Here is a 288,358-nt window from a genome sequence, read left to right as displayed (position 1 = left end):
AAAAGAACCAAGGATTATAGCAGCTACCAGAGAGTAGGAGAGAGGCCAGAGGTAGGACCTGGCATATTCAAGACCCGGATTTGGACTCTGTGCTCCAGAACTGTGAACAAATGTTTCTTTTCTGTAAAGTCACCCACTTAAGATATTTCTTGCTATAGTAGCAAATATATATAAAATATTTATACCTGTATTTAGGCCTCTATGTAGGTCCTTTGGTATTATTAATGATATATTATTATTAATGATATTATTGATTTATTATTGATATTATTATTCTGATGAAACTATTTTAAAAGGATGATACAAGCAGTGGGATTGCAATACTAAAGACAACTTAAAGATGAAGCATAACTCCTGTTCATTCCCTGCCTCTCACATAATACAGAATTTCATAGGGGCTAGTGCTGTATCTTATATCATACAAACATCGTCGTACATGGTTGGAATCATGGCATACCTGTAGTCTTGAATTGTGCTTTCTCGCGTTAGCGCCTAATTGCAAACATCCTCATTAGAGTGTGAGTCCTACAAGAAGTACCAGGGTGAAAGGTGCTAAAGAAATGAAACACCTGAAAGAATTGAGAGCTACATGACATTTTATGTGCAAGCCAACATATTTCAAATCATTACGGGATGAGAGAGATTATTTCTTTTTCTTTAAATTTAGCTTTTTATTGGCAATCCAAAATAAGTAATCATGCATTAAAGACACTAAAAAATGTGGTGCTGATTTTCAAAAAGAGGATGTGAGAAGTCGCAAGAGGCAAATGGGTCTCCTGGCTAAAGACGAAATTCTCCTCATTCTTTGCTCTTATTAGAGATTTTATGATCATTCTAGTATTTGGTGACAGTTCATGAATCTGTAGAAGTACTTAGCATCTGAATCTAAAATGAGGAGTGTGTCCTTGTCTCTAAGTGGTAAAAAGGGAACTCTGCCTACACAGATGAACGTCTTAGACACTTAGCCATTCACTCCAACAGGTAGACACAGCTGAGAGATGAACAGGTGGTAGAGACTTGAGATGAATAATGAATCCTTCTCTTGTTCCGCTCACAGTGGACAGTGCTCATTTACCGGGATGGATGAAGAGGAAAAACCCAATGGCAGTAGACTTCCTAGCGCTGCCAGATCACGCGCACAAAAAGGTGGATTTAAACTAACAGAAATGTATTGTCCCCATCCAGGAGACGAAGAGCCAGTATTGGAGGGTCTGCCATGTTGATTCTTTCCATGTCAATGTCTCACTCTTAGCTCCTGGCAGCTCCAGATAGTTGTTGGCTTCCAGGCGCAACATGACACAACATCTTTCTCTAATTTTGATGTCTTCATGTGTCTTCTTACCTCTTATGAAGTCGCAAGTCATATAGGATTTGGAGCCAATCTATCCCAAGCTCCTTGCTATCATCTTTAAAGAATCCATTTTCAAAAAAGGATTGTGTTCCCAAACACTAAAGACCACCATGTATCTTTCTAAGGAAAATAAATCAATCTATAAACTAATGTTAATGCGAAGATTCTAGGACACCCGTCTATTTAGTCCATGAGATTGTGAGATTCTAAAGCAGAGGTGATGTTCTATCCTTTCCTGTACTTCAAGCTCCTAACATAATAAGTTAGGTACGGAATCGTTTCTGACTCATAGTGTCCCATGTACAATGGAAGGAAACATCGCCTCATCTTGCACTAGCCTCATGATCCATTGTTACTTTGGAGTTCATTGTTGCAGCCACTGTGTCAACCCATCTCATTGAGGATCTTATTTCCTGCCCTTTACTTTACCAAGTATGATGCCTTTCTCCAAGGATGGTCTCTTCCTAATAAGATATCCAGGAACTGACAGAATACCCATCGAAATGTTTCAGAAAGCTGAACCAGCACTGGAAGCACTCACTCATCTAGGCCAGGGAATTTGGAAGACAGCTACTTGACCAATTGACGAGAAGAGATCCATATTTGTGCCCTTTTCAAAAGAAGGTGGCCCAACAGAATGCGCAAACTATACAACAGTGGCATAGATAGCACACACAAATAAAATTCTGCCTAATATCATCCAACAATGGTTGCAGCAGTAGATTGACAAGAAACTGCCAGGAGTTCAGGATGGATTCAAAAGAGGGTGTGGAACAAGGGATAGCATTGCTGATGTCAGATGGATCTTCACTCAAGGCAGAGAATAGCAGAAAGATGTTTACTTATATTTCATTGACTATACAGAGGCATTCAGCTGTGTGGTCTATAATAAAACTGTGGATAACCTTGAGAGGAATAGGAAATCGAGAACACTTCATTGTGCTCATTTGGAATGTGTCCATGGGAAAGAGGAAGTTGTAGGAACAGAACAAGTGAATACGACATAGTTTAAAATCAGGAAAGTTGTGTATCAGGGTTGTGTCGTCTCACCTTACTTGTGCAATCGATATGCTGAGAAAATCATCAGAGAAGCTGGATTATATGAAGAGGGTGGCATCAGGATTGGAGGAAGGCTTATTAAAAACTGGTGTGATAAACCATATGTTAAAATCCCTAGATGAAGAAAAAGCTTTTGACAATATCCAACACCCATTCCTAATTAAGTCACTCAGGAAGATAGGAATGGAAGGTAAATTCCTCAAGCTGATACAAGCTATCTACGAAAGGCCAATGGCCAACATCATAGTTAATGGAGAAAAGACAAAAACAATCCCATTGAAAAAGGGTAAAAGACAAGATGCGCCTTGTCCCCACTTCTATTCAATATTTTCTAGAGGTTCTGGCTAACAACATAAGACAGTGGAAGGACATCAAAGGGATCTAAATGGGAGAGAAGAAGGTGAAACTATCGCTACTTGTAGATGACATGATCCTGTACATAGAAAACCCCAAAAGCTCCACAGCTGGAGTACTTGCAGCAATAGAGGAATATTGAAGAGTGGCAGGACACAAGATCAGCAAACAGAATTCGGTAGGTTTTCTATACACGTCGGACAGGACCATGGAAGAGGAGATCAAGAAGGAAGTACCCTTACAGTAGCTAAGAACAAACTCAAATACCTAGGAATATATTTAACAAATACTAAAGGCCTATACAAGGAAATCTATAAGACCCTCTACAGGAAACCAAAAGCGACCTCCACAAATGGAAGAACAACTCCTGCTCGTGGACTGGAAGGCTCAACATAGTAAAGATGACAATCTTACCCAAATCACTTCACACGTTCAATGATATTCTGATTCAAATACAAACAGCCTTCTTCAAAGAATTGGAAAAATAGATCACCAATTTCATATGGAGAGGGAGGAATTCAAGAATTAGCAGAGAACTCCTCAAGAAGGACAAAGTTGGAGGACTCACCTAACCCAATTTTAATGCCTATTACACAGCTACAGTGTTCAAAATAGTGTGGTACTGGCACAATGACCGACACTCAGAGCAGCGGAAAAGAATAGAAAGACCAGGAATAAAACCATCAGCATATAGACAACTGATCTTTGACAAAGGTCCCAAAACCATCGAGTGGGAAGCAGATGCCCTTTTTAACAAGTGATGCTGGAAACAATGGATATCCACACGTAGAAAAATGAAACAAGACGTTTACCTCATCCCATGCACCAGAATAAACTCAAGGTGGATCACAGACCTAGAAGTTAACCCCAAACCACCAAGACCATCAAGGAAAGAATCAGGACAAACCTGAGAATACTGGCCCAGGGAATTCATAGGCTCACTGCAATAAGGAAGGGTATACACACAGGTGAACTGGAAATCAACTAATGGGATTTAATAAGAATAAAGCACGTGTGCACCTCGAAAGAGTTCACTAAGAGGGTGATAAGACAACCCACAGACTGGGAGAAAATTTTTAGTAATGACACATCAGACAAAGAACTCATTACTAAACTCTATAATACCCTCATTGCCTGCAAAAAGAGGAAAACAGTTAACCCCTAAGGAAGTGGGCAAAAGAACTGAAAAGAACTTTCACTAGGGAGGAGACCCATATGGCCAACAAGCATATGAGAAAGTGTTCCAGGTCACTAGCCATAAGAGAAATGCAAATCAAAACAACCATGAGATACCACCTAACACCCCTGAGGCTAGCCCAAATCAGCAAATCAGAGAGCAGCAAGTGTTGGAGGGGTTGTAGTGAAGTAGGAACCCTCCTCCACTGCTGGTGGTCGTGTAGATTTGTACAGCCACTGTGGAAAGCAATCTGGAGATACTTAAATAAAATGAAAATTGATCTACCTTATGATCCAGCCATCCCTCTACCGGGCATATACCCAGAGAAGGTAACAATTAAAACATGACCCCAGTCATATGAGCTCCAATGTTTATTGCAGCACAATTCACAACCACAAAGACTTTGAAACAGCCTAAGTTTCCATCGATAGATGAGTGGATTAGAAAACTCTGGCACATACACACAATCTCAAAAGGAGGTATATGTGACTCCAACATAAAGAAGGGGAAAAGGGGAAGGCAGAGGGAGAATTGGGGTGGGGAGAAACTGAGATGATGACATGGGGGGAACAGGGCACTAATCCACCCAAGGGGAGAGTATTGGTCGTGTCCCCACAGAACTGGAATGTGCACACAGACCCCGCCATGGCCTACCAAACCAGGAGGGCAATGTAACACGCAGAGGAATCCACAAAAAGACTGGACTATATGCCCGGCCCCAACCAGAATCATCCTGACCCCCACCATGGAAGGGAGTGCCACAGAAAAAGACAATAGACTGTCTGGTGAGGGAAAGGAACTGACCATTCCCAGAAGGAAGCTGAAGCAAATGAAGCAGGAGGAAGGGAGTGGAGCACACGCCGGGCCACCAAGCTCAGAGGACAATAGCCCTGCTCAGAGTGGCCAATGCAGAGATGACCATATGGACGGCCCCACTGTGAGATGCGACATCCTGCACTGACCCATGGCTCTACATGGGACAGCACTGAAGACATGGTGTAGGATGTGCCACCGAGCTCACCCCACCACACTGAGGCAAAACACTAAAGGCGTGCAATAGAACAGAGAAGGGAGCAGAGCAAGGAAGTCCCGAGGGAGTATCAAAAATAGACTTTGGGACGAGGGTGTGGCACCCCATCAGACTCGAGGGGAAACACTCCTGAAGGTCAACCAACAGACCTTGAACTATTAACAGGCCTTTCTTTCTTTCTTTCTCTCTTTTCTTTTAGATTCCACATGTCATTGGCTTTGTTGTTTGGTAGTTTGTTGTTGCTGCTGTCATCGCCTTGTTTTTATGTGTCACTTTGTTTGGTGCTGTCAAGGCAATCTGCAAATTTATGGACATGTTATTATCTCTGCAGGTCTCTCTAGATAAGATAGGCTGGCTAAGCAATATGGAGAAAACAATGGGACCAACAGTTGGGGGGGGCAGGGGACATGGGAGAGTGGAATGTGGAGGAAGGGAGGAGGTGTTAACCAACCCAGGGACAAGGGAAAAAGGAGTGGTTCAAAACGAGTGGCAAGGAGGGGGTGGGAGCACAAGTAAGGAGTGATCAAGGGCAATGTAACCGAGAGGAATTACTGAAACCAGAATGAAGGCTGAGCATGATAGTGGGACAAGAGGAAAGCAGAAGGAAATAGAGGAAAGAAGTAGGAGGCAAAGGCATTTATAGAGGTCTAAATAAAGGCCTGTACATATGTAAATATATTTATGTATGATGATGGGGAAATAGATGGACATTGGGCCTGCACTCACATATTCCCTTAATATAAGAACACTTCACTCGACTAAAGGGATGTCCCATGATACCCGTCTTCCCAACACAATTGCTGAAGACAAATGTGTACATAAGCAAATGTGGTGAAGAAGGCTGATGGTGCCCAGCTATTGAGAGATATATAGCATCTGGGGTCTTAAAGGCTTGAAGGTAAACAAGCAGCCATCTAGCTTAGAAGCAACAAAGCTCACATAGAAGAAGCACACCAGCCTGTGTGATCACAAGGGGTCGAAGGGACCAGGTATCAAACACCAAAGAACAAAAAAATCATATCATCATGAATGAGGAGGAGTGTGGGGTGGGGACCCCAATGCCCATCTGTAGGCAACTGGACATCCCTTGCAGAAGGGTAGATGGGGAGGAGACGAGTCACTCAGGGTGCAATGTACCATCAATGAAACACACAACTTTCCTCTAGTTCTTGAACACTTCCACCCTCACCACCCCCACACTATCATGATCCCAATTCTACCTTACAAACCTGGTTAATCTAGAGGATGTACAGTGGTGCAGACAGGAACTGGAAATACAGGGAATCCAGGACAGATAAACCTTCAGGACCAGTGGTAAGAGTGGTGATACCGGGAGGGTGGAGGGAAGGTGGGATAGAAAGGAGGAACCAGTTACAAGGATCTACATATAACCTCCTCCATGGGGGATAGACAACAGTAAAGTGGGTGAAGGGAGATGTCGGACAATGTAAGATATGATAAAATAATAATAATTTATAAATTATCAAGGGTTCATGAGGGAGGGGCGAACGGGAAGAGAGGGCAAAAATGAAAAATGAGGAGCTGATTACAAGAGTCCAAGTGGAAAGAAAATATTTTGAGAATAATGAGGGCAACAAATATACAAATGTGTTTTACCCAATTGACATATGTATGGATTGTGATAAGAGTTGTGAGGAGGAATTGAAGCACTTGCTGATGACATTCAAGGATTGGAGCCTTCAGTATGGATTACAACTCGATGTAAGGAAGACCAAAATCCACACAACTGGACCAATAGGTAAGACCATCATGATAAATGGAGAAAGGTTGAAGTTGTCAGCGATTTGGTCTTACTTAAAGTGAAGACCTCTTTAGAGTGTTGAGGAGCCACGATATTCCTTTGAGAACTAAGGTGCCCCTAACCCAAGCCATGATATTCTCCACTGCATCATATGCACGAGAAAGTTGGACATAGAATAAGGAAGACCATAGAAGAATTGATGTGTTTGAATTGTGGTGCTAGAGGAGAATATTGAGAGGGCTGTGGACTAACAGGACAAATAGATCTGTAGTGGAAGAAGTAAAGCCAGAGTGCTCCTTTGTGGAAAGATTTTGTCTTACATACTTTGGACATATTGTCAGGAGAGATCAGTGCGTGGAGAAATAGACCCTATTTGGTAAAGTGGAGGGGCAGTAAAGAAGAGGAAGACCCTGAAGGAGATGGATTGACACAGCGACTGCATGCAGGGGCTCAGGCGTGGCAATGACTGTGAGGATGGTGCGGGACCGGACAGTGTTTCTTTCTGTTGTGACGTTATGGGTGGAGCTTACTCGATGGCATCTGACAGCAACAGCACAATGACACATTCCAAATTACATGAGATCAAGTCTTACTGTCCTCACTTCTGAGGGGCTTTCTGGCTGTTCTTCTAAGATAGATTTTCCACTCTTTTGCTGGCCATGATATGTCCACTATTCGTCACCAACACCAAAATTCAAATGACTTCAATTTTCTTTGGTCGTCCTTTTTCTTTGTCCAACTTTTGCTTGTCTGTGAGGCAATCCAAAGCACCATGGTTTGGCTCACCTTATGCTTCAGAGTGGTATATTCACTTTTTAACACTTTAGAGGGTCTTTTGTAGCTAATTTTCCCAAGGCAATGTGCCATTTGATTTCTTGACTATTGCTTTCATGGGGGTTAACTGTGGATTCAATTAAAGTGAAATCCTTCACAACCTCAATATTTTCTCAATTTATCCTAATGTTATGTATGATAGAAAGTTTATTGTGCCAACTTAGCCAATAAACACATGTGGGGTTAATTGAGGGGCGGAGAGATAAATGGCTGGGTGAGCCTCGCCTTTCTAGTTCTCAGGTCTCTTGCTTTGTGATGGTCGGACCAGGGTGCAGCTGCCTCAGCCAGTTTCTTGCTTCAGCTGGCAAGGCTGACTCACTGCAAGACATCCCTGAGGAGAAGCCACATGGACATACCCCGATGCAGCCCTGCGTGCTGGAGCAGCCGTGTGGAGACCCCTGCCAGCGCTGAGATGCTTACACATTCACTGACTCAGCTTTCCTCCTGCAGTCGGCATCATTGCATCTATTTTGTGAGATGGAGGAGGACTTTGTGGATTGGTGTTGGACATATGGGTTAATGGGTTAATGTTGGACTTTTGGGCTTGGGCAGCACTGGGTTGGGATGTTTTCTTGATGCGCACTTAATCTTTATATAAAACTCTCTCTTATACACGAGTTTCTGTGGATTTATTTCGTTTAAGTACCCAGACTAACACAATGCATTACTCCAGTTGTGAGGATTTTTGTGTTCTTTCATTGAAGTGTTCATCCATTCGGAATATTGTAGTTCTTTACTTTCATCCATTAAGTTCTTCAGGTCCCCTTCACTCTCTGTAAGCAAGGCTGCATCATCTGCCCAGCACAAAGTGTGCATGGGGCTTCTTCCCATCCTGATGCTTCTTAGAGTATACGCTCAGCACACCGATCAAACAAACACGCTGAGAGGATACAACCCTGGCGCACGCATTTTCTGAGTTTAAATCACACCGTCTTCCCTTGCTCTGTTTGAACAACAGCCTCGTGAGCTCCTAACATAATTCCTGACCATGTGGTACCCACCAAAGACTGTCTGGATATCTCAATTAGTCACCTGAGAAATTCCATAGCATTTGTGCAAACAACATTGTTCATCGGTAATTTATGTTAACGCTATGTTCTCAGCCTCCCCAAGATGCTCCCTGCGTGAAAGGGCACACTTAATAAATTGGCCCTCTGATTCAGTGGGGTGATTTGTGGAAGCAGAGGCCCACTTCCCAGCCACTGGGGCACGATTTCATAAATCACCTGCCTGCTTCCACTGTGGAAGCTTCAGCGTGCCTGCTTATAGGCATCGTAAAGCACCGAGTGTGCGGCTTCGTCAGGGAAGTCTGCCAGGGTCTCAGATGAAGAGAAGCCACAGAGGGAACTTTGCAAGGGACCACCTAGCTGAGCAGGGCGTCTATTGGCACGATCTTGCTAGGTGAGTTGGTAATATGCATGAGGAAGAAGACGTTAGCACAAATATTCTAGCTCCAGGAATTAATTCTCAAGGACTACCTGAGGAGGGACTGGAAGATCTTTTACATGAGATTGATGGTAGCGAATGCTTGTGTCCTCTTACGTGCAGATGCAGAGCATCTGAAGCTGTGCAGCATGCTGGGCTCCTCATCATCACAAAGGTTGAATGGGGCGAAGCCTATACCTCTTATATCCCAGAAGGAGGCTTGTTTGTAAAGGGAGAATCTGGTGCAGCCGTAGGACAGAGTCTCTCTGTCGACCAGGATATATCACTGCATTGGGGAACAGGAAAGAAAAATGTGTTTTAAATTTTCTAAGGGAGTCCCCAATGCAAAAACTAGCTGACTTGGCTGAAAACTGAGAGGCAGGAGGTTTGAGTCTACCTTCAGGTGTCATGGGGGAAAAGGCTTGGAAATCCATTGTGAAAAACCAGCCATTGAAAGCCTCAGAGAACACAGTGCTAGTTGGACACACATGGGGTTGTTATAAGTTGAATTCGCCTTGTCAGAAATCTGAGGTGGTGGCAAATGATCAAAGAAATACCTTTTCTCACGTCTGAACTTCTAGGCACCCATTTTAACTTCATATCAAACAAGAAAACAAAGCTACTGCCATGGAGTCAAGTTGGGCTCACAGAGACCTCTTCTGCAATGAGAAGTCAATGGGGTGTTTGCTTGTTGCCATCGGGCAAATAAATCCTGTACCTTGTAAGAAAAATAGTATAAACTTTCTGCAAGATAATTGAGAGCAACTGTGGAAAAATTAGACATGAGGAATGCATGGATTTCAGTATGGACGTTTCCAAGGGAGGGAGATGCAGTATCTCTGACAATCTAAACAGTTGAATCCCATCATAAAATTAGTATCTCATTTTCTGAGCCTCTCTTTACCTATTGTTTATAATACTACTTTTCCACCTCTGATTATTATGTTCAATTCTATGTTTGTCTTAACTGTAGTCTAGTAAACACTGAAATTGTAAAGTTCTAATAATCCTTAATATGTAAAAAGAATTTATTGCTATACCTAAGAATGTGCAATCTACTTTGGGTAAATAAATACTGTAGAAAAAGAATTTAATGCCTATCCAGAAAAAAATCAGTTTATGTATTATAAAACACAAAATGATTAAAAAGGGAAAAATAAGTTGCAATACTGAAATACAGCTTTATCAAGTACAGATTACCGGCTCCATTCCAAAGAGAAGATGAGGTCATCTGTATCCTTCTTATTCATATTTTCCATCCTTAATCGGCATGTGGTTACCTGATACCATGAGGATCTCAAGGAAACACGTTCAACCATTCTTTCCCGATGCACTGCAAAGTCATTGCCTTCCCCAGCCCCCAGGGCCGAAACATATTCTCCTCCTGCCATTTTTCTCTTCGAATTTGGATACAGAGCATTTGGTCAAATGTCCCATCTTTCACCCTCCAAATCTCGCTGCCGCTGAGTCCGTTCTGATTCACAGCAACCTTATGGGGCAGAGTAGAACTGTCCCCTATGAGTTTCTGAGGCTGTGACTCTTTATAGGAATAGAAAGCATTGTTTTTCTCCTAAATCTTTCACTCTACAGAATCTAAAATAATTTGCACTCTGGCTTGCTTCCTGGACTCTGATAACCACAGAAAGTACATGCCTTTCATTTTCCCTTCTCCTTTGAAAAATAATTCCTCCTCTGCAGAAGATGACCAGCTGGCACTGTAGGCTAGGCTGTTAACTGCAAGGTCAGTGGTTCAAACCGGTTAGCCACTCAGTAGGAGAAAGATGTGGCTAGCTGCTTCTGTAAAGATGTAGTTTCAGAAACTACATAGAGTCACTAGGAGGCAGAATTGACTCGATGGCAATGTGCTTGTATTGGGGGGAGGAGAGGGCCTCTGCAGTGGTCAGTCTTTGTCTCTTGTCAACCTCTGTTCCTTGATTCCTTGATGATCTTCCTGTGGGGTGACATCTGTCTTCCTCCACCTGGGCATGTTTCCCTCTGTGGCTGATCTGCTCTTTTTATATAATTCAAAAGCGATGGACCTAAGTCATGCATCCCGCTGATAAGACCTCATTAACAAAACAAAACAACCCCTATCCCAAAGGAAGGTTGTGTTCCCATGTGTTGCTTTCTATCCACAGGTTTAGGGATGCAGATTTACCACACATACTGGGACAAGAAGTGTATGTGCATAATTCAATCCATAGCAATAAATAAAGTTTTATTAGAACACAGCCACACTCACTCACTTAAATATGTTATATGGTGCTTTACATGGTCCATTTATATAGTGGCTATGGTTGCTTGTTAAAAAAAATATCTCACTAAGGCAAAAATATCTACTACTTTTCCCTTTGCATAAAAAGTTTGCCAACACATTCTAGGCTAGAGTATCTTGTCTCGAAAATAACAGATTTTTTAAGGGCAGTTAAACACCCTGATTTCCTTCATCCATCCTCAGAATGCAGCCATTCTGGGAGTGAATGCACCAAGTTCAGCGAGGAGAGGGAGAGAAGAGGGCTCACTTGCTTCTCTGACTGTACACGGGCATCTCCTGGCTGGTGAACATGCATTACTTTGACCTTCCTTTGGAAAACCATCAGGTAATTATAGACGATCAACTCCATGCTATTTAGGTCAGAAATTATGCCTCCTACCCACCCACCCCCAAGCAACCTTTCTTCAGCTCCCACTTTCAAAGCAAAAGCTCCTCCATTCATATTGTTGCCACTGCATGTCTACATGGAAGGAATAGGCAGATAAACAAGCTGGAAGAGGGAACAGTGGGATGACAGTTCCTGGGGGTGGGGGTGGGGATGGGGGCGTGGGAGAGGGGGAGGAGGAGGAAAGAAAGTGGGTGTTAACAAGCCCAGGGACAAATGAAAAACAAGTGATCCAAAATCAGTGACAAGAAGGGTGTAGGAGGTCTGGCAGGGCTGGATCAAGGACAATGTAACCGAAAGGAATTCCTGAAACCCAAATGAAGGCTGAACATCATAGTGGGACAAGAGGAAAGTACAAAGAAATAGAGGAAAGAACTAGGAAGCAAAGGGAAGTTATAGAAATCTAAATAAAGGCATATAGAGATGTAACTATATTTATATACGACAAGGGGAAATAGATCTATGTACATATATTTATAGGTTTAGTATTAAGGAAACAGATGGACAGTAGGCCCCTACTCAAGTACTATCTCAACTCAAAATTACTTTGTTCTAACAATTCGGCAGTCTGAGATGCTCACCTTCCTGGCATGATCACTGAAGACAATGGGTTCACAAGCAAATGTGATGAAGAAAGCTGATGGTGCCCGGCTATCAAAAGATATAGAGTCTGGGGTTCTATAGGTTGGAAGATAAACAAGTGGCCATCTAACTAAGAAACAACAAACCCACATGGAAGAAACACACAGCCTGTGAGATCGCATGGTGTCAAAGGGATCAGGTATCAGGCATCAAAGACCAAAAAAATAGCATAGCATTGTGAATGATGGGGACTGAGGAGTGGGGACTCAGGGCCCATCTGTGGGAAATTGGACATCCCCTTGCAGAAGGGCCACAGGGAGGAAATAAGCCAGTCAGTGTGCAGTGTAGCAATAATGAAATATATAATTTTCCTCTAGTTCTTGAATGCTTCCTTCCGCCCCCCCCCCACACACACACAACTATCATGATCCCAATTCTACCTTACAAATCTGGCTGTATCAGAGGATGTACACTGGTACAGATAGGAACTGGAAACACAGGGAATCAAGGACAGATGAACCCCTCAGGACCAACGGTGAGAGTGGCGATACTAGGAGGGTAGAGGGAAGGTGAAGGAGAAAGGGGGACTTGATTACAAGGATCTACATATACCCTCCTCCTTGGGGGATGGACAGCAGAGAATCAGGTGAAGGGCGACATCGGATGGTGTAAGACATGACAAAATAATAATAATTTATAAATTACCAAGGGTTCACTGGGGAGGGGGGGAGCAGAGAGGGAGTGGGGGGGGGAAGAGGAGCTGATGCCAAGGGCAAGTAGAAAGCAAATGTTTTAAGAATGATGAGGGAAACAAATGCACAAAAGTGCTTGACACCGTGGATGGATGGATGGATTGTGGTAAGAGTTGTACGAGCCCCCAATAAAATCAAACTGGCTAAAGAATTGCCTGAAAAATATCCCTGAAATGTAAGAGGTTTCACAGAAGCAACAGTGGTTTAGGGGTAGACCAGAAACTCAACTTCTCCCAATGCACCTCAGGCACTGGCACCACCCATGAAGCTTGCGTGTTGATCACTAACTGGTTTAAGTGCAGCTTCCAGACTAAGAGTGACTAGGAAGAAAGACTAGGAAATCTACTGCCCAAAGTCAACCAATGAAAGCCCTATATGGAAGACAATGATCCTATCCAAATCCAACCCATTGTGCCTGTGGTTATCATGAGCCCGGAGTCCAGGGCTAAGGCGTGAGAGAGAGTTGACTGGAGGCAGCTATAACTATAAAGGTTTTTCACTGACTTCAAAGTGGTTTGTGGATGACTATACTTCTCTTTCTTTCTTTCGGTTTCTTTCTTTCTTTCTTACACCTCCTTTTCTATATTAGATCCAAACCAAACTCCCTGCCAGCTAGTCAATCTGAATCATAGTGACCCCACAGAACAGAAATCCCTGTGGGTTTCTGAGACTGTAATTTTTTAAGGAAGTAGAAAGCTCCACTTTTCTCCCATGAGATGCCTGGTGGTTTTGAACTGCTGACCTTGTGGTTAGGTCCAACACATAATCACTACACTACCTTTATTTGATCATTCCCTATTAGTATTCTCAATTTTCCCAGTCTCTTTTTCTAAATGTACTATTCATTCCTGCCTTAATTGTCATTATTACTGCCTCTTCCAACTACTGTCAATACCTATACTCCTATACCTCTGCTAGCTTTCTCTCCCACAAGCTGCATTACTTTATATTTCCTATTCTTCACCCATCTCTGGAAAGGACACATGAAATCATTGAATCAGGAAGACAGGGTTGTGGCTGAGCTTTGCCATTACCTGCTTGGGAATTTAGGACTGAGTTCTTAGCCTGTGGGGGTTATATTCACCTGTAACAATAATAGCTGACCCGGGGTATCTATGATATATGAGAAAAGATAGAGGTTAAGTAAAAATTTAAATAGCATGTGTCTCAGTAAAGAGAGTAACAGGTAACGAGTGTTTTAGAAGCTATAAGTACAACACTTCACAGCAAGACACCAGATGTCTATGGGCAAATTATCTGCAGGGCTGCTAACAAGGTGCACAAAGGCATCTCCATCAAGGACTACAAGCCATGTGTTCATCTCTTTCAACCATATTCCCAGACATGCCTGGAGGGCTGAGAAAACTGGGGTCTGATTCAACAGAACCTATTATCCATGTTTCCTAAGGATCTATATCCTGTAGACAAGGAAAGTACATGCAAGTAATAATGAGTACATTCTCGATCAGCTGGTTTTGCTGGGTGGAGGGTTTTTGTTTGTTTGGTTTTTGTTTTTTCTGTTGAATTTAAGCATGGAGAACTAGGCACGAGTTGGGTCCATCCTTCTCTTGATCTCGGACACTCAGATACCTCCTCTGTAATTGTAATGGCCTCATCCTGAGTGCCCATCTCCTTGAGGCGATTCTATTTTCCTCTGGGCAGGTAGTACCGCTGGTTCTACCAACAACTGATGATTGATTTAACGGTGGCCCATGAATTGTTGGCCAGCAACTCATGAGGTGACCTAATTTCGGGAAATTAATTAGCTAGGCAATTACTTGGTTTGCTATGGAATTTTGAGTCAAGGACCTGGTCATTCTCAAAGAAGAGGGAAACTGGGAAAATTACCAATGAGATCAGAGATGCTATCAAAGAGCGAGACATAGAAGAAGATAAAAGGATCCAGGTATCATTCTGTTTCTTAAAAGTTTTAATGGTGTCTCTCTTTTCTCAACAGTTAGGCTAAATGACTAACATCCAGGCACCACAGCTCTGGGAAGGCTTTCTTTATCTGTGCGCTCTGAGGGAAAGACCTTTGTCTCCTCTCAGCTTCTGTTTCTTGGCTTCTTAGAACCCTTCACATCTATATGTCATCTCTCTCCCCCCAGGCTCTGCTTTGTGCTTACTTATTTGTTCTCTTTGACATCTCAAGAGACTGACTCACAGCATGCTCTAGCAGCGGTTCTCAGCCTGTGGGTCACAACCCAACCCGTTGGGGGTTGAACGGCCCTTAGGGGTCACCTAAGACCATAGGAAAACACATAAATATGTCACAATATGTAATTATATATTGCTTTGTGATTAATCAATATGTTCAATTTGTAACAATGAAAATACGCCTGCATATCAGATATTTACATTATGATTCATAACAGTAGCAAAATGACAGTTATGAAGTAGCAATGAACATAATTTTATGGTTGGGGGGGTCACCACAACATGAGGAACGGTATAAAGGGTCGCGGCATGAGGAAGGTTGAGAACACTGCCTTACAGTAACACTGCAATGCAGTAATACTCTACCTAAAGTTTTGAAAAGCAAGGATGCTACTTGGAGGACTAAGATGCCTTTGACCCAAGCTAGGGTGTTTTCAGTGGCCTCACACTGCATAGTGAAGGCAGAAAAAGAATCGATGCACTTGAGGTATGGTGCTGGCCAAGAATATTGAAAATACCATGGACTTCCAAGAGTACACACAAATCTATTTGGAAGAAACACAGCCAGAATGCTCCTTGAGGCAAGGATGTCAAGACTTTTGCTCATGTACTTTGGACATGTTGTCAGGAGAGCCCAGTCCCTGCAGAAGAAGGGTAGAAGGATATTGAAAAAGATGAAAACCGTGGATAAGATGGATCGACACAGTGGCTGCATTAATGGACTCAAACATAACAACCATTATGAGGATGGGGTAGGACCAGACGGTGTTTCATTCTGCTGTACATAAGGTTGCTACAAGTCAGAACAAACTCAGAAGCACCTGTAATACTATCATTGACATAAAAAAGAAAATTCAAAAAGTAAAACTCCTTCCCAAACAATGGGTTTGTAACTCCAATAAGGGTTAGGATTTAGAACATATACTGAGGTCAGGGTGGGGCAGGAGCAAAGGGTGAAAGCAGCCATTTCTTTTGTAGTCTATTGCTTTTGTAGACTAAATCTCAGATATTTTTTCCATTGTCAAAGAGCTGCAAATCATCTGAGATGTGCCTCCATCGCCCATCTCACTCCTAGAATCCTGTGTTCCAATCATACTGACTTTCTTGTCTGTTTCTATTCTTGCTGCCCTTGGTCTTGCTTTAGACCTCTATCATTTGTTATTACTTTTGCCAAGATAAGCATCTTGCAAAATTGGCTCCTCCTCATGATTTGGGGCTCAGTTTAAATATTTCCTCCTACTCTATCCAGTCTACATTAGGATCCCTCCAGTCATTCTCTCCAACACCCGTTTTCTCTTACCGTGGTGGCTTGGGTGTTGTTGTGGTGCTGAAAATCATGCCACAGGTATTTAACATACCCGTAGGGTCATTCATGGTGGAGAAGTTTCAGCGGCTCTTCCAGACTAAGACAGACCATGAGGAGGAAGGTGGCAATGGTCTTCTAAGAATTAGCTAATAAAACCCATATGAATCCTAGCAGAGATTTCTCTGACTGACCCACTATGGACGTATCATCAGGTAGGATGGATCGCTAGAGGGAGATGATGTGATGAACAAAGTGGAGGACCAACCAGTGTGACAGAGGCCTTCCATGAGATGCATTAGTACAATAGCTGCAAAAATACATTGGAACATGCCTGTGACATGAGGATGATCAGGGCCTGGCAACATTTCCTGTTCTTGTACATAGCTTCCTATACAAGAATTAGCTCCCTGTCAGCTATCTAGTTGGATCTCTATCTGTCAGCTAGCTAATAATATCAATCTAGTCATACTCCATCCCATTGACCAGTTTTATCCCTCATCCCTTCCTTATGTTCCCCCTGCTCTGAAATTAAGTGACATATATATATATATCTCACAGCTCTAGGTAGTATAAATCGTCTGTACTTCATTATTAACCATAAATGCTGGCAATTTTAAACCCTCCAGTAGTAAGTGCCATGGAAGAAAAGCTCTGGTGATCTGCTCTATGAAAACTTTGACCAAAACCCCTATCGGGAACTTCTACCTCATATGGGGTCACTATAGTCAAAATCCACCGATGGCAATGTGAGTGTGTTGTTGTTGCTGTTTGCTTTATTGACTCTCTTCTCCCACAGGAAGATCAGCCTCATGAAGGAAGAAGCCTGGAGCTTTCTTGTGTACTGTTGTATCGTCTTTAGCAATAAGGAAAGGCCTATTTAAGTGCCCGTGGCTTATGGATAGAACAAGCGTGTGTGTGAGAAGATAATGGGACCATGAGGCCCTAACACTGCCACGCAGCTGGTGGATTTCTGATTTCAGCTCGGGGACACATGTGTGCCCACAATAACCTCAGTTTCCCGTCAAGGGACCTGCACAGGGACCTGGGTGTGGCTTTCCACAGCAGACCATCGACCCCCACTCTCTCGCTGGGGCTTCTCTAGCATGGTATAGATTCCTGAGACGACCCCTTCTTCCTCTGCACGTTCCTACAAGTCCTACAGGATTTTCCTGGCCTTTTTAGTCCACCCAAACATTGATTTTTGCAATCTGCCACCACCAGTAGTCCATGGGGAAAGGAGTCCTGGTGATTGATGCTCAGCTACCAAAGGAAGGGCTGGCTGTTTGATCCCACCCAAGGGCTCTGCATAAGAAAGACCTGGTGAGCCACCCCTGACCGAACATCCCAGGAAGTGCTATGGGGCAGTTCTCCTCTGTCCTATAGCATCACTGTGTGTCAGGAGTCAGGACAAAGACGTCTAATGGAACAAAGTCTAAGGGGGAAGTGTCTTTTTAAAGTTATAAACTTTATTATATCAAAGAGCATTTAAATACAACACAGAAGATCACTTTCCCAATGCAATGTACCCAATTACGCAAACTCAGCTCACTGCCATGGAGTGAATTCTGAGTCACGGCAACCCGAGAGGACAGACAGGGGAGACCTGTCGCTGTGCATTTCAGAGATTGTCACTCTTTACAGGAGTAGAAAACCTCATCTTTCTCCTACGAAATGACTAACAGTTTTGAACTGCTGACCTTGTGATTATCAGCCCACCGAGTAATGACTGCACAAACAATTCCACATTATAAATTAGGGGTTGCAAAATTCGATCAAAATGCCTCATGATGATGAAAGATCTGGTTAATTACAGATACACAATAAGGTGCTAATTATGTTGGAAATGCTCGTATGAGGGTGAACATGGGTCGAAGGCATCCCTTGCATTCTCAAGTTCTCATTTTCATTCTCAGCTGTTTTTAGACCGGAATACTGTCATCCTGAAATATTCCATTTGGATCTAAGCCTGAAAGGAGTCTTTGACCATTCTACTGTTCTCCTGCTTACAGGTGAACCTGGCCATTCCCAAGAAAAGTCTCCCTCTCTCCTCACACCCAGGATTTCCATGAAGCTCTCCAGCAATTATTGGCTCAATTATCCCCAACTTTGATTGCTTAGGATTGGACTTGACTTCTGGCTGGCCCCCCCTCCCTTTCCACCCATACCCACCCTGACCCATGCCCAACTTAATTGGTCCTGTCACTGATGTTCACCCAAAGCCATGTTTTATTTCCCATTTGCCTCATATCTGGCAGCTGAGAGTTGGCTCCGTTCACTTCCACACTAATCCCAGCTTCCTGAAGCCCAGCCAGGAGATAGCTTTAGGTCCACTGAGAAATCCTCAGGGATCACATTATGAGACATAATTGCACCGAAGGTAAGAGTCTTCTATGGCATGTTGCAGCTGGGTAGTTAAACAGCACTGTACTCACCGAGTTTCCAACGTCCATCCCTTTATTTACTGCTAGGAACACAGAAAAAAGAGAAGCTATTGTGGGGTTCCTTAGGTAACTAACTGGAGGTCACAAGACAGGACTGTAGCCACTGCCATTGACATGCAAATAGAAAGATAGATGGGGGAGATTTGGGGAATGAAACTCCAAAGAACCTGACTGCTACCTGTATCTTTAGGCTAAGGCAGACACTCCATTCAGAGAGGATAGGATTTCTGCTTTGAATGATGAGTGAAAAGTGAGACTTTAACAGTGATAGGGAATAAAGGCGTGTAAGGAAGGTTGATAACAGAGACAGTAATTTAAAAATGTAAAAATATATTGAATTCTCCATTTTTACATTAACTTGAGCGTGACTGAGGATAAGCATCCTTATATGGTGAAAACAGTTAACAAGTACAGCGGCTAACTGATTGGGGGTCCAAGTCCACTCAGAGGTATTTTGAAAAAAACGACCTATTGATCACCCCCCCCCCCACACACACACACACACACACAATAGCCATTGAAAACTCATGGAGCAAAGTGCTACTCTGACACAAAGAGTTCCTGGGATAAGTCCATTATCTTTTAATTCCACATGTCAACAAACTTGTGGAAGCCCCCTTGTGTCTGAGCACTCCTTCTTTGACACGTGTCTACCTCACAGAGGATCTGACTTCTGTAGGCTTTACTGTATGACTGAGTTTTTCTCTGCTTCAACATATAGAAGTGGGATAAATCACAGGTAAACTCAGAGGGCTTGAGCACTAGCAATTAACTCCCACATTGCTTGCATGTTGGATTCCTAACCTCAAGGCAAGCCGTTCACCAGTGTGTTCCTCTGGGTACTTTAGAGAAACAGATCCACCGAAACTCATATGTATCAGAGAGAGTTTTATATCAAGGGTAAGTGCACACCAAGAAAACATCCCTACCCAGTGCTGCCCAAGCCCACAAGTCCAACATTAGCCCATTCACCCATATGTCCAACACCGATCCACAAAGTCCTCCTCCATCTCACAAAACACACACTATGATGCCAACTGCAGGTAGAAAGCCGAGTCAGTCAATGTGTAAGCATCTCAGCGCTGGCAGGGGTCTCCACATGGGTGCACCAGCACCCAGGGCTACAACAGGGTAGGTCCATGTGGCTTCTCCTCAGGGATGTTTGCAGGAAGTAAGCCTTGCCAGTTAAAGCAGGGAACTGGCTAAGGCAGCTGCACCCTGGCCCGATCATCACAAAGCAAGAGACCCGAAAACTAGAAAGGCGAGGCTCACTGAGCCATTTATCTCTCCGCCCTTCAATTAACCCCACCTGTGTTTATCGGCCAGGTTGGCACAGTAAACTAACTATCTTAGCCAGCCTCTCCTCTGGAGAAAGTTGATGTGATCCACTCCTGTAGAGATTTTCAGTCACTGTACTCCAAAAGGGGCAGTTCTACTTACTCTGTCTTAGAAAGCCACACGCAGTCAGACTGACTCGATGGCAGTAGTGGGTTAGTTTCAACACACTGCCCTTTTTGGTAGCTAGCTGAGATTGTCTGCAGGTTCTGATGAGAGGAAAGGAAAGCCCAGAGAGCAGAGCTAGTCCAAGGTAGGGAGAAGCAGTGCCAATTCTGGGAGCACTGGAAGTAGTGGTGTAGGGTGGGCAACGAGTTCAGACGCTGAAGGTAATTCCACTTATCTAGAAATTTCAACTGGAGTCAGGTTTGCATAACTTAAAAACAAAGCAACTCAAATAGCTAATTTCCTCTTATTCTGCTTCTCTTAAAAAATGTTTCTGCTGCCATTCTACCCCCCCTCCCCCCACCGCCACTCTATTCATCCAAAATGACTGTTAATGATTTGTTCCACCCACCTTTGTGTTCTTTTGTTAGGTGAGTGAACAAGCTGGGGGGAGGGGGAATGACTTGTCTACATTTGTTACACAAAAGGAGGTGAGAAACTCAATGTGAGTCATCAGCAACTTGGCACTGATGGCTCAGTCTTAGACCCTGACAACATTTTTCCTGGATTTCGTTCCCTGTCTCTATTTAGTTCATGGAAAATCTGCCCATATATAGTCAACTCTTTGGTAATTATCTTCAGAGGGTTGGCTTTGAGATTCATACAGGGATGGTCTTCTTAGTTCTATCCTTCATGTCAGCTTATTTTCTCGGAACAAAGCCTGTCGGATTAGAAAGGACATCAAAGCAATGGTACTAGAACTGAGATCTTATTATAAGTTTTGATGGTTAATAATTTGGTAGACAGCCATGGAAGTGGACATAGCTGACCTCCTCTGGATTCCTATGGCTACGAGGCAACTGTCAGACATGCCTCCAGTTTCCCTCCTTTGTAACCTCTTCTGACACCCATGGTCCCTCCCACACCACTCTGCATCCATGCTGGGCTCGATGCCTGATGGCAATGGCCACACGGAACTCACAGACAATATTCACTAACAAAGGTGGTTATTAGAGAAGTCCATAGGTTGCCACCAGTCAGGAACAACCAGCAGTGGATTCGGTCATTATTGTTCTCAGTTAACAGCCAATCTCTCTCTGGTTCTCAGCCTCTCAGTCAAGTGATAGCCAAGTCTCTCTCCAGTGGTCCTCAGTCTCTGTGTCACCCTGTCCTACAGTTTCACAGTCTTGGGCCAGATAAGGAGAATTGTTCCTGAGTTTCCACAAAGCCACAGTCTATGATGCTTCTGGTCTTGGCTGTCTCTGCCATGTAGAGAGCTTAGCTGTGCTCTGACATAAGTACGTGGGGTTTCTCTCTCTTCTGCTTCTTCAAAGCTGGTTCATCCTTATAAGTGGGAGGAGGTGGTGGTAACAAAAACCAACTTATTTCCTCTCAGAGTGGTGTACAACACACCCTATTTTCATAGTTTCTCCCAATAATTTGGTGGGGATTACAGAGACTTGGGTAGGAGACCCAAACCAAATCAAGCCAAACCAAATTCATTGCCATTGAGTTAGTTCTGATGCCTGGCAACCATCTAGGGGCAGGGTAGAACTGCCCCTGTTCCAAGACTGTCACTCTTTTCTGGGAGTATAACTCTTTACAGGAATAGAAAGCCTCATCTTTTTCCAGAGGATCTGATGGGTGGTTTCAAACGGTTGACCTTTCAGTTAGCAGTCCAACACATAACCACTGCACTTCAAGGGCTTCAGAAATTTCACTCTATTGTATATGATATCACATATGATGGACTATACTGATCTGAATCTATTCTATCCGTGTAGATAGAAATATGTTTTATGCAACAACAAAGTTTCTCACAAAGGGTGAGAAATGATAATCCACAGGTCAAATGTCCCCTACCCCCTATTTGGATAAACAAAACCTTATTGGAATAGAGCCTCATTCATTTGTTTTATCATCATCTGTCACTACTTTCCTGCTGCTACCATAGAGTTGAATAGTTGTGACAAAGATCATAGGAACCTGAGGTCAACACTATTTATGCTCATCAATAAAGTTTTATTTACTTTCAACATTAATGATATTGTTCAATAAGTTCCATGCTCTAATAGACCATCTGTCTTTGAAATAGGTACAAATAGGGTGTGGGTTTTTTTTTCTATTGGCCAGGTAACTCTTGTCTAAATTTCTTGTCAAAAATGACTGGGACTGTACATTGATGGGAAACTGTCAGACGTTCAGCCAGATTCACGATGTTACTGGATGAGCCAGCCCTTCCTATGTAATTTTTGTACTTGTACATAGTGCAATGAAGATATTGTCAGGCTTGAACATCCTGGGTTGCTTAACATTTTAAGGGATCAATTTAAATGCGATTTCCATCCACCAATCACAGAGAACCTTCACCTTTTGATGTGATGTAAATTTAGTGAACTGTAAAGCAGCAGCTTGAACTGGTTGCAGAGATGATGCAGTGCAGGGTTGGCTACCTTTCTAAAGGAGTCTGCCAAGCCCTGAGCGTTTCTCTCTATAAGAGTCTTGCCATTATAGTTATCAAGGATTTTTTGTGCTCACAACCTGCTTTTGATGAGTGCAAAGCAAGGATACCCACCCACTAATTTTGTAAGTAGGCAGAAGTAAGCTCATATTGATTGGTGGAGTTCTTTTACATATTTTTTCTCACTCACCGCTGAGAAGACATACTATTTTACTTCATTTCCACAGATGTGGAATCTAAACTTTCATGGGTTACATTATCAGTCACTGTGTTAGTCTGGGTTGACAAGAGAAACAAGTTCACAGACACTCATATGTGTAATAGAAAGAGCTTCTTTGTATAAAAAGAGCAATTGTATATTGAACAAACATCCCAGCCCAGTCCAGACAAGTCCATAAGTCCGATATTAGCCTATATGTCCAATACTAGTCCATAAATTCATCTTAAATTCACATAGTACATGCATTGATGTCAAATGCAGGAAAATCACAGGCTCGTGAGTAGAAAGTCTTGTGGATCCAGTGGCAGTGGAAGCATCTCAAACGCTGAGGCAGATCTCCATGTGTCTCTTCCAGCTCTCTGAGTGTCTCAACAGTAGGAAATGGAAGGCAGAGAGAGTGGGTCTGACCTCCAGTGAACTATTTATCTCCATCATACCTTCAAACGAGGTCATTAAGCTGTGACCTGATGGACAGGCTAGACTCCACCCCTTTGCTCAAGTATGTAGCTGCCACTGTCACACAAATAGCAGGATGATGAGTTAGAGCGCAAGCTCATGGCTTGTGACTCCAAGACCAGAGCTCATAAACTGAAAAAAGGGTTGTTGGAATTCAGACAGACACCAAAACTCAAAACAGGCCAGGCAAGCAGGCAGTGTTTATCTCAAGTAAAGTCTGGGTATTGACGCAGTTGGATACACATTGGCTGCAAAGCTAGAAAGAAAACGAATTACGTAAACATCAACACTAGGAAATGCAGTAAAACAGAAAATTCAATATGTGGTGGGAAATGGGACCCTTCAGAAATTTGGGAGCCAAAAGAAAAAGTTGGTGCTCAAAACTCCTGGTAAAGAGCTGACTCTCAGAAACTTCCAGGAATTGAAGCAGGAAGGGAAAACAGCAGAAAACCATCAACTACTCCGTTTATTCCTCACACCTTCCTTGGCCAATTATGCTATTTCAAGCACACGACATAACTGAAAAGACATGAACGAGACACTCACCACTCTGGCTCTTCATATCTCACAGTGTGGCGGAAACCAGAGCCGGAAGAAAGCACTTACCCGACAGCGTTGCCAAGTATGGGGGGGGGGGGACATACAAAGGTCCATGGGAGCCCCAAGAACTGGGCCACGTTCCCCATCTGGGAAGTAATCTTAGTAACTTAGTATGCTTCTGGAAAGGGGGCAGCGGCCGATAGACCGACTTTTGGAGAATGAAATAATTGAGAACCTTGGCTGTTTTGTGAAACGAATACGGTGTGCCCACAGTTAATCGCACGTTAACAACCCATTGAGGGACTTATCTCGGACGAGGAGTCAGACCGAGCAAACACATCAGGAATAGTTCAGGTAAAAAACCAATCCACTTATAATTCCTCGGGTCTGAACATCACAAGTGATCCCCTTTTCCATATAATCGTTCCCTTCATCCGTGCACAGTGTTTATAACGACTGCCGACATAGGAGAGCCACTGTTGAAAACCACGCAGCTTTGATGCTTGCTCCTCTCTGGTTTGCTCAGAGCTGCCGAGTAAATGCTGCAAACTTATAGCAAAAAGCAGACGGACGAGTCGGGGAACCTGGGGAACAAGATTAACTTCCCTATTGTAGGTTAGGATAAGTACTTGGAAGACATGGCCATAGATGAATAAATACGTGTACCCAACTCCTTTTCCATTGGATCCTGGTTGTGGCTCAATTTGCAAAGCAGTTATGGGGAGGAAGACACAACATAGAAGAGGATACCATAAGAGGTGGTCTCAATCTGTGCAGAAGGGTACTGAACCCTACACTTGCAGTCCTTGTGTATCTGTGGGGTGTTTAAAAAGTTCATGGGAAATGTCCATTCTTTAGGTGCCCTTTACACGAACTTTTGGAAGGCCTCACATATGTAATGACGGGTATACGGACTTTTCTCATTGTGTACACATTTCTATGACAAATTCTGCCTCTTGGTGTCTTTTGACTTTGACCTTGAAAATCTTGGCTCCCTCAAGGCCTCAGCTTTTTGTTTTAATGCTAAAAACATCGTCTGTCCTCTTAGGAAGGGGTGCTATCAAGAGAATATGCTGCCAGTCTGACACGCATGTTTCTGTCTTTGTGAGTGAGTTTTACTGACGTCTTTGCTGTATTCCTAACCCCCATTGTTTATGTAAATAGTGTCCGATCACTTCTGTTTTTCACCTGTACAATTCAGCTTGCTTTTCTCAACAGTCTTTTAAATTCTATATCATTATTTAAATGAACGATCCCATCAATCCAGTTGCCTTTTCCCCCATTGGAATGATTTATACAGTTCTCGATCATAAAAATGAAGTTTCTAAAGCAAGCCAGAGACAGAGATAAATGAATGGATTGGGGGCTCACACTCGTAGCCTTAATCAAAGAGCAACTAGTTCTTATGACACGGCCTTACTAAATACTTGTCCTCATGAAGAGATCACTGAAGATAGGGGTGCTTTAGAAAATGGTGGTGATGAAAGCAGATGGTGCCCAGCTATTGGTAAGAATTACTGTTGGGGTCTTAAAAGCTTAGCTTCAAACAAACAGCCATCTAAGTGAGGTGTTGGCTAAGTCAAATGAAAGAAACACGCCAGCCTGTGTGATCCAAGGATTGCAAATAAACTGTCAATCCAAACCAGAAGGAGGACATGCTTTCAGAGCGTACATGGTCAACACCTGGTTTGCAGGTAGCTATGAATGTCACTGGAACCCCCAAATCCATTTGCAGGGTCCTCACATGGATTAAGTCTCCAGTGAATTCCTTGTGACCATTCAGGAATGTGAGTAGTCTTGCTATCAGAAAGAGAACATTGGCCCATCATTTATGGCAGCTACATTTAGGTTAAACTTTGATCTCCCTTTTAACCCATTTTAAAGTTCCTTCAGTTTTTAAGACTTTCTGCTGGCTTATCTATTGAGATGTTTCTCTGCTTCATTTTGTCACTGTTTATTTTTGTTTGTTTCTTGTTTATGTTTTATATGCTTTTCTGCACATGAAATCCAGGATAGGTAATTCTATGGGGACAGTCACTAGATTAGCAATTACCTAGGGGCATGCAGGGGATTTGGGGAGAGGAATGGGGAGAGAACAGCAATGAATATGAGACAGAAGAACATGTTCTGAAATCGGATGATTGCACCCTCTTCTTAACGTGATTGAACCATTGAATTGTATGATATATGAATTATATGCCAATAATATTATATTTTCATTGAAGGAAAAAATAATAATACTTCAATAATGTAGAATTACCATTATATCCAACGGAACATTTGCAAAATGCCACACCGACCCTGGATAAGAGAGTGAGTATATAGTCCAATAAAACAGAATCCTTCCGTCTAACCGGTAAGGACATTTAAGGTGAATGATCCTGGGTTTGGTCCATTTGTTTCCCTGGGTTTTCTGTGTCAGTCACGTGTGGGTCTTTGTGCAATGCTACTCTGTTTTCTCTGAGATTTTCTGCCTGTGGATCTCTCCTTTTCCACAGGTATTTCTTGGTCAACAGTAGGACATCAGGGATTTTCCTCTGATGGAAATAAATAGAAGGGGAAGGAGATGCTAATAGCTAGTCTGACTCAGTTTCCTTATTTCCAAATCTTCTACAATGGTACCAAAAGTGCCCATGTAGATGACATTCATGCCACACAACAAAAGCAATGGACTCACGAAAGCAATCAGGTAGAAAATGATTCTCCTATATTTCTGTCTCCCCTTTAGCCAGACACAAAATCATGGTCGCCCATACGTCTTTTCAAACAGACATAACATGAGGCAAATGTGTTTGCAATGTATTGTTTGAAACTGAAAACGGTTGAAACCCTGCTGTCGAGAAATAAGTCACATATTAAGGCAAAAGCAAGACAACCAAAACATAAAGCCTGTCTCTCCTGCCAAGCTGCAAAGGGAAGATGCCCAGCTAAGGAAATGCTACAGGTTCTATCAACCAAGGAAGCGGGCACCGTCTTAAACAAAAGTTGTTGATCATTTGGGACGCTGGCGACATGCCATTAATTACCTGGCGGGACAGAAGAATGCCCTATAAAGGTCTTGGGCCCACCTTGGGGCCTCAGCAATCCAAAAAGAGACCACTGTGCAAACTCTACAGTTGGGATATTTTAAGACCTTTTACAGACTATACCTAATTATGCCATCATTAACCATAAGCTTGTGTGAGTGCATATCAGAGCCAATATCTTTACATCATGCATACATGTTGAACATCTCACTGACGCTTGTGAGCAAGAGAATAAAGCCTTTGTGTAACAACAAAAGAATCATACTGCTTCTTTCATACAACACCCACTTTTGTGGAGCCAGACCCTCGTCTCTGAAGCTTCTAATAAGCCACTAGCCCGCAAATTAAAAGACTGCAATTCCATCACGAGAAAAGAATGTGATTTCAGCATCAGAAGAGTAAATAAAATAGTAATCCGAGTGTTATAAATTATGCATCTTTCATCTCAAAGGACAATAAATAAAGCATCTTTCATTCCTATGAATCCCAAAGCAGTTAACAATTTATATTCTTGCTCAGGGGAATCGCTTGATTCATCACTGAAAGACATCCCATTCTGGGATGCTGTCGGATTTTTTTTAATAGCGCACACAAAACCTTATTGAAAGATGAGAAGCAAGGAAATACTATACTGATTGTCTAGATTTGAATAAAGGTGATCGGTATCTACTTGAAATTCACTCACTCAGACAAAAAAGGAATCTTCTCTCCCATTTACAGTTAGGAAGGTGTTAGTTTCCAGAGCTCCCAAATACAAAAGCACAACTCTTCTGTGTGCATTGCACTGTTCCAATTTCTTCTTTGGAGAATTGTTATACGGCCATTTTTAATATGTTACGATGCTGTCCATCTAGTAAAAAATTCACCACTTCCCATTGCCTACCCTGGCTCCTCCTCTTCTGAGAATGCTATAGAAGATCTTCCGCCATCTGCCTCTCCCGCCCAGCTCTGAGAGAAATGGGTTCCCAAATGATACTCAAAACAGTGGCTCTATCAAGTGCTAGTTCTGGAGGGGAAGCGGGTATCATCTGTTCATAGACCTACCCCAGCGCATACATGGCCACACTGAGCCCCGCGAATTCATATAACTACACACAGAGATAAAGTCTTGAAGACCACGGAAGAGCTATTCTCAACTGGAGGGAAGCTAAGTTTCAGGATAAAGGTCAAAACTAAAACCCCTTGCCGTTGAGTTGATTCCAATTCACGGAGACACCATGTGCTGCAGGGTAGACCTCTACCCACAGGGTTTCCAAGCCTGTGGCCAAGCTGAAACAGATAACCAGCCCTTTTTTCTAAGGCAACTCTGTAGGTCAGAGTTGAACTACTCCTTAATGGCTTCTGAGACTTGACAGAAGCAGACAGCCTTATCTGTCTGCCACAGATCGGCTGGTAAATTTGAATTGCTAACCTTGCAGCTAGCAATCCAATGCATAATCGACTGCACCATCAGGGCGCCTTACTATGAACATGAGTGTGCATGTATCTTTCTGTAAGTAGCCTGGAGCTTAAAGGTATGTACCATACAGGTTAAGAGAGACGGTCGTATATTTTTATCATTCAGACTAGGAAACGCATAACAGTGACACACATTCACTGCTTCCTAAAATAAGAGGAACCTTATTTCCAGGAAATAAGAGTAACCTAGACTGTCCAACACAAATGGGCCTATGGCCATCTTGGTGAAGGGAACTATATTAGAATTTCTAGCATGGTAGTATGGTGAGGGGTGGGCATAGACCATGTGTCCAACTTATTTAAAATACCTAGAGCAATTGCAACAGAGACTCTACAACTAGACAACTCTTTATTTAGGTCTCTCTTAAAAGATAGAGGGAGCAGCCATTGTCAGGACTTCAGGCAACACTGCTTTAGAAAGAGCATGTCTTTCTACAAGTCTGTCAGGCTGTGAGTTGCACTCAAACCCACGTGAACCCCCTTGGGTAGGATGGAAGAGAGCTAACACGTCAGAAAGGATGGTCCTTGTCCCAAACCCTCATCTTTGTCACTGTAGGAACTCTGGTGAATGTCAAAGCCTTACAAAGGTCACACTTTCCTCATTCACACATTTGAGACAGAGCATCCTGAGTGATGCTCTGAGCCAAGAGCCATATTATCAAACCCCCACCCCAACCCCTCTATGCCAAACATGGCATCTCCTTTAAAAATAGACATCTCTACCCATACTTGAAGCCTTGGAGTTGTTTATTAGCAAATAAATATTTTTTTAAATGATAACAAATTCTCACTGCCATTGAGTCAATGCTGACCTATCGTAATCTGATAGTACAGGGTAGAACTGCCTCAGTGAGGTTCTGAGACTCACTCTTTACTGGTCTAGAAAGACCCATCTTCCTTCTGAGGAGCAGCTGGGGGTTTGGAATGGCAGACCTGAGAATCACAGCCCAACATGTTTCCATTATGCCATCAGGGCACCTTTATGACCTGGGGGATGTGAGGATGGCGCAGGACCAGGCAGCATTTCTTTCTGTTAGGCACAGGGTCGCTATGGGTAGGAACCAACCCAACGGCACCTAACAACAATAAGAATTTCATGTTGAAACCCGATGCTATCAAAATCCAAGGAAGTGAGTTGGGTCGCCTGTTGAGAAGTACCCCGTAGCATGCTCCCCTGTTTTCTACTCTATGACTCTAAGTAGTAGAGTTCTTTTTGTTTTGTTTTGTTTTCTGCTTTTATATAAACTCAGTGTTGACTACCGTATATACTCGTGTATAAAACACATTTTTTTGCTGAAAAACTGGGGTTCGGCTTATACACAGGTCAGTGGTACCCCAGTGAGGTGTAACATCTCGGGGGTGATTGCCATTCCTCTGCTGTTCATTCAAAGCCCCGCTGACACTGCAGGGCTTTGAATCTAACCAATCAGAGCCATCCTATGACGTGGACGGCTCCAATACGCAGAAGCACTTGTAGTGATTCACTTACACGGCAGCTGAACTGGTAAGGATGCGTCTGTGGCTGCGCTCTGTCTCTCCCCTCTGATCTCTGTCGCTAATTCACATCCTGCATTTCCCACCCTAGGCTTATACTCGAGTCAATCAGTTTTTCTGGTTTCCCAGGTAATAATTAGGTACCCTGGCTTATACTTGGGTCAACTTATATTTGAGTATATATGGTAGACTCTAAGGTCCATGAAGTTACAAACACACACAAAAAAATAAACCAACTGTAAGTCTTTGCAATGTCATCCCTGTGAGAACCTTTACAGATGTAAGCATTCAATCAGTACCTGGATTGATACTTAAGATGTGATCTAGAGGCTGTTAAAAAAAAAAAAAGCAGTGTTGGAGTGGAGTGAGGCAGAAGGACTTTTGTAGCCCTGATTTCTGAAGACAGTGCAGAGTTCCTCCTAGAGTAGGTGTCCAATAAATATTTGTTGAGCAAGTGTTGAAAGGAAGCCCATAAATCTCTCTTTCCTCACAATGACTCAAACATACACAAGAGAATGATAGCCCTTGGCTAGGAAGGTTGGTCTGCATGGCCTCCCGTTTTCCTGCCGGAGACCAGGTGCAAACAAATGTGCTTGGCTGCCTCTACTCTCACCTTGAGCTCTCTGCTTTCCTATAACACTATTTGACACTTCTTCTTTCTGGACTCTATAAACAGATCCAGAAACACCAGGCAAGCCCACGGTGACAAAGCAAGGCTTTAGACGCAGGAAGCAGCATTGGTAGTACAGTGGTAGAATTCTCATTTTCTATGCAAGAGACCCAGGTTTGAGTCCCTGCACCTCATGAGCAGCCACTGCCCATTTGTCAGGGGAGCTTGCGTGGGTTTCCACAGGGCTGAACCTACCTATGTTAGAGACGCTTCCAAACTAAGACAGATGAAAAAGACAAACCTGAAAACTAGTCAATGAAGAACTACAAGGGTCTATAAAGTACTGGCCATGGGGACAGGGCAAGACCAGGCAACATTTCATTCGGTTGTCACAAGACACTGCTGTAGAAGATTTTCAATGCAGATTGCCAGGCTCTCTTCTGAGGAGCCTGTGGGTGGCCTTGAACCGCTAGCCTTTTGGCCAGTAGTCTAACCAGCATAACCATTGTACCATCCACTCTACCCTGCAGGTGCAGGCTCTGAAAGACTCTGGCTCTCACAAATGGGGCCTGCCTTTATAAATTAGCTCCACTCCAAGACCAGCACATGCACTAATTTATTGGACACGGTGACCCCAGCAAACAGAACAGAATGTGGTTCATAACGATACACAGTTGACCAGTAATCCAACAAATGGGCTTAGGATAAATCTATTCCTAGTTTGTTGGGCTTCATTTGGGAGCAAGGTCTTCTACATCTATTAACGTGTCAAGAGAGTGGTTTAGGACATGGCCTCCTTTCTGTACAGGCCACATGCAAGGGACCGTGTGACGATTCGATTCATGATCTCAATTAGATCTATGAGAGAAGGAAGGGGGGGTCAGGAAGATTAGGTAAGCTAAACCCTTAAGGCTCCCCCCAAAGAGCTTGAGGGTGAAGACTGAATTTCCTACCAACCAAAGGGATCTGACCAAATTTGGTGTGATTCTCACAGGACTCCAGGCTTATCCTGGGGATTCAGCAAATTGCAGATCTGGGACTAGAACTCAGGTGTTTTAAAACAGAGGCTTCCAAGAGAATCATTTTACTTCTTCCAAATGTGAAAATAAGTGAGTCTAAGTTAGAAAAAACGGTTTTAGAATGTAATGCTATCAAGGCAGGAGTTTTGCATTAAATTTAAATCTATGTATTTGTGTGTGTGTGTGTGTGTGTGTGTGTGTGTGTGTGTACAGGGGAAGGGGCTTGAAAACATTCTCGGGGAAACTCCATTATCTTTTCATTGTTGTTACTTGTCCTGGGTTGATTCCAACCAGTCCTGAGTAGAACCTTCTGGTTCCCAGGGCCTGCTGACCTCTCACCAGCAGATCGGCAGGCCTGTCTTTGAAGAGGCCTCTGGGGATGAGGTTGAACTACCGAACTGTCAGCTTTGGTCATGCAGGGTTTACTTAACCTTGGGAGCTGCTACATGGACACGCACGCACACACGCTCACACGCGCGGGTGTATGCTGCTTTTAGTTGTCTCTAGTGGGTTGCGACTCAGCACTGCCCACGCCGTAGAACGACCACGCTTCATTGTTTTCTAACCTTGAACTTCCCCTTTGCCAGAAAGAACAAGTATGGGGCAGGTGGGAAAGGCCGAGCTGCACAGGGTTCCTTTCGACCCTTGGATCGTTTCCCAGCACCAGCAGCGGAGGCCAGAAGCCTGGCGATGGAGCGCCCAGGTTGGGCTTGTTCCCATTCCGCTGCCAAGGTGCGGAGCAGTCACTTGCCAGCTGCCCAGAGAGTGACTCTCCAGTGGCCCTGCCCCCATCACAGCCTCAGCTGTGGCCAAGCCTCTCTGAGCCAAACCATAGCACTGCCTACCTGCCCTGGAGGCCTGGCGTTACCTGGCAACCGCGCACCTGTGAGCAGGGCAGCCAGGCGGTGCTACCTGAGTGTTTGCGCCTGTAGCCCCCAGTGTGTGCCTGAGCTCCCCCTGACCGCGCACCCACAGCCAGGACCTGAGAACAGAGCCCATTGTTTTCCACCTCCGTTTCCCAGAGACAGCAGCTCCTCTGATTAGCTCTCCACATAGAGCCCAGAGAGGGGCAAGGCCTAAACCTGTCGCCTCCACCTTGGAAACAGAGCTTTCAAGAAAAGGCCCAGTGGGGAAAATGACTCTGAGTTAGTTACATCTTTACCTTGGGAGATTTAAGAAAAGACAGCTGGGCAGTTCTGTCTGATGAGCAGAAATGGGTTTCAGAAGAGAAATGATTTATGTAAAAAAAACAAAAAACACCACCTTTAATCTCACCCCTCCCCCTCCACTCTTTCCTCACCTAAAGCAGTTCATGGTGTCACAAGTCCAAGGGGGTGTAGAGAAGGTGGCTGTAGCACTGGCTTCTCGGGCCATTCATTTCGGCGGGTGGGGTGGGGGGTGGGTAGGGCAGCCGAGGGGCTTTGGGCAGCAGTCACCCTCAAGTGTGCCCCAGGTCCTGTTCTTAGTGTGGACTCTGGAATTCTCCTCCCTTCCGATCTGCTGCTCCGTGCACCTGGAACAATGTTTTCTAGAGGCCGGGGAGCATCTCTGGAGCCCTGAGCTGGGCAGCCCAGCCTTCCTTCTGTGGCTCAAAGGGGCAGAACCTGCCCAGATGTGGTGTCTAACTCCTGGGGCAACTGCCACCAATAGTGTACCCGTGGCGCTTCCGTCCGCATTAGTGCAGGAAGACAAATAAATGATTCCATCCTCAGTGTCTGTGTGCTCAGTCTAGGCTCTGATAAAAATCACACTTTGCTTGCTACCCTAATTTCCTCTCTCTGCCTTCTTTTCCTGTTCTCAACAACCCCGCACCCCCGACCCACTCCTCACCCCTCTCCCGCAGTCCCATGCAACTTGCCCTGTTTGGTTTCCTCCGGCCCATTCTCCTGTTCATTCAACCCATCCCTAACCCTTTCTTCAGCCAGGACTGGCCTGCGAATGTTCACGTAAGGTGTTCGAGTCTCTATGAAAAGTGTTTTCTGAACAAGTCTCTGAGTCCCCCAAAGTTTAAGTGTCAAAACAGCCCAATTGTAAAGCAGATGGGAACCTTTGGGGGTAGGGGTGGGGCTGTGGTAAGGCAATGCTCATTGTGAAGGTGGTTCTACAAAGGGAAAAGATCACAAACTTAAAAACATATTATAAAATATAAAAAGCCAAACTCACTGCCCCAGGTAGTTTATTGTGCCCACCTGGCTGATAAATACTGATGGGGTTCATTGAAGGGCAGAAGGATAAATGGCTTGGTGATCCTCGCCTTTTGAGTTCTCGGGTCTCTTGCTTTCTGATGGACGGACTAGGATGCAGCTGCCTTAGCCAGTTCCCTGCTTCAGCTGGCAAGGCTCGCTTCCTGGAAGACATCCCTGAGGAGAAGTACATGGTCCTACCCTGATGCAGCCCTGTGGAGACCCCTGCCAGCGCTGAGATGCTTACACATTCACTGACACAGCTTTCCTCCTGCAGTCGACATCATTGTGTCTGTTTTGTGAGATGGAAGAGGACTTTGTGGATTGGTGTTGGGTATATGGGTTAATGGGTTAATGTTGGACTTGTGGGCTTGGGCAGCACTGGGTTGGGGTGTTTTCTTCATGTGCACTTAACCTTTATATAACATTCTCTCTTATACATGAGTTCCTGTGGATTTGTTTCTCTAACGTACCCAGACTAACACACTGCCATTGAATCCAATCTGACACAGTGAGCATAGTTAGGGTTTCTGAGTCTGGCGATGGTAAAGGGACCAGATAGGCTCATATTTCTCCTGAGGAGCAGCTAGTGGGTAAAAACCTCCAATCTTTCCTTAAGCAGTCCAGCGCTTACCTGACAGCACCCATCATGGGGATACACACTACACACAGAACTGCAGGTTAGAAAAGCTTTTGGAACTGGTTTGGGGGCCCTCTGGCCACCCGACTAATTGCTAATCACAGGTAAGTATGACCATGTAGCCCTAGTACTCTAAATTCAATGTCCAATTAACTTCCCAGTGGCAAGACAGTCCCCACCAGGCTTGTTAGAACTGCGATTTTTAAACACACCCTGAGTGAAAACAAACTTCCACCGCATTGCTGGAAGCTGACATGATGTCAAGACTAAAAATAGAGTTAAAGTCTCCTTATAATTTACAACCTTCAAAAACTCAAACGTTTAGAATTTAAGCTTTAAAGCAGGCTGTCAATAGGGGCTTGCGCTCCTATTGCTCTAGTCCAATCAGCTCGATTTCTTGTCTTCAGGGGAGGATAATTTCTTCATCATCCTTCACTTGCCTCCCTTCAATATGTTGTTAAGCAGAGAGTTAACACTCCAGAGAGGGCCTGTGTTTTCAGCTACTTTCCACAGCCTACCCACCACGCTCAATTTGCATATGCTTTTGATCGGCTAGAACTAAAGACGAGATGCCCTTCATGACTCCTTGGTAGCATCTATGCATGCCTCCTGTGCAGTCACCATCGGTCTGTCGGTGAAGGCTCCAGGGTTGCTTTAATGTAGAATAGAGTTCAACAGTGGTTCCAGGCTAAGGTGGACTATGGTTGTTGTGGTTAAGTGCCATCCAGTTGGTTCCAACTCATAGCAACCGATGCGACACACAAGGAAACGCCACCCAGTCCTGTGCCACGCTCACAATTGTGGTTCTGTTTCAGCCCATTGTTGCAGCTGCTGGGTCAATCTGTCTTAATGAGGGTCTTCCTTTTTTTCCACTGTCCCCGAACTTTGCTGAACATGATGTCCTTATATGGGGACTGTATAAGGGACTGGTCTCTTCTAATAACCTGTCCAAAATACATGAACATCGTCTTGCCACTCCTTCTAAGGAGCATTCTGGCTTTACTTCTTCCAAGACAGATTTGTTTGTTCTTTTGGGAGTCCATGGGACTTTCAACATTCTTCCCCAACACTGTGATTCAAATACATCAGTTCCTCTGTGCTCTTCCTTATGCAATGCCTAACTTTTACCTGTTGCCTAACTTTAGGCAAATTTCAATGCCTGAGCAATTGAAAATGGCTTGGATAAGATGCACCTTAGTCCTCAAAGTGGCATCCTAACTCTTCAGCACTTTGAGGCGACGCAGCAGATTTATCTAACACAACGCATCGTTTAATCTCTTGCCTGTTGCTTCCATGAGCATTGGGCAACAGTTAATAACAGTGAGAACAATGATGGAGGGCCCACTGGATCTTGGAGGCTCCTGCACTCTTTCTCCCCCTCTCTCTTCTCAGATCCAGACTTTTTCTTCCAGTCAGGGAAATGGTGACACCACTGCTGTAATGCTGTTGGTCTTTCGACTGCGTGACTTTCTTAAGTGTAACAGTGGAATACCAAACAAACTGTTCTTTATGAAAGCTAAATATCCCCCTTTAGGGATCTTTCTCAATTTACTTTGCATCCCAACAGGGGGATTTTATGAACCTGTTTCTTTCTGAAAATCCTACTTGAGGAAAATGCGTACAGAAGCGCACACCACTAAATAACCCCAGCTCTTTTTTTTTTTTTTGTTGAACGGGCGGATTGCATTTTGAGTATTCTTGCTTTAAAAAGAAACATTTCCATGTTTTATGTGTTGTATATATTTTAAAAATAAATCATTAGCAGTGCCCAAAGTTAATAGTCTAAGAATGTATAGCATAATGTACTGCAGTGTCGCTGATAGAGTGAAAAAGATTTAACATAGGACTCCGGGGGGAGAAAGAATAAACAGTATGAAACTATTTCTACTCCAACTAGTTCTGAAAGAGCTCAATGTGAACCCAACCAGAAAATGATCATCCCACCACTATAAATATAAAGCACTAAAAAAGACAAAAGCTCTCCGGCATTGTGAAAAATCCATAAATAAAAAGCACCCCCAAAGCATTTGCTCCCAAAAGTATTTAGTGTGGCAATAAAATTAGAGTACTTGTTTCCTTTATATCTTTATATTAAGTGATTGTGTGTGCGTGTGTGTATGTGTGCGTGTGTGTGTATGTGTGTGGAATCTGTAGAATTAAGCACTCAAAAAGCAAATAAGAGCTAGAGTTGGTGTTTGGTACTCAATTGAGTTCAGAGTCAGGAAGATGCAGAGCCTAAAGAAACCATGTGTCTTTGCATTGCATTCTTGAGGTTACTCATAATAGCTTGTTAAATAAAATGAGTTCCATTCTGGGAAAATATATGATTCTTTACACACACACACACACACACACACACACACACACACACACACACACCCCTGTCAAGGGAGAGAGCCCCTAACACATCATCACAGGTCCAGTAGGTGCAATTGTATAGCGATAATAAGTAAAGATTATAGTAAAGTCATAGAGAGCATGAGAGATAGATAGAGATTGAAGTAATGGAATCAGACATATGTCATGGTAGCATGCTCACCCCAGCCTCACTTGATGGTCCACATGGAGAGAAAGAGAGAGAGAGAGAGAAAGAGAGAGAGAGAGAGAGAGAGAGAGAGAGAGAGAGAGAGAGAGAGAGAGAGAGATTTATTGCAAGCCCCCTAATTACAGGTGAAGACATAGGTCACAGGAAGGGTTTGGCTATAGGTACTACAGTAATGGGAGGGTGTGATCTAGGAGAATGTATGCTAAGGGAACAGGAGGGAATAAGGGGATCCATGTGACAAGATGGACGGTGCCTAGATCCATGATGGTGGCCTAACCTTGATTGCCCTAGAGTGGAGACTTGATTTAGCCTAAGCTTTCGGGGGAAGCAATGCACTGTCCCTAACAGCAGGGAGGGAGCCCTGCCTATTGTGAGAGAATCACTGGTGTCTGCTTGCTCAGGATGGCTGCAGTCTTCCCGGAGATAATGCGGCAAGCATTTACCATTAGTGGCGAGCAGTGTCCTAAGTCTAACATCTGTGTGGGGGAGACGACCTGTGAGAGATCTTTCTGTTTCCCACACACCCTGACACACAATGTGAAAAGGGGGTCCTCTTTTATGGTTCTCGGTGAGCATTTTGAGGTGGTTTACACCAACCATTTGTCGATGTATTGTTCTGTGGTGACTTGTATGTCGTACTGAAAGCTATGCCACTAAGATTTCAAATATCAGCAAGGTTAGGTTTCAGTGGAGCTTTCAGACTGAGACTGAAAGAAAGAAAAAAGGCAGTAGAGTGTTCTACTTCCCCACCAAATAACAAATTAAGATCCAAAGGATCCCAAGCAATACAAGAGCAGCAGCAGTGAGCTTGAGTATGACAATGACCATGAAGGGAGCATAAGCCTGAGCAGCATTTCGTTCTGCACACAGAGGCACAGCAAGAGTTGGCACCAACTCCACAGCAAGATAACAGCAAACAGCTTTCCTCCGAAAGGGGATCCTCTCTGGACAATCTTGTCTTCCCTTCTATTTTCATGAAGGAAACCATGGTCTCACTTCATTCTGTTGATAGTCAATAGACTACACGAGAAAACGTGGCTTTTAAAAGGTGGAATTACCTATTGACAGCTAAAAGAAAGCCACAAAAATTCTAAACACTCAGAACCCCCATAAAGGAAAGCAGCAAAGTAAGGAATAAGCTTAACTATGAAGCAAAATATCAGTTTGATTCGATGAGTAAAAAATGTCCCCGACTGCTCTGAACAGGAGGCGCCGTGATGTGGATAATAAGCAGCATCTCAGTGGTGTTACCTCACACGTGGTTTGCACTTTGACGAGTCTAAATGATCGGTGTGTGAGCCAACTGCTGGGGTCCCACACTCACTTTATGGCAGAAGCGGTATTTGGGTATTTTGATAGGCAAGAAGGCTCTGTAATGAAGACCCAACAACAGAGGTTGGCATAGACTTTGCTACCACCCCCATAACTTTAGTTAGCCAAAGACCTGCTCATGCCATGCCAGGTGCCCTGCCAATGCCTAGACTTTCCTGGAGCGATCTCACACAGAAGTATGACCACTAGTAGACTGGAACCATATGCAGCTTCCGGTAATTGCCTGAAAAAGAACAAGAAGTTTCCAGCTTTAGAGCAGAACCTGATCTATTGAAAATGGTTTGCTTCTTCCACGAGAGGGGCTGGATCTGCCACCAACCCGACTTGATTCCACAGTGTCCTCTCTCTTAGAGTGAGGAGAGCTATGTGGGGACCATCCCCCTTGCTGTTGCAAAGATCGAATGGGAACATGTGTCTTTAGAATGTAAAGAGAATTTTCACCCACATACCCTAATTCTCCCAGCATCCTTGGAGAAAGGTATTGCTCTCATGTTTTACAGATGGGAAACCCAAACAAAGAGAAGTTCAGGTCAACATCTCACAGAGTTAGACAAAGTCCAAATTCAAGTCTTCTCTTTCTGAATCTATTGTTTTTCTACTTTTTCACAGTGCATATCTCAGCAACTGTAGCTGCCCCGAAAGCACTTGCAGTGTAGAAGTGTGCATGAGCCTGAAGGGAGGTGGATAAAGGAAAGATCAGAAATGAAGCTCGTTTCAAGATTGTGAATCTACGTGACTGGAAAGAGTTCTCCCATATTTCTAGAAGCAGGGGAGTCTTGAGGAGAAATATATTTGAGTGGGAAGATAATAAGTACTTGTTCAGCTCTTTGAACATTGGAAAATTGTTTAGGTGGCAGTGGCCAACCATCAGAGCAGAGAGCTCAGGAGAGAGTTTGAGACTAAGGATGAGGCTACTACAGGAGGTGGCAAGAGATGACCAAAGACAAGAATGCCGTGGATGAATAGCATCTCACAGCAATGTAGGGACGGAGAAGCAAGATACATATTCAGAAATATGTAAGGAGCAAGGTGTCCTTGCAAAGCCCACAACAATTACTCTTAAAATGGAAAAATACATCACTATTGCCTCTCAGATTAAAAAGGTGAGAAAACAAAATGAAACTAAGGCATTAAAATACGTGATGTAGAATGAAAGAGTTGAGGAAATGCATATCAGATAATCCCAACTTTGATCGTGTAGCTAGAAAAAGGAAAAAGAGAATAAATTGAGGGGCAGCTCCTGGAGGGAGAGAGAAAACAGAGCTGAAAAAAAGCAATTCTGATCCCCATGGTGGACAGGACTGCAGTGTTATCAGAGGGTTTCAATACCGAAAGCGGGGAAGTCATAGTTACCCAAAGTTCTCCTACAAACAGAGAAATAGAAAAGTGTAACTGGGTTCAGGCACTGACAAGAAACATATGCAATAAGGTCAAAGCACTGTGCAGGATTCCAACATGACATAAGAGGTTCGCTAACCTAGCTATCCATGAAGGCTCGGCTCTCTATTGGAATGAAAATCAGACTTAAGAAAGGGGAAGATTGCAATAAATATGAGTTATCATATGAGGAGTCCCGTGGAAGGGGTGGGCGGAAATAGAACCTGGGTTGTTTTGATAGGTCTAGTTTGCGATCTCAAATCCACCACAGTTTTTGCCTCTTTAATCACGTACTTTACCTGCCTGACCCTTAAGTTTCTAAACATTTTCCAAAACTTCCTATCTCCATCCATTACTCCCTATCATTTTGTCTCACATATGAAGGCAAGAGAAAATATACAAATTTCTGCAATCGTGATGGATTTTAAAATACCAGAAAGCTATTCTTTCACAATCCTGGAGGGCTCAAATTCAAAATCAAGATGTGGCTAGAACCACTTTCCCTCCTGGTTGGCTCCAGAAGAGAAGCCATTGCTTGATGCTCCCACCTTCTGGTAGCTGTTAGCATCCTTTGGCTGGTTGCTACATCCCTCATTACTTCATCTTCCCTTCACTTCTTCTCCCTCTGCCTTTTTCTTATGATACAGGGGTGCTAGCACGTAGGGCCCGCCCAGGTGATGCACCTCCTCTCAAGACCCTTCAGTTGACCACATCTTTTGCGAACTTAAAATGACAGTCATAGGTTATAGGACTAAAATGTAGAAAGAATCCCGGAGCCACAACTTAGCCCACAACATGCTTCAACATAGCTTCTGTCTGCATCCACTCCAACACTCGCATGTGCACGCGTGCGTACACACACCAGTATGCCTCTCCTTTATTGCCCTCATCAGTGGCACTAAAACTCACTGCTATCCAGTCGCTGCCAATTCCTGGAGGCCCTTTAGGAAGGACTAGAACTGTCCAATGAGTTTCTGAGACTGTGACTGTTTATAGGGCTAGAAAGCCTCGACGTTCTCCCGTCAGTGACACGAGTGACCGCCTAATCTTTAGGTTGAATGGTCAGTTTTCAGTTTTCCTGAGCTTTTTCGTAATACCAGGCACTGCTGGCAGCCATCGACTCCTCCAGATGCTCTTCTTGTTGGATTTCTAAGACTCCATTTCCCCTGATGTCCATTCCTCTCGCCACGCTTCTGCCCCATCGCATCCTCCACCCTCCTCTCGCCTGGCAGTGGGTGCCTAGAGGGCTCCTTCCTTTCATGTTCTCTCAGTGTCAAGCCATCTCTTCGCAGTGTTCACCGTGTCTCTGTGCTCATTGTGTCCAAGCACACACTCTGACGACACTACCGAACACCGCTACACTAGTGTTGTCAAAGAGAACTCGCTTCTGTAATTGAAAACCTTTATCCACACTGTCCAATACAGTAGCCACTAGTCATGGATGGTCATCGTGCCTTTGAGACCTGGTTGGTGTAACTGAGAAGCTGAGTTTTTAATTTGATTTCATTTTAACAAGTGTAAAATGAATAGCCATGTGTAGTATTGACTGCCGTATTGGATGATGCAAACCTAGGGCTCCCCTCTAGTCTGCCTGCCAGTGCTGATTGATTCCTTGTCATGTGCACGATAGATCTTTCCACATGCTCTTATCTTCTAAGTAAGGTAAAGCCCACGGCCATTGAGTCTGTTCTGACTCAGAATGATGAAGGAGGACAGAGTAGAGCTATTCCTTAGGGTTTTCGAGACTGTAAATGTTTTCAGGGACAGAAAATTCTCATCTTTCTTAGGCAGAGAAGCTGGTGACTTTGACCCATTGATCTTTCAGTGAGCAGGCCTCACTTAACCCATTAAACTAGCAATAAACAAACAAACTCCGTGTCATCAAGTCATATGTGACTCAGAGTGACCCTACAGAACAGGGCAGACTGTCTCTGAGTTTCTGAGATGGTAACTCGTTTCAGGAGTCAGATAGCCATGTCTTTCTCCCTCCCACAGAGCAACTGGTGATTTTGAGCCACGGAGCTGGCAGTTAGCAGCACAATGCATAACCACTACACCGCCACCAGCGTTCTTGGATAGGTGGTCATTTATCATTCAGGAGCTTCCTGCCACCTCCTCTGTGAAGCCGTCTCAAAAACTCTAGGTTTAAGGACTCTGCTTTGCACCTCCCAATTCTTTTCTGAAAAACCCATTATCTAGTTGCCATTGAATCAATGCCGACTCAGGGCAACCCAGTGTCTGACTTTTCAGAAGTGCATCACAAGATCTCTCTTCTAAGCCATCCCTGGGTAGACTTGACCTTCGAACCTTTTGATTAGCAGCAAGCATATTAACCCAGGAGCTCCATGACTCCATTATAGAAGTTAATCACACTTTATTTTATAGCTTCAGATGCTGTCTATCAAACCCCCAAGCCACTGCTTTCAAGTCCTTTCCAACTCATAGCGACATTATAGGACAGAGTAGAACTAACCCAGAGGGTCATTGCGATCATTTATTGTGCCAGCCTGACCGATAAACACAAGTAGGATAAACTGAAGGGTGGAGGGATAAATGGCTCGGTGAGCCTCACCTTGCTTGTTCTGTGCCTCAATTTAAAGGGGTACACTACCTGTGGGATGCCTAGCCTGTGGACTGTGTCGCTGTAAGTTGAGGTCCCTTCAATCCCATATGATTGGAACATTCGTCTCTGGAGCTGGGGACCGACAGTTGGTGGCCCGCCTTGCTGTTTGCTGCCTGGGTATATATAGCCCATCTCTCTCTACAGAAAGGGACTGGCAACTGGTGGCTCTCAAGCCTTAAAGGACTGCTAGTGTCTCACTGCTTTCTAATTTAACTGTTAATTTCTTGTATTACCTATCTGTATATAATTTAACGGTTCATTTCTTGTATTATATATCTATCTTTATAAATATATTTATATATAATTACTAGCAATCTGGTTTTGTCTCTCTAGAGAACCCTGTCCAAACAGTCGCCAAGGCTGTAGATTTTCCCAGAAGCCGAGTGTCACATCTTTGTCGTGTGCATTGACAGGTAGGCTTGCATCACTGGCCTTTGAATTAGCAGCTGGGCACTTTAACCACTGATCCACCAGGGTTCTGCTCTGTCTGGATCACTCGCTGTACTGTGAACGCCTGAAGACCTGAAGCTTCTTCTCCATTCGTTGATTGTGCTTTCTCTAGGAGCACACTTAGCCCAGAAATTCCCCAGCATCGTCTGAGAGACGGGCTTTCAAGAAATGATAGGTGTCATTCTCTTTCCCCACCCCCTCGAGATAAATCCAAAGGGCTTGGGCCTGCTTTGGCTAAATCCAGGTAACATAGGACTGTTTTGAGTCATACATTCGATGATGGAGAATCTCGGTTTTTTTGCATGCTGTGTTTTGAATTGAGTTGAAGTTGTTAGAACCTTAACCACTGGCCAGGTAATGTGGTCCACCGGGTCAGGAGCCATTTGGCTATCACCTTAAAGTGCCAATCACTCTAAGAACCATTCTTCTCTGAATCCCAAACCTGGCAATTTTGAGAACTCCAAAGAGTGAGCCAGCGCTTTTCAGAACTGCAGTCAGAAGTCAAAGAGGTCTTGGCATTTTTACTGCAGGCCAGAAGGAAAGGAAGAGATACATGCTCCTCTCTCGTCGTTCCCTTGTCTGCCTCTAGGAAGGGTGTGTGTGGGCACAGGCATCTTTAGCAGCGAGGGACAGTGGAAGTAGAGGATGGGGCAGGCACACAGCTTATAGAGAAGGCTGCTGATGGGGCTCTTTCTGGTTCCGTGCCTTCATCCCAGCTTCCAGTGCCTGGCGCTGAGAACTGGCACACGTTTAACTGCTACGGCTGCTGGCTTCAACGGTGCACCCACAGAGGAGCCATTCTTTCACACTTGAGCGCTCACCGCCACGAACACAGGCAAGTTCGAATGGTGCCTCATCTGGCTGGGTCGGGCACCACCAAATGAATCTATTCCTTCAATGTCCTCAGCATGGGGGTCTAGAAATAGAACAGGGGTGGTCATTACGGAAGATAAACACATTCGCTGGAGGCTCCCAAAGTTTATGCAATAACCAAACAACAGAGGTGCATAAGGTGGGGAGTCGCATTTCCATTAAGATCTGGCATGGAAGAGATTCAAAACGAACACAACGCGTGCACAAAAACACTCATCCCATTTTGTCGATTTCAAGCTCCACTTTGCTCATATTGCAATTTAGAGAATAATCCAGAGTAAGAGAGTGGGAGGGAGAATACGAGCTGAATTTCGGTGGAACATTGGAGACATCCCCCCCCTGTTTTATCTGCGTATGCAGACGACACCTTCTTAATGAGGGTCTTCACACTCCTCTGCCTTCTATAAGTGTCTCGCGTGCACCCTGGGACAACCGAGTCTGATTTTAGCTTTTAAATATGCTCATGATATAGAGTAATTTTTTTTATTCCTCACACTAGTCATTGTTTCACCTGCCTTAATGGGAATTATGGGTTTGATTAATGGGTTGCAAGATTTGGTTCATTTTTCGCTTCCTTATCTCGGTCCTTTCCTGATGCATGAGGCTTCCGAACAGTTTCTGAATACTTGAAAATCATATGGCCAAGAAGTGTTTAAAATTAGAGTAAAAAATCAAGGGGGGGCGTTTTTCTCTGGTACTGGCATTTGGCATGATCATGTGCATTCATACAGACACATATACTCTCCATTCCATCCCACAGTCAGTCAGTCAGTCAGTCACTTGCTTGAGAAACTATTCTGTGCCAGGTATTGTACTAGGTTCTGGACAAAGGCTGCAGTGCTTTGAGCCTCTACTGGATCAAAGCAAGGAGGTGGTAGACCACCGTGTCGCTCAGCTTTAGAGGGTATCCATTGATGCAGTAAATGAGTGCTTGGGTGGCACGAATGGCTAAATACCATGTTAGCAACCAAGATATCGGCTGTTCAAACCCACTGAGAGGTGCTTTAGAACAAAGGCCTGGCATCGGCTTCTGAAAGGAACAGAGCGATGGACCCCGAATAAAATGCAGGTCTCTTCTGCAACACATGGGGCGGGGCATATGTTGTGATCAACTCAAGGACTTTTGGTTTGTGCTTGTTGGGGGGCAGGATAGGGCTAGGGATAGTGGGTGTAGAAGGATAGGAAATGGGAATATGGTGGGATTTGTTTATTCCGCTTTCCTTTGGGCTCCAGTTCAATCGACATCAGGAAACCCCTGTGCTCAGTGAGTTAATAAAAAAGGGCTGACACGTTCTCCTGGTGAAACACGCTCCTAATCTTGAGATCCACAGGCGCTGCCCAATCCGCTGCAAAGAACCAGGCGATAAATCCCAACATCACAGGAAGTGCAAGCTTTAAGCCAGATCTGCTCTTAAAGGTGAAGTCGTTGCACTTGAAAGTTTACTACAAGGTGTAAGGGAGAATGGTTGGTTCTCAGGGAAACAAAGTGGTTGGAGGAGGGGAAGTAAAAGCAAACTACTAGATTTCCAAGAAGGCATCACCTTGATGGGTCTAACCAAGAGAAGCTCACTCTTTGGGCACCCTCACAGTTTCATGTGCAAATCCAAACAAGCTCTTGACCTTGGAGAGATCAAAGTCGCGCACCAGCACGGCCCAAAGAAACATGTATTCCTAAAAGGAATCCACGCTTTCCCGACTTCGGGCAAAAGATGAGTCAGCCCTCTAAAATAAACTGAAAAATCTCCCTGACTCGTTCAAATGCAATCTGCGAGCTCCAAAAATAAAGCAAGATTGCTCCCACGAAGTCTAGAACACACTACGATGCAAAGCAGTGGTAGCAGGAAGCACTCTGATGCTCCCGAGCATCTGGATCCCCGTTGTGCCAGGGCAACGTGAAAAACGGATGCTCAAGTCGAACGCTGCTCCCTGCTCCTGAATTTAGTGAACCATAAGTAGAATGTATAGATTAGTGTATATTAATCATATATTAATATGCACTATATAAATTAATATGTAGGTACACAAACACAACAGCCTACATGTTCACCCACCGGACTGCTGCTTTTGCAGTGACCAGCTTCAAACCACCAGCAGCTCCTCCAGAGAAAAAGGAAACTCTCTATTCTCTTCAAGAGGCACCGGCTCAGCAACTCACGGGGGCAAGTTCTACCCTGCCCTATAGGGAGGCGATGAGTTGGAATCATCTCAGTGGCAGCGAGTTTGTGTGTTTGGCACGTGACAAGTACCTGCAAAGGTAGCCGTCTGAGCTCCCCCAGCAGGACCTTACTAAAAAAGGCCCGGTGACATTATTCTGATGGGTCACAGCCTTGGAAGCCCTCTAGAGAAGGCATGCTGTACCCACGGGAGGCCCCACGCACCAGGCTTGACTTCACAGCAGCTAGTTCTAGATGCATGCATCTGTGTATACGTATACATTCCAAAAATGCAGCATACGCACATATCCTGAGGTCAGACTTGCTGACAGGTGTTATTGTCATTGTTGGGTGTCCTGATCTAGTGTCATCCCCATAATTGCTATGTTCTAGCCCATTTTAGGAGCTGGCATATCACTCCATTCATTGAGGGTCTTTTTGGAAATAGCCCCTCTGGATGACATGTCCAAAGTATTTAAGACAAAGTCTCACCATTCTCATCTCTAAGGAACATTCTGGCTGCACTTACTGCAAGACAGATTTGTTTATTCTTCTGGCAGTTTGGGGTCCTTTCAATATTCTTCATCAATATCCTATTTCAGGTGCAACCATTCTTATCTGGTATTCCTTATTTGTTGTCCAGCATTGTCCAGCTTTGCTGGACATAGAAGCACATACAAGCAGTCTACCATGGAAAACCAAACTCACTGCCATCAAGTCAATGCCAACTCATAGCAACTTTATAGAACAGAGTTAAACTGCTCCTTCGAGTCCCCAAGAATTTTAGCTCCTATAGGAGTAGAAAGCTCCCTTTCTTCCATGGAGTGGCTGGTGGTTTCAAACTGCTGAGCTTGTGGTTAGCAGCCCAATGAGCAACCACTGTGCCATTGAAAAATACCCTGCTTAACTATAAAATAAATTGATTCTGTTTTTTACACAAAGCCACTGTCTCTAGTTCTAAATTGATGGTAAGGAGGGCGCAGCGTTCCTGGTCATGTTCAATCAATTGTAATGTATGTGAGAGGAATTACTGAGAGGTGAATGATAGGTAAACATGATAGTGGGGCAGGAGAAAAGAAAAAGAAAGTAATGATTATCTATATAGGTATAAATATAGATATGTATATTTGTAAATATGTAAAGATAGGAATATTTGTCTATGTAGGTAAGTTCAATAAGGAGGCAAATGGACTTTGGGTCTCTACTTCAATCTTACCTATGTACAAGAATGAATTGTTCTAATAATGTAGCACTGTACAATACTCACCTTCCCGACATGATCTCTGAAGACAAAATGGGTGCATAAGCAGATGTGGTGAGGAAAGCTGATGCTGTCAGGCTATTAAAAAGCATAGCATCTGATTGTGATAAGAGTTGTATGAGTCCCTAATAAAATGTAAAAAAAGAAAAGAGGAGAAAACAGAAAGAAAATGATTAGGGCAAAGAATGTACAGATGTGCTTTGTACAATTGATGTATGTATTTATATGGACTGTGATAAGAGTTGTATGAGCCCCTAATAAAATGTTTTAAAAAAAAAAGAAAAAGTATAGCATCTGGGGTCTTCATAGAGACTTGAAGTTAAACAAGCAGCCATCTAGCAGGGGCCAGCTAGCAGGGAAGCAACAAAGCCCACAGGGAAGAAGCACACCAGCCTGTGTGATCATGAGGTGTTGACAGAAATAGGTATCAGAAATTCAAAAACAAGCAGTAAAATTGACATGGAGACCCAAAACCTACCTGTAAGATAATTCAATAGTCCCCCTCAGAAAGGTCACATAGAAGGGATGAAAAATCCAGGGTGAGGTCTGGCACTGATGAATCACATAACTATCCTTTAACTCTTTAATATTTCCTCCCCTTACTATGATGGTCTGAGTTTCATCTTATTAAACTCATTAGACCTGCAAATGTTCATTTATATAATTAAGAGCTCTCAATGCATGAAAGCCAGAGTAGATAACCCGTCAGAAACAGTAACGGGAGTAATGATTCCCTGAGGGTACGGGAAAAGAGGAGGGAAGGAGAGGAAAGGGGAGCTGATAGCAATGCTGACTGTATAATCCCACGTGAAGGGAACAAATAACAGATTTCCAAGTGAACTGATACATTAGATGATGTTAGATAAGGCACATAATAATAACCTATAATAATAAGGGTTCCTGGGGGGTAGTGTGGGGGAAGGGAACAGATAAAGGGGAGCTGACACCAAAGGGCTTATGAAGAAAGAAAATGTATTGAAACTGACTGTGGTAACAGTTGTACAATTATATTTAATCTTATTGAAATATGGTTTGCTACAATATCTGTAAGAACTCACATTTAAAATTTTTAAAAATCCTATCATTTACAATAGCTTGATTCCATTGTGCTGCTAGCAACAGCAACAAAAACAACACTTCATGGAGCAAAGCAAATCCCACAAACAAAGTCAAATTGTGAAATTATCTTTTGCCTATTCTTCAGAAAAATAAAAAAAAAACAAAGTTATTACCATTGAGTCCATGCCCGCTCACAGTGACCCTATAGGACAGGGTAGTTAGGTGATTCATCAGTGCCAGACCTCACCCTGGATTTTTCATCCCTTCTATGTGACCTTTCTGAGAGGGACTGTTGAATTATCTTACAGGTGGGTTTTGAGTCTCCATGTCAATTTTACTCTTGTTTTTGAATTTCTGATACCTATTTCTGTCAACACCTCATGATCACACAGGCTGGTGTGCTTCTTCCCGGTGGGCTTTGTTGCTTCCCTGCTAGCTGGCCCCTGCTAGATGGCTGCTTATTTAACTTCAAGTCTCTATGAAGACCCCAGATGCTATAGGTTTTAATAGCCTGACAGCATCAGCTTTCCTCACCACATCTGCTTATGCACCCATTTTGTCTTCAGAGATCATGTCAGGAAGGTGAGTATTGTACAGTGCTACATTATTAGAACAATTCATTCTTGTACATAGGTAAGATTGAAGTAGAGACCCAAAGTCCATTTGCCTCCTTATTGAACTTACCTACATAGACAAATACTCCTATCTTTACATATTTACAAATATACATATCTATATTTATACCTATATAGATAATCATTACTTTCTTTTTCTTTTCTCCTGCCCCACTATCATGTTTACCTATCATTCACCTCTCAGTAATTCCTCTCACATACATTACAATTGATTGAACATGACCAGGAACGCTGCACCCTCCTTTCCATCAATTTAGAACTCTTGCTAGTGCCCTGTCCCTCTCATTGGGGCTCACCACTCACCTCCCCCCATTTCCACCACCCCCAACCATCCATCCCATTGGTGTCTCCTTGTGATTGCTTATTCTGCCTACCGTATATAGATAGACACCAAAAGAGAAAAAGGAAAGTGGGGGAGGAGGCGGGAGGAATTGTTCCAAGTCTAACTGAGATTCTGATCCAGAATGGCTGGGTATCTCTCTACTCCATAGCAAGCAGTACCTGTTATAATGCATCAGTCCAATTCCCTTTTCTTTCAGGGTTCTGTATCTTGGGACACACTTATCTAACAGCACTTAGACCCCTTTAGTCCTGAGCATTCATGACCAAGTGGTGGGGGGGCATACCTTCTACAAGATCCCATTGCTCTTCCTGACATCAGGGATGGAGCAGTCTAGCACCTCACCCACTCCATTACCCTGTTAGACTTGCAGTGTGGCCCCCTTGTGAGTAACCCCCACCCAGTTCAGATGAGGTGCCAAGTGCTGCCCACCCCTAAGTCAGAAGTCTACCATTGTGATTCCTCAAGGACACCATGACTTTGCTCCCATTGCTGGTCCATTGCACTCCCCTCTTGGTTTGCACTCCCCCCACACCCATCCCCTGTGTGGGCAGGTGAGACCAGCTGCTCTCCCCAAACTGCATCTTCAGTGCTGTCCCCTGAAGTGTTGTCATTGTCATCGGAGGTGGTGGTGTGATGCCATGTCTCAAGATGAGGCCAGCCCTGTAGTCACCGCTGGGAATGAGCTGCGTCAAGCAGGGACACAGCCCACAAGGATTGACACACCGGAATGTGGTCTACTCTCTCCCTTTCCTATGGAGACATAAACAATAGCCTCCTCCTAGGTGGATTAGTGCCCTGGTCCCCCATCATCATCCCTGTTTTCTTCCCCCACCCCTCTATGAGAGGGGAAGGCACAGAAGGAGGATGTGTGGTGGGGAGATGGCTTTCAGCTCAGGTGGTGTCTGTATCTTTTTTTTTTTTTGCTGATATATGCATTTTTGAGTTTGCTCTGGCTCTTTCCAGAAGATCTGTTACTCATCCTGGGAGCTGTGCAATGGGTGCAGTTCCCCGGTGCCGATTCTGCTTCTGCTGGAACTTCCCTCAGGGGGCTCATGTTGTACTTGTCCTTCTGGGCTTGACGAACTCCACTCAGCATAACGTCCTCCAGATCTTTCCACGAGATGAGGGGCTTCCTATTTTCATCCCTAGTTTTTAGGGATGTGCAATACTCCTTTGTGTGTATGTACCAGAGTTGTTTTATTCAATCCATTCAATCCAATTCGTTGTGATTGTGAACTGCCCAGCGATGAACATTGGAGTGCAGATGGTTGCCTGTGGTCTGTTTCCTATTTCTTCTGTGTATATGCTCGGTAGGGGGATTGCTGGGTCTCATCTCTTCTCTAGGATCTTTACCGGCGACATCTGGAAATGGATTGACAACTCTTTATTCTTTGTCTGAAAACTCTACTGAAACCTATTCAACAGGTGATGGCTGCCTGTGAGTTTCCCTGCTAGGGACTGAGCCCAAGCCTCCCACTTAGAAAGGAGGGATCCCACCATTGAGCCAATCTTCACAAGAACGTTAGGACCAGGGGTGTGTTTTGCATCTCAGCCAAGGAAAGTAGTTTTGCATCTCAGCTAAGGAAAGTAGTGTGTTTTGCATCTCAGCTAAGGAAAGTAGTTGCCCAGACTAACCAGTGGGACCGCTAGAGGATGAGACAATATGGCCCAGGCTTAGCCTTGATCAAGCAAACCCCAGCCAACCTTCAGTGCTTTGAGAATAAATGTACGCTCACTGTTTATGCCCCTGAGATTTCGGGAGTTATTTTTAGCCAGCAATGGTCAACGGATGCAAGCAGTCTACTTATATTACAGCGTGCAAAGACATGTTCTTGCTTTCCCAAAAAGAAGAACTCTGAGAAGAGTTTGGGGCGAAAAGAACAGGAGATGTGTATCATGAGCAATGTTTTCTCTAAGAGCTTCACGAATAGAGGAGATAAATGCCAGTGGCCCAGCAAGCCCAGATGAGAAGAAACAGACTTATTGATCCCAGATATGAAAGTGCAGATAAGTCAACAGAAAATAGAAATGCCTGCGTGCTCTAAAACAGATTTTCTGTCATTTCCTTAAAGTGGATCGTTTGGGAATGGTTTCTTTCTCCGGACTCCCCCTCCCCCCACCATCATGATGTAGAGAATCAGTGCAGTCCGGAGACATATAGTTTATCTTTATCCTCATTAACTTGAATGTACTTTCTCAGAACACACTTCCTCTTGAGAAAAGGAAAGACAGAATGGGGGGGGGGGGAATCTAAAAAAAAGAAACTAAAACAAGCTAAGTCATCGGTTAAACCAAGTTTCTTAGCTTATTAAACTATAACTTATGACTTGATGCCAAAGGTCCATAGAGCACAGAAAAGTGGGTGAAGGGAGACATCAGACAGTGTGAGATATGACAAAATAATTTATACATTATCAAGGGTTCATGAGGGAGGGGGAGCAGGGAGCGAGGGGGAAATCAGGAGCTGTTGATGCCAGGGGCTTATGTGGAGCAAATGTTTTGAGAATGCTGAGAGCAATGAATGTACAGATGTGCTTTACACAATTGATGTATGTATGGATTGTGATCAGAGTTGTATGAGCCCCAATAAAATGATTTTTTTAAAGAGCACATAGAGCTTTAAACGGATGGATTTGCTGTGGGTTACATTTGTTACAGGACATACTCTGAATTCAGGCATAGTTAGACATGTCTAACCATGTTAACATCCCAGTCCCTCCACTAGTACTACCAATGGGACTTCAGGTACAAGGCAGCTTTTTGAGTCTTGGTTGCCGATGAAGTAAGAAAATGATGTGTATAGCAAGTGCTTAACGGATTGCAATCACTCTCGCTATCGTCAGAGCCCTGGTGGCATAGTGGTGATAGGTCGGGCTGCTAACCACAAGGTCAGCAGTTCAAAACCACCAGCTGCTCTGGTGAGACCGACTAGGCATTCCACTCTCCTAAAGAGGGCGGTCTCAGGAACTCACAGGACCAGGTCCACCTGCCCTGTAGGGTGGCTGTGCGTGGACATGGATTTGATGGCAGTGAGTTGGCACCATGATCATCAGTACCAGCATCCTCATCAGCCTCGCAGCATACAAAGTTTTGGGAGAAAGGCAAGCTCATCCGAACTAGAATTTAAGAAATGGGTTTGGCAGCAGTGCACAGTGTGTTGGACAGAGCGAGCAAACCAGTAACATCGATGTCTTTATTCGAAATACGTTCTTCCTTGTTGTCGCCGTCTTGTGATATTCCGGGCGCACCAGAGTTGAAGTATTAAAAACAAACACCCTACAGCTAATGCACAAATCAGGCCTGGCTGGCGTTTCTGCCAAAGTGAGCAAGAGTCGAAGGTGCAAGAAATAGTCCTTACCCCTGCTTTGCCCAGAGCTCAGGACAAACGAATGGACCCACAGAGCCCAGGCTCTGCCTGGAGCATCTCCCTCAGCACGTCTCTTCGCTGCCTGAGCTCCCGGCCACCTGTTGCGATGGCACTGTGCCAGCTCCCAGGGTAGCTTGCAGGCTTTGCTGAAAACCCAGGGGTCAGGAGAAGGCTTAAAAAAAGTCCGTACAGAAGTCACCACGGTGCCTGCGGAGGCCGCCCTCTAACCTCTCCCTGTCCCCAGAAGGCAGGGTCGATGTTGATTTCTATTTCAGCACATTTTATTTCATCTGTTGGCTTAACCAGTGAGGTGTCCCATCTAACTCTTGAAGCCTGGAGAGGAGGGTGGGGGAGGGGACAGAAACAGGAACCATGTGTGGGTACCTGCGGCTGCCAAGCAGACAGGTGGTGTTATTGCGTGCTTCTTGGCAGGGCTAATGCGAAGCAGCAGGCTTTCTATCAATATACTGCGAGTGCCTTTCATAATTCCCCAGCGTTCTCCTCTCGTCCCATGGTACCTCCATCTTCCCCCCAGTCTGCTTGAAGATTTAGCCAAGATGTCTTTGTTTTACCTGTCTCCCATTTGCACCTTCCCTAACTGAAAGGGAAAACATTAGCATATATCAGGAGAACCTATTCTAATGAGTCTCTAGGAAAGATGCTTAAAGACATTTGGCGTTTTAAACAAATGTGTTCTGTGTGACTGGCCTAGATTTTACGACCCTATTGAATAAGCCATGTCCCTGAAGACTATGCATAGAAATTTTGGAACTGGTATATATTTTGATGCATTTATTTTCAACTGTTCTTAGTCTGGAAGCTCTGGTGCAGCCTGTTCACGGTGGGTGATCCGGCTGGCATTTGAAATACCAGTGATGCAGCTTCCCACCATTCAGCAACACCCACCCCATCACAGTAGGACAGACTGACAGACAAGTGGTGGTGCTTATCCTACGCGTGAGCACACACACGCGTGCGCACACACACACACCCCACTGTCATTGAGTAGATTCTGATCATAGCGACCATATAGGACAGGGTGTAACTTTCCTGGATTATGGGATTATAGGCGTGCTAGATTCTAGATCCTCTTGACGGGACTAGAAAGCCTCGTCCTTCTTCCTGGGAGAAGGGTGGCAGTTACAGATTGCTGCTCTGGTAGTTAGCACCCCAACTCATGACCACGGCACCACCGGGACTCTCTATGGGTACGCATGTGCACGAGTATAAAGCATTACATTAGAGGCTATTCTTTGAAGGTGATAGAGCCAGTAGAGGAAAAGTTAGTTTTGAGCTAAAAACAAAACAAATAAGAACAACCACAAACAACTTTAGCCTAATGACTCACAGCCTCTTTGGTTCATTTTCCATCGCACATTTACATTTTCCAAGACAAAGAAGGCCCTCGAATGTTTGGGATGAAGAGTAGTGATATGTACAGAAAGAAAAACCCTGAAACAGCCACTGTGCATTTCAAAGGAAGGCTAGAGGCATGGTTGGTTATGCATTCGGCTGCTACCTGCGAGGTCAGCAGTTTGAAACCACCAGCCACTGCTCTGGAGAAATACCCAGCTTTCTGCTTTCAGAAAGATTTACAGCCTGGAGCATCGTGAAGGCTCACTACAGTCGAGTCAACTTGCATCCACTATGCCACGAGAGCTATGCTTGGGGACGTTCAGGAGCAGAGTTACTCTGCCCTACAGGGGACGAGTCAGACCATCTCCATGCAGTGGCTTCTTTGTTTGCTTTGGATCCATGAGCGGAAAGATACATACACCTCCTGGGAGAAGGCTAGAGGTCAGGGTGATTATATTATATTATCCGAAGAATGAGGATTGTCCTTGATCAATATTCATTTCTCCACCAACTATTACCTGATCACCTAAACAAAGAATGACACTGGGTTAGATGTCAATAATAGCAAAGGAAATTGGCCTGAGAATCTCCCATGAAGAATTTCACCCTCTGGGTTATGTGTACCCAGGACATAAACTGTGCAGAAGTGCAGTGCTGGGGAATAGGGTCAGGCAACATGGGAACGTGACGAAGGGGACTTGCTTTAGTCTGTGGAACAAGAGTGCCTCCCTGACAGCATTCTCACCTTCCCTGTGGGAGACCCGGGGTTCCATGCCCAGTCAATGAACCCCCATACACAGCCACCACGTGTGTCAGTGAAGGTTTGCTGGTTGCCAGGGTGCTGAAGAGGTTTCAGCAGAGCTTCTAGGTCAGCGGTTCTCAACCTGTGGGTCGTGACACCTTGGGAGGCCGAACGACCCTTTGCCCGATTCATAACAGTAGCAAAATTACTGTTATGAAGTAGCAACAAATATAATTTTATGATTGGGGGGTCACCACAACATGAGGAACTGTATTAAAGGGCCACGGCATGAGGAAGTTTGAGAACCACCGCTCTATGCTAAGGAACAGCCTAGGAAGAAAGTCCTGGTAATACATATGTATATTTTTACTCAGCCAACGAAAACACTACGGATCAGAATGACCCAATGGTAAGATGGCTAACAACACCAGGACTCCAACCTGTGGGGCCTTCGGGAAAACTTCCTGGAAGACATCAAAGGCGGGCTTCACTCAAAGTCACACCTCATACTTGGAGCAGAACAAAATAGCACTTACCTTCAGTTACCGGGGAGGACATTTCTCCTCAGTTACCAGGGAGGACATTTCTCCTCAGTTACCAGGGAGGACATTTCTCCTCAGTTACTGGGTAGGACATTGCCCTTCAAATCGGGCACTTATTTTGAGGTAGATTTTAAACGAGGAGGAGCCTATAAAGTAGCATCATTCGTGTTCTCTACCACCGCACCCCACGGATCGCGTACAGCCAACTGAGATGCAAGTGTGACAACACGGAGGGAGGAGTAAAGTCATGCATGCATGAGCATTGCTGTTATCAGGTATCTCTTGTATGCCTTGTCAGCTAGTGGAGGGCATGCAAACTCCAGTAGGTATGCATGATGGGCTTTGCGATTCTTTTCTGGAAGATAGCTTTGTTGAGTCACAGTGACAGCAGAGGCTTGGGATGGGATCTACTGATCTATCCAGGAATCTCTGGGTGGTGCAGAGGATAAATACACTCTGCTGATAACTGAAAGGTGGGAGGTTCAAGTCTAATTAGAGGTAACTTGGAAGAAAGGCCTGGCAATCATCTTCCTAAAAATCAGCCACAGATTTTTTTGGAGCACAGTTCTATGCTGGCACACTGACTCTGAGACTCATGGGCTCACCGTGAGTCAGAATCAGACTCCATGTAAAGGGTTTTTGTTTTTTAAATTTAGATTCTTCCTTCTAAAAGAGACAACTGTACTACAGAGTCCACTGCCCTTGAACCAATTCCCACTAGTAAGGGTCCTGTAGAACAGAGCAGAAGCCCCGGTGGCATAGTGGTGTAAGTGATGGGCTGCTAACTGCAAGGTCAGCCGTTTGAAACCACCAGCCAGGCTATGGGAGAATGATGAGCCTTTCTACTCCCACAGAGAGAGCGCCAGTCTCAGGAACCCACAGGGGGAATTTCTGCTCTGTCCTACTGGGTTGCTGTGCGTCAGTCAACTGGATGACAGTAAGCGAGAGAGTATAGGACAGACAGGAACTGCCCCATAGGGTGTCCCAGGTGGTATCTTAGCAGAAGCCGGAGGCCACCTCTTTCTCCTGTGGAGCAGCAGGGGGAGGGGGTGCCAGCACCTGAGGTAACAAATGAGCCCTTAACCACTGCCCGGCTCCAGGGCTCCTGGAGAAAGAATGCAAACCCCCCAATGGTGAGTAACCCCTCTCCCTCTGGTAAGACTGCTCTCCTCTCCAGCAAAGTCATCCATGATAAAATAAAAAGTATTCCTTCACAAATCACAAACCAGTTGCCACCATGTCAATTCTATCGAGCCCATTGATTTCCCCTCCGTTCCTCAGGCAAACTCTTCAGGGGCCTCTACTCTTGGCCTAGGTATATGATCAAAGCATCTACTTTAACTCTAAATGATGCCATCAAAGAGGCAATGGGAGTTTCTAAGCAGAAGCCTCCCAATTTTAACTATCTGCAAGCAAGAATTATAAACGCATCCTTTTTTATTTGCCTCCTTCTTCAGAACTCAATGCCACTCTCCCTGTCCTCGGTACCCCACCCACGGCATACCGTGGACGGCACCTGCATGTGCAGGGGAAACTTCCCTGGCAAACATAAGCAGTTTGCACTTGACTTCTACCCTAAACATTGGCAGTCTGAACTCACTTAGTAGTGCAGCTGAAGAAAGGTCTGGCGATCTGCTTCCAAAGAGGTCTCAGGCAAAACCATCCAAACCAAAAATCCCTGTGGAGCAGTTCTCCTCTGCAACACGTGGGTCCTCCGTGAGTGGGAATCGGCTCGACAGCGGTGAAATTGGTGTTGGTTGGGAAGAATGGGAGAGGCTGTTCACTGTGTGGAAGTTTCTGTCCTTTCTCGGAAATCTCTGGGATTAATGAAAACAAGTAAAAACAGCTGCCACTGGCTCTATTTCCACCCGTGGCAAGCTCACGTGTGCGTAACATAATCGGGCGTCAAAGGATTTTCATGCCCAATTTTAGGAATGGAGAATAGTCAACAGGCCTTTATTCCAAGGCTCCTCTGGGTGGACTTAAACCTCTAACCTTGCAATTAAGCAGTTGAGCTCATTAATTGTGTGCACCAGCCAGGGACCCCAACCCGAGATCCAGACCCAACCTAGCCACTGCTATATTGCGAGATCAGGCGGAAAACATGCATGGTCTACTTTTGCATCTATAATATAAAGCAATTCCAAGACTTCCTCCCAGTGCTCAGTATCTTGGGCCAAGATGCTCCATCCAAGGACGAATGACTGCTTCATCAGTCTCCTTGCCCCGTGGAGATTCACGAATGCATAAGAGGAGCTCCTGGCAGGCTTTAAACTCCTAAGGATCAAATGAGGGGTCTTCCTTCTCTTTTATTCCTCATGTTTTTGTTAGCTCCCCTTGAGAGAGGATCTGATTTCAACAGGGACCAGAGGTAAAATGACGAATTCACCTAAATTTCCTGTTTGTTTCTTTCTTTTGTTTTATTTTTGCTACCTTTTTTTTGCTTATAATATAAACCTCTTTCAGAAGCAAAATTAATTAGAAAGGGGGCATGATTTTGGAGGGCCCACAAAGAGTTCCGTGCCTGCGTCATATGTGCATCCACTCTAGGATCCGTGATTTCCCAGAAGGTGGGAAGGTCGTGGGAGAAGTGATAGTTCAGCATGTGAACATTGGCCGTGAATGCAGTGTCTGTTCACATATGGGTATGGCTCATCCACAAGCACGAACGTACATTTCCTCCCGATGTACAATCTCAGGAAAACATCACCGAGAAAAAATGTCAGACATACATAGCATAGCAATCAAGGGCTAATGAAGATCCAGGTATTAAATCAATTAAGAAGTATCAAAAGCTACCTAATCATCAAGGAACAAAATTGGCACCACAGTATGCAGTGAGTATGGGAAAGCCTAATTTACTAAACATACCCTGCAGTCACATAATTGCATGTAATTTTACCAGCATAATTAACTAATTTAATTACCACTTCTCAAGTGCATCAATTATTGACATTACAGAGTTTTCAGACAGCAGAATTACTGTGTGGCACATCCAGAGAATGCAAAAATGCTCTATTCGCCTGTTTTCCCAGTCACAGTCAACTAGGAAGAAGAACGTTGAGTTGGAGGGGGAAGGAGTCACAGGGCGAAAAAAACTCAGTTGGTGGGCAGGTTTGGAGGGGTGGAGCCCCCACAAACACACCGGGCCCGTAGTCAAGGAGGGGAGAAAGCCCCCAAGCCACAGCCCTTGAATGCAGCTCCCGAGCAGGGTGCAAAGAAAGCAGGCAGAGCCCTGCCAGAGGAAGACCGAGGAGGGCTCTGCTTTCCTGAACAAACCCTGCAGGAGCCACGCAAACCACTTGTAAGACAAGGAAGTGGGAACGGACCGACACTTGCTTGGAAGAGGAAGGGGCTTCCATTTGATACCGTCTTGCATAAGCACATAATGTTTCCTTAAACATTTCATCCGAGTGCTCTCTGGGCAGATTGCTGAGCCGTCCAGGCAGAGGGAGTCATCCTCGGTGACTTCCAGATGGGTCCTAGCTTTGGGGTTGCTTTAAAAAACTAAACAAAGCCACACACACACACACACACACACACACACACACACACACGAAAACCATCAAAGCAAAAACAAATAGGCAAGCAAGCATCAAGCAAGATGGTTCTCGTGCGTGAGCTCAGGTGACTGGAAATCTTGAGAGCGCTGGGCTGGTTTTCTTATTGTTTTCACTTCGCCCTCTTAGACTTGACCTCTGCACAGCTGCTTCATGGCGTCCATAGGTGGCTGAAGTGTGAAATAGTGCTTACATTTGGGGGGTGGGGCTGAGGGAGGGTTTAATGAGATAACTTAATCTGGAGTAAGGGATGTGAGACTAACACATCTTTCTTACTTTGGAGACCTTGGACATCAACATTGTTTTCAGATTTAAATTGGGATTTGCAGTCCTGTATTTATGCTGCAAATAAGAAAGGGGGTCTTCATGGCATCCGCCGGTAGGGACTCACTTTCATTGTCACTGTAAAATGGCTCAGTCACGGAGTTCCAAAATGAATTCAGAAAAAAAAACAACAGAAGTCTTCTTTCATGGGCTTTTTAAAACAGGAGATTGCATTTTAAAAATCTGGAAAGATATTGGAAAGGAATAAAAAGTGACTCCACAGAATGAAGTAAAGCTGCCCCCAGTGGCTTCCTGAGGCTGTAAATCTTTACAGGAGCAGAAAACCTCATCTCTCTCTCCTGCAAGAGGTCGGTGATTTCAAGCTGCTGACAAGCTGACATCCCAGATCGTCACCCACGACACCGTCAGGGTTTCCTGTTCAAAAAGATAGTTTCTGTGAAGCAGGTGTACTCCCTTCATAGCAAACATTGGTAGAGGCAGGCGTTCTAGGCCTGGAATTATTACCCCATCTTGGCTGTGTCATTTAGTAGGACAACATTACCAAGTTTTCTTTGGGCTCTCAACCTTCCTCTTACCCTTCCGTAATTCTCCGTTGTCCTCCTACTGCCTCTCAAGGTCTCAGTTGTTCCTTCTGTCATCAGCTGCCCTCTACATGCATATTTTAGCTCAAGTTTAAATCAATGTACCACCTTCTCAAACCAGTTGCCCTCAGATCTGCTCCCAGTAATGGTGGCTCCTTGTCGGGCAGGGTAGAATCGTGCTCCGTGGCATTTCCAATGGCTGACTTTTTGGGGAAAGATCTCCAGTCCTTTCTTCTGAGGCACCATTAGATAGACTTGAACCTCTAACCTTTTAGTTAGCAGCCAAGCAGGGAACCATTGGACCACCCACGGGTTTCCATTATCTTCTCTAAGAGTATTTAATACAGGCTTTCTGTAGGTTTTGGTATTCAGAGTCCCGGGTCTCATTAACATACTTCCTCTCTAGTATTTGTAAGCAAGTAGGAAAGAACTCCGAGGGTGCTTGAAGTGGGAACGAACCCTACAGGCTTCGTGGGTTACAGTTTGCGGTGCTAGGAGCAACGTCAGCGGTTTGAGCCTGTTAGCTGCCCCAAAGGAGAAAGATGAGGCTTTTTGCTCCTGTAAAGAGTTTCAGCCTGGGAAACCCACAGAGGCAGTTCCACTCCACCACGGGGTCCCTGTGAGTCAGAAGCAACGCCATGGCAGGGGGATTTTTGGTGAGTACTGTCATTCATTATTTACAGATCTCATAACCTGTAAATTCACCTATTCCTTAAAATTTACTTAGCCCCCAAATTAACACTCACAACACTCCCTCTGTCATTTGCTGATTTAATTTTTATTTGCTTGTTGGTTTACCCAGAGAATGGAATACCAGCTGAGGTGAACAAAGCCAGGCTCCGTCTTCCATGAACAAGCGTCTTTTTCAGGATTACTTGTGTCATACCGTTTCTGCATTTGGAATTCTTCTTGTGGGTGGGTTTTGTTCCTTGATGTGTCTCCAGACTTAGAGTGCTGTCTAATGTTCCTGAGTGCACGAAGGTTGTGATGTACACTTGACCCAAAAGTGCATGGGAGACTCAGTCACACTACCATTGAGCTCACAGCGACTCCAACTCACAACGACCTATGGAGCCAGTAGAACTGCCTGCCATGGCTTTCCATGATGGTTTGGGACTGCTGACCTTGCAGTTAGCTGTCCAAAGAACAACCTCTATGACTGACTCAGGCATGACGTATGGTGCTGTTGGTCCCCAGTATGGTGTTGATGATAATGCAGCATATATTAAATATGGAAAACCAAGATACATATATGCATCCTTGCATCACACTCATTCATAATCATTCATACTCACTCATACTCATTTCATCATGCTCATACTGAGCAAATGATTTGAGTAGCGATCCTTATATGAAGACAACCTCAGCAGCTTGAGGGATGATTCATTAATGACTCAGGACATGCAGACGGCACCACCTTGCTTTCTGAGAGTAGAGAGGCATGAAGGAAGATGGAAATGAACTTGAAGCTCTTACTCGTGAAGAGCAAAGCCTGCATCCCTGGGGGTTGATGAGAAGTTAATGTAAAGGAAACAAGAAGTCTCGACAGGGGACCAACAGAGAGTCACACAGTAACAGGGAAGAGATTGCGCTGGTGGAGGAGTTCATTTTGCCCAAATTCACAAACAGAAGCAGCAGTGGCGCTATCCAATGACACATGACGTCGAGCCAAGCTGCTTCACAGGCAACGTATTTCAAAGTGTGAAGGAATGAAGGTATCACTTTGAGGGCAAAGCTGTACCTGAACCAGGCCAGGGCATCTTCAATTGCATCCTTCCTATGGAAAAGCTGTACAATGAATCAGGAATATAGAGAAAAATGAATGCACTTGAATTATGGTACTGGAGAAGACTACGGAAATCACTATGGACTGCCAGAAGTACAGACGCATCTGTCTTGGAGGAAGAAGTACCTCCTCCTGGAATTCCCCATTTGAAGCAAGGATGACAAGACTTTACCTAAAGTATTTGGGGTTTGTTGTCAGGAGAAACTAGAGCCTGGAGATGACATCAGGCTTGATAAGGTTGAGGGTCGGTAGAAGAGAAAAAGTCCTTCCAGACTGATTGACCCAGTGGCTGCACAATGGCCTTAAACATAGCAATAAGGGTGAGTATGACACGGGACTGGGCGATGCTTCATTCGGTTGTGCACAGGGTAACTATAAGTCAGAGCCAGCTCGCCAGACTCTTACAACAACACAACCTGGTGTTTGGGGACAGAAACACACATTAAAAAAAGGTTCTGTACAGATCAGTTGAACCTAACCCTGTATTCCCCTGGGAGTAATGGTCAGTATTAGCCAACACGGTGTTTGTAGAAACTTTACAGTGCGTAACTACTGCAAATAACACAAATTGGGCTCCAGTCGCCCTCTTCCTCGCCTGCAAACAGTTGTTTCTAGTTTCCACATGCACCTCTCTGAACTGAATCCACTGAAATCTTATCATAATCTCATTCTTTATTAAATCAATTAGTACTGCCAAAAGAGAGGCAATAAAATATATAATGTTCTGTGTAAGAAAGAGCCTTTCCATTTTCAGAATGCTTGCCTCTGTCTAATGTAACAATTAAGCCTAACTTTTCCATAGGCCATTCACTCAAACTATGGTAGTGACTCTTCACTGCCTGCTGTCTTTACCAGGCTGCATGTTAATTTCTGTGTCATGGATCTACGTGGGTCATGGTTCAGGCAAACTAAGTGTAGGAAGGAAAAGGAGGTCAGCTCAACCAACTGGTGCTGAAATAATTCAATTAGACTAGAACCAGCCCCTTGTCATCATCAAGGGGAAAATACAGAAACCAGGGCCATATGGAAAGATACAACAGGTCCTATGGGAAGGCCAGACACCTACCAGCCATATTTGCTTCTAATGGTCCTCATAATCTGAGCAGACATTTAGACAATTCCCTAGCGAGGATTGGTACAAGAATGGCTGAGTGCGCTCTCAGAGCTCAGAGGGAAAGGGCCCTCTCAGGAAGGGTGTTCAGGGACCTCTTCCTGGAGGATGTGGCATTTTAAATAAATGCAAAAGGAAGAATGGTACTTAAAAGACAGGCGCAAAAGAAGAACATAGAACAAGCCCGAAAGGATGGGGATGGACAGCATGTGGGGAGAAAGGTAGTACTGGTGTAGTCTGAAACACTCTGGCCATAGGACACCAGGAAGGCAGGGAAGGAAGGCAAACCTAAGTAGGGGAGTGAGGCTGCAGGACTCTAGCTCCGGCTCAGCTGCTCATGAGGCATGAGACACAGAAGAGGCACTTGAAGCTCCCCAGGTGTCAAAGGAGCAGAGGTCCTTGGGCGATATCTGTGGTCTTTCCTGAGGTCTCTGGCTGGTACAAATGGCCAATGCACTCGGCTGGTAACTGAAAGATTGAAGGCTGAAATCCACTCAGAGAAGCTTTGTAAAGAAAGCCTGGCAACGTACTTCCAGACACTCTGCCAGTGTAGACCCCGACAGAACACAATTCTGAGAACACTACCCCTGAGGTTGCCATAAATCTGAATTCACTGATAACAACAGGACTGGTTAAGAGTCCTTCCCAAGTCTACAAAAATTCTACGAGTTGAATTTGAGATTTTCTCTATTACATGCATCTATCTTTTTAGTCTTTGACACCCCTTGCTGGTTTTCTCCACATCTTGTACAATTATAATCCATTTGTAATTTATTTAATATTTGATATCTGACTCAACATATCTAGTTATATATTGTATGTAATTGTAAATATCTAATTCTATATGTAGTTGTAAATTTGAATATCCAGTTGTAATATATATTCTCTACTAAATCAATTCATTTTATCACATTGAGGCCTATACTATAGATCTCCTCCGTTGTCTATTTGCATGTGAAAGCTGGATAATGAATGAGGAAGGCCAGAGAAGAATTGGTGCCTCCGAACTACAGTGTGGAGAAGAGTATTAGGTGTACCTGGAACACTCTGGTGCTGGCAAAGTGTATTAGGTGTACCGGGAACCCTATGGTGCTGGTGAAGAGTATTAGGTGTACTGGGAACACTATGGTTCTGGCGAAGTGTATTAGTTGTACCATGATCATTATGGTATTGTGAAGAGTATTAGGTGTACCAGGAACACTGTGGTGCTGGTGAAGAGTATTAGGTGTGCCGGGAACACTATGGTGCTGTGAAGAGTATTAGGTGTACCAGGAACACTATGGTGCTGGTGAAGAGTATTAGGTGTACCAAGAACACTATGGTGCTGGTGAAGAGTATTAGGTATACCGGAAACCCTATGGTGCTAGTGAAGAGTATTAGGTGTACCGGAAACACCATGGTGCTGGTGAAGAGTATTAGGTATACTAGGAACACTATGGTGCTGGTGAAGAGTACTAGGTGTGCCGGGATCACTGTGGTGCTGGTGAAGATTATTAGGTGTAACAGGAGCACCATGGTGCTGGTGAAGAGTATTAGGTGTACCAGGAACACCGTGGTGCTGGTGAAGTGTATCAGGTGTAGCAGGAGCACCATGGTGCTGGTGAAGTGTATCAGGTGTAGCAGGAGCACCATGGTGCTGGTGAAGTGTATTAGGTGTACTGGGAGCACCATGGTGCTGGTGAAGTGTATTAGGTGTACCAGGAACACCGTGGTGCTGGTGAAGTGTATCAGGTATACTGGGAGCACTATGGAGCTGGTGAAGAGTATTAGGTGTATCGGGAACACCATGGTGCTGGTGAAGTGTATCAGGTGTACCAGAAGCACCATGGTGCTGGTAAAGTATAGGAGATATGCAGGCGCTCCCAGAAATGCAATCAAAACTGTCTTGGAAGAAGTAAAGCCAGAATGCGCCTGAGGAGTGGGGATGGCTAGACCTCCTCTTTGGACATGCAATCAAGATGAATCAGTCCTTAGAGAAGAGCAGTATCCTTGGTGAAGAGAAAGACCCTCAAGGAGATGGATTGACACAGTTACTGTAATAACGGGTTCAACGGGCTTTGAGGGGGAATATTGAATATACCTTGGAGTGTCAAAAACAAACACATCTGTCTTGGAAGAAGCACAACAGACTGCTTCTCAGAAGCAAGGATGACAAGTCTTCATCTCGCATGCTTTGGATGTGTTATCAGGAAGGACAAGGTCCTGAAGGACATCGTGGCTGGTCAAGCAGAGGGTAAACCGACACCGTGACCACAGCAATAAACTCGGTGATTCTGAGTAAAGCACAGCACTTGGCAAGGTTTTGTTCTGTTGAACATGGGGTCGCCATGAGTCAGAACCGACCCAACAGCACCTAGGACCAATGACAACAGAGAAGATACATAAATAACACATGAATTGAGGATGCCTGTAGCTGGTTTTTGTTCAACTCTTTCCCCTCTTTCTACCCCTCCCTTTCAAGCAAATAATCTGTCTTTCCAGGATGGTTTTCATATTCTGAAACTGTAGTTTCATGGTTTATATTTTGCATGAGTTTCTACTCTGCACATTTTACTGATTCCTCAGCTAGATCATGGTTAAACTGAGGGGGAAAAAATTCATCATGTGTCTCTCTATTCTGGGAAAATGTCTATCATCTTAATATTAACTTTAATGCCTTAGCAATCTTTTAGAAATATTGCCACTATCCCTAATATGGTTATTAAAATTATTAGGTGTGTGTATGTACATGTATGTGTACCAGATATGAGGGAACATCCCCCAAATGGGCTTTTTTTTTCGAAGCAATGTACTTAATTTTTTTTTAACAAAGCAACCTTATCACCTTCAAAGTACTCTACATTGCACTTAATAAATTTGTCAAATCTGCTACTCCAGTCTCAGAAACATTTTTCAAACTCCTGAATGGATGGCTCCCTTGCTTCTTTCTTTGCCTCCTCTAGGTTGCCAAATGGCTACCTTTTCATGTCGCTCTTCATTTGCAGAAAAAAAGAGAAGCCACATGGAGGGAGCTCAGGTGAGTCAGATGAGTAGGGCAGGAGTGGCATTTTTTTTTTTTTGGCCCAAAAACTGGTGCACTGAGATGGCTGCGTGAGCAGGTGCATACCGCCTGCCACAATCAGGCCTTTTATTGTCACACACTGTTGCACAATCTTCTCAGAACCTCTAAATAGAAAGCTTGATTAACAATCTGGCCTGGTGGAATGAACTGCAAATGTCCACATTTCAAAAAACAAGTCCTCATTTCATCGATTCGGGAATAGACAGACGTTCAGGATGAGGCTTGTCACCAAATAACATTTTACCTTTTTTAAAATAAAAAACACTAGGACTCTTCTGTTTTTCCCATAACCGCCCTTGTAAGTTGTGTTCAACATCACAACAGTTTCTATGGCTTTTTTCCCAAGCAGGAAACAAAGTTTCACAGCTGCCGGCCACATGCTGTTATCTCACATCAGCCATCACAAACAAAACAAAACAAAACAAAAAAACGAGAATCAAGGGAAACTGCTTTTACAAAAAAAAAAATTCACTGTGACCAGAAAGAACCTTCCCAGGAGCTGCCGCTGGATGCACAAACTCAGCGCATTGTTATATGCTCACGTACCTTGAGAAATGTGCACTATGAAAGCTCTGCCCAGTGTAGCTTTTCACTTTTTTTGTTTGTTTTGTGGGGTACCCCTCATATATCAGGGCCAAAGGTTAGAATATCTTCTGAATTAACAGATCTATGAAATCAAACACCTCACCCCTAGTATCAAGTATTTTCAGATTCGGTGTCTCTGCTACTGATCTGGGGGGGAAAAGACTTGCACTAACAAACCTTCACTTGACCTAGACATGATACCTAGGATGTCGTTTTTCTACAAATCTGTGGCTCGTTGGGAATTTTCTACCCGTGTCTCATTTAGCTTCTTTCTGTTTCCAAGCATCTGAAATCTTTAATTGTATAGACATGAACATTTCTTTTCTTTTTTCCAGTCTGCCTGCAGTATTCTGAAGGTTCGGTATCAAGGACCTGTGTACAGTGTGTATAGATGGAGACGGGGCCCGGGCTTTCCTGGCTCTGCCCCACCCCAAGGCACCTATAACTTCCCACTCAAAGCTCCCCGGTGCACACGAAATAGCTGGAGGCCCAGGTCTCACAGCAGGGACGCCCGTGGTTCAGTCAGTGCCTTAGAGCTGGACGACATGAACATTTCTTATGCCCGTCATCATCAACTTCTTGCCTGCCTGTTTTTTTTTTTTTAACAAATAAATCCATTTGGAAGGGATAAATGACAGAGCATTGAAATCAACAGTTCTTTGGTTCTTTAGGAAAGGGAGAAGAGGAACAAGCCCTCTAGGTTTGGAAAAACAAGATTAACAACAACCAACTTCCCATCCTGTGAATTGAAAATTCCATCCCTTATTGTTTTTTCCTCTACTTGAGTTTTTGGGCCATTAATGTGATGGATCTTCTAAGAGAGGAATCTTATGTCATTGTAGCAACTTCTCATTCTATCACAAATGAATCTAGGAGAAGCTCAAGAGTTAATTTTAATAAGACTAAATCAGCCTGTCTTGACAATAGAGGGGAAGGAAGGGGGACAGGTAGATGACTGTATGTTTTGACACCAGGCCATTAACATGCAAATCACATGCAAAATCATATGCTAACCAGTTTGAGTCTTTGTTAGGTGGTTGGACACTTCTCCCCCAAATGGACTACAGCCCTGACTCAATTCTATACAGAAAGCACTTAGCAAGGCATCAGACAGACAGAAGAAAAAGATAAAAATGCTTTTGTTTTGACCCCGTTGCAAGAGCAGGATTCCTTTGCACTTGCCTTGATCGCCTGCTCAATGGAATGGAGCATCAGCATTGAAGCATGCAGCCTGTGCCCACGATCCCCCCTCCCACACACACACACAGACAGCACAGAACAGGAGTGAGAGCGCAGGGCGGCCAACACAGACAGCGTCCTTCACATCACCCACGGACCACTGCCGAGCTCCCAGGGACAAGCAGCATTAATTATAGACTAATGATGCCATTTGCATGCACATTTTTAAAAACAGTAGTGAGCGGAGCCCTAATAATGGAGGATGAGTGAGATGAGGCCACATTAAAATGCTCTATTGAGTCTCTTATCTCATTTTTAAAAAAGACCTTTGTCACCTTGGTGCTCATCGGTACACATTAATATTGGGTAACCATGCGGTATGGAGCATTAGGCTGGGTCTTTATAGATTCAGACACTTCATCAACCTGCTTTGGAAGTGTGTCTCCCCCCCCCCCCGCCCCTGCCTCGCCACAACACCTTGTGATCATAAACATGAGACCCTGGCAGGGGCCAAGATGAAATGTAAGCACTTCTGATGAAGTGGGGTGGGGGGACGGGGAGGGGGGTGGAAAGGGTCGACACAATGAAATGTGTGCACAGCTTGATGTAGGTGGAGAGATAAGGATTCTATGGAGGAAATAAATTTGAAAGCAAGCATCATTTTGTATGTAGGGTGAGATTATGTTCTAATAAAATCAAATATCAATTTAGAGGGTCTAGACAAGTATAATGCGGGAGGAAAAGAGGAAGGGAAATTGGCCTATAAAAGTGGCATGCTTTCTATTCACCAAGCCTACGTGTGCCCAGGTATGAGGATAGGTGTAGAGACCATCATCTTGCACAAGAGGCGATCCATCTGATCAAGAACAAAGGCTTGTAGCTTAGTGGGGGTAGGGGTGGTGTTCAGAGGCTAGAGAAGCCCTCAGGTGGACTTTACTTTCACAGGATTTCTCTAGCCATTGTTGGAAGAGTTTGTTGCCAACAGTTGCCATTAAATTCACTTCAAATCATGGCCAGCCCACCTGGGCTAGAGTAGAACCATGCTCACTAGGACTTACAGTGACTGATTTTAAAAATTAGATGGCCAGACGTTTCTTCCAGTGCCTCTGAGTAAACTCAAATCTCCTCTTGGTTCAGCCATTGCTCTAACCTTTTGCATATCTAGGGACATGGTGGCCAGCAGAAAGTCAGTGCTGAATTTATTGTGTCCCGGAATTGAAAATGGCCAGGCCGATGAACAGCTCACGGGGAGTTGTGTAACGTTTCATCCCTTTAGAAACTTATTTTGTGTGACACGCTAGGCTCACGCACTGTCCATACTTTAGATTTTTATACGGAAGCATTTGAAACGAAGTTCTAGGGGTTGGTTCTTAGCCTATTTGAGTACCAAAGGTTACTCTGACTTCTTCGTTTCCATAACTTCTTGGTCAACAACAACAACTCACTGCCATCAAGTCAATTCTGACTCATGGAGACCCTAACGCAGAATGGCTTCTGTGAGTTTCTAAGACTGCAAATCTTCCTCCCGAGGAGCAGCTGGTGATTTTGAACTGCTGATCTTGTGGTTAGGAACTCTACTCATAGGCCATCGTGGCACAAGGGCTCCTCACTTCTTGGTCGTATATTAATTTTGTTTCTCCCAGGAAATAAAATTTTAAAAATTTTAGCAAAAATGTTTAATAAAGGATGGAGCACCACCCTGTTCTGCTCAAACAAAATGCTAATGTCTCTATGTCTCTGGGTGGTAGAAGTTGTTTATTCACATGATGGCTACCTTACAGGTTGGAGGTTTGAGTCCATCCAGAGGTGCTTCTGAAGAACATTCTGGCTGTCTGCTCCTGGAAAACAGGCCAGTCAAACCCATGCAACCTAATTTCCCTCTTGCACACGTGGCCTCTCCAGAAGTTGGCATCTCTTCAACAGTAAGTGTGTTGCTTTTTTTGTTTAAATATTAGTAAAACTGGGGACTAAACCATCACAGCAGAAATATTTGTTAGTAATACTTTCTCTTTTTTAATGTTTAAATTAATTTTAACTGCATTGCTTTTTTGTTTAAATATTAGGAAAACTGGGACTAAACCATCACAGCAGAAATATTTGTTAGTAATACTTTCTCTTTTTTTAATGTTTAAATTAATTTTTCCCATAATTGAATTAGGGCTCTTACAGCTCTTATCACAATCCATACATCCATCCAGTGTGTCAAACACATTTGCACATATGCCGGGATCATCATCTTTTTTTTAAACAATTTATTTTATTGGGTGCTCATGCAACTCTTATAACAATCCAGACATCCATCCATTGTGTCGAGCACATATGTACATGTTTTGCCCTCATCGTTCTCACAGTATTGGCTTTCTACTTGAGCCCTTGATAAGAGCTCCTCATTTTCCCCTTCTTTCCCCACCGCCCCACCCTCATGAATCCTTGATAATTTATAAATTATTATTCTTTTTCATGTCTTACACTGTCCAATGTCTCCCTTCATCCACTTTTCTGTTGTCCGTCCCTCAGGGATAGGCTTAACCATCATCATTTTGAAAGCATTTTCTTCCCACTTGAGCCCCTGATATCAGCTCCTCATTTCTTCCCCTCCCTAGTTTTGACCAAACCCCAACTCAAACTCACTGTGATAACCTGAATAGACTAGGAAAAAAACATCCAGTCCCCATACCAGCTACTTGGATGACTGCCCCTCCCGACAGAAGAATTTACTGTAGAGTACAGCACTGACGCTACAGCTAGGGGAGAGGGGCATGTCTGATCAGAGCACATGGATGCAAATGAAAGGGGAGGAAGAGAGAGCAGAGCACATCCTGGCCCACCAGGCCTGGAGGGCAAAATCTCCACTCTGAACAGCCAATGCACAGAGTGGACCATATAGCTGATCCCACTATGAGACGCACTGTCCCTTGCTGGCCCAGGGCCCTAAGGGGAACAACACTGGAGACTCAGTGTTGGGACTGGCCCAGACTGACCCCATGACACCAAGGCAAGAGGAACAACCATGGGAGCAGAGCAGGGAGCCCCCGAAGGAGTACAGAGGACAGACTCTGGGGTCAGACCGTGGCACCCCATTGGACCTGACTGAAGGAAACGCTCAGAGATCAAAAATCAGACCTTGATCTATTTACAGGCTGTTCTTTCTTTTTAAAATAATTTTATTTTAATTAATTTATTCTTTTATGGATAATTGGTTTCCTTTTTTGTTGTCATCGCTGTGTTCTCATTCATCGCCTATCTTGATGTGGCTTGATTTTCAGTGCATATTATTATCTCTACAGATCTATCTAGATAAAATAGGCTGGATAATAAGTCTGGAGGAGAAAACAACGGGACTGATGTTCCGGGGTTACACAGGAGAAGGGGAGATGGGGGTAAAGAGGTAGTGCTGACTAACCCAGGTACTGGGGAGCAACAAGTGATCCAAAATCAGTGGCAAGGAAGGTGCGAGAGGCCTGGTAGGGAGTCAGCAAGGGCAGTGTAACCGAGAGAAATTACTGGGGCCAAGAGGAAAGTAAAATGAAATAGAGGAAAGAACTACGTGACAAAGGATTTTTATAGAGGTCTAAATACTGGGAAATAGATCTATGTGCATATATTTATTGTTTTAGTATTAAGGCATCAGATGGACATTGGGCCTCCACTCAAGTACTTACTCAATGCAAGAACACGTTGTTCTATTAAATTGGCATTCCATGATGCACACCTTCCTGACATGATTGCTGAAGAAAAATGTTTGCATAAGCAAATGTGGTGAAGAAAGCTGATGGTGCCTGGCTATCAAAAGATATAGCGTCTGGGGTCTTAAAGGCTTGAAGATAAACAAGCGGCCATCTAGCTCAGAAGCAATAAAGCCCACGTGGAAGAAGCACACCAGCCTGTGTGACCACGAGCTGTCATAGGGATCAGGTATCAGGCATCAAAGAACAAAAAATCATATCATTGTAAATTAAGGGGAGTGCAGAGTGGAGACTGAAAGCCCAGCGGTAGCCAACTGGACACCCCCTTACTAAAGGGTTGTGGGGAGGAGATGAGCCTTTCAGGGTTCAGGGTAGCAACAATGAAACATATAACTTTCCTCTAGTTCTTAGACGCATCCTCACCACCCCCCACCCCCACTATCCTGATCCCAATTCTACCTCAAAAATCTGGCTAGACAAGAGGATGTACATTGGTATAGATAGGAACTGGAAACACAGGGAATCCAAGCGGTGAGAGTGGCAATGCCTGGAGGGTATCGGGAATGTGGGTGGAAAGGGGAAACTGATTAAAAGATCTATGTATAACCTCCTTCCTGGGGGATGGACAGCAGAGAAGAGGACAGGGGGAGATGTCGGATGGTGTAACATATGACAAAATAATAATTATTTATGAATTATGAAGGGTTCATGAGGGAAGGGGAAGTGGGGAGGGAGGGGGAAAATTGAGAAACTGATATTAAGGGCTCAAGGCAAATGTTTTGAGAATAATGATGGCAACAAATGTACATATGTGCTTGATACAATGAATGTATATATGGATTGTGATAAGAATTGTATGAGCCCTCAATAAAGTGATTTTTTTTAAAAGAAAGAAAAACAAATCCATAGACATGCATATGTGTATAAGACAGAGGTTTTTATACAAGAGGAGTTGAATATTGGGAAAACATCCCAGTCCGGTACAGATCAAACCCATAAGTCTGATAGTAGCCCACATGACTGATATCGATCCTCTTCAGACTTATGAAACACATGCAGCGATGTTGAATGCAGGAAGATCACAGGCCAGTGGGTAGCATGTCTTCTGGATCCAGTGGCATTGTGAGCATCTCAGAGCTGGCAGGGGTCTCCACGTGCCTTCTCCAAGCCTCGGTTCTGGCTGCATCAAGGTAGGTCCACACGGCTTTACCTCAGGGATGTCTGCAGGGACTCAGCTTTGTCAGTAGAGAGTCTCCAAAGAAGTGAGGTGAGAGGTTTTTCCCAGGAGGAAAAACCAGCTGTTCCCAGAATTCTCAGAAGAAGGCCACGCCTACACAGAGGTCTCATTGGCTATCTCCAGATTGACAGGCTAGACTCCACCCCTCCACTCCTATTCCTCAAATTGACATCAGATTATGTAACTACCACACTGCCAATAAGTGTAGCCTGACTCATAGTGACCTTATAGGGTAGGGGAGAACTGCCTCTGTGGGTCCCCAAGACCGTAATTCTTTAAAGGAGTAGATTCAGACAGAGACCTGCGCTGTAGAGTTTCAGAGACTGTCAATCTTAATGGGAGCAGACAGCTTCAACCTTTCAACAGAGGATCGGATGGAAGCCTTGAGCCACCGTATTTGCAGTAAGTTAGTGGTTCAGAGCCTAAGCCACAGCAACACCAGGGATCCTTTCCATGACAATAGAAAACAAAAGCAATGTACTGTCATTGACTCAGTGCTGACTCATAGCGACCGACCCCTGTGTGCTTCTGAGACTGTAACTGTTTATTATTATTATTATTATTATTATTATTTCTGCTCCTGGCTGAGCAGTGTTCCATTGTATGTGTAGACCACATTCTCTTTAACCATTCACTTTTTTTAATTAATGAATTTTTTTTATTAGGGACTCATACAACACTTATCACAATCCATACATATATCAGTTGTGTAAAGCACATTTGTACACTCATTGCTCTCATCATTCTCAAAACATTTGCTCTCCACTTAAGCCCCTGGCATCAGCTCCTCATTTTCCCCTCCCTCTCTCCCTCCTCTCCCCTCACCCCTTTTTCCCTCCCTCATGAACCCTTGATAATTTATAAATTATTCTTTTGTCATATCTTGCCCAGTCTGACATCTCCCTTCACCCACTTTTCTGTTGTCTGTCCTGCAGGGAGGAGGTCACATGTAGATCCTTGTAATCAGTTCCCCCTTTCCAACCCACCCTCCCAGTATTGCCACTCATACCACTGGGCCTGAAGGGATCACCCACTCTGGATTCCCTGTGTTTCCAGTTCCTATCTGTACCAGTGTACATCTTCTGGTCTAGCCAGACTTGCAAGGTAGAACTGGGATCATGTAACTGTCTATGGGAGTAGAAAGCCCAGTCTTTCTCGCATGGATCTGCTGGTGGCTTTGAACTGAGGACCATGCAGATCACAGCCCAGCTCATCACCACTACACCACCAGGGTGCCCCTCCATTACAATAGGTTATAAGAAAGTAAACATGCTCATAGAACACTTTCAGCTGGAAAAATCAACAAGATCATCTATGTCTTTGTCTTCACTTTTTTAAATAAAGAAATTGGGACCTAGCGATTATTCTTTGGCAGCTCTCACAAAAGTATGAAAGTCTTAAGTGGAACCAGAATAGAGATCACCTAACATGCACTTCTCAAGAAGCACTGGTGGTGTGCAGGAGAAAGGAGGGCCCCCAACAAACCATCACTGGTCCGGTAGGCGCAATTGTACGGTGACCATAAGTAAAGATTATAGTGAAGTCATAGAGAACATGAGAGACATAAGTAATGGAGTCGTGGAGTAATGAAGTAATGAAGTTATGAAGTAATGGAGTCAAACACAATTCATGATAGCATGCTTACCACAGCCCCGCTTGGTGGTCCTCGTGGGGAGAGCCCGAGAGCGAGAGCAGGAGAGTGCCCAACTTTATTGCTAACCAAGGGTTAGATCTACTTAGAGGGGCATGATTACAGGTAACCACACATCACAGGAAGGGGCAGTACAATAGGCACACACATCATAGGAAGGGGATGTACGATAGGCATAAGTGTGAGAGGAAGGGGGTGAGCTAAGGGTGTGCCCATAGGAAGGGGGGTGGGACTAGAGGTACACATGTGGCAAGATGGGCAGACCATAGCTTCATGATGGTGGCCTAACCTTGGCCACTCTTGAGTGGGCTTGACCTCTCTGCAATCTCCTGCAAGGAAACAGACAACTACTATCCTTATCAGACGGGAGTGGGACCCTACTTGTTGTGGGATAAACAGTGGTGACTGCTTGCTCTAGATGACTGATAGCTCTTTGAGAGAATGACCCCTGATCTACTTCTGATGACCTCCAAGTGTATAGTCATGCGCAAGCAGCTAAGTTCGGTTTATATTTGGGGAAGACAACTTGGGAGAAATCCTTCTGTTTCCCACAGTAGTGTAGTGGTTATGAGTTGGGCTGTGATCCTTAAAGTTAACAGTTCGAAACCACCAGCAGCTCTGAGGGGGAAAGACTGGGCTTTCTACTCCGGTAAGCAGTTGAGTCAGCATTGACTCCCTGGCAACGAAGACAATCCCTGGTAGCATAGTGAGTTATGAGTTGGCCTGCTTACTGGAAGCTCCGCAGTTTGAATGCCACATGAGCCACTCCTTTGGAGAAAGATGAGGCTTTCTGCTCCCATAAAGACTAAGCTTTACACCCACCAGAGCAATTCTACCCTGTCTCTTAGGGTCACTAATGACACGTTTTGTATTTGCTCTGTTAGCCCCACATGAGTCATGTTAAAATAGATGTTTTCACAGAAAAGATAAATGCTGCATTAAGTTTGGGGGCAGGCCGTCCTGCAATGTGCAGATGACACAATCTTGCTTGCTGAAAGCCAGGGGGACTTGAAGCGCTTGTGGATGAATATCAAAGACGAATCCTCTCAGTATGGATTATAAAGAACCCCCAAATCCTTTCCAGTGGACTAACAGACATCATGATACTGAATGGAGAAAAGAGGAAGTTGTTGAGGACTTATACAACCGAGGAGCGGCCAAGAAATCACGTGACATGTCTCATTGGGCATCTTTGAGACAGCGTCCTCTTGAAAGTGTAACAAAACGAAGTTGGCACTTTGGGGACTAAAGTGTTAGTGACTCCAATCATTTCTTCAGCATCCCACATGTTCCCGAAGGCTGGACAGCAAATAAAGAAGGCTGCAGAAGGACGTTGGCATCTGGATTATGACGTGGAGGGAGAATTTTGAACGTTCCGTGGGCGGCTCCAAGGACCGATCCAGCAGTCTTGAAAGCTGTACCACCGGCATGGTCCTCCGAGTTGAGGATGATGAGGCTGTGTGTCCCCTACTTTGAGCATGTTATTAGGTACTGGTATTAGACCAGTACCTGGGAAAGGACATCTGGCTTGGTAAAGCAGGCAGTCAACGAGAGAGAAGACGCCCCTCAAAGAAACGGCTTGGCTGCAATGATGCGCTCAGACATAACAGTTGTGGGAGTGGCTCAGGACTGGGCAGTGCTGTGTTCTGTTGCACATCGGACCCGCTGAACGGCACCTAACAGCAAGGGCAGCAACGATCTTCATGGATGCAGAATGCCACCTCTTTCTCCCACAGGAGGGCTGTGGGTGTGACCTGCACTACCAGAGCTCAGGCAAGAGGGCAAATGAGAAACAAAGCAAAAAGCACTGCTATCAAGTGGATTCCAAATCATGCCAACCCTATAGGACACAGTAGCATTGCTTCCTCTTGGTCTTCAATACTGTAACTTCTTCTTCTTTTAAAAATAATTTTATTAGGTGATCATACCACTCTTATCTCAATCCATACATACATCTACTGTGTCAAGTACCTTTGTTGCCATCATCATTCTCAAGGCATTTTCTTTCTACTTGAGCTCTTGGTATCAGCTTCTCATTTATCCTCCCTCCCCTCCCCTTCCATTATTGGTCCTGAGGGGTTCATCTGTCCTGGATTCCCTGTGTTTCCAGCTCTGATCTGTAACAGTGTACATCCTCTGGTCTAGCCAGTTTCGTAAGGTAGAGTTGGGGTCATGATAGTGTGTGGGTGGGGGGAAGCATTAAAGAATGAAAGGAAAGTTGTATGTTTCATCAGTGTTATACTGTACCCTGACTGGCTCATCTCCTCCCAGCAACCTTTCTGTAAGGGGATGTCCAGTTGCCTACAGATGGGCTTTGGGTCCCCACTCCTCACTTCCCCTTATTCACAATGATATGATATTTTGTTCTTTGATGGTTGATACCTGATCCCAACTGCACCTCATGATCACACAGGCTGGTGTGCTTCTTCCATGTGGGCTTTGTTGCTTCTCAGCTAGATGACCACTTTTCTATTTTCAAGCCTTTAAGACCCCATAGGCTATATCTTTTGATAGCCGGACACCACGAGCTTTCTTCACCACATTTGCTTATACACCCAGTTTGTTTTCAGCAATCATGTCGGGAAGGTGAGCATCACGGAATGTGAGGTTATGAGAAAAAAAGAGTTCTTACATTGAGGAAGTCATTGAGTAGAGGCCCAATGTCCATCTGCTACCTTAATTCTAAACCTATAAATATATGCATATACACCTATTTCCCCATTGTCATATCTAGATATATTTACATGATTTAGATTTCTTTAAATGCCCTTTGCCTCCTAGTTCTTTCCTCTATTTTCTTTTACTTTCCTCTTGTCCCACTCTCATGCTCAGACTTCATGTGGGTTTCAGTAATTCCTCTCGGTTACATTGCCCCTGATCACGCCCTTACAAACATAGAAAGCTTCTTCTTTCTCCAGAGGAGTGGATGGTGGTTTTGAAGTACTGACCTTGGGGTTAGCAGCTCATCATGTAACGAAGCCACCAGGGCTCTCAATTCCTATTAGAGGTTAGTAACAGAACAAGTTTCAAACCCTGGGGTCTCTGACTTCAGAGTTCATGTTTTATACTAGATGGCTAAGAACGCTCTGAGTGTGTTTCTAACCATATTAGGGAACGGTATTTGGTAAGCTTTGGACTACTAACCACCAGATCAGTGGTTCAAACCCACATGCTGCGCTAAGGGAGGCAGATGAGATTATTGATTTACAGACCCTCAAATCCTATAGAGTAGGATTGCTGAATTGATAACCCCATGAGTCTGAATTGACTTCATGGGTTTGGGAAACCATCACAAAAGTACCTGAAAGTATATGCTATTACAACCATCATAGAGATGATCTATTCATACATGCAACCCGTGTCCACAATGACCAAGCACACTTCTACACCCATGAGTATAGGGTTGAGTAAGATGGGCAAGCTTCCTGTCCCCGTGAAGCTTATATTCTAGTGGGGAAAATAAGGTACAATCAAGTAAGGGTCAAAAATAAATACCCAGAATTCCAGCTAAATGCTATGAAGGAAGCACAGCAGGATAGTCAGAGAGGCCCTGGGTTGGGAACAATAAAACAGGGGCAGGGAAAGTATTTCTGAGCAAATGCTATCTAAGTGGGAACTTACAGCATGAAGCAGAATGAACTGTGGGTGTCTCTGATGAAATGACTCCTTAGAAGATAATGATGAAAACAACCCACAGGAAAAGAGGGCCACCTTGCCTTACGAGGGTAAGTGTCGAGCTGGGGGTCCGAGCTGATTCTCCCAGTCCTTTCTTCTGTCTATCACACCTCTGGGGGTTTTCTGCAGGTCAGCCTTGAAAGCAACAGTCTGACTTTTCCCTTTGTTCTTGCACAGGGAGTTTATAAACCCTCTCAAATAAAATCAAATAAGGAAAAGCTGGATCCCTGCTTCTTCCCCCGCCCCACCCCCCTTTTTCTGGCCAGGAAAGTAATTAGAAAGAATTTACAAAGCACTTTGTAAAGGGAGGTGCTTAGACAATGTCGCATATAAGAATTCTACATTTTCACTAAAAATGGAGATGGAAAAAAGGCAATCTATTTGCCATGACTTCTTAAGGACTGTTTCTTTCTACTGTCATGGGTATGGGTTGTTCGTATCAGATTGTCAATGTATATTTGATTCGTTTTTATAAATGTTTTTTATAAATTGTGTTTTTTCCCAAAAAGGCAAAATTGGAGGGAAATCCAATCTGAAACCTATTATGGTGGCTGGCTGCTGTTTTCCTTGGGTTGTCTTGCTGGGTGAGGGCTTCAGGCTTTCCAATCTTGGTAGCCTTCCAAAAGGGAAAATTCCCATGAGCTCCTCTGGCAGACAAATAGGTAGAGAGCTCTGACAGCATCACCCCCACTGGCTCAGCCAAGATCAGCAACCAAGATTTTCCCAGTCACTCCGCAGACCAGACATTTGGTGATGTCTCCAGGCATCTCCAGGCACATTTCAGTTAGCTGCCAAACAGAGAGCCACGTGATCCACTCAGGGGTTCCATCTTCTCTGAGAGGATCTCATAGAGTGTTGCACACCGTACTTTCTGTATCGTTTGGCATTCAAAGCCCTGGGTCTCATTAAAATAATGCAGCTCCCATATTGGTCATCAAGTAAGACAAGATCACTAGGGGTGCTAGAAGTAGTGGAAACGTAGAAATATTGATTGCAGAAGCCCACCGCAGAAATCTGATTCAGTTGGCTTGGCTTGACGTAGGGTCTTGGAATTTATGTTCCCAGTGAATTCCCAGTTCTCAATCCAGTTGCTTTCATGTGGACTCCGAACATGGCAAGCCTATGTGTGTGATAACAGAACTACATGCCATACTGTTTTCAAAGGCTGTTTGGGGTGGAAAGGAGATTTCCAAGTCTTTTTTTCCAAGGTTCCACTGGGTGGAGCCTCGTGGAGACATGTCAGATAGATGCTTCTATACAATTTCTTGAAGAATCCATAGGTTGTGTTTTGTGTTTCTTTGTTTTCTTTCCTTAATGGAGTTTGATCAATGTGCAAGATGTATTAGATATAAACGTCTTGCCTCCTAATATTAGCAGTTAAATACATTAACCATTTTAACCCCCGAGAAATGTCAACTAGCTCCCCAGAACAGATGCCTTTGAGTCGATTCAGGCTCATGGTGACTGTGCATGGCTCAGAATACAGCTAACTGTATTCTGCTTGGCCTTTCTTCCACTGTCTTTCTTCCAAGATGCTGCTGCTGGGTGGGTTTGAACAGCTAACCTCTGGGTTAACAGTTGAGCATCTATCCATTTATGGCCACTCTAGGTACTCCTAACAAGCCCCCAGGAGATCCTTGAAGCACCTTGTAAGTAGTGTAGCTTATAGTACTTTAGCTTAGAGGGAAGGAAACGCCACCTTTCTATTCTGTTTGTGGGAAAGAGTATGGCAAGAAAGAGGACAACCCTTCAATTAACTTGTCAAGGACCCACACCATTACATTAGCAAAGACAGAAGAGAAAGACAATAACAAAGGGGATTGTCTTTCCTGAGACTCACGTGTGGCATGTTCCTCTGAGAGGGGCTGCCCAGGCAGGGCCTCCTTCCTTCCACTGCTGCCCCACTAGACACATCTTGGCTCCTAAACTCACTCTCAGGTAGACCAGCTGCCAAAGCAGTGGTTGGGAAATGCCTCAGAGGCAAGCCTAGGCATTTCCTGTTCATTAGCAATTATCTATCCTCAACTAGAATGCTCAGCCATGGCAGCCCAGCCTTCCGCACACACAAACACCCATTGTGTGGCAGATAACGTGGCAGCATCCAGAATTTGATATTGAAAGTGCAGGAGGAAGTGAGGGGGAGAGTTGAAAAAACGTGTGCCTGTGTGTCTGTGTCTACGCACACTCTCTTCACACTTTTCCAAGTTCAAGAGGCGCGCTTGTTGTCACCCGTCTCCTTCCTGCCTTTTTCATGTAACACTACAGCCTTGGACTACACTGCCCTGCTGAGCCCCGCTTCTTCTTTCTCCTGGGTGTTCTGGTGGCTTTTGGCCAAGAACGAGCAAGCCTGCGGTCTTACAGGGAAATACGTTTATATCAAGTATCTCCTTTCATCCTCTGCACTTTTGTCAAACATCAACAAAAACAAAAATAATCCAGGGGTTCTGAGAGGGTGGCCCTGGGTCACCCTTCCTGTCTTGAACGGAACTCACCCCTGCGTTTGAGTAATCACCAAATAGAAGTTCAAAATGGCAGCGCTGACCCAAAGACGCGGCGCAGAGGGGAGGAAAGAAGAAACAGCAACAGGACGTGCGTGATAGTGCACTACCGGGGTTTGCAATGGATGAATTGAATCCAAAGGTGTGTGAATTGTTGCGTATAAAACGGATGATCTGCTTTGCAAAGCTTCATCCAACTCATAAGTTTCGTTTGTTTGTTTTGAAAAGAACTGTTACAGCAGCAGACTGCAGCGCAAACGTGCCGAGATCCTGTGCAATTGTCTGGAAGGTTTGTCTTCTTCACAATATTGCTGCGCTCCCATAACCAGGGGAGGAAACCAGCACGAGGGGTTTCCAGGCGCTGCTGAAACGAAGCCACCTTTGGCATCAACTCAGCCTCCAGTAGAAGATTTCTCTCAGGTGAAATCATCCCAAACTGCTCTTGGAACCACAAGCCTCTACTTAAATATGTCGGGGTCTACATGGGGCCCCTGACTGCACAGCTGGTAGTGCTGAGGGAGAAAGATGCGGGTCTCTGTTACCATAGATGTAAACCAGCAAACCAAACTCACTGCCACCGAGTCCAGGCTGACTCAGAGCGACTACATGGGGGTCCAAGACGGCAACTGCTTAGGGGAGTAGAAAGCCCAGCGTTCCTCCCGCAGAGCAGCTGATGATTTCAAACTGCCAACCAGGCAGATCGCAACCCAAGTTTATCGACCACCAGAACGCCACTCCCGTAAAGATCTATAGTGTCGGAATCCTCTATAGGGCCACTGTCAGTTGCAATAAACTTAATGGCAGTGCAGTTGTTTGTTGTTGTTGTTGTTTGGTTTGTATTTTTCCATATAATGCCCTCTGGATTAGGGCCTTGTATTGTATTAATGAGACAGTATTCGTGAAGGGTGTCTCGGAAGCCCATTCACTTTTGAGATATGAAAAGAGTGAACGAGACCCAGAGAAAAAAGCGCACTGCAAGGAGACGATGTACTTCCCATGGAAACTGCCAAGAACTCACAAATGCCAGGGGGCCCAAACTGGGAAAGATTCTCCCCTGGAAAGGACAGACAGAGAAACTGGAGGCCCTGAGCTGGAGCCTTACGATTATTTTTAACCAACTGCCTCTGGCATTTCTGTGACAGAAGCACTAGGACACACAGACAGATGCCTCCGCTCTTGCCTTAGAGGCGTCAGTGACGCAGGATAAAGTTGGAGAAAGATCCTACACCACAGCCAACACCAGCCACCCAGCGCAGAGCAGTTCTTGACCTCAACCTCAAGTTCAGTCTTCTGTCAGGCAAACCCTGCACATTTTGCTCCTTCGGTACTATGAAAGCACCAGGTATGGCAGTAATCGTCACTGGGGGCCTACCTTCCTCTCTTGTAGTCTCCTGTTCGGTTAGAGACCATCTGGCGGTAATAAAATGTGTGAGGAGCAGCATTTTCTGGATCGTGCAGATGGGGAGTGCAGCTAGCTACCAACTGAACGCTTGCTGTCCTAGGGCAACCAGAGCCCCCTCAGAAGAAACATCAGGGTATTTACTTTAGAAAGTTCAGCCACCAAAAAACAAATGGACCACCGTTCTCTCATACCCATGTGATCCCCATAGGTCCATGGTAACCAGTTGGTTGGGGTTTGCTGAGTAACCTCGAATTAACTTGATTTTCCTTGACCAACTAGGGGAGACAGAGTGATAGTGCATTCAAAGCCAAAAAAAAAAAGGATATCTTGTATATTTTATGTGTCAAAAAACTCCCCAAAATATTAAAGTCAGCATGGAAGGTTATATCATTCCAAAAAGAAAGGACAGTCTAAAGTCCTAATAGTTAAGACTTTAGACTTAGTTTATAATCTATAGACTTAGTAGATCATCGTTAGGCTCTGTTCTTTCAAGGAGCACAGCATCTTTCATAAGCCACACTAGAAGCATCAGATGTGCAAACCCCACTAAGTGAACTGGATTTTACTTCAAATGCCTGTACCCATTGGACAGAGGCTGAAACTCCCTAGTGTGAGGAGAAACAGATGACTACTACCCCAAGCACATAGAATTAGCAGACCTTAGACTTTGGTTTGGATCTCTTGCCTTGAGAGGGCCCAGTAATTGGTGACCCAGAAATGCCATATACTTAATATTCCAATGCCCTTCTGGCTTCATGATGATATGTATGTGTGTCTGCTCCTGTGAATGAATATTATGGAAGATTTGCTCTATCACCAGCCCCCATTGTTTGTGTAAATGGTGTGCAGTCACTTAAGCGTTTAATCTTTACGAATGACAAGTCATGCATCATGGTTCACAGCTGGTCTACACTCACATAATTTCCTTTTCTCAACAGTGGTTTAAGTGCTATACGATTGGTTTTGGTGGTGGTTGTACATCTCTTTTTGATGCGATTGGGCAATTGAGTTGTGTGATATGTGAATGATATGCCAATAAATCTGTTGGGGGAAGATAGTAGACAGGTAGGAACCTTTCTTCTCATGCTGGCAAGGCCCTTTCCACTTGATCATTGTGATTACACACCTTGTCTGCACAGAGAAAAGGAAACTGGGCACGAGTCATACATTTGAGACATTCTAGTTGAAAACGTGGCCTCTTCGATATTGGAAATCGGGTTTTTCACGGGGCTGTCACGTTGTTTTAAACCCAAAGCCATGTTGTTTGGCTGACAACTCCGAAGGTTTCATTACCATGTGTGCGCTATCTTCATTCTCCCTTGGAACGTCTCCAATTTCCCCAGAAACACAGGTGGTCTTCGGTATAAACAGAAGTAACATATTGAGCTCCATAAGCTCCATGATGGTATGCATTTCTCTCCTTCACAGCTGTTGCGTGCACAGTTGGAATTACGTGCCGCTATGAGGTGGCTCTTTACTGAACTGGAGGTGGTTCCTCCGCTGAGTAGAGATCCGTAGAAAGTCCTCTTTCGGGAAAGGAAGGGACAGAAAATCACAACTGGTGCTCCACAGGGTTTCATTAACTCCAGGAGGGAAATGGAAACATGTGTTTAGGGGTCTACTGAAGAATTTGATGTGATTCCTTATTCTTCAGAGGATCCCCGTGCTGAGCCAATTTCAATCTATCACGAAATAATTCAAACAGAGGGCCTTGAACAAGCATGATCTACACTTGTGACATTTAATGGGACTCAGATGTTATCAGGAATAAAATATTTTACTACCTCTCATTCATTTAAGACTGAACTGTTTGAGGAATTCACGGGATAACATAAAGTATATTTCAAAAAGCAACAGGGTCTGCATTCAGGGGTTTAAATAATAAACAGAACTAACAGCCAAGCCCAAACAGGAATGCGTACATGGCAAAGCTGTGATAACTCAACACAGCTATCGTCAGATTGCCTCAGCTGATTCATAGTGAGACTGCTTCTGTAAGTGGAAAAGTGATTATAAAGAGTTTTCAATAACTTTACTGATTGAACTGCACCTTACTGCTTATTGACAACCCGAGGAAACGCTTGAGTAAGTGAGACCTTGTGACCATTAGTCAAAAAAGGTGAGACAGGAATTCAAATTTTAAAAAGAAAGAAAGCTACACATTAAAAATATATATATTTACTGTCATCAAGTTGGAACTGCCTCAGAGGGACTCTGTAGGCCAGGGGAGAACAGTACCTGTGAGTTTCTGAGATAGTTCTCTCTTTATGGGACTAGAAACTCCTGAGGTTACCTCCCCAGCAGAGCTGCAGGTGGATTTGAACTGCTGACATTGCAGATCACAGCCCCGTGCGTGGCCACTCACCACCAGCACAGGGAGACTTTGGGTTAGAAATTGGTATAATGACATACGCCATCTAAACAGGACTTTCCATTGAAGAAGGCAGATTAAACTTGGAATGGAATTTCCCCCTTTCACCCAAAACTCATAAAAATTATAGAAAAGGTATAAAGTAAAATAATACTTACGTACCTATGCTTGAAAACTAAAAAGAGGGGATCTCCATAACTTAGCAAACATACTCCCAAATAGAAGACAGATAGGAACTTACAGTGGTAAACGAGCTCTAAGCAAAAATATAAATAAAAGATTGGACTGAGACATCCATACTGAGGTGGATCTTCATCTGTAGGAATACATCACCGTGTGCACCCCAAGATCAATTAACACTTGAACTTTGTATTCTAGCAATGGGGTTGATGGTGGTACAAGGTGGCATCCTTGGGAGGCCATCAGAATCCATAGCAGGCAAGAGAGACTTTATTCTCACAGAAAATTAAAACACAACTGCAAAGCACCAAGCATCTGGAAACCTGACATATGAACACGGGAAGCAGAAGCCACTTACAGAAAACGTCAAGCCTGACAGAATGGGGCAGGGGGGCGAGGAGCAATCTGAAAAAAGATTTTTTTAAATATGCATATTTACTGCCCTGAGGATTAATAATACAAAAATTGATGTTTGTTGTTTACAAAATCAGGGAAGTGTTACTACTGGTTAATATCTGCTATCCACTCAGATGGATGTCAGTTATTACTTCCTTTCACTACATTATTTCCTGTGCTCCATGAGGACAGGGAATTTCACTGCAATGGTGGTTGCATGAAAGCAGCCCTCGTGGGTTATGTGTTGTGCTGCTAACCAGTAGGTCAGCAGTTTGAAACCACCAAGCCCTAAAAAGGTGAGGCTTTCTACTCCCATAAAGGTTCACAGTTTTGGACACCCCCCTGCTCCCACCCAGGGTCAGTTTTACTCTCTCCTAGAGTGTTCACTGGGTGAATCATCTCAATGGCAATGAGTGGTTTCTTGTTTTGTTGTTTTGGGTTTGCAGTTGGTCTGTTTTGTAGTTGCTGCTGTACTCTCCAGTCACTGCAAGAATTTTCTATTCAGATTAAAATGAAACCATTATTAGATAAATGAAAAAGCCCCATGCGTATGTGAGAAACCAGCAAATGGTTATTAAATAAGAGTAGTTGTTGTGAAACAAGAACAGATTCATATACAGAAATGAATTGTGTGTCTTAGGCATATGAGACTAGTCATAAGTAAATAAATAGCCAAGTCTTATTTAATGTTTATTTTAACAATTGAGGTTAAGAATACGCAATTATGCTCGCACCACCAGGAGCTGAGATAATCTGGTACAGGAAGAGCTAGAAAGGAAATGATAAAATTAAAACTGATAGTGTGTAAGTCTGCAGAGAAACCAACAGATGAAACATTTTCTTCAAGGCCATGTAATTTTGAGGATAGAGATACCTAAAGTTATTGTTTCACATTAGAGATTTGTAAGAAATAAGTGCAGTAAAGTTTCAATGGCAAACAACAAAGGGTCAAAAGTTAAGTATACAAATGGAAATAGGAGGGGGAAAATTGAATGAGAAATAGGGAAACCAAACATTCAACCTTTAAGCAATAATATATAAAAATATGTGATAATAGAAATTAATAGAAAATGTCTGGGAGTTAGGGTTAGTGCCAGGTTTGGGGCTAGAAAAAGAAAAGATAATTAATGTCCGTATAAACAATCAGGATAAAAAAATGAACAAAATTCAGAGGTTTTTTTTTTTAAAAAAAAAAACAGTCACATTCTATTTAATAAATGAGTTAGTCCTGCAGGACTCAACCGGATTAAGAGAAAGTAATCAATTCACAAGCAAAATGACCAAAATCACTGCTATTAGTGTGAGCATGAACACAAAGCAACAGCTTTACCTCCCAGGGCGACAGAGGTCTAACTCGCTGGTTATATGTATTCAGAGCTGTGTGAAATGTTTTAAATAATAAAATATTGAACATAAAGTGGGTATTCAGCACAAGATGATTAGGAATGAAAAGAAAAGTTTTCTAAAAATGAAACATGTATTTTTAAATTAAAATATCTGGGGATAAGTTAAAGAGTAGTTTCGTGAAATAAATGAGGAACTGGTCAACAGGGAGATATGTTATCTCCAAAAAAAGTCACTTAGAGCAAACAGAAACCAAGAGATCAGAAAATATGAGAGATGTTCAGTGACACCGGAAGATAGAATAAGGATGAACTTAAATCTATTTGCAGCCCATGTGGAGATCATAGAAGAACTAGAGAAAACACAACCTTAAATATCTTAAAAAAGTTGAAAACCCAAAGGAATCAGGGATTAGCCATCAAAGAACAAATAATCATATCATAGTGTGCTCACCTTCCCAATATGATCGCTGAAGACAAATGGGTGCATAAGCAAATGTGGTGAAGAAAACTGATGGTGCCCGGCTACCAAAAGATATAATGTCTGGAGTCTTAAAGGCTTGAAGATAAACAAGTGGCCATCTAGCTCAGAAGCAACAAAGCCCACATGGAAGAAGCACACCAGCCTGTGTGATCACGAGGTGCCGAAGGGATCAGGTATCAGGAATCAAAGAACAAAAAAATCATATCATTGTGAATGAGGGGGAGTGGGGACCCACAGCCCATCTGTAGGCAACTGGGCATCTCCTTACAGAAGGGTTGCAGGGAGGAGATGAGCCAGACAGGGTACAGTGTAGCAACGATGAAACATACAACTTTCCTCTAGTTCCTAAATGCTGCCTCCCACCTCCCGTCCCCCCCCCCCCACTATCATGATCCCAATTCTACCTTACAAATTTGGCTAGACCAGATGTCCACTAGTACAGATAGGAACGGGAAACACAGGGAATCCAGGGCGGATGATCCCTTCAGGACCAGTGCTGAGAGTGGTGATACCAGGAGGGTGGAGGGAAGGTGAGGGAGAAAGGGGGAACCAATTACAAGGATCTACATAACCTCCTCCCTCCGGGACAGACAACAGAAAAGTAGGTGAAGGGAGACGTTGGACAGTGTAAGATATGGCAAAATAATAATAATTTCTAAATCATCAAGGGTTCATGAGGGAAGGGAGAGTGGGGAGGGAGGGGGAAAATGAGGAGCTGATGCCAGGAGCTTAGGTGGAGAGCAAATGTTTTTAGAATGATGAGGGCAATGATTGGTCAAATGTGCTTTACACAATGGATGTATGTATGGATTGTGATAAGAGTTGCATGAGCCCCTAATAAAATGATTAAAACAAAAAAGAAACTGTGGCAGTGAATAGTCTAACGTAAAATAGGAATATTTTAATATGTTAACATAGAACTAAGTCAAGTCAACCCTACCGATTGAGTCTGAGACACTATACAGTAAAGAAGTTCTCCATGCAGTTTCCAAGGCTGTGCGTCTTTACACAAGCGGTAGCGCCACATCTTTCTTACTCACAGAAAATGATGGGTACCACTGAACTTTTGGTGTAACAGAAGCAACAGAAAGCTTACCCCTGTGCCACGAGAGCTACTCTTAGTATATTAAAGCACTCAGAAATTTTTACTCCCTGCAGTTCTATCTCACAGAAGTAAACTTCTCAAAGACACATCCTGAAAAGGAAGAAAAAAAATGTCCCCGAAGAACAATTTGGATGAAAAAGCCAAAACATAAGCCATAAACCTTGATGAGATCTCAGTATTGATCATGAAAAAAAAAAAGTGCTTCACAATGAGTTGAAACCAAATTTCAGCAGCATTGGAAGAGTCCTAATGGTGTGGGGATTACAGGTTGGGCGGCAAGCCCCATGGTTGGGAGTTAAAAACCACCAGCAACTCCTCGAGAGAAAGACTGGACTTTCTACTCCCATAAACTGTCACATTCTCAGAAACCCACAGGGGGTCGCTGTCAATCAGCATGGACTCAGTGGCAGTGAGCACGCATTACTTATTGGCATGTGTGTGGCGGGGCAGGGGGGCGGAGCAGAGAGGCAGACTATATCTTCCTTGAAGTGGTATAAAGTAACTGAAAAATGCCATACTTTATGAGAAAATTCTAAAGTGCTTTGGTTTTAGAAGAAGAATCAAGAAAGAAGCATGATGGATTAGCCCGCACCCAGAGTCCCTTTCCACCGAAGATTTAATGTGAATATCTATCAGCTGGTACAACAGAAATTAAATTCAGGGTCATCGGCATTTTTCTTCATCACAGACACTTCTATTGGGCATCGCGTCCATGGCTGTCACTGGGATTATCTTTATCCACAAAGGAAGGTATTTTTCTTGACCCAATGTCGTAACCTTTTGTCCAATTACAGACTGCAAGGATGTGTGAGAACACGTCGATTAACGCTTGCTGTCATACGAGGGAAGCAGTCCTTTGGTGATAGGGTGCTCTCTCCGGGTTTTCTCCTGGATTCTGACGTCTATCTGACATTAAAATCTGTTGCCCTGACAGATGTCTTAAAAATCGAGGTATGAGATGATCAGATTGTGTCTCCTTTAACCATTCCGATTGAATTTTAATTGCTGCTGGATCCAGGCTCAGGAGCTCAGAGAGAAAACGTGGTGTGATCTATTAAGGATGACTCGCAGGTGGAAAGCTGGTGTCACATTTACTAGGCATTTGCTATCCCTATGTGCACAATTAACAAAGCATACAGCAGCAGGAGGGTGCGCATGCAGAAGAGAAACCATCGTGAAAGAGCTACTGGTCTATTTCCTACCCTCTAGAGCCCTTGAAAAAGCATCCTTTGATTTTGACTCTGCACCTTTAGAAGGAAGTGAGTGGAACTCTGATGACTAAAGAGAAACTACTCTATTCACCGATTTTTTAACCCATGAAAAACTCCACCCCTCTCCCTCCCCCTTGTATCCACCTTTTATAGAAGTAATAAATACTATCCAGAATCAGAACACCTTGTTGGTTGGGTCTCACCTGAAAACTAAATATTGAGTCCCCAATATAGTTCTCTTTGAAGAGGATAACAATTTTAAAAATGCAATTAAAAACCCTGTCCACCTCTTACTGAAGGGCTGTGGGGAGGAGATGAGCCAGTCAGGATGCAGGGTAGCAACGATGAAACATATAACTTTCCTCTACTTCTTAAATTCCCCCCCCCCAACTATCATGATCTCAATTCTACCTTACAAGTATGGCTAGACCAGAGGATGTACACTGGTACAGATAGCAACTGGAAACACAAGGAATCCAGCACAGATGACTCCTCCAAGACCAGTGGTGAGAGTGGCGATGCCTGGAGGGTGGAGGGAAAGTGGGGTGGAAAGGGGGAACTAATTATAAGAATTTACATGTAGCCTCCTCCCTGGGGGATGGACAGCAGAGAAGAGGGTGGGGGGGGAGACGTCAGACAGTGTAACATATGACAAAATAATAATAATAATAATTTATGAATTATGAAAGGTTCATGAGGTAGGAGGGAGTGGGGAAGGAGGGGTAAAATGAACAACCACTATTAAAGGCTCACATAGAAGTCAAATGTTTTGAGAATGGTGATGGCAACAAATGTACATATGTGCTTGACACAATGGATGTATGTATGGATTGTGATAAGAATTGTACAAGCCCCCAATAAAATGATTTAAAAAAACCCACCCCTGTCCCATCAAGCTGATTCTGTCTTATAGCATCTGACTTGCTGTGCTTCAGAATACTTTTCCCCCAAATCAGAATACACATGGAATGACTTTTTTAGTATGTATGATTCTTATAGTAGCCTCTAGGGATTGGGAAAAAACAACTTCTCACTCTTTCCTGTCCATTGCATAGTGTACCCTGTTCCTAGAAAAAGAATGAATATATATATATATTACATATATAAGTATATAAATAAATTAGTACAAACACAGATGTCAATGTGTGAGGAGGGAGGTGTGTGTGTTCTATGAAAAACAAGAAATGCAGTCCGGAAATTCTCTCATTTTTGATTTTCCATTTGGAAGGAATGAGCAAAAGCATGAATTTTTGTAAATAAAACGCCCAAACTCATCTACCTAAATACATTTCCTAGCGACAGTCCTGGACTAGCCATTTTGAGAGCCGTCTCAGAGACCTGATTCATCTTACTTTACCACAGATCTTGGGGCATGTTTTGTTATTATTGACCAGCTGCCACTGAGAGAAAACTTGTACATCTGTCCCACCCCCCACCTCCCATTGACAATACTTAGAGACTATTTGAACTAAGTAGAATTGTTAGCTAAAATGGGAGTCTTTCTTGATGAACTCTGATTTTCAATAGATAATCTGCACCAGTTACTTTCTATTTCTGGGATAAACAAGCATTTGTTAGATAAAAACAGAAGTGGTTTCTGAAGCAGTTATTTGAAATAAAAATTCTCTAAAAACTCAAAAAATAATCGAAGATTTGCTTCTCTGGTTCTATTCAGGAAGATACATACATGAGGCTGTAGAAGAGAGACTAAGGGGAAAATCTTTAAGTAAAATTATTCATTTGGGGGAGATTTCACTCCCAGCAAGAGAAAAAAAAAGAAAGAAAAAAAATTATTCATTTGGGTTTTTATTGGAAATCTGATTATAATAAAATTGTTTTTGTTCTAATTTGTGGTACGGCACCCCTGTGTACATTGGCATTGTCTTGGAAATCTTGTTTCAATTAATTTCTTCAAATGATAAATTGCCGATTCAATGGCAAGAAGGTTTTGATGACCTAAGTTCAAAGTCGCTGTTAGGTACCATCTAATTGTCTCCGATTCACAAGGACCTTATATATAACACAACATGCACTGCTCTGTCCTGTGCCATTCCCATAATATTGAGTGCTGAAGGTCATTGTTGCAGTCATTGTGTCCGTCCATCTCATTGAAAATCTACCTTCTTTTGTTGCTGTTCACCTTAACCAAGCCTGATGTTCTACTTCAGTGATCCTTGTACATTGCAAGTGATGAAGTCAACTTCAGTGATCCTCTCGGTGGCATGTGCAATGCAAGTGATGAAGTCTCACCATCCTCAATTCTTAGGACCCTTCCAGTGGATTTCTTCCAAGATAAGATTTGCTTATTCTTCTAGCAGTCAAGGTATTTTGAATATTCTTCACCAGAAACATAATGAAAAGACATCAATTCCACAATCATTTCTCCTTGTCTGACATATGAATCAATGACTACAAATAACTTGGCTTAAGTCAAGTGCACTTGAGTTATCATAATGGTATCCCTGCTCTTTGGAAAGATTTTAAAGGGACCTGCACAGCAAATAAGCCCAATTACATTAACAGGCATTAATTTATCTTCTTGTGGTTTCTGGGCAAGTGAATTCTGGCGTTTTCTAAAGTATGCACCCAGAATGAAACAAGAGCAAGAATGATATAAAGTGGAACATATTATGTCAATTGACCTTGGTAGTGCTTGAAACTATGGTCCTACACCATAGTTTATAATAATGTCTACGAAGCTTTCATCACTTTGCGCTTCATATGCTCCACTGGGTTCAACAATGTACTTGCAGTAAAAGTAAGTACTGTGTACAAAGAGTTACTGTTAAAAATATATATATATATAATATGCAATATTATATATTTATATACTAAATATAATTAATATAATATACAAATATATTATACATTATATATTTCATATTATAATATGTAAGTATATTTATATACTATTATACATACATACATAGTATGTAAAGCAAATATACTATGTAATATAATAAATTATCATACATAATACATCATAATATACTATAATAATTATTCTTTCTCTATATAATATATATTTATTAATATTCTCCCATTCTGCATGCTAATTTTGTGAGTAGCAACTGGAGTCTTAAAAGCTTGACATGGTCACGGCAGGGACAACTATTGGTCTCTCCTTGGCTGGAGAAAATAAGAGTGATGAAAATCGAAAACCACATGGAACCAGATTAATTAGGCTTGTAAACATCAGTATCCACAACCCTCAGATGAGAAAACTCAATGGTGCCTGGTTACTACTACCAACTGGTCTGAAAGGGAACACAAGGAAGGCCAGTCTATTTTGGTGGGAAATGAGGGACAAAGCTCAAAGTCATAAACAAGGCCAGGCTTATTGTTGAGATGGAGACAGGCAACACCTCTGAGATGATGGACCTTTGTCCAGACCCTCAGGTCTGGAGCTGAATTCTCTCCCAGGACTCAATCCTGAGCCAAATCCCTAGAGGATTATTAGCACTACTGGTGTATGCACACTTCAGGATAATCAACCCTTCCAGAACAAAAGGGCAGCATTTCTCCAAGGACAAAGTTCAGAGGAATTAGGAAAGAAAACAAGGACTACAGAAAGGAAGTGCGATAAGTGATGCTACAATGGGGGCACAGAAACCAGTGAGATGAAACAAGTTCTGAATGGATCATTGTGATCAGCACTGTAAACCTTCACCCAATTCACAGCAAAAAGTTATTAAAATGATATAAAGTAAACTCAACCCTTCTAATAAAAAGTTAAAACTTAAACATTTAAATATGTGCATATATAAGGTATTTTTAATAATTTGATTGGAAAAATAAAATACCAAAAGACAGTGGTAAAAAGTTGTAGTCTATCCATTTTATATAATTTGATGTGTACACATAAACATGCATTTTTCTATAAACTGGCAAATGTCTACATGAAAGATATATTTAACCACATAATATTTTCATGTTTATTTACTAATCATTGCCCAACATGTGTACATTAAAAGGAAGGAATTGGAGATGTAAATAGAGTGTGTGATCTCTAATAACATGTGTTGAGAGCTTAATATTATCTTTGTTAGGTGCACTGAGTTGGTTCCAGCCCATAGCGACCTAATGCACAACAGAATAAAATGCTGCACAGTCCTGCCCGATATTTACAATTGTTTCTATGCCTGAGCCTAATTGTTGCAACCATGGTGTCAATCCATCTCATTGAGAGCCTTCCTCTTCTTTGATGGCCCTTCACTTTACCAAACGTAACGACCTTCTCCAGGATAGGTCACCCTTGACAATCCAGCCAAAGTAGGTGAGACTAAGTCTTGTCATCCTTGCCTCTAAGGAGCACTCTGGTCTTCCTTCTTCCAAGACAGATTTGTTAGTTCTTTTAGCAGTCTATGGCTCTTTCAATATCCTCCTCCAGTGTGATCCAAATACATCGATGATTCTGCAGCCTTCTTTCTTCCGTGTCCAACTTTCACATGCATAGGAGGCAATGGAACAAACCACGGCTTGGGTCTAGTGCATCTTAGTCCTCAAAGGAACATCATTGCTCTACAGGGAGTCTTGTGCAGCAGCTTTACCTAATGCAACTCATCTTTTTATCTGCTGCTTCCATGAACATTGATTGTAGACCAAGTAAGACAAAATCCTTGACAACTTCAACTTTTTCTCCATTTATCATGATATTACCTGTTGGTCCAGTTGTGAGGATTTAGGTCTTATTTACATTAAGTTGTAATCCACACAGAAGGCTACTTATTTTACTAAGGCTATTTATAATACTAAGTCCTTAACATATGTTATTGTATTTAATCCCTACAAATCTTTGAATAAAGTATAATTAATACACATATTTTACATATGAGAAAACTAAGATTCTCAGTAGATGGCTAATTTGTTAAAGTCACACAACTAATAAATGTCGAGGTGGATACCAGGTCTGACCCCGAGGTCTCCCTTTCATGATGAAAAAGTATTCATTATTTTAGAGTAGCACATCAAAGCTCCACCTTTATTAGGGCTGGTTTCTAAGCACTCAATTACAGTGATTAGATAGTTTCTGAAGTGCTTGAAAATAATCATTGTATTTCAGGAAATCAATGTACATTGAATGCTTACTTTATCAACGGTACTATGCTAGACTATAAAATAAAAAGGAAAAAAAAGGTGAATGAGAGTTCTTCCAACAGGGCTTAGTCCAATTAAGGAGAAAACAAGTTCACAACTACTTATGGTACCCTGTGCAAGTATCATGTGCCGAGTGATTGGTAGAAAAAAAGGCGACCTATTATTTGGATTATGCATATCATTTAAAAGCAAGGTTACAAGAAAAATTGATTTTAAAAGGTTTCACCTTCATATTGTTAGAAATAGAGTTTAATGTAGATTCTGAAATACTCATAGTAGATTTTTAATTTCAAAAGTGTTATTGTCAGTGAATACTAACATCACTAAGGATATTTCACAAGCAACCGAGTACATAACCCAGGTATCATAGAAGGAAATGGAACAAGGTATCATAAAAAACAGGTGGGGGGGGGTACTTGCTCAGTGATGAAAGCACTTGGCCGCTAAGGAGAAAGATGTGGAAGCCAGATGCCATAAAGATGACCCCTTGGAAATCTCAATGAGTAGCTCCACTCTCTCCATTTGAGTCACTAGGAGTCAGAATTGACCCAACAGCAATAGGAAATAAGTAGAGAATGTGGTGGAAAATCCTCAATGCTTATGAACTTGAATATTACATAGCAGTTTACCGCCCTTGCACTTTTTGGTTTTACAACAAACCTGAAAAGTGGGGGAGGGAGGCATAATGGATTAATCACTATCTGGAATTCTTTCTCTACCTAAGATTTAATGTGCACACTTGCCAGATCATTCTCTATAAATTGAAACTATATTTTAAAAATTCTGTCCAATGGATTCTAACTTAAAGCAACCCTATTGGACAGAAAAATACTGCCTCATATGTTTCTGAGACTTTAAACTTTTACAGAAGCAGAGAGCCTCATCTTCCTCCCATGAAGTGGCTGGTGGCTTTAAAATGATGACCTTGTGGTTAGCAGCCGGATGCCTTAACCACTGGACCACCAAAGCTCCTAAATTAAAATCTGAGTCATTAAAAAACTTGGTTTGCAGGTTTTAACCAATAAATTTCAGAAGCTCAAACCTGTATCCACTTTGGTTAAAAAAAAAAGATAATATTGAAAACAATCAAATATAAAATGCAACTTATTGAAATATTTTATTAATGATGTGAGGAATACTTAAGGTTATAATTAGTTCTTCTCATACACAATGGACCTTTTTCCTCATTTTTATATTATAATGTGGGTCAAAGTTTACAGAGAATTTAATACTCAGTTTCACAATTAGAAAAAAAACAATGAAAAAAAGAGAATTGATGGAGCTAATGTTTTCTTTAAAAATTCTTTGTTAAATTTGTTATTATCTTCTTATTCCAAACAAAATGACAGCTCTCACAAATTGACTTAATCATAAACTATCTTTGATTTTTTTTGTAAGCTTCTTAAGTGATTGTCTAGAGGTGTACTATAAAAACACACTACCTGAGATCTAGGTGGATATGACACACCAATATTCATTGAAGCATTATTCACAATAGCCCAAAGGTGGAAAACACCCAAGTGTACATCAACAGATAAATGGATAAACCAAGTGTGGTTGATACACACAATGGATCATTCAGTTGTAAAAAAGCATAAAGCCCTAATACATGTTACAACATGGATAAACCTTGAAAACATCATGCCAAATGAAATAAGACAGAAGAAAGAGGACAAATAGTGTCAAAACCCCCGTACACTCTGCAAATTTATGGAGACCAAAGAACATATGTGTTTACCAAGGTACAGAGGGGCGGAGGAGAATAGAGAATAAACATCCATTATTGTTTAATGGATGAACAGTTTTTATTAAGGCCGATAAAATATTGTGCAATAGTTGGGAAGGTTGCATATTATTGTGAAAGTAACGAATGCCACTGAATTGCACATGTTGTTGTTGTAAGGTGACATTCAGACGTCTTCACCCCATAGTGACCATGCACACCAGAAATAAACACTGCCCCACCCTACGCCATCCTCACAATTGCTCCTTTGGCTAACCCCCCGACCCAGCCACTGTGTCCGTCCATCACCTTGAGGGCCTTCCTCTTTTTCACTGCCTCTCCACTTTACCAAAGATGATGTCTTTCTAAAGTAGTGGTTCTCAACCTTCCTCAGGTCGCCACCCTTTCATACAGCTCCTCATGTTGTGGTCACCCCTGAGCCTGAAATTATTTTCGTTGCTACTTCATAACTGTCATTTGGTACTGTGATGACTCGTCATGTAAATATCTAACATGCAGGATGTATTTTCATTGTTACAAATTGAACATTCTTAAAGCATAGTGATTAATCACAAAACAATGTCATTATATATTGTGAAATATTTATTTCTAATGACAAATAAATGAAATTTTGTCTTGAAGCATGGTGTAGCCTGGGTTATAGTCTTCACACCAGGTACTCTTATGTGGGCATATCTGCATGTGGGCGGACCCGCCTGGAGACAGATAGAGGAGCGGTGTCTTGGTTCCTACGATCATCAGAAATATGTTTTCTGATGGTCTTACTCGACCCCTGTGAGAGGGTCACTTGACCCCCATAAGGATCATGACCTACAGGTTGAGAACCGCTGGTTTAGATGAAATCTAAAGGGACTATTTCTTCTGACAATATGTCCAAAGTATGTAAGTGTGTAGGATCAAGCTTTATCATCCTTGCCTCTAAGGAAGAGTCTGGGCTTACTTCTTCCAGTACAGACCTCCATGGAACTTTCAGTATTCTTCTCCAGCACCACAATTCAAATAGATCGATTCTTCTTTGTTCTTTCATCTTCAATAGCCAACTTTCCCAAGCATATGATGCCATGGAGAATACCAAGGCTTGGGTCAGGCCCACTTTAGTCCTCCAAATGACATCCTTCCTCTGAAGAGGTCTTGTGCAGCATATTTAAATGCAATACGTCCTCTGATCTCTTCACTGCTGCTTCCATGAGGACTGATTGTGGATGCAAGTAAGACAAAGTCCTTCACAACTTCAAACCTGTCTCCATTTATCATGATGTTGCCTAGTTGTGGGGATTTGGGTCGTCCTTACATTGAGTTGCAATCCATCTTGAAGACTACAATTATTGATCTTCATCAGTAAGGGTTCAGTTCTTCCTCAGTTTCAGCAACCAAGGTTGTGTCATCAGCACATCACAGGTTGCTTTCCTCCAAACATGATGCCACCCTCTTCTTCATCTAATCCTGCTTCTCTGACTATTTGCTCCACATACAGATTGAGCAAGTATGGTGAGAGGATAAAACCCTGATGCACACCTTTCCTGATGTTAAACCAGGCAGTGTTCCCTGGTACTAGCTGCACAACTGCTGCTTGATCTATGTACATATTCCAAATGAGTATAATGAAGTGTTATGGAATTTCAATGAGTCTCATATTTATGCCCATTTTATTGTGGGCTACAAGGTCAAATGTCTCTGCATAGTCAATGAAACACTAGTAAACATCTTTCTGGTATTCTCTGACTTGAGCTACATCCATCTGGCATCAGCAATTATATCCCTTCTTCCATGTCCTCTTCTGAATCTGGCCGGAACCTCTGGCAGCTCCCTGTCAATGGGCTGATGCAAACTTTGTGGGAGGAGCTTCAGAAAACATTGGCTTGTGTGTGATATCAATGATTTTGTTCTATAGTTTGAGCATTCTATTGGGTCACCTTTCTGTAGAGTGGACATAAATATGCATCTCTTCCAGCCAATTGGAGACAGAAAATAGAATAAGGGTTTCAGGGGGACAAGTACAGTGAGGGGGGTTGTAAAAGGGAGACAATGTCAAGGAATCCAGGAAGGAAAATAATGTTTAGAAACTCATTGTGATAGCAATTGTATACTATTGCTTGGCATGATTGAACTGTGGAGTGATATGATATATGTATTAACTCCAAGTTAATAGATCTGTTTACAAGAGATATTTTGTATAAATATTTTTGCATAATTGGGTTCTTACAATATTTGTCCTTTTGCTTCTGTATTATTTCATCTGACACAGGACAGGGTAGGGACTCGTTCTGGTGTAGACAGGGTCACAATGATTGGAACCAACTGGATGACACCAAACATGACAAAGTTTTATTGAGGTAGCTCAGCGGTAGGCTCCTTGCCTTCCATGGGAGAGATCCAGGTTCAACTCCTGGGAAATGTACTTCAAGCACAGTCATTACGTATCTTTCTACCAGTAGTGGTTTGCCTATTGCTTCCAGACTAAGGCAGACTAGGAAAAAATAACTGACTGGTGAATTATCTCCCAAATCACCCAGTGAAAATCCTTTGGATCCCAAGAGTCTGATTCCATTGTGCACGGGCTTGCCATTCGCTGGGGCTAGCTCACTATCACAGAGCAGCAGTCATTTTTATTGGTCAAAGGGCCCTTTCTTTTGCAAGGCTTTGATGAGCAGACAGTCGACTAACCCTGCCTGCCAACTTTTCCCCTGTTTATTTTGTTCCTAACTCAGTGTCCTTTTGTTCTTAATTCCCATCGTGTGCCGCTGACTGCGACGTCACCAGTTGGAAACCACCCGGTGTTCACTGAATTGAAATGAGGCTTTCTACTCCTGTAATGAGTTGCAGGCTCAGAAACTCATAGGGGCAGTTTGGCCCTTTTAGAGGCCCTGCCATTTTTTAATTCTGTTTCCCAGTGGCTTCCTCGAGGCTTTCTGAGACTGTGAATCCTTATGGAAGCAGCTAGCTTCATCTTTCTCCCAAGGAGCAGCTGGGAGTTTCAATGACCAGTCATACAGTCAGCAGTCCAATCCGTAAACAAAAACCAAAAAATGATGTCATAAATCAACACATCATGAGTCAGAATCAACTAGACAGCAATGGGGTGTGTTTTCTTTTAATACATAGGACAAGGTGATGAGCAAAGACATAAAAGTTCTAAATTACTTGTTGACAAGAAATGAGATTCAGAAGAAACCAAAGCAGAACTTGGTTGTTTCTTTTCTTTTATTATATTCAGGCAACAACACTGTAGAAATTTGTAGAAGGGATTTACTAAGCTACTTCCTAAGAGGGAGACATTGTTTTAGATTCATGCTCTCAGGAGCTGAATTCCTTAGATCTTTATTAATCTAATACACACACACACACTTACTGATAGGGCAAGGTATCTACACACCATGACATTAAAACTATTAGGGATCATAAGAACGCATCGCTGAGTTTCCTTGAAATCGAGCTGTTCAGATTCCACACGAGCAGGTGAATTGAGAGGGGTATCTGCTCCTTCCTCACACTGCTTCACTGGAGAGGAATAGTCACAGGTTTAGGGAAATTTCAGATCTAGATGTTTACTTGTGTTTTATTAACTATGCAAAAGCCTTCGACGCTGTGGACCACAATAAACAGCGGGTAACCTTGAGAAGAACAGGGGTTCCTGAATACTTCATTGTGCTTATTGGGAATTTGTACATGGACCACGAGGCAGTTGTGCACAAGAGCACAATGAAGTACTCTGGAGGCAGTCGTGTGAGCAGAACACGAAAGTACTGCACAGTTTAAAACCAGGAAAGTTCTGAGACAGGGCTTTATCCCCTCACCATACTTACTCAGTCTGAATGCTGAGCAAATAATCAAAAAAAGACAGCTGCTATGAATAAAATGAGGCATCCGGATTGGAGGAAGGCTTACTAGCACCCTATGATATGCTAATGACACAACCTTGCTAGCTGACAGTGAGGAGGAATCGAAGCACTTGCTGATGAACATCAAGGATTTTCGTTTAAAGTACTGATGGCACCTCAATGAAAGGAAGACCACAATCCTCACAAGTGGACCAATAGGTGACATAATAATAAATGAAAGGGTTGACATCGTCAAGGATTTTGTCTTGCTTGGATCCACAATCATTGTTCAAGGAAGCAGCAGTCAAGAGATCAAAAGATGCATTGCATTAGGTAAATCTGCTGCACGAGACCTCTTTAGAGCATTGAGTTATTCACCAAGACATGCTTTTTTCAATCGCCTCATATGTGTGTGAAACGTGGGTATTGAATAAGGAAGACCAGAGAAGAACCAATATATTTGAATTGTGGTGCTGGGGAAGAACATTGAAAGTACCATGGACTGCTCAAAGGACGAGTCCATCTATTTTTGGAAGAAGTGCAGACAGAGTGCTCCTTAGACACTAGGATGGAAAGACTTTGTCTTGCATACTTTGGACCTGTGGTCAGGAGTAATCAATCCCTGGAGAAGAACATCATGCTTGGGAAAGTGGAGGGGCAGCGAAAAAGAGGAAGGCCCTCAATGAGCTGCATGGATCCGTGAATGTGACAGAGGATTCAGGCATAAGGACAATTGTGAGGATGGGGTGGGACAGTGCAGTGTGTCACTCTGTTGTACATAGGTCACTGTGGGCCAGAACCAACTTCATGGCACCTCACAACAACAACGTGTGATGGAGATTAACTCACAGGTTCAGGAGAGAGCTGCAGGAGAAAGGAGAAAGGCAGTAACATCCCAATCCTTCATAAATTGTACAGTCCAACCAAAAATTTATGTTTCTTGATGTCTTGGTGTTTAGGTCTATTCCTAGGGTTATTTTGAGTGTTGATTCAGAAAGTTGCATTGAATAGACTGAATCCAGTTTCTTAGATATGGTTTTCCATTATATTTTAATCTACTGATATATACTACCTTATTAATTTATCGTCTTAGTTTTAAAGCTGTGAATAATTTAGACCCACAAACTACAGGATAAGACAAAAAGGGTTAGAATTTGTTTAAAAGAATTAGGTATTAAGGAACTTCCAAAAGAAGCTATCTATAGATCCATGGGAGCTAGTTGGTTATGATTGAGCTGGCAATCATAAGTTCAGTGGTTCCAACCTACTAGTCGCTCCGCAGCCTTGAAAATATTTAAGGGTTTGGAAACACCAGGGGCAGTTCTTCTCTACCCTGCACCATCACTGTGAGTTAGAATTTGTTTTATGTCAGTGAGGTTTTTGTTTTGTATCAGAGGCTGTGCAATATAGAGAGATTACAGGTTGGATACTGCAAATCTAGAACACATCTGGAGAAGAGTGAATTTATTTTTTAAATTGAAAAGGCACATATATGGCAGGCGTGAAAACAACTTAAGAGTGTCAAAGTGTAAGTCTTCAAAACAATGCTCATCAATATTTCAAAGATCTAAATTTTTCTTCCTCAAATTATACTGTAAACATTTCAGAACACATTTTAATACACAGAAGTCAATGTATAATTCATGGTAAATGTTTCAGAGGTGAGGCTGCCTCCAAGCTTTTTTGAAAAAAAAAAAATCTAACTTTGTATTTTAAGAATTTCTGTGCACAGGTGGAGAAGTTGTGCCATCTTATAATAAGACTAAAATATTTTAATTTTAATAAAGCTTTTGGCGCTATGACCGACACATTTTGGGTTTCAAAACATTTGAATCTCCATTTATTGTACCATGATCACTACTAGTCAGTTAATTGTGATTCCTAGTGACCCTGTAGGACAGTGTGGAACTTCTGTGCATTTCTGAGACTTCATATGGGAGCAGGGAGTCTCATCTTCCTCCTATAGAGCGGCTTGAACAGTTGAACTTGTGCTCAACAGTCAACTGCATAGCCCACTGTACCATCAGGGATCCTTATTTCTTGTCAAGTAACTCTTATTTCTAGCCCCCTTTTAGGATAACACATTGGAACTCCCTGCTTCTGCTACTCAGTTATAATAAAGGGGAAGTGATACTTAGGGAATATTCTAAGTTCATGTAATTTCAAAGGATACCATGATCTATATTTAGGTCTGAATTGCCCTAAAACTTTACTATAAAACAAACTACTGTAAATAAAGCCAGTGTGTACTTTCTCTATATCAGGACAGCTACATTAAAACATCTCGATGTTTTTATGGGTGAGCCGAGTGATGAGTTGGAGATGGCGTATGTTCTGTACCTTAAAAACAAGTGCTGATGGAAGAAACTGGTGACTTCTTTTGGAATCAACCGGCCAACAATGGTCAGAAATGAGACTAATACTTGAAATACCAAAGTGTGTGTTGCCAAGTGTTCTGAATGCGTGGTTGGAAAAGAAGGATCCTGAAAAGAGGAAATATCAAGAGGAAGATGCCATGGAGGAGCCCCACAGGAAGCCAAGGGATGTCTTGGGGTCTAGAGAATGTCATAGATCCCAAGGAATAGATTGAACACTGCACAGCTTTAGATCAACATCAACGATGATGAAATAATCAAACTTCTCTTGTATGATATGGCTGTTTTTAAAACATTCCCCTTATTATTTAATATCTCAATGTCACAAAAGAGGCCCATGACACTTTTTATTACATTGGGTGGGAATTTTTAACATTTATTCCCTTCAAATACATGTTGAATGTTAGCTTTCTCTCCATGTTTGTTCAGATGTTTTCTTTCTCTCCATATTTGAGAGGGTGAATCTCTAGAATCCATATTTTTCAAAAATCTATCATTAATTAAAACTCAACATCTATTCAATACTTTAATAGAAGAAAAGGCTCACAGATTGCAAGTGGAAGAGTTAAAATGTAAATCTAAGTGTTCTGACTAACGTTCTTTTTTATATCCACCTTGTTTCTTTCTCAGGGAAGCTCAAGTTGCATCTTTTCATTAAACCCTGATGGTGTCTAATTGCCCTAAAGTATCACCAGGGTCCCCATCTATATATCTATAGAAGGGGGCTCCAAAAATACATGAAAAAATAGAACGAAATCCACCCAGAAACTTTTTGAAACCCTCACATTTATCGTATGGATGACAGCTTCAGTACTCCACACCCACTCCATTTTATAAAGAGTTCCTTTGGAAGGATGGATATAAATCGTGAAATAACATTTTTTGTATCATTAAAACCGCCTGGATAGTTTACATGAATTATTTTAAGACACTTTCTAATACTCATTCTTAAGTAGCTGGTTTGAAGAACACATAATCAAGGTGTTTTGGTTTTCTGGGGATTTTGCTTTTAATGTGCTGCTGAATGGCATTTGTTTGCAGTTTTTTCTAGGATGTGTCATGTATTCATAAGTGAGTTCAGCCTCTAGCTTTCGCATATTGCATAGGTCGAATTTGCTTCTCATATTGTGGTAGATTGACTGAAAATAATAATAAAATAGGATGTTTCCTGTCTGTCCATATTTAAGACACTTCAAATAGCTATGGAACATGCATCCTTCAGGGTGTTTTGTTTTTTTAATTTTTGGTGTGTGGGGAGATTTACCTTAGAAGAATAAGAAGAAGTAGAGATTTAGAATTCAAAGAATTCCTATGTGGTGCAAAAAATTAACACGTTCGGCTGCTCACCAAAAGGGTAGAGGATTGATTCCACCTGGGGCTGTCTCAGAAGAAAGGTCTGATGATGTCTCCCTGGATAGATGAGTACTTGAACCCTGGAGCGAGCAGAGTTGTGCTCTGACACACGGAGTCTCCATGAAACAGAGCTGACTGGGTGGTGATTGATAGAGGGAGAGTCGATCCACATTTGAAGGCTACAATCTTGTTTTGGCTTCCATTGCTGACTTTATGGTGAAACTTCTAGGTGTGCCTGGATAATGGAGCTCCTGGCATCCAAACGGAGGAGTTTATTTAACTCAAAGCAAAAGGCCGAAAAGAAACAATAGCCCCCAAATTTTCAAATCCTAAGAGTTAGAGATTCTAGGCTATTTTTCCAAGCTGTTTAACACACACACACACACACACACACACACACACACACACGGGAGGGAGGGGCTTTGAAAAGTTCATTTAAAAAATAGAATTAAAAAGCACGGGAATATTTCCATGAACTTTTGAAGCCCCTTCATCCATGTGGCAGGAGCAAGGGGCAAAGCTTTACTCTGAGAGATTGGCCCCCACAATTGTGGGAGCTACAGAGTTCACAATCCGTAAGTCAGGGTTCAGACTAGAGACTTCCGCTTGATCAGATTGGAGAGTTGTCATTTGGCACATCTAAAGTCTGTCGCTCTAGTGGCAGCAGGGAGACTTATGCAGACTGGCACCCAAGTTCTGTAGGTCGGGTGACAGTACAGGCAGGTGTAGAGAGCGAGCGAGCAAATTTTACAGAAATGAAATATCGACTTGGTTGGAAAGCGCAGATCACCTGAAGAAACTCCTCTTTCTTCTGATTGATACATTACATTATATTACATTACATTGCATTACATTACATGATGGAAAATTATTATACTACATTGCCTCATGGAACAGTAACTATTTTAGTGTTTGGCATAACCACTGGGAACCATAAACCTAGCCTATTTGACTCATAAAATTAGCCATCACAGGAGCAAAAGACAAAGCCGTGTTCACTTAATGCTGACTGAGGATTGTCTGGGAGAGTGTAGGAGAGCATGGTATTGGGCCAGTATTGTGCATGTATTTTCTATTTCCCATTGCGGTCACATGAGCCCAAACTGGTGGTCATTATGGGGCCCAGTGCTAGCAACCCAAGACAGCAATCATTGGGTGTGCATCTGATTCTCACGTTGAAACCAAAGAATGCCCAGTGAGTGTGTGCAGCCATCCCGGTGACAAAAACCAGGTGCCAGGTCTGGACACTCCATAGTTCAGTCGTTGTCATAACCACATGGGTGTGCTTTTCACAAAGACCCCGGCTGCTTTAGGGAGCTCTCAATCTGTCTCCTTTTCTTCTCACGGTATCAATCCATTAATATTCTCTTTCATTATGAGCATCAAAATGACTGGCATCTGAGAAGAGAAGCAGATTAATTTTTACCGTAGAAGAGGTGGGGTGGGGGGGGAGAAAGGACTCCTAGCTGGCAATCAAAATTCCCAATTCCTTATCAGCCTACCATTCTTTGTGTGCCACTTAGGCTTACCTCATCTGTGTGTAATCGGTTCCCTTCACACTCTCTCCATGAAGCCAGGGATGCACATATTAAATACACGAGTTCTTGACAGCTTCTCCTTCCCTTGGGCAAAATTGCTCAACTAACAATAACTAAGATCTCATTTGACAAGTGTAGCTAGGAGCTGGTAAAGCCTAGTCAATCTACATCAGCCTCGTTGGCACTCTCTTTCCCTAGCAGGCTTGTGTTACCTTGCAAGTTGGAAACTGGAAGAAAGACTATAGAAGGTGTAAAATCCAGGCAACGTAGTGGATGGAATCGGGAGAGGAGGGCGGTTCGTGGGGAATGGATACAAAACCAGACTCATATTGATCAAGGGGAGCAAAATACGTTTTCGGCTTTGACTGCAGCTGAAACTCATAAATTAGATAATTGAAGTAATAAGACATGTGAAATGGCTTTTACGTCCACTACCTGCTCTGTGTAATAAATTTCGAATGACAGCGAGGCTTTTAGTGGAGGGAATGATTTATTGCCATCTGCAGGAAGGAGGCTTTTGGGGATTATCTTTAAAGTGGCAAAACACTATTCCAAATTTCACAAAATTAGCGAAGCTTCAGAAGACCTGGTGACTGAACTGACAGGCAAGCTATAGATAGATAGATAGGTAGGTAGATAGATAGATAGATAGATAGATAGATAGATAGATAGATAGATAGATAGATAAAACTTTTTAAAAGGAAACTTATTATTGGCCAGGAAATTTTAAAAAATTTGTTAAGGGAACAAAGATTCTGCAAATATGCACTCGTACATATTGACACTTCCAGTGTGTTTACGTGCCACAGATTTAAAGTTAGAATCTTCACTGAGAAGTCCTTCTTAGTTGTGAGAGGGGAAGAAATCATTAAAATAAGACCATTTATTTTATTGATTACTGTGTGTGTATGCACATGTGTGTCCCCCAAAGAGAGGTCTAGAAAAAGTGAAAATACATTACAATTCACTTTTAAAACTGGCTGAATTCTCAAGTGAGTTCACTTCCTCCCCTCAGGCGACAAGAATTCTCCATTTATCCCTCTGTTTGGGAAAAGCCTAGGTGGAACAACCGAGAATTGCCTGAATGAATGATAGAAATAACTCTACATCTGAGTTGACATGTCAGATTTGTTTTTTAATTTGTGATAAGGCAACTCACGGAGTGGGGGGCTGGGGGCCCTTCCCGATTCATGATTTTTTCTCAGCCGACTGTGTGAAAGATGACAGAGCAGTCTCGTGATGGTGCCTAGAAGGACGGCGCTGGGATCTGGGGAAGAGGCAAAGTTGGCTGCACCTGGAAGGTACTGGGTGCCTCCTTGGGCTTTCATTAAGTCCTTCATCCTCCCTGCGGATGGACAAAGAATATGAGTGTTGGGAACCAAGTAGCATGATTTCTCCGCGGAGGGCAAATGCTCACGGGCATCCCCAATGTACGATGCTCCCGTGAGATTTCCCTGGTTGGACTCAAATCCAGGGCAGAGTGTTTGAGTTGCCCTTGGCCCAGTGGCACCTGGCTATCAAGGAGGGGGCAGTAGCATGCTTCCCTTCCCGTACTTTTGGCGATACCACTTTTTGCGTTTATCATTTTCCTGGGACATCTATTTAATTCTAAAATATAATTGGCATCCATTCATTAGCCATTTATTGTACCCTTTGTTTTCCTTCTCTGTCACCTGCTTTACCACCACACAGACTCACCTGTCAAGATGAGAGTGGAAGAAAGGAAATGTTTGGGCTATTAATACAGTCTCTTTTTTTCGCCTCCTCTAAATTTAATGTAACTTCATTCCAGCTTTCAATGATTTCTCAATTAGTGCAAGATAGAAAAATAGCACACACAGACACATAAAGTGTCTCTTTCAACTGAGATAATTAAAAAGAGTATTAGACAATTTTCAAGTTGCCAATCTTGGAACTGTTCATGGTGTAATTGTTAATAAGTGGTGGGACTCATGTCTAAAGTGGAAGAAAACTTTGCAGTTTAATATAGCACCTCCTTTCAAGCCCTCCTCAGATCAACAAATTCTGCCTGGAAATGATAATTAGTGATTAAAAACTGCAGAACACATTATATTTAAAATAGCCAGTGTCTCTGAGTCTGCCAGGGCATATTCTCTCACTAATCAGTTATGAAAATGTTGTGTCTTGCAGATTTATGATGTGAATATCAAACAAATCAGTTTCCCCAACATTTCCATTTGCACTAAATCTGAAGATGGAGGGAAGCAATCCTTATCTGAAGGAATGGAGTATTTCTCAAGCAAGGAAAGCCATAATTTTACTACATATGGCAGGACATTATTTTAGACAAGTAGCAGATCCCCAAGCCACGTGATCTGGATTGAAAAATTGATCAATGACTACATTTTTCCCTCTCAACTTCTGCGTTAACTGAAAAAAAAATGCTTCTGGGAGTACTGGAATCTCACCATAGACACTATTCAAAAATAATGCACTTCATCGTAACGTGGTTCTCTCTTGGATCCCACCAGTTCTGGTTATCTATTGCTGTGTAAAATCGCTCCAAACTGAGTGAAGTAAAATAACAACCCCTATATTATGGGAAAACTCCATCCCTCACTGAGAGTGACTCATCCGTTGGGCACTGAATTGTCTGGAGGCTTCTTTATTCATAGATCTGGTCTCCTGGCACCGTTGCACCTCCTGGGAGTCGATCCCGGCTCACAGTGGCATTATGCACAAGAGGACAGAAGCGGCAGCGATGTCCAGTCCTGCTCCATCTATGTGATCCCTGGTATGTTTGAGTCAGTTGTTTCCCCTCCATGATATGAGAGTTTCCCATTTGGTTGTTGGTGGTGGTAGTGACAGTGATGGTCTTGTACTATATCAGAGGACCTTGGTAGTGCTGTGGGTAAGGTTTGGGGCTGCTAACTAGAAGTGTGGGGGTTCAAATCCAACTGCTGCTTCAAGGGAGAAAGCATTCTGAGGTGGCACATCTGGAATATAGAGGCTCCCGTGAAACCAAGGCTGAGTCGACTTGGATTTTCCAGCTTAGCTTCAGATGTCATGCAGAATCACTCCCACCAAATGCTATGTGTGTTTCCCCAGAGCAGACCAATACCGGGGTTGGGGGGGTGTGGACTGCAATAACTTTCTGCTCTGTTTGAGGCAGCTTTGAGGTGATATAGTTGAAGGACATGGAAATGGAAGCTATTGCTACACCTATCTTGGCCAAATGCCACCTATGACATCACTGAAAGAGCGGAATGGAGTAGAATTCAAAAATCGTTAAAAGACCAGGATTTTTGGCTGGATGGAGACTAGCGGGACCCCCATGTTTATGGGCCTTAGTCACCCTTCAGGTCTGGGTCTGAACGCACCCCCTGGATGAATTATCGGCCATTTAGAGTCAAGTGGCCAGAATTTTCTCTAAGGCAGAAGGATTAGAAAAGGAGGATGGAGACAGGGAATACTGGGAAGAAGTGAGGTGATTGATGGGCGTTACACTGGTGGCTTTGAAGTGGTTGAGTCGAAACAAAACATGTAGAAATTATTGAATGTAAAATTCATGATCTGCTCTGTAAACCTTCCCATAAATCACAGTAACAAGTTTAAAAATAAAAGACAAAGAAAGAGCATAATGGGACATGAAATGCACCTTGCAACCTTTTTCTTTTTTTCTTTTTATGGAAGGCTTACGGAACAGATACATTTTCCGTTCAACGATTTATGCACATTTGGTTCCATCTCCTCATCGAGGGTGCCCACAATGAAACCTCCTCGCTCCCTGTCTTGGCTGTTTCCATTCCTCCTTTCCCTGCTGAACTTGGCCTCTCTTATTGGTCAGCCTCTTGTCTAGGTCGTTAACACATCATCTCACCCCATTACTAACAGCTGTCTGAGTCAGTCATAACACAGGCCACGGGATATTGAAAATAGCTATTTTGATCAATTTTCTCCCAAGAAAGAACTCTACTTTTTATCTGTTCCCAGCACCTTGCATGATATCTGGCACATAACAGCCGTGCAAGTGCTTTTACTAGAACTACCTCTGCAATACAATGTGGTGTATGGCAATGGTTATTCACCTAGTCGGGGTTTCTCTGCTAAGCTTTCTGCCTCTGGCTGATTCTGATGTGATCTTATATCCAAAACTGAATGCTGCTAAGTTTAGCAGTGGATTCTCTAACAATATTTACTGAAAAGATGTCTTATGCTTATACAAAGTGACCCCACCGAATGGAAATCAATAAAAGACCTGGTGTGAGGATAAAGATTGTAATTGCATTCATAGTCCCAGTGTAACAGAAATAAAAAGAATTTTACCTTAATGTTTTAGATCCACGTATCCTTAAAATTATTAGTTTAAAATAGTAAATATGCTATTATCATTTGAGAGCTGTACATGGACGAGACAGTCCTAGTATTGGTTGGGCTTGTAGTTATCTATCAGCTCAGTGGGGCAGGGAGCACCAACATGGTTCATTTGTATGATGGGAAGTTAAAGATGGCTGCTGCTGGAAGCTTGGGCGGTACAGCCAACTGGGATCCCTCCCTCTGTGTGCACTGCGAGCTTCTCACAGCATAGGGCCAGGGTTCTCAGAGAAAGCATCCATGTTCAAGGATTCCAAGAGCAGAGAAGTGAAAGCTGTAATCTTCCTAAGACAACAAACTCCAAATTGCCACAGCACCACTCTGGCTGCATTTTATGGCCGCAGAACCAGTGAGATTCAAGAATATGCAAAATAAGCATCATTCTCAAAGAGAAGAAATTCAGAATGTGAAGCCATTTTTGGTCTACCACAGATTAGAAAGAGACAGGGAAAAAATGAAAGCGAAATGGAAAGCACTTTGATATACTGTCTTCCATTTGTGACTAATTAGGTCATTCAGGCACAGGATTGTTGATTACATCAAAGTTCATGGGAAATGTTCTGAACTGAATCCTGTCGAGTTCAGAAATAAAATTCCTGAGTTTTCTAGAAAAGTGCAGTAGTTCTGAGGCGCTCTGAAAAAAGGATATGTGTCCTCTCTTCATGAAACATTCGATGGAAACTAAGCAATGAACATTGGGCAAGTCTGCTGCACAAACAAGACCACATTAAAGGGTTAACAATCAAGAATGTCACCAGAGGACTAAGATACATCTTCCCCAAGCCCTGGTGTTTTCAGGAGCCTAATATGCACGGGAACGTTGGTCCAATGGATAAAGATGACAGAAGAATGGATGCATTTGAAGTATGGAGTTGGCAAAGAAATACCGAAACTAGCATGGCCAGCCAGAACAATACAGCCAAGATGTTCCTTAGAAGCAGTACGAGAAAAGGCTGATACCCGGAAAAAGGCATCATGCTTGGTAAAGTAGGTTTGCAAAGAGGAAGAAGACCCTTGGTGAGACAGCCTTACCCAGACCACAACAATGGACCCAAATACAACAACAATCCAGTGATGGCATAGGACCAGGCAGCCTTTCATCCTGTTGTACTATGAGCCAGGCCGACTTCAAGACACCAAACGACAATAGCAAACGAAGGTCTCAAGTCAGCTGCACATCAAACCAGCTATCGTACTGAACAGCTGCCCACTTATTTTAATCAATACATATATGAAAGGAAAAAAATTATAAGGAAATATGGATATTTGCTAACATTTTAAACCAAAAAGCAGTCAAAAACTTTAAATTCATAGTATGATCCCAATTATGGTTTTGTTTGTGTTTGATGTGTTGGAAATTCAATGCAACGATATGAGAAAATGCAATGTCATCGTCTTCTGATACTTTTAGAAGTTTCCTGCACATGTTAGAGGGCTGGCTTTCCTGCTGTCCACGTGTCAACACTTGAGTCTCTTAGCTCTTAAAAAGCTCCGTGGTCTGTGCTATGCTCAAGAACTGGACACAGCTCTCTTAAGTACCAAGTTATCTAAATAAGTCAACCAACACATTAAAAAAGTGAATGAGGCCCAGAGATCTTGTCCTGTGCTGAAATCATCCAAACCACCAAGACGACCTCGCAGAATGCTGAGAATGGCAAATGCTGCCTGCTGAGACATTTCTACCATTGCGGATGCTGCCTAAGAAACACTCTAGTCTGATGTACACTGGTGCAGATAGGAACTAGAAACACAGGGAATCCAGGGCGGATGATCCCTTCAGGACCAGTGGTGAGAGTGGTGATACCAGGAGGGTGAAGGGAGGGTGGGTTGCAAAGGGGGAACTGATTGCAAGGATCTACATGTGACCTCCTCACTGGCGGATGGACAACAGAAAAGTGGGTGAAGGGAGATGTCGGACAGGGCAAGATATGACAAAATAATAATTTATAAATTATTATGGGTTCATGAGGGAGGGGAAATGGGGAGGGAAGGGAAAAATGAGGAGCTGATCCAGGGGCTTAGGTGGAAAGCAAATGTTTTGAGAATGATGAGGACAAGGAATGTACAAATGTGCTTTACACAATTGATGTATGTATGGATTGTGATAAAAGTTGTATGAGCCCCTAATAAAACAATTTAAAAAAAGAAGTTTGAATACTTAACCAAGAAGCTGGAGGTAACATGACCTCCAAATTCAGGGTACTTGAGTGGATCTCTTAAAGTAATAACACTAAGCTCCAGGCTTCGAAGGCCAGAAGTTCCCAGGTGAAATAGGACAAGAATGGAGAGCACCGTTTCAAAGTCAACTGAAGACCATAATCCCTTCCTGACTTCCTGGACAGGAGAGAGAAGATGCTGAAAGTAAGAGGAAGATACAAAGCTTAAGCCCAAACTGAACCATGTGTATTTTGATTGCACTGTTTTAAGAAATGTAATTTTTATCTAAAGAGAAATTCATATTACTGATTCATTCTCTCTCTCTCTCTCTCTCTCTCTCTCTCTCTCTCTCTCTCTCTCTCTCTCTCTCTCTCTCTCTCTCTCTCACACACACACACACACACACACACAAATAAAAGAAAACACACAAACTATTAACAATTGTTATTCGTATGCTGTGTAAAACATGGGTGACATTGCTTAATTAATTAATTGATTTTTACAATGGGGATGCAGTAACTTCAAAATCACAAAAATACAAAGAAAAAGTATAGGGTCTGAATAAATAACAAGTAGAAACCCCAAGTCAGTCCTATTCCCCAGCAGTAGCTTTGATCTGAATCAAACACAAGACTGCAAGCAAGGCTAAAGAAAGGCATGCCTGTGGTCGGAAAGGGAACAGGGAGGCCAGCGCCAACAGCTCTTTCAGCTTGGGAAGAACTGGCAGCCGCAGTTAACAAACGCCGACAGGGCGTAACTTCTGTTATGTTCTCTTGCTTAGGATCTGTTTTTGCTATTTTCACAGACAGCTGATTCATCTAGAGCAGATTATAGAACTGTGTATTTACTCTTGTTGTGTTGAACGTAAGCTCTCTGTTTCTGTGCAATAAAGGAGATGAAACGAAATTGTGGAATATTATCCATTTTGTTTTTGCCCCTCCTGAAGTGCCAAGCTCTGGAGGTAAAGTGAGAGGAGAAGACAACAGGCAGGGGTGGAAATCCGGGAGATATTGCTTGAAAGAAACAATAAAAATAGACAAGAAGAACAAAGAAGAGGATACTCTACTAATTAACAGCTATTCTTGATGCGTGATATACATTAAATAGACTGGAATCTCCGTGTGGTTGTTCAATCCAATTGAGTCACTTACAAATTAGAGCGACTTGATCAAAACCCAGCCCAGGGGACTGTACCCTGCTCACACCCCTGCCTATGTTTGAGCCCATTGTTGCAGCCACTGTGTCGATCCATCTTGTCCAGGGCCTTCCTCTTTTCCCCGCCCTTTACTTACAAGTATGACATCCTCCTCCAGAAACTGACCTCTCCTGACTGTGTCCAAAGTGTGTGAGGCAAGGTCTCACCATGTTGCTTCTAAGGAGCCTTCTGGCTGTACTTCTTTCGAGGTAGATCGTTTGTTCTTCTGGCAGTCTGTGGTACTTTCAGCATTCATTGCTGGCTCCATCACTCAAATGCATCCATTCTGCAGCATGAGAGAGCTGGACAATGACTATGGAAAATGGAATGAAGGAGCTCTGTAGGCGCTGCTAAAGTGAAGGTGAATCTCTCGTGAGTGACATGTACAACCCATATTATAAATGGAAGGTTAAAGAAAAATAAGGAAGACCAAAGAAAAATTGATGCATTCGAATTGTAGTGCTGGTGAAGAAGGTTGGAAATACCATGGACTGACAAAAAGGACAAATCTGTCTTGGAAAGAAGTACAGGGGGAGGGCTCCTTAGAGGCAAAGATGATGAGGCTTCATCTTCTATACTTACGACATGCTGTCAGGAGAGAGCAGTCCCTGGAGAAGGACATCGTGCCTGGTCAAGTGGAGGGTCAGGGAAGAAGAGGCAGGCCCTCAAAACAAGATGGATTGACAGAGAGGCTGCAACAATGGGCTCCAGCACAGAAACAATTGCAAGATGGCGCAGGACCAGGGAGCATTCTATTCTATTGTATAGAGGGTTCTTATGGGTCCGAACCGACTCCAGAGCGCCTAACAATAACATTACCAAAGAAAGCACGGAACAAAATGTCTTTCTCATCAATTCCAGGAATGAAAAAGAGAAAGGTAGAGAAAACAAATCTCTTTGATCAAGCCTTTGGGACTGAGGGTGGGTATGGAAAAGGGAAGGGGAGACCAAGGTAGAAAACTTGGTGATCTCTGAATTTATGAGTAGGCTTAAACACACACACACACAACAAAAAAACAAACTTGAAAAGGCATAGAGAACGCAGGAGAAAATTAAAGGATGGTTCAATTGGAAGATGGCATAGTATAATGATAGATGTGATTTTTTTAAAAATACCACCCTACTCATTATCAGAAATGAGAATATTAATTTGAGGGAAGTTATTTCCTGTTATTGTTCAGTGCCATCCACCTGGTTCTAACTCTCAGTGACCCTGGGTACACAGACTGAATCGTTGCCTGGTCTTGTGCCACCCCCGTCATTGCCATGTTTGCGCCCATGTTGCGGCCACGGGCAATCGATCTCATGGGGGGTCTTTCGCTTTTCGGATGAGCTTTGAGCTCCAGGTACTAATTCCTACTCATAGCTTGCCCACAGTGCATGGGACAAAGTCTTTCCCTCCTTCCTTCTGAGGAAAATTCTGGTTGCACTTCTTCCAAGACAGTCTTATTTGTTCTGGCAATCCATGACCCTTCCACTACTCTTTGGCAAATCAATAATTTTCATAAATCAGTCCAATTTTTTTCCAGACTGCACTTGACTACTGAAGGCTGGTGTCAAACCAGCCAATGGTGCTGCTTAAGAAAACACTGTGATGTGTTTCCATAAAGATTCCACTCAAGGAAAATGCCTAGATAATTTCTGTTCTATATCACACCCGGTAGCCAGGAGTTTGAATTAATCTGACCACAAGAAATCATTCACCAAGTGCTCCTAAAGTTCACAAACCAAATGAAGCCCTACATAAGCCACCAAGTCAAGTACATCTGTGCATTCTTCTGTGCATATTCTAGCCAATGCAACATTCTCCGTGTTTCCTTATTAAAAGTATTATAATGTAATATAAAATAACATGATATCAGTGACAGTGTTGAAATAAATCCAGTTTCACTGCATGTCTCCAAAATCCTGCTGACACTGTGGAGCAATAAATACACTATGTAAAGGAATGTCATCATTGTCCAGGGAGCCCACAAGGATTTATAGCAGTATTTATTACAGTACTCGCTGATTCACTGCCATAGGGTCGATGCAGACTCAGAGCAACCCTATAGGACAGGGTAGAACTGCCACTGTGAGTTTCCAAGACTGTAACTCTTTACAGAGTAGAAAGCCCCTCCTGCTTAACTGCAGAGTAGCTGGTGGTTTTGAACTGCCAGCCTTGGGGATCAAATCACAACACAACTGGTAACCACCATTAACTAGGGCTCTTGATAGTATTTATAGAACCATAACATTTCAGTTTCAATAAACATAATCTTTGCACCCATATTATATGTACTAGGGATTTGAGATAAAATGTGAGGCATGATCAATAATCTGTTACAGAAAAAAGAGCCAAACAAACAACAAACCCATTCTAATGTTATATACTATGGATAAGAGATATTTGAACCATGCATTTAGAAATCAGAGATATTTTGCAGCTCCTTTATTTAAAAGCAGGAGGTACTGAGGCTCAATTAGCAGAAGCAGCTGCGTGATCATGAGGTGTTGAAAGGATCAATTATCAGGCATCAAAGAACAAAAAATTTTATCACTGTGTGCTCACCTCCATGATACAATCGCTGAAGACAAATGGGTGCATAAGCAAATGTAGCGAAGAAAGCGGATGGTGCCCAGCTATCAAAAGATATAGCGTCTGGGGTCTTAAAGGCTTGAAGGTAAACATACGGCCATATAGCTCAGAAGCAACAAAGTCCACGTGGAAGAACCACACCAGCCTATGCAATCACGAGGTGTTGAAGGGATCAGGTATCAGGCATCAAAGAACAAAAAATCATATCATTGTGAATGAGGAGGAGCGCAGACTGGGGACCAAAAGCCCATCTGTAGGTGACTGGACATCCCCTTACAGAAGGGTCACAGGGAGGAGATGAGCCAGTCAGGGTGCAGTGTAGCAACGATAACACATACAACTTTCCTCTAGTTCCTAAATGCATCCTCTCCCCTCCCAGTATGATGATTCCAATTCTACCTTACAAATCTAGCTAGACCAGAGGATGTACACTGGTACAAATAGGAGCTGGAAACACATGGGATCAAGGGTGGATGATCCCTTCAAGACCAGTGGTGTGAGTGATGATACCAGGACGGTGGAGAGGGGGAACCAATTACAAAGATCTACATATAATCTCCTCTCTGGGGGACGGACAACAGAAAAGTGGGTGAAGGGAGATGTCGAACAGTATAAGATATGACAAAATAATAATTTATAAATTATCAAGGGTTCATGATGGAGGAGGGAGCGGGGAGGGAGGGGGAAAATGAGGAGCTGATGCCAGGGGCTTAGGTGGAGAGCAAATGTTTTGAGAATGATGAGGGCAATGAGTGTACAAATGTGCTTTACACAATTGATGTATGTATGGATTGTGATAAGAGTTGTATGAGTCCCTAATAAAATGATTGGAAAAAAGCAGCAGCAGCTTGTCTGAAGTGTGTGTGTGTGTGTGTTGTGTACACGTATATATGTGTGTATATATAATATAGATAGATATTTATCTGTTATACGTACACACATACATACCTAGGTCCAGGACCTCAAGCCATCCATTGGTTACTGCCATCCAATGAAAGTCCAGAGAAAGATCATGCATCGGGAAAAGCTGCAGTCCACAGAGAGCAAAAGCAAAGCAACGTAGCTCTGGTTTCCCCTGAGAAACATCGCGCCAGCATTTTTTTTTTTTAGTTGTAGAGAAATGGCCCAGCCTGGGAGCAGTGGAGCATTAATCTCGCCATTAAGGCCCTGACATTGCTGATCTTTAGCACGAGTGAGTAGCAATTATTTTTGTAGGAGAGGTCCATGTACAGAGAATTGATTCTCCAGCGCATATGAATATCCCCTATTAGCCCCACTTGCTAAGTAGGGGCTGTGCTTCAGCCTGCGGTGCCGGAGGAGAAGCGTCCAATCGAACCGTCGCTCTGCATGCATAAACATCACTCCTGCTACTGCTAATGGGAAAGGGTTCCACGGTGCGGCGAGAAATAGCGCCCACCGTCCTGTGATAAATCTGTCAAATGTGACAGGCTGTGTGAAGGGCAGCGCCATGGCTGATTACACGAGCAGGCCGGTGTACAGCACAATCAGGCGTCACCACGCTCCGGGCCCACAGCCCGGCCTGGCTCTCCAGACAAAACAGGGAGGGGACCAGGTAAAGCCGCATCCCTGAGCTCTTACTGATGCAGCCTGCCCGCTCCTTGCCTTGTTCTGCTCACTCTGCTAGAACAAGACATGGAAGTCTTTCCAAGCCCCTTTCCACTCTGGAGGGGACACGCTGTGAAGGGAGACCGCGCTCCCTTGTCATCTGCGTGTCTGAAGCACAAACCTATGACCGCTCTCTGACTATCTGTCACCACCCATGACCACAGGCTAAGCCATCCTTGGCCAAAACTTGGCTTCAATGCTCCCTTGCCTGCCTTTTGCAAGCCCCCCCCCCCCACCCTGCTACACTTCAATGTCTACCCAACCATTACCCAGGAGCCCCTCCCAGCTCTCTCCTAGCTATCAACTGCCTGTCCTCACCTGGATTTGCACTTTGCTTAACCTGTCCCTTCCTCACCTCTACCCTGTGTTTGTCCTTCTCATTGCTGCTGTTCTTGCTAGGTGCCCTGAAGTTGGCCCCGACTCAGGACAACCCGGTGCACGACAGCAAACTTCTGCTAAGTCCTGCACGCAACTTCCCCTTGATGGTTCACGGAGTGGGGCTTGGTAACTTACCGTTTTTTTTGTTAGCCGATTTTCAGAAGGAGAGCACAGGGCCCCTTCTTCCTGGTCTTCATTTGTCTATAAGCTGGACTGAGACCATTCATCATCATAGCACCATGAAGTCCCCCGCTAAGACATATGTGGTGTGTGAGCATGGGGTGTATTGACTGGAAATCAACCTGGGTCTCCTTCAAGGAAGGAGAGAATTATACCTTCAGATCTCCAGTGCCTGCCTGTCCTTTCTCAGAGCCTCTAGTTAATTTGATAAAAAGGAGCCAAGGGTATCTCATTAGAGGGTAGCTCATCCCAACAAACTAGATGCTGCAACAATCCGCCGTCAACGCCACCCACTGACATTAAGTAGACTCTGACTCTTATGGGCTCCATGTATGTCCCAGTAGACTTGTGCTCCTTGGAGTTTTGGATGGCTGTTCTTTCAGCAGTGGATCACCAGGCCTTTGTGCCAAGGCATCTCTGGGTGGACTTAAACCTCTAATCCCCCTATCAGCAACTGTGCATGTGAACTATTTTCAGCAGCCAGTGGTTTAATTGCCACCTATTTTTTCATTTATCTTCCGGTAAAAGAGCAAAACTATATCTTCCAATGTTGTGAAATGGACTGGAAGGGCCTTTATGTGTGAGGGGCTTTTCAGTTCTACTCAGGTAGGACTTCACCTCTACCAGCTCGAGGCTGGAAAATCCTATACATTTGTGGGAAGTTTCCTAAGGATGATTCACAAGTAAATAGCAAATTTTTATGAAGACAGTTCCTTTAAACCCTTAGATATTATTTATATGTCCATCTGTTGATTCATCCCTTCTCTTACATAATTAAATCTGGGTCTCACGGGGCCATACTCCTGGGAGCCAGTGTCTGGCGGAGGCACCATTCCTATTCTTGAGGATTTTGACCGTCTGAATACGGTGCCAACCCTTTCTTCCTCTTCTGTTTTAATTGTCATGTACGTCACATGTCATTCAATTCCATAGTTCGATCTTGTTCAGGAGGGTTGTGGAATCATCACCACAATCAATTTTGGAGCGTTTTCCTCATTCTCATCCTCATCGTTGTCAGTCCTCCATTTCCTTCCAGCTCCCTGCCATGGCCCTCGGTAATTATTAGTCCAGTTATTTATAGATTTTCCTATGCTGGATTTCATATACAGAGGAATCATAAAAGAAAAAAAAACAAGAAACAAACAAACAAAGCCAACAACAGAGGCGAAATAAAACAGATTTTAAAAACCTCAATTGAAAAGAACATATAAAATATTAAAAACTGGGAGAAATTTTTAAATGTAACACCTTCAAACGATAAAGTATTCCATGTTAATCTAACTGCATCTGCCATAACCGACTCTCTCTGTCTCTCTGATAGCAAGGCTAGGCCTGTCTCTGGGATGTGGTCAGAGAGACCCTAAAAATGGATGTGGGGCTTCCATTGTCATTGCAGACTTCTGCACACTGGGTGTTCAGAGTTGAAGTTCTGATACAGTTCCCTCCTCCAGGTTTAGATTTTATTTATAATCCTTGGATCACACAGACTGGAGTGCTTCTATGTAGATTTCTTTGATGCCTCACTTAGATGGCTGCTTATTTTGAAACAAGCCTTTAAGACGCCAGGTGCTATTCTTTCTGATAGCTAAGTATCATCAGGTTCCTTCACCACACTTTGCTCTTGCAACCACATCTTCAGTGGTCTCTCCGTGATGGCGATTATTGAGTAAGGCCGTGTGATAGAAATGACTTGTTCTTAGATTAGAACTAAGATTAAGTGTGAGCCCAAAGTGTATCCATATATCTATGGTTTATATATGCTCCTGGTTCATTTTGGAGACAGCATTGTCATTTTATTGGAGAACATTAAAAATCATCCCCATAGGGAATAAGGTAATTCTACTGACATTATCAGGAGTTTAGCCAGTGGTATAGAATTTAGAACACTGTTAAGAAAAAGAAATTATACATATATAGGTCAGGGTTTTATTTTTACCACAATGCATGAATTGCTAATTAATACAGATTAAAAGCTTAATGACTGGACACTACATGAAAAGTGAGGGCTGCCCCTCCCTCCAGAAGAATTCATTTCAGAGGACAACACTGAAGCTTCAGCTAAGGAGAGGGACATGTCTGATCAGAGTACACGGGAGCAGATGAGGGGGGAGGAAAATAAGAGTGAAGCACATCCTGACCCACCAAGCCTTGAGGACAATATTTCTGCTCAAAGCAACCAATGCACAGAGAGGACCATAGGGCCAGCCCCACCTCGAGACATGACATTCCTCACCATAGCACCACATAGGACAACACTGGAGACACACGGTGGGAAGTGTACCCTCCGTGAACCCACCATACCAAGGTGAGACACAGGGGCGTGCAACAGAGCAGCAAGCGGAGCAGAGCAATGAAGTCCACAGGGATCATCAAAGATAGACTGTGGGGCCAGGGCAGGGAGCCCCATCAGACTCAATGGAAAAACACTCATAAAAGACAACAAATAAGACCTTGAGCTATTTATAGACTTTTCTTTTTTTGTCGTTGCCTTGTTGTTGTTGTAGCTATTGTTTTATTTTCTATTGTTGCTTTGTTGTGCTCGGTCTTCTGTTTGTGTATATTGTTGTCGCTGTATGTCTATCTGGATGGGATAGGCAGGCTAAACAAGCCGGATGAGAGAACAACGGGATGACAATTCCAGGGGGACATGGGAAAGGGGGACATGGGGGAAAGGAAATTGGTGTTAACAAACCCAGGCACAAGGGAACAACAAGTGACTGAAAATTGATGGCGAGGTAGGAGGTCTGGCAGGGCTTGATCAAGGGTAATATAACCGAGAGGAATTAATGAGAAACCTAAATGGAGGCAGAGCATTATAGTGGGACTAGGGGAAGTAAAAGTAAATATAGGAAAGAACTAGAAGGCAAAGGGAATTTATAGAGATCTAAGTACAGGCATGAACACATGTACATATATTCATATATCATGATAGGGAAATAAATCTATGTACATATATTTATAGGTTTAGTTTTGAGGAAGCAGATGGACGTTGGGCCTCTACTGAAGTACTCCCTCAACACAAGAACACTGTGCTCTAGTAATCCGGCAATCTGAGATGCTTACCTTCCTAACACAATTGCTGAAGACAAAGTGGGTGCATAAGCAAATGTGGCGAAGAAAGCTGATGGTGCCCGGCTATCAAAAGATATAGCATCTGGGGTCTTAAAGACTTGAAGGTAAACAAGCGGCCATCTAGTCCAGAAGCAACAAAGCCCACATGGAAGAAGCACATCAGCCTGTGTGATCATGAGGTGTCAATGGAATCAGGTATCAGGCATCAAAGACCCAGAGCAAAAAATCATAATGTGAAGGCGGGGGGGGGGGGGAAGGTGGAGTGGAGTGGAGGCCTAAAGCCCATCTGTAAGCAATTGGACATCCCTTTACAGAAAGGTCATGGGGAGAAGATGGGCTAGTCAGGGTGCAGTGTGTCACCAATGAAACATACAGCTTTCTTCTGGTTCTTTAACGCCTCCTTCCCCCAACTATCATGACCCTAATTTTACCTTACAAATCAGGCTAGGCCAGAGCATGTACATGGGTACAGATAAGATCTGGAAACACAGGGAATACAGGACAGATGAACTCCTTGGAACCAATATTGAGAGTAGCAGTACCAGGAGGGGAAGGGGAAGGTGGGGGGGGGCGGGGGAGAAGGAATCGATCACAATGATCTACATATAACCCCCTCCCAGGGGGATGGAAAACAGAAAAGGGGTAAAAGGAGACATCATTCAGTGCAAGACATGACAAAATAATAATAATTTATAAATTATCAAGGGTTCATGAGGGAGGGGTGAAGGAGGAGGGAGGTGAAAAAATGAGGAGCTGATACCAAGGGCTCTAGTAGAAAGAAAATGCTTTGAAAACGATGGTGGCAACATATGTCCAAATGTGCTGAGACAAGGGATGTATGCATGTTGTACGAGCCCCCAATAAAATGATTTGAAAAAAAAAAAGAAACGAGAGGGCTGAGGATAGGGCAAAACTTCAATAACAGTCATTCACAAAGGCAGAACCATGCCTGCCAGGCTAACACGTCATCAAAAATAAGACCGCCTGAGAGTGGTAAACAGTTGGTAGTCCCCGGCCCAAACCCATTGGGCACCCACAAAGGAAGAGATCTGGTACAAAGACACCAATTCCATCACCTTGGCATAGATCGCCTGCTTCTTCTCACACGAGGCTGTTCCCATCTGAAGTTCAAGTGAGCACTTTAGTTCCTTAAATATGCTATAGATGAGCTTCCGGTAAAGTCCAGTTCCTTTAACGGGGTTTCCAAATTGGATCCCTCTGCTTTGGCCTGCAAAGAGTATCATGCACCTCCCAAGGCCAGAGCCTACAATCCCAGGTGTCTACAGAAATCCCCCTGGGCCACCAAGATCTGGCTAGTAACTAGGTCAAAAGTGTCCAATTAGGAACCTATTCCATATTCTCCATAACAGGTATAGTCTCCCCTTGGGAATCTATATAAGTAACGGTAAACATTTTTCCCAACAGTAGGTTGTCCCACCTAGTTTACCCATGAGTAGAAGCTTCTCTGAGACAAGCATACTGCCCCCACCATCCTTTGACCTGAATTCCCAGTGGAGTTCACTAATTACTCTCGTGGGAGTGACTTTGGGGTGATGACAGAACAGTGCTGTATCATAGGCACTGATTGCTTTTATCCCTGTCCCCCATCCTGAGAAACTGACCACAGCTGAGGAGAAGCCTCCCCTCTGAGTGGTTTTTAAGACGTACAAGTAAGAGGCTGCCATGTTGTTCATGAGCACTGGGCTGGCAGCCTGTCCCACTGCCTGGGAAACCAGAATCAAGGACTGGATGAACTGAGGACACAGACCTGCCTTTGTCTTGGTGTTTATCCTTACTGTAGCGGACTCACGCACTATTTGCCCGTTTTTGATGGCTTAACTTCATTCGTCAGAATGGTTTCCAGGTTCATCCACAGCATGCGTTGCTTCATGCTTTCATTGCTCTTTTCCATGGTTGCATAGTATTCCATTGTGCGGATGTATCATAGTTTACTCGTGCATTCTTCTACTGCTTCCAGACCCTTGCTTTTATGAACTGTGCTACAATGACCCCTGGAGAGCATGTGTCTACTTAGGTTCAGTCTCTTACTTCTTTAGAGTGTATGGTCAACAAAGGTCTTACTGCACACTACCGTATTTCTACTTCCAGTGGTTTCAGTTAGCCCTACTTTGCTTCCCTCCGTGGCTACACACACTTACAGCCCACCAGCAGTGTATAAGAGTTTTCTGCACCCTCTTGAGCATTTGTAGTTCTTTATTTTTAATTGGGCTATTGTTGTATAAGGTGATATCATTGTTTTGATCTGCCTCTCCCGGAGAAATGTGAGCGATTGGAGTGCCATTTTTGGTGAATTGTCTGTCTGTTTCTGTCTTTTGCCCACCTATTAATTAGATTCTTTGTGTACTTCTTTTTTTTAAACATTTTATTAGGGGCTCATACAACTCTTATCACAATCCATACATATACATACCTCAATTGTATAAAGCACATCCATACATTCTTTGCCCTAATCACTCCCAAAGAATTTGCTCTCCACTTAAGCCCTCCGCATCAGGTCCTCTTTTTTTTGCCCCTCCCTCCCCGCTCCCCCCTCCCTCATGAGCCCTTGATAATCCACAGATTGTTATTTTGTCATATCTTGCCCTATCCGGAGTCTCCCTTCCCCCCCTTCTCTGCCGTCCATCCCCCTGGGAGAAGGTCACATGTGGATTCTTGTAATCAGTTCCCCCTTTCCAACCCACTCGCCCTCCACTCTTCCAGCATTGCCCCTCACACCCCTGGTCCTGAAGGTATCTTCCACCCTGGGTTCCCTGTGCCTCCAGCTCCCATGTGCACCAGTGTACAACCTCTGCCCTATCCAGTCCTACAAGGTAGAATTCAGATCATGGTAGTTGGGGGGAGGAAGCATCCAGGATCTGGGGGAAAGCTGTGTTCTTCATCAGTACCACATCGTATCCTGACTGACCCATCTCCTCTCCTAAACCCCTCTATGAGGGGATCTCCAGTGGTCGACATTTGGGCCTCGGGTTAACCCCCAAGCTATTAGGGCCATCAATGAGGGAATTGGGACCAACTTGACAACTTTGGTGCAGGGAATACACAGGCTATCAGAAATAGAGAAGGACACAAACACACAGGAGGCACAAATTGACAAATGGGATATACTGAAGATACAACACTTGTGTACATCGAAAGAATTCACCAAGAGAGTAATAAGAGAGTCCACACACTGGGAAAACATCTTTAGCAATGACACATCAGACAAAGGCCTTATTACTAAAATTTACAATATTCTGCTAGCTTCCAAAAAGAAAAAAACCAAGAGCCCACTTGAAAGGTGGGCAAAGGACTTGAACAGAAATTTCACAGGGACAGAAATCCGAATAGCCAACAAACATATGAGAAAATGTTCCCGATCTTTAGCCATAAGAGAAATGCAAATTAAAACAACAATGAGGTGCCACCTGACACCCTCAAAGGTAGCCCAATTCAAAAAATCAGAAAGCAACAAGTGTTGGAGGGGCTGTGGGGAGACAGGAACTCTCATCCACTGCTGGTGGGACTGTAAATACGTACAGCCACTATGGAAATCAATCTGGCGATACCTAAAACAGATGGAAATCGAGTTACCATATGACCCAGCAATCCCCCTACTGGGCATATACCCAGAAGAGGCAAGAAACAAACCAAGACCAGACATCTGTGCTCCAATGTTCATTGCGGCACAGTGCACAATTGTAAGGAGCTGGGAGCAACCGAAATTTCCATGAACTGAAGATTGGATTAAAAAACTGTGGTATACACGTACAATGGAGTACTACACATCACTAAAAAGCAGTGATGAACGCATGAGGCACATAGCGGCATGGGAAGAACTGGAGGAAATCATGCTAAGCGAAGTAAGTCAGACACAAAAGGACAAGTACAACATGAGCCCGCTGAGGTAAGTATTTAAAAAATGCAAAAGTGGCATAGGGGAAAAAGCTACTGTATACAAACATTCTTGGGGTGAGGACTGTGTAGTATGGCAGGGACCAGACCAAAACCAGGGATGCACATGGTAGACAATGGTGGAGGAGGTGGGGAAAGGAAAATAAAAGGATGAATATAAGGAAGAAAAGGGTAGTGGGGTCATGGGGCACTAATCCACCCAAGGGGAGGGTATTGTTTATATCTCCACAGGGAAAGTGGGACCAGACTTCAACCCAGTGCCGCAAGGTGTGAATGCAATATCCCGGCGTGGAGTAGGGAACCAGTGGAGAGGTCTGGGAGGCTGGACCCAGCACCAAAAATTAAGTGGATTCCTGCCCCTCCACCGAAAAGTATTTGTTTCAAAGGACGACATTGATTCTGCAGCTCTGGGAGAGGACATATCTGATCAGAGCACAAGGGAGCAGATGAAGGGTCAGGAGGAGAGAGTGGAACACAGCCTGGCCTACCAGGCTGTGAGGATGATGTTCCCAATTAGAGCAGCCAGTCCACAGAGAGAACCACATGGCCGGCCCTACTATGAGACATGATGCCCCTCAGTGACTAAGGGCGATACAGGGGACAGCACCGGAGACACAGTGTGGGAATTGCACCTGACCTGATCCCACCACACCGAGGCAAAGCACTGGGGGAGTGCAGTGGAACAGCAAGGGAATGGAGTGGCAAGGTCCCCAGGGAATGCTGAAAGTGGACTTTGGGGCCAGGGCGTGGTGCCCCAACAGACTGGACTGGAAAACGCTCCTAAGGGACAGCAAACGATCCTTGAACTAACTATAAGCTTTTCTTTCTTAATATGTTTTGTTTTGTTCTTTGTCGGTGGTTTGTTTTTGTTGTTTTGTTGTCTGGTTGTATACTGTTGCTTTGTTTTCCTCTGTCTTGTTTTCGTGCATGTTAATGTCTCCACAGGTCTGTCTGAATAGGACAGGCTGGATGAACTATCTGGAGGAAAAACAAAGGGACCAACAGTTCTGGGGGGACTTGGGGTGGGAGGGTAGGGGGGTAAGGAAGTGGTGTTAACAAACACAGGGACAAGGGAACAACATGGGACCCAAGATGGTAGTGAGGGAGGAGTGGTAGGCCTGATGGGGAATGATCAAGGGTAAGGTTGCATAGAGAAGAGGTATAGCTGTAGCCCAGGTGGTGACAGAGCATGGTAGTGGGGCAGGAGGAAAGTCAAGGGAGATGGAGGAAGGAGCTGGGAGTCAAGGGGCATTTATGGAGGTTTGTGTACTTCTTATTGAGGCATCGCAAAATTCCATAGTAATTAGTATTAATTTGAGTAAATAGGCCCTGGTCTGTTAGGATATTGCTAAAAAAATTTTTTTTTCCTATCCATAGGCGCTCATTTTACTCTTTTGATGAAGTTCTTTGATATGCATAGGTCCTTCTGCTTGTTTTTCTTTTTTAAGTAGGCATCAGTCATCTGTTTTGCTTTCCACTGTGTGTGCTATCTTTTTTATATTCAGTAGTATTAGTATGCTTTGCAATAGCGTTCTTAAATTTGTTCCAATTTTCTCATCGACGATCCTTACAGTTCTGGGGTTTATATGTAGGTCTCTAATCCATCTTGAGTTTCTTTTCTTGCACAGGATGAGGTCTGAGTTCTGTTTCATTCTTCTGCCGATGGAGATTTCATGAATGTTGGTCCTTAGTCGAAAATCAGTTGTCTGCAGGCAGATGTTTTTACTTCTAGATTTTCTACTCTGTTCCATTGGTCTGTGCATTTACCTCTGTACCAGTACCAGGTAATTTAGGTTACTGTGCTATATAGTAATTTTTGAGGTCAGGTAATTCGAGGTCTCTTACTTTTTTCCTCTTTTTAAAGAGTTATTTCTGAATCTCTTACCTCTCTATATGATGTCAGTAATTAGTTTCTCCATATCTTTAAAGACTGAAATTAGGATTTGAATTTACAGATTACATTAAATAGTATTGATATTTGCACAACATTAAGTCTTCTTATCCATGAAAACAGGATATTCTTCCACTTGTGTTGGTCTCTTTTGGTTTCTTGTCATAGTACTCTACAGTTGATTTTGTACGGATCCTTTGTATCTTGAGCTAGCTTTATTTCTGATTATTTCATATTTTGTGCAGTTATTGTAAATGATATTGTTTTCCTGATGCCTTTTACAGATCCGGTTGATTCTGCTTGTTAATCGTGTATTTTGCTACTTAACCAAATCTCCTAATTAATCCCCAAAATCTTTATGTGGAGTCCTATATAAAATCATGTTATTCTTCAAATTGACCCAATTATATTCCCTTGATTTCTTTCTAATGGCTCTGGCTAAGACATCCAGCATGCTCCAACTATTTCTTTTTATTTACTCTATTAGACAGATCAATTAAGTTACTGCTGCCTATCAGGTATGCTTCTGGACATGACAGGAAACATAAGAATAAATGAAATAATACGAGTCTTCATGAAGTTTGTTATTCACTTAACCTTATTGAATACAAATATACCCTAATTTGAAGGCTAGAAACTTCTGAATGGTCACTTTGTTCAGTTAGTTTATTGTGCCAACCTGGCCGATAAACACATGTGAGGTTAATTGAAGGGTGGAGAGAAAAATGGCTCAGTGAGCCTCGCCTTTCTAGTTCTCAGGTCTCTTGCTTTCTGATGGTTGGACCAGGGTGCAGTTGCCTTAGTCAGTTCCCTGAATTAGCTAGCAAGGCTCACTTCCTGCAAGACATCCCTGAGGAGAAGCCACATAGACCTACCCCGATACAGCCATGGGTGCTGGAGCACCTGTGTGGAGACCCCTGCCAGTGCTGAGATGCTTATACAGTCACTGACTCGGCTTTTCTCCTGCAGTCAGCATCATTGCATCTGTTTTGGGAGATGGAGGAGAACTCTGTGGACTGGTGTTGGACATATGGGTTAATGTTGGACTTGTGGGCTTGGGCAGCATTGGGTCGGGATGTTTTCTTGATGCACATTTAACCTTTATATAAAACTCTCTGTTATACAAGAGTTTCTATGAATTTCTTTCTTTAAAATACCCAGAATAACACACTTTTTCCATCACATATTAAACAAATAGAACAACAACTAAGTTGCTGACAAATTGCTTCACTCTCTGAGGCTCATTACATGCCCTTGCATCTACCAGAGTTGTGCCCAAAGATTGACAGGCCTGTCTCTCAAGGTCGCTCTGAGTGGGTCCAAACTACCACCTTTTTGGTTAGTAGCCCGACCAACATTTACTTGCTTACTCTCCTTCGGTTAATTATATGCTGCTGTTTGTATCTCTCCTCCATTTTAGGATTTCACCGGGTTCTAGTTCTGTTCATACTAAGAAGCTTTCTGGGTCATCTTCATCTCTATGTCATCTCTCTTTGTGTTTGTAAGGAAATAGAAAACAAAACATTCTTCCTGACTTTATTCTCCAATGTTGCATTCAGAATGTAAGCATCTTTAGTTTCTTGGGTGGTGCAAATGGTTAAAGGATTTGGACACTAAGTAAAAGGTGGTCAGTTTTCGTCCACGCAGATGCATCTCAAAATAAATGGCTGGAAAGCTAATTGGGGTGGGGGGTGGGGGATCAGCTTGTGAAAAAGCTCTAAAGCACATTATATTCTGCCACACAGAGGGATCGCCAGAAATTGAAGTCCAGTTAATGTTAACTGGTTGGTTAAGCTTGTTGCATTAGCCAATACTCACAAGATTAATACGCTACCAATTGACTCTTCAAAGTGGATGTTTTTAATCCTTTACTTGTCATTTGAAGTACATATTTTCGCAGAATTGTTACAACACAAAATCACATAGTGGCTTTCTGTATGGTGAGGGCCGAAGGTGGCATAAAGGATCTGAGCTAGTCTAGAAGTTGGTTCTTTGAAACCAGCCAAGCAAACCATGGAAGACAGGCCAGACGCCGTGTTTTTATAACTACAACAACTTAGAAATGCCTATGAAGCAGTTTCTACTACTCTGTAATACGTGAGTCCCAGGCATCAGAATCCACTCCGTAGTACAGGTCTTACGTTTTTAATTCTGCATGGTATAGGGGATAGTTTTGGGCTTCTTTTAGCATTTCAGACAACTAAGCATGGCCTGGTGATGCTTCGCGTTAGGCATTGGGCTGCAAAATATAAGGTCAGTGGTTCATACCTACCAAGAGTTCCATGGGAGAAAAAAAAAAATGTGTCTGTCTGCTCCCACAAAGATTTACTGCTTCGAAAATCCTACATAGGGTCACAGTCAACTCCATGGCTGAGAGTGGGAAGGTTAAGTAGGAACCTGAGGTAGTTAGTTTATGTGCCCACCTGGCCGATAAATACATGTGGGATTAATTGAAGGGTGGAGAGATAAATGGCTCACGAGCCTCGCCTTTCTTGTCTCTTGCTCTTTGATCATCGGACCAGTGTGCGGTTGCCTTGCTTGTTCTGTGCCTCAATTTGCAAGCTACACTACCTGTGGGACACCTAACCCGTGGACTGTGTCTCTGTAATTTGAGGTTCCTTCAAGACCTGCTTCCCCACACCATTGGAATTTACATCTCTTGAGCTGGGGACTGTCAGATCCTGTCATCTAGCTGGCCATTGGTGACCCGCCATGCTGTTTGCTGCCTGTGCCTGGATAGCCTGAACTGCTCTGCAGAGGACTACCCGGTGGTCCTCAAGACTTGAAGGACTTCCAGTGTCTCACAACTGTTTCACCGGAGTGAGTTGCACTGAGCCTTTTGTGCTGCTCTATAATTGAATTAACTATTTATTTCTTCTGTTATCTCTCTATCTGTATAAATATATATATAATTGTTAGCATTCTGGCTTTGTTTCTCTAGAGAACCCTGTCTAGCACAGAACCTGAGACAACAGCCAACGTTACAGAGATTCAGGATGCCATCACAAACAGAAGAATCAGGATGGCAGGATTTGGGTAAGCGAAATTCCTACATTTTTCCCCCTTGCTAACCAGATTAAGTCCTATTTAAATCATTGTCAGCCACATGTCACATTATCTCAGAAAGGGCATGTATACTAGGAGAAGAGGGAGATGAAGGCAGGGGAAAAAAGAAGCCTTTTCAAAACACTGGGTCAGCTGAAAATGTCATTTAGTTTAAATGTGATGGATTTGTCCTGTTTGTTATTACTCTGAATTATTCAGCAACACTCTTGGACATGGGTGGGGCACAAATATTGAATTTTTCTGTTTGGGCTACTTAATGTCACAGAGTCTGTATAATGTGACAGCACTGAATAATGTACATTGGGAAAGGACATGATGGGTTCACTCTTTTCCTTCAAAAATTCCCGCTTCAATGCTTGGAGGAGAGGCGAGCATCATGCAATGTCCCCATGGGCTCTTATTTGAACCACCATAACCTTGGGCACATGAGATATGACTAGGTACCAAGTAGACTGTTTAGCCTATGGACCATAAAGGGAGTTCTGAAATCTATTTCAACAGCATTACTCCTGGATTTCCAGCTCCAGAGAAAAAAATGGCGACTAAGCTCAAAGACTCTCCCAAGACAAATCCTTAGAAATAGTGGATAAAACATAACTAAAGTCTTTTGAATGCTTAGCTGTGCTTTCAAGAATTAGAAAGTAATCTCTGAAGACCAGAAGAAAAAGGAGCTAAAAATCAGAATGGAATGCTAAGACAAAGCATTCTCTGCAGCTACCTTGGTCACCCATGGGATTAGATTTTTAATATCTACGTGAGGAGAGATGGTAAAGCTATCTGTCTATTATAGAAAGGGGAGCTAGGAATGAGCCAACTCATGGAACGGGGACTCTGGAAGAGTATATGCATGGGGGTCTCCAAAAATAAATGGATTTTTCCAAAGCTATGTATTTTAATATTTTTCAACCTTATCACCTTCAAAATACTCTCCATTACACTCAATACATTTGTCATATTTGCAATTCCACCCTTGGAGACATTTTTCAAGCTCATCTGTTTGGAGGGCTGACAGCACTTCCCTCGTTTTTTTCTTCACCTCTTCTACATCATCAAATCACTGTCCTTTCATGTCTCTCTTCATTCATGGAAACAAAAAGCAGTTACAAGGAGCAGATTCAGTTGAGTCAGGTGGGGGGGGGGGAGAAGAGGCATGCTGTTGTTTACTGAAAACTGGCACACTGAGATGGCAGCAAGAGCAGATACATGGTTACGGTGACAAAACCTGTTCCCCATCTGCCACAAAGCTGGCCCTTTTTGTCACACGCTGTTACGCAATCTTTTCAGAACCTCTCAATAGAAAGCTTGGTGTAAAGAGTGACCTGGTGGAACAAACTCCAAATGCACTATCCCCGTCACATCAAAACAAATGAGCATCATCTTGATCATTTATTTCACTTGATGAGTTTGGGGAGGGCAAAGTGACCATGGTGTCTTCCACTGGTTTGATTGACATATGCTTTCAGGGGGATTTTAAGAGGAGCACCATGTCTCAGTAGTCGTAATGAACTTGGGGGAAAAGTCTGGGTCAGTTCCGAAATGTTCTTTTAAAGCATGACATGTTCCCACTCGAAGCGCTTTGTGCTGGTCAATCAGAATCCAAGGCACAAATTTCTCAGCAATCCTTCCCATCCCAAATCTTCTGTTAAAATGTGTTGCACCAAGTTCCAAGGTAGTCCAGATACCTTCCCCATCGCTTCAATGGTCCATCGTCATTCTTCCCACACAAGCGCATGGATTTTGTTGACATTTTCATCTGTTCTGGATGCTGACGGACATCCAGAACGAGGTTTGTCATCAATAGATATTTCACCCCTTTTGAAATGAGAATACCACTCCTACACTTGATCCCCCCCACCCCCATAGCACTGTCCTTGTAAGCTATGCTCAACATCACAAGTCTCTGCATCAGTTTTCCTAAACAGAAGACAAAATCTCACAGCAGTTTTCTGTTCTCTTAAATTGGCCATCACAAAAAAAAAAGTTTTGAGAGAAACTGCTTTTATGAAAAACTTTAGCGGGACCAGAGGGAACCTTCCCAGACTACACCACTGGGTGCACTAACATAGAAAGAGTTGCTTGATGCTCACTTAGCGGGGGAAAGGCGAACTACAAAAGCTCCACCCAGCAGAGCCTTTTCCTGGTGTACTTTATTTACCCCCTTTGTAGGTTGAAGGAGAGTAAGGGGAACAAACCCACTGATCAGCCTTGGAAGGAACGCTGGAAGCACTGTGAGCTGGTCAGTAGACTGCTAACTGCAGGGTCGGTGACTCGAATCCACCGGTAACTGCAAAGGAGGAAGAGAAGTTGCTCTTCTGTGAAGATGTATCATCTTGGAACCCGTACATGAGGCCCCTGTGAATTGGAAACCAACTCAACCACTTTCCTTTAGTGGGTTTAATAAGCACATGGGGAGAACAAGTGGGATAATATGCCTTTATCTAGGCTTTTCAGGAACAGCAAAATAATCAAACAAGCAGGAAGTCTTCCTGATCTATCAACTCAGATAACTTTCTTCATGGTTAGATACTACCTCAAAATCTTGGAAATTCTAAGCTGAAACATAATACAAAGATTGGTCATGCCAGGTATAAGGCATCATGCAAAAAAAAAACACAACGATATAAGTGTGTGTATGTATGTGTATATATGTGTATATGTATATGTATATGTATATATATACCATATTAAATGAAGGGGGAAGTGCAGAGTGGAGACCCAAGGCCCAAGTGTCGGCCAATGGAGATCCCCTCATAGAGGCGTTTAGGAGAGGAGATGGGTTAATTAGGGTGCGAGGTAGTACCGATGAAGAACACAGCTTTCCCCCAGATCCTGGATGCTTCCTCCCCCCAACTACCATGATCCGAATTCTACCTTGCAGGCCTGGATAGGACAGAGGCTGTACACTAGTACATATGAGGGCTGGAGGTACAGGGAATCCAGGGTGGGTGATACCTTCAGGACCAAGGGTGTGAGGGACGATGCTGGGAGAGTGGAGGGTGAGTGGGTTGGAAAGGGGGAACTGATTACAAGGATCCACATGTGACCTCTTCCCTGGGAGAGGGACGGCAGAGAAGGGGGGAAGGGAGACTCCGGGTAGGGCAAGATATGACAAAATAACGAGGTATAAATTACCAAGGGCACATGAGGGAGGGGGGAAAGGGGAGGGAGGGGAAAAAAAAAGAGGACCTGATGCAAGGGGCTTAAGTGGAGAGCAAATGCCTTGAGAATGATTGGGGCAGGGAATGTATGGATGTGCTTTATACAATTGATGTATGTATATGTATGGATGGTGATAAGAGTTGTATGAGTCCCTACTAAAATATAAAAAAAGAAAAGAGGAGAAAAAATGATTAGGGCAAAGACTGTACAGATGTGCTTTACACAATTGATGTATGTATATGTATGAACTGTGATAAGAATTGTATGAGCCCCTAATAAATTGTTAAAATTAAAAAAAAAAGATTGGTCATGAACTATTGGTAATACAGGGGCATCTAGATATTTTCAACACTCAGAACCAACAGATTTTCAGGGAAAAAGATGAAACCCTGTTAAAAAAATATGCTCACAGTGATGGCAACTAGGCATGCCCTATTGATAGGAAGTTGGGTGTACACAAAATACATATGATTCAAAATAAATGAAAGTGGTGTCAGGTACATATTAAGCCCAAGACAAGATAGATGGATACATTAGTAGATGATAGAAATGATCACTACAAAACTAAAAGAAAATTTTGCCAATGCCTGTCTTTTAATTGGGATATTCAATTTATTTACATTTAATGTAATGAATGACTGGGTCAGATGTACATTTCTTTTCAGTATAAATAAATAAATAAATAGAAAGAAGAAGTAGAAGAATTTCTAATGGCGTGCTTTAAAAATAGAGCCATAGCTATATTTTAAAATCATTCCTGGATTTAATTTTCCCAGGAACTGATTCTCCTGATACTTGAGAAGTTCAATGTTCTTGAGGCAAAGTCTCGCTATCCTTGCTTCTAAATTGCCGAGAACATCAGACTTTCCCCCGTTTATCATGATGCTGTCTATTTATCCAGGTGTGAGGATTTGGGTTTGCTTGACATTGAGTTGTGGTCCTTCCAGAAGGCTGTAGTCTTTGATCTTCATCATAATTGTTTTGAATCCTAAAGGCTTTCTGCATGAAAGGCTATATTATCTTCATATCATAGGTGGTTCATGAGACTTACGGCAGTCCTGCTGCCCCGCTCTTCTTCAGACAGTTCCATTTCACAGATTACTTTCTCAGCACACCTACTGAAGAAGTATGGTGAAAGAAAACAATCCTAGTGCACACCGTTCCTGATTTTGAACCAGGCAGTTTCCCCTTGCTCTGTTTGAACAGCTGCCTGTTGGTTCATGTACAGGCTCAACATGAACAGAACGAAGTGTTCAGGAATTCCAATTCTTCTCAACGTACTCTGTAGTCTGGCATTTTCCACACACTCAAATACCTTTGCAAAACACAAGTAAACATATTTTTTGGTATTCTTTCCTTTCAGCCAAGATCCATCTGACATCAGCAATATCTCTCGTGCCACATCTTCTGAATCCGGCTTGAATTTCTGGGTGTCCCATGTTGATGTACAACTACAACGGTTTTGGGATTACCTCTAGCAAAATTTTACCGGTGTGCAATATTCGTGGCATCGTTGATAATTTCCACATCCTGTTGGGTCACCTTTCTTTGGAATGGGCACAAATACCGATATCTGAGTAACTGGTTGGCCAGGTCGCTATATTCCAAATATTTGGGCATAGATGAAGGTTTCCAGCATTGAATCTATTTGTTGAAACAGCTCACTATTTTATCAATTTTATTTGATCAATTCCTGGACCTTGATTTTGGCCAGTCTTTCATTGAAGCTTGGGCTTCTTCATTCACTACCATGAGTTCTATGGTGGCTTGTCAACCAATTCTTTTTGGTACAATCACCATTCCTTCCATCTCCTTTTGATGGTCCCTGCAACATTCTATTTCTTTCCCAAAACATCCTTTGATACTGTGACTCAAGGCTGAAACTTTTCTTCGAGACTTTCAGCTTCAGATATGCTGAGTGTGTTTTTCCAGTTTGATTTTCTAATTCCAGATCTTTGCATATTCCATTATAATACTGTACTTTGTCTTCTCAAACTGCTCTTTATGTTCAGCTCTTTCCTTCATTAGTCCTTGCATTTATTTTGTCTACTCTGCATTCAAGAGCAAGCTTCAGCGTCTCTTCGGAAATCCACTTTGTTCTTTGCATTATATCTTGTCATTTTCATAATCGTTTGCTTTACTTCATGCAAGATGTTCTAGATCTACCCCTTTGATCCTTAGGGTTCAATGTGTTAAATTTATTGTTTGGATGGTCTCTAAATTCAGGTGAGATATGCTCAACATCATATTTTGGTTCTTGTGGACTATTTCAATTGTTTCCAGCTTCAACCTGAACTTCCATATGAGCAATTATTAATGGCCTGTTCCACAGTCAGTCCCTGGCCTTCTTCTAGCTGGTGATGTTGGGCTTCTCTGTTGTCTCTTCCCACAGGTTTAGTCACTTTGATATCTGTGTGTACAGTCACCACTGATTTTGAAAAAAAAAAAAAGGAATTCAAAGAAAAAGTCATTGTTCTTGCAAAATTCTCTCCTGCGATCTCCAGCTCCGTTTCTTTCACCAACCACATATTTTTCAACTACCGATTCTTCCTCTTAGCTTCCAACTTTCACATTCCAATCAGCAGTGTTCATACATGCATCTAGATTGTATGTTTTATCGACACCAGGCTGAAGACTGAAGATGTAGAATCCTTCAAGAGCTTCATCACTGACCTTAGTGGTAGGATGTGTAAATTTCAAACAATAATTTGCTCACTTGTCTTCTCTGCAGGCATGTGGATATTATACTCTCGCAGACCTTGAAACGCTCGCTTTGGCCATGAATGTGTTGGCATTCTTCTTGAATTTGTCATTCTTGGCATAGAAAACTCTATGTTTTCAGTATTGGTCCATTTCAGCTCCCAAGGGTGTAGGATATTGATGCTCGTGCATTCCATCTCACGTTTTAGTTGTAATTTTTCCTGCATTCACACTTCATATAGTCCACGTTCTAATTGTGAGTGGAGGTTTGCGGCTGTTTCTTTTCATTTCAAGTTCTCTGTCATCAGCCAATGACAGCCTTAAATGTTTTGCTGCATCCACTTCATTAAGATTGACTCTACTTTAGGAGACAGCTCTTTCTCCGTCGTAATTTCAGTGGCTTCCAACCTGAGGGGCCCTCTCTCACTGTATCTGTGCACATATACTGCGATTCATAAAGATTTCATGGCTTCATTTTCACACGTGAGCAACCTATTCCTTCTTATCCTGTTCTTAATCTGGAAGCTCTACTTAAATCTGTTCACCATTGGGTCACGCACTGGCCTTTGAAATACTAATGACATAGCTTCTTCCAGTGTCACAGCAGCTGGACCACCACGACCTGCAGGTACACTGACAGATGCTCTCCTGAAGTTGCATACGGTGACATGAAAGGCTAAAGAGTCAGAAAGTAAACATCCCATTTGAAATAATGAACAATTGAATATACCCAAAGAAAATAGGGAGAGGAGGGACGATTGAAATAAAGCCAAAATATTATACAGAAAAGTAAAGGTGTTAGATCATATTAAGCCTTTACTGTCTCCCTAAGCCACGCCCCCCCCAAATGCCACTAGGTTTATGTGGCTGTTGATAACCTGAGATTTTTTAACTAATATTAGGAAGATTGGGGAGTGGGGGAAACTACCCCAGTCTCCATTAGAACGATAACGATTAAAATGAGCAGAATGAACCGTCGTCACCCAGCAAACAGTACGTTTTGACAAAGCTGTGGCGAAGCTGTGACCCCCCTCCAGTGCTGATGGAACCCTGAAAGGGCACAATCACTGGAGCGGTTCCTCTAACACTGGAACCAGTGGCTTCGTTTAACTCAGGCTTTAACTCAGTTTAACTCGGTGTTTAACTCAGTTGTACACTGGGTCGTACTGGACCCGAACAGACTACCTAACAATCACATTAGCAAGCTATCTGTACAGTATGTACCAGATGTATACAGAACATGGTAGATTTTATGGAAAGAGTCATGTCAATGCCTCTAGAGAGGTTATCTCTGGAGAAAGACAGAATAACTGTGAATGAGAATTTGGATGTATCAGTATAGTTCTATTTGTATAAAATGAGAAAGAAAAGAAGCTAAACTTGAACTAAGTCAGGCAAATGTTAACAAACGTTTAAGCTTGGTAGTGAATATATTTTCCATGTTTATTAAATTCTTCATAATTTTTAAACAATAGCTTTAAAGAAATAAAGCGTTTGGTAAATGTTTTGAACAATGCGAAAAAGTATTAGAATGCACATTTATCTTGCCAAAGAACTGCATCAAAGAGCAGCACGCATCTGGCTACATCTTATTGCTGTTCCTTAAATATCCTCTGTTTAAAGATTAGGTGTCAAACATAGAACCTTATGTATACAATTATAAATTTCCCACAAAAGGAAGGGGTTATAATTTGACACCAAATAATATTAGTTAAATTCTCTCTCTCTCTGATCATGAAAGTTAGGTTTTGTGCCAACTTGGCTGGGCCAGATCCTCAGTAGTGCGGCAGTAAAGCCTTCTATCTGAGATGCAAGTCACAGCCTGATGACGCCTCCTTGGGGGCGTGGCCTATTTCACATGTCTAAATAGACTGTAGAACACTGGCTCTTACTCTCTCCTGGATCCCTCGTGGGTTCTCCTGGGACTTGTGCCTGTGGTCTGCAATATTACCTGCAGGTCCCGGGAGTTTCCAGCAGCCTGCTTTACCATCCAGCAGCCGTGATCACCTCCTGAAGTCCTGCTGGTCTCCTGAAGTCCTGCTCGCTTCCCACTTTGTCCCTCTGCCTCCCGGCTTGGACTTTCGGCTCCCTTGCTCCCCAGCACGGGCAGCAGCATGATGTAAGCAGGACATCAGACCCACAGTGTAGGGTTAGACTGGGCCTGCTGCTCTGTGACTGTGCTTCCTGGACATTAAATCTCTTTCTCAATATGAATTTCTTTATTATACGTACGAGTGTCATTGCTTTTGTCTCCCTAGAAAATCCCATCTAATACACTGAGGGTTTCAAACCATATTGAATGGTTGTGCCTTGTGTGTTCTTTTAATACATGTCAGGCTGATATTCCAGGGACATTTCTTCATTTTGTCAGATGGGACTGAGGCTGGGCTAAAGGTTTGAGATGAGAATTGAAACTTAAATAGAAGTCGAGGCTCTAATTGGATCTCTTGGCCCTCGTCCCTCCCACTCATGCCAACTGTTTAACAAGTCGCCCATGTGTTTCCCAGGAAATGACATTCTAAAAAGTGCTCAACCTTTGTCCACGCTCAACAGGACAGCAATAATTATTTAATTTTCTAGAATTTCTTAAGCTTCTTTACAAAAAATCCCCTCCTCAATTTTCAAAACTGTAGACCTTTTCCCCCATCCATTTAGGACCTTCCTGAAGTTTTTGATATAAAGGCTTAACCTTCCCAGACAACTGTTACTGGAAACGAGAAGCTGCCTGGGTCTTGTCAGCCTCCATCTTGCCCTATTTAATCGTCACTCTGGAGCTCACAAAATGGCTATTTCTATAATGCATTCCATGTTTCCGGATAGAGTAGATTGCTAGCACAGTAAATATCCATCTCAGCCTTCTCTCTCATCAACAAAACACGTCGTTTGTAGTACCCACACATCAACAGAACTTCCTGGAGTCTGCCACTATTGCTTTTCCATAATTATATTTTATAATCCTCCTTTACACACGAGGGCTCAATGCACTTTCTCCTACAATGCATTAGCATCCTCTTCAAATCCATTAGCGGTATCGCAAGCTCCACAGCATCGTCTCCTCTTCAAAATATTTTATTATTAAGTTACTGTATTGCGAGCCTGAGTCTATGAATATTTAAGCAAGGCATTGTATGTTTATGTACACTCTGCCAAGACAAAAAAAAAGATAGCCAACCGATTTCCCTTCATATTTTGGCAGTGGTTTAAAAGCTGCTGTGCTTTTTTGAGAGATGTTCGCTCAAGTTGAAAATTATTGTTATAAATATGTAAAGAATTTTTACCTTGAGATTCTTGATGACTTAATCCATGCTCTTTTCCTATCTGCAAATAAAATGTGAAATGCTATTTAGAAGGAGAAGTATGGACAGGCAAACGGATCCCAATGCCATGGGAAGCTTGGAGCGTTCTAAACACTGTGAACTTGTTGGCGCTTTTCTGGCTCTGGGTTCACATTTTAGCATTTGAAACTCATCTGCCTTCCCTGTGCTTGATGCCTCTCCTGTCATTGCCATCGCTGACCATAGTTCCTAAAAACCAAACCCACTGCCCTCTGGTCGACCTGACTCATTGCAGCTCTGTACGCGGGCCCATGCTGCAAACCGTTCTGCAAGTCAGCAGCCGCATCCGTCTCCTGAGGAGCAGCTGTTGAACTGGAACTTCTGTGATTAGCAACTCTGACTCATCGTGACTCTCTAAGACAGAGGAGAACTAACTGCCCCTGTGGGTTTCCAAGACTGTAGCTCTTCGTGGGAGTAGAAAATGTCACCTTTCTCCCTCGGAGGAGCGGAGGGTTTCAGACTGTTGACCTCTTAGTTAGCAGTTTCACTGCTAATCCATCGTAACACCCAGGCTCTTCATAGATGCAAGGGTATCGACAATTCATTGATTCTTTTCCACAGCGGAGTCGATTACATGATTCGATATGCGACATAGCTGAAATCCAATGGGGGAGATGTATTGTGGAAACACCCCAAATATTTAGTGGATGAATGGATAATTCAATGTGGTATATATTGACAATGAATACTATTCAACCACCAACGGGAACAAAGTTATGATAGTTACTGTAAGACAAGTTAAACTTCAATATCTAGGTCACAACATGGCTAACATTTGAAAGCACTCTGCTAAAATACAGACTCAACGAGTCACGAGAGCACACATATTTTATGATTCCATTTATATGAAATGCCCAGAGTCTCCAAATCCATAGAAACAGAAAGTAGATTCGTGGCTGCTTCGGGCTGAGAAGGCTTGGGAGAGGGAGCACTAGCACAGGGTTACACTTGGTGCTGAAGAAATGTTCGAACCTGTGACCCGGGCGGTACACCTGTGACTCCACGCAAACCCATGGATGTTCACACTCCAAGGGAGTGAGTTGTATGATAAGCTGTAGCTCAATAAATTATCTCATAGTTTATCACAAAGGCTGTACTGTGTAACTACATATATATGTATATACATATATATACATATATATATATATGGAATAAAAATATTCAGGGCCAGGGAGAGAGTTGTGGCGAACTAAAGTCACTTTCCTGTCAAAGAGAGCCATCTTTGTTAATTACACCGGTCCTGGGTGGACACTCACCACTGGATTGTTGAGGGTGGAAGGAGATGGAGGTGGCATGGGACAGTGTTGAAGTGGGGTCTCCCTTTCCCTGAGTCAGGCTGGGGGTACAAATTCTCTCTCCCATAGAAACCTTTTCTCACAGGGGAGCTCTCAGCAGCAGCTCCATTCAAGGTGGGGGTGCACTGGCTCACGGGTTCCTGCTTCTTCTGCCCTGTGACAGGGTAATTAATAAGTTGGGCTGATTCTGTGTACTAAGACCCGTTTCGCCCCTTCAGGCTGAGATGACATGCTTGCTCTCACTTAGCCCAGACCTCCCCCCTGGGAAACACTTGCATCTATGACCACAGCTAAACCTGGTCACGCAGGCTGTCTCAACACGCCGCCACTTCTTGCTCGACCTGTCCAAGGGAGCAGCTCGTCTGTCGCATGTCTGCTACATTTCATAGGTGGGGAGAGTTGGACAATCCACGGTGGAATCCCACTGTGGGGACTGCGCCCCCGCACTCAGGATGGTGTCTGGGATGGTCTTCTCACGCCGCTGAGGAAGTGAGCTCATTTGGTCTGTCCTAGTGATGTCCGGTGTGAAAGGAGAACTCTTGAACACGCGTAGGTTCCCTCCCCACCCCACCCTCCGGCCAAAAAACATCCCTCTCTTTCTCTTTTCATCCTTGCTACACGTTTATAGCACATTGGTGGAGGAGAGAGCGCATTTCCGAATGGTTTTGCTACCTGCTTTCAAGTTCTTGGTTTAGCACAACCTCATTGGGGAATTTGATGCCTGAACCATTCATTTTAGGTTCATACATGCTTATATATAACACAGCTTCCTGTTTATTTCTGATTCCTCTGAGGAACCATTATGTCACTGTGGCAGATACATAATCGTTTGTCACTTGAAGCATTCGGCGTGTAGGGATGGACTCTAACTTGTCAATCAGATCATAGGCAAGGAGGCCTCTGTGTGGGCATGGTCTTCTCCTGAGAATTCTGGGAAATCCGGTACTTTCTCCTGGGAGGCAGGGGAGACTCTCTCTCTGCTCACACCTTGGGAGACATAGCAACTAACAAGACACATGGACCCACCCTGATGCAGCCCCGGGTATTGGAGAAGCCATGCAGAGACCCCTGCCAGCGCTGAGATATTTCCAACGCCACTGGATCCAAAAACTTTCTACCCACTGGCCTGTGATCTTCTACACTTGACGTCATTGTCTGTGTTTTGTGAGTCTGAAGAGAACTTTATAGATTGGTAATGGACATAGGGGCTGATATCAGACTTATGGACTTGACCTGCACTGGGCTGGGATGCTTTCTCAATGCTCAATCGCTCTTGTATATAAATCTCTTTCTTATACACATACCGTATGTGTCTCCATGGATTTGTTTCTCTGGTCTACCCAGACCAACGCAGCCACCAATGACAGGGACCAGGAGCATTCCTGTCACCGGATGCACAGCCCTCCTGCCAGTAGAAACATCCCAGAGCAGGCATCCGTCTATCTGTATAGTGAATGAGTGCATGAACGCACATTTTGAAAACGACTTGTTAAAATACATAGACTGCTTAGAAAGCTAGTTCCGACTATGGAGCCGTATGGATTGCCAAAGCAATTACCATTCCTTTTGCAAGAGATACTTCTCTTTCGGACCGTTCCTGTGGAAGCATCAGCTAAATGATAAGCCTCATTTCCAGAGTTCTACACAGTCCTGCCAAAATGTCAATCAGGCCACACCACAAACAGGCACTTTTTGTTTTTAAATAAAGCCGTTTGCAATACGGTTGCATACAACGTGCAATGAATTCTCAGTTCACTATACAAACGTTTCTGGCCTCTCTCCTAATGAAATGAAAGGAAAATATAATTGACAGTTATCTTATGAGATTTCATTGTTATGCACATGATGATCTAATAAATCTGGGTACTGGAAATTCTGTGGTTCATTCTTTAAAGTATTTAAATTGATTGCCTTGGAGTTAGCTTATTTTGAAATTTCTGATCATGAGCTTTGATATGAATGTACTATAAACATGAACTATATTATCATCGGTCTTTTCCAAATCCAATACATATGATCAACGGCATGGAAGCATTACACAAACCTCTATTACCAGCTATGACCGATTTGTAGCAGATGTTGCAGCAATAAAACTCCGAATCGGAAACAAATGAAAAGAATTCCAAAATATTTTCCACGGTCCCTTTGTATGGATTAGTCAGTTCAGAGATCATCAGCATCTGCCAGTCACACTGTGATGGCTTGTATGTTGCCATGAGCCTGGAAATGACAACACCACCAGTATTTCAAAGATGAGGAAAGCCATGCAAAACAGACAGGTGTCACCAGAGCCTTTGGGCTAAGACTGACCAGGAGGAAAGACCTGGTAACATACATCTGAAAATTAGTCTGTGGAGACCTGGATGCCAACAGAGTAGTGTCTGAGAGTGCTGGAGAAATACTCTCACCAGGGAGGCATGTAACGTACACAGCGACCTCAGTGAACTGGAGCACACCCCGGATGGCCAAGATGGCGCAGGGCCAAGCGATGTTTTGTACTGTTGGGAGGGGGCTCCCCGTGAGTCAGAGCCAACCCAGTGGTGACTAGTATCAGCATAATTCCGCATGAAATGAGAAGAACATAGTATTCCTCCGCAAAAGAGACACCCAGCGTGAAAAACAAACAGCATTTCATTACGTAGGTGAAATTATTTTATTCACTGGGCCGGACGTGAGAATTTATTAAACGTTTAATATGTGAAGGTTTTGCCTTTAAAAAAAAAAAAGAGAGAGAGAGAGAGAAGTAAAGTGAAGGTTTTGTGTTTCCTGCTGGCAGAGTCTTAGCAGCAACACGTGCACAAGATGAACGAACAGGAAACCCAGCGCGAGGACCACGGGGAGGTCAGGTACCATCTTCAAAATGGATAGCCATCAATACAGGAAATGTCAATATGACCATTTATTATCTAATGCACCCAAAGGAGCTTCACCAAAAGTGAAAATTTTCATTTAAAGGTAAAAATGGAAGAATTACATAGACAAAAATCCAGTTATTTTTTAAAATGTATGGTTCCTGGGTTTGGTTGTGCATTGACTAGATTGGGGGAGAACAATAGTATTAATGATGTTGTTGTTGTCACTGCTGTTCTTGTTTAAACAAACAGACCTCCCAGCCATGGAGTCGATTCTGACTCATTGGGGACCCGACAGCACAGAGTAGAACGGCCCCTGTGGGCTCCTGACACTTTAACTCTTGAAGAGAGTAGAAAGTCTCATCTTTCGCCTGCTTTGGGACTGGTGGTTTTGAACTGCTGATCTTGCACTTAGGAACCCAATGGGCAACTACTACGTCACCAGCGCTCCTCTGTTGTTAGGAGCCCTTAAATCAATTCCGACCAAGAGTGAACTCAGGTACAACAAGTGAAATACTGCCTGCTTCCGCGCCGCCCTCACAATCGGTCTTATGCTGGAGCCCGTTGTGACAGCCATTGTGTCAACCCATCTGGCTGAGGACCTTCCTCGTTTTCTGCCCCTCTACTTACCAATCACGATGTCCTTCTCCAGGAACTGGTCTCGCCTGACAGCATGTCCAAAGTATGCACGACAAGTCTTGCCATCCTTGTCTCTAAGGAGCACTCTGGCCGTACTTCTTCCGAGACAGATTTGTTTGTTCTTTGGGCAGTTCATGCCCCTTGCACTAGTCTTGGCCAGCACCATAAGTCAAATGCATCGATTCTTCTTTAATCTTCCTCATCCAATGTCCAACTTTATCTGCATATGAAGTGATCGAAAGTATCATGACTTGGGTCAGGTGCACCTTAGTCCCCAAAGTATCTTCCCTGCTTTTCATGTCTAAAGAGGTCTTGGACAGCAGTCTTACCCAATGTAACATGTCATTTGATCTATTCACTGCTCTTTTCATGAGTTTAACCTCAGGAGAGTATGATTTTCAATTATTTAAATTGCTTACCATGTAGAACAAATTTTAAAAGTGACACCATTTTATATTCAAGAAAAATGAAACAGCAACAAATAAGTACAGCACAAAACCAGAAGCTTTCAGGAGCAATAAAGAACTTGTGGATCCTTAAAGACAATTTCAAAATTAACTTCAAGTAATCCAATTCAATGGGTGCACATCAGTGTACCACTACAGCTAGTGCTGGAATGACTCGTGGCAAAATGAGTATGACACAATTTATTCCTAATTCTTTATCCATTCCTGGTTGTAGGAAAGTAATAATAAATAATAATGGTGCAGAAAATGAAACTATTTTACAATCTGAAACTTTCACATCTGCCAATCTCATAAATAATAGAAACCCAGATCTAGCGTTTTGGAGGAATTTTCTACCAATGGCATACATTATTGGATTGAAAAAAAAAAAGGCCAAATGGCTGTCAACATCCCCTGCAAGTTTGTGTCAAAAAACTCTGGATGGTAAACAAACAAGGTTCTGTAGCCAGAAATTTTTTGTAGCGTGCAAACCCCACGGTGAAAATCACAAGAGGAAATCGCTGCTGTGTTCTCCAGCAGCCGCCTCTGTGTGCTGCTTCATTTGTACAACTGGTCTTCCATCAGGTCCTCTACTGTCACAGATAAACCCATGGATTGCCATGACGAGAAGTGGCTGATACACATGAAAACAAGTCACAGACATGACATGTTGTCATATTTATTTGTTTTAAGATTTTAATAAATCATTTTTGTGGTGGCTCTGACAGCTTCTAACAATCCATACGTCCATTGTGTCAAGCACGCTTGTACAGATGGGCCATCAACCTTCTCAAAACATGTTCTTTGTACTTGAGCGCTTGGTATCAGCTACTCTTGTTTTTCCTCCCTCCTCTGCCCTCCACCCTCATGAACCCTTCATGGATTATAAATTATTACTATTTTCCTATTTTGCACCATCCACTGTCTCCCTTCGTTCCTATTTCTGTTGCCGTTTACCCGGGGTCTGGGTGGAGGGGCAGGTTATTCGTGGATCATTGCCACCGGTTCCCTCTTTACGCTGCCATGTTGAAAACAAAGACCTACTTGTTTAATTTTACTCATGAACGAAGACCACGAATGAATGGAGAACGCCAGTATTGGCAAGCCATTTTGCAACACATTGTCGCTGTCTTCATCATCAATCACTGAATGTGGACTACTTTTTCAAGGAGGAAATAAAGTGAATGGAATTTAGGGACCCCCTTGATCGAACTTGTCGCCTCGTTTAGTCCATTTGTTCACAGGTCACATCTGTAAATATGTTAACGCAAGGAAAGGGCAACCCAACGTATAGATCTAAACCGATGTGTGAAAACTTCACCAATTTAGACCAGACGAAGTGCACGAAAGCCCCTCTGTCCCCACCAACAGCTCCGATCAAACAACAGCAGGTCTGGACAAGCTGGGAGAGGAGGGTGCACCGAAACTTAAAATAGTGCCAAAGTCCACACTTGCTGGAAACCCGGGCTGTCCCCGCAGACAACCTCCAAGCCTAGAATTGATTCCACCCCGCACCCCCCACCCCAGGTTACCTTGCTGCCCCAAACCAGATGGGCCTATAAAGTGAACAATAATGCTAATGGAAAACGTAGAACACCTAAGTATGAGAAATCAAGAGGCTAGAATGTGTCCCACAGTAAAGTTCAGAACACAAGAAAGAAGTACTAACAGATATGGGGAGACCAGGGAGGATGTGGGAAGGGGGCTGTTGTATTGAGGGAATTGCTAATGTTACCAAACAAAATGGGTATAGACAGTTGAATGCAAGATACATTTGCTATGTAAACTTTCACCCCAAACACAACTTTTAGAAAAAAAAGAATAAGGATGATAAATGATGTTTACCATCAACTATTTTCAGTGAAATAAGAATAGTTACCTATTTCAGTTGGTCTGTAGATTTCATTCCTGATCCCTGTCCTGCAGATAAAGCTGTTTAAAAACTTAGATCTCTCACACATGGAAACACTGTTTGCAACTCAAGTTCTCCACTATTTCTGTGATGTTTGCCAAACTGATGTTCTAAGTGCAGAGGCTAGCTGGTCCTATGGAAATGCTGCCAAGATGCCAACCTATTTCAATGGCATATAAAACAGAAATTGAGATTGTAATGAATGAGGTATTTTCCAGTATATGTGATGTGCATTAACTTCACCGTGTAAGACATTGTGCAGCACATTTTTTTATAAGGAGACCTTGGGGTTATTCTACAGTTCAGTCACTCTACATTTCCAATGGACAGTTCTTAAAACTTATGTAGGCAGCAATCTAGGATTACAATGACGTTCTAGAACATTCTGGAAAGTGCATGTTCTAACAACAACATAATCCCGGAATGGCACACTCCAATACTAGATGCCTTAGAAAATATTGCTGAAGGCCACACACAAAAGGGAGATATTAAAGGGGAAATTGAAAATACCACCAAATGAATGCAAACACTAGAGTATGGATTTATGTCTGTTATGTGGAATCATATATTGCAGCATTTTCATTACATAAATCACACTCTCCGAGATTCGGAAGTAAATGTAAACATCTCTACCAGTCATTATCAGGATATTTACATAAACTAAGAGAAGATTTTGAAAACACAACAAAGCAAATACTGTCAGTCAAGCAGTTGAAATCATCATATAAGCATTAGAAAGAAATAAGTAAATGGAAAGATTACTCTAGAATATTGGCTGACAGAGATGAATTTTGCATAAACACATACTACAGCATCATTGACACACTTGATTCTTACATAAAAAGAAGAGCTCAAGTGTATGAATTCCTTTTAAATACATTTTCCCTCTCAAATAATGTTGCTATGCCTGGAAAAGAATGCATAAAGCATCCAGGAAATTAATGTGGATTTATCCTGATGACAAAAATCAAACCATTATGAAGGCATACAATAATTCCTTTCTTACATGAGAACTAAGTTTACAAATTCAGGGGGAAAATTCATTCATATAGACATGTAGACTTCCATAACAGAAGATAACATATAATGCATGCTACCCATATTCTAACTTTATCACAAACTGCACAACAGAATATTCATTCTTGTTCCTAATGAGATGCAAAAATCCTCCGCATGCCACAGAGACGTAAGAAAGACTTGATTCATGCTCCTGGTTGCACAGAGAAGTAGGTATTTTGGATAGCTTAACTGTGGTGTAATCACTGAAGAATTTGTAATAGCAAAGAATACAAAACGAAGTCTTTATAATTATAACGTAGAAGAAAGCTCTAACTAAAAATAAAAGATAGTCCTTTTACTTGTAATATTTGTTTTCTGGTCATTAACTTTTCTTCTACAACATCTTTTTCTTGCTCCTTTATAATTGTAGCATTAATCAATAAATTATTTCAATAATCACAATTGAAATATGAGCCATTTAAAGGAAATTTAATGACAGTTAATTCTCCATTGTGGAGGAGTGTGGAATTTTAGATGTGCTACTGAACACACTAAGTTAATTGAGTCATTTTCTTTGTTGTGGAATGTGTGAAATAGTTCTTTAGTAGAATATGTGGTATATAGTCTAAATTTTAGTACCTGGTGCCCCCTGATAATCCCATCTCATTATTTTAAATGGCATATGCCACTTTGACATCCTATCATTAATATTAGTCTCTTTCTTTTTTAAAAGGTACATCATAGGTACCGAAGGCACATTCACACAACTCTGTCAGTAGTAACAATGTGGTGACTTGCATTTTACTATGATCCTGAAAACTATACCAGTAGAGCCACCGATGGCTGACAGCTTTTAGCTAAGCTTTCAGACTAAGACAGTCTAGGAAGAAGGAAGTGGCGGTCCACTTCAGTAGCCAATTAAAACTTCATGAACATCAGGGAACATTTTTGGATATAGTGTCAAAAGATGAACCCCTCAGCTAGAGAGGCACTTAACACATGACTGGAGAGGACTGTCCCCTGAAAGCCTGGTCAACCTCAGTGGGGTAGACGCAGCAAAGCACTCTGGACCCCCATGTGTTAATGGGGCAGAATTTAAAATGAGATGAAGCACTCATTAATAACTAGAATATGATGGGTATAGATTATGAATCTAGGAAAATTGGAACTCATAAAAATGGAAATGGGACACAATAGATGATTATCTTAGGCATTCGTAAGCTTAAATAGACGTGTGTTGGCCATCTTGAATCAATCATACGGCTTCTATACTGAGAATGACAAATTCAAGAGAACTGGTGTCATCTCTATTGCCAAAAACAACATTTCAGTATCTGTGAAAAGATAATTTCTATACACTTATGTGGTCACGACATAATTTTCTATCAATTTGATGAATAAAGTGTAGGGATGGAGGTTAGCCTGTCAATCAGGTCGCAGCGTGATGAACTCATTGTGAGGCTCAACCAAGATAAATGGGTCGTTGGAGGTGAGCCACTCTCTCCCTCTGCCTTCACCTTCCTGTTGATGCCACATGGAGACCTGCAAGAGCCATGTGATGCTGCCATCAGGGCCATTGGATCCACAAGACTTTTCACCCACCGCCCAGTGATCTTCCTGCATTCTGCATCATTGCATGTGGCTCCATGAGTCTGAGAGGGACTTGTGGACTAATATCACAATTATGGACTTGAGTTGGACTGGACTGGGTTTTTTTTAAAAATCATTTTATTAGGGGCTCATACAATTCTTATCACAATCCATACATACATCAATTCTGTAAAGCATATTTGTACATTCGTTACCCTCATCATTCTCAAAACATTTGCTCTCTACGTAAGCCCCTGGCATCATGCCCTCATTTTTTCCCTCCCTCCCCACACCACCTACCTCATGAATGCTTGATAATTTATAAATTATTATTTCGTCATATCTTGCTCTGTCCCACATCTCCTTTCACCCACTTTTCTGTTGTCTGTCCCCCAGGGAGGAGGTCACATGTAGATCCTTGAAATCGGTTCCCCATTTCCAACCCACCCTCCGTATGCCCTCCCAGTATCGCCACTCACACCACTGGTCCTGAGGGGATCATCCACCCTGGACTCCTTGTGTTTCCAGTTCCTATCTGTATTAGTGTACACCCTCTGGTCTAGACAGACTTGCAAGGTAGGATTCGGATCATGACAATGGGGGAGGGAGGGAAGCATTTAGAAACTAGAGGAAAGTTGTATTTTTTATCGTTGTTACATCACACCCTGACTGGCTCATTTCCTCCCTAAGACCCTTCTGTTAGGGGGTGTCCAGTGGCCTACAAATGGGCTTTGGGTCTCCACTCTGCACTCCCCACCCTCATTCACTATAGTAAGATATTTTGTTCTGATGGTGCCTGATACCGGATCCCTTCGACACCTCATGATCACACAGGCTGGTGTGCTTCATCCATGTGGGCTTTGTTGCTTCTGAGCTAGATGGCCGCTTGTTTACCTTCAAGCCTTTAAGACCCCAGATGCCATAGCTTTTGATAGCCGGGCACCATCAGCTTTCTTCACCACATTTGGTTGTTTACCCTCTTTGTCTTCAGCAGTTGTGTTGGGAAGGTGAGCATCATAGAATGCCAATTTAATAGAAGAACGTATTCTTGCATTGAGGGAGTCCATGAGAAGAGACCCAGTGTCCTTCAGCTACCTTAATACTAAATATATATATATATATAAATATATATATACATATATATATATACATAGATCTATTCTCCCATCCTCATATATAAATATATTTGCATATGTACATGTCTTTATCTAGACCTCTATAAATGCCCTTTGCCTCCCAGGTCTTTCCTCTATTTCCTTTGACTTCCCTCCTGTCCCACTATCATGCTAAGTTCCCACCAGGGTTTCAGCAATTCTTCTTGGTTACATTACCCTTGATCATGCCCTACCAGGCCTCCCACACCCTCCTCACCACTGATTTGGATCACTTGTTGTTCCTTTGTCCCTGGGTTTATTAACACCACTACCTTTCCACCCCCTCGCCCTCCCCCATGTCCCTGCGGATTTGTCAGTCCTGTTGTTTCCACCTCCAAATGTTCATCCAGCCTGTCTTATTTAGACAGACCTGTGGAGATAATAACACGCACAAAAACAAGACAGAGCAAAACCAAGCAACAATATACAACAAAACAACAACAAACCAATGACAGAAAAAAACCTACAAAACACAACAAGAAAGAAAAGCTTGTAGTTAGTTCATGGAGTTTGTTGGCCTTTATGAGTGTTTTCCAGTCCAGTCTGTTGGGGCACCATGCCATGGCCCCAAAGTCCACCTTCAGCATTCCCTGGGGACCTCGTCGCTCCATTCCCTTGCTGTTATGTTGCACCCCTTTAATGTTTTTCCTCGGTGTGGCAGGATTCGATTGGGTGCAATTCCCACACTGTGTCTCTGGTGTTGTCCCCTATAGGGCTATGTGTCAGTGAGGGGCGTCCTGTCTCATAGTGGGGCTGGCCATGTGGTCCTCTCTGTCGACTGGCTGCTCTAATTGGGAACATCGTCTTCACAGTCCGGTGGGCTAGGATGTGCTCCACTCTCTCCTCCTCCCCTTTCATCTGCTACCATGTGCTCTGATCAGAAATGTCACTCTCCCGGAGCTATAGATTCAGTGCTATCCTTTGAAATAAATTCTTCTGAGGGGAGGAGCAGTTGTCTACTTAATAGTTGGGGTGGGGGCCGACCCCCAGACTTTTCTACTGGTTCCATACTCCATGCTGGCATGTTGTATTCACATCTTGGAGCACTGGGTTGAAGTCTGGTCTCTCTTTCCCTGTGGAGATATAAATAATACCCTCCCCTTGGGTGGGTTAGTGCCGTGGATGTTTTATTGATGCATTAATTACTTCTTGATATACAGCTCTCTCTTACAGATCTATGTGTGTCCCTGGGTTTGTTTCTCAAGTCAACCTGGCCTAACATAGCATACAAGGAAGATCAGTTCATCCAAATATTATTCAAATTTATGCACCAACCACTAAAGCCAATGATGAAGAAATTTTAAAATTCTACCAACTTCTCCAGTATGAAATTGATGCAGCATGCAATCCAGATGCATTGATAATTACCAGTGATGAGAATGTAAAAGTTGGAAGCAAAGATGAAATATTAGTAGTTGGGGAATATGCTCTTAGTGCTAGAAGTTTTGTGAGAGATACCAGTAGAATTTTGTGAAACAACTTCTTCATTGCAAATTCCATGTTGCAACAACATAAACAGTGACTATATGCAGGGGCTTCAAAATAAACAGGATTCAAATTCCCTGCATCTGTGGAGAGGAACAGTGAGAAAAGCACAATATAATCTGCCAAAGTAAGGTCAGGGGCTGCATATGGAACAGGTCGTCAATGGCTTACATGCAAACTCAGGTTGATGCTGAAGAAAATTCTTTAAAATTTATGAAAGCCAAAAATAGGTCCTTAAGCATCTCCCACCTGAATTTAGAAAACATCTCAAGAACAGATTTGACGCATTGAACACTAGTGATCAAATACAGTGGTGGGATTCAGCCGGTTTGAACTGGTGTGGCAGAACCGATACCTACATTTTTTATTGCTAACATGACACGTGTAGTCAGGGCTCTCTCTGAGGTGGGCCACTGGGCAGTCACCCAATGTGAACATCACAAATTGACATCCCTTGCTCGTTTGTAATGTTTATCTGCCCAAAAGAGCCGTAGGAGCTTTTGTTCCATTCGTAGGTCTAAAAACTGACAGAACTGTGCTTGTGAGATTTTATTCCCGTGCATTTGTTCCTCAGATCAACAAACATATAACAAAAAAGAAAAAGTGCCAACAATTAGAGAGTGGCATGCTGTCTTTCATTTCAGCTTTGTTTATGCCCCAAATTCACACAAGATATTGTGAATAAATTATGCAACTCCCGAAAGTGTTCAAAGAGCTAAAAAAAATGGCCAGAGCAATTGCTATTGGTTCAGTAGGTGCAAAAATAGTTTTTTCAAAGATGAACATAATATGTTCAGAGAAGTCACCCGTTTCACAACAAACCCAATGACTATTGTCTAATTGGCCTACCTCTACAGGAATGGGCTCCTACTCCTAAAGTGAAAAGACGATTAAAGACAAGTCACACAGTCAATGATGCTCAGAGAAAAGTGAAGACTATTACAACTGATTCCACCAATCAAGAAGCAATATGGAAATATTTTAAGAGTTTTATTGTTTTCTATCAGGTATAATTGAATTTTTAATTATTATTTTTAAAATCGTTCTTATAATCTAGTTTTGTGTACAATTTCATTGCTCTTATTTAAGTATTAACTATATGAAATTTATAAACTACTTTTCGGTATACATGTTTTAAATATTTAAAATAGTCATTAGGGATGTGAGGTAGTTAGTTTACTGTGCCAACCTGGCCGATAAACACATATGGGGTTCATTGAAGGGCGAAGAGATAAATGGTTCAGTGAGCCTCGCCTTTCTAGTTTTCGGGTCTCTTGCTTTCTGATGGTGGGACCAGGGTGCAGCTGCCTTAGCAAGTTCCCTGTTTTATCTGGCAAGGCTCACTTCCTGCAAGACCTCCCTGAGGAGGAGGCACATGGACCTACCCCGATGCAGCCCTGGGTGCTGGAGCAGCTGAGTGGAGATCCCTGGCAGCGCTGAGATGCTTACACGTTCACTAACTCAGCTTTCCTCCTGTGCTTGGCATCATTGCGCCTGTTTTGTGAGATGGAGAAGGACTTTGTGGATTGGTTTTGGACATATGAATTAATGGGTTAATGTTGGACTTGTGGGCTTGGGCAGCACTGGGTTGAGATGTTTTCTTGATGAGCACTTACCCTTAATATGAAACTCTCTCTTATACATGAGTTTCTGTGGATTTGTTTCTAAAGTACCCAGACTAACACAGGAAGGAACAAGTTGTTAAATTATTTGAATCCCACAATTGGTTAAAGACTAGATTTGGGCATGGGGGGGGGGATAACATCAAGAACACTGTACACAAAGAAAGCAAAAGATCATTAAAGAAACAGAAAAGGGGGGAAAGCCCATAGTGAAAGTCCATCAGAGTGTCTCCACTGCATTCTTGAATATAGAATAACTAAATCGAATGAAAGGATTGATGAAGTAAAGAAACTGAATATAACTTTCCAAAGGGTGTATTGAGAAACCAAAATATTATAATGAAATGTGCAAAGACCTGGAGTTAGAAAACAAAAGTTGAAGAATACATTATTTTTCAAGTTGAAAGACCTGAGGGGAAAATTCAAACCTTGAGCTGCAATATCGAAAGATTCTAGGGGCAAAATACTGAGTGATGCAGAAAGCATCAAAAGTAAAGGGGAGGAATATGCAGTCACTGTACCAAAAAGAAATGGTCAACCCTCAGCCACTTCACAGAGTAGCATATGATCAGCAGCTGATAGTATTGAAGGAAGAACTCCAAGTTGGATTGAAGACATGGGCAAAAATCAAGGATCCAGTAAATTAAGGAATACCAATTGAAATGTTTGAACAAACTGATGCATTTATTAGTCTGTGCCAAGAAAATTAAAAGGCAGCTGTCTGGCCAACACACTGGAAGAGATCCATATTTGTGCCCATTCCAAAGCAAGTTGACACAAAAGCATGCAGAAATTATTGAACAGTATCATTACGATCACTTGCAAGAAAAATTTTGCTAAACATAATTCAAAAACCAGTAGAACATCCACAGGATACTTGTGGAAATGCAAGCTTGATTCAGAGGGGGAATTTGAATGAGGGATGTAATTGCCGATGTCAAATGGACCTTGGCTGAAAGCAGAGAATATCAGAAAGATATTTATTTGTGTTTTATTGATGAGACAATGGCATATGATTGCACTGCTCAAAGAAAATTATAGATAACACAGAGAAGAAAGGGGGTTCCAGAAGATTTGTGCTCATGTACAACCTGTTAGCCAAGTCAGTCATTGGAGCAGACCCAGGCCATTCTGCCTGGTTTCAAATCAAGAAAGTTGTGTTCTTTCACTTTTCTAACTCAGTCGTATGCTGAGCAAATAATCTGAGAAGCTGGATTATACCAAAGAAGAATGGGTCATCTGGATTGGAAGAAGACTCATATCAACTCACTATATGCAGTTGGCCCAGTCTTACTTGTTGAAACACTTAATGATAAAGCACCAAGATTGGAGCCATACACATGGATGACAACTCAGCTCAAAGGAAGCAAAAGTCCTCCCAACTGGACCAATAAACAACATCATAATAAATGAAGAAAATAACAGAATTACCAAGGATTTCACTGAGCTTGAATCCACAACCAATGGTCATGGAAGCATCAGTCAAGGAATCAAGAAAAAAAAAAATGAATGGCACTGGGCAAATCCAACAGATCTTGCTGCGCAAGACCCCTTTAAAGAATTAAAGGGCAAACCTGTCACTTTGTGGACCCAGGAGCATCTTATCCAAGCCATATATTCTTTCAATTGTCTCATATGTATGTAAAAGATGGGAAATGAGTAAAGAAGCCTGTAGTGTAACTGACAACTTTGAATTAAGGCGTCGACAGAGAATATTGGAAGTACCACAGACTGCCAGAAGAATAAGCAAGTGTATCTTGGAAGAAGGACAGCCAGATGCAAGGATGGAGAGGCTTCGTCTCACACACTGTGGACATATAACCAGGAGGGAAGGGGCCCTGGAGAAAGAGCTCATGTTGGTGCAGTAGAAGGTCAGGACAAAGAGGAAGGTCCTCAGTGAGAGGGATTGGCAGTGGCTGCAGCAGTGGGCCCCAACATCACACTGATTGGGAGGATAAGGTAGGACCCAACGGAGCCTGATTCTATTGTCCTAGGGTGGCTGGGAGGCTGGACGCATGTTCCTAGCAGCAGCAGCAGAATGTATGTCGCTCACATGTCCCATTTGAACACGTAAGAAGAGGAGGCAGCACTGCCGATTATCCACCAGTGTGCATGGCCCTCAGGTACCTTAATCTAACCTTAGCCCAAACCAAGAGCTAATGATTTAGACCCCTGAAGGTAAGGGTAATATGTTTAAAGTGCGTGCAATACTTCCAGAGACTTTATACATGCGTTGCTATTTGGACTCAAATACAAAAGCACAAATATATTAAAAATAATAATAATAACCCAAACCCCAACTCACTGACATTGAGTCTGTTCTGACTCACAGTGACCCCATAGGACAGGGTAGAATTCCCCCTGTGGGTTCCAGAGACTGTAACTCTTTATAGGAGTAGACATCATCTTTCTCTCATAGAGCAACGGATAGTTTTGAACTGCTGACTTGCCGTTACCAGCCCAACACATAGCCCACTAATTTAGGCAGCCTATGTGACACAAACAGTTAGATATCTAACTGCTACCTGGAAGGCTGATGGTTCAAACCCTCCCAGAGTCCCTTAAAAGACAGGCCAGGCCATCTGTTTCTCAAAGGTCACAAACTCGAAAGCCCCGTGGGGCAGATCTACTCTGTACATCTGGTGACTCCATGAGTGAGAAGAGATTCAACAGCAACCAACAAGACCTCCATCCCTCAATGTAAAAGGAGCTGTATTGGCCATCCTCATTATTGGTTAGCCCAGGCTGCTCCACCAGGGCCCATTCTTCCACTGACCATCCCACCGACTCTGCTACCTTGAAGTTTACAGCTTTGAAATCTGTATCTTGACTGAAATGGTGTTTTCTAATCAAGAGTGTTCCCTTATTCCATGCATATTCAAAATACCTCTAGTAACAATTAGACAAGGTACTTCCACAACCTAGGATGTAGTGTGCATATGCCCATATGTAGTATGCATGTTAGAGAGACGGACCTTTGCTTCCTCTTAGCCAGGTTTATTCTACCCATTCAAAGTGCTGGAGAACTTAAGGCCACACTACCTTATGCTGATTAGGGCCCATTTTGATTCAAAATATCTCTTTTATAGGCTGTTTGTTCATATTTTATTATAAAGCTATTTCGTCATGCGCGCTTATTGGAGAAGTGGTTGAATTTAGATAAAAGCATCATCAGTGTTGGAGGAATATATTGCATTACTCCTGATCCCTGGTTTCTTTTCAAGTTACCCACGGTCAACTGAAGTCAGAAAATACAAGCATGTGTCGGTTAACATCTGCTCGGACCTGGCCCCCCACATAGGTATCTGCAGGCCAGGGCACTCAGGTAAGTGGGGACAGGAGGTCAGACTCTTGAGGTCAGAGCTCCACTTGTGCTCAGCTACATAGTTCACCTGGAAGCCACCAAGTCTGTACTGATAGAGGCCCAAGCCCAAACACCTGGTTCTAGTCACCCTTGGTTTTCACAACTTGATGAATCCAGTCCCTGTGTTTTCTCCAGTGTGGTCGCCTGGGGCGCCGATGTAAAAGTGTGGACTCCAGACACCACAACCTTGACTTGGAAGCCATTGATCTTCTTGGCCAATTCAATCCCTTCCCAGGGCAGGTTCTCAACTGCAAATTGGCCTTCTCTGCCGCTGGCGTCTGCAGTGGGAACCACCCACGTCCTGAGCAACACAGTAGTTCCAGGCCAATGCACCAGGGAGCCCTGTGGCACAAGATCCAAATCATGTTCAGGACGTTCAATGAGGCACTTCTGTACTTAAGTTGTCCCAAGTAGTATAAGGAAATCTCATCTCCTGCTCTGTCCTATTGTTGGCTTCCTCTTCCTCATTCAATGGATGTGAGCTTGGAAAACCGTTGGGTGAGTGGCTGCACCCCACCCTGTTGGCAGCCTGGATGCTTGTTTTATGTGGTTATAGGGGGGGTGACCCATGTAGGGCTCTGTTTCTGGCACCCATTGAAAAGTCTTCAACTTCATCCCCCACAGACAAGGAGGTTCTGTGCAACTGGTTGTGCATCATGGCTCTTGTGGTCTCTGGTAGAACAAATGCTTTAAGCTCGACTACTAAGCTAAATGTTGGCTATGTGAACCCACCCAGAGGCCCTCTGGAAGGCAGGCGTAGCGATATGCGTACCAAAGGTCTTAGCCTTTAAAGGCCTGTGGCACAGTTCTCCTCTGCAACACATTGGGTGCCTATGAGTCAGAACTTACTTCTCAGTAACAGGTCCTATTTTTCTGGTTTCTGGTGTGGGAGCGATCTGTGCTATACCCTAATGCTTGAGTTCATTCAGCCCATATGATAAGAAATTTAATTAAATTCTATTTGTTAGCTTTAATACGTAATTTATGGGCAAAAAAGACATTAATTTCTGTAGTGCACTGAATTCCTTGCTATGGCTTTTCTATCCACAATCTTGCTAAACTCCCACCAAATGACTGGCTAAAAACAGGCAAACCGATGTATGGTACTCTCATATGGTAATGAGTTAGTCTTGCCATCCATCTAGGTATAAAAGGAGCTATCCCAGAAGCAGGAGCGTAGACTCACAGCCATCAAGAAAGAAGAGCTGGGGGTGAAGCACATACTTTGGACCCTGAGCTCTCCCTGAATCTCCTCCATCCATCAAACAGCTGTGACGCCAGAGGTTCTGAGAAGAAAGCTGGAAGAACAGCAAAGCAGACCCAAGAGCCAGAGTGTGATAGCAGGGGGCTCTCCAGCCACTGCGCGGGAAAAGCGGAGGGCCAAGTGTCTTTCCATGGTGCTCTCTAACTCTTGTGCAAGTACGACAGAGGCCAAGGGACTGTTCCTTTCCGTCGTGCTTTCTAACTCTTGTGCAAGTATGGCAGAGGCCAGGGGACTGTCTGGCAGAGAAGCCAATGACCAGAGAGAGGAAGAACTGGGGACAAAAGAACGGAATCATGGATATTTGGGACAATGAATCAGAAACTGTTAACCTCATAAATAGTTTCATGAACACCATAATCATAAGCATTGGTGTGGGCTCTGTGTGGCCACTGATAATTTAACTAACTAAAAATGTAGAGTGTCATGTGGAACATGGTTGGTGTCAGAATGTGGTAAGACAGACTTTCGAACTCTTGGTAGGTGGTAATAAGTAACATTTACTTACTACTTCAATGTCCCACTTGCTCTATTAAGATATGTATTATACAGGCACACCTGTGACTGACTTTGTCCGTGAGTATTATTGTAACTTTTCTCTGACCACCAACTTTTATTGTTTGTGCATATAACACCCACTCTCATAGGGATGTTTTCTGTATGAGTGAATAATGCAGATATTGTAATATGTAGCTAGCCTACACTTGTCCAAACTTCCTCTCTCAATAGTTCTTTAAAATCAGCACCATGGCTCCAGCAATAACACTATAAACACAAGGACCTTGTCCTCCAGGGAGATGACTGATAAGATTCTCCACCATAAATTAACAAGAATGTCTCTAAGGTGAACCATAGGCAGATAAGAAACAGATTCAGGAATGGGTTTGGGGCTTGCACTTAATCCTAGCTCCCATCTAAGAACAATTAGTTCTTTAGATATGGCCTTGCTCAATACACATCCTCATAAAGGAAACATGGAAGATATGGGAGCTATAACAAAGAGTGATGAAGGAATTAGATGGTGCATCTTGGGTCTTAAAGGCTTGTTTCACAAAAAAACAGCCATCTAAGTGAGACATCAACTAAAGCAGCATGGAAGAAGCACACCAACATCTCAGATCCAAGGATTGTAAATTATAAAATCCAAGTCCAAAGGAGAGAATAATATCAAAGTATAAATAGTAAGATTCTGGTGTGGATGTAAGAAAGCTATGGATGACAGTGGAAGCCCAAAATACATGTTCAGGATCTACAGAAGAAGTAAGCCCCTGGTGACTTTCCTCTAGTCGTAAATGAGGGATGGACTAACCTGGTTATCATACAGAGTATTGAAGAGACAATTATAGTAGATTAAAATGAGAAATCTGACATGACTGGTTAATACCTTGTCACCTGATCACCCCTCTGATACACTTGGACTTGATCTGGTTTCTAATATTTTCTCTGTGTGTTTTCATATTGGAGTTTATCTATGTTGCATTTTTCATTGTGAGTAGCCTACTTGAAGCTCGGCTGTGTTTTTCTTTGTCTTTCAGTACATGAAACTCAAGAGAGGTTATTCTACAAAGTCAACAACTAGAATGTGTTCCTAGGGGGTATTTTGGGAGAGGTGAAGAGCGGGGCACGGTGAGGGGGAGCTGAGTTCAAGAAAGAAGAGAATGTTTTGAATTGTACAGTACTATTTCATGCAATGGAATGATAGAATCGTATGATGTCAGGATTAACTCCTGATGAAATGAAAGGGAAAAAAAGAGGGTGGTAAGGAAGATTGGAGAGTGGTGGCATATCTGATCTCTGCCTCATAGGAATCATCCTGGAGCAGGTGTGAGGTTGGATTTTCCTTCTCCCTAATGAAGCCGGAGCTCAAACGCTGTCTCCACACTTGTTTTTCTGTTGTTTGCTTTTGCAGTTTCAGAACTAGAAGCAGACCTCCCCATGTATAACCCAGGACCCTTTCCACTTTACCACATGGTTTTCAGTGCATGCTAACATGACATGAACGTGAGTATGTCATAATAAATAATAATAGGTTTTAAAAAGCTTTGAACCCAGATTATACCCTTTAACTCCTTGACTATGAAAAGACCCCTTATCTTCCCTTAATCTCAGTTTCCACATCTTAAACTGTTCCACCTCATCCTCACGATATTTTTGTAGAATTAAATGACTTAATGTACTTACAGAAGTTAACACCGTGCCTGGGAAAATCATTACTATTCAAATAATTTCCCCTTAATAGGACTAACAGTGACAATGACAAAAAAATTCTTGGCATAATAATCAGGTCTAAAACAACAGGACTTAAACTCTTTCTTGAATCTGCATTCATAAAGATACTCTTATTGTTTCAGATCTCACAGAATTATGTGATAGGGCATCAATATCCTGCAGATAGAACGAGTCCACAGTCAGGTGCTTAAGGATTTCAATTAACATCAGGATTGCCACGTCCCTAGGGAGGGTGTAAAAAGTTACCATGTTACTATAAACTCAGCTGGGTTCTTGCCTATGAGAATAATGCTTGAACTTCATCAGTTATCAATACAATAAAAATTCTTTTCAACATCTCCTCACAGGCCACACCTCCTCCCAAGTAATTCCTCTTAATCATTCCCAAGCATGTCTTTAGCCTGCTGATTTTAGCAGCTCCTCTGATGGAACAGGACAAACCCAGAAAGTCCTCTTGACCCTGAGCCTAGTTACAGACCTTCTGTGTTTTCCAGAAAGCAGTAAGCAGGCCTGCTTAGGAGAAATCATTCTCAAAAGCCCCTAGATATGCGACAGGCCAACAGTTCTCCAATTATTATGAGCAAACGAAGCTTTATTTCACTGAAGTTTTTAAACTACTACGAATGCTTGAAGTATAGATTCTGTCACAGATGTTTCGATGGAGGGCAAGCGAACGGCACAAACATTAAAGCCGCCATCATTTCAAAAGAAGTTAAAAACCAAGACGTGAGACACACGGTACTGAATTCTAGTAATTCATTGTGGTGAAAATATAACCATCAGTTATCTCTTTGAGAAAGAGTAAGTTTTACAAGAGCCTTAAAAAGTCCTCATCTTGTCCATTGTGACAGATCAGAGAAGTTTGAGGGTGCCTAGAATGCTTTTAATATAAAAGTTGCCTGGCTTCAAATAAAAAAGACTTCAGGATTCAAAAGGATTCAAGAAACTTTAAAAGATGGTTCATCATTAAATCTACCAATATCATAGCACCAGACTCTGAACTTAGCGGGGTTTTACTTTTTTTTTTAACTCTCTCTATAAAACCTGCCTATAGAAACTAGAGTGAATAGAAGGGATGATTAAGGTATTTAAGGTCTCCTTTAAGATTTCTGTGGGTTTTGAAATATGTAGGTCAACACCTTCCAATAGCTGGAAATGAAGTTTACATCAGCAAAAAAGTGCACCCAAGTTGCAGTGATTTTAGGTAGCCTACAGTAAGTACTCTCAGGTCATCCTCCGGAACACTCTCTCTCTCTCTCTCTCTCTCTCTCTCTCTCTCTCACCATTTTTCTAAACCTGAGAAAGCTTTCTGATTCTTCCCATCTATGCCTCTTTACAAAGGAACAGAGCCTTTGAAAGAAAGTGGGGGCAGGGGAACATTTGGGGGTTGCATTGGAGCTAATGTATCCTTCGAGGCTGGCATTCAGTGTTCAGGACTGGACAGGCAATTACATGCAAATTTGTTGGGAGCAAGAGGTTCATTTACTACATTCAACCCCATAGAGGAAGATCAATAGACGTGCAAAACCTAATCCTAGATGAAAGCGCCTCTATCAGGTAATGGCTATGGAGTTGAGGCCCTGGGAAGAATGCTGGGAACCGAAAGGGCAGCGCTAGAGGAAAGCATTGTGCAGAGTGCATTCTTGAACCATATGGGAAAAAACAACAAAGTGCACCAAAGGGTCGGGACACAAGAAGGTAGACACGCAGCCCCCCACAAATTGTGAGGGTCTTTTTCCCCCAAAAGATATGAATGAGGATTGGACCAATTAAAAATGGTGCCCAGAAAACCTTTTGTTGGCTGTTTAAAGAATGGGGCTGTGCGAACAATCGGACAATCTTAAACCACACAATCCAGCCTTGCATTTAACTCAAGGGAAAGAGGAACTCTTGACTGCTACTGTTACTGCTCTGATCGTCTTCAGTAGGATGCCGTTATTTTCTGATCTTTTTCCCCTACCCTAGGCCACATCTCCATTAAGATTTATTTAATTTTGAGTATTTTATTATGAATATTTCACAAATAAAACGTGAAGACTAATTATTGATTGACTTCGTGTAAGAAAGATAATGAGATCAAATCTGGGTGGGGAATGCGATGCTTTGTGAAGCCTGCCAGTTTTCTGATTGGTGAAAAATAATTTGAATGTCGCCACAGGACGTGAATGGGTATCAGCTTGGATTATAAAGGAAAAAGGGGGGAAAGGGGCCATACAATGTAATTAGTTCTCATCGGTGTTGCTGGTAGGCGCCATCTAGTCAGTTAGGACTCATGAAAACTCTGTGTACAACAGGACAAAACACAGCCTGGTCCTGTGACAACCTCATGATTGTTCTGTCCCGCCCCTTTAGCAAGCATGCTGTCCTTCTCCAGATACTGGTCTCTCTGACAATGTGTCCAAAGTAGGTAAGACAGAGTCTAGACATCCCCGCCTTTGGCAGCACTTCATCCTAGACAGACTCATTGGTTCTTTTTGGCAGTTCATGGAACTTTCAATATATTTAACCAGAACCATAATTGAAATGCATCAATTCTTCCTCAGTCTTCCTTATTCAATATCCAACTTAAACAAATTTTTTCCCGTCATTTTAGTTGGGAGCTCTTACGGATATCAGAACAATCACATCAAACAGTTCGTACAATTGCTGCCACAATCGATTTCAAGACATTTTCTTTCTTCTTGAACTCCTTGGTGTCGGCCCCGCTTTATCCCCTCCCTCCCTCTCTCACCTCACCCTCCAGAACCCTTGTTATTCCCTTTGTTTTTTTCTGCCATATCTTACACGATCCAATATATCTATTCACATACAATTCTGTTGTTCCATCCCATGGAGTGGGGTTGTACAGCTACCAATGCTATCAGCTCCTTATCCTCCACACCCCTTCCCAGACCCACATGGAACCCTTACTCCTGTTACTTTTACTGAAGGGCTATCTTTCCTAGCTTTCATGTACCAAGCAATCTTATGTATACAAATGGACACACGCAAATCTAACATCCTTAATGAGGTAACACAAATAAAAATAGTAAGGGGGGGATATTAAAGCATAGTTATGTGGTTTAACAGTGCCATGCCACACTCTGGAATTTTGTGTTCGTTCTGTGTGGCCTTTCTGAGGATTATCCAATTATCTTACAGGTAAGTTTTGGGTCTCCACGATATCCATGCCCCTTCACATAATTTGGTTGATTGCTTGTGAATTTCTGATATGCCTTCCATTGACACCTCATGATCGCACAAGCTGGTGTGCTTCTTCCATGTGTGCTGTATTGCATCCTTGTTAGATGGCCACTTGTTTAACTATCAGCCTTAAGACCCCAGATGCTTTATCTTTTTTTAAAATCATTTTATTGGAGATTCTTACAGCTCTTATAACATTCCATACATCAATTGCATCAAGCATATTTGTACATATGTTTCCATTATCATTTTCTAAACATTTAATTTGTATTTGCGCTCTTAGCATCAGTTCTTCCCGCCCCCCCCCACAACCTCATGGTCCCTTGATAAATTATAAATTATTATTCTTTTCATATCTTACCGCCGACCACTGTCTCCCTTTACCCATGTTTCTATTGGTCATCCCCTTTGCAGCGGGGTGGAGGTGGGGGTTGCTTTATCTGTCAATAGCCAGGCACCATCAATGTTCCTCATCACATTTGCTTATCCACTCATTCTGTCTTCAGCAATCATGTCAGGAAGGTGAGTATCATACAGTGCCGCATTATAAGAACAAGCCATTCTTGTACTAAGGTAGGATTTAAGGAGAAGCCCGTAGTCCCATCTGCCTCCTTGTTGCATTTGCATGTATCTACATAATAAATACACATGCATTTGATTTTCTTTCCTCGTATCTTTTTTTTAGAGTGGACATACCCTAGTCTTCAAGGTCACATCACTATTTTTCAGAGAGGTCTCGTGGAATGTGTCCATTGCAATTCATCTCTTGTTCTCTTGACTGCTTCTTCCATGAGCATTGATTGTTGAGCCAAGCAAAACAAATTCTTGACAACTTCAATATTTTCCCCATTTATCATGATGTTACCTATTGGTCCAGTTGTGAGGATTTTGACTTTCTCTATATTGAATTGAAATCCATGCTCAAGGCTGTGATCCTTGATCTTAGCCAGCAAGTGTTTGAAGTCTTCATCACTTACAGTAAGCAAGGTTGTGTCATCTGCATATTGAAGGTTCTTGTGTTAGTCCAGGTGGACTAGAGAAACAAATTCATAAACACGCATATGTATGTAAGAGAGAGGTTTATATACAAGAGCAATTGAACATTGAGAAAACGCCCCAGCCCAGATAAAATCCATAAGCTTGACATTAGCCCATATGTCTGATAGCAATCCATAAAGTCTTCTTCAGACTCATGAGACACATGCAATGATGCCAAATGTAGGATGATCACAGGCCAGTGGGTAGAAAGTCTTTGGATCCAGTGGCCTTGTAAGCATCTCAGCGCTAGTAGGGGTCCCTATGTGGCTCCTCCAGCTTCAGAGGTCTTGTCAGCTGCAATACCTCCCAGGAAGTGACAGAAAGAGAGAGAGAGAGGGAGAGAAGTGTCTTCCGCCTCCAAGGAGGAAGTACCAGATTTCCCAGAATTCCCAGGAGAAGGCCACGCCCACACAGAAGTTTCATTGGCGATGATCTGATTGACAAGCTAGACTCCACCCCCTACACGCTTAATCCTCAAATTGACGAACAATTATATATCTACCACAGTTGTTAAAAGGCTTTCCTCTAATCCTGATGTGGATTCTTCAGCACACAATGCATGCTTTTCTGACTGCGCATTAAAGGATACCACCCTGCCGCACACCTTTCCTAATCAGTACTAACCATCAGTGTGTCTGGAAAGTATGGCAGGGACACTTCAATGAGGATCCACTGGACTTCTAGAAAGAGTGTATTTCAATGGTCTCATAAATTCCAATGTGTCTATTAAAATCACATACAAACATTTATGTGACTATACACTGTTGTCATTTACTGAAAATGTGATACGATTTTAGAGGGTCCTTTTATAATTTTTTAAAAATCTACACCCTTTAATAAAGAAGAAAATTAACCAGCAATTTCTCTAAGAATCAGATGACCCAGACACGATAAAGCACATAAGGATTTCCTTGGGGAACCGCCTAGGTGAGAAATGAGGAAGAAGAGTGAGGGACTGAGCAAGCCATCAGGATGCAAGTCGGACACCATAGAGAAAAGAAGATGGGGCCAAGATCAGGTGGAATCATCCTGAACACTGTGAGGTCTAAGGAAGAATGGCCCACCTTGCCATCTCTACCACACTCAGTTTGGACAAACTTCCAGGCAAGAATGGCCTCAGCCCAAACACAGCCCCAGCTGTCGGAATCCAGCAGTCGGGGCAGCTTCCCTTGCGTTGCTCCATATAGCAAGTAGGAGGAGGTCTGCAGGGCAGTATCCCGGCTGCCAAACTCGGAACCGCATTATTGGTCCTACCCACAAATCAGACACAATAGTATGCAGGCTTCAGCTAGGCCCTTAACCTCATCATGTTTCATTGTCTTGGTCTCACACAACAATCCCAGCTTGCGATTCATTTGGAGCTTTAATCCCTTCATGCATCCCAGACACACTGCCAGATTTACAGTTTCATAGTTACAATTGCTTTCATTCAGAACTAAAAGCAAAGGGCTTTTCTCTTTTCTACCTTATTGTCTTTGAATTAGTCTCTCATATGAAGTCTATTGTGGGCATGACACTATACTAGATGCATTGTGGAATCTGATGAAATTGTGTTTTAAACTGAGCATAGGGCAGAAGCAGGGTGAGCAGGTCCAATAGATAACGTTGCACAAGGAAATCTCCATGGTCACAACCATATGTAGCGGAACATTTCTGTCTTGAAGTGAATACTTCTGTGAATGGCAAGGTCATTTTAGAAAAGTGTTGTCATGTTACTTTGCTAACAATTCATGTTAAAAAAATGGATTCTGTCTGGAAGACGTTGGTTTGATGACCTAGACGTGAGCCTGAAATATTGCAGTGGGGTAGGCTAACACTACACAACGAAAACTATCAGAGACAGTTATTGCCATGAGAAAACTACCTACATTTCTTGCCTAATTCTCTACATTGAAACTTAATGATGGGGAGGGGGGAAAGCAGCCGCGAGGACGATATAAATATACCTACAGTGCAAATAATAAATCTGGGAATATGCCGAGATCCTTAATTTAGGATTACAGTAATAAAATGGACAGGCCCATTAAACATTGGGGAAGGGATAAGAGTATTGTACAGAAGAAATGCACATAGATTAGATGGAAAGGAGACCTAATTAACACAAAACGTGCATGCTGGGTTCAGAAACCAACCCCAAATCCACTGCCATCAAGTCAATTCTGACTCACATCAGCCCTCCAGGATAGGGTAGAACGGCCCTATTGGGTTTCATGGGAGTAGAAAACCTTATCCTTCTCCTAAGAAGTGATTGGTGGTATTGAACTGCTGACCTTTCAGGTAGCAGCCTAACACTTAACTCCCTATGCCACCAGGCCTCTATTGCTGGATCATTAACCATGAACGTTTGTGGTTGGAACCCATACAGAAACACTAAAGAACAAAGCATCAAAAAACTCATGGCCTTGAGAATTCTATGGAGTGATTCTGCTCAGCAATACACAGGCAGAGTAGTTCTCTATGCGTTAGAATTGACTCAAGGTCAATTGGATTGAATTTTGGTGATGAAGCCAAAAAAAAAGTCAACTTCATTTATAATGAATGAAAGAAGCAACACAATACACTGTCATTTCCTCTTGTATCATCAACAATGCACAAAACAGATAAGTTCAACATTAGCCAGTATATCAATAAAGAAGCAAGTATCTCATGCAAAAGGTTTGCATTTCCTAAGTCAATACCATATAATATTTTACCAACACGCCTGCCCAGGTGTTCTTGTGGTGTAGTGGGTAACACATTGGACTGCTAACCTCAAAGTCAGCAGTTCTAAACAACCCAGTGCTCTGAGTGAGAAAGATGAGGCTTTCCACTCCCATCAAGATTCCCAATCTTAGAAACCCACAGGGACAGTTCTACCCTATCGTAAAAGTTCCTCATAAGTCTGGATCACTTGATGGAGGGAGTTTTAGAGAAATCCTCAAGGAAATGGACTGACAAACTAAAAACTCCAACCTACCAATTCTGATGAGGATAACATGAGGCCAGGCAACGTTTCATTCTATTATATAAAAAGTCATCGTAATTCAGAGTTGAATCGTCAGCACTAACAACATAATCTAAGGTTATTTAAACACATAATTTATCTACAAACCATTTCTACAGCGTGCACTATCCCCATGTTATGGACTGGGAGAGTATGTCCTTGAATAGTCAGATTGCTCACACAACATGCAAGACCCTTCACAACGTTGTGATTGGACCCCAATTTTATGGGCTTAAAGGAAAAAGGTAGTAGCATCTGAAGTAGAAGAATAGTGAACTAAATGTGAGCTACATTATGTAGGGAAAACATGATGGAGTTAAAGAAATGCATGAACTAATTCATCAATTAATTAATTAAGAGGATGCTTACAGAGATCAGATTTAGTTCAGCAAAGGGGGAAGATAGATACCAAAAAAATGACTCTCTTACCAACTTACAATGAGACTAGCAAGTGGGCATAATTTGAGTGATAATAATTTGAGTAGTAATAATAATTTGAGTAGTTTCTTAATAGGATTATGTAGGGAGGATATACATGAGTAAGTTAAATATATATTGCGATTTGGGCCCCAGTTCAGACTGGTTTATTCCAAACAAAATATGTTTAAGTCTATGCAATCAGACAAGTTCGCTCTATAATGTATCTCTTAAGTCTCATATTGGTGCCTTCAGAGCAAACAAACAAACACCCAATCAAAACAATGGCTTTCATTGGAGATTTGCTGGGCTGGTTTATTCCAAGGCAGAAAGCCCTACCCAGAAGGTCATGGTCACTGATTTTGGGTTTGTTTGGGTTTTTTTATTCCAAAGATGTAAAGTTCATGGATTTCCTTGAAAGACACAGGATGCTCAGGGAGGCTTACTAGAAAGAAATTTTAAGAAATTGACAACTGCAATGATGAGGAAAAGGATAGGCTCATGGTACCAAGGATATTTTTTTTCCATCTCAACAATGCACCTGCTCCTTGGAGAATAGCCAAGTCTGTCCTATGAGACTTTTGTTGGTGAACCTCACCCCATCTCCCCTGCAGCCTTGGTCTTGGTTTTTCATACTTTTTTTTGCCCTCGAATGCAAAGACCATTTGAAAGGAACATGGGTGAATCCCACAGGGTCCCACGCTGACGTGGTATAAACCAGACTAGAGTGTTCCTCGAGGGAGGGGAAGAGGGATGGAAACCCCACCTTCAGAGCTGGATGAAGGCTATGCCAACATACCTTATCTTCATATGTTGACATTTTTCTTTAATAAAGGTTTCTTAGGTTTTATAGTGATGTTCTGTGATGAATCCTCTCATCTGTCATAAACAGGCAGAAAGAAAATGTCTCCTAGAAGGTTTCAGCAAAGAAATCTTCACTTTTCTTTTCCGTTTTGAAACCTCTCAGATCTGCGAGATTCTTAGAATCCAACAACAAGAGATCGCCCTTGACTTAGTTATCTTTCTTCTACTTGTACAAAACTGGCTGGTAGTCTTAGTGGCTCAACTAGAGAGCTGTAACCTCTGAATTTTTGATCACCAACACCTCTAGAAATCAAGTGAAAAGAGCTGTGAGCTCCGGTTGCTGTTTGGGTCTTTCCACAGGGAGGTTCTGGAAAGATTGCGAGAATGGTGTGTCTGCTTCGGAACTGAATGGCAAGGTCAAAAGTAAAATACTCTTCTCGGTACCCTGGCTCATCGACGATGTTCATGTGCAAAGGAAACTATTCTGTGGAACCAAGTGAATATAATGGATCTGAGTCAAAAAATAACTCAGAAGCATAAAAATGAATTGGAAGATGTTTTAGGAATGTCCTAACCAAGGTCCTTTAGATGTACTGTCCTTTCTGGGTAGTACATGAAGAGTTTTGTAAAGTTCCATCCCCACGAGACAATGACCCTTAACGTACGTTACCTTCAGCTCTGGATGTGAGCTCACCCTCATGGCTCACTTTTCAGACAAATGATCGACTGATCCAGGAGGGACAACAAGACCAGGGGGCACGTACACACTACAAGTAACCTATCATTTTAAGAACAGAAGGGCAGCATCTTAAAGCTCAGATGGGTTAGGCAAGAGAGAGGAACAGAAACCTGAAACACCGGGCGGAAGGGGGAACCATGAGGTGATATTGATGGGATTGTAATGATTGAGGGGAAACACAATGTTTGTGAATTGTTGAATGGAAAACAAGTCTGCTTCAGAAACTTTCACCTAATTAACTAAAAGAAGATTTGAAAATCAGGGACAGCAGAAGAGTACTTGGAAACGTATGAAAGACAAATTCTTACGATAATAAGAGCTCATCATGTCAGGGTTAAATTAGTCGCATTTTTCTGTTTTTAAAAAAAATAATTTTATTGGGGCTCATACAACTCTTATCACAATCCGTACATATGTCAATTGTTTAAAGCACACTTACACATTCATTGCCCTCATCATTCTCAAAACACCCACTTTCTGCTTGGGCTCTTGGAATCAGCTCCTCATTTTTCTTTTCTTTTTTCCCCCTTCCTCCCCACTCCGCTCTCCCTGATGAACTATTGATAATTTATAAATTATTATTTTATCATATCGTACACTGCCAGACGTCTCCCTTCACCCACTTTTCTGTTGTCCATTCTCCAGGGAGGAGGTTATATGTAGATCCTTGTAATCGGTTCCCCCTTTCTAGCCCCTTCCCTCCTCCCTCCCGGTATCACCACTCTCACCACTGGCCCTGAGGGGTTCACCTGTCCTGGATTCCCTTTGTTTCCAATTCCTATCTGCACCACGTGCATCCTCTGGTCTAGCCAGGTTTGTAAGGTAGAATTGAGATCATGATAGTGGGAGGGGGGAGGAAGCATCTAAGAACTCGAGGAAAGTTGTGAGTCATCAATACTACACTGCACCATGAGTGACTCATCTCCTCCCCACTACCCCTCTGCAAGGGATGTCCAGTTGTCTACAGGTGGGCATTGGGTCCCCATCCCGTGCTCCCCCTCATTCACGATGATATGATTTTTTGTTCTTTGGTGCTTGATACCTGGTCCCTTTGACCCCTCGTGATCACACATGCTAGTGTATTTTTAATAAATCTTACAATGAGTAGCGTCCTCTCACAAACTCAGACTTGGAACTGATTCTTAGCGACCACCTAGGGAGAAGTAGAACTGCCCCTGTGGCGTGCTGGGTAAACCTTTATGTGAGCAGAAAGTTTCGTCTTTGTTCGGAGAAGTTGCTGTTGACCTTGAAGTTAGCAACTCAGTGTGTAACCCACTACGCCACCCAGGGCTCCTTCGTGGTGGCCTGGGGCCCAAGAAATATGATTGAACTGAAAAATATAGTTTAAATGTTTCCAGAACTCCTTAATCGTATGGAAATAAATGGAAACGCAGGTCAGCACAGTGGTCTACCAGCTGGTAAACAGAATAATGCAGAAATTGTACAGCACAATTATCCATTATCACAGCAGCAGTGGACTGGCCTTAGCCCCAAGATGAGTAAACCTATAATGAATTTATTCCAAAGTATCCAAGGTGAGCAAGCAAATCTCATGTAGCAAAACACTTGCTACTATGAAGCAAATTACATCTCCCAGACACCCCATAATAAATCGATGCTTACCAAGCACCACCCTGGATGTTTCAGGAAGCTAATTTTTCCCATGAGAGAGTCTTTCTCTTATAGGGTGCTTTATTCCTCTTAGCTCACATTAATCATGGAGGGGCTTAGGAGGCCATCCCATTTCCTGTGGCATTTTCAAATTCCATCATTTCCTCAAAGGGGTCGGTAATTCAGTCATTGTAAGGAGGCTGGAGGTCCTGGGAAGGTATAAATGCTCTGTGCTGAACAACTAACCAAAAAAAGAAAAAGGTGGTTGAACCTGCAAACACAGGCACTGTCCAAGAAAAGGCCGGCAACCTGCTTCAGTAAAGATCACAGCCAAAGCCACCCAGTGGAGCGCAAATCTACCCTGTAACACCTAGGGGCCCCATGAACCAGACGAGGCTCAAGAGGAGAAGCGTGGTTGAGGAGCCTGGCAGAATTTCTTACGGGCAACATCGTCAAGTTTGTGGTTCAAGAGAGAAAAAAGGTAAAGGAAGAAAAAGATTTGGGGGTTCAGGGTTTGGAGTTTTTTTGACTCTAGCGTTCCAAGGGAGCTCTGTTTTCATATGTTTTGACCCTCTCTGCTTTCTGTTGCTAAGCAGATGGAGAGTGTTGCTACGTGACACTTTGCACCATGACTTTGATGCGGTTTCAATGGTCATCATGACCAGAGGTCAGGAAAACATCATCCCACGCATGGAAAAGTGGAGCACTTGTCTAAGGATATAGAAAAAAATGTTTCCTAGCATCTAGTCATACGAATACCCTTGATTAACTATTCTGTATATTATCTCACTGAAGGCTCCCCCAAACACAGAGAAATACTAAGGGAAAGTATCAGCTGCAGCAGCACGTGAAATAATGAGCTCATGACCGGACGGTGGAGTGACAGAGAGAGCAATCCTGGGAAAGGATCCTTTTTCCTCAGTTTCCCCCTCAAAACTGCTCTCTGAAGTGTATAAATGCTGCGCGGTTTGCATTTGCAATAAACGCTCATTTCAACATATATTTTTTTGTTTTCTGGTTATAATTTGCTCAATGGCAGCAGGCTTGGATTTGTAACTCCCAAAAGGAACCCAGTAGAGCCCTGGGGAGGTAATGGTCACCAGTTGGACTGCTAACGGCAAGGTCAGCAGTTCGAAACCACCAGCTGCTCCTCAGAAGAAAGATGAGACTTTCTACTCTTGTAAGACTGTTATCATCTCAGAAACCCACAGGGCAGTTCTACTCGGTCCTATAGGGCCACTATGCAAAAATGACCCTAGAATAACGAGGATTAGGGGTTCAAAAGAGTTTTGGTGTCAAAGCTTCTTAAAAGGTGGGTCACGACCCCAAAAGGAAGGGATGAGCATAAGAGAATGTGGGATTTGAGAACAGCATGGCAACAGTAAAAATTTTTGAAGGCACAATGGGCAAAACATCAATTAAAAATCAAACGCATAATAAATCTGAGGTGTTTCTGGCACAGCCTGCCTTTGTTGCCAATTTCTCCAGTGAAAGGGAGTCAAGTAGAACACATTTAAGATGCTCTGAGTTTGGAGGCACTAGGCTGCTCCACTGGAGACAGATTTACAGTCTCAGAAAGCCAGCACAGGGCTGCTAGAATAGCAGTCAACTCAATGACTTCAGTCTGGTGTAAGTTTGCAGCACAGTGTTATTCTCTGACAACGTTGTATCTTTCTTGCTCCTTACTGATTATTATTACAGTAACAATGCCTACAGTATCAATCATATTTCCTGTGGTAGTTATATAATCGTTTGTCAATTTGAGGATTAAGAGTGAAGGGGTGGAGTCTAGTCTGTCAATCAGATCATCGCCAATGAGGCCTGTGTGGGGGCATGGCCTTCTGAGAATTCTGGGAAATTCTATTATCCTTCTTGGAGGCAAGAGACAGTATCTCTCTCTGATGACTCCCCAGGAGACACTGCAGCTGACAAGACACATGGAACTATGCTAGTGTCCTGAGCTGGAGAAGCCACATGGACCTACTCTGATGCAATCAGACCTCTGAAGGCTGAGAAGCCACATAGTGACCCCAGCCAGCGCTAAGATGCTTACAACGCTGCTGGATCCAAAGACATTCTACCCACTGGCCTGTGATCATCCTGCATTTGGCGTCATTGCATGCATTTCCTGAGTCTGAAGAGAACTTTATAGATTAGTATCGGACATATGGGCTAATATTGGACTTAGAGGCTTGGATTGGACTGGGTTGAGATGCTTTCTTAATGTACAATTATCCTTTATATAAAACTCTTTCTTATATACCTATGTGTATCTATGGATTTGTTTCTCTAGTCTACCCGGACTAACATGTTTCCATGATTGAGATTGCTGCCGCTGCTGGGTGCTCTCAAGCCAAGTAGCTCTGATTCATAGGGACCCAATGCATAACGGAACCTGCACCTTCCTCACAATTGTTCCACCCCATTAGTGTAGCCACTGTGTCAATCCATCCCATCAAGGTCGTCCTCTGTCCCACTGCCCTTCTGCTTTACCAAGAATAATGTCTTCCTCCCAGGACTGGTCTCTCTTGAAAGCATGTGTCCAAAGTTCATGAGATGAAGTCTCATCATCCTTGCCTCTGAAGTAGTGGTTCTCAACCTTCCTATTTCCACAACCCTTTAATACAGTTCCTCATGTGGTGGTGACCCCAACCCTAAAATTATTTTCGTTGCTACTGCATAATTGTAATTTTGCTACTGCTATGAACTGGGCGACCCCTGTGAAAGGGTCGTTTGACCCCCAAAGGCACCATGACCCACAGGTTGAGAACCATTGCGTTATATTTTGTTTTCTTTATTTCCAGAGCGTTGTAAATTCTATACCACTGGCTAAATGAATGATATCATTATTATAATTACAGAAGAATTGCGCATGGAGGTTACTTACATTATCTTGCAAAAATCCAATACTACAGTCACTAGAAGTGGGTGAGGAATATGTACCAACCTTAGATGCATGAAGGAATGTTTAGCGTCCACATAATCAGAAACTCTAATCTAAGAACAATTAGTTCGTAGGATGTGGACCTGCTTGAAACTTGCCCTCGTGAAGTGATCATCAACAATACGGGTGCTACAGAAAAGTGCAATGAAGAAACCACATTTTTTTTAAAAATAGCGTCTTAAAATAAGCGGCCGTCTAAGTGAAGCACCAGCTAAGTCTAAACCGAAGAAGCGCACTAGTGCTCTACAAGGAAATGACTGTACATTGCACACTAGAGTGAGCTCAGTAACGGGGATCATAGTCGATTTAAGAAATGTCTTTATTAAATACTCATGCAAAAGAACGTTTTTAAATACCTGTGGCACAAAGAATAATAGAATGAGATATGATGACTCATCTATCTACCCAGAATCCAGTTAAGGAAACAAAACATTGCAGTTAGCTTTCCTCTCCCGCCACAGGTGAACACTTGCTGGAGTTTCAGGTTTATCAGCTTTATCATTGCCTGGGTTTCTTTGTAGCCCCGCTACATTTTGTACCCCACAACAATGGGGTTGTGTGTGTTTTCTATATGGGCTTTTCTGTACTCGCCCACACCTTCTTGTGACTTGCCATCTTTCCCTCACTCATTCATGGCTGCTGAGTGTAGACATAATTCATTCTTTCTTTCTCTTTTTTTTCTAATTTTGTGTCTAGAAGTCACCAAGAAGTGTTGGAGTAAAAGAATTTGTCCTTCAATCAAGAATTCCCTGTGTTAACTTCCTTTTACTTTATTGTGAATCAGATTAAAGTCAACAAAGCAGGTCAGTTTCCATTCAACAGTTGATACGGGCTTTTGTTGCATCTCATTCATTGCAATCCCATGATGGAGCACCTCTGCTCATTCATTGCAATCCCATGATGGAGCAACGCTGCTCATTCGTTGCAATCTCATGATGGAGCACCACTGCTCATTCGTTGCAATCTCATGATGGAGCACCGCTGCTCATTCGTTGCAGACCCATGATGGAGCACCGCTGCTCATTCGTTGCAGTCCCATGATGGAGCACTGCTGCTCATTCGTTGCAATCTCATGATGGAACACCGCTGCTCATTCGTTGCAATCTCATGATGGAGCATCGCTCCCCATTCATTGTAATCCCTTGATGGAGCACCGCTGCTCATTCATTGCAATCCATGATTGAGCACTGCTGATCACACTTCCTCTCTGGGTTTCCAGTTCTGCTTTATCCTTCTCGCACACTCTGTTCCAGGTTAAGCACTGCCCCTTGGGTCTCATATGGTTGGTGATTCTTGGGAGTGATTATCACCTGGTATGTTTGCTCCCCTTATAGAACTGTCTTGTTAGGTGGGGGAAACGGAGCCAAAGGGTGAGTTCAGTTCCAGAACAGAAGGGTGACCGAGGGCCATTGTCTTGGACGTTCCACCACTCTCTAGCTGGCAAGCCTGGGATTTTTTATATGATTTTGAGTTTTGTTCCACATTTTTCTCCCACTCTATAAAGAGTAATCCATTCATCCTTTATACAATTAAACTATGATTTATTTGTACATGCTAATTTTGATGGACAGTTGTGTTATTTACAACTTTTTGCTACTATAAACATTACCGCGCTAACATACTTTCTTTCCTTCCTTCCTTCCTTCCTTCCTTCCTTCCTTCCTTCCTTCCTTCCTTCCTTCCTTCCTTCCTTCCTCCTGGTATAAGAATTCCCCCAGAGTATACACATAGAATTGCTGGATCAGAGGATTATCATCATTAGTGTTCCAGGGTACTTGTACAGATTTAGAATCCTCCTGCATTCAGTAAATATTATGGTTCTTCCACAGAATTGACAACCATCTGTTAGCCTTATAAGTTGCCTATTGCTGAGTGAGAATCAGCCTCTCATTCATTTGAATTTTTCAAGTACAAATAATATTAATCATCTTTTCATTTGTTTATAGGCCTTTCAAAAGTCTTCTCTCTAAAGTACCTGTTCAAGTGTTTTGTCCATTTCTATAGTGCGTTTGTTTGGGGTTTTGTGTGTGTGTTTTTAAATTTTGATTTGTGTGTGTTCTTTGTGTATTATGAGTATTAATTAATCCATTTTTCATTATATACACTAAAAAATAAAAATGCTGTCTCTCAGCTAAAGGCTTGTATTTTCGCATGCTTTATAATGACTTCTGATGCAAGACAGTGATGAGTTTGTGTAGATTTCTTGCTCTCTATACAGGAGGCACAGGTTCAATTCCGGGTCAAATCATTTCCTATGCAGCCACCACCTGTCTGTCAGTGAAGGCTTGAGTGTTACAATGCGTCTGAATAGATGATAGTGGAGCTTCCAGAGTAAGAGAGATTTAAACATTTTTTAAAGCATATGATTGCCAATTTCCAAAAATCAGCTAGTGAAAACCCTGTGGGCTAACCGGGGCCTGTCCACCGTGGCCTGTGCTACGGACTGACGAGCGGCCAGCATTTAGTTCCCTCCAGCATGTTGTCGCCACGAGTATGGGTGTCAGATGGGTGACACCAAACAGCCACCGGCAGACCCTATGAGTCAGAACTCCTCGCCATCACCTACCAACGACCCAAACGTGAGCTCTTTAAAGGAACAAATGTTCCAACTTTCACTGAAATCAAATGCATTGATCTGCTTTTAAGAATAAATGCTGCTTAATTCCTTCTTAATAAATCTGTCCCTATACTCAGGTCGTAAAGATCCTCTCCTCCACTGTGTTCTAAAAATTACATCATTTTGCCTTTCACAATAGTCTTCAAATGACGTGGAGTAGGTACCTGTAGATGACATAAAATTGTCTTTGCTAGGGCCCTGCAGGCAATGATATATACTGTGTGTATAACAAAATGAAATACTGCCCAGGACTGTGCTATCTTTACACTGTAGCTCGAGGCGACTCCATGAGCGCAAGTACTGCGTCAGTTCATCTAATTGGGAGTCTTCTTTCTCACTGAGCCCCTTGAGCCCCCTCTCTTCCCGAAGCTTCATGCCCTCTGCCCGCCTTCTCCCACCACCGCCTTCCACAGGTCGTTTCCACCAAGGAAAAGGAATCTTATGTCTGCTATCCCGAACCTCTACTCTTCCAACCCTTTTGCTGATGCAAGTAAGGGGGTGACCTGCTCCCTGCGGGGACAGAGGATTATATCCATACAAGAATTCAACAGCACAATAAGAGGATGCTATTGCTTTGTGTCAGACTGGGCCTTGCCAGGCGCCTACTGCTTGACCTCTATTCCAACGAGGGACTGCAAGACTACCACTGTCCCAGGGATTACGACAAAAAAGAAAGGAGTGAAGGCATTTAGGAAGAAATCTGCCTGCACTGGTCCTGTGATGGAGCATCCAGAATATGGAGACGGGATTTAGCTCCAGGGTGACCAGTGTAAGCGCATAGGCCAGTTCCCTGCAGAGATTGGACGGGCTAAGGATGACCGGCTGAAGGTTCATGGGTTTTAAGTGCTTGTGGCTCACGGAAGCTTAACTGAGGATTTCCTTGCAATGAGTGGGAAACTTCCCTCTGTCCCTTGTCACAAGTTTAAAACCTCACAGCTCGTATGATGCAGCCATTGGGGGTCCACTTTTAACTTGGACTGTGTAACTCCTTCATGCCATACACTGAAAAGAGCCATGCCGTCTAGTCTGGAATTCCCTCACTGAGACAGAGGTCAAGTAGTAGGTGCCTGGCGGTGCCCAATCTGACACAAAACAATAGCATCCTGTTTCAGCCAAGCTCAGAGCCCCGAGTTCTCAGATGGCTATGTCTGCTCAGAAACTCCCCTGCCCTAAGAAAATGGCATCCACCACCTGGACAGCCCCCCGAGGGGAGGAAGGGATAAGGCACCTGTGCCACTGTAGGGATGCTTTGGTAGCAAGAGAAAGATCCCCTGGTGTGGCTGCCAACCTGACAAGGGGGCAGACCTTAGGAGATCAGCCCCTTCCCCCCCTGATAAGGTGATAGGGCTTCTGGCTTTGCCACCAAGGTCTTGGTTCTTTTTGACCAGACGTCCCCCAGCTAAGGGGTGTCCAAAGAGCCCCACAATGTGAGGCCAATCTTCTTTCAGAGTTAAACTTTTGATGAGGGAACAAATTTCCAACGGATGTAGCTAGCTATAGCCCTTGCAGTTTCATAGCAACAGCTGCCCAGTGCCACCTGGTTTCCTCCCCCTCCTCCCGTTTTCATGTTATGTAATGTATTTAAATTCTCATTTAAATAAAACTTGTTTGTAGAAAAATGAATGAAGCCTTCCCATCTTTTGTCTAAGGAAACTTCTTATTTCTTTCTTCCAAGACACGTTTACCAGTATATGTTCTTTTGAAAATCCATGATATATTTGATATCTTCACCAACATGATAATTCAAATGCATTAATTCCTCCCCAGTCTTCTTTATGCACTATCCTGTGTTCACATGCTTACAAGGTGATTAAAAATACCATTGATTTGGACAAGCTTTGAATATTTGCATCCTGAAAATAACACCTTTGCTTGTTGTGTTAGTCTGGGTACTTTAGAGAAACAAATCCACAGAAACTCATGTGTAAGAGAGTTTTATATAAAGGTTAAGTCCACATCAAGAAAACATCCCAACCCAGTGCTGCCCAAGCCCACAAGTACATTAACCCGTATGTCCAACACCAATCCACAAAGTCCTCCTCCATCTCACAAAATAGACGCAATGATGCCCACTGCAGGAAGAAAGGCGAGTCAGTGAATGTGTAAGCATCTCAGCACTGGCAGAGGTCTCCACATAGGTGCTCCAGCACCCAGGGCTGCATCGGGGTAGATCCACGTGGCTTCTCCTCAAGGATGTCTTGCAGGAAGTGAGCCTTGCCAGCTAAAGCAGGGAACTGGCTAAGGCAGCTGACCCCGGTCCAACCATCAGAAAACAAGAGACCCGAGAAGTAGAAAGTAGAAGTAGAAAGTAGAAAGTAGGCTCACTGAGTCATTTATTCCTCCACCCTTCAGTTAACCCCACATGTGTTTATCGAACAGGTTGGCACAATAAACTAACTACCTCACTTGTTAACACCTTGAAGAGGTCCTTTGCAGCAGATTTGCCCCATGTGAGACATGTTTGAATTCTTGACTATTGCTTCCAGTGAGCATGGATTGTGGATCCAAGTAAAATTAAATCCTTAACAAAATCAATCTTTCTGCATGCTGCTCATTGGTCCTGTTGTTCCTGTTTCTGTTTTCTACAAAGAAAGGTGTCAGATGGATCCCCATCAGCAAGTGCCTCAAGCCCTCACTTTCGGCAAGCAAGGTATTGCCACTGCATATCACAAGTTGTTCATGAACATTTTCCCAAAACTGAAGCCACGTTCTTCTTATATAGTCTAGTTAATCAGATTACTTTCTCATTATACAGGTTGAGGAAGTATAGTTCTTGGATAAAACCCTGATGCCAACCTTTCCTGATTTCAAACCATGGCGTATCCCATGGTGGCACAGTGGCTACCCACTGGGCTGTGAGCCTCAAGGTGCACAATTTGAAGCCACCCAATACACTTCAGAAGGAAGACTCCATTTCCTACCACAGTGCCCTTTGTGAACTGTGTTCAACATCACAACATTTTTGAAGCATTTTTTCCCAAGCAGGAAACAAACTTTCACAGCTGCACACTGTTCTCTGAAATTGGCCGTCACAAAATATGAGGTTTGAACAAAATTGCTTGTACAAAAAAACTCACTGTGACAAGAGAGAACTTTCCCAGACGATGCCACTGGGTGCACTAACTCAGAGTGAGTTGTTTGATGCTTGCCTAGCAAGGAAAAATGTGTACCATGAAAGTTTTGCTCTTCCCAGTGTAATTCCAGTTTTGGGGTGTACCCCCTCATCAGTCTATTTCCCTCTTCGTTCGGGGCTCTATATACCTGGTCCAGCTTACCTAACAACACTATACCACTTTGATCTGTTTTCAACATTCATGTCCGAAAGTCCCCACTGTTATTCCTGCAGTCAGGGATGGAACAGTCTAATGCCTTCACTCCCCAGTTACACCTTTAGACTTCTGGGACCCCCTGTGAGTAACCTCCAAACAGTTCAGATGGGGTGCCAAGTGCTGCTCCTCGGCATTGAAATCGTTGGAGAACAGTCCTTCATAGTACTGTATTATTAGTCTTTCAATTGCATTAAGAGCTTTTGTAATTTCCCGTTTCATTCCTCATCCTGGATATTAACATCTGTTCCTTCCTATCTTTTGTTAGGTTTCCCAGTGGTTTGTGGATTCTGTTGACCATTTCAAAGAACCAGCTTTTTACTGAGTTAATTTTTCCTTTTTTTTTGGTTTCCCACTTGTTTATCTCTGCCCTGATTTTTATGATTTCTTTTCTCTTGCTATTAGCAGGGTTATGCTGTTGACTATGTTCCAGTGGCTGAAAGTTTTGTGATAGGGTGTTGACCATAAGTCTCTCTTCCTTCTTCATAAGTGCATGTATCACTATCAAGCATCTTCTGAAAACTGCCTTTGCTGTATCCCATCAGTTCTAGTATACTGTATTCTCATTCTCATTTGTTCTAGAAACTTCCTAATTCCAGCTCTAATTTGGGCCAATACATAGTCCTTTCTAAGAAGTAAGGGATTTAGCTTCCATGTATTTTCCCTTGTTTTCTTGTTTTTTCTTTTGTTGATTTCCAGCTCTATGGTGTGGTGGTCAGAGAAGGAGGTCTGTGTAAGCTCTTTGTGTTTGGATTTACTCAAGCTTGACCTGTGTCCCAGCAAATGGTCTACTTTTGAATGCATGTCGTGTGCACTTGGGGGGGAAATATATATATATTTTGCTGTCGGGTGGAGAGCTCTGAAAATATGTATCAGATCATGTTGTCAGATTATAGTGTTTAATTCTTTAGCCTCTTTGTTGAGCTTCTCTCCCATTGATCTGTCTTTCTTGGAGAATGGGGTATTGAAGTCTACTGTGATTGCCAATTCTGCCATTTCTTTTTTCATCTTTTGAAGTATTTGGATGACAAATTTTGTGGGTCTTTAGTGGGGCACTTATATACTTATTATGCTCACTGACTGTTGGTCTACTGAACTGTTAAGCATTAATAGTGCCCACACTTATCTCTCATTATGTCCTGAGCCTTGAGATCAATTCTATCAGAGATTAGAATTACAACTCCTGTTCTTGTCAGATTGCCATTTGCTTGATATACTTTATACCATAGTTTGATCCTCAACCTGTTTTTGTCTGTGACCTTGAGATGTGTCTCTTGCAGCCAACAGATTGATGGGTTTTGTTTCCTAATCCAGTCTGCTATTCTTTGTCTTTTAATAGGTGATTACAGCTAATTGATGTTCAGAGCAATTGTGGATTCTTTGCTGTCATTTCGTGCCTTGTGTGTTAGATATTTTCCTATCGTTCTCTTTAGCTGTGTGTTGTATGTGAGTGAAGGATTCATTCATTCTTTCTTGTCTCTGTTGGGTCAAAGAAGTCTTGGGCATTGCTTTCGGTACACTGACGTCTGGATGGTGTTACTCTATGCAGTGGTCTTTTGTTTGTGTTCTGTGGATGTTGGTCTTCTGTCCAAAGTGAGTTGGAAAATGTTTTTTGTAGTGATGGATTTATTTTAATGTATTCTCTAAATTTTAGCTTACCCGAGAAAACTATTACATCCCCTTCTATTTTGATAGTTTGGTGGGATAGAGGATTTTCGGGTTACACTTATTCTCTTTCATCTTTTGAAAGATGCGATTCCATTCTCTCTTTTTCGTGGTTTCTGCTGATAAGTCTGAGCATATTCTAATCTGATTACCCTTATAGGTAACTGCATTTTTTCTAAAGCTGTTCTTATGAGTTTCTCCTTTTTCTCAAAGTTGGATAATTTGACTACTATTTGTCTTGATGTGTTCTTCTTGAGAGTCAGTCTAATTGATATCCTCTCTGCTTCCTGGATGATTGTTGGATCCTTCTTTATTATATTGTGAAATTTTCTTCCAGGAATTCCCTCGCTATTTTGACTGTTGATTTCTTCATTACATATTGCTCTAATATCCCTGTTATTCAAATATTGTTTCTCTTCATAGCATCACATATTGTTCTCTTCCACTTCTTTAATTACCTTGTTTGATTCTCTTTAGCTTTTGTTAAAATCTGCTTGAATATTTTCTAGGTCACTGATACAGTTACCTACACTTCTTCTAGCCTGTTGGTGAGGTTCTTTAACCATTTTCTTTGTTTCTGCTGCACTATCTCGTAACTCTTGTATTTCCCTTTGGTATGAGGACTCTATCCTCTAGGCTTTCTCATCCTTTTTCTGTATTGATTCCCACATATCCTTTTTACTTTAAGCAGCATTCTGAAGATTTCTTTCTCTGGTGGTTCAAAGTCTGTTTCTTCAGTGTACATCCTTAGGTCCAGGTGCTTCTCCAACACTGCATTTTGTTTCTTTTGCTTTCTTGTAGTGGCTGCTGATGTGGTTGTTGTCATCTACAAGTCATTTTAGTGGCATTTGGCTCCATTTTCCCAGGATTCCAGGAGCCCTGAGTTTTCTTTCTCAGAGGCTAGTAACAATAGTTCTCAGAACTACCTGGATCCAGCTGTGTTGCTAGTTTAAGCTGTATATCTGTCTCACTGGGGTTGACTCTGTCTAGATAGTCTGGGTTATTTATTTAGAGGGGAGTGTGGGTGGCGTTCTCAGGCAGTGCAGGCAGGACAGTCATGGGCAGTGCGGGTACTCCTGGGCTGGCTGATCGCATTCAGCACAGGCCGGCACTCATGGACTTCAGAGTGCAGGAAGCAACTCAGGGGATCTGTGTACAGGCCAGGTGCTGGTGCCAGTTGCAAGCATCAGCACCAGGCCAGTCACAAGTACTGAAGGAGGAACTGAGAAAGCCAATCGCATGCAGCATAGGTCGTTGCTCACACTGGCAGTGGGATGCACTGAGCAACTCAGGGGACCTGTGCATAGACTGTTCACAATAACCAGTTGCAAGCAGCGGGGTGGCGTTGGGCAGGTTGATTGGATTTCATAGGTGATGATGGGGTAAGGAACCACACAGGGGACATTGTATAGGCTGATCACAGGTGCTGGTCATGCGCAGCAGCTCCAGGTCAATTGTGAGCAGTCGGGGTGGCACTGGGCAGGCCAATTGCACACAGGCCCTCCAGCTTTCATGTGCTGCAGCAGAGGGAGCTACTCAGGGGGACTGTGCACAGCTGTCTCAGGCACTGGTGAGAAGCAGCAGAGCCAGGAAAGTCATGAACAGCTGGCATGACACTGGGCAGGCCAATTGCACCCAGGCAGGCTGACTGCACCCAGGCAGCCCAGCAGTCACTGGCAGAGGCAGGGGAGGTTGTACTCAGTGGACCTGTTGGCAGCCAGTCACAAGTGCCAGTCAGGCCAATCACAAACAGAGGGACCTCCAGTCTCCAGCAGCAGGGGTGGCTCTGGGCAGGCCTATTGCGCGCAGGCAGACCAGCATTCTCAGGCCACAGTGGAGAAGGAAGCTATTCAGGGGACCTGTGCACAGGCCGACACATTCTCCAGTAGGGCCGATCGCACACAGGGAGACCAACATTTAGAGTGCACTGCAGGAACAGAGCTGCTTAGAGGGCCTGTGAGCAGGTTGATTGCAGGCACGGGTTAGGCAGATAGCATGCCGGCAGACCGGTGTTCAAGGTCTGCAGTGAGGACGGGAGTCACCCAGGGGACCTGTTCACAGGCCGGTAGCAGGAGCTGGTCAGGCTGATTGCACGGCCTGGTGTTCACGGTCCATGGCCCAGAAGGGAGCTGCCCAGGGAACATGTGTGCAGATCAATTACAGGTGCTGGTCAGGCTGATTACACACAGGTAGCCTGCCATTCAGGGTCAGCGGCAGCGAAGGGAGCTATTCGGGGAACCTGTGAGCAGGCTGGTCGTAGGAGTGGATCACAGGCACCTGTAACACACAAGCAGCCCCAGGCTGGTATGAGCGTGCTGGGTTCACAATACATGTGGGGGTGGGAGTCACAGGGGAATGGGACGGGCAGGGGTTTCCAGGGCAGGGAAGAGCCTGGGAGCACCAGTGCGTGCCTCTGCGCTAGGAGACAACAGGAGTCTTGGTGCAGGGGTCTCCAGGGCAGGGGAATACCATGGGGACATGCGTGCTGGTAAGCGCAGCTGTGTCGACTAGGGGACACCACTATAAGGTCCCCGGGGCACTGAAAGACCAAGGCTAGGTCGGAATGCCCCAAATTGTACCCCTCACCCTCAAATCTGGCAATTACTCACAGGGAGCTATGGGCACGTGTCCCCACATGGACATCATCTTCCCGAAAGTCAACTCATTCTTTATAATCCTTATGCCAATTCCATTTCTTTATTTTTTTCTTACTTGCTAGATAGGTAGTGTAAAATAATATATATGTTCATCATGCTCTTGAACATATGTGTGTATACATATAAATATTTTTTTCCATTTTATTAGGGGCTCATACAACTCTTATCACAATCCATACATATACATACATCAATTGTATAAAGCACATCTGTACATTCTTTGCCCTAATCATTTTCAAAGCACTTGCTCTCTACTGAAGCCCTTTGCATCAGGTCCTCTTTTTTTTTCCCTCCCTCCCCGCTCCCCACTTCCTCATGAGTCCTTGATAATTTATAGATTGTTATTTTGTCATATCTTGCCCTATCCGGAGTCTCCCTTCCTCCCCTTCATATAAATATTTTTTAATAAACTTTATCTTACTTTAGTTTGTTCTAAGTTTTGGTCATTTATAGATGCTGGATTTTGTCAGAAGCCCTCTTCTCTTTTTATTGAGATGATTATATGTTTTCTTCTTTTACTGATTAAGATGATAAATTATAAGTGCAGTTTGCTTTCTTCATGTGAAACTAACTTCATTCCAAGGAATGATGAATTAGTGATGCTACACGTTGCTTTTATTCATTGTAGGCTGCATTCATATTTTGTTGAGGAGATGTTTATCTCTATTTCTGAGCAAGAGGAGAGAGACTTGTTTCAAATCCCTAAATTAGTTTGTATAAAGCTGGTAAATCATATTCTTTGAATGTTCTATAAATCTCATTGATCAAACCACCTGAGATGAATGTCTTGTTCTCTATCTATTTTCTGAGGGTGTAGTTGTAAGTATTGAATCATGTCTTTAATTGTTATAAGATTGCTAAGAATATTCTTTCTTATCACTTTACATTTTATAAATATTATTGGAGGAAAATGTTCCTGTCCTAGTCAGACTTAAACATTGGACTATTATTGTTCATAATGTTTTGTTTTTTTCTTTGAGTTTACTGCAGACTCTGCAGCAATGGCCTCCTTTGTCCCTCTTATTTCCCTGTTCCTTTTTTCTTGATGAATTGAGAAAGTGGCTTGTCTTGATAGATAACAAACGTTTGACTTTAAGGATTTTTTTCTAATTTATCTTTGTTCTCCATTTCCTTATGTTTTATGCTTGAAGTATTTTTATTATTACTTCCTGGGTTTGTTTTAGTGTTTAGTGTAATACATTGAAATCTTAGCTTATAGATAGTCTGTGTTTTCTGTTTTTCTAGCATAAGCATTGAAAACAATGAGTTTCCTTTTAAAGGTCAATTTAGTTCCCAATATCTATTAACTTGATTCCAACTCAGAGTAAATCCATTTGGCTTTCTTTTATAAATTATGACATGTTATGTTGTTGCTATTGTTCTGTTCTAGGTACTTATCAATTTATTAATAATTAATTATTTTTATATAATATTTTTATATTTTATATAAAATAAGAGGAAGTAAAACAATGTTTTACTCTAATTGATCATTAATTTATTAATAATATTAATATCTTAAAATGTTATTTGACCCATGCTTTATCTAGAAACGTATCTCTTCATTTCCAAACGTCTGTGATACTACTAGTTATGGTTGTTTCTTGAATTCTGACATGATTGTTTTGTATGCCAAAGAAACTATTGGACTGATGTCAATCTTTTGAAATTTGTTTGACACTTATTTGGGTATATTTTCCAAGAGTGCTTGTGACAAATGTGGGGATCTAAATTAACACTTGATATTTGTACTCTTGATCTTCTCTACCTGTAGGTTTTATTTTATGTGTTGGGTATAATAATCACGTGAAGGAAAAAGTGTGCACCAGGGCTGTGTCAATTTCACTGTACTTATCAAGTGTGCAAGCTGAGCAAAGTCACCTGAGAAGGTGAGCTACAGAAAGCAGATGGGACTGGAAGAAAACTTATTAACAGCCTGGGCTTTGCAGAGGACCCAACTTTGCCTGCTGAAAAGGAAAAGGAGTTGAAGCACTTTCTGATGAAGATCAAAGACTATCGCCTTCAGTACGGAATACAGCTCAATATAAAGAAAACAGAAATCCTCGCAACTGGACCAAATCCACATGATAATACACATGAAAAAAAATGAAGTTATCCAAGATTTCATTTTACTTGGATCCACAATGAAGACTCCTGGAAGCAGCAGTCAAGAACTGAAAAGATGGAGAGCCCTGGGCTCATCTGTTGCGAAGGACCTTTTAACGTGTTCCAAAGTAAGGATGTCACATTGTGGACTAAGATTTACCTTTCTCAAGCCATGGTCTTTTCCATTGCCGCATATGCATGCATGCATGTGAAAGCTGGATAATGAACCAGGCCGATTAATGAGAATTAATGTATTAAAATTATGGTGCTGGTGAGGAATATTAAATGTCATGAACTCACAAAAGAATTAATAAATCTGTCTTTCAAGAAGTACAGCCTGAATATTTCTTAGAAGTAAGGCTATCAAACATTCATCTGGTGTATCTTGGGCATTTTATGAGGAGGGGCCAGTGGCTGGAGAATGATGTCATGTTTGTAAGTGAATGCAAAAGAGGAAGGTCTTCAATGAGATGCATGGACACAGTGGCTGCAACAACGGGCTCGAACGTAAGGACGATTGTGCGGATGGGGCAGATGGGGCAGTTTCACCTCTTGCACATGTAAGTCATCGAGTTATAACTGATCTGATCAGCAGCCCCTAACAACAACAAACATGTATCTTGCACTTCACTCAATATTTGCTTTATATTTTTGGTAGTTAGGTTACCATACAGAAAGAAAATTGTGTGTGTGTTTGTGTGCGCACGCGCGCAAAACCATTGTGAATTAGTAAATGTTATCATTTTGGAATCACTCTCATGGAGAGCTGGTGGTGCCATCCTTGAAGTATTCTATTGCTAATTACAAAATTGGCGGTCTAAACCCAAGCCTATCTGCTCCCAGACAAGCCTATCTGCTCCCGAAAAGACTTAGAGCCTGGAACCCCTATAAAGAGTGACGTGAGTCAGAATCAACTGGATGACATATTTCTTTTGCCTATTTCTCATCTGGTTATTTCTTTATTTGGAAAATGGATTTAATGAATAACAGAATTTTCAAGTTTTTGAAAGCCCCTTGTATATGAATTTTCTTTTTTTCTGTCTGCTTTTAAGATCTTCTATTAGTCTTTGGTGTCCTGAATTCACACGCAATGGTTCTAAGTGTGTTTTCATTTTTTAAAAAACATTTTATTAGGGGCTCATACAAATCTTATCACAATCCATACATATACATACATCAATTGTATAAAGCACATCTGTACATTCTTTGCCCTAATCATTTTCTTTTTTTTCCTTTTCTTTTTTTTACATTTTATTAGGGGCTCATACAAATCTTATCACAATCCATACATAACATACATCAGTTGTAAAAAGCACATCCGCACATTCCCTGTCCCAATCATTCTCAAAGCATTTGTTCTCCACTTAAGCCCTTTGCATCAGGTCCTCTTTTTTTTCCCCTCCCTCCCAATTCCCCCCTCCCTCGTGTGCCCTTGGTAATTTATACATTGTTATTTTGTCATATCTTGCCCTATCCGGAGTCTCCCTTCACCCCCTCTCTGCCATCCATCTCCCAGGGAGGAGGTCACATGTGGATCCTTGTAATCAGTTCCCCATTTCCAACCCACTCACCCTCCGGTGTTTTCATTTTTAATATAATGCTTTAATATCATGTTACACCCTCTGGCTCTAGGGATTGGGGACCTTAAGCAATCCTAAGGGATTATGTCACTACTTAAAGATTCCCTCTTAACTCACTTTCTGTCTCATTCCCTTCAAAATCACAATTAATCTTAACCTTTCCTCTTTCTGCTTTCCCTTAGTTTTAGATTACAGAGAATTTCTTAATGTATCTATATCCACCAATGTTTAATCTTCTGTTCAATTTGTTGAATAATTAATTCAAGGTTTCAAACAGTTCAAATCAGTTCAGTCGTGACCAATTTAGCAAAATTGAAACAGATCCAAAGTGTAACATAAAGGTTTACTGCAACCATCATCCGGATGGGGAAACCGGTGGGGACGATCGCTGGAGTGAGCAGATTGGATAAGGTGTAAGGAGGCCTTTCAGGGTTATTGTTTGGAACACAAAGAGTAAGGCGCACACATGAAAGGTAGCCACGCTGGTCACTCATCACCCAAATCAAACGCATGGCCATAGAGTCAGTTCTGACTCATGGCAACGCTATAGGCCAGGGTAGAATGGTCCCTGTGGGGTTCCTAGTCGCTATCTATTTCTAAATTAGAGAGCATCATCTTTCTCCTCGAAGTGGCTGGTGGTTTCGAACCGCTGACCTTGTAGTTAGCAGCCCAGAGCATAATCAGTCCACCTCGAGTGCTCCCTATGTGACACTCACCCTGCCAGATCGATGCTCTGCTAAGAACTTAGCCTCGCTTCCAGGAAACATGTAACACTCATATGCAGCACTCGGACTGCTCTTGTTTGGGGGGAGGGAGATTAGGTTTCTAGCAGAGCATCAATTGATCATTTTCCACATTCGGGCTATCATTGCAGCACATCCACATTTTGCTAATTCAGGCCAATTCCAGTGTTTCTTCACCCTCCGTGACAGAATTGTGAAGAATGGGTTCACAGCCCCAATTTAACTTCAAAATGTTGCCTATTTTTATGCCTAAAAATGGCATGGGATTATTTTGAAATCCGTTTGATGATTTCAGAGACTGGCTCCTTTCTTCAAGCACCTGTTTAATTTCATCAAGCTGATTGACACCGGCCAGATTATATTATGTGGTCCTTCCAGTAGCTGCAGCCATGGAATTACATACCATTGATTCTATCGAAATTCGTATGATTCTACCCACTTTTGTAAAACTGGGAAAGTTATCTGCCTGTGCGAAGTTCAGACATCCACAGTATTTTTTTTCTGCATGCCCAGCAATTTAAAAACTGGAAGGAGCGTAAGAGATCATCTCCTCTAATCCCCTTACACTAAGATAAAGGAAGCTGAGACTCATTTAAGGGAAACAATCAGGCCAGTATTACATCCAAGTTAATGGCAGTTGGGAATGAAAGATCCTGTCTCCTCACTAATTCGGGTTCTTTCCTCTGCAGCGTGTGGACTGTGAGGGTCAAATGAGATAATGAGATGAAGCACTGGTCGAACATCAACCATCCAAAGCACAAAGAGTCTGAGAACTAAAGCACATAACGTGTTAAAATTTATTTTGATGACAGATCCAAAATCTGGGCCGCCGATAATGTGAGATGCTCTATGGACTCATTTATGCAAGGACCCTCCCAAGAATATAGTAACATATTTACACATTCTTCTCTTCCAAGAATTCTAAATATAACAATGAGGACTTTCTGTGACTGTTGAACAAAATAAATGAATAACATGAAGATGAAATATGTCCAGAAATATATGGTGCTATGCACGATATGCTGGACCCAGAATGTAATATATTCTCCGTCACCAATAAAACAAAAACACAGAACTTAATTAACAAAAGCCCTCTCTTCTTTTTCCCTGCCTCTTTTCATACAAAGAAATGCTTTCAGAATGCTTAAGACTCTCACCATGCTGCTTCCCTTACTACAATCAGTGCATGATTGCCACTCAAATTGCTATACCGGTCCTTTTTCCTCTAGCTCTGCATAAAAAGAAGATGCAGATGAATGGATTTTCTGTGGGCTAATTTATTAGGAGTGCAAAGCAATTATCAGCAAGGTAAATCACGGAACATGAAGTACACCGTTACACGCTGCTTGCTGTATAATGTAGGTCCCTTGGCCACAAATGCAATTAAAGTGCTATATTTTCTTCCTTTTAATTTTATCTCCCGGTCTACCCTTTGCTTAACCCAGACACGTTTGACTACATGTCAATATGGGATCAATAAAAAGAGATGCAAACTAGCCACAATAAAAAATTCCTTCATTTCTAATGTTAGGGAATAAAAAAAATTTCAAGGCAAGGTAACATAAATCTTCAAAATGAGGCTGTGGAACTCAGTTCCCAGGGCACATGGATGTCAGTTCCTTATGGGGCTGTGATCGGGTGGAATTACATTACTGACATGTGACCATGTACTGCTATGTGGTGAATTAAGCAGTGCTTGCAACTGCCTGTCTACATTAATAGTATCGTAATCTTCTGTTTTTAAGTTAAAGGGCTGGTCCACAGAATGTCATGTGCACAAGGCTTTCGGGGCTCAAAAAAAAAATGCTTGACAACAAAAGACAGCTTTGTCCCCAGGTGGTGCTGGTGCTGCTGCTGCTGCTGGTGGTGGTGTTGAGCCAGTCCCTGATTCATAGTGACCCCGTGCACAGCCGGGGAAATGTTCTCTGCTCCTACCTATACTGTCCCATTGACTGGTTGGAGATGAGACTTATTAGCTACAGGTTTGTTGTTGACTGGTTCTTCAGAAGTAGGCCACCCGTTCAATCTGCCTAGTCTGTCTTTGTCTGGAAGTTCCCGTGAAACCTGTTCAGCACTGACACACCAGGCACATGAGGTGCATTGTCTGGAAATTAAGCCAGTGTCTCTAGCAAGATATGTGATCATTCTAGAGCTTACAACAGGTTGATCTTGGCTCTACCCCCTGCTGAAAATTTGCCTCAATACAAACCTAATGAATCAGAAGCTGCATTTAACGTATCACCAGAAATCCAGATCTTGTTAAAATCAGCCTCTGGTTTTGTATATTTGGGATGGAAAGGCAAGTTCTCAGCAGGAGACTGAACTGGAATGAACTACTTTGAAATCCCAGATAGTATAACCATGGAAATGCCGCTGCCCCTTTTCCCATACTCAGCCTTCGATACCCCTGGAAGCTGTAGATTCTAATGGAAAGCTTCTAAGGGCGGGCAGGGGTGGTGGTGATATGATTGCTTCCAGGGGATCCCTGGTGGAGTGGTGGATTACAAGTTGGACTGTCAATCTCAAGGTCAGCTATTCAAAACTACCAGCTCTACCTGTCCTATAGGGTTGCTATGAAGCAGAATTGACTGGGTGGCAGGGATGGCAACTTCCCATTGGTGTGGAAACAGTACACACTGCACACTGTATTACTATCTACCTATTGCTCTTACCTAGGAAAGCAAGGCTACAATCGACGAAGGGTCTATGATTACAACTATGTTTTACTCTGCTGGCTCCTGTCTTCCCCTGAGCCACTCTGGGTCTCTTCTGCTCTTTTTCCCACTCAGAAGTGTTTAGGTGTAGAACCCACTCTACTCTCCCATGATTTCGTTAACATAGCCACACACACACAATTTCCAAAAAAGATTATAGTTACATGCTCAGGCAGGAAAGACTTCAATACATATCTTTTAAGGACATAATTCAATTCACACTAATCGGTAAGCATTGGCTTAGCATTTCAGTGGCGAAATGAGGGCAGAGAAGGGGAACCATTCCAGGGAGTTGAAGAATGCCGATTACTAGGTTGAGACACCAGGTTTGGTCTAATGAGCAATTAGAGGTATCTGAGTATTCTGCATTAATGCAATGAGGTCGTAATTTGAGTATCGCACACGCACTTATGTACTTTCTAAGTTTACTAGGTCCTGTTATGGGGAAAGGCTGGAGACACAAAAAGAATCAATGTGTGTTGCCATTGCTACAGGTAAGAGGTGATGAGGACAGTAAACTAAGTAGGTCAATATCTCTATGACGTGAGTTCACAGGTGAAGATCAACAGCTGCTAGAAATATTTCTCCTCAGAATTAGCGGGGTCCTCAAAGTCCAGGTCAGTGCTCTTCCTTTAGCCTCTGTCTACAGTGCTAACCCCATCCTGTCTCCGCCCTTCAGGACCGGCCGCTGTGGTTCTGAAACTGCAACTCTTCACCAGAGCAGAAAACGTCATCTTTCTCCTACTGAATGGGCTGGTAGTTTTGAACAGCTGACTTTGCCATTAGCAGAATGTCTCGCAGAAAAACTTCTCACATTCTAGTACCTTCTGCGAATAGGGAGATGCTAAACACTTTGAGCCTGGAGTGGGTGCAAAAGCAGTATGTGGCTCACATTCCTGGTGACCCCACGAGTCTTACAATAAAACCGGTCCAGAGGAGTTTCAATAGCTGGTGCTTCAGAAGCACATGGCCAGGTCCTTGGTTCAAAGCACCTTAGGAAGGACGCAAATGTCCAACCTTCAGGTTAGCAGTGCAGTACAAATATGGCAACTGTTTGCAGCTCCCCGGAACTCACGTGGGTGGCAAGCGCCAGGAAAACAGGGAAGGATGGCCAAAGGGGAGGCTGGAAATCCACAACATTCCTCTTCACAGCATTGCCTGGCGCTGCCCTCAGGACCACAATGCCGATATGCCAAGAGTGTTGTGAGTAATTAAATGTAGTAGCCTGAGATTGTTCTACTGACTCGGGATTCAAAGCAAATAGCTTAATGTCCATATGCTGTAAATAAGCAGTGCAATTAAAACAATGGTTTCTGCTTTTTTTCCCCTTTTGGGGGGGTGGGGTGAGGGGGGTTCGTATTGTACAAGTCCCTGCTCCTTTGTGTAGCTACATTTTCACTTCCACTCAATTTTGCAATAGCACAGAGATTACACAAATGTCTTTTTAGCTTCATCTCCTTCCCTTCACTTGAGATAACCCATCATTATGGGCTCAGCTTATCTATGGAACATGTGTTTTATGTTAACTTACATGTACAAATTGAAGTGGGTTGTCAACATTACTATGGACTGATCCGTCGTAAAATGAGTCGATGGCAGTGATATTGCCTCAGTGTTGTAAGCACCCTCTTTGCATCTGCAGCCAGCCCGCACTAATGCTGAATTGTGTTCTCTTGAATAATTGAACACTTTTGTTATTTAAAATGTGATGTATTCATGCTTTGTGTCCCCAACTCCACTGAAACCTCTCCGAGGTTTTCTTTATCTCCCTAACCCCCACCCCACCCCCCCACCCCCTGCCCCAAGCAAGCTCCACACTTCTTGTCATTTAGGGAAACGTGGAAGAGTTTGCTGAGGTTAAGAAACGTGGAAGAGTTTGCTGAGGTTAACCACAAACTCCTCCTGATGACTGGAGCGACCTGCTCTTTTCAAGGGATGTGTAATTTTACACCGTGCACTACTTCGAGTAATAGTATTTAATTAATTTTGGGGTGGACGAGGAAGCAGGGTACTCAAAACCTCTTTTGAGAGCATAGAGAAAGATCATAAAAACGGATGCCACCGCTGTGATGTTGCCTTGAACTTGAGTCATGTATTTTGTAGCTGCGCCCTTGTTCACCAGCTTACGGTACCAAAGGAAAAGGGGGCAAAAGGCTGCGCACTGAAAATGAGTTCTATTGCACATCCACGCCCGCCCCACCGTGCTCACAGCTGAATCCCATTCTGCAGCCATGGCCGCCACCCCGGCCACGAGGACATGTCCAGGGACCTCCAGAAATGATCACTCATTCCCCAACTCTTTCCTCTTCCTTGCTTGCCCTTTTCCTAGGGTCACAAGGGTGCAGCGCATCCTTCTCCCATGGGGAATAAACCTTGACCCGCACTGAATTATGACATTGGTGTCGTGGTTGTCCATTGTCATCCAGTCAACTCCAACCCATGGTGACCTGACGGGCAACCTCACCAAATGTTGCCCAGCTCTGCACCATTTGCATGGCCACAGGTGTGTGTGAGTCCGTCATTGTTACAGCCATTACATTCTGAGTGCCTTCCAGCCTGAGGGTGGGGAAGGGGAGGGCATCTTCCAGCAGCACTGTACCTGTGCACTCGACTGGAGACTATTTGTGTTAGTCTGCGTAGGCTTGAGAAACAAATTCATAGACACTCATATGTGTATAAGAAAGAGGTTTATATACAAAAACAGTTGAATATAGAGAAAACCTCCCAGCCCGGTCCAGATCAATCCATAAGCCTGATATTAGCCCGTATGTCCGATGCCAATCTATAAAGTCCTCTTCAGGCTCATGAAACACGTGCAATGATCCTGAGTGCAGGAAGAGCACAGGCCAGTGGCGGGAGTTTTGTGGATCCAGTGGCTGTGTAAGCATCGCAATGGTCTCCGCATGGCTTTTCTAGCTCATGGATGAGCATACTTCCATGTGTCCTATTAGCTGCTATGTCTCCCAGGGTGTGAGCAGAAAGTGTGTGTGTTTTCCGCCTCAAGGAGGAAATCCCAGAGTTCCCAGAATCCTCAGGAGAAGGTCCTGCCCACAAAGAGGCCTCATTGGCTGTGACGTGATTGACAGACTAGACTTCACCCCAAATTGACACCAGATTATGTAACTACCCCATTATTTTGTTGTGATCTCTAAGGTCTTCTTTGGCTAACTTAAGAAGTAGATCTTCCTTTGTCATGTGATTACTCTGGAAGTTCTGCTGAAACCCATCCATTGTCATGACCTTGGGGGTTGGAGAAGTAAGTACTGGTGCCATCTTAGAACCATCAGATGAACGAGTAAGCCATCACAGACAGATGGTGGGTGACATTTGAGGGCTCTGTCAATTCTGCCTCTAGGATCTACCCCCCACCCCACTGCATACTCTATGTCTCTGCTATGCAAAATTGCTTGCATTGACTCATGTCTACCACAGCATACAGGAACCTGGCTGGTGCCAGCAGTTTGCAAATAGACTGCTTCCCCACAGGTTGTCTGTTCAAGCCCACCCAGCGGCTCCAGAGAGCACAGGCAAGGGAAACCACTTCCATAAAGATGAACGGCAAGAAACCCCCAGGAGGAACTCTACTCTGTCAGAAATGGGTTCGCCCGAACTTGGTGGCAATGAGTTTGGTTTGAGATTTGCACGTCTCCCTCTCACCTATGCCTTCACATATTTCTTCTCCCTAAAACATTCTTTTTTCCCTACACCTCCTTGTCCACCTGGGCAACCATTTACATCTTGGTGAAATTGTTTTCTCCTCCGTGGAAGCATCCAGGACTCTCAGGACCAGGTTCAAGGCGAGGAGTGGAGTACAGCTTCATGACAACACGATGGTACTGGACTCTGGTGGTTGCTTTCATCTCTTTCTCTCTGTTTGGTGGACTCTGAGCCAGGTCATGGGGCAAGATGTAGCAGTAGCGTCTCAGTAGTATCTGTAGAGATCTGTGTGCAAACGGATCCCTTTCAATGGCTACCTAAGCCTTTTGTTCAACAATGGACATAAAATCTCAGGGCTCTGACTTAGAAGGAGCTTTAAACCGTGATTTTAGAACTTAACCTTGATCCCGAATGTGACCTCGGGCAAACCGCATTCAGAGCAAAATCTGCTTGAAGTGAAGCATTACCTGTCTATTAAATTAGTCTTACTTGGAAAAACAGGAGGAGGTGGCTGTGGATCTTTAAGGTTGGTTGCATACAGGATGAGAGGTGGATGCAATGAATTTACCTCCTATTTAAATGTTCCAGAAAACTCGGGTGGGTGGAAGGGAGGAGGGCGTGATCTGCCAAAGAAAAAACAAAGAATGTGTACATTGCTACTCGGCATAATTTTGCTCAGAAAATAACATTATTCCTTCCTGATTTGATTTTTCGTGGTTAAGTTTGGAAGCAATGTTATTTATTATACACACAGCTAAGCTTATGTAATTAACCACGAACGCTGTAGTGCAGCATGTACCACCAACAACGGAAGAATGCTTGTTGCTTCCATTTGGGAAAGAGAAGGGGAAAATTAGCCATGTAACAGTTAATTCAATTTATAAAATTAAATGCATATTAAAAATATGCCTGGTAAATATTATGCCATCTGCACATGCTCAAACAGCCAGCCTGGCTAATATTTTATAGTTTATCTGATAAAATTAACAAAAGAATTTAGTCAGAGTGGAGACATACACTGAATATTTCATCACCTTCTTAATTGCAGAATACAGACAGGACATCCCACTGCCGCCCCCCCCCCCAGCCCCCCTTTGGGAAAAATAAATGTTAAAAGTTATTACAGATGGAATCAGTTTGGCAATTAGGTTGAAATCCAACTGAAACCAAGCAGAAATTGATGGCTGCAAACATCACAATACCAAAGTATTTGCAGCCGACTCCATCAATTTACATGATGAAGCAGAAAGGTTGATAGCAGTGCTGTGTTGAGACGGTTGAGCAGAGGTTATATTAACAGAGGAAAAACTGGCTTTGTGCCTTTCAACCAGCCCACCCCACCCCACCCCCAATAGTTAATTCGCAGCCATCAAGAACTGTCATTCTTATGCACGGCAGACAATATGATATAGCTAAGGCTTTTCATTGTGACTTCTGATTTAAAGGTCTTCAGCTTGTGCTGTGGACCTTAACCTTGGAGCCAAGTGCAAATTAGCTTTAAATCAATGAAGCTGATTAAAGCTCCATTGTGGTCGGGCCCTTAATAGAAGGAGGGAGGGGAAGAAACCACTTGAAAACAGCAAAAGATTGGCTTCTCATACGTTGGAACATATGTAATGCTTTGCAGCTCTCCTCTCCCCTGACAAGACCATGAATGGCTTTAAGGCTATTGACCTGCTAGCAGAACAGAACCAAATTTTCCAATTCAGTGGAAGAGGCCAAGTGAGAAGCAAAGGTATTTTTTCTGTGAGCATTAGAATATAAAAGGTTATTTTCAAAGGAAGGGAGGAGGGGGACGTCTAAACAGCTCCTCCTGGGAAAGACCAAGAGAAGCAAGTTTGTGGGAAAACCCCAGCCTGTTAAAAATAATTACATAAAATCCTGTCATTTAAAGGTGCTCTGGAATTCTCTCTGTGCATTTTGTTTTTTTTATTTAAGATGCATTCTTGCTCAAAGACAAGAGGTCCTTGCAAACTTCTGATCTGAAGATCTTTTATCTTTAAAAAAAAGCAGTCTAAAAAGCACCTTGCTTTGAAATCGGCCAGACGAAGGTCCAGCTAGGTCAGCCTGCTGCTTGAGCTATGTGCACCACCATCACCTATAGCCACTGACGACACTTTACAATTTGTGCACATTGATTTTCCTAATTTCCCCCAAACTATCAGAACCTAGATAAATTCAGTGTTTACCAACGGATCACACTTTGGGACACCTTCAGGAAGTGTAAGCAGGGCAGACCAGCAAGAATGTGTATGTAGAGAAAGCCACCCTTTTGTTGCCTACTTTAACTCTTTACTGCAGCACTTCCGCCGCCTCTAAAAGAGGCACAGCAGCCTCCCACTGTGAGCCCCAGGCTGTGGCCAGAGACCCTCTCAAGCCCTTGGAAGCTGTGCGGGGATTTTTGATGTTTATTTCAGACATGCAGAGCTTGAAATTATGGAAAAGACACCTTTGCCAGGACCATCAGTGAAACGAATCCACAAGGGCAGAAAGGAGCCCTGTCAGACCAATGACTAAACAGAAGGCTGATAATGTAGAGGTTGGCAGTTCAAACCCACCAGCAACTCCTTGGGAGAAAAATGAGCCCTGACTATCTGCTCCCCCAAAGACAGAAGTCTAGGACACCCTTTGTGTGTCCAGCTGCTCTGTGGGAAGAGAGACCCAGTGATCGGCTCCTATAGACTACAGCCTAAGAAACTCAATGGCGCTGTTCTCCTTTGTCCTAAAGGGTAATGATATAGAATCACCGTGACCGCAAAGAACAACACACAGGCAGCTCCATTCCAATGACTCAGTCTTATGCCGGTTCTGACAGCCTGGATAGCTCATACCCTATAAACAACTGGTAACGCTTCTTAGGCTACACAGCTCTGAATACCATCATGCTTCAGGCCCCGTCTACAATGACGTCACATCTTTGTGTCGAAGCACTATTCAGCACAGGGAATGTATTCAGCGCTATGCTTCATGTGGGCCTCATTGTACAGTGCCAGGTCTGTGCCAGCTCTGCCGATTCTCTCCGCAGGAAAGAGTTGGGATGGCCTGCTTCGGTAAAGAGTACAACCTTGGAAACTTGATGGCGTACTTTTACTCTACCCAACAGCGTCTCAAGGAGCCAGAGCTGACTCAACAGAGTTCATTATTAAAAGCATTTATATTTTTTAAAAGTGCTTGTGCTTTAGAAACAGAGCGAGGTCCTTCCTTCCTTCCCATTTTTGAAAGGGAACGTGCTGTTACCAGCATGGACACCGTTTAAGAGCTCCAGTCTATGTTGCACCAACTTCTCTGACAAGAAAGAGGAAGAACTATTGGACATTTCACCTGGCTGAGGCAAACAGAAAAAAGAATGGAGAATTGAGATGATACTCGAATGCAAGAATGAAGAAGAAATCCAAAGAGAAAAAAGGAGTGAGGAGACAGACAGACACGGAGGTGGGTCCTTGAAGACACGGTGACCAGCCATGCAGGAAGCCAGGTGACTCTGCTCTGCACAGACACATGATCCCCGGGGGCTTTCCACTTCTGGGTGGTTGTTACACAACTCAAGGTAGAGGGAACGAGCAAGGAGGAAAGACAGAAGCGTCGGCGTGACTAGACACTCCTCCAGACAGTGCAGACAAGCTTCAGGATTACTGAAGCCGGAGCTGCCCTGTCATTACCAAGGTGTTGTGAGTGCAAGTGAATTATCCGTCAGACGCTGACAGGCTGGAAAGAGATGTCCCTCAGGTGCAAACTGCTATTACTGTTGGGGATGGAGACGGTGGTGGAGCCCGTGGTGGCGATGATGATGATCACGACTTCAACATTGCCTTCTTCTACTTGGGATCTCCCTGGATACAACTACCTGCCTTAATGAGACTCAACCGCATCATCATCTCATTAACCCTTACCTGTGTTGTCATTCACTATTATTTTAAACCATCCTGGAAGACATTTCAGAGAGTGCTGATGAAATGGAAAACACAATTAAACAATTACAATTCATTTTCATCTGACCACAGGAAAACACCAGCCCAGGTGGTCTGTTCCTTCTCCATGCCCATACCCCCGCTTACTTGGACTCTCACTCCAACCACTAGGGCTGACTTGACAAGTAGAGACTGCTTCCAAATGATGTGATTCTAGAATCTTCCCTGGTCCATGAATGAATGCTCTGTCCCTCTTGGGTTCTCAGCTTCCAGATCTGCGCTTTGAAAACACACATGCTTCTAGATTTTATGAAGAAAGTTAGCCGGCTCTTCATCCTGAGGTGTGGTTGCATTGACTACTGTGTTGTTCCCTCTGAGGAAGGACCCCAGGACACATAGACTCATTGGTCACCTGAAGGATTGGGACAGCATGGAAGAACGGAAAATGCATTATGACATCAAATCATGCATAAATGGGAGCAGCAGACCCTCCAAGAAAATTCATTTATGTCAAGATTTTGTTTAACACTGAATAACCCTGCATTGCTCTAAAGACCCAGCAGCCAACCGGATATGAAAAACCTGAGAGTTAAAGAACCCTCAAAGTAAATTGCTTTCCGCCCTTCTACAGAAAAATGATAATCCATGAAGCAGGCAGTAGTGTTTGTTCAGTGGTGGAAGTCTACGCTTGCATGCAGGAGCCCCTGGTTCAATTCCCATCCAATGCCTCTCCTCACCCCACCCCCGCCACACACACACACACACACACACAGCCTCCATCTGTGGAGGTTTGTGTGTGACTATGAGTTTGAACAGGTTCTAGTGTGGAGCTCCTAGACCCAATGAGACAAGGAATAAAGGCCTGGCACTCTGCTTCTGAAAACCTACCACTCAAAGTCCTGTGGTCATGGCACGGGACCAAGCAGTGTTTCATCCCCTAGTGCGTGGGGTAGCCAGGAGTCAGGGTGGCTTAATGGCTGTAGTGAGAGCATGCCCAGCTTGCTCCTGCTGGTATTCAAAAAAGAAGGAGCAATGGTTAGGGTTGTCCTCCCCTGTTTCCTGTCAGCGGTTCTGGAGCCCCCAAACCAAGAGAGGGAGGTTCTGTAATTACCAGTGAAGGATGAGAGACTGTGGCATAGCACAAGTCACGCACCTTCTACCCAGTCATTGGTACTCCTGGCTGCCAATTCCTCCTCTTCACAGTCAAGGTGCTCACCCCTCACAGGGGCACAGAGAGGGCAAACATCTCTCTAACCTGCTGCCATTGAGATGAAGTTGCCAACAAGCTTTCAGAAATGTTCTTCCAAATCCCTGCAGGCATCATAGAAAGCAAAGGCAAACTTGTTTAGCCTTGAACTCCTGGAGGGGAAAACGGGCTCTCCTTCCACAAATCTGGCCAGAGTTCAACACTAGGTGCTAAGACAATTGCTTATGAGTCAGCTGTGCAGGCTGAGATGGGTCACCTGTCAACCCCAGCATCTCACCTCCGACAGACCACCCAGGCTGAGATGAGACCCAGTACCTCTGGGACCCTGCTGCTTCTTACTACCCACCGCACCACAGGAAAGAGACTGTATGTTCTGCCCACTTCTCTCCGGTCTCTTGAAAATCCCTCTGTGTGTCTCCACAAAGCAGCAGAGATGAGTTGAGGTGTGTGGGCGTTTATCTCGGTCTCAATCTACTTTATGGAGACACACACAGGACTGTTCCCAAGGGGAGCACTCCGTCGATTTCCATGAATCATCCTCTTCCCTTCTCTGACACAGGCAGGCTGTTTCCCTGCCCCCCACCAGTGAATATGCAACACTGAACGATAGCATGGGAGCTGGGCTAGACGCTTGAGACCTTCTCTGTATGCTACCTCCTTTCCTAAAAACTCATCACTCTCACTACCCCATGCATGACTCCAAACCAAATCAGCCAACTCATGACAATGCCAGCTCACGTGTGTCAAGAGTAGAACTTTGCTTTTCACTGGCGTTTTTTGGAAGTGGGCTGCCAGGCATTTCTTTCGACAAACCTCTGGATCGACTTGAACCTCCAAACTTCTCATTAGCAGCCAAGAGCATAAATCATTTGCACCTTCCAGGGACTCATATAATGCTACGTCTTCCATTATTTAGTTTAATCGAAGACTGGATTTTACTGTACAAGTTTCAAATGTGGCTCAATGAATTCTGAAATGCATGTAAATCTCCCTTAATCTTGTCTGTGTCAGATTATCTTGGGCTGCTAACTGCAAGAGCAGCAGTTCAAAACCACCAGCAACTCCAAGGGAGAAAGATGAGGCTTTCTACTCCTGTAAAGAGTTACGGTCTTGGGAGCCCACAGGAACACTTTTACCCTGTCCTAGAGGGTCACTGTGAGTCAGAAATGACTCAATAGCAGTGAGAAGGTAAGCATAAGCGGACTTGTGATTACTTATTAGTCTGAAATAAACTATTTCACTTTTTTTGTTTTCATATCCAAGATCCAGTTTGTAGATATGGCTGGCATCGGTCTCTCTCCCAGCCACAGTAATCTTCCTGCGGAATCGAAGTCTCTTTTCAGGTTTCGAATCTGGACTCATCTTGCATGTACAGAACAACCCACCTCTGGTTCTTGCCTCTTCTGTGGTCAAGTGGGTTAGTCAAACTTCAGTTTCTGAATTGCAAATTTTTCATGAAGCAGGTACCAGAGACTGCTTATCTGTCTCCCCCCCCCCCTAGTAAGAGGTGTCTACAAATGACAATAGCCATTGTCTAAGAAGGAAGCTTTTCAAGAGAGGCAAGAAGGACACAGGAAGTTGGTTGCTTCAGTGTTGCCTCATAATCTACCAAATGGCTGCAGTGTGGGTTGCTGTTAGCCGCTACTGTCAGCGTTGGGGCTCCGTACCCTTGCGCTTAGGCTCCCCAATAACCCTGATGGAGCTACATGCTTTTGTCTCTTATCTGAATTAGAGACCCCAACCCCCGGTGAGATATGTGTTGATGGTACAAAAACTATCCAACTGTTGTCAGTTGCCATTGAGTTGGCAACAGAATACAATGGTGCCCTGTTCTGTACAATCTTCATGGCCATTGGTGTGGTTGAATCTATTGTGGAACCTTTTGGGTCAATCCATTGCTGACCCTCTACTTTCCTAAACAAGACATCCTTTTCTAGTGACTGGGTTTTCCCAATGACGAGTCCAGAGTAACCAAGACTCGCCATCCCCCTGTCTACAGAGAATCCCGGTTGTAGACAGGCCTTGTTTAAAGTCAGCATGTGCTCAGGTCCGTGGAATTCTTCTGGAACAAGAGGCCATTTTTGAAGGACAGGGTGACTCACCATAGCTCTTCCAAAAACAACAATGAAAAGAAAGGGAACTCACCAAAGGCATATTGCTTTTCTAAATCAGCGTCCAGGACAAAAGTAAAACAAATGAATTGAGTGTCAAAAATAAAGTTTCTCCCAGAACAAACTCAACATGTAGTTGTGAGAACAGCATACTTTGTGGTGTGTCCTTAAACTGAATTGATACCAATGAAATTGTGAAACAAACTGGAAGGCTTCCTTCTCAGATGGTACCTAAGAACCTCGGAAGCCAGAACTAAAATGTGAAATGTTGGTTGGGTCTTTACATTCACTCCTGCCCCCTAGTCTTTAACAAAATAATAAAAGCACAGAAAAACACACCATTTAACATCAAAATGCCTAAGGGAATATAAGGAGAGGACAGACATTCGCTCATCCATTTTAGTACACTATTCCTCATGTACATTTGATTTTTGCCTTGGAATTCATTATTGTTGATTGGAAATCATCCATTACTCTTTAAGTGTCTTTCAATTATTTATAAAAGTTCAAATCAGTTCTAAATATGAAGACTGAAAATATGGTCAAACACAACATTCATGATGGAAAATAAAAGTACCTGTTTTCTTACCTACACAAAATGTAGAGGAACCTCAAAAAGACAAAAAGCAGTGTATGAATTCCCTAACCATTACCACACACCACAAACAGAACAGCTGAAAACAACAGAAATGTGTTATTTGATAGTGTTCAAGGCTAGAATTCTAGAATCCCACTGTCTGCCAGGCCACACACTTTCTAGGAGGTAGGGAAGAATGTTTCATGACTTCTGTTGTAGCTTTGGATGGTGCCAGCAACCATGGCATCACTGAGCTTATTGAGGGATCCCCCAAATCTCTGCCTTCTCCATCATTTCTCTTCCTCCTGGTGTGCCTGTGTGTCTTCTCTTCTTTTAAGGACATCAGTTACATGTCCAAACTCACTACCATCCAGTCAATTCTGAGTCCTAGTGAACCCCTGTTAGATTACAGCCCATCCAATGATTTCATTTGAACCTGATTCCATGTGCAAAGACATACTTCCAAATATGGTTACATTCACAAGTGAAGGTGTAAGAATTTCAAAATACCTTTAGGGAGACACAATTCATCTCATAACAAGCTCTATAATGGCTCTAATTTGGGACACGATAAAAAGTTTTCCACATTCTGTTAGCCCCCATACCCACCCCCCACTTTAAAACAGCACTTAAAGTAAGCCACACTGGGAATATACTCCAGCATGGAATCGATAAAAGAAGGCAAAGAGTTAAACTGCCTAAAGAAACATATCTGTCATGGAAGAAGTACAGCCAATATGCTCCTTACAGGCAGGGAGGGTGAGACTTAATCTTACATACTCTGGACATGTTGTCAGAAGAAACTAGTCACTGGAGAAGGATCTCATGTTTGGTAAAATAGGGAGGCAGCAAAAAAGAGGACGGCCCTTGACAAGATAGTTGGACACAGTGGCTGAAACAATGGGCTCAAACAGAAGAACAATGATTTGGAAATGGACTCAATGGCACCTACCAATACCAAGTCCTCTTGATAACACACTCAACGCCCATGAGATGAAGTCTCACCCCCTTCTAAGGTACGTTCTGGCTATCCTTCCTCCTAGACAGAATCATTTGTTATTTTTGGTAGTTTATGTTACTTTCAATATTCTTGCCAACACCATCTTTCAAAATGCATCAATAAACCTCTTAAACCCCCTGATATTGATTTGGTTCAGACTCATAGAGAGATGGAGTCCCGCCATCCTCAATTCTAAGGACCATTCTGGCTCTATGTCTTACAAGACAGATTTGTTCGTTTTCCTGGCAGTCCATAGTACTTTCAATATTCTTAATGTGAGTCTGTGTGCTGTGTTACCTTACTGGTGACACAATGTTTCCTTTAGTAAGCAGGGGGATCTGCCCTGGGAGCATATAATGCCATGATTTCAGATCTGAATCACCTGGGTGCTCTTAGGACAATACAGACTACATCTTGTTTCAGTAGGTCAGGGGTGGGGCATGATCATTTGCATTTCTATAAGTTCCCAGGTGATGCTGAAGCTGCTGGGGGGGGGGGACATTTGCAGAACCACTGGCCCAACAGAATCGAACTACACAACCTTGAGTGACTACGCCAGCATTAAGAAAGATTGCAGCACTAGACTGAAATTTATATACCAGTCCTACCGCATTGCGAAAACTCCAAAAAATTCAAACTCACTGCCATGGAGCTGATTCAATCTCAAATCTAGATTGGTCTTTTTAGGAACTTGAAGTAAACTTCCTAAGTAATAAATGAGTGTTAAAAAAACCACTATTTGATTCCATTCGATTCTACTAGAATAAAATTTACCATACTTCTTTGATATTCAGATACATGAAGAACCACTATACAGAATTTGCCTCTTGGCTACCTCTAGTACATAATTAAAATGGGCTGGACATTATCATTTGCCATTGAGTCAACTCCAACTCATGGCAACCCCATGAGTGTCAGGGTAAAATGGTGATCCATAGTTTTCCATGGCTTTCTTTTTTTGAAGGTGAATGCCAGACCACCTTTTGGTTAGGAGCTGAACATTAACTGTTTGCATCACCTGAGGACTCCAGAATTGAATCCCACTCACTGCCATCATGTTGATTCCTGCACAAGGTGACCTTTCAGGTTGTTTCCGAGGCTAGAAATCTTTGTGGGAGCAAACAGCCTCATCGTTCTTCCTTGCAGCAGATGGTAGGTGGGAACCATCAACGTTAAGGTGAGCAACGGCACCTGTAACTATGACCTTACTTGGCAATACGGTCTTCCCAGATGTAACTTAGTTAAGATAAAGTCATGCTATATTAAAAACAAACCAAACAAAGAACTCACTGCATTGAGTCATTCCCAACTCTTAGTGACTCTATAGGCCAGAATAGAGATACCTCTTTGAGTTCCCACGGCTGTAAATCTTGACCCGAGTAGACAGGCTCAGCTTTTCACCTGAGTGGCTGGTGGATTTCAACTGCTGGCCTTGTAGTTAGCAGCACAACGAGCAACCCACTGCCCCACTAAACCTCCTTGTGATATTAAGGTAGACAGACTCCTAATCCAGTATAATTAATGTCCTTAAAGGAAGATGACTATTCGGATCTAGAGACAGAGGCGCACAGAGAGAATACCATGGTGATGTGGGCAGAGACTGGAGTAATGCAGCTCCAAGCCAAGGGTGTCCAAGGATTGCCAGCAATCACCAACCACTCAAAGAGGCCAGGAAAGAGTCTCACTGAGTGCATTTGGAAGGAGCATGGTCCTACAGAAACTTTCATCATGGAGTCCTGGTTTCCAGAACTGTGAGAGAATAAATTTCCACTGTTCACAGACACCTAGTCTGTGGTAATCTGTTACAGCCACTGCCAGAAATTAATACAGTCCTTATGTCCCATTCATAACACATGAGAGCGTTATGCCCCTTATGCCCTAAGCTTCGGTTGCTTCTCTCAAACTGTGTTATATGAATGAGGGGTTTTTGTTTCCTGACATCCACGAGAATCTCCTTTTTCTTCTGTCATGAAAATACCTCTTGAAACACAACTGCGCAAAGAACCCTCCAAGATGACGAAGTAGAGATTTTTCATGACAACTTGACCTTTCTCAAAAGAAATGCCTCACTTCTGATTTATTTTGAGTGTGTGTATATATTTAGTTTAATTTCTTGATCTATTTAATACTTTGACATATTTATATGCTTATGTTTACAGTCTTCTCTACACAAGTGTCTTCAAAAACATGCATTTTCTTCATCTTCTTTTAAATGGCACCTCCTAAACAGGAAAGGTATTCCCATTGTTATTTTTCAGAGTGCCTAGTATAGAGCCACAAAGGAGTGTTGTTATCGGTAGGTGCTATCCAATCGGTTCTGACTTACAGGGACCATGAGATCCTTTAGACAGAAAATAAAGCACTGCCTTCCAACAGTTGATAGACTGGAGTCCATTGTTGCAGTCATTGTGCCAATCTATTTGCTTAAGGTCTTCCTCGTTTTCTCTGGTCTTCCACTTTGCCAAGCTAGCGGTGTTTCTCTGGGGATTGATGCCTACTGAGGTTGCTGTTAGGTGCTGTCAAGTTGATTCCAAGCATAGCAACCCCACCTACAACAGAATGAAACACTGCACCGTCTTACACCATCTTCACAACTCTTCCTGTGTCTGAGCCCATGTTTGTAGTCACTGTGTCCGTCCATCTTGTCGAGGACCTTCCTCTTTTTGCTGGCCCTCTACTCTACCAAGCAGGATGTCCTTTTCCAAAGACGCATCTCTCCTGATAAAATAGCCAAAGTACCTGGCACAGAATCTTGCCATCTTTGCTTCTAAGGAGCATTCTGGCTGTACTTCTTCCGAGACAGATTTGCTAGTTCTTTTGGCAGTCCGTGGTACTATCAATATGCTTCACTAGCATTCAAATGCATTGGTTCTTCGTCAATCTTCCTTATTTCTCCAATCCTGATACCGCATTATATAATCCAACTTCTCTGATTATTTTTTCAGCACACAGATTTAACAAGTTTTGTAAGAGGATACACCCTGACAGACACCTTTCCTGATTCTAAATCATGCAGTATTCCCTTGTTCTGTTTGCACAATGGCCTCCTACAAGTTCCATGTGGCCTCTTATAATGGCCATGTATAAGTTCTAAATGAGCACAATGAAGTGTCCTGGAATTCCCATTCTTCTCAAGACTATCCATAGTTCATTATGGCCCACGGAGTCTATTTCTTTTGTGTCATCAAAAAAAACACAAGTAAAGATCTTTCTGGTATTCTCTGCTTCCAGTTAAGATCCATCTGCCATCAGCAATGATATTCTTTGTTCCACATCCTCTTCTGAATCTGGCATAAGCCTCAAACAACTCCCTGTCTATCTAGTGCTGCAACCATTATTGGATGATCTTCGGCAAAATTTTACTTGCATGTGATATATTAATGATATTGTTTTATAAATAATGAATGAGGCAGGAAGCATCAGAAGAAGATGGGAAGCATACACAGAACCGCTGTATCTTGAAAAACTATTTGACATTCAATCATTCCAAGAGGTAACAGGTGATCAAGAACTGAGGAAGTCCAAGCTGCGTTAAAGGCATTAGGCAAAAGCATGACTCCAGAACTTGAGGGAACACCAATTGGAATGTTTCCACAAGCTGATGAGGCGCTGGAAGCACTCACTCATCTTTGCCACAGCGTTTGGAAGACTAACTGGCTAGAAGAGATCCACATTTGTGCCCGTACCAAAGACAGGCGACCCAACATAATGCTCAAATCATTGAACAGTATCATGCCTACCGATGTCATACACAAAGTGTATGCCATGGAGTTTTGCATCCTCCCTTCTAAGGAGCATTCTTACTGTACTCTTTCCAAGGTAGATGTGCTTGTCATTTTGGTAGCCCATAAGAGTCTTCATTATGGCAGTTACATAGTCTCCTGTCAACTTGGGTGAAGGGGAGAGCCTAGCCCAGTGGTCTCAACCTTCCTAATGCCACGAGCCTTTCATACAGTTCCTCATGTTGTGGTGACCGCCCCCAACCACAAAATTATTTTCGTTCTACTTCATAACTGTAATTTTGCTACTGTTATGAACCGGGCAACCCCTGTGAAAGGGTCGTTTGACCTCCAAAGGGGTTGCAACCCACCAGTTGAGAATCGTTGGTCTACCCTGTCAATCTGGTCACAGCCTGATTGATGCCTCCTTGTGGGCATGGCCTTCTCCTGAGGATTCTGGGAACTACCGCCTTCCTCCCTGGATACAGGACACACACTCTCTCTGCTTGACATTTTTCTGTTGACAAGCTGCATGGAGCCATGCTGATGGCAATCAGAGCCCTGGAGCTGGAGGAGCTACGAGGAAGACCTGCATCAGAGCTGAGATGCTTCCCCTGCCACTGGATCCACCACTGGCCTGTGATCTTTCTGCGTTTAGCATCTTTGCATGCCTGCGTGAGTCTAAAGAGAAATTTATGGACTAGTATATGACATATGTGCAAATATCAGACTATGGACTTGATCAGGGCTGGGCTGGGATGTTTGCTCAATATGCAATTACTCTTAGATATAAAGCTCTCTCTTGTATACATATGAGTGTCTGGATTTGTTTCTCTAGTCTACCCAGACTAGCACATTCACCAATGGCATAACTTAATGGCATCAATTCTCCAATCTTCTATATGTATTATCCAGCTTTCATGTGCTTATAAACTGGTTGAAATAGCTTAATTTATGTCCAGCACATCTTAGCCATTAAAGTGACGTCTTTGCTTTTTAATACTTTAAAGAAGTCTTTTGCATCAGATACCTAATGAGATGCCATTGGCTTTTTGACCTGCTTCACTGGGCATTGATTATGGATTCAAGAAAAAATTAAATCTTGGACAACTTCAAAGATTTGACAACGTGTTTCTCTGCTTATCATGATATTGCTTTGGTCCAGTTGTGATATTTTTTGTTTTTCTTATCAAAATAGTACCCATCATGAAGACTGCAGTCTTTGATCTTCCTCAGTAAATGCTTCAAGTCCTCTTCGCTTCCGGCAAACAGGGTCCTTTCATCTGCCTGTTGCAGGTTGTTAATAAATCTGCCTCCAATGCTAGTGCCACGTTATTCTTCATTTAGTCCAGCTCTTCTGTTTATGCAGCACACAGACTGACCAGTGTTTCCTGATTTTGCACCATTGCTTATCCCCGTGTTCTCTTTGAATGACTGCTTCTCCAATGGTGTACAGGCTCATCATGAGCACCGTGTATTCTGAAATTCCCAATTTTTTCAATATCTTCTATACTTGCCTATGCTCTCCAGTCAAATTCCTTTGCATACTCAATAAAACACAGCTAAGCAACTTTCTCTCAACCTCAATCTCTCTGGTGTCAGCAATAATGTCCCACCGTCTATGTCATTTTCTGGATCCAGCTTGACTTCCTGGCAGTTCTCTGCTGCCAACACATTTAATTGTCTTACACAAAATTTACTTACATGTAATCTTAATGCTATTGTTTGGTAATTTCCACAGTTTGTTCCCTCACCTTTCTTTGGAATTGGCACACATACGAATGGCTTCCACCTGGCCAGCCAGGTAGCTGCCTTCCAAATGTTTTTGCATAGCCCCGTAAGTACCTCTAACTGTAGGCTGCATTACTTTGTTGAAACCTCTCTGTGAGCGTTGCATCAATTCCTGGATCCTTGTTGTTCAGCAATGCCTTCAATATACCGTGTGCTTCTTTCAATCCTACCAGTCGTTAATCATATACTATCTGCTGAAATGGTTGAATGCTGACCAAATTTTTTCCCCAATTTTTTGGCATAATAAATATATATATTCCTTTCATCTATTTTTAGGAACTTCCTGCATAGTTCAATATTTTTCTATAAAATCCTCCAATGTTGTAACTGTTGGCTTGAATTTTTTATTTGGTTCTTCAGCTTGAAACATGTTTAAGGTATATCTTCTTTTGGATAGGCTAACAAAGAAAGAGATGCATACAATCAATGTTTGGGTAATGATGAAACCTTAATGGCCGACTGGGCCTTAAGTCACTTTGCCCGCTCATGGAGCTTATTCTCACTCACAGCAACCTCATGTGTGTCTGTGCAGACCTGTGCTCCACAGGCTTTTGAATAGCTATTTTTGTTTTGTCTTGTCGTTTCTTGTTTTCCAGAAGTAGATAATCAGATCTCTCTTGTAAGATACCTCCAAACTTTCGGTCATTCCCCCACAAACCAAGTGCATTGAGATGGAGTAGACATTCCAGCTCAAAGTGACCCTATAGATTTCTAAGACTATCTATCTTTACAGAAGCCATGTCTCCCTACCCCACCTCCCCGGAGTGACCAGTGTATTTGAACTACTGAACTTTGGGTTAGTAGTTGAGGGTTTAACCATGGCCCAACCAGGGTTTTGTGTAACAACAGTTTTGTGTAACAACTTGGGTGCCATCAGCCATTCATATAACCCAGGGACTCCTGTCATTAACTTAGAGTCTATGTATGTGCTGCTATAAAATATATTGATGAAATGACGGTATATCCCCTGTATAAAGGCATATCTTGTGAAAGTCACTTGACCTTTGATGCATGCAATATACTTGAGAACATTTAGTAAACGTAATTATAGGAGATATTTGAACAGAGTCACTAATGAAATGGCTAGTTCAAGGAATCATATGTGAATCATTTTGTAAAATAATGGAAACTCATTTTGTAAAATAAAAGAACCATTGTTTAAAAGAATAGTTGTGTATTTTCCTAAAAAATACAAAAAAAATCCTGTCAAATTTATTTATGCATGAAACGATGCTGAATATTTCCCCTGAAATTGACTTTAATACAACTTAATACATAATGCTTTAAAATAATAAGAAGGAAAAAAGGAACCTATGCTGTTGATCCTTTGGCTGACTAGTATCAGGAGGTGCTAAAGAACACTGACCAAGAGAACAAGGGAATTTCAACCCCTTGTGATTTTGTGACTCTGAAGGAGTGAGGATCAGACAGGAGGGGGAGTGGGTGACTGGGTGATGTGGTTGCAATGTCTTTTGTTTGGGCTTGTGTCTTTTCAAGTCATATGTTTCTTTTCTCATAGGTAGAATGAGGACTGGATGGCTTCTAAGTTTCTTTCTGGATTATATATATAGCATCTACCTTGATTGACTTAAATCACATTATTGATACACATAAAATTGGATCAGCATTGGTTTAAACAGCTGACTCTATTATGCCCCAATTGTCAATAGCCATGAACATTTTGCAATCCCATCTACATAGATTGCAGTTCCGTGGATCTGGAGGAAACTCTATGTTGGATGGTTCCCATTGTGAAAGAAGCATTTTCTCTAAGCAGCAATTATTTCTATCTGGACATTCTTGTCATTGAGGAAACATTTAATTGAGGGACAGAGCAAATTTTCTTTACCCTTGCCGTTATCCTATGTCACAGCTGACTGCTTTAAAGCCAATAAAATACCAAGAGCTCCAGTTTTACTGGATGAGGCACTGAGCAGGAAAGTCATTTCTATTAAATATTAACATCATTGTCTAACAGTATAATTAGAAATAAAATAAACTAGCATATAAAATGTGTATCTCAATCATCCCCTGCTCTGGTACAGGTGTTCAGAAATCATTTTCTTGGCCCTAAATATAGGAGTTAGGGCTTTGAGGACACTAAGCTATTATCACAACGAGGCACTGAGTGGTTCCACTGATATTTCAAGAGACCTGGATTTTTTTCGAGGTTAAATGAAGGGTATGGAAAGAAACTCTTTGTGTGTTGTGTCCGTATTCTATGGAGGGGAAGTAGAAGTGAAGAACTAGATGGACGTGAAGAACTAGTTAGCATGATGAAATAAATAGAGGATTGGAGTATTTTCTAATTATGGCCAAAAAAATTTTGTAATCCAGTTAAACACACAAACACACACACAAACACACACATTGAAGACTTCAAAAATTTCAAGGAAAAATTCATTATATTTTAATTCCATTTTTCCATGACTGTTTGAACTATCTAGCATCTATTCGTCCAACTACCTGTCTGTCTATATATCTCTCTCCAATATTCAGAAATAACAGTGTTTCACCACAGGGGAAGACAAAAAATAGTCAGCCAGAGTAGAAGCTTCTAGAACAGGTGTACTTCATTAGATAAACACAGTAAGGTTTGAATTCATTTATTCCACTGTATCCACATTTTATTTACTAATTCTCCTGTTGGGGAACATTTGCATTGCTTCTATTTATTTTCTCTCTTTCGATCAGAAGGCTGCACCAGTCAGGTGCATACTTGTATCCTGTAGCACACGTCCAAGCTTTGCTCCTGCCTAGCTTACCTTTGTGATGCGCGATCAATTTCTATTCTACCTAGTCCCCGGTTTTCATTAACAAGACAGAATCACCCCTCATTAAATGCATCACGCATTAGAATGATCTAGTTGAAGGGTATGCACACCTTCAATCTTGTAAGATGAAACCCAAATTGTTTTCCAAAAAGTTTACCTTTCCCTCATCAGTGTGGCAGGAGTCCTTCCCGGGCCCTGTATTGTTGGAATTGCACATGTTTGTCAACCAAGGGTCACAAAATCCAGCCTCACTTGACTTAAAAACAATTTTTTTACTTATTTGATTATTGATGAGGCTGACCATTTCCTATATGCTTATTGACCGTGCATGTTTTCTCTTCTAGTTCATATAATTTGCTATTGATCTCTTTGGCTTCTTGGGATTCATTACTGGGAATCTAGAAATTCTCATATTAATCTCTAGCGCTTGCATGCAATGCAAATACCCTCCTCAACTCCACGGCAGGTATTTTCACCCTTTGAGGTGTTTTCGATAAACATAAGCTCTTAACTTTCATGTAATTGCATGTATCAATCATTGTCTTTCTGGTTCCCTTTGTGTCTTGCTTAGGAATTCCTTCTTTACAGCATAAGAATAGTATCCCATACTTTATCTAAGCATTGCAAGCCTTCAACTGGTGTTAAACAGACGCTGGATAAAGTGTGAGGAGAAGAACCATACTGGCTTTGCCTTGTCGGAATGGATAACCAGTTATCCCAGCAAGGTTTATGGAGTGATGCCTGCGCTTTCCCATGGTCTTTGAGGTCTCTGTTCTCCATATTGGGTTTGCCCATGTCCTGGGTCTGCTTCTTGCCTTTCAGTTGTGTTTTATTAGTCTATTTACTATATCTGTCCTAATTCTATCACTGTCTTAATAAAAAGTGACCCTTCAAGCCTTCTAGCTGGCAGAGGATGAACTCTATCTTTAATCTCTTTCAGAAGACCTGATTACGTGTGGTCCTTAGCTCTTCCATGCGCTTTTAGAAATCAACTTATTAAGTTCCTTATAAAATCCTTTTGAATTTTAATTAAAGTCACCACGAATTTATAGCTAAACTGGTAGAGAATTGACAGTTTACAAGATGGGATTTTCTAATCCATGAACCCAATAAATTTTTCTACTTGTTTATAATTTCTACTTGCTTATATATGTTGATATGGTCTTTTAAACAAAAGTTCATCATTTCCCCCATAAAAGTCTCAAATGGCTCTTCATAAGTTTTTGTTCTGGATATTTATTTTGTTATATACCATGATGCATAGTGTAGAAATGAATAAATGAAATGTTCTGTTATTACTGCTATAGAGAAATGTAATTGACTTTTAGATACCAACCACCTTTAGCAACTTTGCTGTTTTACTAAATTTGATTATTTAACCGTAGATGGTATTTCAGTCGTTGTGATGTAAAATATCAAATCATGTTAGAAAAATGAAACTTGTACTTTCCCCCTTTATGTCTTTATTTCTTCTTCTTCTTCCCCCCTTTCTGCTTTCTTTGTTACTGTACGGCTTACCTCCCTTCTTTACTCTCTTCTTCCTGTCCCTATCTCCTTCCCTTTCTATAGCCCCCCTCACCCTGGCAGCAGAGTGGTTATGAACTGGGCTGCTTAACCGCAAGGTCAGCGGTTCAAAACCATCAGTTTCTCCAGAGAAAAAGACCCAGCTTTGTACTCCTGTAAAGGTTGACAGTCAGGTAAACCCACAGGGGCCATTCTACCCTGTCCGGTAAGGTCACTGTGAGTGGGGACCTAATCAATGTCAGTGATTTTGTTTTGTTTTCAATTCAGATCTCCAAGACAGTGTTTATAGAATTAATGATAGCAAGCATACATGCCATGCCCATGATTTAAAGTGTTCCTTTTAATATTTCATCATTACATATAATGCCTATTGTGAAATTTTATTTTTCGTTTTTGGTAGACAATCTTTAGTTTGATAAGAAGATGTTAGACATTCTTTCCAAGAATGAATAGTGATGCTTATAAATACTTCATTTTTGTACCTCTTGATGTATTCATTATTTGTTTTAATTTGTTAATGTGTTCAGTTATGTTTACTGATTTTCTAAACTTGAACCCATTTTAGTATTCCAGGGATAAATTATTTTTCAATCAATAGATATATTCTGTTAGTGCATTATTAAGGAAGATTGCATTCATTGGGGAGATTGGCCTGCAGTTTGCACTGCCCTTTCCTGCCGTTGTGTCAAAATGACATTAGCCCAATACCAGAGGTCAAAGAGTGTTTCTTACTTTTTTATGTTCTGGAATATTCCATGCAATATTAGAATTATATGTTTTTGAATAATTACAGGAATTTGTCAAGGCCTGATGTTTCATTTGTGAATATACTGTAAACTACTCATTAAATTTCTTTAATGGTTTTAAAACACTCAAGTGGTTGGTTTGTTTCTTGAATCCATTGGACATGACATATCTTATTCTAAGAATTGGTTCATCTTAACATTATTAGTGGTGGTCTCAACTTCCTAGAGATGTCCTGAATGGATCTCTTAAAACAATGAGAATAGATTCTCTCACAGACCTGGGCCTTGAAGTTCCTGTCTGCAGCTTTGGAAGGAGGTCAGGCTATCTACGAGGTTCTAAGAGAAGATCCTTCCTGGTCTCCTCCAGCTTCTGGAACCTCAATTATTCCTTGGCTTGGGGCACTATCACTCCAATCTCCATCTAACTACATTGGCTTGCAAAGACTTATTCCAAAATAAGGTCACATTCTATGATTCTCAGGGTTACAACTTGAACTTATCTGTTTGGAGGGGGCAAAAACGAACACATAATATTGATACGAAACTCACAATATTCTCTTAATTTTATGTTTTTAATATTTGCAGTATGTGCTGTCATCTTCAATTTCTGGAATTATTGAGCTATGTGTTTTCCTGAAAAATCACCCTCTTTTTATATCAGTGATCCATATGTGGTTTAAGAAGATGTGTGTTTTTCTATTATTGGGAAAATATTTATATATTTCATAATGTCGAGCTTTTAATTGTGTTTCATCCTCAGATTCATTTCCTTGCTCATTTAGTTAGTAAGGAAGGCATTTTAAAGTCTCCCTCTACTAGAACAGATTTGTAAATTCTCCTTGTAGTATTCTGAATTTTCGCTTTACATACTTTGACATAATTTTATTCGGTATGATAGTTTAGCTTGTTACATCTTTTGGTTCTTAAAAATCTCAGAGAGAGGGAGAGGGAACTTTCCACATTGCTGAGCACAAAGCGAGCATTGTACTGAGCACTCTGTCATGGACAAGGAAGACCAAGTCCACATTCTAATTCAAATCATCAACACTTTATGTGGAGCGTTTATTGACCTCACATTGCTTCTAATAGTTTAGATCTAGAGTATTTAATGTTAATAAAAGGAATATATATATATATGTAAATGTGTATATATATATATATATATATATATATATGACTATCTGATAAACCTGTATGTGTCGGTCTCATTTCTTTAAAACTGATGTTATTTAATATAAAGACTGGGCATCGTTGCACTTGTAAATAGTATCACGAGTCTCTCTAGAAGAGAGTCGTGGTAGCATAGGGAGTAACCTGTTGGGCTACTAATCTCAAGGTCGAAATCATCGACCACTTCACTGGAGAAAGATGAAGTTTCTGCTCCAGTAAAGGTTGACAGCTTGGAAGCCGATAGAATCACTTCCACTGTGTCCTTTAGAGTCACTATGGAATCAACTCCATGGCAGTGAGTTTGGCTTTTGTTTTATGAAAGGGAGAGTGCATTGGCAATAAAGGAAAAAAATTAGTTTTCATCCTAGGGAAATTGCACGCATATCCGATTTCCTTCTAAGCAATTTCAGATTACTGGATATATTTATAATGGGTGGCAATTTTTAATCATTGAGGATAATGCTCTCGTGTTTTTATTAGCTCCTTGACTTTAATAGGCCATTCAAATCATACTTTAGCTAATAGTTTTGTTGTTTTTAGTGGGAAGGAAACAGCATTTTGCTACTATTTCAGAAAAGCATATTGCTTCTTAATGATCTGTTATCAATGAGTTTCTTATATTCTATTGTCTTACATAGTCTCTGCCATTTAGCATTCAGAAGATTAATTATTACTTTTATAGAACTAATCATGAAATTTAACTTGGTATATTAGCAACCATTTGACATTTTGTTCTTTATAGTCTTTCATAATGACCATGTTTGCAGCTTGTGCGAATTCAGTAGCAACAGACTCTTTTGCTTCAAAGTCAAAATGTTTGCATTATTATGTGAAAAGGAAAAATTGGAGCAACTCTTTTACACCTTCTATTTAGGAGCTGGTGTTTCTTCTTTGTATATCACTGATGTGGGAGATGTCTTTGCCAGTCTTAGCACATTTCCAACTGGTCTAAAAGCAGTTGTCCCTCAATCCTGCCCATCCCAACCTAGCCAACCACGCTGAGTTACGGACCCTCTTGTTGTGAATAACGTATAACCTGTGCTTACCACTTAGGCCATTTGCCAATATAGTTTCTGTAGTGGTTACATAATCTGGTGTCAATTTGAGAGGATTATGAGTGAAGGGGTAGAGTCTGGCCTCCATAGCCTTTTCCTGAGATTCTGGGGACTCCAATTTTTCCTCCTTGGAGGTGGGAGACATCTTCTCGCTCTACTCACTCCCTTGGAGACTCTCTATGCATAAGGCTGACTCCCTGGGGAACATTCCTGAGGAGAATTCACATGGACACACCCGGATCTGCCCTGGGAACTGGGGAAACCATGGGGAGACCCCTGCCAGTGCTGAGATGCTTATACCACCACTGGATCCAAAGACTTTTTCAACCCACTGTCCTGTGATGGTCCTGCATCCGGCATCATTGCATGTGTTTCCTGAGTCTGAAGAGGACTTTATAGACTGGCATCAGACATGTGAGCTAATATAGGACTTATGGGCTTGGACTGGACTGAGTTGGGATGCTTTCTTGATGTACAATTACCCTTTGTATAAAACTCTGTCTTATACACATATGAGTTTCTATGAGTTTGTTTCTCTAGTCTACCCGAACTAACACAGTTTCTCACTAAGTTGCATATTAAGAAACTCTCTTGCCATGCACAGATGAGCCCTGGTAGCCCAGTGGTTTGGTGTTCAGCTTCTAACCTAAAAGTTGGTGGTTTGAATTCACCAACTGCTTTATAGGAGAAAGACATGGTGGTCTCCTTCCCTACAGATTACAGCCTTGGAAATCCTACAGGGCACTCTGCTCTGGCCCCTGGGATCCCTGGGAGTCAGAAGCAACTTGATGGCAGTGGGTTTGGCTTAGTTTTCTCATAGAACACTCTTCAAAAATAAAGGGAGTATTGGAGACGTTTAGGATGAGCCAAGGATTGTAGAATATAAGAGGTTCAGACAGTCCAATGAGTGATTGCTCGTCAAACTATCGTGTGTGAAAAGCAAAGGGCAATGAAGACTGCCGGGAAGTTTCCTACTGAGCTAAACATGGGCTTACCTCCTGACCCAGCAATCAGGCGCCATATGCATGGAACTATGCATGTCCACAAACAAAGAAGCCCCGTGGTGTAATGACTTATGAGTTGGGCTGCAAACCACAAGGTCAGACGTTTGAAAGTACCAGCCACTCCTAGGGGGAAAAAATTAGACTTTCTATTCCTGCCAAGAGTTACAGCCTCAGACACCCACCGCAGCAGTTCCACCCTGTCGTATAGTCTCGTTGTGTGTCGAAATTGACTGTGGCAGTGAGTTTGGTGTGGTTTGGTCAACCCAAAGCCCTGCACATAAAAATATTTATAGTAGCTTTATTCACAGTTGCTCAAAATTAGGAGGGACTACGGTATCCTTCAAGAGGTGTAGGATAAGCAGGCTGTGGTATGTCCATACAATTAAATGGAGTATCTGTCAGTGGTCAAAGAAATAACTGAAGGCTTCAACCATGAAAAAGGCACTGAGCAAACATAAGTGCAGAGTGCTAAGTGAAGAAAGCCAATGAGACAAAACTGATCCATGCTACGACGACAACTCCAGGACAGGCTGGAAAGGGTGAAACCAGAGAGGCAGCAACAAGTGCAGTGGCTGTAGGAGTCCATCGGGAGGGAGGGAGGGAGGACAAGGTGGATGGAGCACTGGGCATGTGTAGGTTGGTGAAAGTGTTCTGTACAATGCCGTGATGGTAGACACGTGACACTGGGCACTTCTCAAAACCCCCAGGACTGCCCAGCACAGAATGAACCCTAATGTAGATAGAGGTAGTCTCGATCGTGCCTCATCCACTCTAGTTCTGGTTCGCAATTTACCTTCTGTTCTTTCCGCTCCCTGCTGGCCATCAAAGAATGTTTCTGGCAGAATAAAATCATTCCCCTGACTTTTTATGATAGTGGTTTCCTTCAATATTTGTTCTCTTTGATTGAATTCTTTCTCTTAGTTTAATATTCTCCGGGTTATTCCATATTATGAGGCATTTCAAAGATTCACTATTGCTCTGTAACATATAGTATTTCATTGTGTGTGTATATGTATATGTGTTTGTGTATGTTTATCTTAATATAAAAGCATGTGTGTATACGTTTATTTTTTCTATTGTTGAATATTTAGGTTGTTTCCATCTTTTCCCTAATGTAAATAGTACTGTGATGAACATGAATATCCTATATCTATTTGTGTCACGACTCTTATTTTTGCAGGGCGTACTTCCGGCATGCCTGGGTCATATATGGTGTTTTCGGTTCCCAAGTCTGAAAGAAGCATCGTAGTGGTTGAAATTTCCAATCTCTCTGCAAGTGTTACCCACATTTGTTGTTTTCTAATTTTTTGTTTGTTTGTTTTTTAACTTAGCTATTGATGCTGGTGTGAAGTGCTATTTCAGTGTTGCTTGGACTTGCATCTCTCTAATGGATAATAATCATAAGCATGTCTTCATTTGCCGGCTGACTGCTTGATCAACTATATTTTAGGTGTATGTAATTATATAATAAAGCCTTAAAGACAGGCAAGGGATACCAAATGTAGCTGCAGGCAAGAGAAACCCATATTGCAGAATGGGAAAGTCCGGGGTTCTGGTATACTATGTCCTACCATAAGGACAAGTTAAAAAGTATGTGCCTGTTCAATAGTTCGTTAACACATACCTTGTGTTTCATGCTTTCTTTTCTGTATTATACTTAACAATAAAAATAAAGTACACCCAGGAACCCTGGTGGCATAGTGGTTACGTGTCAGGCTGCTATCCACAAGGTCTGCAGTTCTAAACCACCAGCCATTCTATGGGAGAAAGTCAGGGCTTTCTACTCCATAAAGAGTCACAGTCCTGGAAACTCACAGGGGCAGTTTTACCTGTAGGTTCACTGAGTCCGCGTCAAATCAACGGCAGTGTGTGAGTCCTCACTTACTGACAATCTCACTGTTTGACATTTGGCATGTATGGCAATAATAAGAAACCTGACTGTTCTGCACATTGATGGCATGTATCTGGTGGTAATGAATGCAGACATGAGAGGTGGGAGTAACGCTGATGATGATGGATAAGGCTGTGTCACCTTGACTGGGTCAAGGCTCTCTCTGGTCTGGCGGCTGTGCAATGGTGTAGCCATCCTCCGTGTTTTTGATATGAATGGTCATCTTTCATTTTCATCTAGTCGCCTAGTCTTTAGAACCTATCAGGATGTTAGTGAGAAGTGGGTATACTGAGACTCTTTTAAAAAGCAAATTAAGAAACAACCACAGGCTTTGTGACCTGCCTTAAATTTACAAAAGCAAAATTAGAAGAGCTGGAGGAAATTATGCGAAATGAAGTACGCCAAGCACAAAAGGACAAGTACAACACGAGGTAAGCTTTAAAAAATGGGACATAGGGGACAGGCTACTATACACATACATTCCTGGGTTGAAGTGCAGGTACTGTAGCAGGGGCCAGACCCAATCCAGGAATACATACTTTAGTCGACTAAACTGGAAGGGGAAAGAAAGAGGGGGAAAGACATGGGTAGTGGGGAGCAGGGCACCACCCAAGGAAAGGGTATGGTTTATATCTCCACAGGAGAGGGAGAGAGACCAGGCTTCAGCTCGGTGCGCCAAGACGTGAATACACATAACGACATGTACCAGGGAAGCAATAGAGAGGTCTGCAGGGATGGCCCCAATCCCAACTGTGTGGACCCCCCCCACCACCACCACTTGAAGAATGAACTTCAGAGGACAGCACTGAAACTGCAACGTGGGGAGAGGGGCACATCTGATTAGAGCCCACAGGAGAAACGAAGAGGGATGGAGAGTGAGGGCAACACATCCTGGCCCACCAAGCCCCGAGGATGATATTCCTGCTCAGAGCAGACAATGCACAGAGAGGACCATAAGGCCAGCCCCACCATGAGATATAATGTCTCTCACTGAACCATAGCACTACCAGGGAAAATACTGGAGACACGGTGCAGAAATTGTGGCTGATCTGAGCCCCTGTCACCTGGGTCAAACACTAAGGGCATGCAACAGAGCAGCAAGGGGAGCAAGGTGATGAAATCCCCAGGGATTACCAAAAATAGACTTTGGGGACAGAGTGTGGCACCCCACAGACTTGACTGGAAAATACCCCTAAAATTCAAAAAACAGACCTGAAACTACTTACAGGCTTTTCCTTTTTGTCATTGGCTTTCTTTTTGTCGTTGTTATTTTGTTTTTGTTTTTTCTGGTTGTTGTTATTGTTGGTTTGTTGGTTTTGTCTTCCTTTGCTGTTTTATTTGCCTTTGCCTGGTTTTTGCGCTTATTAATGTCTCTGCATGCCTATTTATATAAGATAGGCAGGACAAACAATTTGGAGATGAAAACAACAGGATCAAGAGTTCTGGGGGGCCATGGAGGAGGGGAGGTGGGGGAAAGGAATGGAGGGTGGTCAATCAACCCAGGGATAAGGGAAAAATAAGTGAACTAAAAATAAATAAAGAGAAGGGCGTAGGGTGCTTAGTGGGACTTAATCAGGGACAATGTAACAGGGAAGAATTACTAAACCTGAATGAAGGCCGAACAGGATAGTGAGGCAAGAGGAAAGTAAAAGGAAATAGAGGAAAGAACTAGGAGGCAAAGGACATTTATAGAGGTCTAAATACAGGCATGTACATAGGTAAATATATTTACATATAATGATAGGGAAATAGGTTTATGTACTCATATCTATATGTTAAGAATTAAGGTGGCAGGTGGACATTGGGCCTCTACTCAAGTTCTCCCTCAACACAAGAATGCTTTGTTCTAATAAGTCAGCGTTCTGTGATGCTCACCTTCCCGAAACAATCGCTGAAGACAAAATGAGCGCATAAGCAAATGTGGTGAAGAAAGCTGATGGTGCCCAACTATCAAAAGATATAGTGTCTGGGGTCTTAAAGGCTTGAAGGTAAACAAGTGGCCATCCAGCTGAGAAGCAACAAGGCCCACATGGAAGAAGCACATCAGCCTGTGTAATCATGAGGTGCCGATGGAATCAGGTGTCAGGCATCTAAGGCCCAGAACAAAATCATACCAATGTGAATGGGGTGCAGGGCGGTGGCGCAGGGAGTGGAGACCCAAAGTCTATTCTGTAGACAATTGGACATCCCCTTACAGAAGGGTCACAAGGAAGAGATGAGCCAGTCTGGATGCAGTATAACACTGGTGAAACATACAACTTTCCTCCCTTTCTTTAATGCTTCCTAATCCCCACTATCATGACCTCAATTCTGCCTTACATATTGGAGTAGACCAGAACATGTACACTGCTACAGATAAGCGCCTGTAACACAGGTAATCCAGGATAGACAAAACCCTCAGGACTAACAATGAGAATAGAGATACCAGGAGGATAAGGGAATGGTGTGGGGAGAAAAGTTGAATCAATCACAAGGATCCACATATAATCCCCTCCCAGGGGGACAATCAACAGAAAAGTGGTGAAGGGTGACAGAGGACGATGTAAGATATGAAAATAATAATCGATACCTTATCAAAGATTCATGGGGGGAGAGAGGGGGAAAATGAGGAGCTGATATCAAGGGCTCAAGTAGAAAAATGCTTTGAAAATGATGATGGCAACATATGTACAAATGTGCTCGACACAATGGATGTATGTATGGATTGTGATAAGAGATGTAAGAGCCCCCAATAAAAGTATTTAATAAAAAAAAAGAAATCCAAAAGAGGTAATCCATAGAGACAGTAACTGGGTTCATAGTTACTTAGAATTATGGCAGGGGAGGATGAGGGGCATTGTGGAGCTAATAATTATGGGTACAAGAATGTAGAAACTACTTTAAAATTAATTATAGTGATGACTGTACAGTCCTTTAAAACAAATTTAAACCACTGGGTATATGGTGCATGCACTATATGCCAATAAAACCGCTAAGAAATTGCAAAAGCATAGACAGCCTTGGCTAACTGTGTTTCGCTCATTCTGCTGGGCCTTTATTACAGCACATGAAGCGAACGGTGGATGGCATTCTGAGAAGGAGTCTGCACTAGTTTCAGGGGGCTGAGTTTAGACTGGAGAGGAAGACTTCAGTGTGAATCTCTACTTGGCTGAGTTTAAGTTAAATACAGCATGTTACTATAGAAGAATTGTTGGGGGGTGGGGAGGGAGCAAGAGAGACTTCATGTGCTAATTCTGTCCAAGTGTGGTGAAGAAAGTTCTGGAATTCAGCACCAGCCAAGTACCTAGGGTGTGCACTTCCACCTCTGACCATAATGAATGTGGAGTTCTGGTAGCAACAGACACATGGAAATGAATAAGCCTTTCGTCTTGGCATGTGGGAGATTTGCAATCACATTTGGATTCTCGAAGTGCTGCTTGATTGGAGATTAACTTGTGGGTGGATTGACCTTTCTTGCAAGAGCTGTTGTTTTTGCACTGAATGTGTGAAAAACAAATTTCAAATAGCTGCCCTCGTGCACTTCTCTTGTGATTCATATTACCACCTTTTTAGATTTCTCAGCAGTAAATGGCACTTATTAAACTCACCGGGGCTTTATACCCTGCTTCCCTGCCCCCACCCTTTATTTACTTATTATTTTTCTTCCATGGAGGTAGGCGGCGTTTTTTAATAACAGAAAGGTCAGTTTCTTCACATTTCTCATATTGTCAGCAGACGAGGTTTTGATCGACTTGTCTGTGATTCCCAAGAATTTTTGTTTAGAAAATAAAGAAAAGATTTTGGAGTTCTTTGCATGGAGATTGTTCATTAATATCCAGGGGGAAAACCACTCACCATCTTAAAGGTTCTCATTAGCCTCAAAACAGTTTCTGAGTGTACATTTTCTAAAGAAGTATCTATCTCATCTTGATTTTTAAAAAATAGTAAATGTTTGATTTTTTGTGTGTACAGTTGTACTGAAATAGGGCACTTTTGCACATTACCACTATCAAATTATAAAACAGTAAATCTGAGGGCTTGTCGAATTCTTAAGTTTTCTCAATTTGAGAAACAGAAACATGGATCGTGAAAATTGGCCTACCTTCGCTTTTATGAATGACTCAGCAAATAATATTGGTAGAGGTGCCATGAGCTGCCGCCGAGTCTGTTCCGACTCGTTGCGACTCTGCGTACAATCGAAGGAAACCCTGCCTGCTCCTTGACCACTGTCACATGGTGGTTATCTTTGAGCCATGGCTGCAGCCACCGGGTCAAGAGCCTTCCTCCTTGTCACTGCCATGCTACTTTCCCAGGCACGATGTCCTTCTCCAGGCACTGGTCTCTGACCACATGCCCAAAGTATGTGAGGGGAAGTCTGCTCACCCTCGCCTCTAAGGAACCCTCTGACTTACTTCTTCCAAGACAGTTGTTTATTCTGTTTGAAATCCGCGGTGCCAAATCCAATCATCTTGGCCAGAACCATCGTTCAACTGCATCGATTCTTCTTCTGTCTTCCTTATTCAATGGCCAACGTGCGCATGCACATGACGCGAATGACACTACCATGTATGCCTTGGGTCAGGTGCACCATAGTCCTCAGAGGGACGTCCTTGCTTGTCAGCACTTTAAATAGGTCTTGGGCAGCAGATCTGCCCAACGCAATACTTTGTGGGATCTCTCACTGCAACTTCCATGAGCACAGACTGTGGATCCGAGCGAGACAGAATCCTAACAACTTCAGTCTTTTCTCCGCTTATCCTGATATCACCCGTTGGTCCAGTTGTGAAGATTTGGGTCGTCTGCACACTGAGTTGTAATCCACACTAAGGGCTGCAGTCCTTAATCTTCATCAGCAAGTGCTCCCAGTCTTCCGCACTGTCAGCAAGCAGGGCGGCATCGTGTACGTATCAAGGGGGACTGGCCCCTGGAAAATGACATCCTGCTTGGTAAAGCAAAAGTCAGAGGACGGAAGCTCATGGAGGGGATGGACTGACAGAGTGGCTACCACGATGGTTCAAGCATACCAACAATTGTGAGGATTCTGTATCCGATAGTTTATTGTGCCAGCCTGGCCGATAAACACAAGTAGAATTAATTGAAGGGCGGAGAGATAAATGGCTCAGCAAGCCTTGCCTTGCTAGCTCTGTGCCTCAATTTAAAGGGTACACTACCTGTGGGACGCCTAGCCTGTGAACTATGTCGCTGTAAGCCAAGGTCCCTTTAAGCCCACACGATTGGAATGTTCGTCTCTGGAGCTGGGAACCAACAGTTGGTGACCTGCCTTGCTGTTTGCTGCCTGGCTATATATAGTCCAGCTCTCTCTACAGAAAAGGGACTGGCGGCTCTCAAGACTTAAAGGACTGCTAGTGTCTCACTGCTTTATAATTTATAATTTAACTGTTAATTTCTTGTATTATCTATCTATCTGTACATAATTTAACGGTTCATTTCTTGTGTTATATATCTATCTTTATATATATATAATTACTAGCAATCTGGTTTTGTCTCTCTAGAGAACCCTGTCTAACACACTGTAGTAGAAGACTTTTCTTCACCAATTGAAGACAATTGAAGACACCAATTGACTTGGTGAAGGATTCTGTCCTTATAGGGGGTCTCTGGGAGTCCGACTACTGCCAACACCTAACACCATACTCATGCAGTGTCAGAACAAGCGTTTCAGCAGACATGCGCATGAATTGCATAGGGGGAAAACCGGTTTTGCGGCTCATCTTAAAACTGTAAGTGGCAACAAATGCTCTAAAAATGGAATAAGCGGCTGTGTCCTTCCTCACAAGAGGGACCTTGACACTAGGGATAGTGGCAACAGTGGTTGCCAAGGTGGACTCATATGTTTCACGACTGATTTCCAGGCCTGAGGTCATTGTCATGTGTATCCTTCCATAATATATTGGCCAATGTGTTGTCGATCATGCCAGTAGATTTGAACGGCTATCCTTCCATAATATATTGGCCAATGTGTTGTCGATCATGCCAGTAGATTTGAACGGCTCCCGTGAGCCTCTTTTGTTCTCCAGGGTGTCTGCTGAAGAGGGATCCAACACACAGGAGCGCTCTGTATCCCGGATAAGAGTGTGTCCTTGTGTTTGTGACAGGTGGGAAGATGGCCCCGAGAGGTCTGGGGAAAGCCTGCTGGCATGTCTTTGAGGAGAGAGAGCCTGGAATTTTCTTGTTGGGGAGCAGGTCTGGCCGGTGGTTTGTGGTTTTCTCACGCAGATCTGAGCCATCCCAAATGGGCCTGTGCAGGGTATTCCGGCCAGGGCCTGCCAATGAATGCTTTCAGACGTTGGCCTGCAACCTGGAAGCGTCGGTGGGCTACCCATCGGCAAGTAAGACCCCAGAGCCCTTTCCTGCAATACCAAGAGCTCTCAGCCAGCAGGAAAGAAAATGAACTTATTTTTGAAAAGAAAAACGGAAAAGTATTTGTGCACACTTTAGGCCACAACCCCTCCAATGCTGGGGAGCACTGCCAACTGCGTCAGCCCCATTCCGGGGGTGCCATTGTTCCCAACCATGATGACCTGACCGCTAACACCAATTAGCTCACCCCAAACTTCAAGATGAAAAGCGGAAAAATAGATCACTATTTCAGCAGCGGTCATTAAAAAAAAAAGCCGTTGATAATAAGGGTAGAACTCCCTCCAAAATTAGCCGCGGCCGTGACATAAATTGGTTTTCTTTGTCATCGAAAATTGACTTGCAGTCCACTAGTTGGAAAATAGTTGCTGAAAAGGCCGGCCTGGGCGCTTTCGGAGCCCTGCTCGCCTTTCTTCGGGTAAACAAACGCATCGGATTGAAAGCGTTCCCATAATTGTTATGCTAACCTTAGAGCGAAACCTCTCCATTTGCATTTGAAGGAGCCAAATATTAGGCAGCAAAGAAAGTGGTGTTTTTGAAAGCCTGAGAAAATGCGCCCGCTCGGGGCCGCGCTGCCATCTGGGCCGCGGGCTGGGCGCGCTCCTCGCCCCCCTCCCCCTCTTCCCGCGCCCCGTGTCCCGCTCGCGGGGATGGGGAGGCGCAACCAGGGCCGCCCCCCGGGCTGGAAACGGGGGCCAGATGCCTCTGCAGGCGGAGCGCGGCCTGCAGGGAGGGGCGGAGACGTGGGAGCGCGCTCCGCAGACCCCCCAGGCGGTGCAGCCCATGCCCCCGGGAAGCGTGCACACCCCACGCACTCAGGGGCCCAAGTTCAACTCGGTCTGCCTGGCACCCAGCTTCAGCCCACCTCTGTGCGAGGTCGGTCATCAAAGTGCCCTTGAACCTAGCATCGTGGGGTCCTTAAGTATAAAGACACCGCGTCCAGGGGCGTTGGGAAAGGGAGGAGAGGTTGGAGGGGCTAGCTAGCCAAAGGCCTATTTGGGGGCTGCAGGAGAGAGGAACAACCTTGGCCTCCTGCCTTTTCGTCCAACCCGCGCGCACACTAAGCTTGCTCCCAGGAAATGGTTCCTGCGACTGTCTCGAGGCCTCTGGCCTCCTGAGCCCGGGAAAGGCGCTGGGGAGGACAGGATTCTGCTGCATTTACGCCCCCCCCCCCCCCCCCGTCATTCTTTTCTTTCACCACGCCTCCTTGGAAGCTCGGCTTTAGCACAACGCAAAGGTCCTTGAATTTTAGAATGAAGTGCCTTTCACCAGCCGTGGCATTTCTCACTGGTCCTGGGAGACATTCCAGAAGAGAACGTTATTTTTATTTTCCTGTGTTTCCCCATCGTCGGTTTGACAAAGGCTTCTCATGCATCGCTGGGCTGTGTTACAAAGTTAGGGGATTTCTCTCTGGCTCCTCAAAGGCAGTTCATTGAGGCTGCAAGTCACTCTGGTAGCTGCTAGGAGATGGAATTCTGTAGACTAAAACTGCATGTTGCACAAATAGCAGGCAGAAAGAGGAATGTGGGCCAGCAGCCCCCAGCAGCAGGAGGCCAGGATGATGGGCTGAAGTTGATTGTCCTCCACCATGAACGGTCAGTGTTGACCAGTCTCTGAAGGGCACCGGTTGCCATTTATTTTATTTTTCATGAATATCTGTTCAATGGTTATAATCTTCGCTTTTAGAGTCAGGAGCTTGGCCTGAGATTGATCTGGGTTCCAGTTCTAGCCTCTCATGCTTACTAGCTGGGTGGCCCAAGGCAAGTTACATGTCAGCTGACTTCCTGCCCCCAGCTGCCCACCCTGGCGCTCATGGTGACCTTGTGCACGACCTGCTCCATGATTTCCATGATCCATCGGGGGTGTCATTGGCCAGTTTTCAGAAGTAGATTGAGGGGCTTCTCTTCCTTGTCTGCCTCAGTGTGGAAGTTCTGCTGCACTTATCCAAGCAAGATGAGCATGCCCCACTGACACAGGGGTGCTGCCTGCTCCTGAGGTGTGTTCCCTGGAAAATAGAAGGTGAGGCGAATGCTGCCAGGGATCCACCACTGTCCCCACCTGGAAGACTTTTCTAAAATGTTAACGTTAAACCGAGATGTTCTTACCTTTAAAATGGGTGCGTTGAACCCACAGCAGAGGGCTATTTTCAAGATTAAGCAAATCCATTGCCAGGCAGTCTGTAACTCATAGATATTGGCATTGTTTTTCTCTGAAAGAGTACACACTCTGAAAAGCAACATGCATGTTCTATAAAGCATTCAAGGACATTCCTTTGTCGCCAGGAGTCAGGTTCCTGTCTCTATGTTACTGCTGAAACCAAGAGACCTCGTGGCCCTGTAAAATAAGCTTTGCTAACCTTAAAGGTTGGCAGTTCAAACCCACCAGTGACTCTGAGACAGAACGATGAGGCTTTCTGCTCTCATCAAGATTTACAGCCTTAGAAACCTGACGGGACGGTTCTGTTATATCCTGCATGGTTGCATGAGCCAGGATCCATTTGAAAACTAGGAGAGAGTGAAGGGGAAACAGGAAACCTGGTCATGCTTTCTGATAAGCATTGGACTACTGCCCCCAAAGTCGGCTGTCCAAACGCACCAGCTGCTCCTCCGGCGAAAGGTTTGCTATGAGTTGGCATTGACTCAACGGCAGTGGGTGTATTTACAACTAAATGGTGGACAAGGCAACAAAGTCCCTTGCTCGCGTGGAGTTTATATTCTAATTAGGGAGCTAAGCAACAAATAAAAGGATTAACTATGAGGAAGCTTCAGAAGGTTGATGGGAAAATTCCATGATCGTTTAATGCCATTTCTCCACAGATGTTCAAAGCCCACTTGCAAAGAGAGGGAGCCCGGGTGGCATAGTGGGTTACTTATTGGGCTGCTAACTACAAGGTCAGTGGTTCGAAACCACAAGCCACTCCACGAGAGAAAGATGAGGCTTTCTACTCCCTTAAAGAGCAACCCTTAAAGGAAACCCACGGGGCATTCCTACCCTGTCCTGTGGTGAGGAGTTGAAGTTGAGTCCACAGTAGTGAGTGAGTTTGCAAAGAAAGAGCCACACACCAGGGACTGGGAAGGAAAGGTAGTGAGGTGGGGAGGTGCTAGGGGAAGGGGTAAGGGTTATTTAAGATGGAAACCTCTCTGGAAAAGTGACGGAGTGGGAGTGGAGGACACCAGGCATAAGCAGACTAGAAGAACAAGCCCGGCCAGGCTCTGCAGGGCCTGAGAGGCCACAGTCAAAGTTTTGCATACTCGGAGCAATGGAAGAGCTTTAGAAGGTTCCAAGCAGGGAAATGACATGATCTGATGTAGGATTTAGTAAGCTCCCATAGCTCCCTTGAAGCAGATAGGCAAAAGAGGGAGGGGCAGGGTGAAACTGGTCCTCGCCCCTGATTGCACAATTGAACCATCTGGGAGGCGTTTACGCAGCAAAGACCCAGCTGGATGCAGGGACTGGCACGCGGGCATCAATTCTAGTTTTCTGTGTTTCGTTTTTGTTTTAAACACAAATGACTTCAATGCCAGTCAGGGTCAGAAAAAGATTCATTTGGAATCTATTTATTTGTTTGAGGGAAAGAGGGTGGGTCTTTTTGTCAGAGTGATGGAAGGGGAGAAGCTAAGACCTGGACATATTCAGAACATATCGTGGCTTTGGAAGCAAATCAGCCTGTTAATGGCTTGGAAGTGAGGGTAGGAGGGGTAGGGAGAGAGAGATAGGATTCAGGAATGACCTGTCGGCTGAAGGCAAGAATCCAGATGCTGATTCCCTTCACCAGGAATGGGAAATGGAAACTGGAGAGATGCACACTGGAATCCAAAATATCGGCAACGTTCTGTTTCAGGTTGCTGTGTTGTTAGGTGCCATTGAGGCAGTTTCAATGCCTACCGTCTTTACGTCCAACAGAATGAAGCACGGCCCGGGCCTGCACCTGTTAGGTTTGAGCCCATTATGTCAGAGCAGCCACTGGGTCAACCTGTCTCCGTGAGCTTCTTCCACGTTTTCGCTGCCTTCTTAGTTTGTTGCTCCTTTCCCAGGGAGTGTTCCTTCCCGAGGCCATGCCCACAGTAAATGAGACAAAGTCTAGCCATCCTTGCCTCTAAGGAACATTATGGCTGTATTTCTTCCAGACAGATTTGTTTGTTTGGCAGTCCAAGGTACTTTCAGTACTGTTTGTCCACAGTATAATTCAAATGCATCGATGCCTTTTGGTCTTCCAGAGGTATTGCCCAGCTTTCACGTGCCTATTAGGCAACTGAAAATGCCATGGCTTGGGCTTCATCGATAAAATGCCATCCTTGTCCTTCAACACTTTAGAGGCCTTGTGCAGCAGACTTAACTGATGACAGCTCTTACATCATTTGATTGCTGACTGTGGCTTCTGTGAGCGTTGACTATGGGTCCAAGCAAGATAAAATCCTTGACAGCTTCAATCTTTCTTGGTTTGTTGTGATGCCATCTATTGATCCAGTTGTGAGGATTTGGGTCTTCTTGGCCTGGAGTTGTAATCCACACTGAAGGCTGCCATCTTTGATCTGCATCAGCAAGTACTTCAAGTCCTCTTTGCTCTTGGCAAGCAAGGTTGTATCATTTGCATATCTAAGGTTGTTATTAAGCCTTCCTCTAATCTTGATGACACATTCTTCTTCATATAGAAATTCTTGTTAGAAATCGACGTATATAATCAACAGACAAACTCGCTGCCACTGAGTCGATTCTGACTTGTAGCAATCCTATAGAACAGGGGAGAGCTTGCCTTCAGAGACTGAACTGTTTATGGAAATAGAAAGCCTCATCTGTCTCCCCTGGTTCTACAAGGCTGGGAGCCCCACATATAACCACCACTCCGCCAGAGTGCCCCATTACATAAACCAAAAAATAACCCTCACTGCTATTGAGTTGAAACTCATAGCGACTCTACAGGACAGGGCAGAACTGCCCCCATGAGTTTCTATAGCTGTACTGGTTTAAGGGAGTGGAAAGCCCTGTCAGGGAGGCTGGGGTTTGCAAACTGCTGACCTTTGGGATTGCAGCCCAAGTCATAACCATTGTGTCACAAGTAATCTGATTATTAAGAAGAGGCACCGAGCAGGCAGTTGATTTGAGAGTCGGGTGGACAGAATGTCATTCCTAGCAGTGTTAGGGAGCTGTAGGGCTCAGTGGGTTGAGTATTGAGCTGCTAGCCAGAAGGCTGGTTTTTGTGAACTATTAGAAGGATGTTGGATTTCACTGTATTGTGATGAGGAGCCATCTCCCACCAATGATCCACCAGCCCCTCCTAAGGAAAAAGACGAGAAGCAATCTATCTCAGAAACTCAATGAACTAGTTCTACTCTGCCCTACAGGATGCTGTAAGCAGGATTCAACTAGATGGCTGTGGGTTTAGCTTGGTTTGAGTATAGCAATGTTTCCCTAGAGGACTTCCTATCATGGTGACAATGTCCTGTATCTGCTCTGTTCAGGGCAGTAACCACGAGCTACCTGCAGATACTGAGTACTTGAAATACAGCTAGTAAGAGCAAAGAACTGGAATTTAAATTCCATTTTAATTCGATTGAAAGTTGAATAGCCAGATATGGCAAGTGGCTGCCCTAATTGGTACGTGTCGATGATTCACATATTTGCATATCTGGCCTAAAATCATTTTTAGAAATCTGATTCCCTCTCACATGTTCCCTTGGGATCAGGTCAAAGCCACTGTCATCTCTAGTGCAGTCTTTCATAACAGTCCCCTAGCCGGTCTCACTGATTTCCTTGATCTTATATTGTCTCTTCTCAAAACAGCAGCCAACTGATCTTTAGAGGTTCAGTGGTATCCTGAATTTCCTGGTCAGAGCCTCATCTCAACAGCGTAAATAGCCCATGCGAAGCCAGACCACATCTGTTCCCACTTTGCCTTGACATCTGATTCTTTCCGCACACGCTCCGGTCTGGCCACACACTCATCACCATCAACTGTCCTATATAATTGCCTGCTTTATCTTGTTTGGTATCTCTTTCTCCCTTGCAGGAAAACAAGCTCCATTGTGGTGGGGATGTCTCATGGTTTTGTACACTGCTACAGCCCCTAGCGCAGTGGTTCTCAACCTAGGGGTTGCAACCCCTTTGGGAGTCTAATGACCCTTTCACAGGGGATGCCCGATTCATAACAGTAGCAAGAGTACAGTGATGAAGTACCAATGTAAATAATCTTATGGTTGGGGGTCACCACAGCATGAGGAACTGTATTAAAGGGCCGCGGCATTAGGAACGTTGAGAACCGCTGCCCTAGTTCCTAGAACATACTAGGCTCACACATCTTAAACCAAAAACATCCACAGTCATCTGGTCGATTCTGCCTCAGAGTGACCTGGTAGGACAGAGTAGAACTGGCCCCATGAGTTTACAAGGTGATGAATCTTTATGGGAGCAGACAGCCTTCCTCTTTCTTCCAAAGGGCAGCTGGTGGGTTTGAACTACTGACCTTGGAGTCAGCAGCCTCAAAGGTAACCCATTATACCACCAAGACTCCTGTCATAGGAGGCATTAAGTAAAGACATATTGAGTGATTTCAAAGGCATATCGTTGATTTATGCTCACCCCAGTCGCTTCGAGAGAAAGGGCTCCGGGATTAAGGCCTGGGTAAACTCCAAAATTTAGAGCTTTGTTGTCCCGTGTAACAAGCACTAGCCACACCTGACTCTTGAACTTGGACGCACTGTAGTCCAAGTTGAGATGAGTCATGAAGGCACTCCTCTGATAATGATAATTATCGTGTTTCAGATACATCGGGTTAGATAAAATCGAGGTTATGAAATCCACTTCATCTCCTCTTTCATTTTACTCCTTCTAACGTGGCTATTGGAAAATGTCCAATCATGTGCATGCGTCACACGATACTTGTACTGCAAGCATGGGTTGAGAGGTGGCAACTACCAGGCAATCCGAGTAGACTAGCAAAAGAATGCTTTCAAGGAAAAGAGAACCGTTTTCTGCATCCTAAAAGTTAGATGAGAATGGAGAGTGGATCCCCAAATTTGGCACACTGGAGATGGCCACCCACTGAGACAAAAAACGATAGTGGAAAACAAGAATGTGGGGAGACCCTGGGTCATGCAAATAGTTACGGCATGCAGCTATGGCAGCCCGGCATCAGGGCCTGTCTGCATCCATGGGGAGGGCGGGATGCGAGGCACCGCACATGAAGCCGGCTGCAAGAGGATGGATTCAGATATGCTTCTCCTCTGCCACAGCTCCACCATCCCTCACACCCGCCAGCTGCTTCCCAGGCACCCTGATCCTTCTGGGCTTGATCCAGGCTATGCTCACCGTGGTGGAGTTCGTCGCCGGAGAAGTCACAGGCTACAACTCAAAAGGCAGGATACAGTTCACTTATCAGTAAAGCTTCCACCCAGGATGCTCTTTTATGAAGCACCCCCCTCACTCCCATTGACCTTCTCTCTCTGAGAACCTCTGGCTGTTTACCTAAGCAAGCTCCTTATCTATTTTAAGATATGGATCTCTGAGCAAGACAACAAATTGGCCAGTCTTCACAAGGTCACTTAGTCCTTTATGCCTAATAAACCGACCAATCCCTGCAAGGTAAGTAGAATAGGTCAATCACAGGGTTGGCTGTGGCTCAGCCACTTATATTTTGGCAGCATTGTAAACCAAAGGAGAGGATGGCCCTGCATAAAGAGAAATCCGTTGCAATGGAAACCCCAAAGATTGAAGGTTTGAATCTACCCAGAGGCATCTTTAAAGAAAAACCTGGAGATCTATCTCCCCAAACATCAGCCATTGGAACGCTATGGATCTCAGTTCTACTCTAACACACCTGGGTAACCCGGGGTCAGATGGGATGGGACAGCCATGACCTCAGACAAGAGATAGATAGTCGACAGAATCCATATTGGCAAAATTCTCAAGAGTTTTTGCTCCAAGAAATGTGCTTAGCACAGACAGAGAGAAGGGAAAAATCAAAGCTAGGAGGTGTTTAAAAGATGTTTGATAGCTGAAGAAACTATCCGAGAGAGAGAGAGAGAGAGAGAGAGAGAGAAAGAGAGCTGAATTGGAAACTTTGCACTAAGTAAAAAGGGAAGGGGCATTTGAACTGACTGCGAAGATATATAAACAATTCTTTCTAACAGCAATTTACCGATGAAGTGTAGGATCTGGGAATATGAAATCAAGAAGCCCACTAAGAAAGGAAACCAAACGGCCGGTGATTGCCATGGGTGGGGAAGGCATTTTGCTTTAGGGGCAAGGAGTTTAATTTAATGGTAGGGGAACAATTGGGAGAGGGATATCCGTAAGGATTGTACAACACAGAGAGTATTACCCACGGCACGGAGAGTATTGCCCACGTGTAGAAGTTGTGGAATTGGAGAACGTTTTGTTGTGTATATTTTTGCCATAATTTAAAAAAATGCAGGGACAACACGGAGTACAAAGAAGACAATGCTCTACCATGGATTATGGTGATGATTGTACAATTCCTCCTGGTATGACGGAACTATTGAATGTATTGTTGTGGATGAAGCGCTCATAGAACTGTTTAAAACAGAAAGACATGTGGAATTTTAAATCTGAAAAGGGCTGGTAGGCATCCCCTTAGACAAACATTTGGAATTACAGGTAAGCCCTTTGAGGCCTGGAGAGGTGAATGGTTTGTTAGCATCATACGGGCAAGTTGAATCCAGAGAACCAGAAATATTTTTACATCCTGATATGTTTGACCCCAATTATTCTCCCCCTCAAACAGCAGAATAATTACATGGCACCTGGTGGTACATTAAGAGTTAATATAATAAAATAATAGTATTGTTTGTTAGGTGCCATCTACTTGGTTTCAATTCCGAGTAACTCTCCATGCGGCAGATTGAGACACTGCCTGGGCCTACACCATTCTCACAATGATGCGTAAGGTTGAGCCCGTTGCTGCTGTCACTGTGTCAATCCACCTTGCTGCAGGTCTTCCTCTTTTTCACTTCCCTGCCATTTTACCAAACAGAATGCCCTTCTCCGGGGACTGGTCTCTCCTGACAATATGTCCAAAGTATGTGAGAAAAAAAAACTTGTCTCAAAGGAGACAACTTGTCTCGAAGGAGACTTCTGGTTGTACTCTCATAAGACTGATCTGTTCGTTCTTTTGGCAGTTTGTGGTACTTTCAGCATTCTTCCCCAGCACCACGACTCAAAGGCACTGATTCTTTTAAAACATTTCATTAGGGGCTCATACAACTCTTATCACAATCCATACACATACATACATCAATTGTATAAAGCACATCCGCACATTCCTTGCCCCAATCATTCTCAAAGCATTTGCTCTCCACTTAAGCCCTTTGCATCAGGTCCATGAGCCCTTGATAATTTATAGATTATTATTTTGTCATATCTTGTCCTATCCGGCATCTCCCTTCACCCCCCTCTCTGTTGTCCGTCCCCCAGGAAGGAGGTCACTTGCAGATCCTTCTAAACGGTTGCCCCTTTCCAACTCACTCACCCTCCACTCTCCCAGAATCGCCCCTCACACCCTTGGTCCTGAAGGTATCATCCACCCTGGATTCCCTGTGCCTCCAGCTCCTACATGCACCAGTGTACAACCTCTGTTCTATCCAGACTTGCAAGGTAGAATTTGGATCATGATAGTTATGGGGGGAGGAAGCATTTAGGAACTGGAGGAAAGCTGTATTCTTCATCGGTGCTACATCACACCCTGACTGACTCATCTCCTCCCCTAGACCCCTCTGCAAGGGGATCTCCAGTGGCCGACAAATGGGCTTTGGGTCTCCAGTCTGCACTTCCCCCGTCATTCACTATGGTAAGATTTTTTTTTTCTGATGATGCCTTATACCTGATCCCTTTGGCACCTTGTGATCACACAGGCTGGTGTGCTTCTTTCATGTGGGCTTTGTTGCTTCTGAGCTAGATGGCCGCTTGTTCACCTTCAAGCCTTTAAGACCCCAGACACTATCTCTTTTGATAGCCGGGCACCATCAGCTTTCTTCACCACATATACTTGTTCACCCGCTTTGGCTTCAGCAGTTGTGTCAGGAGGGTGAGCATCATAGAATGCCAATTTAATAGAAGAAAGTATTCATGCATTGAGGGGGTGCTTGAGTAGAGGCCCAAGGTCCTTCTGCCACCTTAATACTAAACCTATAAATATAGACACATATATCTATTTCCCCATCCTCATATATATATTTGCATGTACATGTCTTTGTCTAGACCTTTTGCCTCCTAGCTCTTTCCTCTATTTCCCTTGACTTTCCTCCTGCCCCACTATCATGCTCCGTCCTCACCTGGGTTACAGCTATACCTCTTCTTTACATAACCTTACCCTTGATTATCCCCTACCAGACCTGCCACCCCCCCACCCTCACCATCAATTTGGGTCCCATGTTGTTCCCTTGTCCCTGGGTTTGTTAACACCACTTCCTTACCTGCCCACCTTCCCCTATCCCAAGTCCCCCCAGAACTGTCGGTCCCGTTGTTTTTCCTCCAGACAGTTCATCCAGCCTGTCTTATTTAGACAGACCTGTGGAGATAATAATATGCACAAAAACAAGACAGAGGAAAACAAAGCATCAGTATACAACCAGACAACAAAACAGCAACAATAAACCACTGACAAAGAACAAAACAAAACACATCAAGAAAGAAAAGCTTGTAGTTAGTTCAAGGATTGTTTGTTGGCCTTTAGGAGTGTTTTCTAGTTCAGTCTGCTGGGCACCACACCCTGGTCCCAAAGTCCACTTTCAGTATTCCCTGGGGACCTTGCCACTGCATTCCCTTGCTGTTCCACTCCACTCCCCGAGTACTTTGCCTCGGTGTGGTGAGGTCAGGTCAGGTGTAGTTCGCACACTGTGTCTCCAGTGCTGTCCCCTGTAGCACCATTGGTCACTGAGGGGTATCATGTCTCATAGTGGGGCCAGCCATATTGTCCTCTTTGTGGACTGGCTGCTCTAATCAGGAACATCATCCTCACGGCCTGGTGGGCCAGGCTGTGCTCCACTCTCTCTTCCTCCCCCTTCATCTGCTCTCGTGTGCTCTGATCAGATATCTCCCTCTCCCGGAGCTGCAGAATCAATGTCGTCCTTTGAAACAAATTCTTTTCGGGAGAGGGCCAGGGATCCATTTAATTTTTGGTGCTGGGTCCAGCCTCCCAGCCCTCTCCACTGGTTCCCTACTCCACGCCGGGATGTTGCATTCATACCTTGCGGCACTGGGTTAAAGTCTGGTCCCACTTTCCTTGTGGTGATATAAACAATACCCTCCCCTTGGGTGGGTTAGTGCCCCATGCCCCCACTCCCCTTTTCTTCCTTATACTTAGCCTTTTATTTTCCTTTCCCCACCTCCTCCACCATTGTCTAGCATGTGCATCCCTGGTTTTGGTCTGGTCTCTGCCATACTACACAGTCTTCACCCCACAAATGCTTGTATACAGTAGTTTTTTCCCTCTTCCCCTTTTGCATTTTTTAATTATTTTTTAATACTTACTTCAGTGGGCTTATGTTGTACTTGTTCTTTTGTGCCTGACTTACTTCACTTAGCATGATTTCCTCCAGTTCTTCCCATGCCGTTATGTGCCTCATACATTCATCACTGCTTTTTAGTGATGCGTAGTACTCCATTGTATGTATATACCACAGTTTTTAATCCAATCATCAGTTGATGGAAATTTGGGTTGCTTCCAACTCCTTGTAATTGTGAACTGTGCCGCAATGCACTGATTCTTTTTTCAGTCTTCCTTATTCAGTGTCCAACCTCAGGTGATCAAAACTACCATGGCTTGGGTCATGCCCCGTATTGCTAGGTTGGTTCCAGTTCACAGCTGCCCTGTGCACACTAGAGTGAAACACTTCCTGGTCCTGCTTCAACTTCAATTGCTCAGAGGGTTGAGCCCATTTTGGCAGCCATTGTATCAATCCATCTTATTGAGGGTTGTGTTAGTCTGGGTACTTTAGAGAAACAAATCCACAGAAACTCAAGTATACAAGAGAGTTTTCCATAAAGGTTAAGTCCACATCAAGAAAACATCCCAACCCAGTGTTGCCCAAGCCCATAAGGCCAGTATTAACCTATGTGTTCGACACTAATCCACAAAGTCCTCCTCCATCTCACAAAACATACACTATGATGTCAACTATAGGAGGAAAGCTGAGTCAGTGAATGTGTAAGCATCCCAGTGCTGGCAGGGGGTCTCCACAGGGCTGCATCAGGGTAGGACCATGTGGCTTCTCCTCAGGGATGTCTTGCAGGAAATGGGCCTTGCCAGCTGAAGCAGGGAACTGGCTAAAGCAGCTGCACCCTGGTCCGACCATCACAAAGCAAGAGACCCGTTAACTCGAAAGGGGAGGTTCACTTAGCCATTTATCCCTCCGCCCTTCAATTACTCCCGCATGTGTTTATCCCACCTCTTGGCCCAATTAACTACCTCAAGGGTCTTCCTTCTTTTTGATTTTTTAATTTTTGCTAACCCTCTACTTTACCAAGCATCATATCCTCTCTCTGATAACATGGCAAAATGTGAGAAAATGACTTGCCATCCTTCCTTCTAAAAAGTACTCTGGCGGAACTTCTTCCAAGACAGATTTGTTATTCTTCTAGCTGGCCGCAGTCCACGTATTCAATCGTCTTCATCCATGCTACAACTCAAATGCATCAACTCCTCTCCAGGGTTCCTTATGCTTTGTCCTGTTGAGGTGTCTGAAAATATGATGGCTTGGGTCAAGCATACCACAGCCTTCAAAGTAACATCGTTGCTTTTAGCCCTCTCAAGAAGTTCTTTGCAACATATTTTCCCGATGCAATAAATCATTTGAATTCTTGACTATTGCTTTCATGAGCGTTGGTTGTGGATCCAAATAAAAGGAAATTACTGATTATGTCCGTTTTTATTTAAATCGCAACGTTGTTTATTGGTCCAGTTGTGAAGACTGTTGTCAGTAAACGTGACACCTACATATCTGATTGTTAATGAGCTTTCTTCTAATCTTGATGCTGTGTGCTTCTTCATATAGTCCCGCTTCTTGGATCACTTGCTCATCATGCAGTTTGAATAAATACGGTGAGAGGACACAACCCCAATGAACACCTTTCCTTATTTTACACCATTAGTATCCCTACATTGTTCATGAGCATAATAAACATTTAGAAATTCCCATTCTTCATCATGTTATCCAAAGCTTGTTATGATCCAATGTCTTTGCATAATCAATTAAACATAGGTAAATATCTTTCCAGTTTTATCTGCTTTCAGTCCAGTATTTTTTACAATTTACACATCATCTGTTCAATAGTTCAATCACATTCATAGAGTTGTTAATTCATTGAATACCTGCAATTGTCACTACAATTGATTCTAGTACACTTCCTCTTCCATGTACTCACCACGGTTTTTAGCGCTGCACTATGCATCCAGTTGTTGTCTCTAAAGGTTTACCTTATCTGGGTTTTGTACACAGAAAATTATACAGGATCAAGACAGCCCAACAACAATGGCATGATGAAACAAAGAAACCCTCAGTAAGCAGTAAGGCAGAAAATATTAAAAACTGGAGCGATGACACATTGGGTCTCGAGGGAGATCACTGCCCAGGTGTCACATGCTGACTTGACTGCAATTGCATCAATCCACCCGCCGTGCAGTCAGTCTGGTCATCAGGTTCCATGTCCGACCTTAAATAGTCAGAGGAGGTTCACCAGGGGCTTCTTCCTCGCTAAGGTGCTGCCAGGAATGGCTCATCTTCCTCCTGAATCCCGCTTGAATCCCTGGCACCTCTCTGTCAGTGTACCTCCTCAACCATTTGGAAATTCTCTTCTCTTTGGCAGTTTACATATGTCATAGATGGTGTTGTTAGATAATTTCTGCGTTCTGTTAGATCGCCTTTCTTAGGAATGGGCCCCAGCATGGATCTTTTGCAATTGATCGGTCGGGTAGCTGGCTTCCAGATTTCTTGGCATCTGACTAGTGAGTATCTCCAGTGTGGCATTCATGCGCTGAAAGATTTGGGTTGGTATTTTGTCAGTTCTTGGAGCCTTGTTCTTCACATATGCTCTCCAGTTCAGCTTGGACTTCTTCCTTCACTAGCAGTGGTTCTGGATCAGAGACACCTATTTATTGAATGCATGCTCCGCATCTGGCATTTTATGCACACACACTAACCTGCCTCACGGCAGCCCTACAGACGGGGTGGAACTGCCCCCTGTGAGGTTCTGAGACTGTAACTCTTGAAGGGAGCAGAAAATTCCAACTTTCGTCTGCAGAGGGATGGGCGGTTTCAACTTGTTGACTTTGTGGTGACCAGTGGGTAACCACTCCACCACCAGGACTCTGAGTTGGCATGGACTCAATGGCAGAGAGCGAGAGCACTAGTCCATAAAAGACGCCAAAATGTAGGGAAGTTGCTTTATCCCTGGTTTTGCATATTAGAAAGCTACAAGTTTAGGTTAATTATTCCAATCCATAACTACACGTCTCTGAAATGTATGCTATTTTAATATATCGTATGGCCTCCCTATCGGAGTTCTCTGAACCATAAACTAACTATCCCTCAAAAGGACAAAATACCCAAATGGTAATGGTTATGAGAACAAATAACGAGCCCAATGAGTAGAATAAAATGCACATGTTTGAAAGGAAAGGATTGCTCTTCCAAGTGGTTGTCTCTCACAGTCTCAACAAAAAGGCCCTGGGTCGTGCAAACGAATAGCCTGCTTGGCTGCGAACCCAAAGTTTGGGGATTCAATTTCCCTCAGATCAGCCCAGAAGAAAAGTCACGGTGATCTATGTCTGGAAATTCCGCCACCGGAACCCCTACGGATCCCAGTTCTACGGTGACACGTGTGGGATTTGTCATGAACCAGAACCTAATCCACAACAATTGGACTGTTGTTATGTTTTTAATGTACCTAAGGTCTACATGTAAATAAAAATTTCCACGGCAGCAGTTTGACAGTTCTGAACAAAAAAAGGTTCGATGTCAGCAGAGGTTACCTTGAGTTTGTGCAACCAACCACAGTGATTTCACAAGAAGGAGATCCCCAAGATGGGAGCTGTTCCCTGAGCCACTGAGCTAGAATGGCGGAGTTCCTCTATTCAAATGACTGCAATAATCCGAATTGCCTAATTGTCATGAAAAAGTTCATTCTCAAGGATCTTACCTTGACCCAGCCACCATGATGCTGACCAGCTACAGCTTTGGGGCAGCACAAAAACAACTATGTTGTTTATAGTTTCCACGCACAAACTTAGAATGGACTGGAATGCTCAAAGAATGATGGACATGAGAAGGACTGGTTGACATCATTTTCTGCTTACCCTAAAGTGAACAAAAACAAATATTTTTATCCCAACCCCCTGGAAAAATCTACTGTAAAATGGCTAGTTTTTTCCTTACTGTGTAGGAAACTATGTTATTCTGGGAAAACTAGAGAAACACATTTATAGGTACTCCTGTGTATAAGAAAGAGTTTTATATAAAAGAGCAATTTTATATCAAGAAAACATTCCAGCCCAGTCCATATCAAGTCCATACATCCAATATTAGCTCATATGTCCAATAACAGTTGTGTTAGTCTCGGTACATTCAGAGAAACAAATACACAGAAACTCATGTGTAAGAGAGAGTTTTATATGAAGGTTAAGTGCGCATCAAGAAAACAGTTGTGCCCAAGCCCACAAGTCCAACATTAACCCATTAACTCATATGTCCAACACCAATCCACAAAGTCCCTCCTCCATTTCACAAAACAGATGCAATGATGCCAACTGCAGGAAGAAAGTGGAGTAAGTGAATGTGTAAGCATCTCAGTGCTGGCAGGGGTCTCCACACAGCTGCTCCAGCACCTAAGACGGCATCAGAGTAAGTCCATGTGGCTTCTCCTCAGGGATGTCTTGCAGGAAGTGAGCCTTGCCAGCTAAAACAGGGAATGGCTAAGGCAGCTGCACCCTAGTCCGACCATCACAAAGCAAGAGACCGGAGAACTTGAAAGGCACAGCTCACCAAGCCATTTATCCCCCCGCCTTTCAATTAACCCCACTATAATTTTCCTCTTTAGACTCATGCAACACATGCAATGGAAGATCACAGGCCAGTGGATGGAAAGTCTGGTGGATCCAGGGGTGGTGGAAGCATCTCAGCACTAGCGTGAATCTTCACATGGCTCCTCCAGCTCCAGGCCTCTGGTTCCATCAGAGTAGCTCCATGTGTCTTGTCAACAGGAAGACAAAGCAGAGAGAGTGTGTATCTAGTCTCCAGTGAGCTATTTATAGCTGTCGTGCCTCCAAATGAGGTCATCAGACTTTGACCTGATTGACAGGCTAGACTTCACTCTTAATTGTCTCAAGTTGACACCAGATTATGTAACTACCACAGAAATCCTACGATTTAAACTTTGCCAGAATTATTCAGTATCTTTTAGTACCTCAGAACTTCATGCTTACTAATAAATTGTAATGTGTGTCTATAACTTTAGCTATAAGCTTAGCTATATACAGTCATATATATGAGAGGTCTTCAAACAGTTTGTGGGGGGAAAAACACAGAATGAAAATATAATGGAGAGAAGCAACATAGCTCGCATGGAAGAAGCACATAGCCTGTGGGATCACAAGATGTCGATAGGATCAGGTATCAGGCATCAAAAACCCAGAACAAAAAATCGTATCAATGTGAATGAGGGGAGTGTGGAGTGGAGACCCAAAGCCCATCTGTAGACAATTGGACATCCTCTCACAGAAGGGTCGCAAGGAGGAGGCGAGTCAGTCAGGGTGCAGTATAGCACAACGAACCATACAAATTTCCTCTAGTTTTTTAATGACCCCCCCCCACTATCATGACCCCAATTCTACCTTACAAATCCAGCTAGACCAGAGCATGTACACTGGTAGAGATAAGAACCTGCAACACAGGGAATCCAGGAGAGATAAATCCTTCAGGACCAATATGAGAATAGAGATACCAGGATTGGAAGGGGAAGGTGGAGGGAGAAAGGTGATATTTCTCACATGATCGACATATAAGGCACCCCCCCCAGGGGTACGAACAACAGAAAAGTTGGTGAAGTGAGACCTCAGATTATGTAAGATATAAAATAATAATAATTTATAATTTATCAAGGGTTCATGAGGGAAGGAGGGTGGAGGAGAGAGGAGGAAATGGAGCTGATATCAAGGGCTCAAGTAGAAATAAAATGCCTTGAAGATGATGATGGCACCATATGTACAAACATGCTTCACACAATGAATGGATGCATGGATTGTGATAAGATATGAGTCCCTAATAAAATGATTTAATAAAAAATACATAAACAAAAATGTTCATAGCAGCACAATTTGAAATAGCCAAATGCCCAATAAAAATATACTGGATGAAAAAAAACAGAGAAAGAAAAGATAATGGAATGTCTCCATGTACATTTTGGAAGTTCATATATGTGTGTGTGTGTGTGTGTGTGTGTGTGCTATATGTTTTTTATAGAGAGAGAGAGAGGCAGAGAGAGAACAGGGCCATTATGAATCAGAATTAATTCCACAGGGCACCCCACACTAAGTGTTCATCCCACTGTCCGTCTATCCATTTGCCATTGTCTAGAAATGAGACAGTGTTGTTCTGGTATTGGAAGCTAGACCATCAGCATTTCAAATGTCAGCAGGGTGGATCATGGGGGAAAGGTGTCAGGAGAGTTTCCGTATTAACACAGACTAGTAAGAAAGGCCTAAAGATCTTCTTAAAATCGTCCACCCACTACCCTCCACTTGCCAGCTCAACAGCTCCTGAGTGTTTTATCTTGCTACTCAAACTTCAAGGCATCCTGTCAGTATGTTTTTACTTTGCTTACTCTTTACATTATAATTATTCATTTAATGCTTACATTAAATGTAGGGCTGGGATCCTCATGGACAGCAGTTGGGCACCACCAGCAGTTCTGCAGGAGAGAGACTGGGCTTCCTACTTCCATAAACAGTTCCCCGCTCAGCATCCCACAAGGGGGCTTACTGTGAGTTAGCATTACTCTGTAACTGTGAGCTTGAGGGTTTTTTCCTACCTCCCCTTACTTGTGTTATAATTATTCAATGACATGAGCTGTTTATGGACTTGTTGTTTTTTGTTTGTTTCCATTGTCACGCCCATACCATTTAGTACAGTACTCAGTAGATGTTCAATACGTTGAATGACTTAGTGGTGCACGCATGTTAAATCATATGGCAATTCCAGTCTAAGGAGTTCCTCTTCATTGCCAACCACTGTTGGCGGGTATCCACCTCAGCCCAAGGGGTCTGTGACTATTTCGGACTGCAGACATGGTCTGGTGGCTTCCTGGTCCATGATGAGGGCAGTAGCCCCTTGTTTTCTTCACTCTTCCCTGGGGAATAACCCATACTCTGCAAGGAAGGCTGACAGGATTTCTTGATTTGTCTCTTCTCCCACATCCCTCCTGTGTTCCCTCTGAGTCTCCCTCCCGCTTCTCAGAAGTGAAAACAGTGAAGGCGTCCCTGCAGCAATATGGTTCCTATGATCACATTAGCTACAGTCATAATAAAAGCCGCTGCATGATCAGATTGTTCTGTTCCCCATCGCCATAGAAATCATGGTGTTTGATCAGGAAATCTTCATAAACAAGTGGAAATTCACTAATGCAGTAAGAAGTTATTACATATAATTCAGAACTTCCACACTGCTAGTGCTTCAGTCAGTAAAGAGGGGCAGGAGTATAGATCGTGTTGTGCAACAACTCGTAACAGAGGTGTGCTTGTAATTTTGGCACTAGCGCGCAGTGCATTTTCTCTTTCTTCTTCTTTCCTCTGTTTACATGGATAACTTACTTTCTGAAAATTATGTTTAAATAACAGAAGAAAATGAAAGTGCCCAACTGATCATGGGGTTATTTTATAGGGGGAGGGGGAAAATCTAAGATTTTTTTTAAAAGCTTGAATTTTAAACTGCTAAGAGAGTTTCAAAAGACTTCAGTAAATGTAATATGCCCAAGAGAATATCAGTGTTCCACGCATGGAAGAGATTGATGGGCTTCTTACGTATGTGCACAAACTAATAAGCAGGAAAATATATAGTATGTCAACTAACTGGTGCTCAAATCCTATTTGAAATTCTACCTTGATTTCCATCCAAACACAATGAGCAAATATGCAAAACCCAGACAGTTATAATTTTTGTCTTTACCGAACAATAGTTTCATGACAGGCATAATATCAAATTCAAAGAAAAAATTAAATGGTTTTCTGCTTCATCATAAATCAAAATCTTGCTGGAATTCAAAGGAAGGAAGAAAACCGTCATTCCCTTTGTCCCACACCCCCCCTCTTGGTCCGGGATGAGGGAAAAGGACTAAGTAAAGGGGCCCGCAGAGCTCCAGTGCATAGACCGACGCCCTACGTGGTCTCTGTGTGTAGGCAGACTCTAGCATGGCCTTCCAGGAGAATGAACAAATCAACTGACAAGAAACACAATCAGGCACTCCTTAGATGCAAGCATGCCGCCACGGCCCCTCGCTTACTTTGCACAGCTGATCAGGAAAAAGCAATCTCTAGAAAAGAACATCATCATTGGTAGAGAGTTAGCCAAAATGAAGGGAAAACGTCACTGAGATGGATTGACACAAAGCCATTGAATGGCTCAAACCACCAATAATTATGGAAGTGGGGCAGGACCCAGCAACGATGCAGGCTATTGTTCTGTTGTCATGAAGTGGAGCCAACATTTCGCAGCTCCGAGGCGTGAGCCAGATAGATTGCTTCCTGCGTCCGAAGTTTGGAAGAAAAGTTGTTTGCTCCAATTATCCCTTTAGTATGGACCCCAGGTTACGTTGTGGCTACTCGTTGGGCTGCCATTAGCGTGGTTGGCAGTTGGAAACCGCCAGCAGGTCTCTAGGGGTCCCATTGACTCCCTGGCAGTGAGGGAGATCTCTCTGTGGTGGAGGCTCTGCTACGTGTTCTGAACTGAAATTCCAGCTGTTTGGGAATACACAGTGCTTAGATGACAATTGTAAGCCATGCACATGTTCCTTGTGACCACCTACGACACCTGAGCTGTTGTGTCATTCTGCTTTCCGGTTCTGAAGGGCAGAGATCAGCCATGATTCGCTTCCTCTCTCACAATATGACAGTTTTAGCTACCAAGGGCAGAGTTTTGAAATGCCTGAAGGTGCAAGAGAAATTTCAGATAAAGCTACAGGTGGACAAGTTATGCAAGCTGAGTCTGTTGAAGACTCCTTCTGGCTCAAGCCTTCCTGTGTCTGGCTTGCTGCCTTTTGGGCATTGTGAGTTCCTTAAATACAAAAAAATCACCCTGTAGGGCTCTCCTGCCTGATGACCGGCATCCCATTCTCAGGGCAGGCTCTGTGTCTTAATGCCTGAGCATAATCCTGGCTTGCTCAGTTTCCAGGGGGGTGACCTTGGACATTTTATGTCAGCTCTATAAATGACAGTTTCTTCACCCAGAAAAGGGGCATTGATAATAAAATTAAAGTCTTTTTAAAAAACGATTATTCTACAAATACAATATCTTTGTGTGCTGTGAAGTTGACTGAGGCGGATTCCAACCATATAGGATATGGTGGAACCACCCACATAGGGTTCCCTGGGTTGAAATCATGGGAACAGATTGCTAGATCTTTTCTTCAGTGACATCACTGGATGTTCCACCATCAACCTTCAATGACCAGCCAAGCACTTAACCATTGCACCACGGGAGCTCTCCGAAACCTATCAGCTATTGCAATAGTGATATGGGCTTATTGCAAATATCAAAGAAGATAACACATACAAAATACTTGGTTCAGTGCAGGTCCTATAAGTAATGTTATCATTAAGTGTCATTGATTCATTCCAACCCATACTGATCCCATGTAACAGAGTAGAACTGCCTCAGTGTTTGCTAGGCTGCAGTCCTTAGTGCAGGAACCCTGGGGGTGTAGTAGTTATAAACTGGGTTGCTAATGGTGAGGTCAACAGTTCAAAACCAGCAGCTGCTCCAGGAGAGAAAGATGGGTGCATTCTATTCCCATGAAGAGTGATTCTCAGAAATGCACAGGGGCAGTTCTACCCTGTCGTCTGGGGTCTCTATGAGTCAGTATCGACTCATTGATGGCAGTGAGTTCATCTTTACCCAGGAAGAACTCTAGGTCTTTTTCTCCCATAGAGCAGCTGGTGACTTCTAAATCATCAGTCTTTTGCATGGTTCCACCAGGGCTCCTTCTATTCCTCTGAGTCGCAACTAGCATGACGAATTGGGACTTCGTTGGTAGTTGCCGCCAAGGCGATCCTAACTCACGGCAGCCATTCCGTGCAGAGAAGAACTGCTCCACAGGGGTTTCAAGGCTGTTACTTTCAGAAAGCATCTTTATTCCCGAGGTACCTCTGGAGTTTGAACCGATCACCATTTGATGAGGCGTCGAACACTTAACTATTAGTGCTACTCAGGGAGCTCTACGAATGTTGTCGTTCGTCGCCTTCTAATCAGTTTTGACTCATAGTCACCTTGTGTGTAACAGAAATAAACATTGCAGGGGGTGAGCCCAGGTTTGCAGCTCCTGGATTAATCTGTTTTATTAAAGGATGACTTCTTTTTCTCTCACTCTCCACACGCCCAAGTGTGATGTCCATCCCCAAGAGGTTCCTTTGGCTAAGCTGGCCAAAGTACATGAGATCACTCACCATTCTCGATTCTAGGGAGCATTCTGACTGTGTTTCTTCCAAAATAAATTTATTCATTCTCAGGGCAGTCCATAGTACTTTTAATATTCGTCACCAACACCATAACTCAAATTTATCAATTCTTCCGTCTTTCTTTCTCATTGACCAGTTTTCACATACATGAGATGATTGAAAATGCCATGGCTTGAGTTAGGCACATTTTTGACCCCAAAGTGGCATCTTCGATCTATCACACGTTAAAGAGGTCTTGTACAACCGATTTACCAAAGGCAATGCATGGCCTTCTTGACTATTGCATCCATGAGTGTTGATTGTGGATACAGGTACACTGAAATCTTTGACGATTTCCATCTTTTCTCCGTTTATCATGATATGGATTCCTGGTGCGGCTGGGAGGAGTTTTTGTTTTCTTGACACTGGCTTGTAACCCACACTGAAGGCTGTAGCTGTAGATCCTCATCAGTAAGGGCTTCAAGTCCTCTTTGCTTTCAGCAAACAAGGCTAGGTTATCTGCATATTGTGGTTGTTAAAGAGCCTTCTTCCAAGCCTGATGCCAACTGCTTCTTCATATCATCCAGCTCTCTGCTGATCGACTCAGCATACAGAGAAATAGGGTGAAAAGGCACAATCCCGAAAACCATTTAAACCATTCAGTTTCCCCTTGTTCAGTTTAAACAACACCCTTTGGTTCATGTACAGGTTCCATATGCATACAATGAGGTGTTGCGGAATTCCCAGTTTTCCCATTGTGATCCGTAGTTTATTACCATGCACACAATTGAATTCCTTTGGATAGTCAATAAAACACAGGCAAACATCTTTCTAGCATTCTCTGCTTTCACCCAATATCCTTTTACATCAGCAATGATTTCCCTTCTTCTCTGTCTTCTTCTGAATTGACATTGAATTCTGGCAGCTCCTTGTCAATGTCCTGCGGCATCAGTTCATAATGCAGTCATTTATCCACTGGGCCACCAGGGACCCTTCAGAATAGTTATATTATTATGAAAGTTATTTCATTTCAAGTTTAGTAATTGAGGGTCTGTGAAGATATAAATATGGCCCAGTCTAGGATTTTAAAGGAAAAGAAAAAGTAAAATTCATAAAAGGACTATGATTTTCCATATTATTACAGACATTATTCCAATGAATACTTCCAAATCAGATCACTACCACTGGGCCCATTCCAACTTGTCATGTTCTTTTCCTTTTTTACATTTTATTAGGGGCTCATACAACTCTTATCACAATGCATACATGTACATACATCAATTGTATAAAGCACATCCATACATTCTTTGCCCTCATCATTTTCAAAGCATTTGCTCTCCACTTAAGCCCTTTGCATCAGGTCCTCTTCCCCCCCCCTCCCCGCTCTCCCCTCCCCCCTCCCTCATGTGCCCTTGGTATATATACATACACACATACATATATATACATACATATTTTTTTGCATGATGCCTTATACCTGGTCCCTTTGGCACCTCGTGATCGCACTGGCTGGTGTGCTTCTTCAATGTGGGCTTTATTGATTCTGAGCTAGATGGCCACTTGTTCACCTTCAAGCCTTTAAGACTTGTCATGTTCTTATAGCAACTCGTAAGGAGAGAGTCGAACTGCCCCATAGGTTTCCAAGGTTGTAACCACATTTTGACACTTGTATTGACATACTATCCATATATCTTACAGTTCGGTAGCTTAAATATACTTAGAAGGAGCGGTGCAATCATCGCCTCCATCAATTTCAGAATCAGGCACCATTTTTAGAATCAGGTTCCAGACTCATGGAGGCAGGAAGGACTTTCACATTTTTATTCCGCAAAGTATCTGGGGAGTTTGAACTGTCAACCTTTGGGTTAGCAGCTGAGTCTGGAATACATAATCATAACACCACCACAGCATTTTTTTAGTATGGAAATACGGATTCTATTTAAAGGATAAAGAAACTGAGGCTGAAAGAATTTAAGTAACTGGCTCAAGTTCCTCTGGTTGTTAATAATAGATTCAGAACTCTCTCATTCCCTACTATAAGGCTACCTGACTGTAGAAGAAAGGACAGTTACTTGGAGCAGTAGAATTTGAGGAAATGTCAGTGTAACAAAAGAGAAATAAATGCTATAGGATGTCAGAGGTGAAGTGGAGGGGCAGTGAAACAAAGAGAAAACCCTCAACAAGCTGGATCGACACAGTGGCTGCAACGATGGGCTCAAACAGAACCTTTGCAAGGATGGCTTGAGCCCAGGCAGTATTTTCTCCTGTTGTGTATCAGGTTGCTATGAATCGGAACGGACTCAATGGCACCAAATAACAAGTTTCTTGTTATGCCCTTGCATCTCGTGTCTCAACTTTAAATCTTCCTCTGTCTACACTAGACAGTCATGTGTGGGAAATGACACCGAGTAATGAAATAATTGGATCTACATCTAGACATAGGAGTGAAATATGGATTCAGTAATAATCTTAAGGGGCCAATTTTAAAAATTAATTTAAGCAGCAACTGTTTCATTTGAGCATAAAGAAAGGAAAATTAAACAGCTTCCCAAACAAGCCTCTGAAATACTAATATCCTCACATTTCCCAGAAGAAGCAATTAAGCAAATAAAGAATATACTCATATATGCCTATGCCAAAAACTGGATGCAGAAAATCTGTTTTAAAATATTTACTTTGTTGACTAGTTTTCAATGTTTTCTTTAAGTCGCCGTTTTCAGTACATGAAAGTCCTTGAACTGCAGTGCATGAGACCATTGTTGTTGATAGGTGCTGCTGCACTGGTAGGCACTCTCTGTGTAACAGAGAGAAACACAACCCTGTCCTGTACCATCTGCACGGTCCAAGCTGTGTTTTGGCCTATGGTTGTGGTCATGGTGTAAATCCATTTCATCCAGAGCATTCCTCTTTTTGGCCGACCCTTTACTTTACCGAACACAATGTCCTTTTCCAGTTTCTCTACGGATAACACATCCGAAGACACAGGGTGAAGTCTTGCCATCCTCAATTTTAAGTATTTTAGCTGTCCTTCTTCCAACACAGATTTATTAATCCTTTTGGCAGCCAATGGCATATTTGATATTCTTTGCCAACGCCATAATTTATTGGAATGTTCCATCCCATCCAACATTTGACATCTTTTAATAATTCATGATCTGAACCATTTCATCTAAGAGTATGTGACTTGTCACTCTCTTTGCCATCCCGTCATGCTGAACTAAATGAAAATGCTCAAGCCAAACATGTGAAAAATATTTTAGCGTTTGCTATAATGAATGGAAAATACATTCTCAATTTGCGTTTTTAAAATCAATGAATTAAAGGTGTGACTTCTAGGAGAACCACAATAGAAGATGCCGTTGCGTTGTCAGATGCCGAAGGGTTGGTTCTGGCTGATGCTGACCTTAGGCACAACAGAAAGCAACACCAAGACCAGAAGGACTAGACGTCTGGCACTGTCTTAGGCAACGTGCCACTGAGATTCACAAGATTTCCAGTGGCCATTTTTATTTTCCCAGGAGTGGACTACCTCTTCCTTATGCCTAGTTTTATCTTTGTGTGGAAGCTCCCCAGAAACCTGTCCATCACCCTGCTGATATTTGAAAGACCACCACCACCAATTGTTTCATGCAGTGCCTACATGGCTTCAGCATCCCAGCCGCACACAAAAACCATCACAGTACAATGCCCTGACAGACAAGGGGCAGAACATACAGGCAACAGCCGTAGACTTGCTCTCCATGGGTTGCTGTGATACTGAACAGATTTCAGTTGAACTTCCAGACTAATATAATGATGGGAAGAAAGCTCTGGTAATCTGCTTCTGCAAACAAGCCAATGAAAATTCGATGAACCACGTCATTCCACAACTGATCCTGGGGTGGCATAGGATCAGACAGCATGTTGTCCAGGGGTAACTGAATAGGGTATCAACTCCATAGCAGCTCGCAACTGCTGCAGCCTACACATCTATAAAATAGCATGGACAATACTGCCCTGCAGAAGAGGAATATACATTTTTTTATTTATGCAAACGTCAGAGGAAAAGGCGCTCTATGAATACGACGTACATGGGTCTTTATGCTTCATTTTTGGAGCTGATACTAAATATAGGAAAAATATGTCCAATAACGCAAAAATGTACATCAGAATAAAATTGCAGCTTGAATGTGTTGCTTTATATTGGCAAGCAGGGAGGATAAAATAAGCATGAAGGGGAAATAGACAGCCAGCACTCTGACTGAATTATGTCACCAGATTCCAGCCCAGAAATATTATCTAATAATAACATCACCCTGTTCCTGGGCCTGCCAACTTCTAAAATTAAAAACCAACTCAGGTTGAGCATGTCAGCTGAAATAAATCAAATAAAGTAGTACTTGGGGAAAAAATTAACACCCCCCCCCCCACGCCCCATGCTCTAACCTATTTCTAAAAACCATCCTGAAAACTATCCTGCCATCTTGGTAATTGGCCAGTAGCATAATTTTTTAGCTGCTTAATAACACATCATCATAGGCGTAAAAATGTCAAGGATCTCATGTTAACATTGTATCCGGGTTTGTGTGTGTGTGTGTGTGTGTGTGTGTGAGAGAGAGAGAGAGAGAGAGAGAGAGAGAGAGAGAGAGAGAGAGAGAGAGAGAGAGAGGAGTGGACTCTGTCGCTCAGCCATACGGTCATCCCTATCATAAGCTGGAGAGGTTCTGAGGTAGCCTGGCCTATAGCACTCTCAGAACAGAAATGTCCACGTGGCACAAACTGTTGGCGAATGTTTCCTCCCTTCTACACGTCTTCCATTCCAATGATACATACTTGAGTTTGGCCATCAGAACAGCCTCCCCAAATACAATGATAAAGCAAGCCTTTGCCTGTGGCGTGTGATTTTCAATCCTGTTCAACTTCCTCTCATTACCTCCTTCAGAGTGAAGAGCTTCTAGTTCACCTCTATTTTCCCAGTGACCTGCTAATTGCAAGGCCAGCAGTTCGAAACCACCAGCTACTCCGAGGGAGAAAGATGGAACTTGTCACTCCCTTGTAGAATTGCGGTGTCAGAAATTAACAGAGGCAGTTCTACCTGCCCTGTAAGGTCAAGATGAGTAATTCCACACACACACACACACACACACACACACACACACACACACCCCAATGATTAGTATAATTTCATTAGGGTCCTACTTTTTTATTCTTCTTATACTCATGATTTTACTTCTAGTTTGAGTGCCCAACAATTTTTCTACCTCATCCTCCCCCACATTTATCGCTAACTCCATATCAATCTTACTTTTAAAATTGCCCAAACACCTGCATCGTTTTTTTCTCCACTTGAGATTTAGCACCCCAGCTGTCTTTGTTTCCTAGTGTCGCTGTAACCAAAATTCCACTAGTAGGTGGCTTCCACAAACAGTATTGAGGGTGTGTGAGTCGGGTGAAAGTTGACAGAATAAGTTCATTTCCCATTCCATAATTTGTACACGATTTATTTCCTGACGTTAGCCTCAATCCTCCTCGGTGTAACAATGCTCTTTGTACTTCCTCTCTGGGTTCCTGCTTTCTCATTGTTCCTCTGCCCTATTTCTTCTTGCCATCTGGGCTTTCTGATTGGGCATATGCTGCTGATTGGGTGTCCCCTGTGCTGACAGTTCTGCGGAGTGAAGTCTGTTTCTCACGTGTGTTATCATTGTTCCTGCAGGCTCTGTCTCGCTCTGCCTTGAAGGCACTGCTCCAGAACTCTGACTGTACTCCTGTTCCTGCCCCGATTGGTGGCAGGGGTTTTGGGGAATGAGTTCAGTATATTGCGATCACCAGGGTCCGTTTTGTTCTGTGACAGAAACTGGCCTTTACCAGGAGAGAAGATCCCAATGTGGCTGCCTTGTCTATGGGCTTCTCTGTGATAGAAAACCTCTCTTGGCCAGGACTAGTGGGGGGGAACCTGGTCCATCAGCCTATAGCGACATGAAGGTGCTGGGGAAGGTGATGGACATGCTAGCTCCCCTGCCAAGCAGGGTCATCTCATACCCACTGGAGAATGCAGTTCCTTTTAGTCGCCACTGCAAATTCCATTCCCTCCTTATTTTCAGAAGAAGCTCCTGTAGTCTACATGACTGCTACATGATATTTCCAGATTGTTGTATCCACACCAGCATCTAGGCAAGGACCATTCTCCTGATTTACACTCCCTGGAGCTGGTGGGTTTGGATGAAATTGGGAAGCGTTATGGAGGAGACGCTGAACAATTGAGAGATGTTTCTAGGGTCCTGGTTGGGTCTCTGCAAAAGTTTGCAGGTGATGTTGTATAATCTCTATGGTGGGAATGAAGTGGTAGAGTTGGTAACTATCAACTCATTTGGCACAAAATGAGATAGAAAAGGTCTGGTGAGATAGCAAAGGTCTATCCTGGAAGCAAAACAAATGAAAGCTCCACCAAGTCCCTATAACCTTGCTTATAAGTATAGTTTTATGTATCCCATGGGTTTCAACCATGTATGTCATGGTCTTGAGATGATAATTGCCTTGGACTTGGCTGTGACCATAACCTCTTACAACATTCCAGACATGGATCCTGGTAATGATAGCATCATTTAAAGGATGACAAACCAGAAAACTCAAATGGATTGAACTTTCCCTACACCAGGCATAGAAAATGAGTTTGGCAGTTTGCCATTTTGTTAAAATTAATCTATCTTTGGTTTAAAGTACGTAATACACTCTTCCAGACACAATCTACACTGATATGGCTTCCTTAACATAACTCAGAAAATCCTATTCCAAAATGGGGCTACCCCTTTTGTATAGGGGTTTAGAATTTACAAGGCATATTTTGTCATTCCATCCTTAACACTAAACCAAATGTTTGATTCTGTGACTGCATCTTTAATCGCTTAGTAAAGACCCCAGATCATAGACCCCAGTCTTCTAGGGATCATTCCTTGAGTATCCAGGGTAGCTTAACTCCCATAGCCAGAAGGAGGGACAATAGCATGACAATACTGATGTCCAGGAGACATTTGTTGTATGACAATTCAGGGTTTTCATGTTTTACTATGTGAGTTAGTTTATTGTGCCAACCTGGCTGATAAACACATGTGGGGTTAATTGAAGGGTGGAGGGATAAATGGCTAGGTGAGCCTGGCCTTTTTAGTTCTCAGGTCTCTTGCTTTGTGGTGGCCACACAAGGGTGCAGCTGCCTTAGCCAGTTTTCTGCTTCAGCTGGCAAGGATTACTTCCTGCAAGATATCCCCAAGGAGAAGCTGCATAGACCTACCCTGATGCAGCCTTGGGTGCTGCAGCAGCTGTGTGGAGACCCCTGCCAGCACTGAGATGCTTTCACATTCACTGACTCCACTTTCATCCTGCAGTCGGCATCATTGGGTCTGTTTTGTGAGATGGAGGAGGACATTGTAGATTGGTGTGGGACATATGGGTTAATGGGTCAATGTTGGACTTCTGGGCATGGGCAGCACTGGGTTGGGATGTTTTCTTGATGTGCACTTACCCTTATATAAAACTCTCTCTTACACACGAGTTTCTGCTGATTTGTTGCTCAGACTAACACACCATGAAACATTTTCCTCCACCTAACTACTTTCTCCCTTGGCCATTGAAGTCAAGGACACTATGGTTCATAGATTATATTAAGTATTAAAAGTCATTTATGAATCACAAACCCTCAAGGACCCTTAGTAACAATTCTAATAATCTTCCAGCTCAAACTCTGCTTATGTGTTAGGGACAGAACAGTAGGTAAAATCATTTTTCTCCTATTGTAACAATAAAATTTATTAAGGATTATTGTGTGGATTTGTATGAAGAAATATTTTAGAATTACAGCAATAGGACCAGAGATCATTTGCTGTGTAATTCAGGTTAATGTAAGAGCTTTGCCTTGACTTCTAGGAAACCTGAGTTCTAATCTTCTCTCCATCTCTCTCTGATAATCTTGGGTAAGTGATAAACTTAAATCTAATTTCCTCGTCCTCTGTCTTCCTCCCAGTGGGATACAGGTGAAATGAATTTAGATGGTAAAACTTACCCATGTAAGAGTTCATAAGAAGGATTGGTACTTTGCATTATGGTGTTGGTATTGAGTTTCGATGAGCTGAAGTTGACCCAATGGCAGTGAGCTTGGTGTCTGGGTCTTGTCGGTCTTGGAAGAATGTTAGCTACACCTTGGATTGGCGGAAGAGTGAACACATCAAGAAGTCCAGCTCCTCGGAATGCTCCTTTGGAGCAAAGATGGTGAGATGTTGGACTGGTTGTCAGGGGAAACAAGTCCTTGGAAGCGTGCCTTGGGAAGCAGAGGGACATGGGAAAGAGAGGCCCTTCGGGCAAAGGAACCACACAGTGACTGCCACCGTGGGCTCCAACACAACAGTTAGGAGGATGGCCCTGGACCAGATGTTCAACAGCACCAAACCACAACACCCGTACATTTGCCTGAAGGGGAGAGAGAAATGGGTAGAAAGGAATAAGGAAGCAGAGAAACTCCCTATGGCTAGCACTACATTTCTGCAAGCCTTTCTTTCACGTCGTTCTGTAGCACTATATTCTTCTGCAAAACAAGCCTTACTTTCAGGAAATTTCGAATCCCTCCTCTAAAAGCCTCACCCTGAAATAGTGGTCTCTCGACCATTATCATCAGAGTCCTTGGCTGGCACCAATGACTCCCATGCTTGGCTGCTAACTAAAGGAGAACCCGAGGTGATGGCATTTTCACACGTCATAATCCATTTGCTTCAAGCGCTTCATCATTCCTACAATAAGTCAAAATTACACCGTAACCATATCCCCTATTTTGGACAGGCATTAGCTTGGTACCTGATGACCCAGGATGACAAACCCTTCACTGGTGATCCTGTGGGCCTCAGTGGCTTTTGTTGACTTCTGTCATCCCTTTATGTTGGGTTTGGATACTGTCACCCTGTTGGGCTTTCGTGTCAACAGCCCAGCCAAAATATTTTGCTGGTAACGGGCTCCAGTTCAAGGTCAGCTTGACCCACAAAACAGAAAGGATTCCGGGTCTCCTGGGAAAGCATCACCACCAGAGGAATTGCGTGGTTCACTTTCTCAGGGACTGGGGGTGCATCATAAAGGAGGGGCCCGGCTAAGCTTTCTAAAGCAAGTTCACTAGCCTTAAGGCTTAGGCCTTGTGAGCAATCTGTCTTTTGACTCCCCTGCCACACACACCCCACCCCTCAAAGGTGTTCTGCAAAGCAGAGCATGCAGGAGCATAACAAAAGTGAGCCATATGGGGCTGGGGGACCCCCAGGAGGGGACTGGTATTTAGAGATAAAGGGACTGTGAGAACTTTACTGCAAATGCATTTTCATTGGCCAAGTTCTTTTTCAGAGGAGTAGCAATGTGAAATAAACTGAAGTACAATGGCTACGGGGGGGATTGTTTCGAGGGATAAATAGGGCAGGAGGCAGGCTCTCATGGGCCCTCTTTTTCCCATTGCAGACTAATAAAAGAGGCAATTATCTAATAAAAATGTACTGTTAATTACTACCAGTTAAGTACTACTACTGTTAGTAATATTAAGTACTATTGGTCCTGAAGAGATGTATTTCATCTTGGAAATTTGACATTTTTGCTGGCTTTCACCCCCCTTTCACCACCACCCCACTACACACCCCAATTATAATCCACAGAAAGTGGAAATGAGACAAGAGCCATTTCACATGTCAAAACACAGAGTGAAGGGAAGACATGCTGGCAGTGAGGGCTTTTCAATGGGACCGGAGGAAATGGTGGAGATGATTCTAGAATATGTTTTTGTCTACTTGACATTACCCCCTCCCTCCTATCCTTTTTTTGTCTTTTTGATCTTGATTTCTTTGAAGGTTTTTGGTTTTCTTGTGGTTTGGTTGTTTTCTTTTTTAGGGGGTGGGGGCTGGGGGGAGCGTCACTGTGGCTGTTTTTCATGTAATAGCCCTGGCATTCTTCCTAAAAGATGTGTGCTCTCGAGAGCATGGTCCTGGCCGATGGAATCCTCCATTTTGATCCTGTAAAGGTCACCCGGGGTGTCTTACCTTCCTTTAAACATGCAGGTCTGGGCTGTGAAGTTCCCAGAATTGAGATGGAAATGAAGTCATTAGTTTCTTCCTACTTGAAGCTCTGACTACACATGGAATTCTATGGGCAAAGTCTGAGTCGCCTGCTTTTTTTTCTTTTTTCATAAATCTCACACCCAGCTGAGCTGTAACACCTGTTACATTTTCCCAGGAACTTGAGCCCCAAGACCATTTCCCATCTATTTGCTCTTCTTCTTGCGCAGGACACGGACAAAGGCAGGGGTCCCGGTTTTCGAAGGCTGTGCTAATTGAAAAGCTGTGGGCTGGTGCAAAAGCGAACCCCAGCCCACAAGAATCCCAAACAAGGCTTTCCAGTGATTATTTCCTCCTCTTTAAAAAAGAAGTCGCCTTGATCATGCAAGCTGTACAAGATTGATTTGTTTGTGAGGGAAAAATAGTTGTTGAATGTCTTGCCTCTAATAAACATTTTTCCTTTCAGGCACAGTTGAGAGAGAGAGAGAGAGAGAGAGAGAGAGAGAGAGAGAGAGAGAGAGAGAGAGAGAAGAGTAAATCCAGAGATCAGCTAACAGAGTCCTGTTTTTGTGAGTCAGAGGTGGGCTGAAGGAGGAGGGTTTGGGGGAGGTGGCATGAATGTGAATTTGCTTTTGCTGTTCGCCTTTTAAATCTTCTGTGTTTATTCACGTGAACACAAGAATTGGGGACAAGGTTGAATCAGATGGTGAACCAAAGGCCATTACAATAGCCATGTTAAATTTAAGAGAAAAGTCTAGGAGGGTCAGCAGCTGAATGATTAAATGAAGAGTCAATTTCCTGATAGGATCCTTGAAAGGAAGGATGGCTGTGGGGGTGGGGGGTAAGTTCTCATCCAAAGCAAAGAGAATCGTGTCTGGTCCTGTGGTAACAGACGATGTGAAAACATTCTGAAACCCATGGACAAGCTCGGGATCCGGCAAGGAGGTCTCCGACAGCATCCGACAGAAAAAGAACATTTAGAAATAAAGTTGATGTCAACACATTCATGGTCCCATATTCCTCTGGGAGTCTGAGCACCCAAGGACCCGAGTCTTGCACTCAAAACGTGGGAGACCATAGCTCCTAAGTCATAACACGGCCAGTAATCAGCCTGTTCCCTGTGGCCCTGCCAATTGTGCTGTCACTCAAATCCCTAAAGAAAATGAATCGTCGTTGAATTCTGCGCCGTGCTTCCTTGGTATTTGTCTGTCTGTTGGCTTGGACGGTCACAGTGACTCTGCTGTTGTTTACTGTGCACACCGTGGGCTACTCTCGCTGTCTGAGCTACTTATCTTCGCGGGCCTCCTTTCTTAGGCACATTCTCATTAACCAGGTTCCTCCTAGCCAAGTCATTGAGAGTAGAGCATGAGACAGGCTTTAGTTTTGAAGGTGAGGCCTATCAGGCAGAAGGAAAAGCGCCCTCACTTTATTGCAAGAGGAAAAATTATAAGCTTCAAATGAACATCTAATGACCTACAGCATTCGTTGTCCCAGTTTTCCAAAACCCGTATGTCATTCTAAATCTATTCTCGAGAAGGGATGAGATGCTAAGAACCTTCAGAGAATATTTACTGGAATATTTCCAAAAGGACGTGTGAACTGATTAAAAATTCATCCACATGCATATTAATTAGAAAGGAAAGCGATTAACAATATATTAGTGAATGAAAAGTATGTAAGTTGACCCTTGAAGAAAAAAAGCTCAAAAATGGTCAATGTTAGCAATTTATTTCACCCAAGCACTATACAGAGTAATAATGGCTATCGTGACCCGATTTTATTAGTATTTAATATACATCCTGAACAACTGAAGGAGTTCTGTTGGCACTACGTTATGCACTAGGTTGCTAGCCTCAAGGTGAGCAGTTCAAAGCCACCAGCAACTCCGAGGGAGAAAGATAAGGCTTTCTCTTTATTCTAGTAAAGATGTACCGTTTCAGAAACCCACAGGCTCCATTCTGTCCCTGGAGCTGGGATCAACCCGACGACAGTGAGAGCTAAATGGTTGGCAGGAGTCGTCCGTGGGAAGGGGGGTTAGAGAAACGTCTCCTTGTTGCCTCTTTTGGCTTACCTGGTTTCTCGGCTTTTCCCAGATGAATCTCTGCACTCCCACTAGTGCTGCGGTTCTCAAACCTGTGGGTCACAATCCCTTTGGGGGTCGAACGACCCTTTCATGGGGGTTGTCTGATTCATAACAGTAGCAAAATTACAGTTATGAAGGAGCACCGAAAATAATTTTATGGGGGGGGCAGTCACCACAACATATTAAAGGGTCGTGACATTAGGAAGGTTGAGAGCCACTGCTCTAGGGCATGAGGTTATAGGTGAAATATTGGGGACAATATTGGCCATTTCACATTGGCTGCTGTCATTGTTTAAAGTGATTTTCAAACTGTATATATATATATACCAGGGTGGTTTGTTTCCTACCCATAGTTCACCAATTCTATCTATGTTCCAGGGTCCTCAAACTTTTTAAACAGGGGCCAGTTCACTGGCCCTCAGACCATTGGAGGGCTGGACTATAGTTTTTTTAAAAAGCTATGAATAAATTCCTATGCACACTGGACGAGTTGACTGCTAAGCAGGACAAGCAGCGATGGCAAAAACGCCTGGTGGGCTGGATAAGTGTCCTCAGCAGGCCGCATGTGGCCCGCGGGCCATAGTTTGAGGACTCCTGATAAATTATAAGGGGAAACAATTTAATAGCTCAAGAATAAAATTGGACCAGTAAATGGTTCTAGGCTCAACCTTGGTTTCTCCTTTGTGTCCCTGTTAAACGGACTAGCAATTAAATGTGAAGAGATTATGTTTCTTTCTACTATATTGAAAAATAAATGTTCCCCCAGAGCTAGCAACAACAACAACAACAAAAAGCCTAAATGAGAAAGCATGTGGTTACAGTAATCTCTTCCCTGGTGATATTCATGATTTCATTTAGGCATACCTTCTGTGACATCCAGAAGTTTGGAGTAGTTTTAGATCCCAGCATCTCCTTTCCTTTATCAGTGTCTCTGCCCCCTTGCTTGTCAAGAGTGCACTTCTCGGAGGGCATTGAGCATTGGCAAGCATTCCTCTCTCCTTATTTGGTCAGTGAGATTCAAGAACGCTGAGCTCTGCCCTCTGCATGTGTTGCAGGATGTTCCCTCGGAACTCCGTGCTTTAGTCTTGATCACTGTTTTATTTTCTGGGAGTTGGTGATGACTACTGCTGTCTTCGGTCAGGGCATAGGGTTACAATGCTTGGCTGCTACCTGGGGGATTGGACATCCGAGGCCATCCAGAGATTCTTCAGAAGAAAGACTTGGAGATGGACCTTTGAAAGAACCGGCACTGACACCCAGAGGTGTTGGCTCTTCCCCGACACGTGCATTGCCATGGACAGGCGTCACGTCGAAATGGCAGTGGGTTCTAGTGGCTTTTACATGCGGTCATTCTTCTGCTCTCCAAATGTCGAGAGTTGCTTTTCTTCTACATGTTTACAATATGTTTTATTATGCTAGATTGCCTCTTAAAATTTATTTTCGATTTAACAGATATACAATCAGTTTCCCATTTAACTATTTCTATGCATTCTGCTCAGTGACATTAGTTACATTTCTCATATTGTGGCAATATTTTAATTCTGTCCCTGCTGGTTGTCCCATTTCTATTCATCTAGTTTCTCTGATCCCCACCCCCTGACCTTGTCACTTTTGCTTAGAGTAAATTCTGACTATTTAGTCTCATACCACTGATTTTTTTAAAGCATAGTACTCACATGTGATATTGCTTATTTTATGTGTTTATTGTTTATTTTATGAAACCTCCGGTTTCAAAACTTCAAGGCAAAAAACTCAGAGTTCCTCTAGTATCTACTAGTCCAGTACATCTGGTCTTTGTCCTACATGTTTCTCCCATTCTAGGTGGGACCATGTATAGCAGAGGTTCTCAAACTGTGGGCCGTAACCCCTTTGGGAGTCAAATGACCCTTTCACAGGGGTTGCCCAATTCATAACAGTAGCAAAATTATACTTATGAAGTAGCAACAAAAATAATTTTATGGTTGGGGGGCATCACCACAACATGAGGAACTGTATTAAATGATCACGGCATTAAGAAGGTTGAGAACCACTGCTATAGACTATTAGCCCAAGAGACTAATATTTTTCTTTGAGACTTTAGTTTCTTTCTTTGTCTTCTGCTCGAGACAAGTAAAGACCCATAGTTGTAGCTTAGCTTTTAAGATCTCAGACACTATACAACAAACTAGGATGTAGAACATAAGCTTTATGTCAATTGACCCAGTCCCACGAGACTAGTTCTTAGCCTGCAAGCCCAGTATACGCATCCCCTGAGGTAGTTGATTATGTCTAGGAAGTATTTATAACCAGAGCTTATCTCAGCGTTACTATTAAACCATTCTGATCCACAATATTCATCTATTTTCTAATTTTGGAAAATTGATAAAAAATAGTTTTAAGTTTCATGCTATTAAAGGAGCAAGATACAATAGACTAAAAATTATCAGTGAATCAAGGTCATCACCCAGTTACTTTAACCTACTCTGTGTGACTCTGAGCATGTCACTTAACCTCTTTGGGTCTTAAGGGCCACCACCTTGTAAGATAAAAGATGATCAAGAAAGAGAACAAAGTTCTCTTTATTTGTACTTTTGTTGGGCTCTCAGTCCATTAATCCATAAATCCTCTGTGCATCTCGGATGCTACATCAGCTTCCTGCAATGACCAGTAGTCAGCACCAGTCTGTGATTTCCGCAGGTCTGATGTCCTCAGGTTCAGTCAGATCTTAAGCTACTTGAGTACGGACCTTCCCTCCTCCTCCTCCTCGTCCTCCTCCTCCTCCTCGTCCTCGTCCTGGTCCTCCTTCTCCCCCTTTCCTATTTCTTCACAGCTCTTCTCTTGTTCAATGCATAGAGATAACAATGTATGTCACAGATAGGTTGGAGTAGGTGATCCAGCTGAAAAAAGTTCTCCTAAGACACACCTGGAGTTCCAGGGAGGTCCAAGTGACTAAACACTGAACCACTAACCCAAACGGTAGTTTCAACCCACCCAGAGGTGCTGTGGAAGATAGGTCTGGCAATCTGCTGCTGAAAGGCCACTGTATTGAAAACACGGTGGAGTAGTTCCACTCTGTGGATAGGGGTTCACCATGAATCAGCAGCAGCAACCTAAGGACTGCACTCAACGACTTGAAGTGCCTGACAGGTGCAGGTTTCATTGCGTGCAGTAGGTGTCTTGTCCCATATCAAGGAATTTCCTAGAGTCTCATGCTTCCCCACATTCCCATCCAAATTGCACCCCACCAGAATGGGAATGGAAATTAATGAAACACGTCCAAAATTGGGAGAGGACATTTTCTCCGCTCCAGGTAAGGAAAGTCAAATGACCAGGTGATCCCTAAGTTCTCCTGGAGACAATTTTAAAGTTTGTGGGTTTTGCTTTTTTTTTTTTTTAAACTGGTGGTTGCAATCCTCCAGGAAAGACTCCCCAAACTCCTCCTCCTCCTCTTCTTTCTTCTTCTTTTTGTACAGTAAGAGCTCCCCCTTCCCTGCACAGTCCTTTTAATACGAGCAAAAAATTCCAAATTCCTCATTTGTTTAGCCTGAGAACCCCCTGCACATTCCCACACACTCCTTCCTTTTCTCTCTCTTTTGAGCAAGACTCCGCTCTCTTTCCCTTTAATGAAGACAAGTTCAGAGGGGTTTTTCCCACGAATAGATGGCAAGCACCTGGGAGTTATGAATGTTAAAGTGATCATTTTCTTTCAGCCACGCCGGACAATGGGCATCTCCTTTTGACTCACTTTCCCAGCTTTGAGAGCCTCTGGGATCAGCCACATTCCAGTGGGACTGGAGTCAGCGCAGGGCTGAGCCGGACCGCATCAAGGTCTGCACAGAAAGACCAGGAGCAGATGGCCGCCACCGAGCTCTCCTCCCCCTTTCAGCGCGCAGAGGCAGGCAATGTGGGAAAGCGTTCCCCCGGCATTGCCTATTGATCCCTGAATAGAACCACCACATGCCACCAGCCTGTAGGTATGAACCTCTGTTAACAGATGGTGAGATCATTATGAGCAATTAATTCCTTTAATGTATCAGTGGGAATATGTTGGAAAGGAGGACGCCAGCACTGAGTGAATAGTGCTCTCCTCACTCCTGGGGGAGCACGCAGGAGCTACCTTGGGGGGGGGGGGACCAGGGAGAGGGCGGGGGAGAGGCTGGGAAAGCTGGGAATGTCTTCCTAGGCTGCAACCCTATGGGCTCCACACAGGAGCTGGGAACTTGCTTGGAAAAACTGAGGTGTGGATTTCATTAACTCCTTGTGAATCCTTCTCCCCTTCTTCATGATTAGTGCCAGATTTGTTGCTAAGGCTCTTTATTTATTTTTTTTTAACACACAGAACCATCCGAACACAGAGACAAATAACATTTTGGAGTGGCGGGGGGGGGGGGGCGGGTAAGAAAGATCTGGGAGGCACAGGGAGTTATTTCACAGAACATAGCGGCGCATCGGGTCACGGGTCACTTTTGCTAAGCATAGCTATGGTCGGGACAGTTCTAAATCGAAAACGAATGTTTCCTCTGCAGAGATAAGGCAGTGGTGCAACGTGTGCACATCCAGGGTTTGCTTTATAATAGGGAGTGCAGAAAAGAGGGTACTAAAATATATGTGTGTATACAAACTATATATATGGTGAATTTGGGCAAATGATGAGAATAGAAAATCACACACACACACCCCTACTACAAAATGGAATCATTCTGAATTTTGAGAGACAATATCTAGGCGACACTCAATGTGTGGCCCCGTGGGGGCAAGGGCTGGCATCCTGTTACAGCTCTCAGAGACTGCGCTGCTCAGCAGTCAATGTGATCACAAGGGCAGCTTACTTTTGAGATGATGGCATTATGCATTAGGGTGTTCTTGTCTTTCGCCGGAAGAAGGAAAGTCTTGTGACAGAGGACGGCCGGTCCCTGAGATTTTTCAAAAGTCAGAAAATCCACAGGAAATACAGGCAACGATTCACCTGATTCAAATTTAAATGACACTTTTTTTCTTGCTTGTAATTAAGACACTCAAGTAGTGTCTCTGTTCATGCCATTTACATAACTGTACAATAGCTTGCCTAAATGAACAGCCAAGGGTAGTTAACCTTGAAGTGTATTATCTTAATTGAACAAATCTGGCTTTACTTCAATAAATTAAAAACATAAAAATAATATCTCAGCAGACTTTTAGAAACAGCCTTGCCATCCGCACGAATCGAGCGCGTTGCGCCCTGGACCGCTGTGTTGGAATGCTCAGACGCTTTCCCGTTTGGATTTAGACCGCCGAAAACATACCCGCACACATGCGCTGTTTTCCCAACATTGTTTCCAAAGCAAATCACTGTGGCTCTCTGGAAACCATTGATAAAAATATCGGAACGTGGAATCAAAACACACGAGACTGCTGATTTGAGATGGCTCTTTATCTAAGCGCCCAATTCCTGCAGCTCCCTGAGAAAGTTGGCCTTAACTTTCTCTGCCTCTCTCCGCTGCACGTCCTGAGCCAGCAAAGACTTGGGAAGAGGAAGACCCATTCCTATCACTTTTACATGGAGAGCAATTCACAAAGCCTGCAAAGAGACCCGCAAAAGATGCGGCGTTCTCCCCTCCCGCGGTGTGTTGCGTTCATCAGCGCCATCGTATTCCACTGATTACATCGTTAAGAGAAGAAATAGGGCAATATGTTTTTATTTACATGAAATAAGTTAATGAGACACCACCTGTGCCTTGTATCGGTTTACCGGGTAGGGCGGGTAGGGGCTGAAGAGGGGGAAAACAGGTGTTCTAAGAACATCGTTGTAGAATTCCCTACATTGATTCAAAAACCCAACGATTGAGAATCATGTCTCAGAATCCAGCCGTTCACAATGCTCAGGAATCACCGCTACACACAGACATAAATAAAAATCACTGTGAAGAAATTTCTGGTTTCTTGGCGAGCACGGGGAAGAGGAGGGGAAGGTGGGGGAGGAGGCTGTAACTCATTCTCTGCTCGTTCTCACGGCGTTCCCTATTGTACCATCTGCAATATACAATGTACATGCTCCGCTACAACCCGTATGGCTGGAAAAGCAGCATTCATACTGCGAATGACCATTTTTCCCAGCATCTAGCTCTGCTCAAAGACAGCACAATAATAAACTAGAAGCTCCTTTGTCTGTCAAACATTGTTCTTCATTACTACATGAAAAGCAAATTGTCTTTGTATAGAGGAAGAGTGGCACACACAGCCCCCGGAGTGGGGGGAAGGGATTTGCCTCCCTCGTCCCTCCCTGACCACCACCACCCCCCCCCCCCCAACACAGCCGCCACTCATCCAGCGGCCCCAGTGGCCACCCAACTCTGCCTGGAACTCCCTGCCTCTGCAGGCGCGTGGGGACCCTGTCCTGGTTTGGTTTCAGGCGATGCTGCATTGGAAAGCCACAGCGCGCTTCTACATTGCAGGTCCTGAATCATTCTTCCCATTCACAGATCTTACGAGCATTACCTCATTCCAATGTGTCCCTTTTTTTAATGCCTGGGTGAAGGGGATCTTATCAGAGACAGGTCCCAAATCCTCCCCTCACGCCTCTTTGGGGCTAAACGGACTCAAGGGATTATTGTGAGTTATTTGGGTCCTCAGGAGCCCAACAGAAAAAAAATCAAGCCAACAACCAAAAAACATTGAGCAGCAGCTCAAGGAAAAGTTGTAAAAATATGGTTGCCAAGCCAGTTGCTGTCTAATGGCTACCCCGTGTGATGACACTGTGTGAAACTGCCCCAGTGGGCTTTCAGTGGCTGCTGTGTCAGAAGTCAGTCACCAGGCTTTTCTTTCTACTTGCCTCTGGGAAAACTTGAACTCTCAGCCTTTTGTGGTTCATAGCTGTGTGTGTTAACTGTCCCCACCACCCAGGGACTCACACAGAGTTACAGAGCCCAGGAACATTTATTCTGAGAGTTCGGAAAAATGAGCAGGTAGACCAGAACTACTCATCCAAAGGGAACGGTCACGGCAATAGAAATCAGTATTTACTTACAGTTTTTCTGGTTCTTTTTGGAAGCAGCTCACAATCGCCAGCCACAGAAGAAAGATGAGGCTTTCTGCGCCTGTGAAGAGGACAGTCCTGGAAAGCCAAAGGGACAGTTCTACTCGGTCCTGGAAGGTGGCTATGCATCAGAGGCAACTTGATGGCCGTGGTGTGGGGTTGGGATGCAATAACTTTTGGACAACTCAGCCAGCGCAATAGTCCTGCTTGCAAAGACTTCACAGAACGCAAAGACCATGAGCATCTCCCTGGTGGGGGGTCCTCATTGCAGACCTGCAAGAGAATTACCTTTCAGTGACATCTGGTAGAAGTCTCAGTGGAATGTTTCCGTAGAGTGTTGCTCTAGAGGGCAGCCAAGAGAGGTTGAAGGGTGCTCTGCCGAGCATGAAATGAGCAGTCAACAGCACATCTGTCAACCATATTCTACTGCAAAGGGGCTGCACAGACGTTATGTGTTGATGGTTAAAAAAAAGTTGACATCTCATCAGAGATTGGGAAAACGTATTGGTGGGAGAACATCCAAGGATGAACTGTACAAACAAAGCAGTTGCTATCATATGGTTTGTGTGATTTCTAGTTATCCTGGCTTTGTGGCGGTTTTCGGACGCTAACCCATCAGTGGTTCCGACTGACCAGCTATTCTGAAGGAGAAAATTGTAGCACTCTGCTCCCATAACTAGTTCAGTCTTGGACATCCTACGGGGAAGTTCTCCTATATGGTCGTTATGAGTCAAAATCAACTAGTTACCAATGGGTAATTATCCTATAATTACATAGTGGGCGTAATACCTAGTTCACTGGGTTGCCATGAAGTTTTATGGGATATATATATATATATATATATATATATATATATATTTATCTTAGATATATAGCAGGTCTTTAATAATTGCTAGTTGATATTTTCAGATGTAGATCAACGTTTTGTTTTAATTTGGGAGGAAAAGACGAGACTAAGTATTATGTCTGCATTAAGGAATGCTGGCTGTCCAATGGTTAATTGCTCAGCTACTACCAAAGCTTAGTGGTTCAAATCCCCTCTAGGAGACCATTTTACTCTGTCCCATAGAGTAGAGCTAGGAGTCCACAGCAGCTCCATAGCACACAAAACAGCCACACTTACTCTCCCCATACAACATATACGAGCAATGTTTATTTTTAATATGCACCTTGAGAGGGAATCAAGAGAGTCCCCCTCAACTCTGACCCTGTCCTTTGGGGGTATCCCCCACATTTCTACACAGACCCACACTCTACTCCAAGTAAAGTCAAGCTCCTAACAGCTGGCAGCTCTGTTCTATCTAAAGAGAAGCCTGCCTATGTATTTTTTCCCTTGCACCATGTGACTGAGGACGAGCTTTGGCTTTGGCAGGCTCATCCTGTATAAAGAAGATGCTGACATCACTAGGAGACAGAGAGCAATAAGCTCGGCCCGTGCCCATGAGAAAGTGGTAAAAAGACATGAGTCACATCAGAAACATCTGTCTCCAATCCCAAGTTAAGGACTTCCCAGGCTAAGGGCAATTTGTGGATCACATGACCCACTCTCAAACTCAAAGTATTTGCTCATTTATCTTAATATGTAAAAGAATGACTAATATGCTCTCCCTTTTAAAAACTCTACTTGCCCTTGGACATTTGCACGCTGATTTCCAAATTGTTGCAACATACATAATATACACATATTATATGTATATTTCTTTGAATGTTCAGCTTGAACACTTCCTTTTTCATTTGGGATGACATTTGTTTCTAAAGTCATAAAACAAAGCATTCGTTAATAGTCCCTGTAGTTCTGCTTTTTCTCACTGTGAGAAAACATTTGCACTTTCTGACTCTTGAACAATCCAGCCTTTCCTACATCTTCTCTCCTTCCCTCTCCCCTGGTTCTCATTCTGCCTCCGCAAACATGTTCAGGTTCCTTTAGTTTAAAGCAAGGGTTCTCCAGTAAGGGGTAGGGGAGGTGATTTTGCTCCCAAAGGATGTCTGGCAACAACTGGGGACATTTTTGGGTGGACTGAATGCTACTGTTATCTACTGGGTACCAGCCAGGGATGCTGCTGAACATCTAACCATGCACAGACAGTCCTCCACCGCACATATACGTACACACAGCCCGCCACCATCTCAAAATGTCAATAGTTCTAAGGTTGAGAAACTCTAAACTAGAAGATTTTTCGCAAGTTTTATTCTTTTGCTTTTAGCTACTCCCCTGACCATGCTTTTTGTCATTGCCAGACTTTTCAAAACACCAACTCAAGCCCAGCACATACCTCCCAGTCTCGATCTCCTTCTCGCATTTCTACTGTATTTGAACTATTGACCATGTCCTCCCCTCCCCTGGTTCTGTTGACTCCAGCCCCTTTAAGTCCTCATCATCCTCAATCACCACCGCCATGGCAACCACTAACAGCTCAATGCTTCATTTTATTTTCTCCATAATTTACATAACTCCACCAGAGAGGTTTCCCTTGTTTACCCTCTCCAAAGTAAACACCACCTGATCTAACTCTCCTCCTCAGGTGCTGTATTTTCACAGCATCTATCCACGGTGGTGTAGTGGTAACATGTTGGGCTCCTACCAAAAGGTCAGCAGTTCTAATCCACCAGTCTCTCTAAGAAAGTAAAGTGAGGCTTTCTACACCCATGCAGAGTTGCAGTCTCAGGAACCCCCAGGGGCATTTCTGCTCTGTCTTATAGAGTCCCTGTGAGTCAGAATCAACTCAATGGCAGTTTGTTGTTTATCCCTACACACCCCAATGGTATTTTCAGTCACCTCATATGTATGTGAAAGTTGGGCATTGAATAAGGAAAGTGAAAGAAAAATAAATGCATTTGAATGATGGTGTTGGAAAGAATATTAAAAGGACCTTGAATTGCCAAAAGAATAAACGAATCTGTCTTGGGAGATCAACAGCCAGAATGCTCCTTAGAAGCATGTACTGTGGATATGTTGTCAGGAGAGACTAGTTCCTGAAGGACACCGTGCTTGGTAAAGTAGAAGGGCAGCAAAACAAAAAAAGAAGACCTTGGACAAGATGGATTGATTGACACAGTGGCTGCACAGTGAGCCTGAACCTAACAAGTGTAAGGATAGTGCAAGGTGGGGGGACGCTGCATTCTGTACTACACAGGGACCGGGGCTATGGCACCTAACAAAATGCCTACCTGATGCTATTTTTAATTGCATTGGCTCTTCTCAGCCCTCCCACCTTGCCCCAGAATGAAGCTTTATGATGGAGCAGGGATCATGACTCTCTGCCCCTGTATTGTTAGCACTTGGCACCATAGTTAAGGCACAAATATGAATAGAAGGAGTGATGGAATGAAAGACAAGATCAATGAACAAAACAAGTGAATCCATGAAATATAGCTACGAAGTGTTTCTGCCTGCCAACACTGAGCTTAGTGCAATAGCCAATGCTGACAGTATCTCTTGCCTTTGTCTCCTTAGACATTACCTGGGGATCCTTCTGTTCATTGCAGCACTTCTCTGACTTTGTTGGTGTCCCCTCTCATCGTTGTCACCTGGCTGCGGGCTGCTGCCCTCCTCTTGCTCTGTATGCTCCCGGATCACGTGTTCCAATGTCCTCCTGAGCGAGGGACCTGACAGGGTAGAAGTCTGTGTGTCACATTTCACATCTCTATAGCCAAAGGAGCTCTATCATCTAGACGCCCCTGGTGCTGAGTCAAGTCCGACTCATACCACTCCTCTCTCTAGGGTTTCTGAGGCTATCGATCTTTACAGGAGCGGGCAGCCTCGTCTTCCTCCCTCTGAGCAGCTGGTGGGTTTGAATAGCCAATGCCTTGCCAGGGGACATTAGCAGTTCCGTCAGTAGTTCGTCGCTTACAATGACCAGGGCTCCCTGTCCCTGCTACTCTGGCAAAATAGACGTGGTCTAGCTCAGAGATGTATGTCACAGCAACGTAGATCATAGTCTACGGCAGTGGTTCTCAACCTGTGGGTCGTGACCCCTTTGGAGGTCAAACGACCCTTTCACAGGTTTTGCCCAATTCAAACAGTAGCAAAATGACAGTGATGAAGTAGAACGAAAATAACTTTGTGGTGGGGAAGGGGGCGTCACCACCACGTGAAGAATTGTATTAAAGGGCCACGGCATCAGGAAAGGTTGCGAACTACTGGGCTCAGGCCTCCAGGCAGGCAGGAGGCATGAAGGTTGGAGCAAATGAGGAGAGGACAGTGTGGCTGGAAGGAGCAGAGCCGCGAGGGCAGCGCTGACAAACAGTGGCTTGGGGACAACTGTGCAGTGGGCACCCCATTATGTCATGTAACCATCCAAGGTGTCTAGATTCCCTTCCTCTCTGAAGTTCTGTGTTGTAGGAATCGCAGAAACTCACTATAACTCACTGGCAGCCACTCGATTCCAGCTCACCTGGTCTCTGGAGGGCCGAGTGGAACAGCCTCTTTGGGTTTCCCAGGCCATCTTCGTGATGGGAGTTCAGCCTTCTCTTCCTCCCACAGGGTGGCTGGTGGGTCCCACCGCTGACCTTGTAATCAGCAGCGGAAGCGATAACCCACACCACCACCAGCACTCCTCCATCGTCACAGCAGTTTGACTAATCGGGCTCATCTCCCTGACGCTGGCAGACCTCTTCATTTCACCTTCCAAGGAAGGACCCCGTCCCTCACTTCATTTCGGGGATCCCCTCAGTCAATCCTACTTTTCTCATTTTCTTACAAAAACCATTTATTATTTTGTTTTCATTTTTCGAATAGCAATCTATCTTTCACATTACGCAGGGTAAGAAAATATATTCTTATTCCAAAATCTTAAGAACCCACATGGTCCCTAAACTCTATATGAGGGGGCCTCAAAACACTCATGAAAAAAATTGGAACTCGATGGAATTTTTCCACAAAATGTTTGAAGCCGCCTTCTATAACAAAGACAACATGCGTTTTAGAAGTGACAGCAACTAACAACCCTATAGCTAAACTAATAGTTCTTTAACTTTCTCCTCTGTTGCTCCTATTTTCTTCTTCAAGTTTGTCTTGTCTTCATTACCCTTCTCCACTTTACCTCTCCACGTCCTCCTATCCATGGCAATGGCTATGCAGAGCTCACGGCAGAAGGAATAATTAAAGGACTTATTCAGGACGCTAACAAGTTGTGATGCCGGTGAGAAATGCTCAGGATAGTTCTTCGTTAGGACATGTCACAAAGCTCTTTCGGGTCTTCTAATAAATACACAAGGGGCACAGTACCCGCCTGTAAACCTCAGTCACTTATCTCACACTTTACAGGCTGCGGTACAGGCAACTGGGAAGGGGACAGACAAAACCCAAGGACGTCCGTGTCATTCCAACACAAAGAAGGGAAAAGGTGGGGTTGGGGGGGGGGGAAAGGGTAGGAAAAAGGAAGTAAGAGGAGGGAGATGATGGTCCTTCGGGAGCAGGACATTACTCCACACAGGAGGAGGGTATTGTTTATGTCTCCGCAGAAATGGGAGTGTGCATGCAGGCGCCACCATGGCGTGCCAAACTTTGAGGGCAATGTGTAATTCATGAACAGAGAGGACTACAGGGCTGGCCCCAATCAGAACCAAACTGCATCCCAGCCCCCACCACACCCTAGAAGTATGTACCACAGAAGACAACACTGAACCTACAGGTTGGGGTGAGGGGTGGATCTGCCACATTCATACAGAAGCAAAGCAAGAAGGAAAGAGAGAGTGAGGGACTAGACCCCGTACTGGCACACCAAGCCCTGAGGATGATGTCCCTGCACAGAGCTGCTAAGGCTTAGAGAGGACGCTGACAACAGCTCAAGATATGATGACTCCTTGCTGGCGCATACGGTGACAGAGGACAATACTGGGGACACACGGTGGGGAGTGAGTCCGGTCTGACCACCCCCACAGTAGAACAAACCATGAAGGAGAAGAAAACATAACACAGCAGCAATGGGAGCAAAGCAAAGCCTCGAAACCCTTGAGGGACCCCAAAATAGACTTCAGGCTGGGAGGCGCAGTTCCTGGAACACCCCACCCCAGGATTGGTAGGGAAATAGTCATAAGTCAGCAGATAGACCTGGAATTATGTATTTTGGGGGGGGGAGGTAGGTTGTTTTTTCTTTTTTGCCTATTTTTGTTCAATCTTTGTTTTCTTTTATATTTGTCTCTCATATTGTTCTTTTGCTTACCTATATATGATAGGCATTGGAAGAAAGCCTGAGAAGAAAGCAATAGGGACAATGGTTCTGGAGGGACTTGGGGGTAGGAAGAGGCAGAGGAAAGGAACAGTGAAGAAACAATGCCATGGAAAGAGGAACAACTGGGGAATTAAAAGCAACAACACCGGTGATACAGGAGAAAGAGAAATCTAGCTGAGCGGAATTACTAAGAGGCAGAAGAACAAGCATGATTGTGGGGCAGGAGGAAGGTATAAGGAAGCAGAGGAAAGAGCTACGAAGCAAAGCTATGGATAGAGGTATAAACATAGGTGTGCACTCATGCAAATATAGTAATTCATAAAAATGGAGGCATTGGCTTATGTACATATGTTTATATGGCAATACATTGAAGAAAAGGACGGACTTTGGGCCTCTGCTCAAGCCTTCTCTCATTGCAAGAGTACTTCCTGGCATTCTGTGATGCTCACCTTCCCAACATGATCGCTAAAGACAAAATGGGTACACAAGCAAATGTGGTGAAGAAAACTGATGGTGCCCAGCTAGCAAAAGATATAGCATCTGGGGTCTTAAAGGCTTGAAGTTAAACAAGTGGCCATCTAGCTGAGAAGCAACAAAGCCCACATGGAAGAAGCACAGCAGCCTGTGTAATCATTAGGTGTCAACTGAATCAGGTAACAGGCATCAGAAGAATTAAAACAACAACAACAGCAACAGCATATTGTTGAGAATGAGGGGTGTTGGAGCAGAGACCCAAAACCCATCTGTACACAATAGCACATCCCCTCACAGAAGAGTCACAAGGAGGGAGGAGTCAATCAGGGTGCAGCTGATGAAAGACAATATTCCTTTGATTCTTTGAGGCTTCCTCAACCCCCACTATCATGGCTCCAATCCTCCTGTCAGTTCTGGCTAGACCTGAGCATGTACGCTGGTCAGATAAGCCCCTCAAGAACAGAAATGGGCAAGCAGATTAGTAGACTTTGGCACATACACACAATGGAGTACTATGCAGCACTGAAAAGCACGGATGAGCACATGAAACACGTTATTTCATGGGAAGAGCTGGAAGGAATTATGTTAAGCGAGGTAAGGAAGACTCAAAGGGACAGGTACAACATGAGTCCCCTGAGGTAAGTACAATCAGCATGACAGAAATAGAAGAATAAACATCCATCCCACAATAAACGGGGGGAAGCATAGTTAGTTGGAGGGAGGGCAGGCCACACTTAGAGAGGTACATGAGAGCCCAGCATAAAGAAGGAGAAGTAGGGCAGGGAGAGGGAGAACCGGGATGGGGAGAATCCGAGTGGATGGTATGGCGGGGGAGAACAGGGTACTAACCCACCCGGGGGAGAGTATCGGTTGTGTCCCCACAGAATTGGAACATGCATACGGACCCCACCACGACACACCAAACAAGGAGGGCAACGTAAAGTACGGAGGACTACACAAAAAGGCTGGACGACATGCTGGCCCAAACCAGAATTAGACCGACCCCCACACTCGAAGGGAATACCACAGAAAACAAAAATAGATCGTCTGGAGTGGGAAAGGAACTGACCCACCACACCACATCCAGAAGGAAGCTGAAACAAAGGAAGGAGAAAGGACGTAGTGGAGTACACCTGGGCCCACAAAGCCCAAGGTCGATAGACCATCTAGAAGGGCCCATCATACAGAGAGGACCATTCAGCTGACCACACTACGAGATGCGACATCCTGCACCAACACATGGCCCTACACGGGACAGCACCTGAGACACAGTGGGGGATGTGTGACTGAGCTGACACCGCCACACTGAGGCAAACACTGGGGGCGTGCAATGGAGCAGGGGGGGAAGCAGAACAAAGAGATCCCAAGGGAGTATAAAGGATGGACTTTGGGGCCAGGACGTGGCACCACACAAGTTTCATCTGGAAAACACTCCTAAAGGCCAACAAACTGACCTTGAACTACTAGCAATTTTTCTTTTTAACTTTTGCTATCTTTTTGCTTTGTCTTTTTTTTTAACCTTGTAAATTTTGTATGTTAGTGGCTTTTCTGATTATCAGCGTGTCGATGTTGCTGCTGTCGAAGCAGCATGTTCTTATGTGCCACTTGGGTGTTGTCAAAGCCACCTGCATTTGTATGCACCTATTACTATATTAGCAGGTCCACCTAGACAAGATAGGCTGGACAAATAATGACAGAAGAAAATAATGGGACCAACGGTCCTGGAGGGACATGAGAGCGTGGGAGGTAGTGGAAGGGAGGAGGTGTCGCCCAACACAGGGACAAGGGAACAGCGAGTGATTCAAAACCAGAGGAGGGAGTGGAGGGGAGGACTGGTAGGGAGTGCCAAGGGCAAGGTAACTGAGAGGAATTACTGAAACCAGAATGAAGGCTGAACATGGTAGTGGGATGAGAGGAAAGCAAAAGGAAATAGAAAAAAGGAGTAGGAGGCAAAGTGCATACAGAGAAGCCTAAATACAGACATGTACATATGTAAATATATTTATGATTATGGGGGCAACAGACCTATGTGCATATATTTATGGACATTGGGCCTCCTCATGCATACTCCCCCAATACAATAGCACCTCGCCCTGCTAAACGGTCACTGCGTGATACCCACCTTCCCGACATGATCACTGAAGACAGATGTGTGTGTAAGCAAACGTGGTGAAGAAAACTGATGGTGCCCGGCTATCAAAAAGATATAGCTTCTGGGGTCTTAAAGGCTTGAAGGCAAACAAGCGGCCATCTAGCTCAGAAGCAACAAAGCCCACAGAGAAGAAGCACATGGCCTAAGCGAATACAAGGTGTTGAATGGACCATGTAGCAGACACCAAGGAACAAAAACAATCATTGTGTGATCACCTTCCTCACATAGTCGCTGAAGACGAAGGTGTGCATAAGCAAGTGTGGTGAAGAAGGCTGATGGTGCCCGGCTACTGAGAGATATAGCATCTGGGGACTTAAAGGATTGAAAGCAAACAAGTGGCCATCTAGCCCAGAAGCAACAAAGCCCACACGGAAGCAGCACACCAACATAGGTGATCGTGAAGGGCAGAGGAGACCAGGTCTCAAACAACAAAGGCGGGGGGTGGGGGGAAAATCACATCACCGTGAATGAGGGGGAGTGCATGATGGGGACCCAATGCCCATCTGTAGATGGCTGAACATCCCTTGCAGAGGGATAGTGGGAAGGAGATGAGTCACTCAGGGTTCAGTGTAACAACAATGAAACGCAAAACCTTCCTCTAGTTCCTGAACGCTTCCTCCCCTCCCAATTATTATGACCCCAATTCTACCAGACCTGGTTATACCAGAGGATGTGCAGCGGTGTAGTAGGGATCTGGAAACACAGGGAATATAGGATGGACGAACCCCTCAACACCCGCAGTAGGAGTGGCAACACCAGGAGGGAAGGGGGTGTAGAAAGGGAGAAGCGATCTTGGAGATCTATTTGTAACCTCCTCTCTGGGAGATGGGCAATGGGAAGGTGGGTGAGGGGAGACGCCGGGCAGTGTAAGATAAGATATAATAATTATTTATAAACTATTAAGGGACCAGGGGGAAGGGGGGAGCTGGGAGGGAGGGGGAAGGGGGAAAAAGGGAAACCAGGAACCCAAGTGGAAGGTGAATTTTGAGAATGACGGGTGCAATTAATGTATAAGGGTGCTTTGCTCAATTGATGTATGTATGGATTGTGATAAGAGTTGTATGAGCCCCAATAAAAAGATTTATTAATAAAAAAAATTTTAAAGAACAGAAATGGGAGTAGCAATACCTGGATGGTAAGGAGAAAGTGGGGGAGGGGGAAGGAAGGGGAAACTGATCTCAATGATTGATGCATAACACCTCTCCGCTCAGGAGCATGAACAACAGAAGCATGGGTGAAGGGAAAAAGCAGTCACTGTGAATTGAAACTGACTTGATGCCACCTAACAAAGACATGGTAAATGCCATAATATACACAAGTTTTCAAAAACATTGATAGCTACAAATTTTAAATTGTTGACCTTCTACTTTACCAAGCATGGTGTCTTCCATTCTCAAAATTCACCTTCCACTTGGGTTCCTGGTTTCCCTTTTTCCCCTCTCCCCCTCCCTCCCAGCCTGACAATTGTGAGGATGGTGCAGGGCTTTATTCTCACAATTGTCAGGCTTGAGCCCATTGTAGCAACTACGATGCCAGTCCATCTCATGGAAGGTCTTCCTCTTTTATTGTTGTTGACCTTCTACTTTACCAAGCATGGTGTCTTCCAGGGAGTTGTCTCTCCTAATAATTTTTCCAAAGCACATGGGACAAAATCTCACCATACTCACTTCTAGGGAGCATTCTGAAAGGCTGTACTTCTTCCGAGACAGATCTGTTTGTTCTTTTGGCAGACCGTGTTACTTTTAATGTTCTTCACTAACCTCCTACTTCAAATGTACCAATTCGTCTCTGTTCTGTCTTGTACACTGTCCAACTTTCACAAGTATATGAAGAGACTGAAAATGCCATGACTTGAGTGAGACACACCTTAGTCTTCACAGGAACCTCCTTGGTCTTCAACACTTCAAAGAGATCCTACGTAGCAGATGGATCCAGCGCAATGCATCATCTGATTCCATGACTGTTGTTCCCATGAGCATTTATCATAACTATTCTTTATCCTTGTGAGCCCTCATGGCATGGTGACCGTAAGTTGGACGGCTACTGCTTTGTGAGCATTTTGAATCACCTGGAACTCAGAGAGAGAAAGAGGCAGCTTTCTATTCCTGTAGAAGTTTACAGTCTCAGAAACCCATAAAGGCAGTTCTGCCCTGTCCAATGGGATCAACATGAGTCCAAATAGACTTAATGACAGTCCGTTTTTATTTGTTTTGTTTTGTAGGTCTTTATTCTAACATACTGCTCACTATCTTCATTTAATTTGGTCATGTTGTATTGACTTTCCCGTATTGTAAATTGTTTTTCTTTTCACCAGAAGTTACAGTATCAAGGTCTGGTGGTGGTGGACTATGGTTTGGCTTACTGTAAAGTCAGAAGTTCAAAACCCCAGTGGCTCTGGGAGACAAAGATGAAGCTTTCTACACACATGAAGAGTTATTGTTTCAGGAACCCACAGGAGCAGTTCTCCTCTGTCCTGTAGGGTCACTGTGAGTCCGAGTTGACTCAATGGCAGTGAGTTTGGGTTTGTATATTACCCCGCCCTGTAATGTCACTCAGTCAGAACTGACTCAATGGCAACGAGTTTAGCTTGTGTAGTCTTTTTTTTTTGGTAGTCAGGTGAGTTCATGTTTATGAGCTTCCATTTCCTCATCTTTGACATGTCTATTGCACAGTATTATTTAATGTATTGTTGTATTATTTATTGGAAAATATATGTGTTAATACAGACTCTGGCCCTGATTTTTCATCACTGTTTTCATTAATGTCTGAAATAATTAGGTTTGTGTCAACTTGCCTGGGCCAGGATTCTCAGCAGTCTGGTAGCTGAGGTCTTCCCCATGATATGAACTAACGTAATGTAACAAACTAGTTCTCAGAAAAGTAGGGTGATGACGTGTGATGTATAACACCTTCCTCAGGTCACATAGTGAGGACATCTTGTGGGAGTGTGGCCTACATGAGCTGAATACATAGATGATGGAGAACCTCCTTCTCTGATTCTTCAGTAGGTCTACACGAGACAGACTGAATCAGAATCGACATTTTAGCAAAATCTACATCTTAACAAGATGTTTTTGTACACATAAAAATCACCTGAGGTCTTGTTAAAAAGGTAGATGCCGATGCAGTCTCTCTTGGGCAGAAAGTTCCTGCCGAGGATCAAAGTGAAATAAAGGAGCTAGAGGCTCTGAGATAAAAGCAAACCCCTTCTAGTAAAGCCACCACCATCTAGCTGCTTCCCTTTCCTGTCAGAGCAGGAGCAGAGCCTGCACAGCCAACCTCATGGCAGACAGGACTCACACTGTCCCTGGGCCGATGGGCCCCAGGAAGAGCTTGGTCAATACCATACCAGCTGAGGTTGGGTTTCTGAGAGAGGAATAGCATTCAAGTCTGTTCTTTTCTGAGAGAGGAATAGCATTCAAGTCTGTTCTTGACCATTGGTCAGATGCCGGATTCCAGGCTGCTGGATAGAGACTCTTTGCTGGATCTTCGCTGCCCAAGTCCATGAGCAGAGCCGGCACCATCAACACCACAGTCATCGTGACCGCCAAGGTGCCAGCCCTGTCAATGGGCAACGATGGTGTCCATGGGGTTTGACGAATAAGAAATGTTATGAGATGGCCTCCCACCTGGCCTGCAGAGCCCTCAGTACTGATCTGGTCCACACCATTGTCTTACACACACACACACACACACACACACACACACACACATTTCAAAAGTCTGTGGACAAAATGCAGTTAGCATAGAATGGAATCTCCCCTTGAGTTGCTTCCCTTGTACCCCCTTTCGACTGGGGAGAGCTGTTGCCTCATACCCCTTATGGCTGTAAAGCATACGGGTTATGGGCCTAGCTGCACGGACAGAGAGCTCCCTCTACCCCTACCCCTTCTGTGTGTCGTTGGAACACATTATTTTGTTTTTCTTTTCGGGGAGCTAAAAAAAAAGATTATATTTTTAAAAGGAAAGATAGCCCATGAAGCAGAGCAGGCGCATGGGCAGCACTCAGCCCCTTCTTAACGGTGTGGAGGCGCTGGTGCATCCGTTCTGCCACTGCCTACCTCCGGCCTGTTTCTCATGTGAGATCTTAAACAGGAAGGAAGGTCTTCCTTGTGGAAGAGAGCGCTTCCTAAAGGATCGAGTGCATATGACTGACCTCCCTGCCATTGAGTCGATCCCGACTCAGGGCGGCCCCACAGGACAGGCTAGACCTGCCCCCGTGGGTTCCGAGACAGTACCTCTTTCCAGGAGTAGAAAGCCACATCTTGCTCCCCAGGAGTGACTCGGGGGCTTTGAACTGCAGCCACTGTGCAAGGCACAAGGGGAACTTCAGCTCTTGTTCCAAGGTGGGCTCTGATTCAGGCGATCTGAACTGGACCTGAGGATTATGCATTTCCAGTAAGCTCCAAGATTAAACCGATACTGCCAGCTCTGAGTGTGAACTTGGACTAAGAAGGGGGTTCGTGGCTTTAGCTACATTTCTTGTTAATAGTAGCGGAAATCATCCTACATGATATAATCTTCAATCTAGCATTCTCTCTCATCGCCTCTTACCTGAGTTGATGAACTCCATTTCGGGACCTGAAAAATGTTCGACATTAATTTCAGTTGCTCTTAACCTGCAGTTCATACTTTGATTCAATTCCACTCACTTCAATACCCCACCATCACCAACGCCTAAAGAAGGCATTCACAAGGGCCCAGTGCACATCGTGCGACAAAGGCGCCGGTGAACATTGGAGCATTCGCTCCGCTCCGCCGCGGGGAGCTTGCCAGTGCACCTGGTCCTAAGGTGAGGCAGCTGCAGGCATGTCGGTTCCTTCCCATCAGCTCCAGCTCTGAAGAGAAATGCTCTCAAGCGCTTTTGCAAATCAAAACCTTTTCATCCTGAATTTGGTGATTCACCCTGAATGGCGTCTTTCTGGAAACTCTATGATGCACCATTGTGTCAGGTGGGTAAAATTGGCCTGTCTCTTTGAAACCATTCTTTTTCCCATGGCTCAGGCTGGGCTGGGGGAGGTGAAAGAGTCACAGTATAAAGGTTCTTTGCGAGCCAGCTTGGTCCACGCTGGCCTACCTGCGTGGGCTGGACCGTCTGCGCTGTTGGCATTCCCGCCCCCTTGTTCATGACATAGGCTCTGGATGAGAATTAAATTTCAGCAGGTATGAAGATGGCTCTTGTTCCTTAACAAGGCCCACTTACAAAGCTGCCATGCTACAAAAAGTGTGGGGGAGGCAGACATTTGGAGGCCATGCCAAATTTACTTTTCCCCAAAGCAGGGGAGAGACAAAAGAAATCTCAGGCGTCCCTCCCAGACACAAAGAACATGTGTCTACCCTCCAACTGCAAGCGGGCTGAGCTCTCAGCACATTATCCCAAGAGTCGTCACCAATACCACCCTGAAAACAAAGAGAAAGGCAAGCCTACGCTTCCACGCACACAGTGAAGTTTTCTAGCCAACCGACTTTGTTTCAGTGCTACAAGAGAAACGTGTGTGCATATTGTTTTACTTCGTCTCCCTGACAACCCTGTGGGATTTTGAAGTTGCATATGCACATCAGTGCAGATTTGAACTGGGAAGAGCGCTGTCCAGAGTGTAGAATGTGCACGGGGTGTCCAGGGGACTTTCATGACAAGGTAAGTGCGAGATGACTTTCAGAAACCATGGGAAACAGAGCTTGGTCCATTTTAGAACTGTCAACATTTTTGTTTTGTTTTGTTTTGTTTTCTAACCCCACAAAAAACTCATGGCCATTGAGTCGATGCCAACTCATAGTGACCCTCCAGGCCAGGGTGGACCTGATCCTGTAGGTTTCTGAGACTGTAACTTTGTATGGGTTAAAGAGTCTTTCCCCTGAGGTGGTTTCAAAGATAGATCCAATTCGATTTGGACCTAGCTAATCGCAGCTCAATGCAGAAGCTCTACAGCACCAGGGTTTGTGCCCCAACCCCCCTCCCCCAGTCCCTGAAACTAAAGAGCCCCCTCCTCCTTGACTCTGGCCTCAGTTATATGAGCTCGGTCTAAGCAGAGAGAAGAGTCCTGAAAGGTGCAAATAGTCAACCCCCTCAAAGCTCACAGTTCTAGTTCGTGCAGGGTTATCTTGGAAGAAAGGCCTGGTGGTCTTCCTGTGAACCAATAGCCATTAGTAAGCCTGTTGAGCACAGTTTGACTCGGACACACTCGGAGTTGGCACCAGTCAGAGTTGACTCAAATGCAACATGCCGACAGAGGAACAGATGGCTAGAGCCTTCACTGCATCTTGCCACCCTGGCTTTACGCTCCATCCTGGCATTGATGGGACCAGACCTTTGGTGTGAGAGCGTTCAACTCAACCACCCACAAGCTAGTCCAGCCCATGGTCATGGTTGGTTTGGTTTCCTTGTTTTCCTTTTCACCCTTGCTAATCTGGTTTCATTGCTGGTGTTTCAAAGTGTGGACATTTTACATACAATCCTGGATTCTGGAATTCCGGAATCTGATCTGCCCCCACTGCTCCATGGGGCAACAACTCTTGAGAGCTACGTGGTACAAGGCTGGCGGTGTCTAGCCAGCCCCATGGGGGCTCACCCTGCTGTCTACCCAAGCTAAGGGGCCACGTGGCATTTCCAAATCTCTCTGCACCAAGGTTCGTCAGCAGTGGTGCTGTTGACATTGGGGCTGGCCTCTCTGTGGCTAGGGAAATTCCCTGTGCAGCGCAGGGTGTTTGCCAGCACCTGCCCACTGCATTATCATAAACTCACTGCCTTCCAGTCTATTCTGACCCATAACAACCCTGTAGGACGGACGGGCACTGTCCCTGTAGGTTTGTGAGACTGTCATGCTTTATAGGAGCACAAAGCCAGGGGAAAGGATAAGAGAAGGATGGAACCATTGCATCCTGAGAGCAGATTGTTCATGAAAAAGCTATATTACGAAGCAAAGGGAACAGAGGTAAATGAGGCCTGCCTCGTCTTCCTTCATGCCAGCCCAGCAGGCTTCCACGTGCACCGCAGCTTCCCAGGCTCACGCAGAACTTCACTGCTTGGTGTGAGCGCAGTCCACCGTCCGCCACCCACTCCCTGCCTTGCTTATTAATGATTTGTGGTATTTATTTATTTCATCATATTCTGATGAAGCCTAGATGCAATCATCCTCTTGTTTTAACTGGTTGTTCTGGCAAGGGGTCTTTCCCCAGACCTGAATTTCTCAGACTGGCAACATCACGAAGAAAAACAGACCCACTTGCCAACTTCCTTTACTGCCGGCCCTAATTAGAGAGAAAGTTGGAGCTTGCTGTTTTTATGAAGAGGAGGGTTTGTGGGGTGATGAAGGGAGGGCATGGAGCGATTGTCTCAGGTGTCCTCCCAGCAGGAACATCAGAATCTGGGAAAGGGCATAGTGGAAGATGGGTTCTGAAGAGAGTCACTGGGAGTTAGACACAACCACTTATCTGTAGCTCAGCAACCACGTGAACCTCACCTGTCAAAGTGTGTGGCTAACGTAACACGGAAGAGAGGCACAGAGTAGTACGCACTCACTCGCTCACTCACCTACTCATTCATTGCTATTGAGTGGATTCCAACTCATAGTGATCCTACAGGACAAAGTAGAACTGCCTTTTTTTTTTTTTTTTTGGTTTCCAAGATTTTAAACCTTTGGTGAGTAGACAGCCTCATCTTTCTCCTAAGGAGCAGCTGGTGAGTTTGAATAGGTGACCGTTGTGTTAGCAGTCCAGTGCTTGAGCACGACATCACCAGGGCACCTCAAAAGAATTGAGTAGAGATCAGAAAGGTTGAAAATTAATAAATTAAACTTTTAAGGTAAAGTTTTTGAAAAAGTGGCCAAAAATATTTAAAGTAGGAGGGAGAACTTAATGAAACAAAAATGAATAATCAATAAAACAGACTATTGTTGACAAATATGCTAAAGAACCCTGTTGTCACTCTGGGTTAGGCATTGGTCTGCTAGCTCAAAGGTTGGGGGTTCAAAACCACCAGCAGCTCTGCAAGAGAAAGATGAAGCTAACTGCGTCCATAAAGATGCTTAAGCTCAGAAACTCTATATTGGAGTCACTATAAGTCAAAGTGGATTCAATGGCAATAGGTTTCGGTTTTATGCAAAAGAAAAGGATCAGTCATAAATCAATAAAAGTACAGTTACAGACAGAGCCTACCTAATGCATTTTGCTTATTTCTGTACAAAAGAGATCTCATTCTCCTATCACACTCTGTTATTATATCACATGCTTTTTTTTTCATCAGTCTTAATCACTAGCCCCAGCTCTACTATGGGAGGGCTATGTCTTATTCATTGCTGTGTTCTAGCTCCAGGCGCGCCTGACATAGAGTCAGTGTGCAATAAATATTTGATAAATGAATGAAGGCAAAGACTGACAGGGTGCTAATAAGGCTGGGAATGTTGTCATCGGCAGTGGTTGAAGGAATTGCCAATATTTGATCTTCAAAGCAGATGACTGCAGAATAGTGACATCACTAGGAGGGTGCTGGAGATGCATATACACTGGGTGGCACTTCCAGAGTGACACCAATATGACCAGCAGCCTATAAAATGTCTGTATAGTGTTCCAGCACAAAGTAAACATTTTTTACCAACAATCCCTACTGTCAGATGCTGGCTAATTGAGTCCAGTTAATAGTGACCATCTGTACAACAGAACGAAACTCTGCCTAGTGTTGTACCATTCTCACAGTTGTTGTTCTGTCTGAGCCTCTTGTGATGAGAACTGTGTCCAGCCCTCTCCTTGATGGGCTTCCTCTTTTTCCCTGACACACAACTTGACCACGCATGACGATCTTTTCACAGAGTGGTCTCTCCTGGTCACATGGCCAAAGTATGGGAGAAGTCCCACTGTCCTTGCTTCTGGGATGCATTCCAGCTGTCCTTCCTTGAAGACAGATCTGTTTGTTCTTCTGGCAGTCCGCAGTACTCTCAAGAGTCTTCCCCAACACCACAATTCCCTTGCACCCCTTCTTTTCCAGGCTTCCTCAGTCATTCTCCTGCTTTCACATGCATATGAGCTGATTGAAACACCATGGCATGGGACATGTGCCCAGTGCAATATGACTTCTTATTGCTTCTTCCAAGAATCGTGGTTGTCATTCTTGACAACTTTAATCATTTCTCCACTTACTATGATGTTGCCCATTGGTTCAGTGGTCTCCTTTACATGGAGTTGCAATCCATTTGGAATGCCGTCATCTTTGACCTTCATCAGTAAGTGCTTCAAGCCCTCCTGGCTTTCAGGTAGCAAGGTGGTATCAATTGCATTTCTCAGGTTGTTAATGAGTCTTCCTCCAATCCTGATGCCTCATGTAGTGCAGTTTTTTGCCTGATCTGCTCAGCAGATGATGGAATAAGTATCATGCAAGGATACAATCCTGAAACACACCTTTCTCAATTTTAAACTGTGTGATAACCCCTAGTCCTATGTGAATGGCTGTCTCTTGGTCTATGTATAGGTCAGCATGAACATATATATCCTTATAGTTTGTTATGAAAACAAACACATTTTTTTGGTAATCCTAACTTAACTGTATCAACATACCTACAAGCTATGCTAACTTGCTTTACGCAATAACACTGTCAATACTACACAATCCCAGGGAGCCGTCAAATCACATGGTTTTTGCTACAAACATGCTCTGTTATTTTTATTGCTGCTGCATTTTCATAGTCACTGATTTTGTCAAAGTTTCTGGTGTTTTACTACAATATGGTGGTAAGTACTGTTGGCAAAAATCTTACCAATAAAGAATGAATTTAGCCAGGGGCCTAGGGAATGCTCTAAAACTGATGTGAGGGTTATTGTACAATTCTCCTTGATATGATTGAATGATCAAACTACTAAATTATATGATATGTAAAGTACTTGCCAATGAAACTGCTGGGGGGTGGGGAGAATTAATGTAGTAACTGGAGAAGAAGCCATCATCAAAGGAAAAGGAGGTTCAGTTACCAGTAATGTGGTATCTAATAATGTGATTCAATGCACAAAGATTTTATAAAACAAATATTGTTCTTGGTATTCGTGGAATTTAAGCAATATCACGACGTATAACTATAGTTGTCATGTTTTATTCTATGAGTAAGATGGCTAATAAACGGAACTAAGGAGTAGCTATGGTCTGCTGTGGGAGAAAGGCCCTGAGGTGGGAGTCGGGGCTGTGCGGCACCACAAGTGGCCGAAAACACTGGGGGCCTCCAACCCTCTGGATGCCACTGTCGCAGAACACACCGCTGCTGCCTCGAAAATCATGCAGACCTGGCCCAGAAAACAAAACAAAACCAAAAAATAACAGAATTCAATTTTTCTGTATACACTCCCACAACAGAACTGGGACCAGTACACACAATGCAATTAGACCAAAATCAAGCAACAGAAAAGCCAATTGGATTACATGCTTTCCTTCCCAGAGAGATTCTACTTACATTTTTGAAAGGTAAGAAGTCTTCATTGATTAACTGTAAATCTCTGGGCTTATTTCCCCCCCACCCCCACCCCCCACACAACTCTTTCCCTCACCCCCTGTGTTAGTCTGGGTACTTTAGAGAAACAAACCCACAGAAACTCATGAATAAGAGAGAGTTTTATATAAAGGTTAAGTACACATCAAGAAAACATCCCAACCCAGTGCTGCCCCAAACCACAAGTCCAACATTAACCCATTAACCCCTATGTCCAACACCAATCCACAAAGTCCTCCTCCATCTCACAAAACAGACACAGTGATGCCGACTGCAGGAGGAAAGCCAAGTCAGTGACTATGTAAGCATCACAGCGCTGGCAGGGGCCTCCACACGGCTGCTCCAGCACCCAGGACTGCATCGAGTGAGGTCCATGCGACTTCTCCTTGGGGATGTCTTGCAGGAAGTCAAGCTTGCAAGCTGAAGCAGGGAACTGCTAAGGCAGCTGCACTGTGGTCCAACCATCACCAACAAGAGACCCGAGAACTAGAACGGTGAGGCTCACCGAGCCATTTATCCCTCTGTCCTTCAATTAACCCCACATGTGTTTATCGGCCAGGTTGGCACAATAAACTTTAATTATATCACCCCCAAACCAACCTGTAAATAGCAGTGCATAAACAGATAGGTCATAAGCTACCTCAACCAATACATAGTATGAGCCTCTAACATCCGAATGGTTAAGCACTCCTTTTGGCCAGGCTACTACTCAAAAATCTCTAACGGATTTCCAATTATTGAAGCAAATCTCCTTAGTTGGGAGTGAAACATAATTCATGCAAGGCCACATCCACCACTGAGCTGCCTGCCAGACTCTGCTCATAATAGCATTCTGCCCTTCCTTCCCAATTGAACTTTAAAATCCATCGAGCTTTTTCCCCAAAAAGGAGGCCTGGTTGTGTGGTAGCTATGAGTTGGGTTGCGGTCCTAAAGGTCAACAGTTCAAAACCACCAACCACTCTTCAGAAGGAAGGCAAGGCTTTCTACTCTTGTGAAGAGTTCCAATCTCAGAAATTCACGGGGGCAGTTTTACCCTGTCCTAGGGATCACTCCATCAGTTGGCATCACCTTGATGTCAGTGAGTTTGGTTTGGTTCCAAAACCACCCCCCAAGTGCCATAGGAACCTGTTAATTCCTCTTTACTGTATGCCCAGCATTAACATTTTCCCCCCAATTTTGAGTTAACACCTTGTCTTCATCAAGTTCGTGAGATGGAGAGGTTAGACTGACTCCTTTCCCCTCACCCAATAACAATGTACAAGCTACACATACCACACGGATTTTGATTTTCATGCAAACAAACACTCCATATACTCGCCTAAAGTTATATTTTCTGTGAATACCACTTTCAAACAGGAAGTGCAATTACTAAAATTGCATCTGATATTTGTAATTACTTAGGCCTATACCTGCAGTGAATTGGTTTCGCACTAGAGGAAATGCAAATTACTTTGATTCCAGGTGAAGGAGGATTCTCACAGGTGTTTATTGAAAATCCTACAGCACCACAAACCTCACAGCTCAGAGAGGGAGTAAGAACTAGAGAGCTGAAGATTCCTTACCAGCTCACATTCTAGGATGTGCTTGTGTGTGCGTACTTGCTGCTATCCAGGGATATGTAACACACGCGTTATCTAGAACAATCAGTGTTGAGTCCCCCGCAGCACATTTGGGGATTTTCATGGAACATTGTCTCTATTGGCACATCCATCTCTTGCCTCTCGAATAACAAGCTCCTCTCAGCACTCCACCTTTTGGGGCTACATGAAATATACAACACACTAACAGAACTCTTAATATCTTTTTCAAAGTCCAAAACCACTCAAATAAAAGTTAATAGAAAGTGATGTTTAATAAATCAAATGACATGTTAATCCTTGTGTCGCTGAGCTCCCAACTGTGAAGAGGTTCAAGAGAGGACAGATCTCAAGTTAACTTCCCTGTGTATGTTCCCTAGCACGGGGCTTTCTCTCCAACCCTTGGGTCTCGAGTGCACATCGCGTACGCTCACTAGAGAAGTTACAAGCAAAGCCGTGGCTCGTCATGGCATGTCTGCTTAGTTCCTGATTTGAAAAGACCCTGCTCACTTGCTAGACTCTAAGTGAAGGAGGAAATGGAAGACCTTTTTCTCCCCTCTGGTTTGGCATGCTACCTTTCCCCTGTGCACCTGACTCATCTCTTCCTTCTTCCTGTTTTCATTTTGTGGACTGTCTTCTGCTTTCCATTGCAACTTCTGTTTCCAATTGTTCACTATACTGACTCTCCCACAAACTTTCCTAGGATACTGTGTCCTATCAACTTTACTAATCATGGGCCTTGGATTCAATGTAAGCTAGGTAAAATACTAATTGATGGAGAGGTAATGAATAGGTAGAAATGAATGGATAGGTGGATGGATGAATGGATGGATCGATGGATGGGTGGGTAGATGATTTGATTGCCATGAATTTATTCAATATCTGAATCTCCTTCCTAGAACGGGGCCAACTTCTGCAATATGAATATTTATAGGAGGAAGTACCCACACATCACCCCTTATGGAAGCCTAAAAGAGCATTTATCTGTTACCTTGGACATCCTGGCCTCTATTTCTGGACATGTAGCCAAGCCTCGGGTAATCATGGAACCCTGGTGGCATAGTTGTGATGTGTTGGGCTGCTAACTGGAAGGTCAGAAGTTTGAAACCACCAGCAGTTCCACAGGAAAAAGACAGGGATTTCTACTTCCATAAAGAGTTACAGTCTCAGATACTCACCAGGGCAGTTCTTTCCTGTCCTCCAAGGTCACTATGAGTTGAAATCACTGAAGACAGTAAGACTGTTTGTTATTTGTTTGTTTGTTTTCAGGCCATCACACACAACCTCCCAAGAACCTGGCCTTGGTGGCCGTGATGGAAAGACCCAGGGATGGTGGGGATTGGGAACCTCCAGTGATAGCTGGTTGGCTGCTACCATGGGAAAGCAAGGACAGTTTGACCTCCAGTCTCTGGCACAGGCAGAAGTCTTCTTCTCACCAGACTGCAGTACTCCCTCTCCCTTCATTTGTTCCTAACCAATTACCAAGCAAAGGGGTCTGATCCTCCTAGGAGCTCTGTAAGATAACCAATATCGTTTTCCTTTCATTTTCTGGATTACTTTGTTTTCTCTTTACTGTAAGCTTTATCAGTTCAATGCATATGCAGTTAGGATGCTTTTTGAAATTATAAATAAAATATGAAGCAAAACAATTATTCACTGCTTATTCTCTTTATCTCTCTGACCCCCAATTCATGTATCCTAGAAGCAAATCACCTAGAACTACTTTATTAATATGCTTGCATTATAGGTCCTTAAAGTATCAATTTTAGATACCATCTATTGACTTCCTCTTGACAACATCATGATAAAGAAAAAAAAATTGAAGTGGCCAGGATTTCATTGTGCTTGGATCCATAATCAATGCTCATGGAAGTAGCAGTCAAGAAATCAAAAGGCATATTTTATTGGACAAATCTACTTCACAAGAGCTCTTTAAAGTGTTAATGATCAAAACGGGTGCACAAGCAAATGTGGTGAAGAAAGCTGACGGTGTCCGGCTAGTAGAAGATATAGTGCCTGGGGTCTTAAAGGCTTGAAGTTAAACAAGCAGCCATCTAGCAGGGAAGCAACATCTAGCAGTGAAGCAACAAAGCCCACATGGAATAAACACACAAGCCGATCACAAGGTGTCGATGGTATCAGATATCAGAAGACCCAAAGCAAACAATCATATCAACGTGAACAGGGGGATTGGAGTGCAGACTCAAAGCCCATCTGCAGACAATTGGACATCACCACACAGAAGGATCAGAAGGAAGGATGAGCACCAACGAAACACACAACATTCCTC

General features: G+C 43.4%; 1 pseudogene; it reads left to right on the top strand.

Annotated features, from left to right (window-relative positions):
* The first annotated feature begins 63,697 nt into the window (after positions 1-63,697).
* On the top strand, positions 63,698-252,724 carry LOC142442395 (renin receptor pseudogene; annotated as a pseudogene).
* The last annotated feature ends 35,634 nt before the right edge of the window (positions 252,725-288,358 follow it).

Source organism: Tenrec ecaudatus, chromosome 1, assembly GCF_050624435.1.
Source record: "Tenrec ecaudatus isolate mTenEca1 chromosome 1, mTenEca1.hap1, whole genome shotgun sequence".
Lineage (NCBI taxonomy): Eukaryota > Metazoa > Chordata > Mammalia > Afrosoricida > Tenrecidae > Tenrec > Tenrec ecaudatus.
The sequence above is the reverse complement of the archived record's forward strand: the minus strand, read 5'-3'. Positions and strand labels throughout refer to the sequence as shown.